This window comes from Lepus europaeus, chromosome 17, assembly GCF_033115175.1.
Source record: "Lepus europaeus isolate LE1 chromosome 17, mLepTim1.pri, whole genome shotgun sequence".
Classification (NCBI taxonomy): domain Eukaryota; kingdom Metazoa; phylum Chordata; class Mammalia; order Lagomorpha; family Leporidae; genus Lepus; species Lepus europaeus.
Genome location: NC_084843.1, coordinates 6,012,373 through 6,272,973, shown reverse-complemented (window position 1 = coordinate 6,272,973; position 260,601 = coordinate 6,012,373). Strand labels below are relative to the sequence as shown.

Here is a 260,601-nt window from a genome sequence, read left to right as displayed (position 1 = left end):
AGCTGGGAGGTGGACTCCCCGGGACCTCTCCACTTCTGGACCTACTTGTGAATGTGTCACACCAACCAGCGACATGGAGGAAGGTAGAAACACTGCTGTGCTCATGAGGCCAAGGCAGTGGGGTGAGCAGACGCATGATCGGGGTGCAGACCCGTCTCTGCGGCTAATCTCCCTTCCCAGTCGTGCCATGTCATGGGTGATCCGGGAGGCTACAGCGTGGACTGCTTCTGTGTGGAAGCGCATTTCCATGGCCAGCAGATAAAGATCTCTTAACCTTGCATTTTCCCTCCTAGCGTCATAAATAGCTTATGCAACGCATTTCAGGGAGCCTGACAGTTTCTGCAATGAGGCCTGGGTGCAGCCGCGTATCTTCTTGTTATATATAAAAAAGAGTGACAGCATTCATCGTTTACGGTGACATCAATGAAGTCTGCTCGGAGAGGTCCCCCATCCACCCATTCATAATACCTTTTACGACTCGGGGCTTTTAGACACGCACTCTGGTCTATTTTTCAAATGTGCCCCACTGTCAGCTCCGGAAGCCGTTTTTCAACATTTCGTCTTCCCGAGGGTATCAGGCATATCTTCATTCCTGCGGGGCTTCTCCATGGGGTAGGCGGTCAGCTGTGGCTTGGACGTGAAAAGGGGCTGCGGGAGTCGCGGCGGGACTGCCCTCTGCCCGCTGGTGCCTGGGGGGTGTCTCCTGCGCCGTAAGAGGTGTGGTTCCTGGCGCGGCCGTCCACTCTGTGTGTGTGGGGGCCGGATGAAGGGTGAGGGGAGAGGGAGCTGCCACAGAGATGGATTCATACTGTGCACCATCCGTGACCTCGCCAAAGCCTCCAGGAGAGCGGGGCTTCCATTCACCGTGAGCCAGAGAGCTCTCCTCTTCCCACCGAGGGGCAGTGAGACCCTCGCTCTCTTTCCCAAGAGACCTCGCTGCTGATCCGCACCGTCCCCTGGGCTCCCGGGAAAGCAGCCACGCGCACACAGACACAGACGCACACCTGTGTCTGTGTTGTTGCTCTCGGGAATGGGTCCTTGGGCCACCGTCTCCTGGTGCCCTCCTTGCCTGCAAATCTCCTTCCTGGCATTGGGCCAGACTGATCAGCTGTGGGCTGGGGACAGCCTCTCTGGGACAGATCCCTCAGAGGGGCTGGGGGCAGTTGAGGCAGCCGGCAAAGCGAGTGAATGTGATTTAGTAGGGAAGGGGTTGAGCCTCCCTGGCCTTCGCACGCTCGGGCAGGGAGGGCACGCTGCAGGCACGCCAGACGCCGCGAGGGTGGGAGCGTTTGACCTATTTTAGCAACAACAAATCCTTTCCCTCGCGTGTGCTTCTCTAATTACAAATGAGATCCTGGTGGGCTTAGCGAGGGTAAATAAAATTGATTCTCTGCACATCGTATTGGGGATGATAGATGTGTTCCAGAAAGGGCTTCGAAGGCCAGTTCGCTGATTAGAAAAGGCAAAGCAATTGTGAGACAGCGACTCACAGACGGAAGGAACTGGGCAGAAGCCATCTCCTCGTCGAAATGCCACAGGTCTGATCTCTTCAGATTAATGACCAAGAGACGTCGGATGACTTGTGCTGTACCCTCCGGTGGGGGCTCCCCAGACGGGTTCTCGCCCTGGCGGCTCCTTCTGTTGGAAACCAGCCGTACAGCCCCTGCTTTCCTGGTAATCCCCACGCATGCCCTCTTCGTCTGTCCCCTGCAGCCCGGAGCGACTCCAGGCGCGCAGGAACGTCTGGCGCTCGACCGACAGACAGAGCCGAGGATAAGAAGAGGAGGCTGCAGGGCCCGGGCTGGGGGGCTCGGGTCCCTGCTGTGGCCTCAGGGAAGCCAGGCGGACAGCCCACTTCCACCTCTCTCAGAGGGCGGTTAGGTAGGGGTGCAGCTTGCAGGAAACACGCGGGATACGGGGTTTAGACTGGCTCACCAGAGAGTCCTGGTATTGCGCTTTAAACAAACTTACTAGACAGTAGTTTTACATGCTTCCACCTAATGCGAAGGCACTTCAAAAAGTTCATGGAAGATAGAATTAAAAGCAAAGTTTATTCTGATGCAAAAAAATGTGAAATCCACGCATAATTTTTCATAATACACATTTTTCTGTGAAATTTTGGAAGACCTAGAGGCATGGATTTCAGGGTTTTTTTTTTTTTTTTTTTTGCACCAAAGTAAACAGATCATTTAATTCCATTTTCCACAAACTTTTTGAAGTTCCTTATAGTTCTTTGTTGTTTATTACTGCATAATAAATGGCTCCAAACCTTCGCAGCAGAAAACAGCAAACATTTGTGCATCAGGATTCCGGGAGTGGCTGGGCTGGGGCCTCGGTCTCCAGGGCTCAGCCAGGGCGCTGGTTCCACCTGAAGGCACGACCGAGGGAGGATCCTGGCTCACTGTCCTGACAAGGAGGCCCCAAGTCCGTGCTGGCTCCCGGCTCCAGGCCTCCGGGTCCCCACCCTGCACACCTCTGCACGCGGCGCCTCAGAGGACAGGAGTGCCCAAGACAGAGCCCAGTGTCCCCATTTCAAAGTCTGTCCCACATTCTGGTGTTAGGAGTGCACTCAAGGGAAGGGTGTCACCGAAGGGGGTGGAAACCAGGAGGGGAGGAACCTTGGGGTCACTTCAGGAACCTCCAGCGACAACAGGTGGCACCCAGGGGGAGTCTGGCACATGGCGCTCTCAGGTGGCAGAGAGAGGTCATCGAGGGGAACGGGTTGCTGCAGTGGAAACGGGCTCATTTGCGTCTTAATTGGAGCAGAACTTTTTTCTCTTGTGAAGGGATGTGATAGAATAATCTGGAATAGGCATGCGGGGTGGGTGGCAGCAGTCCTGTTCCATGACCTTTGGCCGGCTCAGCCTGACCACCTGAGAGGGACACCTAGCCACAGGCTCTGGGGCACCTGGCATCTGAGACCACTCCCTCGGCCTTTTCAAGGGCCCCCAGGGCCAAGGCCTGGGATGTGTGGGCTGCAAAGTGCAAGTGAGGATGGAGCCTTCGAAGGGGACAGACCCGGGTGGCATGAATGGGTCTGCCCTGATCTGGAGGCGCCAGGTCCTTGCAGGAGAAGATGGGGGAGGAGTGCAGGTGCGGGGGAGGCCCCCTTTTAGGTGTGGGAATCTCTGGCACTCACTGAAGCACCTGCTGTACCCTTGTTCCTAGCAATGAAGAAGGTGCTGGGCGGAGCCAGCTGCAGAAAATGATTTACGGAAGCCGTTGGGACTGCTGCTCACCTGCTCAAGGCCAACATCCGCAGAGCAGGCTCTGGGTCTTTCGTCACAACGGTGGGAGCTGCCACTTCCCTTCCACGGGTGGGGCCTGGAGAGATGAAGGGGGTCGCTCAAGGCCACCTGGAGTGAGGCTGCAACCCAAGTCGATTTGAGATCCTCCTGGAAGGCAGAACACCCTGTCTGCCTTCAGCATGGCTCTGTGGGGGAGAAGGTCAGGGCTGCTGTGTGGGCGCCTGGACTACTTCTCCTGGGAACCCCTGGCCCCTTCAGTTGGAGCGATCCTGTTGCTGATGCCGCCCACTAGAGCCAACTTTGTTCCTCCAGGTGCTTGGGCCCAGGTGGGGTTGTGTGCAGAGTGGGAGGCGTAAGTGCCCTGGAACGCCGAGGACGTGGACTGGGCTGTGGCTGGAAGGTCTGGATGTCTTTCCTGCTGAGACCCCAGCAGCCCCCCAACCTTTCCCAACTTTCCTTTCCCTCATTCTTCCAAGGGCAACAATCGCACCTTTCCACGGCTGGATCCCAGCTGGGTTTCCTCCCCTGTTTGGACCCTTGTGGATGGTGGCAACCTTGGGTTGAGCCCTGAGAGTTTGATTCTAGGCTCAGCTGGAAGGAGCTCTGGCATTGACTAGCCATGTCTGCCTCAGGTGAGGGAGAATGGTGGGGGTCCCTCTGACCGTGCACGTGGATGCTCCTCACAGCTGGTGGGTTACCGATGATGCCACCTGCGATCAAGCTAGCACAACTGCAAAGCTGACCAGGTCCCAGTAGGAGTGGACAGGAAGCAAGGATCGGGATCCCCTTGGGGATCCCTGTACCCACAGAGCCGGCAGAAGTGATCAATCCGGAGCTCCGGGGCCATGGAGCAGAGAGCAGGACCCAGGACCCAGGACCCAGGCAGCAAAGGTGTTGACACCCGAGTGCCTCACTGTCCTCAGGAGCAGCCCTTTCATGAGATATAAGTAATTTGTGCAGGCTGATCCCAGTTTTCTCATTAATATGCAAATGAGGCATGCCAGTTGTTAGGTTCGAAGAAAGCTGTCATGTTTATTGTGACAGATTTAATGGGTGTGTTTGGATTGTGCATTCAATGTGTTTTCAAGAGCATGTCTTATCTTTGTTTAGGCAGTAAATCAAAAATGTAAACAACAATTCATTAGCATCTGTCAGAAGCTCAAAGCCACATTGTTTCACTTGACAATCTTCCTGGAGATGGGGGAAAGAGAAACCTGTATCTGACTTCTTGGAGATCAGCTCTGGCTTTGCCCCTCTCTGCTCCCCAGTGTGTGAGCAGCAACTGCAGAACACACAGCTGGAGGCTTGTGGGGACCCAGGCAGGGGTCAGACGGCTCTGCTCCGTGGCCCCGCGCAGTGGCCGTGGAAAATTCTGAGCCACGTGTGCCACGGCGGGAAAACAGAATCCCTTCCAGGCACATTGCCTGGTTCTGCAACAATATTTCAAGCAGCTACTGGAAATGACAATGAAACAGAGGCAGAAACTGAACAGGCAGGTCCAGGCAGCAGGGCAGTTACGGACGGAAGAGCACTTTGGGGAGAAGGAGCTCAGTCTCTGGTGCCAGGCTTCCACGTGGCTGTGAAATTTGCCCTGCAGACTTGGCTCTGAGCTTCCTGGAGGCCAATGCAAGCAGAGGGGCGTTTTAAGCCACAAATCCACTCTGTCCACACCACAGCAGCAGCAAGCAGGCAGGGCAGACTACTCGGGAGAGCGAGTAGTTCTGAGCGCCTCACAGTGGCTCTCCTCAATCAGGCAGCCCATCGCCTACCCCAGCGTGCAATTCTGTTTTTTAAAGATTGGTTTTGTTTGATGGGGAAAATTACAGAGAGAGAGAGAGAGAGAGAGAGAGAGAGAGACAGAAACAGACACAGACACAGAGCGAGAGATCTTCCATCCGCTGGTTCACTCACCAAATGGCAACAATAGCAGGGCTTGGCCAGGCAGAATCCAGGAACCTGGAACTACATCTGGGTCTCCCATGTGGGTGCAGGGACCCAAGCACTTGGGCCATCTTCTGCTGCTTTCCCAGGCCATTGGCAGGAAGCTGGATCAGAAGTGGAGCAACTGGGACTGAAACTGGCGCCCATATGGGATGCTGGCACTGCAGATAGTGGCTTAACCCACTGTGCCAGCTGGCCCTGGGCCACATATGTTTTGCACCAAAATAAAGTTGTATTTCCCGCTGAACCATTTGAAGCACCCACGGATGTCCCTAAGTACTGTCCTCCATGTGCCTTCTGATCCTGACGCCTCAAATACCTGCCGTCGGGTCCTTTACAGTGTGGGGTCGCCAGGGCTGGTCTCAGAGCCACCGGCATCCCGTGTCGGAGCACCAGTTCTCAGAGCGTGCGAAGAAGAGTGTGTCTGTGTCTCTTCGCAGCTTCAGCTCTTCAGCAGGCTCTGCACGTTCCAAGGCCCCCACCTGAGGCCCTCAGCAAGGCCTGGGCCCCTGTGACCCGCTCCAGCCTCACGGCTCCCACTCGGCATGAGCAGCACCTCCTGGGACATCAGCGCGTCGGGGCCTCCCCCAAGGCCACTTTCCCGCCCTCAGCCTCCTTCCTGGAGAACTGTACTCCCATCCTCCCATCTCACTGGCTACTCCCTGTCCACTCCTGGCCACGCCTCCTCATGGTCCAGGGCCCCTGTCAATCGAGGTAGCCCCATTTGCCTCCTGCTGGTGGCTGAGCTTATGGGAGGAGTTGGCTCCTCTGCCCCCTGCACTTCCTGCCTTCCTGTTTTCTCTCCGACCTGTACCAGCTGGCTTGTGCTCTTGCCAGTTCACGCTGCTGCAACACACACTCCCAGGGCTGGAGCCTGAAGCCATAGACACTTATGACTCACGGTTAGGGAGGCTGGAAGTTCAAGACCGAGGTGTCGGCAGCTACTGTGCCTGCGTTCACAGATGACACCTGCTTGCTGTGTCCCCGTGTGACAAATAGCAGAGAGAGGAGGTGAGCTCACCACCCTCATGCCCTAATCACCTCCCAACAGCATCACCTTGGGGATGAGGATTTTTTAAAATTAATTTATTTGAAAGGCAGTTACAGAGAGGTGGTGGAGAGAGAGAAAGAGAGAGAGAGAGAGAGAGAGAGAGAGAGAGAGAGAGAGAGAGGTGTCTTCTAGATATTGTTTCATTCTTGCAACTGCTGGGACTGGGCCAAACTGAAGCCAGGAGTCAGGAACTCCATCCTGGTCTCTCATGTGGGAGCAGGGGCCCAAGGACTTGGGCCATCCTCCACTGTTTCCCCAGGCACATTTGCAGGGAGCTGGATCAGAAGTAGAGCAGCCAGGACTTGAACTGGTGCCCACATGGGATGCTGGTGTTGAAGGCTTAACTCGCTGGGCCCCAGGGACGAGGATTGCAACCTGTGACTCTGGGGTGGCCGAGGTCAACCTCCGGCCACTGACAGCTCCCAGGCTTCACTCACACAGGCCTGGCAGAGGCTGCCGACCACTGATTGCTTCTTAACTCTCAGCTGCAGCAGCCAACACCCCCCTTCCTCAGCCTTCTCACGCCTGGCCTCAGTGGCGTTCAACACCCAGCGCTGCCTTCTGCAATGTTTTCCCCATGGGGATTCTGCTCTCCACCCTCCCTACTGCTCCCTCGGCCCCTGCCTGCCCTTAAACTGGGCCCCTCCCATCTCGGTCCTGTCCTTGGCTGGAGTGGCCTCATTCCCTCCCTGGACTACAGCCACCTTCTCTGAGTGGGTCATCCCAAACCTGGACTCCCATCATCAGCAGGGCCCCGCCTCCTTCTGCCGGTGTCACTGTCCCACTGTGACCCTCTGGGACCCCCTACCCGCATCCCACACCCCCGCCTTTCTCCCTCCTTCCTCACCCCTAGCTCCTGGCTCACCATCTCAGCCAGTAAGGCTTCCTGAATGCCACATGGTGCCGTGTTCACCACCCCTGGTGCATTTGTTGCACTTGTTGGGGGGGGTCCTCTGTCTCCCCATGGCGTCTCCATTGCAGGCCTGGCACCCGCAGACAAGGACGGGGGTCCTGTCTCTGTTGCTTCCTCTTCTGAATGACGCTTCTGTGGCCTCTGGCTGTCTGCAGTCTCTGGTTCTCTGTTTGGTGGTGCAGCTGCAGGTCGGGTGGAGAAGGATGGGGTAAGTGGTGTGGTGCTACACGCGGACGGTGCAGCCGGAGCACCACTTGCACAGGGTGCAAGGCTGAAGACCCACCCACAAGACTTTGGGGCACCCTGAGTACAAATATCCCAAATGGTACAGCAGGTCAAACCGTTGGCATCCCGTATCGGAGCACTGGTTTCAGTTCCGGCCTTCCCTTCTGAGCCAGCTCCCTGGGAAGCAGTGGGAAGATGGCCCAAATGCTTGGGGCCCTGCACCCACATGGGAGACCCAGAATAAGCTTGTGGCTCCTGGCTTTGATCAGCCCAGCTCTGGCCATTGCGGCCATTTCGGAGTGAACCAGAGGATGGAAGATCTTTCTCTGTTTGTCTCTGCCTCTCTGTCTCTATCACTCTGCCTTTCAAAAAAAAAAAAAAAAAGGCTCAGAGGCAAACAGGTCCCCCGCCCCCACCCCCCCCCCCCCAGGCCTTGCCTTGGCGCAGGGGTCTGGAGCCCCGGTCAGGGGACAGGCTAAAGGAGAAGGTACAGAACCTTCCCTCCAGCACTCACCAACGTCTAAGCGGAGAGATAAAAGGGTGTGGAGCCTGCCAGCGACACTCGAAATCCTGCTCCACATTTAGTGGAAATAAAAGTAATTGATGAGCTTGTACCGGAGACACAGGATCACATAAATAAAGAGCTAGGAGTTCTAAAAATAACTCTCAGGTTTTTTTTTTTTTTCTTAAATAAGGTAAGGATCACATGAACCACCTCCAGGAGGCTCCACGTCAGGCAATTAGGAGAGCCGAGAGAATGGGAAAATGAAAATGTTTATTCAAAAATCAATGTATTTATCCTAAAGGGGTTAGAGAACCACACGAATAAACCCTGGTCCCCCACCCCACTCCCCCACAAAGCCCGGCGTCTCTCCGGGGTGAGGAGGTTCTTGGCAGCAAGAGGTTAAGATATGGATTTCAGCTTTGGAGTTGAAGGAAGACCCCCGGGTGAGCTTTTCATTGTGTCGACTAAAAATGTTTTAAAAATCAATATAACGGTGTATAAAGGGATCTTCTAAGCTGCAGCCAGACCCTGCCAGGCCGCGCGGGCCGCAGAGAGCATGGAGGAGGTGCGGGATGCCCTGGACTTGCAGCTAATGAGGCGGGAGTATTTGGGTGATCCGTGGTGCACGTGGAAGGACTATTTCTAAAGGGCACTGATTGCTTCCGCGGGAACGGATGATAAAGACCGGGCGCCTGCCTTCAGCTGAGGTTTGCTAGTAGAGGTAGTAATTGCACACTTTCCTTGACCCCAAATGGGTACACATTGCAAATGATGCAGCAGTAGAACAATGGAGAATAACGAAGATTCATTCAACAAACACATGTTGAAGTCCTGTTGGAGCCAGAGGCGGGGGTTCTGTGCCACAGGCGTGAGATGAAGCTCCTGGGGCCAGGGCTTTGTCCGCAAGGGTCTCGGCTCCAATGGGGCCACTCCCAGCTTCTTAATCACGATTGCATCTGCAGAAGTGCACGGTGCATTGCGATCCAGCACATTTGAGGACTTTCTGGAAAGAACTTATGAAACACTGCTCACGTCCACTTTGCACAAGGCACTCTGGCATTTTCTATTCTAGCCTATTTTACTGAAAAAAAGTGCTGGTTCCAGCCCTTGGGATTTCATGGGCTGCTTCTAAGACACAGTGGCTGAAGGTTGAAACGTCTGATAGGAGGGCAGAAGAGTGATTGAAAAAAAAAAGGGCCACGTGAGAGAGTGGAGGGTGGGCGGGCCCTTCCGGCTGGGGTGTCAGGGAGGGTTCCTGAACGCAGTGATGCCTGCCACGTGGCCAGGCCTGCTGGGGCGAGCCGTGACATCACAGTAGAGCATCGCTCGCTGGCGTCGGCCGCCGCACCGCCCTCCTCCAGGCTCCTTCGCAGCTGCAGGCTGCTGGGCCCTTCCTATCGCACACGTGACCCACGTCCGGGAGCCGAAGTCTCGCTTTACCCGCGGGAAGCTGAGCGTGGTTCAGTGCAGTTGGGATATGGTTTGGATGGGGTTGTCTTGCAGGTTTCCTGTGTTGGAGGCGAGGTCCTTAGTGTGGTAGTGTTGGGAAGCCGTGGCCCTTTAAGAGGTGGGGCCTGGTGGGAGGGTCTAGGTCCGCCTGGGGATGTTCTGGGAAGGGATTTTGAGGGTCTGGCCTGCTGCTTCTGCCCTGACCCCATCGCCCTTGGTACGGGGCTGCCTGAGCGAGGATGTTCAGCCTCCAGAACCAGGGCCCAAACAGACCCTTTACCTTCCTAAGGTAGCCTGCACCAGTTGTCTCATGACAGCTGGGCTGATGGGAACTTTGCCCCCAGGTCCGGGCAGAGCCAGGCGGGAGCAGGGGTCTGCCCATGGCCGCAGGAGGCCCCCAGGCTGAGTCTGTGCCCCGGCCCCTGTGCTGTTTCCCGCGCTCACTCTTCTGCCGGCCTGGAGTCACTGCCAGGGATGCTGTCTTCCGCTTGAGCCAGGGAGCTGTGGGCCCGCCAGCCTCAGTGTGCCAGACTCCTGGGTACCCGTCCCTGTCCCCCGGCCCCTTCCATGCTCGCTGTGGTGTAACGGCCGCCTCCGGAGGCCATGGTGGAAGCCACGTCTCTCCGTTCTCCAAGCGCGAGATCTCACTCCCAGCCAGCGGGCTGAACCCCAGCCTCATCTGTTTGACTTCTTCTCTCTCAAGGAACTTACAATTTAATCAGGAGTCCCTAATAGTACACACATTCTAAATTGCAATCATTTATTGCATATAGCCTGGGGCTTTTCTGTCTGTTAGAAATATCAGGGTTATTTCCTTCTTTTAAGAGTTTACGTTAAAAAAAAAACTTTACAAATAATGTTTGCTGTTTAATGTTCTCTCCTGAAATATCAATCTGCAAAAAATAGAACTCCTTTTTTACAATTCATCTTAAGGAGAGAGTTCCAGTTTCTTAGAATGTAATGAATGCAGTGCAGATAATGGTCCAATAGTGCAAATGAAAGGCGCATATAATCAAAATGATAATGGAGCGTATTGTACTGCTTGTATAATAAAATCCATACCAGTATGGAAATCATATCTCAAGGCAACATTTCCCGCTTTGATTTTTGCAATAATTGTACGTGTAAGAGCAGGGCGGCGAGGAGTGGGGGGGCCGGGGCCTTTATTGCATCATTAGGCAGCTGGGGTTCTGATGGTCCGGCCTGCCGGCAGCCGGGCCCTGATTTCCCAGGAAGCTCGTCCTCTTCCCACGCCAGTGATCGACGGCTCCTGTCAGCTCCCTCCTCCACTGCCCGCTGCCGGGACTCGCAGCAGAGGACGCGAGCCCGGAGGGCCGCTTGGATGGGCACCTCCGTCTGCCCGCCTGCCGGCTCTCAGGGCTTGGGCCAGACGCAGGCCAGGCCGCCCGGAGCTTGACGAGCAGGGCCAGCGGGCCAGCCGCGTGCACCGGCCACGTGGCAGGGAGGCAGAGGGCAGCACACACTGGCTGCTGGGAGGAATCCACTCTGGCGTCAGCTGGGGTGACTCGGGCGTGACCTTGGTCTTGACCTCTGAGAGCCCCAAAGAAGGCAGACCCAGGTCCTCAGACCTCATGTTCACTGTTCTTTCTGCCTCCTTGGTCTCTCTTCTCTGGCTTCTGACTCTGCACACCCTACTCCCACTTACCCTCTTTGCCCACGCTCCCCTGTCCCCAAGGCTTGGGGTACAGATGTGGCCTTCCTACCCTGCAGGACCCATGTGGGCCCCTCAGTTCCAGGCTCCCACTGGGCTGGCGTGGGGTGTAGTGGGAGGCCATGGCCACCAACACTGCTGGACACAGCCCTTTCTGGCTGTTTTATTATTCCCATTTCACAGACAAGGACACCGAGTCCTCGGCCAAGGTCCCAAAGCTGGTGTAGCCGTGGTGGAGGAAGAGCTACCTCTGTCAAGGGGTCAGTGTGTTTTTGGGCTCCTGAGAACCAAAGGGTCTCATCGTGCTCCATCCCCACAGGCTCTGGGGAAGGGCAGGAGAGTTCAGTGGTTAGATCAGCACCCTCAGGCACTGGACTCCTGACTGGGAGCCAGTTTCCTTGTGTGTAAAATGGAGGTGAAAGGCGTTAACTCCTGCAGGACCGAGTGACTCACCAGCAGGGAAGGCTTGGCCATGAGCACCTGTGGGCCGTAGCCGCCCCGCTCTGGCAGGGGCAGGAGGCTCACCTGCCTGGGGCAGGCTCTGACCTGCTCTGCCACCACCAACACGCATGGGCTTTGGGAAGTGGCCTTCTTTCTCTCTCCAGGTCACTACGGGCAGTGAGGTCCCGAGCACAGGAACGTGACACAGCGTCAGCACAGAGAGGTGGCGCTGTGACGCGCACACAGAGACAGGAAAATGGCTTCCCCCTCTCCAGGAGCTGCAAGGTCACCCCCGCCCCCAGGGGCAGCTGCCCCCTCCTGGGGTGGGAGGCACAGAGAACGCTGTGCGGCTGAAGCAGACGTCTGCACAGCTCACCTGGGACCACCGTGACAGCTTCACCACTGTCAGGTTCCTCCATGCCGTGTCCTCGCCTCCTACAGGACCCATCCCCCACGGCACCCCCAGGGAGCCCCCTGCCTAGAGTCTGCGGGCCTCCCAGCCTGGTGGTCTCACAGAAGCTTCAGAGCCTGGGTCTGGACTTGACTCAGGGCACCATTTCCAGTATTTACAAGTGGTAGGCCAGTCTTTTTCTTTTTAAAAAGATTTATTTATTGATTTGAAAGGCAGAGGTACAGAGAGAGAGAGAGAGAGAACGAGCTTCCATCTCTGGTTCATACCCCAGATAGCCTGGAGCCAGGCCCATCAGGAGCCAGGAGCTTCTTCTGGGTCCCCCAAGTGGGTGCAAACCCAAGCACTTGGGCCGTCCTTCTCTGCTTTCCAGGCGCATTAGCAGGGAGCTGGATCAGAAGTGGAGCAGCCAGGACTTGAACCGGTGCTCTTGTGGGATGCTGATGCCACAGGTGGTGGCTTTACCTAGGATACCACAGCACCAGTCCTAGTATAGTCTTATTTATCTTTTAATATATTTATTTAATCGAGGGACAGAGAGAGAGAGAGACTTTTAAAAATGTTTATTTTATTGAAAGTCAGAGTTACACAGAGAGAAGGAGAGGCAGAGAGAGAGAGAGAGAGAGAGAGAGAGGTCTTCCATCCACTGGTTCACTCCTCAACTGGCTGCAACGGCAGAAGCTGCGCTGATTCAAAGCCAGGAGCCAGGAACTTCCTCTGGGTCTCTCACGTGGGTGCAGGGGCCCAAGCACTTGGGCCATCTTCCTCTGCTTTCCCAGGCCACAGCAGAGAGCTGGATTGGAAGTGGAGCAGCCAGGTCTTGAACCAGCGCCCGTATGGGATGCGGCACTGCAAGCAGCGGCCTTACCTGTTTACACCACACCGCCAGCCCCACAGGGAGATTTTCTATTCTTGGTTCACTTCCAATGGCCGCCAGAGTTGGGGCTGGGCCAGGCTGAAACCAGGAGCCCAGAGCTCCATCCAGGTCTCCTACAGGGGTGGCAGAGGCTCGAGTACTTGAGCCATCCTCCACTGTCTTCCCAGGCACATTAGCAGGGAGCTGGAGTGGAAGTGGAGCAGCCGGGGCTTCAGCTGGTGCTGGGCCGTGGCAGGTTGGCGTTGCAGGAGATGCCTTAGCTTGCTGTGCCACAAGGCTTGCCCAGTCTTTTTATTTTTATTTTATTGTGATAAGATCTACATGACAAAATGTACCATTTTTATTTTAAAGAAATCCTGTCTTCTTTTTCTTAGATTTTATTTATTTATTTGAAAGTCAGAGTTATATAGAGAGAGGCGAGGCAGAGAGAGAGAGAGAGAGAGAGTGAGAGAGAGAGAGAGAGGTGTCATCCATCCGATGGTTCACTCCCCAATTGTCCGCAACGGCTGAAGCTGCGCTGATCTGAAGCCAGGAGCCAGGAGCTTTTTCACGTCTCCCACGCGGGTGCAGGGATCCAAGGACTTGGGCCATCTTCCACTGCTTTCCCAGGCCATAGCAGAGAGCTGGATCGGAAGTGGAACAGCCGGGTTTCAAATCGGCGCCCATATGGGATGCTGGCGCTTCAGGCCAGGGGCATTAACCCACTGCACCAAAGCACCAGCCCCAAAATGTACCATTTTTATAGTTTGTATTGTACAGTTCAGTGGCAGTCAGTTCACTCATGGGTTTGGGTAGCCATCACTACCGCTGACCTCTCTCACAAAACGGAAACCCTGAACCCACTGGACACCAACTGCCCATGTCCCTGCCCCCCAGCTCCTGGTGACCTCCGTGCTACCGTCTGTCTCTGTGACTCTGCTGCTCCGGGAGCCTCACGTAGGTGACGTCACACAGTGTTTGTGCCCATGCACCTGGCTTGTCCCGCTCAGCCTGACGCCCTCAAGGTTTGCCCATGGTGCACCCCAGGTCAGCCTCCTTCCCGGTACAGGCAGAACGGACCCCGCTGTGTCCGCCGTCCACCACCGATGCTTTGGCTGCTGTGAACGTGGGTCCGAGGTTGCCTGCAGAGTCCTCCTGTTTTCCTGGGGCTACCCGGACAGGTGGCGTGGCTGGATCTCACGCCTGATACTTTGAGGAAGCACCGTGCTGTTTTCCGTGGTGGCTGCGTGGGTTTCCATTCCTGCCAGCGGGGCTCAGTGTTCCGATTTCTCCACATGGTTGCCAGCACTTGCTGTTTTCTGTTTCTTTTTGTCTTGTTGTTGCTTTTTTTTTTTTTTTTTTTTTGTAACAGCTGTCCTCATGGGTGTGGAGTGGTAGCTGGTTGTGGTCACTTCACCTGCTGTGAAGTGCATCCTTGGAGTCCAGGTCCCCTGTTGGCTGCTCCTGGATGTCCCAGCCCGGGGTTGCCAGGCCTCCTGGAGACAATCAGGGCAGAGGTAGGGGGTCCATTCCCCATGAACCGGAAGCCACAGGGCGCAGCGTGGCGAGGAAGGGTGGTGGGCAGCAGGTGGCCACTGGTGAGGCTTCCTCCCCGTTCTTTCCATGGCAGACCCTTCCACTTCAGGGCAACGGCCCAGACACTGGGTTGCCGTCTTAGCTCCATCACTGTGGCGTGGCCCTGACGGCCAGCTCCACCACCCGCACACTCTCCGGCTTCCTCTTCTGCAGAGTGAGGGTGGTGCTGGGTGCCCAGCGGGGCCCGGGGGGCTGTTGTGAGCCCACACCCAGAGCTCTACGTGAAGCCGCCTGGTGCCTGTCAAGAGACACACATGCTACTTATTAATCAAGAGTGTGCGTTGTAAAACAGAATTGCTTTTTTATGTGCAAAGTTTGTGTGTTTACACAGAGGCACTGTCATATGCATGGTCGTTTTAGCGGCTCATTTATTTGTCTTGCTGTGTAAAACAATAAGACACGAACCCCTGGCGAAGCCGGCGGCAGCTTCCTTGCGCTTTGAAAGTTGATTTCCTGTGCCGTCCTGACGCTTCCCAAGGGTTAGCCTGAGATGGCCACATCAGGAACGGCGGCGTTGAGTTACAAGTTAATTATTCTTCTTTATCATATCGAAGACACTTAATTTTTTTTAGTGATTTATTCTGCTGTGTAATTATAGATGCGGTGATTAGAATGTCTTACTTCCTACATTACGGATTTTGGAATATGACTTATCCCCTTTGCTGACTTTAAACTCTTGCTTTACAAGTTTTTATTCCTGTTTTTGTGACAGTGTTTAGGGACCCTGGCAGGGCCCAGTGCCTCCATGGGGGCTGTTAGAGTCACTGTGTACATACATAATTAAGGAATTTCAAATCACAAATTACCGCCTTTGGGGCCAATAGCCGGAGCAGTTACCATGTATCACATCAGCTCTCGCCACGGCCCTGTGTGTGTGTGTTTGGTAAAGTAAATTAGCACACAACTTTGCTTAAAATAATGCTCAAATTTAAGATGTAGCGAGAAGCAGGAAAACAAACACTAAAGGGAGCCGGAGCGCAGGAATCACAGACTTAAGTGAGCCGCCCATTCCTGCCGCTCCTACCGCCACCTGCAGACTGAGGACGCCTCCCTCCATGTCGGCTGCTTTCGCTCCTACTCAAGCTTTCGCTCACTCTGCGTCACTCTGGGGGCTGGAAATGGCCTCGTCTTCGTCACGTGCCTTATCCTTTGGACTTGCACGGTGACACAGACCACAGAGCAGCACTTCCGAGCTTGGAGACGCTGCTCCGGGGGAGTGTCCCCTCAGTCGAGCCCTCTCGAACACCAGCCCTTGTGGGGGCCTGGCCTTTGGTTCTTACGCCCAGCCTGGGACTCTGGGCCTCAAAAGCCTGCTTCTGGTTTTGAAAGTTGGTCTCTGCCTAACACCATAGGATTTGTTTATTGGGGCCGGCCCCGTGGCACCGTAGGTTAAAGCTATAGTCTGCAGCGCTGGCATCCCATACGGACACTGGCTCCAGACTGGCTCCACTTCCGATCCAGCTTCGACCTGGCCCAGCTCTGTTTGTTGCGGCCATTTGGGAGTGCAGTGGATGGGAGATCTCTCTTTCTCTCTCTCTCCATTTATTTATTTCAAATAAATAAATTTCTTTTTTAAGTAAATATTTTGTTTATTTATTTGAGGGTCAAGTTACAGACAGAAAGAGGGAGAGGCAGGTCTTCCATCTGCTTGTTCACTGCCCAAATGGCCGCAATGGCCGGAGCTAAGCCAATCCGGAGCCAGGAACTAGGAACTTCTTCCAGGTCTCCCAAGTGGGTGCAGGGTCCAAGCACTTGGGCCATCTTCCACTGCTTTCCCAGGCCATAGCAGAGAGCTGGATTGGAAGCAGAGCAGCCAGGACTTGAACCGGCGACCATATGGAAGGTTGGCACTGCAGGTGAAGGCTTAGCCCACTATGCCATAGCACTGGCCCTAAATATATCTTTAAAAAAAATAATTCTTTTTTTTTTTTTGCCACCAATAAAGCCATATTCAGGTTAATACTTAGCTTGAACAAACACAATTACCCTTGGAATCCAATGAAACAAAGCAGATTTCTTTAAAACAGATGTTGTGTTTGTGACTGACACCAGCCATTCGGGATGGGTGTGGATGTTTCCCCGTCTCACTAAGAATGGAAGAGACGCTGCCTGTCCACAATGACCACACCGTGCGCTTTGGTGCATACATTTTCAGACCTGTTTCTATGTGTGTTTAAACCTAAAGATGAATCTTTTTGTATTTTTTAAAGATTTATTTATTTATTTGAAAGGCAGAGTTATAGGGTGGGAGGGGGAGAGAGCAAGCGAGAGAGATCAGTCTTCCATCCGCTGTTTTCACTCTCCAGGTGGCTGTAACCACCAGGGCTGGGCCAGGCCAAGGCCAAGAGTCTGGAAGTCTGGGTCTCCCACGTGGGTGCAGGGGCCCAAGCACTTGTGCCTTCTTCTGTTGCTTTCCCAGGTACACGAGCAGGAGCTGGACTGGAAGTAGAACAGCTGGGAATGGAACTGGTGCCCACACAGGATGTCAGTGTCATAGGAAGTAGCAGCTCAGTGTGCACAACGCCAGCCCCAGATGAGTCTTTTTTTTTTTTTTTTTAAAGTAAATTGGAGGGGCCAGCGCTGTGGTATAATAGGTTAAGCACCTGCCTGCAGTGCCGGCGTCCCATATGGGTGCCAGTTTCAGTCCCGGCTGCTCTACTTCCAATCCAGCTCCCTGCTGATGGTCTGGGAGAGCAGTGGAAGACGGCTTAAGTCCTTGGGCCCCTGTGGGAGACCCAGAAGATGCTCCTGGCTCCTGGCTGTGGATCAGCCCAGCTCTGGCCATTGCCGCCATCTGGGGAGGGAACAGCAGATGGAAGACCTTTCTCTCTGTCTCTCCCTCTCTCTGTAAGTCTGCCTCTCAAGTAAGCAAGTAAATCTTTAAGAAAAGAGTAAACTGGGAATACTACTTTCTACTTTCTGCCCTCTCCTCCCCTTGCTGTATGACACCGAACACCGAACACTTTTGCAAGTTCGCGAGCCTTTGAGCGAATGATTTCTAATGGCTGCCAAAGATTCTGTCACTCAGCCGAGTCCATCATTTCTCAGTCTTTTTGCTGCTGATGAAAACTTAGTCCTAAAAAAAAAAAAAAAAAAAAAAAAAAAATTAAGGACAATGCTTCAGTGAACAGCCTCCTACACGCCTCTTTGTGGGTGTCTATGGTAATTTCCTTAAGATAAATTCTAGGAAACGGGCATACTACATCAAAGGTTATGCACACCGACATGACCATTTATTCCTCTTAAAAACAGCATTTTCCTTGGGAAGAGAGCAAACTGCATTAAGACAGATGTGCTGCTCTTCCTGCAGCGTGGCCCAGCTCAGCAAGGGCTTGAGGTCTTGGGCCTCTCACTGAGGGTGCCCCCCCCCCCGCCCCGGACGAGAGCAGCCACCTGTGGGAGAGGCGGGGCCCCGGGGAGCGGGGTGGGCAGGAACCGAGCCTCCAACCCCTGGGTAAGTGCTGGCACCAGCTCCTCCCTTGGGAACAGAGACCAAGAAAAACACAGGGAACAGGGATCCACGGCTCCGCAGGGAAGACACTGCCGGCTCCTTCCCAAACCAAGGCGTCCTCACCAGGAGGACTGAAGCCGAGGGTCTTTGTTGGAGGTGACTCTGGGCGATAGAGTCTTGGGACTGGGAGCTTGGTGGGAGAAGCGGCTGTTGCAGACAGCTGGCTGCACTGAGAAGGGGATCATGGTCACAGAAGGTTCCTGAAGCTCTACCTGTCAGCAGCTTACAGAGCATCAAATTCTTCATGAATTCCATAGGGTATGAGCACAAGGAAGTAAGCCCCAGGTTGGTCAAAGCTGCTCTTTCAATTTGTGGGAGAACAGTGGGGTCAGCGGGCATAAGGCACCCAGGGATTCCCCTGGGGCTGTCACCGGGGTGGGACAATGTGGTTTGCGCTCTCTCAGAGGCAGCCAGCACTGTCTTCTGAGGGTAACTCCCTAGGTTTTCTCAGGGGAATACTGTTCTCCCTCCTCTGGGGCTCGTGGTTGGTGCAAGGCAGCACCGCCTCCCTGGGCCACACAGTGACAATGAGCTGTCTCCTGGGTCACAGCTTGGTTTGGGTTTCTGCCACGTATAAGACTCCTGACTATTACGGTGATATTCAAGTTCAACTCAGCTCGTGGATCTAAAGGGACAATGATGCCCTGGAGGCTACGCTTTCTGATACGGGGCAGGAACACCACGTCTTGGCTGGTGCCACAGCTCACTAGGCTAATCCTCCACCTTGCGGCGCTGGCACACCGGGTTCTAGTCCTGGTCGGGGCGCCGGATTCTGTCCCGGTTGCTCCTCTTCCAGGCCAGCTCTCTGCTGTGGCCCGGGAGTGCACTGAAGGATGGCACAGGTGCTTGGGCCCTGCACCTGCATGGGAGACCAGGGGAGGCACCTGGCTCCTGACTTCGGATCAGCGCGGTGCGCTGGCTGCAGCAGCCATTGGAGGGTGAACCAACGGTAAAGGAAGACCTTTCTCTCTGTCTCTCTCTCTCTCACTGTCCACTCTGCTTGTCAAAAAAAAAAAAAAAAAAAAAAAGAAGTACCAGGTCTTGAAGGTGAGAGTAGGGGCAGCAGGGTAAGCTGCTGCCTGTGACACCAGCGTCTCGTATCAGAGTGCTGGTTGGAGTCCCAGCTGCTCTGCTTCCAATCCAGCTTCCTGCTTGTGCTCCTGGAAAAGCAGCAGAAGACGGTCAAGTCCTTGGCCCCTGCACCCATGTGGGAGACCCGGATGGAGTTCCCGGCTCCTGGCTCTTGTCTTGCCCAGACCTGGTTGCTGCTGCCATTTGGAGAGTGAGTCAGCAGATGGAAAATCAGTCTCTCTCTTTCTCTCTCTCTCTCTCTCTCTCTCTGTTGCTCTGCCTTTCAAACAAACAATCAAATAAATAATCTTTTTAAAGAAAGATGCGTATGGGATGCCTTGGGAAGGGAAGGATCACATAATTGGAGGAAAGGATATTTCTTTCTTTAATAAAAAGATGCATTTTACTTATTTGAAAGACAGAGTTACAGAGAGAGAGAGAGAGAGAGAGAGAGAGAGAGAGAGAGGTCTTCCATCCACTGGTTTGCTCCCCAAATGACTGCAATGACCAGGGCTGGCTCAAGCTGGAGCCAGGAGCCAGGAGCATCTTCCAGGTCTCCAATGTGGGTACAGGGGCCCTAGCACTTGGGCCATCTTTTGCTGCATTTCCAAGTGCGTTAGCTGTGAGCTGGATCTGAAGAGGAACAGCTGGGACTTGAACTGGGCCCCATATGGGATGTTGGCACTGCAGGTGGCAGTTTGACCTGCTATGCCACAACACTGACTCCTAGGATATTTTCAATGAGTCATGGAAAATGTCTTTATTCATAAATGACATGTATATGTAGAAAAACCAGGATAATCTATGAGTTATTAGGACTGACAAATTGATTTATCAAGGTCTATATGTAAAAATAAATTGTATTTATTTATAGTAATGGCAACAAAAAAAATCACAAAATAAAATAAATTATTTCTCATAGAACCAAGAACAATAAAAAGAACAGAACAAAGCAAAACAGACACTTCCCCTCTCAGACCCATATTAGATATTTAGGAATCAATCTAATGAAAAAATGCATCAGTGTTCAACACTGAAAAGAGCAAATTGCTATTGAGAAAAATTAAGACATAATAATGGAAAGATATACCATGTTCATGGATTAAAAATTCAATACCGTGAAGATATCAAATCTCTCTCAAATTAACCTATACAGTCATTGCAATCCCAATCCAAATTCCAAGAGGAGTTTTGTAGAAATTGTAAACCTAATTCTTACATTTACAGAGATAGGCAAAGAGCAAAAATTTACTAAAATAATCTTGAAGAAGAACAAAGTCAGAGAATTTACACCATTAGATAGTACACCTTATAGTAGAAATACAGCAGTCAGGAGAGCATGGTGGTGGTGCAAAGACTATTCCATCAGAAGAGAATGAAGCCCACAAACAGACTCACACATGCAGTGTTGGCTGATTTATGGCAGAGACGAGTGGCAGTGTAGTGCATTGGAGACAGAACAGCCTTTTTAGGACGCGGCACCAAGCCAGCTGCACACACTACGGACAGGGAAGGAAGCGCGGCTCCTTTCTCGTACAATACCCAGGAAGCAGATCCACACGCAGCTCCTGTTTCAATGAGGTTCAGAAGTCACCGAAGCTTCCAGAGCACAACTAGAGACTATTTCCATGACTTAGGGATAATTTCTTTAAAAGGTTTGTTTTATTCATTTGAAAGACAGAGTTACAGATTGAGAGAGAGAGACACACAGAGAGAGGTCTTCCATCTGCTGGTTCACTCCCCAGATGGCCTCAACCACCAGAGCTGAGCTGATCTGAAGCCAGGAGCTTCTTCTGGGTCTCCCATGTGGGTGCAAGGGCCCAAGCACTTGGGTCATCTTCTACTGCTTTCCCAGGCCATAACAGAGAGCTAGATTGGCCCAATGAGATAATTTCTAAAACAGGACACGAAGCACTAATATTTATTAAATTAAATTAAACTACATTAAAATTACAACTCCCCCTCCCCTCCAAAAGATACTGGTAAGGGGAGAAGATGAGCCTCAGAGTGGAATAATATGTTTGCTAGACCCCGTTGTTCTAGACTTTATTTTTCAGAGCAGTCTTAGATTTATAGCCAAATTGGGCCGAAGGTGCAGACTTCCCACATCCCCGTCTCTCACCTGGTGCCCCGCCCCTGGCATTGCTCCTCATCGGAGTGGCAGTGCCTTCTGATGAACCAGCTTGCACAGACACATCACTGCTGAGCAAAGTCCACACGTCACACTAGGGCTCAGGGCTGGTACTGGGTGTTCACGGGTTTGGAGGTGAGGAATGAAAGGGAGTAAAGCTGTGTGAACATCCACGTGCAGGTTTTCGTGGGTGGGTGCATGAGTGAGCTTTTATCTCATCTGTGCCAACATCAAGGGGCCGTATCGTCTTGTATTCCCACCAGTGACGGCACGAGAGTTCCTGCTGCTCCACATCCTTATTACCACGTGGAGTTATCAGTGCAGAGCTTTTTAAAAAAAATTTTTTTTATTGAATTCTTCAAGGTGACTGGAACCCCAAATGTTTAAGAACTACAATGGATGACCTGCAGGGTGCCTACAGCTCTGCCTGTCCCAAGCCTCTGCACAATAGGCACTTTGGTGGGGGTGTGGGGTTGAAAGTCAAGGTCGGGTTAGCACAGGGGCAGACAGTGGGAAGGGGCGTGTGGATCGTCAGAAGAGACAGGACCTGCAGTCAAGATTATGGTGCACTGGGGAAATGTACACAGGCCGGTGAGAGCTTTCTGTGCCAACAGGTGCCCGTCTCTGTTCTTGGGCAAAACAGATTCGGCTACGGCTTCTTGTTGCCAGCGTCTGCTTGCTCTGCAAGGGGACTTCCTGGTTTCTCTGGGCACAGCTTTGGGGGCACCAAGAAGTCGTCACAATGGATCAATCACCCGTGAGTGCCAGAGCCGATAGGGACTGTGCAACCGTTGTCCAAAAGGACACCTTTTCTCTTAGGAACCTGGTCCCACCATCCAAACCCCGGGCAGGCTGAGGAAAGCATCGCTGAGGCCAGACTTTGGCCTGGGGTGGGCAGAAGCCTCTCCCCTCCCGGAGACACGAAGCCATGGTTGTGTTGGTGGCACCGCCACCATGGATGATGGGTCAGCATCTTTTCTTAGTACCAATTCGCGGCATCTTTTAAGAAGTTTCAGGAGGTTGCACATCTGCATGTTTAATGTGGCAATTTCTGAATGAGAACAGGTCACTGGGGAAGGGGTCTAGGGGCCGACCATGTGACCCACCTCTTTCCGTGAGCTGGGAGAGGAGGCCCCTCACCCACAGAGGCATCCAGCTGTGGCCATGTGCCCCTTCCTGTTGGGGATCCTTCTAGACGCTTCTCAGCACTGCCAGGGCCTTTGCACTGGGTCTCCTGGGACTGACAGGTTTTAGAGTTCAGTGAGCCCTTGTGGTGACCGTGGCTTCGAGCACATGGCTGAGTTTGCTCTGCATGGTGACAGCTCATACAGCAGCTCCGGGCGGGGGTAGGGCTTAGCTGTGGCGATCACCAGTGCAGAGCAACCAGCCCCGGGAAGGCGGAAGGAAGCAAGCGCCCCCAGTTCAGGTGAGTTATTGGGAGGCCAGGAGGGGGTGAGTTATGTCTGCGGGGGAGTTCCTGCGGACCTCGGGGACGGCATGTTCCAGGTGGACTTCCAGGGATAAAGAGAAAGCTTGGTGGAAACAACGGAGAGAAGTCACTCAGGCAGTAGGAAGTCTGGAAGGGAACGGGTAAGTGTCTGTGTACATTGGATTGCTGGGGATAAGGAGCTGCCTAGCGGAGTAGAGCAGAAGGTGTGTGGAAGGAGGGAAAGGTGGGAGGCTGGGCGCGCAGGTTGGACCGTGGGCTAAGTGGGCGACTCGCTGGGCTGAGCACTCCGAGGGCTGCCCCAAGTGCTCCAGTCCTTGACCGTGGTGGTCATGCTCTCGCGTCACCAGCTCCTGGCCATGGGGCAGGTGTGTTCCCGCGGTACCGCTGACAGCACGCGGCCTCACTCCTCTGCTCCACTCGCTAATTTTATCCCAATGCTAAAGCAAAGGCTAAATTAGACTGTGGAGGTAAATATACACAGAGAAGCCACGAAATTAAAAATATAAGGGAGGGATTGAGTTGTTAATCATATCGCAGCATTTCAGAAAGAATAGGCCAGGGTTTCCAGTGAAACGATGACTCCAGCATATAAATTAATCTTTTGTATGGGAAGAAATGAAAGCCATTAAATGTCATTGTCTTATTTTAAAGGCAGCAATATCCTGCCTGATTGCAAGTGCTTAGAGGAGGATGATTAAACAGAAACCTTATCTTTGCTGTTGCAAGGAGAAAATTGGAGAAAAGTTATCCAATTATGGATGACAAAGCAGAGAAAAAAGCCCGAGGAGAGGCAAACTTGGATCCGCAGGTTGTACAGGCGCATGGTCACCTTGACACGGTGATGTGCTCACGGTCAGCACCCAGAAACCCAGAGAGCCGCGGAAGCGAGGGCATGGCCTCAGCGTGCAATGGCCCACCAACGCATTCATCGATCCCTCTGCAGTCCTCTCCCCAGCTTCTGTTGTGGTAGCTGGTTGATCTTTTGTTGGGTGCTCCAGAATGAGCACTGTGCTTTTCAAACCGGCTGCGGGAATGTGGGTGCGTTATCCCTTGTTCCTGAAACTCATTCTTCTCATCTGTAGTCGGGGTCTATTAATGCCCACCCAACGCTGGCGCTGTTGGTGAGCTTGTGCTGGGGGCTGAATGACATCAGACTCCCCAGAGGTTCCCCCCTTGCAGGCTGACGTTCTGGGATGGGAAGTCTCTGTGCTGGAGCCTGCTCATTGCAGCATCGCTGGCTTGTACTCACTCGCAGCCCCGCTCCCCCTGCCACGTTGTGAGACCCAAGACGTCTGTAGACATCGTCACCTACCCTTTCCTTGGGGGAGAAGTCGCCCCCAGCTGAGAACCACGTGCGTAATGAGAGCATCTGGCTTTGCCCTCCCCCGCAGAGTCCACGCTCAGTGAGCTGCTTCCGTAGCTGTCACCCTCGTGACTGCTGTCAGGGTCTCCTAATGCTACGTTCCAGCCTCATGCGATGGCTCCCTGTACCCAAGAGCTGCTTTTGATTTTCCTTAGACGTCATTTTCCCGAACATTTCAAAATACTTAATTTTTAGTTCAGAAGTCCATGTTCTGAAACAGTAAGATGTCTGCTCCTTCAGAGGAGTAAGTATTTCCCCCTAATTTTTTTTTTTTTTAAGATTTATTTATTTATTTGAAAGGCAGAATTACAGAGAGGCAGAGATAGAGAGAGAGAAGTCTTCCATCTGCTGGGTCATTCCCCAGATGACTGCAAGGGTTGGAGCTTCTTCCGGGTCTCCCACGGGGGGGCAGAGGCCCAAGCACTTGGGCCATCCTCTACAGCTTTCCCAGGCCATAGCAGAGAGCTGGATCAGAAGTGGACCAGCTGGGACTTGAACCAATGCCCATACGGGATGCCGGCGCTGCAGGAGGCCGCTTTACCTGCTCTGCCACAGCGCTGGTCCCTGCCCCTAAATTTTGAATTGAAAATTTGGCTCCAGTATTTCCCTGGTGAATAAAATGCCAGGGCAGGGGTCATCTCAGAAGTGACTGCCATACGACCCACACCTGGTAGAACAAAGAGAATCAAGCGATGGCCATGCGCAAGGCATCGTGTTCTGTGGGACTGCTCTACAAGAACATATGCAGAATCAGAGACAGGAGCACGAAAGCACATTTCAAAGGCTTCTCAGTCCCATCACGTGGACATGAAATTGAGACGAAGGCCCCATTGGGGTGTCCAGCAAAGACTGAGACATGGCCACCTTGCCCAAATGTTTCTGTCTATCTTGCTAGTTGGGATTATATTTCCTGGGGGAAAAACAGAGTTTAGCCACACTTAGCATTTTACTTGTGAAATGCATTTTCCACTGCCTGTGGATAAGCTTTTAAAAATATATAAATAAGTGTTTTCTATATCACCAAAGGGGAAATATTAAAGCCAACCCGTGCTGGTCACGGCCCCGTTAGGATCAACTCAGCAGAAGTGCCTACATTCTTTTCCAGAGCTGCCTCGGCCAATTACTGCAAACCTGGTGGCTTAAAAAGAGAGGAAAGCGTTCGGTCATGGTCCAGAGGCCGGAGTCTGACAGCAGGTGTCAGCAGAACCCTGGTCCCCTCGGAGACCCTGGGGGTGGCGGCTGCCCGCCCCATGCGGCTTCTGGGGGCTCCAGGCTTTCCTGGGTTTGTGGCGGGGTCTCTGTGCCCTCTGCCTCCTCCTGTGTGGCGTCTCCCCTGTGTGTCTGAGCTTTCTCCTTTTCCTGCCTCTGGTAAGGGCACCCATCTTCGGCCCTAAGGCCGCCCCAATCTGAGATAATCTCATCTCCAGATCCTCACCTTAATTATATCCACAAGGAGCCTCATGCTAGGAAAGTTCCAATTCTGAGGTTCTGAGTGCACATACCTTTTGGGGAGGGGGGTGATGGTGACACAATTTAATTCACAATTCACTTAGTACACATTTCCAGGTGGCGCTTTATGACACGTTTTTAACATTATTTTTATTATTTGAAAGGCAGAGTGAGCGAGCGAGCTCCCATCTGCTGGTTTACTCCTTGAACGCTTGCCATGGCTGGGGCTGGGATGGGGGCTGAACTTGGAACTCAGTCCAGGTCTCCCATACGGGCGGCTGGAACCCAGGTACTGGGGTCATCACCTTGCCTCCCAAGATCTGCAGTGGTTGGAAGCTGGAGTCAGGTGCTGGAGTTGGCATCAAACCTAGGCACCTCTGGTGTGGGCCATGGGCACACTAACTGCTTGACTAAATGCCTGGCCTAAGCGGCTGATCTCTGTGAACATGTGGATAAACAGAAACTCTAAGCCCTGTCATGACTGAGGGCCACAGGCAGATATCTGTGCGCCTTGGGCCCTTTGTCTGTTTCACCCCTTCCTGGAGCCTTGACAGTGGACAAGGGAGCCTCTGCTAATGGTGGCAGCTCCATCAGAAACTTCAACAAAAACTCTTGGGGCTCCCAGGCCCTGCTGTGCCGAGCAAGGCTAGAGGGACAAGGTGTCTTTGAAGTTTGTTTTTCCTGCTTTGAACATCAGCTAAAGTTTGCCTCCAGCTGCGAATTCCTCCTTGTGAACATATCTCTTCTTGTGGGTGACTCTTTTTTTTTTTTTAAGATTAATTTATTTATTTGAAAGTCAGAGTTACACGGAGAGAGGAAAGGCAGAGAGAGAGAGAAATAGAGAGGTCTTCTATCTGATGGTTCACTCTCCAATTGGCCACAATGGCCGGAGCTGTGCCGATCCGAAGCCGGGAGCCAGGATCTTATTCCAGGTTTCCCATGTGGATGCAGGGGCCCAAGCACTTGGGCCATCTTCTACTGCCTTCCCAGGCCATAGCAGAGAGCTGGGTAGGAAGTGGAGCAGCCGGGACTTGAACCAGCGTTCATAAAGGATGCCTGTGCTTCAGGCCAGGGCGTTAACCCACTGCACTACAGCACCGGCCCTGTGGATGACTCTTGGTTGGGAATTCTCTTATTTGCGTGAAACCCCTTTCAACTAAAATGGCTTTTTTTTTTTTTTGAATTGGGAAAAATAAATTGAAATAGATTTTCTCCCCTATAGTCAAAAGTTTTCAATTTCTTTTCAGTTTTAAACCAGCTGTCACTGTTTTGCCGATATCACTTCTCTTTGACTTCCATCCACCCACCCATCCATCCATCCACCCATCCACCCATCCACCCATCCACCCACCCATCCACCCATCCATCCACCCACCCATCCATCCATCCACCCATCCACCCATCCATCCATCCACCCACCCATCCACCCATCCATCCACCCACCCATCCATCCATCCACCCATCCACCCACCCATCCACCCATCCATCCACCCATCCACCCATCCATCCACCTACCCATCCATCCATCCACCCATCCACCCACCCATCCATCCACCCATCCACCCATCCATCATCCATCCACCCACCCACCCATCCATCCATCCATCCATCCACCCACCCATCCATCCATCCATCCACCCACCCATCCATCCATCCATCCATCCACCCACCCATCCATCCATCCATCCATCCACCCACCCATCCATCCACCCACCCATCCACCCACCCATCCACCCATCCACCCATCCATCCACCCACCCATCCATCCATCCATCCACCCACCCATCCATCCATCCATCCATCCACCCACCCATCCATCCACCCACCCAGCCATCCATCCACCCACCCATCCATCCATCCATCCATCCACCCACCCATCCATCCACCCACCCATCCATCCATCCACCCATCCACCCATCCATCCACCCACCCATCCATCCATCCATCCACCCACCCATCCATCCATCCATCCATCCACCCACCCATCCATCCACCCACCCAGCCATCCATCCACCCACCCATCCATCCATCCATCCATCCACCCACCCATCCATCCACCCACCCATCCACCCACCCATCCACCCATCCACCCATCCATCCACCCACCCATCCATCCATCCATCCACCCACCCATCCATCCATCCATCCATCCACCCACCCATCCATCCACCCACCCAGCCATCCATCCACCCACCCACCCATCCATCCATCCATCCACCCACCCATCCATCCACCCACCCATCCATCCATCCACCCATCCACCCACCCATCCATCCACCCACTCATCCATCCATCCACCCACCCATCCATCCACCCACCCATCCATCCATCCATCCATCCACCCACCCATCCATCCACCCACCCATCCATCCATCCACCCACCCATCCACCCATCCATCCACCCATGGATCCATCATCCATCCACCCATCCATCCATCCATCCATCATCCATCCATCCATCCATCCACCCAGCCAGCCATCCATGTTTGCTCCCTAATCACCTCTCTTTCCCTCCCTCCCTCTCTCTCTCCTTTCCTCCTTCCCTCCCTTCATCCATTCACTTGTTCATCTAAGTTTCTTTTCTCCATCTTCCATCCAATTGTCTATTCATGTATGTTTCTTTCCTTCCATCCATCTGTTCGTCCATCCACACATTTATTACACAAATTTAAAAGAGCTTCCCCTGTTCCCATGCAGTGCCAGTCGGCTCTGAGGATGCAAGGGTAAACGAGGAAGACACGCGGGGGCGGGGGTGGGGGGACAGGCCCAGGTTTTTGTGACCTGAAGCCTATGCATCTTGAGTGGTCCACTGTAAAATAATAAACTCGCCAATACCAAGCTAGGGGAAAACTTTCCCACTCGATGAGGAAGGGGCCCACGCAGGTGAGGAACAAGGAACCCAAGCTTCAGTGGCCTCTCGGCAAATCCTCCTTAGCAAACATGGCCCCTTCCTCTTGGAGCAGATTCTGATGTCGCTGTTGAGTGCCCGGCCTCCGCCTGGCTGGAATCCCCGAGGATCGGGAGTGTCTCGCTGCTTCCGCCTTCGTGCCCGTCCGAATGTGCAGTGAGGCTCCAGCTCTCCATCGCCAGGACACAAGTCCCCGTCTCTGTCACTCGTTTCCATCACGATCTATCGCACCAAGCATTTTGTGAGTCTGGCGTCTTCACTGCCCCACTGTGGTTGGCACAGCCCCTGGCGCCCCCTCCCCTCCTCCTTCCTTGCCCCTCCGGCTCTCACCTCGGCAGGACGGCATCATGTCGTTCAGGTCTCTGGCGTTTCTCTTCTGTCCGAGTGAGTCTGCGTCCCCACAGGAGCTGGGAGTGTCCCTGGGAGAAGCTGTCACCAGCGGTGGGAGAGGTTCCTGCACCACCAGGATGGTTCCTCCAGGGCTGGACCGGGCCAGGAAAGGGGTGCTGTGTCAGGTGCCTCTCATGAGAGTGGGAGCAGCACAGGGGAACTGGGGGATGGACGCCCCGCTGTGTGAGGTCCCCCGTGGAGTCCTCGGGCAGCAGCCTCTGATGAGGGTGACCCTGGCGCCCAGGGTCCCCTCCCGGGCTCGCGGAGGCCGTGGCTGATCTCCAGCCGGGATGCTCAGAAGGCGCTGATTAATCCACGCTCCATTGTGCTGGTGTTTGGTTTCCCCTACGTGCTGGAATCCTCCAACTCTGCCGGGGTGGGCCTTTGTGAGGAGCGTGCTGTCAGCCAGGGGCTGCGCAGCAAGGTCCACGTGGCCTCTGCAGAACCGGCCCCAGAAAGTTCGCTCCTAAGTGGCACTTTTCATCATCATAGCTTTTGGGGGATCTGAACTAGCTGACGACACAAGACAGAACGCCAGAGTCAAGAAGTGTATTTTGAGCAAAGCAAGCTCAAGGCTTTAGGCTGTACACATGGCTCCACTCGGCTGGTCTAGCTCCAATGGGCACTGATGGGCTCTGGAAGTCTGGTGGGAGCAAGCCTCGCTGACCACTGCGCAAGTTCAGGGAGTCTGTTCATGTCCCCAGATGAGATCCCTGTACCTATCTGCTTTGACTGTTAGAGCAGGACAGCTGTGAAACCTTGGGAATCCCAAATGGGACCCCAAGATACTGACGTGAGTGTGATTGGTTCCTGCTGCTCCAAACTGCAGAATCCAGCTTGAGACTCACCCCAGGAGCCCCTGGGTCTGACCACGTCCCCAGGGTTGTTGCTCTTCACTGTGTGGTCTTTCTGATGTGCAGCCTGGATTGAACTTGAATACCCAGGAGCCCGGATGACAGTCACAGAGAGGCACACGTGTGGCTTGCAGGGCTGTGTCCTGTGTGAGACCCGTGAAGCGATCTGGTGTGGCAACTGCACGTGGGACCTGAAGTTTAGCAAATCTGGATAGGGCAGGCTCATTTCTAAGCTGATAATTGTGTGTGGTCCACGAATGATGTCATAAGTACCCAATACAATGATGTCATAAGTATCGGAGAAGAAAGCTTCCCAGCCCCGCTTTGGAGCCTAGAGTGGCAGCACTCAGCATCTCTTTACAGCGGGGAGGGGCCAGGGCTGATGGTCCCACCACCAGCACACAAGGGACTGTGTGGCCCAGCCTGGTGCTCCTCCCTCCATAACCCAGCCTTCATTCTTTTTATTTTATTTTTTTAATGTTTTATTTATTTACTTGAGAGTTAGAGTTACAGAGGGAGAGGGAGTGGGAGAGAGAGAGGGAGAGGGAGAGGGGAAGGGGGAGGGAGAGAGGGAGGGGGAGGAGGAGAGGGGAGGGGGAAGGGGAGGGGGAAGGAGAGGGAGAGGGAGAGGGGAAGGGGGAGGGAGAGAGGGAGGGGGAGGAGGAGGGGGGAGGGGGAAGGGGAGGGGGAAGGAGAGGGAGAGGGAGAGGGAGAGCTTCCATCCATTGGTTCACTCCTCAAATGGCCGCAATGGCCAGAGCTGGGCCGATCTGAAGGCAGGAGCCAGGAGCTTCTTCCGGGTCTCTTCTCCAGGTCTTCCATGCAGGTGCAGGGGCCCCAGCCCTTGGGCCATCCTCCACTGCTTTCCTAGGCCATAGCAGAGAGCTGGATCAGAAGAGGAGCAGCCCAGACATGAACTGGCGCCCATATGGGATGCCAGAGCTGCAGGCAGAGGATTAACCTACCACGCCACAGCAATGGCCTTGCCTTTATTCTTGTAATAAAACTTCGTCTGCACCTCAGTCTGGATTTTCAAAATCTAGCTTTATTACAGAATTAAAAAAGGAACCACCCCTGGGCAGGCATTTAGTGTAGCGGTTGACACCGCTGCTGTTGGAGCGCCTGGGTTGGAGTCGCCGCTCCAGCCTGCTATAATGTGTGCTCCAGGAGGCAGCAAGGGACAGCCCAGGCACCCAGGTCCCTTCCATAGCGGGAGACTCAGATTGAGTTCCCAGCGGCTGGCTCCCGCCTGGCCCAGCCCTGGCTGTGGCAGGCGTTTGGGGAGTGAACCAGTGGATGCGCGGTCTCTGTCTCTGTTACGTCTCTGCTTTCCAAGTACAGTAAATAAACAAACATTTAAAAATCACACCCAAAATGCAACATCCTAAAAAACCCCAATTCACATTCAATGCTAGTTCCTCTGCATTTGCAGTGCTGCCGGACAAAAGCCAAGAAACGAGCCATGAAAATATTTGGAAGCATCCAACAGCCAGGAGCTTTCACCTCTAACTCCGGGGCCGGCCCCTCCCAACGCTACGAGCTGTGTTTCTCAGGAAGTGGTTGTTTGCTTTCCCTGCAAAGACCCGTCAGCTGCACAGAAATCGGATTGCAGATCGGCCACCGCTGTGGCTCCCCTGGCCCGCTCTGCACTGCAGCGAGACAAAATTCTGAAGGAGCCCTGGCGCCCCGCGGGGCCATGTCTTGGAGGGAGGCTGCCCTGGGCTCTGGCCGATGTCACCGTGCTGCCCTCGGATGCCCCCAGGGCCGGCCGGCCTGGCGTCTGCTTCCTCCCCTGGAAGAGTGGTGATTTTCACTCTCTTTGGTGGCGCTTTCTGGACTGGAGCCTCATGAGGACCAAGGCTGGCGTCCGTCATGGTCGCCCCTGGCCCAGGACCTCGCACAGGGAGGCCCAGGAAGGTTGCGTCCTGGTGGGCGCTGTGGGCCAGGCCGTCCTACCCAGCCTCTGGCTCTCTGACGCTCAGGCACCTGGCCGGTGCTTGATGCCTGGGGCCATTCTGTCTCACAGGTCCAGTGGGTGAGCCGTCGTTTCCATGGCAACCTCTTCACACTCGGGTATCCGAGGTCACGCCTGCAGCACTGACACGCGTGTTGGCTGCGTCTGTGGCACTGCAGGTTTGTTGCCATAACATCCGAAAACGTGTTTGCCTGTGCTCTCGCTAACGCACCTTCTGCTGCCTTCTCACCTCCAAATCTCATCCAGAAGCTCTGCTCACAGGACGCGGAGCCCTTTCAATACCTTTTGTTTAGCTCTTAGACGTGTTTTTAGGGACCCAGAGGTGAAAACAGGCTGGCGCCTCCCCGCCGTGGGCAGGTGGATGGAGCCGGCCTTGTAGCTGATGTTCCTGCGCATTCGCCGTGGCTGCCTTCTGTACGAGGGGCGGGGGTGAACCAGGACCCTGCACTGCCGGAGAAGATGAGGTCCCCCCCAGCTCGTGCCAGCCCGGACTGCCCAGCAGCTCTCCACGCTCGCCGGCGGCGCCGTCTCCTCTCTGCCGGTCTGATGGTTAGAAGCGAGGATCCTCAGGGCCTCACGTGTGCGTCGACGTCCGAATCCTTTCCTGAGGCTCGGTGGCAGCCATCAGCTCCGAAAGTTCCCGTCCTCGTGAGTGCTCTGCATCCTTATTTCTCCTTCGCCGTGGACTTAGCAACGTCTGCCTGTTGCTTCTCTTCAAAAGAAAGCATTTTCCTCAAAAGAGGAAAATTCAAGGCTGTGTTTATACATTAGACAGCGGTTTTCAAAAGGAAATGAATTATGCAAATCTCCCAAAACGTCCTCTGATCTGAAAACCAACCTGGGTTCCTCCCCATCACTCACCTCCCATCTCCCCGGGGCCCGTGCCAGGGCCCCGCCCCCTTTGCCCTCTGAACTGCCCAGGCAGTTCCTGCCTCTGCAGCTGCTTCCCCCGCTGGGTTCTCAGCACAGGGAGATGTCCAGGAGTTCTTTGCTAAGCGACAAGCGGACCGCACAGGTTTTCAGTGTGTGGGGCACAGGGAAGCAAGTGTGTTTGGGAGTCTAAGACCTGGGCTGAAGTCCTGGCCCCGCCTCTTCCTAGCAAAGTGCTTGGGTGCATTTCGAACCTCAAGGAGCGCCAGCGTTCCCCATCCCCCATTGGAAGAGTGGGGGTTGTAGTCCCTTCCCCCTCCCTACATGGTGGGGGATGGCGTGGGCGCTGAGGGATGAGCGCGGGGCCATGCAGAGCCCAGATGCTGTTTCCCGCCGGGACTGGGTCCTGTGTTGACGGCCACAGTACCATCTCCCGGCAGGTGGAGAGTGCCCCACGGGTCATGGTTCCTCTTTAGTTGTCTACAAGAGGAGTTTTAGGGATCAGCGCGGGAATGAAAAATGCCACTTGTTGATCTGCCCTGTCTGGGGAAGCTGGGTCAGTCGAAGACAAGAGGTCCTTGTCCTGCAGCTGTAGGGGTTGGCCTTGGCAGGGGCAGGGGCAGGGGCAGGGTGACTGACTTCCAGCCTGGGGCCAGCTCGAGGCCAGCTGCGCTGAGCGACACTTGCTTTGTGCCGGGCACAGTGCTGGGGACAGAGAGGGAAGCCTGCCTGCAGGTCAGGAGAGGGACACGGAGGCAGGCACCCAGCTCCTGGTATGAATTTCTCTCTCTGCCAGTTTGATGTGGCTACAACAGAATACCCAAGCCTGGGTAACTTATAAAGATCAGAATTTTATTTTCTCAGCTTCGGAGGCTGGAAAACGCAGGATCCAGGTGGCGGCTTCTGGTGAGGGGTTTCTTTCCGTGGCCTCTGGAGGGGAGGGGAGCTGTGTCCTCACGTAGTGCGAGGTGGGAGAGCAGGTCCCCCGGATGCTGCATGAAGCTGCTTTCATGCGGGCCTTCACCCTATTTGTGAGGGGTGGAGCCCCCGTGGCCGTAGGGGCTCCCTTGTGAGGGGCACATTCAAACCATGGCCGGATGGCATGCAGCCGGCGCACCTCCGCATGGCCACGTCCTCCAGCATCTGTCCCATGGCTGTGCCAGTGCTGAGTGGGCCGTTAACGACGTTGAGTATCTCCCCCCCCGGCAGGTGACACCATGCACACCAACAGCATTAGACGCTTGGTGAAAAGGGCGCGTGCTAGGCCCATGGAACAAGATGTGTCGACAGCACAGGGCGGCACGGGTCTCCTGAGGACAGGGAGGTGAGGGATGAGGACTCGTACACCAACCACTGCCAGCCAGCAGGTGTGCGTGCGGATGAAGCACCACATCTGCATCCCACCGTCTGTCTGTCCATCCGGCAAATACGGACCTAGTGTCCACCGGGTGCTGCCCACGCGTGTGACACTGACACGGAAGGAAACCAGGCTCCGTCTCCGCCCTTGAGGCTCGGCAGAGGCAGTGGCTGTGAGATGGCCTGGAGAGCCGTAGCGGCTTCAGAGCTGGGCAGACTGTCCGATGCAAGCGAGATTAGGGGTATCCGTCTCTTCGGGAAGGGCCTCCGAAGACGGGTGGGTTGGTGTTAGGAGGGGGGCGGATGGAAAGCAGAACAGGAGGAGGGCTGGCCAGAGGGCAGGCAGACAGGCGGGACCCTGGGGGAGAGAGATGGGTTTGCCTGCAGCACAAGGCCTTAGGGTCCCGACAGGAGAGGTGAGGCAGAGACTAGCTGACACCCAACGGGGCTTCTCACGGGCCTGATCTTCACCTCCATCAGGACACCAGCCCGGGCCGTACCCTGTGAGGAGCAGCCCTGTGTCCCAGCCCCTCCCTGCCGAGGTGCAGTGTCCGGAGCCAGGCGGCGGCTGGCATCTCAGAGGTTCTGGGATTCAACCCTAGGTGGTCTGGGGCCTACTCATTCCTGGACCAGCTGGGGCCACCCAGGTGTGGCCTCCACAGGCAATCGCCAAGGCAGAAAGAGCCATTTCTCCTCTCCCCTGGGATGCACTCCGCTTTGGGGGACCCTGTGAGCTCTTGGGGCCCCCCGACCCAGCTGAGCAGGGCTGCGAGGCCAACCTCTGGCTGCAAAGCTCGGCCTCCCGGCCGGAGAACACACACCACTCTATAGCATCCTTTCTCCTTGTTACCTGCGCGCCAAGGTTATCTGCTCGAGTGTGCACCCGGTAAATGAGGTTGTTTGGCTTATGGATACAAATAGATACTGCTTTTTTGACTTGCAAAATGAATCCCACCGTGACTGGCTCCAACTTCAGTATGCTAATGTTCAACGAACCAGTTGTGTATTTATTTCTGTTTATGCCTGCAGACCCATTAGCAACTTTTTCTTGTTTTCTGTGAGAATATTAAGCGGTTCCAACATATTCTAAAAATTAGTTGATTAGCTTGTTAGGGCGCATTTTAACTGCAAGCTCCGCCGAACCAAAGGAGAAAATGAAGGTAATTTTGTTTGCAAGGGATGCATGATTCGGGGCTGACTGTTGAAAGATGTGCCGCGTCAACGTAATGAGAGCGCGTGATATCTTCGTTTGCATCAGTATGGAAATAACCACACGCTTTGACAGACCTGGCGCTGAAGGCATCCCCAGCCTTCTCATTATGCATTCCGGCTCTGATTATGAAAAATAGCGTGTTTTCTTTTAAAGAGGAGTCCACATTATCAATCAAACCACACCAATTATTTCAGAAAAGGATCACAGTGACACAGACGAGGGGGCTTTTCAAACCGAGCGGCGCCTGATCGGCAGGCCCGTCGCAAGGGGTGTGATATTTTTACTTCGTGACAGTTGTTAGTATTAATTAGCAGCGCTAACGAAGTATTTTGTGCGGTGGCACCCAGACAACCCGCTTTCCCTGCCATCGCTGGGATCTTTATTATTGTGTTTTAATGAGCCCGTCTTCAATAATATCAATGCACTTCTGATGGCACTTCGCATCCAGCCGGACTGTCCCCTGCTCCTCTCCTGGGGCTGTCACAGCGGGCAAACATGGAAGTGGGCGGGCGCTTGGTGTCGAGACACAGTGGGAAAATGGTTGCCTGCCGTGAGAGCAAGTGAGACAGATACAGTGAGTATGTGTGTGCGGTGTGTCTGTGTGCATGTGTGTGTGCGTGAGGGTGTGTGTGTATAGGTGTGGGGTGTATAGGAGGGTTTGGGCATGTGGGATGGTGTGGGTGTGTAGGAGGGTGTGGGTATAGGTGTGGGGTGTGTAGGAAGGTGTGGGTGTAGGTGTGGGGTGTGTAGGAGGGTGTGGGTGTAGGTGTGGAGTGTGTAGGAAGGTGTGGGTGTAGGTGTGGGGTGTGTAGGAGGGTGTGGGTGTAGGTGTGGAGTGTGTAGGAAGGTGTGGGTGTAGGTGTGGGGTGTGTAGGAGGGTGTGGGTGTAGGTGTGGAGTGTGTAGGAGGGTGTGGGTGTAGGTGCGGGGTGTGTAGGAGGGTGTGGGTATAGGTGTGGGGTGTGTAGGAAGGTGTGGGTGTAGGTGTGGGGTGTGTAGGAGGGTGTGGGTGTAGGTGTGGAGTGTGTAGGAAGGTGTGGGTGTAGGTGTGGGGTGTGTAGGAGGGTGTGGGTGTAGGTGTGGAGTGTGTAGGAAGGTGTGGGTGTAGGTGTGGGGTGTGTAGGAGGGTGTGGGTGTAGGTGTGGAGTGTGTAGGAAGGTGTGGGTGTAGGTGTGGGGTGTGTAGGAGGGTGTGGGTGTAGGTGTGGGGTGTGTAGGAAGGTGTGGGTGTAGGTGTGGGGTGTGTAGGAGGGTGTGGGTGTAGGTGCGGGGTGTGTAGGAGGGTGTGGGTGAAGGTGTGGGGTGTGTAGGAAGGTGTGGGTGTAGTCTGTGTTCATGAGTGTGTGAGGATGTGGCTGTGTGAGTATAGGTATGTGTAGTATGTGTGTGTGTAGGTGTGTCTGTAGGTGTGTGTGGGGGTTGTGGGTGTGTGTAGCTCTGTGTGTGCGCATATATGTGTGTGTAGGTGTGGGGTGTGAGGGTGTGTGTGTGTGTGTGTGTGGGTGTGGTGTGTATGTGCAGTCTATGTATGTATGTGTGTGTAGGTGTGGGGTGTGAGGGTATGTGTGAGTGTGTGTGTGGGTGTGGTGTGGATGTGCAGTCTATGTATGTATGTGTGTGTAGGTGTGGGGTGTGAGGGTATGTGTGAGAGTGTGTGGGTGTGGTGTGGATGTGCAGTCTATGTATGTATGTGTGTGTAGGTGTGGGGTGTGAGGGTGTGTGTGTGTGTGTGTGTGTGTGGTGTGGATGTGCAGTCTATGTATGTATGTGTGTGTAGGTGTGGGGTGTGAGGGTATGTGTGAGAGTGTGTGTGGGTGTGGTGTGTATGTGCAGTCTATGTATGTATGTGTGTGTAGGTGTGGGGTGTGAGGGTATGTGTGAGTGTGTGTGTGGGTGTGGTGTGGATGTGCAGTCTATGTATGTATGTGTGTGTAGGTGTGGGGTGTGAGGGTGTGTGTGTGTGTGTGTGGGTGTGGTGTGGATGTGCAGTCTATGTATGTATGTGTGTGTAGGTGTGGGGTGTGAGGGTGTGTGAGAGTGTGTGTGTGGGTGTGGTGTGTAGGTGCAGTCTATGTATGTATGTGTGTGTAGGTGTGGGGTGTGAGGGTATGTGTGAGAGTGTGTGTGTGGGTGTGGTGTGGATGTGGCTGTGTGAGTATAGGTATGTGTAGTATGTGTGTGTGTGCATGTGTGTGTAGGTGTGTCTGTAGGTGTGGGATGTGAAGGTGTGTGTGGGGGTTGTGGGTGTGTGTAGCTCTGTGTGTGCGCATATATGTGTGTGTAGGTGTGGGGTGTGAGGGTATGTGTGAGAGTGTGTGTGTGTGTGTGGTGTGGATGTGCAGTCTATGTATGTATGTGTGTGTAGGTGTGGGGTGTGAGGGTGTGTGTGTGGGTGTGTGTGTGGGTGTGGTGTGGATGTGCAGTCTATGTATGTATGTGTGTGTAGGTGTGGGGTGTGAGGGTATGTGTGAGAGTGTGTGTGTGGGTGTGGTGTGGATGTGCAGTCTATGTATGTGTGTGTGTGTGTGAGGGTGACGGTGTGTATGGGGGTATGGGAGTGTGTGTGTTGAGCTTGCTCTGTGTGTGGGGCGGCAGGTGACCAGTCTTTGGGCTGCGATGGTGACTCAGGGCCACGTGAGGGGTGCCGCCCCTGGACTGTGGCCTTGGGGAGGCGAGGGGCTCGCTCATCTTCAGAGGCTTCCAGGAGGGAAGAACATGGGACCCACCACGCGGTCAGCGTCAGGACCTGTCTGCTGAATGAACCACTGAAAGGAAGCATTTTCTCCTTCCCGTTTTTTTTTTTTTTTTTTTTAAGATTTATTTATTTATTTGGAAGGCAGAGTTACAGAGAGGCAGAGGTAGAGAGAGATATCTTCCATCTGCTGGTTCACTCCCCAAATGGCCACAGGGACTAGAGCTGAGCTCATCTGAAGCCAGGAGCTTCTTCTGGGTCTCCCTTGTGGGTGCAGAGCCCCGAGGACTTGGTCCATCCTCCACTGCTTTCCCAGGTGCATTAGCAGGGAGCTGGATCGGAAGTGGAGCAGCCAGGACCCGAACCTGCGCCCACATGGGATGCCGATGTCAAAGGCAGCTGCTTTGTCTGCTGTGCTACAGTGTCGGTCCCTGATTCCTTTCTCGGGCTGTGCTCTAGGTCAGTGAGGAACGGTCTTGGTCCAGGTGTGGGGCAGGCTGGGAAGGAGGTGGACTTCAGGGCCAGCCATACTGGGTGTGGCCCTGACCCTAGAGAGCGACTTGGTGACCTCGGGGCAGGGGCCTCAGTTTCCACATCTCTGAAGGGAATGGCGATTGGCTGAGAGAACTGGATGAGCACCTGGATGAACTAGTGCTGTTAGCATATTGGCTCATTTAATCCTCCCAGTGGTTCTCAGGTGGATGAGGGAGGAGTCTGGGGTCTCGCACCTGCGGTAGCCGGCACTGGCGAGGACAGCAGCTCCTGTACCTGGCGAGGGCTGGCAGGTGTCCTCAGGCAGCCACGAAGGAATTCACACGCGTCAGCAGTGGTGGCTTTACCAGGACCTTCAAGGATCAAACTGGGTGGAGACAGAGAGGGGCTTTTCACCTGGGACGAGCAAGGCAGAGGGGCAGGAGAGGGGTGTGCAGGAGCGGCCGGGCCTGCAGAGCTGCAGCTGGGTGGAGGCTGCGTGTGCATGCATGCATGTTGATTCGTGTGTGTGCCTCTGTACACGTGTGTGCTTGCATATGTGTGCATGTATGATGGTTGTGTGTGTCTGCTTGTGTGCATGTGAGAGGGTATGTGCAGGTGTGTGCTAGTGTATGTACTTAAGTGTTGTATGAATGTCTACTTGTGTGTTCACATATGAGCATGTGTGTGTACGCTGGTGTGTGCTTGTGTGTACGCCCGTGTGTGTGTGTGCTCTGTGGTGGTGGACAGAGGAGATGGCAAGCTCTGTTGAGTAGGTTTTATTCTATGGAAAGTAGAACTGTCTCCTGGGTGCCAACTCAAGCCTAAACCACTTTTTAAGTCTCTATTATTGGATCTGTCCATCTTCTTAACAAGCTGTTTTCCATGGCAGTGAGAGCCTGCCCTTTCCGCTCAGGACGGACCACTGGACTTGACATTTAATGGAAAACAGAGCTCAGGTCTGTGGAAAAGGTGAGCAAGCCGGCCCACGCTCGCGCCGACGTCACCCTGGGAGTGGGGTGCCCAGGTGCGACTCCCGAGCTGGGGCTGGGAGCCCTCAGCAGAGGCTGCAGATCTCTGCACAGGGCACAGGCGGCTGGGCCCCTGACACACCCCTCCCAGCCGGAAGGCTAAGGACCTTCATGGAAACAGCTGTCGGGGAAGGGGCACGCACAGTGCTGGGGGAAAGGGCCATCGTGTCCCTCTGGGGTCTGACGGAGTGGCTCTGTGGGCAGGTGGTCCCAGAGCTGGGTTCTCAGGGTGGGACAGCTCCTGAGATCAGTGTGAGCGAGAGCTGCCGGCCTGAGGGACCGCAGCCTGTGCAGTGAGTGGTGATGGAGAAGGGGGAGGGGTCTGGGCTGGGCCAGGGGCTGGGGCTGCAGGCAGGATGTGGGAAGCAGAGCTTTGATTTTAGCTGCTCCGAGGCCTAGGACTCAGGGAGAAAGAGGAACAAACACACCCCAGACAGGAGCCAAAGAGAATTGCTGGGGACGGCATCTGGACTTGGATCGGCTGGACTGGCCTCGAGGAGGGGGCACTGGGGTCTCCCCCATCCTGGAGGCCAGGTCTCCCTGCTCGAGGTTTGCCCTCAGCAAAGCGAAGGCCTTGGGAAGGCAGCATCCTCTCCACGATCCTGTAGGGACACGGCAGTGCTGTTAGGAAGGCAGCGGGAGCTGCTTGGCCCCAAAGCGCACCGAGCCCCAGAGAGCAGCTGCGTGCTTGGGGACGCGCTGGTCCACACGCGGCTCCCCAGGGAAATGTGGCAGGACCAGGTTCTCCTTTGTCCCAGGGGTGACCCTGGCTGTTTCCATGGGCTTCGTACGGGTTGTAGTGGGGGCTTCCGGACAGGGCTGTCCAAGCCCCCCCCCCCCCCCCCCCCCGTACTCCAGAAATCACACTTCAACAACAGGGCAGAAGTGTCCCCAAGCCAGCTGTCACCAGTGCTAAGGCAGGACAAGTTCCAGCAGGTTTAAAAGCTATCTTCTGGGGCTGGCCCTGCGGTATAGCAGGTTAAGCCAAGGCCTCAGTGCCAGCATCCCACATGGGTGCTAGTTCCAGTCCTGGCTACTCCACTTCCAATCCAGCTCCCTGCTAATGTGCTGAGGAAGGCAGTGGAAAATGGCCCAGGCGCTTGGATCTCTGCCCCTCCTGTGGGAGTCCTGGAAGAAGCTTCTGGCTCCAGGCTTGGCCTGGCCCAGCCCTGGTTGCTGTGACCATTGGGGGAGTGAACCAGCAGGTGGAAGACCTCTTTCTCTCTCCCTGCCTGTCCTTCTCTCTCTGTAACTCTGCCTTTCAAATGAATAAATAAATCTTAAAAAAAGGTTTTCTGGCATAGGCTGCAATTCCACCAGGGACACACATGCTGCGAAGGAACTGAAATAAAAGCTGAGGACACGTGACAAGGAAGTTATGGTAGACCGAGCAGCACAGAAACGACGAGTCACGGGACCAGACAGTATTTTGGGCTGGAGTCAGAACTAATTGCAGCATCTCCGGGCTCCACGTTCCCACCCCTCTCTGCACCGCTGGGGTCTTGTGTGCGGAGACTGAAGACAAGGGGGAGTCATTTGGCTCTAATTTCAAGCCTTGTTCCTCTAATAGTTCCTTGTGGGATGCTGTTGAATAATGGTAATTATCACGGAGCCCTTCCTGTGTCGGCGCAGCTGTGGCCAGTGGGGCCTGCGTTTCTCCCCGGGATGGGTTCCGAAGGCTGGTCCGCAGATGTGTACCGATTACTGCCTCCCTAGTTCTGGGACTGTGGCTGGAGGAGGTGTCGCCAGATGGACGCAGCACTCTGGACTGGAGGCCCAACTGTTTGGGCTTTTCACAAAATTCACGAAGTAACAGCCCAGTCTACGAAGGCATCACCCATCCCTGTGCTTCCCACACCGACTGCAGTGCGTCCAGATGCTGGGGCTGCCCTCAGTGAAGCTCTGCTCGGAGCCGGGTACCACGCCTGGGCCTGGGGTGCAGTCACTGGTGTGGCCAGGGCACTCTCCTGTCCTTCGAACATCCTAGAAAACCACAGCCTTGGTTAGAGCCGTGGAGGAGGTGGACTGAGCCAGGCGGGCACTTGGGCGAGGGCTTGGCAAGAGCTCCCTGAGTCGGCGTGGAGGGGGGTGAGGCGTGGCAGGGAGCTGGGGGAGAGGTGGGCATTGGCCAGGAAAGGGGCGGCCGCAGAAGTCCCGAGCAGACGCACAGGGCGAGTTGCAGGTGGGTGGAAGAGGCGGCACTGCGTGGTTCATCCAAAACCCACCGTGTTTTCCTTTCATTGTGGTAACAGCCATGACTGATTAAACATGACTGTTAGAAGTTCTGTACTCCTGCATTTTCTCCTTCTCCACGTGCTCTCTCCTCCTCCTCTTCTTGGGGGGGGGGGGTTGCTTTATCTGTTCGTCTGTCTCTTTTCTCCAGAATCGGGCTGAAATTGACCCTGGAGTCATGGACCCTGTGTCACTGGCTGATCCCACTGTGGATGCTGCCCCATCACTAACTTCTTGATAGATAATACATTAAATGACTGTTGGTGTTTTATCATGACGGCTATACCGCCACAACCTAAGTGATTGCGATATTGTTCTCCATTTAGTTTGTTTTCCATTTTCTGCCTTAGGAATAACACTGTGACGAACAGCAAAACAAGAACTTTCGTATTTCTGATCTTTTCTGGGGGATCGATTCTTAGAAGTCTAGAAAGTTTCTGGGATATACATTGTTAATTTCTTTCTTTTCTAAAAAAAAAAGTTTATACTTTCAAAAACAAGGAGCCCATCCCTTTAACTTCCAGGTAAAGATGCCAGATTGTGCACACTAATTTCGTCCCTCTACCCCAGCCACAGGAAGAGATTTTTAAGAAAAGGCATAAACTTCGAAGCGTGTGAGAGAACAGCAGCCCAGCCTGAAAAACAGATGGACGAGTGGCAACTGCTTCTGCAGCTTTGAGAGGGCGGAGTCCCGGCTGGTGGGTGAGAAAATGGAAAATCAACTCAATGTAAGCAGCTAAATCCTCAAACCACACAGGAGGAGGCGGTGCCAGGTGAGGCTCGGGAGGCAGGGAGCTGTTTTAGAAGCAGCCAGACCCCGAGTTTTCTTCCCCTCACTTTTGGCCGGGCACAAGGTGCCCAGTCCAAAATATGTCCAAAGTATGGACATCATATTTTTGGACATCATTTAATTAGAGAAGGTAAACTGAGCGCCTGGGAACCTGTGCGGTTGGTTGCTGGGACCCTAGGCTCTCCCTGCCCCGTATCCTGGAATGCCTCCATCTGGGGACCAGAGGGATCTTCATTCGGGAGTTTGTGTGGCACAAAACGAGGCCATAAAGAGCAGGTGTTCCAGATGAACTTACAAGGAGATTCATGGCTGATTTCTGCAACCCACAGACCTGGAGTTTCTAAATAGAGTTTCAATTCCTCACCTGTAAGCAGGACCAGGTGATCAAGGCTTATCACCATCTAAAGAAAGTCTCAACTAGGAAAGAAAGCACTCGGAGCAAACTACTGACCCCTGCTTCACACCACACACACAACTCAGTTTTGAGATGGGTCACGGGTGGAACTCTGAGAGGTAACACTACAAAACTTGCAGCAGATATCAGCAGAATATGAGTGTGAACAGGAGGCAGGCGAAGCTTTTTTTAACATGGCACAAAAAACACGAATTATAAAATAAAAGCTGAATTATTTGGAGCTCATTAAAATTTAGAATTTCTGCTCTCCCAAAGACACCACTTAGGGAATGAAAAAATAAGCCATGGAGTTTGATTAGGTATTTGCAAATCATGCATGAGACAAAGGCTTCCGTCTAAATTATGCAAACAGGCCTATAAATCAGTAATTAAAAGCCAGCAGGGGCCGGCACTGTGGCGTAGTGAGTAAAGCTGTCGCCTGCCGTGCTGGCATCCCATATGGGTGCTGGTTCGAGTCCTGGCTGCTTCACTTCCAATCCAGCTCTCTGCTGTGGCCTGCGAAAGCAGTGGAAGATGGATCAAGTCCTTGGGCCCCTGTACCCGCATGGGAGACCCAGAAGGAACTTCTGGCTCCTGGCTTCGGATCGGTGCAGCTCCAGCTGTTGCAGCCAACTTGTTGCAGTGAACCAGCGGATAGAAGACCTCTCTCAGGGCCGGCATTGTGGTGTAGTGGGTAAAGCCACCGCCTGCAGTGTTGGCATCCCATATGGGTGCTGGTTCGAGTCCTGGCTGCTCCACATTCGATCCAGCTCTCTGCTGTGGCCTGGGAAAGCAGTGGAAGATGGATCAAGTTCTTGGGCCCCTGCCCCCATATGGGAGACCCGGAAGAAGCTCCTGGCTTCAGCCTGGCCCAGCCCTGGCTCTTGCAGCCATTTGGCAGAGTGAACCAGCAGATGGAAGATCTCTCTCTCTCTCTTTCTGTAACTCTGCCTTTCAAATAAATAAAATGAATCTTAAAAAAAGAAAAGAGGCTTTTTTAGCTCACAGTTTTGGAGGCTAAAGTTTGACCAGCACAGTGCTGGCTCTGGTGAGGGCCCCTGGGCAGTACTGCCGCTGGTGGAGGCCCCACAATGGCAGAGGTACGGGCAGCAGTGGGAGACCACCTGGCCAGACAGGAAGCCAGAGTGGACTCCTGGGGTCTCCCAAACTATGTTGATTCCTCCTGAGGGCACAGCAGCCGTGACCTAAGGACCTCCTTCTAGGCTTTGCCTCTTAGATGTCTCATTACCCCAACACTGCACGGGGAGGACCAAGCCTCCAACACGTGAACCCATGGGAGACAAACCACATCCAAACCATGGCAGGGGTTGTGTCTGGAGATTACGGTCAGCAATGTCTGTCCATCTACCACTCTATCAGTCATCTGTCTTACATATGAGTATCTATCAATTATCTATTTTTAAAAATTTTTATTTAATGAATATAAATTTCCAAAGTACAGCTTATGGATTACAATGGCTTTTTCCCCCCTATAACTTCCCTCCCACCCACAACCTTCCCCTCTCCCTACCCCTCTCCCCTTCTATTCACATCAAGATTCATTTTCAATTATCTTTATATACAGAAGATCAATTTAGCATATATTAAGTAAAGCTTTCAACAGTTTGCACCCACATAGACACAAAGTGTAAAATACAGTTTGAGTAATAGTTATAGCATTAAATCACAATGTACAGCATATTTAGGACAGAGATCCTACATGAGGAGTAAGTACACAGTGACTCCTATTGTTGACTTAACAATTGACACTCTTGTTTATGGCATCAGTAATCACCCTAGGCTCTTGTCATGAGTTGCCAAGACTATGGAGGCCTTTTGAGTTCGCCGACTGATCATATTTAGACAAGGTCATAGTCAAAGTGGAAGTTCTCTCCTCTCTTCAGAGAAAGGTACCTCCTTCTTTGATGGCCTGTTTTTCCACTGGGATCTCACACACAGAGATCTTTCATTTAGGTTTTTTTTTCTTTTTTCCAGAGTGTCTTGACTTTCCACGTCTAAAATACTGTCATGGTCTTTTCAGCCAGATCCGAATGCCTTAAGGGCTGATTCTGAGGCCAGAGTGCTGTTTAGGACATCTGCCATTCTATGAGTCTGCTGTGTATCCCGCTTCCCATGTTGGATCGTTCTCTCCCTTTTAAATTCTATCAGTTGGTATTTGCAGACACTAGTCTTGTTTATGCGATCCCTTTGACTCTTAGTATTATCATTATGATCAATTGTGAACAGAAATTGATCACTTGGACTAGTGAGATGGCATTGGTACATGCCACCTTGATGGGATTGAATTGGAATCCCCTGGCACGTTTCTAACTCTACCATTTGGGGCAAGTCCAATTGAGCATGTCCTAAATCATCAATTATCTATTATCTATCATCTCTCTTACATATAAGCATTGGCCGACCATCTATTTTATACATGAGTATCCATCATTATCTTATATATGAGTGTGTATCTGTCACTATCTCATGCAAAATTTGCCATTTTGATCAGTTCTTCTTCTTCTTTTTTTTTTTTTTAACAGGCAGAGTGGATAGTGAGAGAGAGAGAGACAGAGAGAAAGGTCTTCCTTTTTGCCGTTGGTTCACCCTCCAATGGCCACTGTGGCCAGCGCATCGCGCTGATCCGAAGCCAGGAGCCAGGTGCTTCTTCTGGTCTCGCATGTGGGTGCAGGGCCCAAGCACTTAGGCCATCCTCCACTGCCTTCCTGGGCCATAGCAGAGAGCTGGCCTGGAAGAGGGGCAACCGGGATAGAATCCGGCGCACCAACCAGGACTAGAACCCGGTGTGCCGGTGCCGCAAGGTGGAGGATTAGCCTGTTAAGCCACGGCGCCGGCCCATTTTGATCAGTTCTAAGATCAATCCAGTGACACTGACTGCATTCGCAGCATTGTATAACCACCAGACTATCAATTTTCCAAATTTTCTTCACCTTAGACAGAAACTCTGTACCCATCTAGGAATAACTTCCTGGTCTCCTTCCCCTCGCCACTGATAGCTCCTTTTTCTGGGTTTGCCATTAGAGGAACCACGTACAAGGGAGCCACATGCTGGTCCCCCTTCCTGGCTGCTTCTCTCACTTGACGTAGTGTTTTCGCAGTTTCTCTGTAGTGTTGCAGGTGTCAGAGCCCTGTTGCATTGGGTTGCTGAGTAGTATTTCCTCACATGCACAGAGCACGTTTTGGGGACACATTTTCTGTGTTCACCATATTTGTAAACCTGAAAACGCCCGGCTGAGCCTCCCCCTGAGCTCGGCCGCCGTGGACGACACGCGGTGGAGGTCTCTGCTGTCCCCTGCAGACCCTATGGCTCGCAGGGCTTCTCGGCCCAGAGGTGACCGCTGGGACCTGGCCCTGGTGGCGGGGGTCGGCGGCAGTGAGCTCAGGGCAGAAGCACAGAGCAGGCCAATGTCCCTGCTCCTGCAGGACACCCAAGGGCTCCCACCCAGACCCTGCTGAGACCCCAGAGGGGTGGGCCCTGCGTCCCGCGAGGCGCTGCGGCTTCTCCTGCAGACTCCCCCAGAGGGGCTCCAGTTGTTCTCAGCGCCAGCTGGAGCCAGACTGAGAGGCTTGTCTCCCAGCTCCCCCTGGGCCCTCACTCGCTGCCACAGCCAGCGTTAGGCCTGCTACTCAGTTTTCATATTAATTACTGTTTGCATTCATCTACATAAAAGCATTTGTTGATAAGATAAGAAAAACACTCGGGGAGAAAAGCAAGGTTAGACTAGCCTAAGTCTAGTCTAAGAACCATTTGTTCATACCCCATACATTTCTAGTGTTAATTCGATGTGGCTTATTTTCTGCACATTGATTATCAGTGAGTCTGGCCAGTTTTTCTTGTGTTTCTTAGTCATTTGTGTTCTGTTTTGAGCCTGTGCATTTTTACTTTTTAAATTGCTTTATTTTGCTTTAAGTTATTCATTTTGGGGGCGGGGAGAGGGAGAGGGAGAGAGAGCAGGTGCACTCCCATCGACTTGTTCACGCCTCAAACGCCTGCAATGGCCAGGGTTGGGCCAGGACCAAAGCTGGGAGCTGGGCGCTCAAGCCAGGTCTCCACGCAGGTGGCAGGAACTTAACCGCCTGCGTCATCACTGCTCTTCTCAGGTCTACAATAGCAGGAGGCTGGAGTCGGGAGCCGGAGGCGGCGTCAAATCTCAGCACCGCGCTATGGGACGCAGGTGTCTCCAGTAGGCCCCGCCCCTGCCCCTCGTCTACATTTTTCACATCAAAAGCCGTGGGAAATGGGTGTGTCTGCTCTCCCTGCTGGCACACAGCTGGAAGAGCAGAGACTGGCATTTGAACCCAACGACTGTTAACAGCACCACGCTGGTTATCTGGGCGTCAGCCTTGCCCAGAAAGTGGACGAGCGGGAATGAGGAATTGCACGAACAGGACACCGTGCTCGGGTATTCTTATTGCATCCCCACAAGGTGTGTGGGGGCCAAGTCCTCGCTGCTCTGCTGCCTGAGCTCTGTGCGGGGACAGAAGTGCTCACGGGGTTCTCGGTGGGAGCCCGCAGGGACAGAGGCCAACCTGCAGCTCCGGGCCCGGCGCTCTTGGCAACAGGCTGGCGGAAGGCTGGCGGAAGGCTGGCGGAGGTGGCGAGCACCAGTGTGGTAAGCTAAGCGTGGAGGGAGGACGGCCACTTGCTGGTCTTCTTTGGCTCTTTGCTTCTTCTCAATGAGTTCTTAGGCCTGGTCATATGTGTGTTTCTGGAGAGGAGATGACACTCAAGGAACGGGCCAGCATCCTATGCACAGTGCTGCTGGCTAACCTCTGCTGTTGCTAACAGCGAATGCAGCTTACACACGCCATGGGGGAAAAGCTTAAGCTATGTCCCATCCAGCCACGGACTTGCCAAGATTACATTTACTGAAAAAAACAAAATTAGGTTTTCTGGAGTTTGCAACGATTTAAAAAAAAAAAAATGCTTATGGTGCAGGCTGGGCGTTGCTAGCCCCCAAACCCACAATCTGAAACCTACAACATTTCGAGTGCCAATGTGCTGATCAGAGAAGCTTCAGAGCTTGGAGCATTTTGGAAATTAGGGATGCGCAACTGGTAAAGTCCGTGCAAATATTTCAAAATCGTAAAACTCTGGATCTTGAAACTTCTCTGTCCAGGGCATTTAGGATAAGGGACACAAAGAAAAGAGGCCACTGCAGCTCTACTGTATTTTAAAAAATTGATTAATTTATTTGAAAGGCAGAATTTCAGAGAGGCACAGGCAGAGAGAGAGAGAGAGAAAGAGAGAGAGAGAGAGGAGAGAGGGAGAGGGAGAGAGAGAGGGAAGAAGGGAGAGGGAGAGAGGGAGAGAGTGAGAGAGGGAGAGAGAGAGAGAGAGAGAGAGAGGTCTTCCATTCACTGGTTCACTCCCCAAATCGCTGCAACGGCTGGAGCTGGGTCAATCCAAAGCCAGGAGCAAGGAGCTTCCTCCAGGTCTCCCATGTGGGTGCAGGGGCCCAAGCACTTGGGTCATCTTCTACTGCTTTCCCGGGCCATGGCAGAAAGCTGGATTGGAAATGGAGCAGCATGACTCAAACCAGCGCCAATAAGGGATGCCTGCACTGCAAGCGGTGGCTTTACCCACTATGCCACAGTGTCAGCACCCTGTGCACTACTGTATTGCTACAATCACATAGAACAGGGACCCCCACACAGGGAGAAAGCCTGGACAGGCACGCACTGTCAGACTGCTTGTTTCCAGGGAGTGGGACTGGGATGAGTACTCTTTCTTCCACCTGTTTTTATTTATTATTTATTTATTTTCTAAGATTTACTTGTTTATTTGACAGGCAGAGTGACACAGAGAAGAGAGGGAGAGACAGAGAGATAGGCCACCTGCTGGTTCACTTGCCAAATGGCTGCAACAGCCAGGCTGAAGCAGGAGCCTAGAACTCCATCTGCGTCTCCCACGTGGGTGCAGGGGCCCAGACACGTGGGCCGTCATCTGGTGCCTTCCCAGGCGCATTAGCAGGGAGCTGGAGAGGAAGCGGAGCACACAGGATGCCGGGTCACACGCAGGGGCTTAACCCACCGCGCCACAACGCTGGCTCCCTTCCGGATTTTTTTTTTAAGCAAGCAAACGACCCCTCTTTATCACAGGTGATCATTTATTGGAATTAAGGTGTCTGCTGCTTGCCCTGCACTCAGTGAGGCTGCCGGGCGCTGGCCAGCTTCTGCCCTCGCCCAGCTCAGCTGTCACCCAGCAGTGGCGCAGGCACACTGGAGAGAGCGGGTTCCTTCGCTGCTTCTCCTCTGCACCCAGACACCAGAGGATCGGCGCTGTGTGGAGCACATCACTGTTAGCGAGGCGATGGGCTCTGGGGCCAGGCCTCTTTCTAGAACTCAAAACGACTCAGAGAGTGCAGCAGGGGCTTCCGGGGGTGGGAGCTGGCCGGCCGAGGTCCCTGTGTCCTGTCAAACAGCGCCAGATCCCAGCTGCGCCCCCTTCTATGTTTGTTTAGAAACCAGACCGGGTTAGTGTGCCAGACACTCGGGCTCTCTCTCTCTGCCCGCAGGCGTGTGAATTCGCACAGGCCTTCTAGAGGACAATCTGGCCACTCCAGCACAGCCTGACGGCTCCACACCCTTTCCCGGAGCAACTCTGCGAGCAGCGATCTATTCTAAGGAAATAGTCTTGGATATTTGTAAAAATGGAGCCGTAAAAATTATTTTTATAATACAAAACAATTGGAAACAATGAGATTCATCACATAAATTATAGTACACTTATATAATGGCACAATATGATTTTGAAGAATATTACATAAAAATGCAATTATTCAATATATAGTATAAAACCATGTATATAAAGCCGATTATGGAGTGGGGTATGTAACTGCACTATCCAATTTGTAAGGAAAATATACATTTGCAGGGCAGGCATTTGGCTTGGTGAATAAGAGGCCAGGTAAGGGGTCCAGGTTCCAAGTGGAGTTCCTGGGTTTGAATCCCAGCTCCAGCTCCCAACCCCAGCTCCCTGCTAATGCAGACCCCGGGAGGCAGAGGTGATGGCTCGAGTCATTCGGTTCCTGCCACTCACGTGGGGGACCTGGCCTGAGTTCTCAGCTCCCAGGTTTTTTTTTTTTTTTTTTTACAGGCAGAGTGGACAGTGAGAGAGAGACAGAGAGAAAGGTCTTCCTTTGCCGTTGGTTCACCCTCCAATGGCCGCCGCGTCCAGCGCACCACACTGATCCGAAGCCAGGAGCCAGGTGCTTCTCCTGGTCTCCCATGGGGTGCAGGGCCCAAGCACTTGGGCCATCCTCCACTGCACTCCCGGGCCATAGCAGAGAGCTGGCCTGGAAGAGGGGCAACCGGGACAGAATCCGGCGCCCCGACTGGGACTAGAACCCGGTGTGCTGGCGCCACTAGGTGGAGGATTAGCCTGTTGAGCCACGGCGCCGGCCAAACTCCCAGTTTAGACCACTTGACCACTGTAGTCATTTAGGGAATGAATGAGCCAGCCAGTGAGACCCCCCCTTCTCTTAAATTAATTAATTAAAAAAAATAAAATATATGCTTTCTAATTAAAAATAATGGCAATTATATACAAAACAGTTAACTATCACTCTGCTCTGGTTGCCAGAACTAGGGGTGATTTATTTTCTACACCTTGGTCGATAGATTACTTCATTCACGCAGCAAATACCTCCCACTTGGTGCGCTCCATGGAGTGGCTTGTGGCCAGGGAGCCGCGTCCTGGCTGAGGGCTGCTGAGCTGGTCTGGTCCCAGATACCCTGAGAATCCTTCAAGCCCCAAAGCCATTGGCCTAGAACTTGGGGAAGGAAGTGGTACAGTAGGCTGCCAGTGCCCGGGGGCCTTTTACATGGATCACTGCTTACTCCAGTGGGTTTGGGGGAAAGAAGGAAGTCCTTGTTCTGGCCTTTGTGAAAATATTCTTCAAAGTCCCACCTTTCCCCTACTGGGTTGCCCATCCACCCACTCACCTCTCTCTTTTTTTAATTATTTTTATTTTATTTATTTGAGAGAGAGTTACAGAGAGAGGTAGAGCCAGAGAGAGAGAGAGAGAGAGAGAGGTCTTCCATTCTGCTGGTTCACTCCCCAAATGACTGCAATGGCCAGAACTGAGCTGATCTGAAGCCAGGAGCCAGGAGCTTCTTCCAGGTCTCTCATGTGGGTGCAGGTGCCCAAGGACTTGGGCCATCTTCCACTGCCCTCCTAGGCCATAGCAGAGAGCTGGATCAGAAGTGGAGCAGCCAGGACTTGAACTGGTGCCCATATGAGATGCTGGCACTGCAGGCTGGGGCTTTAACCTGCTGCGCCACAGCACCGGCCCCACCCATCTTTCTACCCAACCACCCATTCACCCATCTGATCCTCTCCTCCGTTCACGACCCAGCCATCATCCACCATCCATCATCCACATGCCCATCCACCTGACACCCATCGTCCATCTGTTCTTTTGTTTCTTCATTCACTCCTCAGAGACACAGAACCTACAGTTTGTTGAACCCCGTACGTGGCTGGTGCCAGGATCAGGGACACATCCCTCAGCCCCAGGGGACTCATTCCGGTTGTCTTCCATGACTTGGACCAAGGAGCATTGTTGGCAGCCTCGATGTGACCTGGCAAAGAGGTGGCAACTCGGGTCCCCTCTAATCCAGGCTTCTGTGGGGGAGAAGAAGGAGCTTTGGGAGGGTTTGTAGGAACACGGGAAGCATGTTGGTTGGAAATGGGAGCATTTAGGAGCTTCTTCTGTCACCAGGCCGGGGGAATGGGCTTTGCACTGGAACTTGGACCCCACTGGCTGAGACTCCTGGAGGCGCAGGCCCTCGTGGTAAAGAGCCATGTGGTGTGTCCATGGAAGCCCGACAGCGCCCTGCGCTCAGCACAGAAGCAGAGGAGCTGCGCCATGGAGACCAAATGGTCCTTCTAGGAATGTTCTGGACAATGCTAGATGTCCAGGCTCTAGGAAAGGCCAGGATTCCCCACGTATCTGCTCAGTCCCAGGAGTCTCCCACAAGATGAAGTGTTACCCAGGTCAGTGAATGGCCGTCACGTTTCTTGAGCTTCGTTGCTGTGGAAGGAATTTCTACCACTGACTTTTCCCCCAGGCGTCTGTCTTGACCTCGGGGAGTGACTCCACGAGAGACCTGGGTCATATCTGTAAGCTTTTCCTAGATCCCCAGGATTCCTTCCCAGGAGGTCGCAGCCAGCCCCCTCCAGACTCCCTACAACCTGGCCAGTGCTGGACGCTGTTCGCACATTTACTTCCTGACTTTGTGACAATAAAAAGGAATTATTTTCATGTGCATTGCTGACTGCTGATAAGGCCGAGTGTCTCTGTGAGTTTATTGTTCATTTGCACCTGTCCTTCTGTGCTTTGCCTGTTACAGTTGTAGGTGATTCACTGCATGTCTCTGGGAAGACTTTGTCAAACCTAAAGAAGGAACAGAAGTTAGCAAATTACTAGGGAGCAGCATTGCAAGGGGGATATACACGTGACGGTAGACTGTGTATTCAAGGAGTTTAAAGCAAGGGGAAGTTTTAAATTTTAATTAATTATTTTTCCTAAAGAAACATTTATTTTTTATTTTTTAAAAAGATTTATTTTATTTATTTGAAAGGCAGAGTTACAGAGAGACGTAGAGGCAGAGAGAGAGAGAGGTCTTTCATTCTGTTGGTTCACTCCCCAAATGACTGCAACAGCCAGAACTGAGCTGATCTGAAGCCAGGAGCCAGGAGCTTCTTCCTGGTCTCCCACATTGGTGCAGGAGCCCAAGGACTTGGGCCATCTTCTACTGCTCTCCTAAGCCATAGCAGAGAGCTCGATTGGAAGTGGAGCAGCCGGGACTTGGACTGGCACCCATATGGGATTCTGGCACTGGAGGCTGGCACTTTAACCCGCTACACCACAGTGCCAGCCCAAAATCTTTTATTTAAGGAATACAAACTTCATGCATTTTATAAGTACAACTTTAAGAATATGTGATTCTTCCCACCATCCCTGCCTTCCCACCCCTACTCCTCTCCCCTCTCCCATTCCCAGTCCCATTCTTCGCTAAGATACATGTTTGATTAACTTTATACACAGAAGACCAACTCTATACTAAGTAAAGAGTTCAATAATTTGCAGGAAAAAAAAACAAACTTCCTCAACAGTGGCAACAAGGGCTGTTCAAAGTCATTGTGTCTTGAAGTTAATTTCACTTCTTCTTTTTTTTTCTTTAGAAACTTAATTAACTTTAAAGAAGTACCCAGGAATGATACATCTTTTGCTAGCACTTAGACATAGTTATAATACAACTCTTTGAGGACAGAGGTCCTGCATGGGAAGTTAGTGCACAGTGACTCCTGTTGTTAATTTAACAATTAACAATTAAGTATGATGTCAGTGATCACCTGAGGCTCTTGACACGAGCTGCCTAGGCTATGGAAGCCTTTTGAATCCTCAAACTCCGTAGTATTTAGGTAAGGCCATAAGCAAAGTGGAAGTTCTCTCCTCCCTTCAGAGAAAAGTATTTCTTTCTTTGACAACCACTTCTTTCCACTGGGGTCTCACTCACTTTATCTTCACTTAGTAAAGTGAAACAGAGAGAGAGAGAGAGAGAAAGAGAGAGAGAGAGAGATCTTCAATCCACCGGTTCCTTCCCTAAATGTCTACATCAGCCAGGGCGATTCCAGGACCTTAATCCAGGTCCCTCTCGGGTGGCAGGGACTCAGCTACTTGAGCCATCAGCTGTGCTTCCCAGGGTGCACATGGCAGGAAGCTGAAGTGGGAAGTGGAGCCAGGACTCCAACCCAGGCACGGTGATTATGGGATTGCCACTTCCCAAGTAGCGTGTTCACCACTGCACCAGAAGTGCTCCTCCCCCCCCCCCCAACACGTGGACATCTTCCAAGACAAAAGGAAGAGGTTACCTACGCTGTTCTGAGTCAGGCGTGCTTGGCTGCCAGGATGGACAACGAGGGTGCCGTCTCTGGCTGAACAGGCGGCTGTCACGAGGACATCTTTGCAGAGCTGTTTTCTGTGCGAGCTGGGTCGTGGCCGAGTCTTGATGAGAGTTCTTGTTGTCAGGCCTGCCTGCCCGAGACCCTCTCCCCCGATGTATTATTATTGTGTGTGTGTGCGTGTGTGTATATATATATTTGGTTATATATATACACACACACACACACACTTGGTTAGGGCTTCACACAGAGTCTTCATTTTGATTTTAACAACGTTCACACCTTTCTCAATCATTACATTTGGAACCAGATGCCTGGTCCCTTGGTCCCTGTAGGCAGCTAGGACCCCTACTGCGTCATTAGTTTTGTTTGGTTTTGCGTTAAGGGAAGTCCCTGACGTGTTTACCCCCCACTTCCTTCGCAGAGGCTTGGAGGAAGCTGCGCCCTATGCAGGAGGTCATTTGTGTCTCGCTCTGGCCTGGCCCCGGGGATGGACAGAGATGGGGGCACACCTGCCTCTGAGCTTCTCCCTTCCGCTCTGTGACCACACCTGGAACTGACGCCTCAGAGTGTTTTCCCACACATTAATTTTTTCAGAAAAAGCCTTTTTGGAAAAACTGAGGAAGTTTGCAGATGGAGCCTTCAGCCATGGCTTGGCGTTCGCAGCGTCAGTAGGGGACCGAGGACCTGAATCTACAGACACTACCGGCCTGTCTTCCTTAAAGTCGCCAGTGTCAGCTCAGGCAGACGTGGCCCCAGTGAACAGACACCAGAGCACAGCAGCGGGTGCGACACCTGCTCGCCAGTCGGATCCTGACTGAGAACAATGTGCCTCTACGGGACGTTCTTGGGAAAACCGGGAGTTTGTGTCAACGTTAACTTTCCTGAAGTTGGTCATTACGCTGTGGCTGCATGAGAGAATGCTTTTGGAGGCTGGCGTTGTGGTGCAGCAGGTAAAGCCGTCGCCGGTGATGCTGGCATCTCATGTGTGGGCCGATTTGTGTCCTGGCTGCTCTACTTCTGATCCAGCTCCCTGATAATGTGCCTGGGAAAGCAGTGGAGGGTGGCCCAAATGTTTGGGTCCCTGCACCCATGTGGAGACCTGGATGAAGCTCCTGGCTCCTGGCTTCTGCCGGGTTGGCCCTGGCCTTTGTGGTCATCTGGGAGTGAACCAGTGGAAGCAAGATCTCTCTCTATTTCTCCCTCCCTCCCTATAACTCTGACTTTCAAATCAATCATTCAATCAATCAATCAATAAAGCGAATAAGAAGAGAATGCTTTTGTTTGTGTAAAATAAATGCTGAAGTATTTAAGGGTGTTGGATCATGATTCTGCAACTCATTCTCAATTTGTTCTCCAAAAAATACAGTATACACATGAGATGAGAGAGAGAGAGAGAGAGAGAGAGAGAGAGAGAGAAATGTTTCAAATGTGGCTAACAAGAGTTTGTAAAATAGTTGAGGGAGCTGGTGATGCAGTAGGTTAATCCTCCACCTGTGGTGCTGGCATCCCATATGGGCGCAGATTCTAGTCCTGGCTGCCCCTCTTCCAATCCAGCTCTCTGCTGTGGTCCGGGAAAGCAGCGGAAGGTGGGCCAAGTCCTTGGGCCCCTGCACCCATGTGGGAGACCTGGCTCCTGGCTTCGGATCAGCTCAGCTCTGGCCAATGTGGCCATCTGGGGAGTGAACCAGCAGATGGAAGACCTTTTTCTCTGTCTTTCCCTCTCATTGTCTGTAACTCTACCTCTCAAATAAATAAAAAAAAAATTTTTAAAAATAGTTGAAGGGCATTGAGTGCTTATCACAATCAAAAAGAGAGGTTTGACACTTTCCAAAGCAAAATGCAATTTCTTGTGTTGAGCGACACGTCTCAAGATGTGCTGAAATCAAGTATCTGTTCTGGAGTGGCCCAGCGTTGAAGAGAGGTACACCTGCCAGAGTGCACTGTGTCATCTGGGATGTTAGCGGAGACTCCTAGCAAGTTCTCTTTGCAGGGAAAGGTGTTAGAACACATCGCAGCACTTCTTTAATATCAGCTCCTCCGCGATCCACCCAGCGTCAGCTCCCCCTAAACCAAGCTCTGCCCAGAGACGGTCATGCTGCTTCAGGCGGTGCCACGTCTGGCGACTTTCCAGGAAACCTGCTCACTGCTCCGACTCTCAGACTTGTGTCCTGCGCTGGTTCTGGCGTTGGAGACCCACAGTAGAGACCCACAGTAGAGACCCACAGTAGATGTCCTGTACCCCAGGTTCCCTACATACGCTGCAAGGAAAGGGCCTTTGTGCCAGAGGTGGGAAGAGCACAAAGAAGCCCGCTCCACGCGCACGGGTGTGGAGGTGACGGGGCAGACGGAGCGGCAGGACGTGCAGCGTCCACACGTGTCCCACCCTGCTGTGACACCTTCTTGGGTTTTTGGGGCCATCTGAGATGGAGAGACTGTGTCTACACCTGCACCTCTGGGAGACAGACTTGAGTTCAAGATGGCTTCTCTTCTTGGTCGGGTGGCTGGGGGGTTTGGGCCAGAGACAGGCGCAGAGACAGGCAGAGCCGTGGATGCCCATGTGTCTGGGAAGCCGAGTGGGAACCAGACAAAGAAAGGACCTGGGGTGACAGTGAGCGCAAGGATGGTGATGGGGAAGGAGCCTCTCCGGCCCCGGGCAGCGCCTGCGGGACCCAGCTCTGCGTGCGCTCTCAGTCCCCTGGGGCTGAGGGAGAAAACAAGGAGGCCTTTCAGGAGCCACAAAGCAAAGGCTGGAAGGTCGGGGCGGGGGGGGGGGGGGGGGGGCCCTGGTCCTGGACTTGGACTCCGGAAACCCTGGGAGGGGCTGAGCAGGTGACTGGGGCAGGTGCGCAGGCCTGTGGGCCACGCTGGCTTCAGATGTGGGGAACCAAGGTGTGCATTGTGGGGTCCCAGCCCCCTGGGGAAGGGAGCCAGAGACGCAGAGTCTCCCCTGCTGTCCAGGGCAGACTCGATGTGGGCTCCAGCCCGGTGAGCTTTACAGACTGGACTGGGCCCAGTCAGGAGATGCGCAAGAACCCGAAACTCAGGTGCTGCCCCCAGCACGGCAGACAACTTGGCTGGGGGCTCTCCACGCGCTCGCCTGATCCTCAGAGTGGAGCACTGGGCCTCCCTCTGCTCTGCCTGCTTCAAACCAAGGCGAGCGCCCACGGGGTTGCAGGGCCCGGGCTCGGCTCAGGCTCCAGCGGCTCCGACATGGCAGTTGACCCCAGGACTGCTGGCCCTCGCCTGTCGGCTCCTTGGCTCCCTCTGGGGACTCCTGGCCTTCTAGTGAAAGGGGCAGGGACAGCTTCATGGTGCGTGCTAACAAAGGCACCGGGGTGATGGAGGCAGGTGGCTCCTGGACTTAATGTGGTGATTTGATTCGATTTGTGACCTTTCCTCCCCACTTTCGGCAGAAGAGTGAGCGCCGTAATTGTGTACCGTGTTATTTTTTCTGTCTTTAACCTGTGCCATCACCTCCGGGCGAATCTGCTGTTCCTGGGGCCCCAGGAGAGAGCTTTCGTCTTTCGTCATTTGCTTCCTGGTTCTCCCCTCCCTTCCCAAGCTGACATTTCCAGCTGGAGTGGAAGAAGAGAAAAAAGCGGAGGTAAAATTTCCCCAGGCTCCGTTGCCTGGTTCGGAGCTGAAGACCTGCCTTCTAGTTTCATAGGGGACGGAGCTGTTCTGGTTTCTCCTCCCACCATGGGACAGGTCGGGGCGGGCAGGGCTGGCCCAGGGGCTCTCCGCGCAGTGACTGGCACTGGTTCTGGCCAGCCTGGTTGGGGGCTTCCTTTGGCAGCTCCGAGAACCGTCTTCCTCCCTCTTAAGGTGGTCTGGAGGTTTCCGCCTCCCTCCGACGGTGAGAGACAGAGTGTGAATGCTGTGGTCGGCTGTCTGACAGCACGGGGTGAACAAGCTGCAGGATGAAACTGACAGTGAGATGCACAGAGACGGGAGGCACTGGATCTTGGTGGCATCGTTGGGCCTCCAGGACAGCCATGCCCGGACATCCAGTCCACTCGAGATTGCTGTTCTGTGAGCCAGCAGCTTCCTTGTACGTCATCGGGTTTGTGCGGGCATCTTGTTTCTTGCAGCCAGGGTGCATCCTAGCTGGCACCACACCCCTCAGGTGTCTTTCTCTGTGTGTAAGGTGTGTGCACAGCTCTCCTCTGCAGCTCACGGATCCCTTTCCTCCACCATCCCTTCCCACCCCCTCTGCAGACGTGTGTGTGTGTGTGTGTGTGTGTGTGTGTGAGAGAGAGAGAGAGAGAGAGAGAGAGAGACAATGAATGAATGAATGAATTCTCTCTTCTCCCTCCTGAGTCTCCCAATTTCTTTCTGTCTCCTTTTTGGGTTTTCAGAATGGCACATCCTCCAGGACCCAATTCCAACGTCATCCTCTCGGAAGAGCCTTCCTGAAGGTTGAAGCCTTCATGCCTCCACTGCTCATGGATTGGGGGGAAGGTGGTGACCAGAGAGCTTCAAAGGGGTCACCATCGGGGTATGGTTTCAGCTGTGTGCAGCAAAGACCTGATGCCGTGGTTCATCCGGGGCAGGCGTGAGGCTCTATGTGAAGGTCGGAGCGGGAGTGTTCTGCTCCATGAATCTCCTTCTCTGTTGTGGCCCCACATCCCTAGCATGTAGCTTTTGCATGTATGATCGCAATGGTGCTGGGGGACTGACCGTCACATCCTCACTCAGGCCAGTGGGCGGAGGCCAAGGAGAGGGGAGGACCTGCCTCTGCCCCTCGGGGTACACCCTCACTTCTACTCTCACTCCCTTGGCTGGACTTATATAAACAGCTTCTGCTGGCTGCAAAGGAGTCTGGGAAATGTAGTCTTTATAGTCAGCCATTGTGTGACCAGCTAAGAGCTTGGTTACTGTGGAGGAAGAGGAGGAGGAGGAGGAGGAAGTAGGTCCAAGGGTGACTCAGTCTCTGTAAAGGTCATTGACAGCAGTGATTGACAGGTGCTAGCTAAGGAGGGGCTCCCCACGTGATCCCTTACCTGGCAGGTAAAGGGCAACTTAGTTGCAATCCCCCTAAAAGAGAAGCCAGTAGAATGGACGCTTCCTTGCCGATGCCACCCTGAGTGATTCGGAATCACAAAGCCCCCCCAGGGCACACCCTCTGCCAGGGGCTGTCGGTGACAGCTTCCTGGAGCTGCCATCCCAGAGCGCCGACACAGTGCCTGGCATGATTCTGTTGGCTGTCAATGAGGGGTTTCTTTCCTTGTCGGCGGTTTGTACAGTCTAACCTGACTCCACTCTTCAGACGATGCTTGCCTGGTTTGGTAAGTCACAGAATGAAACAAAGGAAGATACACATCACGCAACATAAGCACTTTCAGATGTATTTTTTAAATTTGATGTTCACCTTTTCCATTTTTATTTGAAAGGCAGAGAGAAGGGAGTGGGGGGTGCTCCCATTCTCTGGTTCACTTTCTAAATGCCTGCAGCAGCCAGGGCAGAACGAGGACCAGGCCAGAAGCCTGGGCCTCAGTTGGGGTCTCCCATGGGGGTGGCAGGGCCATAGCAGTTGGGCCATCATCTGTTGCCTTCCAGGGTGTGCATCGGCAGGGAGCTGGATTGGTGGTGGAGGAGCTGGGACTTGAACCAGGCACTCTGCTGTGGTATGTGGCATCCCGAGTGTTATCTGAACCGCTGGGTCCAACGCTCACCCCTGCAATGCAGCCTGAGTGAGACCTTGTGGCTGTGTCCTAGGCTCGGATGCCTTGTGGTTTGGGATGTCAAAAATTTCCTGAAGGAAAGACAGTGCCAAATAAGCTGTGATTCTGCTCAGTACAAGCTGTCAGCTGTCTGCTTCCGCCATAAAGAAAAGCTCTCCATTGTTATTAATACGGAAAAAATTCCTTGTACCCGTGTCACGATTAAACAGGTACTGAATTGTGCCATTCTGAAGGGGGGGTGGCACCTGCTCCTGAGGGACTCTGGGTTTCCACTACGTGTTAACAGCTGACCTCCCGAGAACCCCAAGATCCTTGAGGGCTGCTTTAAGTCTCCCTTTCCTCGGATGCTGGGGGCCACCGCAAAGCCCCCAAAAGGCTGTCTCCGCAGTGCCCCCTTGCCTCGGGACTCATTGCCACAAGGTGAGATCAGTAACACCCACAGTGCTCTCACCAGAAGGGCCACAGTCCCAGTGCCCCCACCTGCCCTCGTGGAACGGGTGCGGGCTGATGAGTGATGAGCCCCGCAGCTCAAGTCAGAAGCTGTGTGAGGCAAACACCGGAGCCTCAGAGGCCCGAGGAGGCCAGCTGTCAGCCCCCGGGTCCCACTCTGGTCACCCCAGCGTGTCCCACACTCACACGGCCACTCCATGTTGGAGCTGTGTTTTTACTTCCTTAATAATTGTTATTGTCCTGTGTTTTGAGTGCACTGGTTCCCATCACTGCTGTGTCCGGTCTTGGGCCACACGTGTTCAGATTTTTTTTTTTTTTTTTGACAGGCAGAGTGGATAGTGAGAGAGAGAGACAGACAGAAAGGTCTTCCTTTTTGCTGTTGGTTCACCCTCCAATGGCCGCTGTGGCCGGCGCATCACGCTGATCCGAAGCCAGGAGCCAGGTCTTCTCCTGGTCTCCCATGTGGGTGCAGGGCCCAAGCACTTGGGCCATCCTCCACCGCCTTCCCGGGCCATAGCAGAGAGCTGGACTGGAAGAGGGGCAACCGGGATAGAATCCGGCGCCCCAACTGGGACTAGAACCTGGTGTGCCGGCGCCGCAAGGCGGAGGATTAGCCTGTTAAACCACGGCGCCGGCTTTTTTTTAAAATCAGTACCTTTTTTCACACGGTATCTAGTGAGGGCACAAGGATTTTGAGTTGGGAGATGCCGGCCTGCTAAGTGGCTTGTCCTTCAGGCTTGGCGCCGTCCCATATTCCAGCTCCACAACACTGTTGAGCCATCCTCCGAGAGCATTGCCATGGCAACGCCATCTTTCCTCTTCCCACCTTCCCTGGGCCCCCACTGCTCCCCATGGCAAGTTCCATTTCTCTTCCGTTCCGACCTCATCATGCATGTTCTGAGCGCGGGGCCTTCTTGGGGATGTACACGGATCACGGCACGCTCTTTGCTTCAGCCCGGTCCTCCTTCTTGCCTCTGGATAAAGTGGGCCCTTTGAGGCACTGCTCCAATGCCCCATCCTTCACGGTCCTTTAGCACGTGGTCTGAGTCTGGTTCCAGCAGCCGAGCTCTGTCACACCTCTGTAGTGGCTTGTGGTTTTGCAGGGTTTCTAGCTCCTGTTGCACCCAAGCCCTTGGAGCGCAAGGACTCTGTTTCCTAGAACTTTGCGTTCTGTAGCTCTCAGCACAGGTTACCGCCTTGCCAGATCGCAGCTGTGCGAGTGAATGAGCGAATGAGTGAAGGCGCGAATGAGTGAAGGAGTGACACACCACACCCAGCCTTTGGGAGGTTTTGGGACTCAGGTTGGCAGAGTGAGATGGAAACCTGGAATGATGACAAAAGCAGTGCTTTGTGAAGAGTTCTCTCTGGCAAGGGTTTTTGTTTGTTTGCTTTTAACATTTAGGTGAGAAGCAGAGAGAGAGAGAGAGATCATCTGCTGGTTAACAAATGCCCGTAATGGCTGGGGTTGAGCCAGGCTGAAGCTAGGAGTTGGGAGCTCAGTCCAGCTCTCCCACGTGGGTGGCAGGACCCCAGCTACTTGAACCATCATCGCTGCCTCCCAGGGTCTGCATTAACTGGCAGAATGTCGGAGCCAGCAGCCGGAGCCGCGTATCCAGGGACGTGGGCATCCTCGCTCACGGCTGGGTCACCTGGTCAAACACTCATCCCCGGGAAGGGAATTGGCTCAGGAAACTGGAGAAATGATGGCTCCTGCAGCCCGAGGGCCACCAGCAGGGGCCTGGGCAGGGCTGGGGCTGGCGAGCAAGGCCAGTTCTGGACCCACTGATGTGGAGAGACTAGAACTTGCAGAAGCAGGAGTGGACACTGCATCTACCGGTAGCGCCCAGGTGACCAGATTTGGGTCACAGAAGGAAATCCGAGGTGCCTCCAAAAGTTACCCATTGAATCGCCCTAGGACTCTGCAGTTCCACCCCCAGGCTTGCACCCCGAGCACTGAAAACCGGTGCTCAAACAAGACCAGGGACACCCACGGCCCCAGCAGCTTTATTCACAGCCGCAAAGGTAGGGACATTCCAAAGGTTCGTCAACTGACACCTGGATCAACGAATTGTTGATAACATCCACGTTGGGATGCTATCCAGCCGTGAAAAGGAATGGAGTTCTGACACCTACAACACCATGAGCCTTGAAGGTGCTGTGCTGGGCTGGGGAAGACAGGCACCAGTTTCGTGTAGTCTGTGATGCCACTGACAAGGCAGGTCCCGAACAGGTCAGTCCACAGGGACGCTAAGGAGGTCAGCGGTTGCCGGGGCTGGGCGGAGATGAGGAGAAGCAGCAGCCTAAGGGGTACAGGGTCTCCTTTCTGGGGGTGAAGGAAAGGTTCTGGAAGCCAGTAGGGACAGCGGGTGCACAACTCTGGGGATTGCTCAATGTCAGTGAGCCATACGCTTGAACTTGGAGCCTGTTACGTGGATTTCATCTCAATAAAAAGAACTTCAAAAAGGGGAGGGGGAGACGTGGGAATCCCCAGCCCGCGGCCTCTATCAGGAGAGCCCTGGAGAAGAGAAGTGACGTGGGGGCTGGGAGTAGCATGGGGGAGAGGAGCAGGGTGGAGGAGCACCGGCAGAGGGGGCGTGGTGGCAGTGGTGCTCAGAGGGCATGGGCCGCCCGTTCAGCACGCCCCTCCTGAGCACCTGCTGTGTGCCAGGCTCTGTCCTGTGGCCTGCCGTTCAGGGTGCGGCCTCAGCAGAGGACTGGGAGAGAAGCCACTTCCCAGGGGGCCTTGTGGAGAGGACCTGGGGGTACCGGATGCAGAAGGCTGTGGGACCACTGGTGGCCTGGGGTGGGACTGCAGGGTCAGGCAAGTTTGCCCAGCTCGGCCGGCGCCGTGGCTTAACAGGCTAATCCTCCACCTTGCGGCGCTGGCACACCGGATTCTATCCCGGTTGCCCCTCTTCCAGGCCAGCTCTCTGCTGTGGCCCAGAAAGACAGTGGAGGATGGCTCAAGTGCTTGGGCCTTGCACCCGCATGAGAGACCAGGAGAAGCACCTGGCTCCTGGCTTTGGATCAGCACGATGTGCCGGCCACAGCGGCCATTGGAGGGTGAACCAACGGCAAAAAGGAAGACCTTTCTCTCTGTCTCTCTCTCTCTCACTGTCCACTCTGCCTGTCAAAAAAAAAAAAAAAAAAAAAAAAAGATTTCCCAGCTCAGACAGTGGGGTCAGAGGAGGAGGGCCCCTGAGTCAGAGGGTAGGGTTCATTTGGAGAGAGTGTTGAGGGGCCACCAGAACCCAGCCTGGCACGTGCCGAGGGCCTGTTTGGAGGTGGTGAGGGGTTACTACTTGGATGAGGCCCAACGCTGGCAGTCACAGCTTTGTTGATTTTTGGCCCTCGGGGGAGGTGGCGCTTTCAACTGCTCTCAGCTCCCTCGGGCATCCCCTGGCTTGTCTGCCAATCTTGCTTCTTTCCCTAAATTACCCCACCGAGGGGGCACCTGGCATTTTGTAACTCTTCCCATCCCATCCCCGAGGCCCGAAGGTTTGAACAACGTCACGACTGCGCCGGTGCCTCCCAGCTCGCACTCCGCTGGCCAACGAGCGGCGGCATATGCGGCCCCGTTCTGTCCAAAGCTAATTCAGTGCTTAAGAACGCGGGCACTTTCCAAGGGCCATCTGCTTGCTCTTCTGCTTAAGGAACTCCACTCTCCCACAGCCTCCCAGGGTTGGATTCAATCAAGCCTGACTCGCTCGGAGGGATTTTTTTTTTTTTTTTTTTTTTTTTGGCGGGCCTAGGAATTGATTGTTTTCCAAATGGTACATTATTGATATTAAAACTGATTTGTGCATCACCATCAAAGAAATGCACTCAGTGGTATCTCCAGGAATGAAAAGGGAATTGAAATTCCTGCCCACGCGCACTGAGCGGAAGCAGTTACCTTCCCCGTGTGGTTGAGACGTCTGAGGGGCTTTGAGGTATTTTCAGATCCAGCTCTACCGAGAAACACCCGACCCCACACCAGCCCTGTGGCCCTGGTTCTGCTCCCGGCTCCCAAGCCTGCCACCACCCCGGGATCCCCAAGCGGGAGACTTAGGGGTCGGAGGGGCTTGGGTTCGAATCCTGACCCTCACCTCCTACCTCTACACACCCTTCTCGTGAGGTTGGGGTGAACGGTCAGTGACATGGCACACAGTAGGTCTCCACGTCTCACTCCCACTTCTGTTTCCTTCTGCTGCTCTGTGCTCCTGAAGCATCGTGTGCGGAGGGTCTGCGGGGGCCACGAGAGCCCCCTGCTTCTCCTGTGTGGGCTTGGTTCGCTCACTGCTTGTCTGCTAATTGAAAGCATGCAATTTCCCTACGCAAGAACAGTAAACAGAGTGGAGGATATTTAATCAACATTTGTTGATGTGTGAGCATCACAGACAATAAAATTCCACGAGCTGCTTAAGTACAGCGGTGACATAAATCTTTAGAGAGTCGTTGAGGACGCAGCTGTCGACGTGTAAGGACGGCTGCTGCGTGTTTTATAGAATGTTCTAAATTTCCGTAGATCAAGGAGGGGATCACCCGGGATCTGCCAGAAGCTATGCTTCCCATTGGCGATGGGCACGGCGTCTTCCTCTGCCTCCCCACCAGTGGCATTTCCACACTGGCCAAGGGTGGGGGAGCAGAGCCAGCCTCCTCTGGATTTGCTGATACCATTTAAATATCACGACCGTGGTGTTCACGCCAGAGTCACCCACCACGTGTGTCCCCTGAATGTTATTTCTAGAATGTACTTGTGACAAGTGTTTTAGGACCAACGTTTTCAGTGAAAAGCGTCATGTCGTTCACATACGTGTTGGCTCAGGTGTAACCAGCCAGGGCCCGGGGCTCAGTCACCTGGCCTAACTCTGGGTGCAGCTGTGCCACCGTGCGGAAGATGGGGGCTCTGGCGGGCCTTTTTCTGAATTTGGCTGCATCTCCCCCATCACAGGATGCACCTGCTGGGCCCCTTTCAAGGCCAGGCAAGTGCGTCAGTGCGTCTAAGCCCAGGGAAAATGCCGTCTCGTGATGCTTTTAGAACTCGCGAATTTGGACTGCTGATTGTCTGACGAATTTGATAGATCATGGAGGAAGTTGAGGAGGTAAAGCAGTACATCACCTAAGTGAAAATGGGAGAGTGCCTTCCTGATGATGGTTTAGGACTCGGGGGTGGGCACTTCCGGCACGTCGGCCGTAGAAGGCCTGTGAGTTCACTGGGTCTGGCACTACCGAGGCAGCAGCAGGCAGGGCTCAAAATTCAACAAGTCTACAGCAGGCCACTTCTACGTTGGTAATTGCTGGTGGTCTTCAAATGACGTTATAAATGTCCAAATGGCTCTTGCCAAAAAAAAAAAGGTTCCCCACCTTTGGTGGTGAATACATCTTTTTTTAAAAAAAATTTTGGGGGGCTGGCGCTGTGGTGTAGTGAGTTAACGCCCTGGCCTGAAGCGCCGGCATCCCATGTGGGCGATGGTTCGAGTCCTGGCTGCTCCACTTCTGATCCAGCTCTCTGCTATGGCCTGGGAAAATAGTGGAGGATGGCCCAAGTCCGTGCACCCCTACACCCGTGTGGGAGACCTGGAAGAAGCTCATGGCTTCAGATCAGCTCAGCTCTGGCCGTTGCAGCCACTTGGGAAGTGAACCAGTGGATTGAAACCTCTCTCTCTCGGTCTCTAGCTCTCTCTGTAACTCTTTCAAATAAATAAAATAAAAATAAATCTTTTAAAAAAAATTGGCGAAAGTCTTGAGCAGGCACCTCATGGAGAAGGGTATTAAACGGCTGTCACGCACACGAGGAAATGCAGGTGAAGTCAAAGTGAGCTGCCCTGCGAACGCTCCAGAATGCCCACAGGAAAGGCTGCTGACGCTGAGTGGTGGGGACGTGGGCAGTGAGGACGCTCCTGTACCACTGTGTGGACAACGGCTCGGTAACGTGCGCTGAAGCTGAGCAAACACACATGCGGTGAGCGGCAGTCAGACGGCCAGGCCCCTACCCAGGACACCGGAGTACCGCAGCCCCCAGAAGACTGAACAGACGGGTTCCACCCAAATTTCCATCAAGAGTAGAATGGAGAAACTCGTAATATCTTCATATAATGGAATATTCTACAGAAAAACACAAAAGGGTGAGCTACGCTGTGGTTGACAACATGGACCAATCTCATGGACTTCATCATGCCTCTCGTTGTAAGATGTTGAGAAAAGGTAAAACTAATCTGCTACAAAGGAGATCAGAGTGGTGATGTGTGTGTGTGCGCGTGCACTTTGTGTGTGTGTGAGAGAGAGAGAGAGAGTTGTGACTAGCGAGTGGCATGTGGGAATGGTCAAGAGCGTGCAAACGTTTGATTTCTCTACCGGAGTGACTAGTGCGTCCTTTGGGGGGCGCATGTGCGGCGGAGCCTACCAAGAGAACACCTAAGATTTGTACGCTTTATTGGAAGCATGTCCCATTGCAATGAAGATGGAGAAAGCATGGGATCCGGCCGTGGGACCCAGCAAACGTTTAACAACTGGTTCTCTAGGGAGCCGCTCCCCCACCCTGCCTTCTAGTGTTTGCTGATTTCTATGGCATAAATACTCTCACCACGGCCACTTTCAAGCTACACTGGTTTAGGAACTGGTGTGCCAACTCCTGAACATTTAGCCTTCAGCTCTCGCAAGCTGGCTCAGGTTGGTTCAGGGCACCACTGGCGAGGACGAGTGTGGAGGCTCAGACTGGGTGTAGAGCTGACCTACTCCTTGTCTAAGCTTCTGAAACCAGGAAGGGGCGCACCTTGTGTCACCTTGACTGCTGAGAAACGTTACCCTTCGGCTGCCCTTTTAGAGTCAAGATGCTCCCTTCGTGGAGGATCCAAAGACATAGACACAGATGAACTCTTCCTGTTGAACTTCAATTTCTACCCATAACTCCTGTTCTCAATGTTTGTGTATTACAGAGCGTTGCTACTTCCATCTCACGTGGAAAGGTTCTAAGAACTAAAGCAGGAGCAGCCTTGCGGTGCCGTGGGCTAGGCCACCTGTGTGATGTCCGCATCCCACATTAGAGAAGCCGGGATGGAGTCTTGCCTCTGCTTCTCATCCAACTTCCTGCTAGTACTTGACCAGATTCTTGTTTGGATTCCTGACACCCACACGGGAGACCCGATGGAGTTCCTGGCTTTGGTCTGGCCTACTCCTGCTATGGCGGATATTTGGGGAATGACCCACCAGAGGGAAGATCTCGCTTTGTCTCTCCATTACTCTGCCTTTCAGATAAATGCATACCTACAAAAATGAAACTTTAAAAAGTTAAACGTACGAGGAGGCCGGTGCTGTGGCGTAGCGGGTAAAGCCACTGCCTGCAGTGCTGGCATCCATTTGGGTGCTGGTTCGAGTCCTGGCTGCTCTGCTTCCAATCCAGCTCCCTGCTGATGGCCTGGGAAAATAGTGGAGGATGTCTCAAGTGCTTAGGCCCCTGCATCCATGTGGGTGACCCAGAGGAAGCTCCTGGCTTTGGATTGGCCCAGCTATGGCCATTGCAGCCATTTGAGGAATGACCAGTGGATGGAAGACCTCTCTCTCTCTCTCTCTCTCTCTGCCCCTGCCTATCTCTAACTTTCTGCCTTTCAAATAAATAAATAAATCTTTACCAAAAAAGTTAAATGTATGAATTATCTGTTTTGTATACTGAGGCATGATACATAAAACATACAGACCTGCCATAAAGCAGAACTCAGACAAGGGAACATATGTCCCGTGTAACGGGAAGCCCTGCGGATCCAGGGCTGGAGAGTCCTCAGTGTCTGTCACTCTGGCTCCCAGCTTGTCTGCCTCTGGCTGCTTCGTTCTCACACAAGTGCTTCCCGTGCACGCACTTCCCTCACAGCCCCTGACCCCAGAGACGGATGAAAAGCCTGGGCAAGGCTGCTGGAGCTGACGTGGATCAAGCATCTGTCTTGGAAGCAGCCAGCATGGCCAGGGGTGGGAGGGATGGGGATGCGGGCACAGGGTCAGCGCGGGAGTCACACACGCAGTGCAGGCCGCCTAGGAATTGACAATGGGGCTCTGCAGAGGGAGAGGGGACAGAGGTTTTGAACAGCGCAGCCTGCAAGGGCTCATTCGGATAAAAGCTGGAGTCGGGAGTGTCAGAGGTGGAACTCAGGCACTAACTCAGGTGCTGTGTTCTGACCATCAGCTACGCACCTGCCCCAGGCTAGCGCTCACACACATTGTTAACGGTACAGCACGCGTCCTCTAGCACCAGGGTCTGGGAAGGTATCACCCAGACACTAAGCCCGACCATGGCGCATCTCCTCTGGGGAGGTGGGAGGGGTCTGGGTAGGTTGAAGGTCAAGGATGCTAAGATTTATCTGAAATGTTCCAGTATTTTCCTTCAAGATGATGGCTTCGTGTAGGTTGGATAATCTAGTAAACACAGGCAGAAAAATAAATTGGGAACAACCATGGCAAAATGTAGTAGTGGCTAATTCCAAGTGCTGGGAACATGGGTGGTAATTATTTTTCCTTTTATCTTTACTTTTGCATTATTAAATTATTACAAATTTAATTAAAATAAGGATACATTATTTGGCAGATGCTTAGTGCTTGTGTGGGGACAGGGGCACACTAGATGAATTTGCAGGCACACATGATCTTGCAAGGGAGGGGGCTTGCCCACCCTGCCTCCAGCCCCCAGATCTTCTCCTTGTGGTCAATAACTCTTATCAGCTTCTTAATTTTCCCAGAGTTCAAGTTTATACATATGTGGTTTTTTTGCACAAGTAGTATCATTCTATATGCACTTTTCAATAATTTGTTCTTTTAAACTTGACACACATTTTTTTAAGATTTAGTTATTTATTTAAAATCAGAGTTACACAGAGAAAGAAGGAGAGGCAGAGGCACAGAGAGATCTTCCATCTGCTGGTTCACTCCCCAAATGGCTGCAATGGCCAGAGCTGGGCCGATCTGAAACCAGGAGCTTCTTCTGGGTCTCCCTGGAGGGGGCAGAAGCCCAAGCACTCGGGCCATCTTCCACTGCCTTCCCAGGCCATAGCAGAGAGCTGGATCAGAAATGGAGTGACTGGGACCCAAACCTGCACCCAAATGGGATGCTGGCACTGCAGGCAGTGGCTTTAACCACTAAGCCACAGTGCCGACCCCTTTACCACATCTTGAAAATTGCTCCAGCCCTATGTGTAGAGACTCACTAAAAAAAAAAAAAAAAAAAAAAAAAAAAAAAAGGCTGCACAGTGCACTATTTTATGAATCTTTCATAATTTCTGTAGCTGGTCCCATGTAGATGGACACTGAGTTTGCTTCTGGTTGTTTGCTATTACAGTGTCTCGACAAACAGCATTGGGTATCCAACTTTTTGCATGTGGTGAGCAGGTCTATGGGATGTCATTATATACACATGAGTGCACACACATACGTGCACACACACATACACATACATACATATAAATACACACAACACATACATGCATATACACATGCAGAGAGAACTGCTCAAAGGTGTGCGTTTACATTTCGGGTTGATAGAGCCAAACTGTCTTCCTAGAGACGGTTCCAATCTATACCCCACCGTCAATAATGAAAACTGTGTTTACTAATGATAGATGCAAGAGGTCTTTTAATTTTAAAAACGAAAGGGCAAGAGAGCAAATCTCAAACTCTCTGCTAGTGTTGAGTCTCAGGAGTTGAAGCACCTGCTGGACTCATGGTGTCTGCTCCTTTCAGAGCTGGCCAGCTTGCGCAGGCAGCAGAGAGGCGCATTTCTGCTACCGCGACAGCCGATAGCGCTGGCTGCTTGTGCTGGGCTTAGACCACAGCAAGTAGCTGCACTGACAACACTCAAGGTAACTTAAAAATCACGGTATGTGCATAACCTGTAACCTGTCCGATCTCTGCTATTTTAAAACCCACCGCCCTCCCATAACTGTCTTGTACACCGTCTATTTTAGTCATCCGATTTCAGGGTTTGGGAAGAACTTAAAAACTTGGCTTGCGTCAAACATCAGCAAGCTATTCAGCAGGTCTTTTTAAAAAATACAAGCGAAGACCTGGCGGGTGAGGTTATCAAGCACGTGTGACCCCTGGAGGAGGTTGTTTCTGTTCCGTTTCGGACATCTGCGTTGTTTGAACCGATGGAGTTTTAGTTTAATCGGTCTTCAATTCCAGGGGACTAATCTTAATGTATAAGACGATCTTGGCAGCTGACCAGTACTAAACAATGAGCCCCGTGTGTCTGGGAGGGAAGCTGACAGGCACACAACGGCCTCCGGGGATTCAGCCTCGGCCTGGCCTTTGCTGTACCAAACCCAGCCAATAAAACTTCCTGCTGGCACTTTCTTCAAAAGTGCTTGCTTCTTTGCCTTTTTTTTTTAAACAATAAAAAAGGATTCAAGTAAGAGGAAAAAACAACTGGAGCTGCGAGAACTTTCCAATTGCCACGGATGCCAACGTCTCAGCAAGTTATTTTGTGGATATCGACAAACTGATTATGAAGTTTCTATGGAGAAGCGAAAGACCCAGAATAACCAACATCGAACAGAATTGGACGACTCACACGGCTTGACTTCGAGGCTTTTTATAAAGCGACAGTAATCAAGACAGTGAGCTTGGCAAAGGAACAGACAAATGGATCGATGGGATGGAACGGAGCCCCAGCCAGATCTCCGCCCGCGCAGTCACCCTGCCCCTGACAAGGGAGCAAAGGCAAGGAGATGGACCTTTCAGCCAGTGGTGCTGGCCCGACTGGACTCCAAGCGCAAAAATGCAAAAAGCAGAGCCAGCAGACACGCGCAACAGGGGAAGCAGCGCGATAGGCATTGGGGAAAGAAATGCCGGCTGGGAGGCTGGAGCGAGGCTGCGGAGGGGAGTGAGGACTTCTCTCCGGAAATCCAAACCTCGCCTCTTCAGGAAACCAGCCCAGCCTGCCCGGTTCCGGAGATGCTGGAATATTCTAGCGTATTCTTCGCCCTCGTCAGGGCTGCCTCTGCTGCCCTTCCGTTATGATGCGCAGCGGTCAGAAGGTGCCAGGCGGCTTCGGCTCCAAGCAAGCAGAGCGCGAACACTCACTCGCTGGCTTTGTCCAGGCTTAGCTCAACAGGCTCCTTAATGGTCGCTTCCCAAAAGCACATTTCGCCTGCTGGAGCAGAGGAGAATCAATAATGATATTAGGTTTATGTGAAGGTCAGGGGTCGGGCACTTAGCGCCTCTTAGGCTCTGGTCTTCAAGGAAGCTGAGGAGGCGCGTTTTTCCTCGCAGTCCCGCCCGGGAAGCGTCTCGCCTGAGACTCTTGGCCTTCATAAAAGATTTATGGGGGAAATTCTGCAAGTAGTATCTTGTTAAAATAACTTCCGCGCTAACCTCAAGTGACAAGCGATTGCTCAGACTTGTTGCTGCTGCTCCGGGCTTTCTCTTTAATCTTTTATTAGCTCTGCTCTCCAAACTTGAAGTACAAGGGGCGACCACGGTTTGGGTCCATTATCTCTGATATGAGTGTCTTTTTGCTGTGTTTGGATACGTGTTTTCCCTTTCTGAATTACAAATGAAGTAAATGTCACCGTTTGATGGTAATGGATGGCATTTAAACGCACACTGAATGTCGCATTGCTTAAAAGTCAAGACCCTGGTAAGCCAATAGTAAGTGATAGGCAGAGAATGTTTGCCGGGGTGGGGAAGAGGGTGGGAAGAATTCACAGCTCTGACGGTGAAAGCCGGAAGCGCTGCCTGCCCGTGGCTCTCCAGGAAAAATGCTGTGCTGACATCTCCATTGTTACGGCCTGGAAGCGAAAGCACAGGTGTGTGTATGTGAAAAGGCTGGGTAGTCCAGAGAGGAGCGGTGACAAACGCTGCCCGCAACCTGGTGTTGGGGCAGATGATCCTGGCTGTGTGCTGCTGTGGGCTGAGTTGTGTCCCTCCCCTCCCCCCCACCCCTGCCCCCGCCCCAGGATTTGTAGTTGAAGCTCTAACCCCTCACCAGGACTACATTTGGGGATAGGGCCTCGATGGGGACAATGCAGGCTCAACGAGGCCACGGGGGAGGGGCATAACCCGACTGGATCGTGTCCGCATAGGAAGAGTGGAGATGCCACAGTGGGACGGCCCCGGGAGAAACCAACCCTGCCAGCACCGTGACCTTGCCCTTCCAGAGCTGAAGATGTAAGAAAGCAGGTGCCTGTCATTCCGGCCACCTGGTTCGCAGCATTTTTTTTTTTTTTCTCTTTCTTTTTTGGTGGTAGCCCCAGCCGACTAATGCAAGGGTGTGCCAGAAGGTTTGTGGAAAATAGAATTAAAAGATGAGCTTGTTTCGGTGCAAAATATTTTTTCACAATATTCATTTTCCATGAACTTTTGGGAGACCCCCTCATATGCAGGGATTTCAAGCTTTTTGTGTGTCAAAACAAATTTATCTTTTAATTCCATTTCCCACAAACGTGCTGGAGTTCCTGCCTGTCTACCGTCCTGTATGAGCCCCAGCTGCCTGCCTCCTGCCTGGTAGATTCCACCTCCTACTACAGGCAGAAAGTATTGGCTCCTCGCTCTCCCAGCCTCCCTGCAGCTCAGACATGGGTGTGGGACCCCATCCTAGCCAGGGAGAGAGGGAAGTCTCCTGGCAGCCTCTGGAACAGGAGGCCAAGGAGGACCCCTCTTGCTTTGGGCCTTACCATGGGAAGAGGTGAGGGCAGGAGCTGCTGCAGCTGTCTTAGCACCGTTTGGGGACGGTCCAGAGAAGGGCGGCAGAGAGGTCTCAGGGCCCTGATGCTGTGGAAACAGCTCTGGAACCTGCTTAGTGCCACACTCCTTGGCATGTGAGAAAAATAAGCCCCATATTTAGGCCACTTTTACTTGAATATGCATTGCTTTTGGGCTGAACATATGCTAACTGCTTTTTCTTTTTTTTTTTTTAGAGGAAGTCTATTGAAAAGTTTGCCATTCCACGTGATATCATGCCAGACAGACAAGATGTCTCATTCGAGAGAGTTCTAATTAACTCAGGCCAGCAGAAAGTTGAGTGTGGAGGTTTTCAGGGTTCACGTTACTGGCTGCCTGCGAGCAGTTGCAATGGCCGCTGCATCCTAGTGCAAGGGGCACGGACTGAGACCCGCTAGTCCCCGGTTTTCCAAGTATTCCTTTTAAAGGGCACTGGAAGGTACCCCCTTTCCTCGTCTCCACCACAAGCAGCCCAAATCCACCATCTGCTTCCTGTACAGTCTCTGTAGCTTCCTTCTCGTCTATGTTCACTCACCTATTTGTCTTTTACTTTAAAACTCTTCAAACGGGGGCCAGCACTGTGGCGTAGTAGGCTAAGCCTCTGCCTATGGCGCTGGCTTCCCATATGGGTGCTGGTTCATGTCCAGGCTGCTCCTCTTCCGACCCAGCTCTGTGCTGATGGCCTGGGAAAGCAGCAGAAGATGGCCCAAGTTCTTGCATCCCTGCAACTGTGTTGAAGACCCAGAAGAAGCTCCTGGCTCCTGGCTTCAGACTGGCCCAGCTCTGGCTGCTGCAACCATGTGGGGAGTGAACCAGAGGACAGGAGACCTTTCTGTCTCTCCCTCTCTCTGTCTGAAACTCTACCTTTCAAATAATAAAATACATTTTAAAAAAGCTAGGCATAAATTTAGCATGTGACCCAGGAATTCTAGTACTACGTGTCTCTTTGAAAAGAAAGAGAAACCTATGTTCACACAAAGATTTGTCTGGAACGTTCAAGGCAACATTATCCACCACAGCCAAAAAGCAGAGACAACCCAGCTGCTCACCAGCTGCACGCAAACAGCACACACCAATAAAAAAGAAGGAAGTGCCGACTCTCGCTACAGCGAGGATGGACAAGCCCTACTCAAACAGGCACGCATTGTAGAGGTGCGTTGATACCAAATGTCCAGGAAAGGGAAACCTGGAAGAGCCAGGCGCTGCCGGAGTCTGAGGGTGGGAAGAGGGAGGTGTGCCAATGGGTGCCAAGGACCTTCTGAGGGGAGGGAACCGTCCTGACACTGGGTGGCGGAGGGGGTGCACAGTCCCGCAAATGCACTGTTTGTCGCCGAGTTGCACTTGGAGAGACAGCACCTCCCAGCACGTCAGTGAGACCTCAAAAAAGCCGTTCAAAAGGGGAGCATCATTGGTGCAGTGGTTCCGATGCTGCTGGACACCTGCATGCCATGGCGGAGGGCCTGGACGCGAGTCCCGGCTCTGCTCTCCGTCCCAGCCTTCTGCTGGTGCTCACCCTGGGAGACTGCAGGCCGTGGCTCAAGCCACTGTGACCCTGGCCCGTATTGAGGTCCTGACTCCTGGCCTTGGCCTTGCCTAGTCCTGACGTTGAAGGCGTTTGGGGAGTAAACAAGTGGACGGGAGAGCTCTCTCCGTTTCTCTGTCTTTCAAACAAGTAAAACAAATACAAAGTTTTTTAAAAATTAAAAATGACAGCTGTGCGTCTCATTCCATCAACTAGCGACAGGGCCCTGTTCAAATCGTAACTGAGACTGTCAGACTCCTCGGCTTCTCCCCACCTCTGTTCTCTGCCCATTTGCCAACTTCTTTCAGTTCTATTTCAGTTTTACTCTGCAAAGAATTCTAACATTTTATTCTTGTTCCCTGCAAATAAATCCTATGGGGTTAAAAGCAGTAATCTACATTCGCATTAATATTATTTTGCAAATGTTTTTCACAGAACAAATCTTGTGCTGTGATCATGTGTGATCATGCTTCCTTTTTTATGATTCCAGTGTGACTTTCTCAGACCACTCAGAAGAGTCTCTATTTTTTATTCCATTAATTGCTCAACATCACGTTTCTTTTTATTTTTTTATATGAAACAAATACAACCAAAAAGAAAGCCATAATAATGAAATCAGATGAAGGAGAATTTAAAGTAAAACGATTTTAAAATAATAGAGAATGAATACAATGTTAAAAGCACAATTGTTTTAAAAGATTTATTTATTTGAAAGTCAGAATTACAGAGAGAGAGAGAGAGACAGACAGAGAGAGAGAGGCACACACATACCCCATTCACTGGCTCACTCCCCAGATGGCTGCAGCAATGACCAGGGCTGGGCCAGGCCAGAGCCAGGATCTTCATTCTGCTCTTCCACGTGGGTGCAGGGGCCAAGGACTTGGGCCATTTCCTGCTATCTTGCTTCTGAGTAAGTCATACTCATAAAAACATATATGTACAAATAACTTAGTAACTTGTATCTAAAAAATGATCTGAAACTTAAGGGGAACTTGATGAAAATACAATTATGGTGAGAGCTGGACACATTTCTTTCAGAGTAGTGTAGATCCAGTGAACAAAAAGAAATAAGGGTACACAAGGATAGAATATCAAGAGAATAAACTTGATTTAGTAAATGTATATGGATACTCACATACCTCAAAGAAATGTAACACGTTTTGATATTCATAAAATATTTTCAAAAACTCTAAGTTGGTCACAAAGGAAGTCACATTTGCCAATATAAAAATCAGAATTAACAAGATCAATAATAAAAGGGCAGTAAGAGGGTTTTAACTCTAAGGAGTTAAATGCATTCCTAATTAGGTCACGGAGAATCGCATACGGCCTACGTAACAACAGAAAAGAGAACATATCAAAATGTTCTGCTTTTACAGAAAATTTCTGAGCCTTAAGTGTCTCTGGATTAAGAAATTAATACTGAGGCTGGCGCTGTGGTGTAATAGGCTAAGCCTCTGCCTGCGGCACCGGCATCCCATATGGGCGCCAGTTCAAGTCCCAGCTGCTCCACTTCTGATCTAGCTCTCTGCTATGGCCTGGGAAAGCAGTAGAAGATGGCCCGGGTGCTTGGGCCTCTGCACCCCCATGGGAGACCTGGAAGAAGCTCCTGGCTCCTGGCTTCAGATAGACCCAGCTTCTGGCCATTGCAGCTGTTTGGGGAGTGAACCAGTGGATGGAAGACCCCTCTCTCTCTCTGCTTCTCCCTCTCTCTGTCTATAACTCTACCTCTCAAACACATAAATCTTAAAAAAAAAAAAAAACTAAAAAAAGGAAAAAAAGGAACTGGAAGAAAGAAAACAAAACAAACCAAGAGAAATGTAGAAGAAAGACTGACTAAAGATAAAGAGCTGAAATTAATGGGGTAGAAAACAAACATAGTACAAAGAATGGATAAGTAGTATCTATTATTCTAAAAGGTAATATCCTGAAATCATTTCAATTAAAAGCAGGAACTATGAGAATGTCTGTCATCGTTGTTATTTGATTTTAACACAGAGATTTTAGCCAATGTAATAAAAAAATTAAATAAACTCCGAAACTCCTAGAAAAATGTTAAAAAGTCTTGATCTGTGCTGATGATATTATAATATAATATTGAAAACAAATCATGGCTTGTTTAAGAAATATTACATTTAGAGAAAATGCAGGAGATGGATGGTTTAAGATAAATATGCAAAAACAGCTTTTCCCTCGTCTAATAATAAACATCTTTTTAAAACAATTTTCACCTTTTATTTTTATTATTTTAAAGGCACAGTTACAGAGAGAGAGAGAGAGAGAGAGGAAGAGACAGATCTTCCACCTGCTGGTTCACTCCCCAGATGGCCACAATGGCCAGGGCTGTGCCATGCTAAAGTTAGGCCAGGTCAAAGCCAGGAGCTCCTTCTGGGTCTCCCATACTGGTGCAGGGGCCCAAGCACTTGGGCTGTCTTCTGCTGCTTTCCCAGGCACATTATCAGGGAGCAGGATCAGAAGTGGAGCAGCCGGAACTTGAACCGGTGCCCATATGGGATGCTGGCATAGCAGATGGTGGCTTAATCTGTTATGCTGGCCCCAACAATAGGCATCTTGAATTAAAATGTGTAGAATATTTAATAGACAATAATGGCAAAACCTATACATTTACAAATTTTCAAAAAAGACTCGACCTAAGAGAACTGTAAAATCTTATTGAAACACTAGAAAGAACTGGACAAAGGATAAGAACTACTATCATTTTGGATAAAAAGACTTTACATTGTAATCTTATCAATGCTATATAAATTATAAATTACTACATGACTTTAATGAAAAACTAGGCAGCTTTGTTTTTGAGTTGGATAAAATAGTCTAGAAGCTTCTGTGAGGAATACATTCCAGAGGAGCCAGGAATGCATAGAACAGAAGTTTAATGAGGGGATAAGACAGGTCTTACCTGGTTTCAGACCATTCTGATAAGGTTTTTAAAAAAATTTTTTAAATTTTTTTGACAGGCAGAGTGGACAGTGAGAGAGAGAGACATAGAGAAAGGTCTTCCTTTGCCGTTGGTTCACCCTCCAATGGCCGCCGTGGTTGGTGCGCTGTGGCCGGCGCACCACGCTGATCCAAAGGCAGGAGCCAGGTGCTTCTCCTGGTCTCCCATGGGGTGCAGGGCCCAAGGACTTGGGCCATCCTCCACTGCACTCCCTGGCCACAGCAGAGAGCTGGCCTGGAAGAGGGGCAACCGGGACAGGATCGGTGCCCCGACCGGGACTAGAACCTGGTGTGCTGGTGCCGCAAGGCAGAGGATTAGCCTATTGAGCCGCGGCGCCGGCCTTCTGATAAGGTTTTGAAGTGAAATCCACACAGTATTGTCTGAAATTAGATTCAGGAAAATTTAATATATGAAAAAAGTGGTGGTTTGCTTTGGTGTGAAAGCATAGATTATTTAATAAATCTTGCTGGCAATATACAGCTTGATGAAAATAACCAAACAGCTATGTTACGTCCTCCTCAAGGACAAATGACAGCTAGAAGATAGAATTGTGTGCAAGCAGCAAGTCTGGGGGCTGGCGCTGTGGTGCAGAGGGTGAAGCCTCTGCCTGTGACGCCAGCATCCCGTACGGTGCCAGTTCCAGTCCTGGCTGCTCCACTCCCGATCCAGCTCCCTGCTGATGGCCTGGGAAAGCAGCGGAGGATGACCCAAGTGTTTGGGCCCCCATTACCCATGTGGGAGACCTGAATGAAGTTCCAGGCTCCTGGCTTTGACCTGGCCCAGCCTTGGTCATTGGGGCCATTCGGAGAGTGAACCAGCAGATGGAAGATTGGTCTCCTTCTCTATCTACCCTGCACCATCTCTCTCTCTAACTCTGCCTTTCAAATACATAAATAAATAAAATAAAAAAAGAAGCAAAGTGTAGCAGATTTCATGTATAATTTAGGAGTGGGGAGACCCCCCCACAGATTGACAATTTAGAAGCTTTCACAGAATATAAAAACAATCTGAATATAGAAAATATAATTCTCTGTGTAGTGAGTAAGACTGTAAACAAAATCAAACAATAGATATGAAAGAATGTTCAACTGAGATGGTCAAGTTTATCTCTGCCTATTACACACCAAGAGCTCTCACAACTGGGTGATAAAAAGCTGATCAGTGTGTCCCAGCGGAACGAATAAAGGATGTGAACAGAGTTCATGACAGCAAAGCAGACAGGCAGCAAAGCCAGGAGGAGAGCCTTCTGGTTACCTGCGCCGAGGGAACTGCAAATCACAGCGCCCACGTGATGCCACCTACGCCGGGCCGGGAGTGCTTAAGTGACAGGAGCGGCGTGCACGCTCAAGGCCGTGCCAGCTCCCCTGTGTGTGTATGTGGATGGATGTACATGGTTCACATGTGATGCTGTGGCTGCACCACTTCTGTGTGCGTCGGGAATCAGGAAGGGTTCCCTTCCAGGTTGCTGCACAGGTCACCTGTGCTGGTGTCGGGGGACCGAGACGAGGCGGGAAGGAAAAGGAGGGCGCAAAGTGAGGCAGGAAACCGAGGAAGACGGAGAGCCCGTGGTTCTTCCGAGCTGACGAGGGGAGGGTGCTGTGCACTGCTGGGAAATGAGCTGTGTGGCTGTCTCCGTGTGAGTATGGCGACTGCTTCAGTGACATTGTACAATTAATTTTCAAAGTCAAAGTTATATATGGGGGGCAGGAGAGGGAGAGAGAGAGATCTTCCGTTTGCTGGCTGACTCCCCGGATGGCCAGATGGCCAGCTCTGGGCTAGGCCAAAACCAGGCACCAGGAGCCTCATCTGCATCTCCCACGTGGGTGCAGGATCCCAAGGACTTGGGCCATCTTCTGCTGCTTTCCCAGGCCATTAGCAGGGAGCTGGATTGGAAGTGGAGCAGCCAGGGCACAAACAAGTACCCATAGGGGATGCCAGCATTGCAGGTTTGGCTTTACCTGCTGTGCCAAAACGTTGACCCCAGAGACATTTTTAAAAAAGATTTATTTATGTATTTGAGAGGCAGAGTTACAGGAGAGAGAGAGAGAGAGAGAGAAATCTTCCATCCTCTGGTTCACTCCCCAAATGGCCACAATGGCTATAGCTGGGCTAATCCAAAGCCAGGAGCCAGAAGTTTCTTCCAGATCTCCCATGCAGGTGCAGGGGCCCAAGCACTTGGCCCACTCTCTACTGCTTTCCCAGGCCATGGCAAAGAGTTGGCTCGGAAGAGGAGCAGCTGGGACTAGAACCGGTGCCCATATGCACTGCAGGCAGAGACTTGAACTACTAAGCCACAGGTGCCGTCCCTGAGACATTTTGTAATAAAGGAAAAGGTTCCCTCAGAATCTTGAAGCCAATGGCCTCTTGTCTCCCACCTCTCATTTTATTGTAAAATTTAAAAAGATGTTTATTTAGGGCCGACTTTGTGCTGCGGCAGGTTACGCCCCCACTTGTGACGCTGGCTCCTCCCAGGAGGACTGCTCAGCTGTGCCTCACTTTTTGGGGTTATTCCCAAACCCAAATGAAATATCAACAATGGGGAGTGCAGCAACAGCGGCATCGCTGGTGTGAGTAGGGGGCGGAGAAGCAGGCCCTGTTTGTTGAGCCCACTGGCTTTGCAGCCGGACTTGGGACCCGATGTCCACTCCCACCCAGACAATCCCAGGAACCCGAAGGCCCCAAGAGGTGTCCTCTGTGCCACCCGGTGATGTGCAATCGCTAACAGCCTGTGCCCGGGGACCCCTCCAACAAGCTGAGGTTTCTAGTGCACCCCCAGGGTTGAGATTCACAGTACCAGTGGGTGGGTAAACACTTCGGTGAGACAGTGGTGAAGTCCTGCCTTGTCCTTGACCACTCTGGGGAGTCCTCCACGGGCAGCACTGAGAATTGCAAGCCCACCTGTCGAAGAAAGTGCAAGACCCTCGAGGGACTGGCTTTTAGCCGATGCACACGCGCTGGGTGTGGGGTAGCCAGGGCTAAGGGCCCAGTGACCATGGTGGCGCCTGCCTACCTCGTTCCAGCTCTGCAGATCCTGGGAACGAGTGGCTTCTGTAAGGTGAACGAATGCCGGCTGAGCGTGCACGGACCTCGCCAAGAGTCCGAGCTGGTGGGCAGGGGTGATAAGTGCTGGGTGGTCTCGCCACTCAGCTGGGGGTGTTTCTGTAGGTCGGGCGACCCCCATGCCTGCCCCGGCCAGGTCCAGCTGGAGGCTCGTGTGTCACGTGGATGCTTTTCCTACTCTGGCCTTTCAGCCTTTGGCTTTCAAGCCCACCCTAATGCTTGCAACAGCACCCCCCCCCCCCCAACCGATTTGCCATATTTGCTCTCAGGTCTGTCTGCTCTAGACCAAAGAGGCCCACGGCTTGCCACCTGGCCTCCTCAGCAGGCGTGGATCCCTGCTCCGCTCTGTGGCTTTTCTGGGGTTGTAGTGGCAAATACGTAGGTGGGGCGATGTGCACACCCTTCACTTCTATCAGCTGCGTGATGTTCATTGGAAGCTGCCGAAAATCCGACTAGAAACGACTTAAACAAGGGAAAAGTTATTCGCTCATGGGCCAGGAATCCTGGAGGTAGGCTGGCCCAGGGGTGGGTTAATTAGGCAGCTCAGATAGCATCGGAGAGCCGGAGAGCCGGTGCTTTCTGTTCCCCTCTGTCACAATGCTGCTGTGCCTGTTCCCAGGCTGTTCCCTGATGTTCCTGCTGATAGGTGCCCCCACTCCAAGCTCCCTGGGCAAGCACAGCAGCTCAGCTGGGCGGGGATGAGTGTTTTTCTCTTGTGTCTTTCTTCTTATCCTCCAGGAAAATCTTGCTCACGGGTGTCTCAAAGTTTCCCCTAATATCTCACAGGCAGCGTTTCATCACACACCCACCCCTCACCGAGCAGTGGCACAGGAGAATGGATGAATGGTTTAAACTAATTAATGTTTAACCTTCCGAGCGGCTTGCCTGGAGCATGTTGCTGTCTTGTATGGAAAAAGCCTGGGATTTGTTAGCAAAGAGAGTGGGGAGAAACGGTCGCAGGGCGAGCGGCGGAGCGTGGCTGCAGTCCCCGTGTGCCTGCCCTGGCTCCCAGGAAAGCTTTCTCCACTCTGCTCTTTATACACTGCTGCTCCCTTGCCTATGCAACGATATCTTTGCTTCCCCACATTTCGCTGGTAGTTGGGCTGTGGGTAGACCTGTTGGCTCCAAAGTGCCTCCTGCCGGGCCCGGAAGCGTTGCCCTCCTCCTGCGTTCAGGGTGTCTGAAGGGAAGGTCTCTGTCACGAGCTGTGCAGGGCTTCCGTCTGGTCTATGGATGTTGCATGGCAGAGGTGCGTGGAGTCATTGTCACAGCGACTGCATGGCCCACAGCACCAAGATGTTGGCCATCTGGCCCTTGGCGGGAAGTCTGCTGATCTGGGTTCCAGACTGCTGCCTGGGATTTTAGCCATGCTCCTGTTATTCAGGCGATTTCTCTGAAGTTTTTCTGTGTGTTTAAATATATGTATGCATGCATACTTAAGTTTTTATTTATTTCCATTTTATTTGAGTGGTAGAGAGACAGAGTTCTTCCATCTGCTGGTTCACTGCCCAAATGACCATTTGTCCGGGCCAGACAATGCCAGGAGCCCAGAACTCCATCTGGGCCTCCCATGGGGGTAGCAGGGACCTGGCTAATTGAGCCACCATCTGCCACCTTCAAGGGTGTGCAGTAGCAGGAAGTGGGGTTGAAAGGAGGGTAGCTGGACTCGAACCAGGCACTCTGATGTGGGATACAAGTATCCCGAGCAATGACTTACTGCTGTACCAGGCATCCATCCCTCAGTGATAACACTTTAATTTCTAACAATTTTTGTTCTCTCTTTCTCTTTCTCTTTTTCAGATAGACCAGTTATTTTGTTATGGGTTTACTTTCTTCATTCCTTCCTTTCTCTCTCTCTCTCTCTCTTTCTTTAAAGATTTATTTATTTATTTGAAACTCAGAGCCGTAGAGACAGAGAGAAAGTGGCATCTTTCTGCTGGCTCACTCCTCAGATGGCCACAAAGGCTGGGACTGGGCCAAGCTGAAGCCAGGAGCCAGCAACTTCCTCCAGGTCCCCCACATGGGTGCAGGGCCCAAGCACCTGGGCCATCTTCCACTGCTTTTCCTGGGCCATCAGCAGGGAGCTGGATCAGAAGTGGATGCTGACATTGCAGGAGGTTTTACCCACTAGGCCACAATACCAGCCCTTTAACATTCCTTTTTAAAAATGAATATGATGGGGCTGGCACTGTGGAGCAGTGGGTTGAAGCCACAAGCTCTAGTGCCAGTATCCCATGTGGGCGCCAGTTTAAGTCCCAACTGCTCCACTTCCAATCCAGCTCTCTGCTATTGCCTGGGAAAGTAGTAGAAGATGGCCCAAGTCCCCTGCACCCATGTGGGAGACCTGGAAGGAGCTCCTGGCTCTTAGCTTTGGATCAGCTCAGCTCTGGCCATTGCGGTCATTTGGAGAGTGAACCAGCAGATGGAAGACCTCTCTCTCTATCTCTCTCTCTCTGACTCTACCTCTCTCTGTAACTCTGTCTTTCAAAAAATTAAATAAATCATAAAAAATGACTATTATATGGAATGTGGGCATCTTAATGGGGACTTAACTGCTAATCCAAGTGCCCGCCCCAACATTCATTTTTAGTTAAACTTTCTATACAGGTACAGAAAAGGATCACAATAAATTTTCATTAAACCGAATTATCCATACAACAAATCAAAAGATGAAGGAAATGCAAATCAGCAGCCTCCAGGCCCGTGGGGGGCCATTGCCCTCCACTAAGCAATGAAGACTCTGTCTCCTCACCTGGTTTTGTACTTTGTAAACTACTTTTTATGAATGCGTAAACGGTGTGTATCTTTCTGTGCCTTGTTTCTTTCATCCAGCATTAAGTCCATGTTGGTATGTGTTGCAGTCATTTGTGCCTCAGCATTTGTAAATACTGTTATAGGAATATATGATAATTTGTTTAAAGATTCTGCGCCACGAATGTTTCCTGTTTGGGGCTATTAAGATACCATTCTTCTGGGGCTGGCACTGTGGCGTAGCAGATAAAGGTGCAGTGCTGGCATCCCATATGGGCCCAGGTTCGAGTCCTGGCTGTTCCACTTCCCATCCAGCTCTCTGCTGTGGCCTGGGAAAGTAGGACAAGATGGCCCAAGTCCTTGGGCCCCTGCACCCATGTGGGAGACCTGGGAGAAGCTCCTGTTTCCTGGCTTTGGATTGGCTCAGCTCTGGCCTTTGCAGCCATTTGGAGAGTGAATCAGTGGACAGAAGGCCTCTCTCTCTCTCTCTCTCTCTCTCTCTCTTTGTCTCTCTGGAGCTCTGCCTTTCAAATACATAAATAAACATTTAAAAAAATTCTTCAACATGTTTTAAGGAACAGATTGCACGCATCTCCATTAGGCGGGAGTAGATGCCTGAGCTGTAGAATGTGCATTTCAGCTGCGACTGACAATGGCAAATTCCTAGCTGCGATGTTTGTGAGATCCAGTCGCTCCACATCTACCCCAGCACTTGGTGGTATCAGTCATGTGGGGGCTGTGTATCAGTGTTTCACAGTGCTGTCAATTTGTACTTCCCTAATGCCTAACGAGTGTGGGAGTTTTCTGTATGTTTTGGGGCCATTTGGATGGATTCTTTTGTGAAGTGTCTAGCTTTCTGTTGGGTAGTGTGTCTCTTTCTTATTAGTTTTTAGGAGTTCTTTGTATATTTTGGAAGTGAGGCCCTTGTCATTCCTTGGGGGTTGTCTTTTTTAGACTCTTGTTTTTAGTTTGGGGGGGGGGAGAGAGAGAGAGAGGTCACTCTCAACTGCTGTCTCACTCCTCAAATGCCCACAATGGCCAGAGTTGTGCCCTGCCAAAGGCTACCGCCAGGAACGCACTCTGGGTTTCCCATGTGGGTGGCAGGAACTGATCACCCGAGCCACCCCTGCCGCCTCCCAGAGGACACGTTAGCAGGAAGTGGGAGTTGAACCCAGACACGCCAACAAGGGACGCTGGTGTCCTGACTGGATCTTAACCCGGCCCCCTTCTTTCTCTCCTCCTTTGTCTTTAAAGGAAGTTGTTCATAGGTTAGATTCGGGGTCATAGCAAGGGCATGAGTGTTACCATAACACAATTCTAACCAGTTCCCATGTTAATATGATGTCAATACACAGAGAACAGACTCCATGTAGCTCACAGATAGAACCCCACTGGTGTTTTCTGATTGCCAGCAACTCTTGATGTCTAGTGGTCTAACATCACCTTTTCCTCCTCAGCTGAGGGCTCTCTTGGGGATGCTTAAGAAATCTCTGCCTATTTCCCAGACTTAAGTTTTTTTTTTTTTTTTAAGATTTTGTTTATTTGATAGAGTTACACACAGAAAGAAGGAGAGATGGGGTGGGGGGAGGGAGAGAGAGAGAGGTCTTCCATCTGCTGGTTCACTCCCCAGATGGCCGCAAAGGCCGGAGCTGCACCGATCCAAAGTCAGGAGACAGGAGCTTCTTCCAGGTCTCCCACGTGGGTACAGGGGCCCAAGGACTTGGGCCATCTTCCACTGCTTTCCCAGGCCACAGCAGAGCTGGATGGGAAGTGGGGCAGCTGGGACTTGAACCGGCATCCATATAGGATGCCAGCACTGCAGGTGGCGGCTTTACCCAGTGTGCCACAGTGCCGGCCCCCAAGTTATTCTTCATGGTTTTTCTTTCCCAGAAGCCTTCTTGTCTTCCCTTTCACCAGCGGATCTCCACTTCCCCTAGAACTGATCTTTGTTGATGGTGTGAGGTTGTGGTTACGATCCATTTTTCCTACATGGACACCTAACTGCCTAATTGCCTGGCTTCCCTTATTGACAGGACCATGTTTTCCGCTGCAGGATGGGTCTCCTTTGCCACAAACGCCGTAACTGGGGCCCCGTCCCAAGGCTCCGAGTCCTGCTCACTGCTCTAGTTGTCGGTCACTGGCGCCCGAGCTCCCTGCCCGGAACGTGGAAGCCTTGGAGCACATCTTGGTGTCAGGCAGTCTGAGTGCTCCAGCTTTGCTCTTAGCTTTAAGATTGCATTGGTTATTCTGAGCCTCTATCATTTCCTTTACATTTGAGAATCAGCTAATCAGATCGCACACACATTAAAAAAACTTCCGGATTTTTATTAGAATTGCATTGGATCTATAAGTCAATTTGGGAAGATTTTCTATATTGTAATATTTGCTCTCCAAATGAATGAATTGGGTACATTAAATCCTGCCATGTGTTTAGGTCTCCTCTCTCCCTCCCTTCATTCCGTTGTCCCTTCCTTCCTTCGAGTCCTCTTCAATTTCCACCGACAATGCTTTACTGGTCTTTGGTGTGCGTATAGATTCTGCAATGATTTTTGTTGGTTTGATTTCCCAGATATTTTCTTTTCTGATACTATCATAAATGATGCCGTTTTTGAATTTGATTTTTCTATTTGTTTGTTGCTAGTCAATTGATTTATCTTTTTAAAGATTCATTTATTTATTTGAAAGGCAGAGAGAGAGAGAGAGAGAGAGAGAGAGGAAGAGAGATCTTCTATCCATTGGTTCACTCCTCAAATGACTGCAATAGCTGGGTGGGCCAGGAGCCAGGAGCTTCTTCTGGGTTTCCCATAAGGGAGGAGGGGCCCAAGCACTTGGCCCATCCTGCACTGCTTTCCCAGGCATATTGACAGGGAGCTGGATCAGAAGTGGAGCAACTGGGACATGAACTAGTGCCCATATGGGATTCCAGCATCATGGGTGGTGGTTTAACCCCTGCACCACAATGCTGGCCCCCAGAGCAGTTGATTTCTATGTATTGATCATGTAACCAGTGACCTTAAATTCATTTACCTGCATATCCTCTTCAATTTCTAATATATGAATATGTCTATAAATGCTTTGTTTTGAATATGATTTACCTGCTGAACTCACGCAGGACTTTTAACCAAAGGTCATGTTCACGGCACTAAGAGGGCGGAAACCTAATCTAATTACGGTGTTTAGGAGGCGGGACCAGGGAAGGGGTGCCCAGGTCACGGGGGGGGGGGGGAGGGGCCCTCAGATGTTTCTTGTGAATGGATTGGGCATAAAGACCTGAGCTGGGCCCAGGCTCACTCTCTCTCCTGGCTCACCGTCCTGACACCTTTCCCCATATACATCTCCCATTGCCACGCACCAACCCCCCAGAGGGCAAAGCGATGGACTGTCTGATTTTGGAGTTGAACCTCCAAAGCCGTGAGCTTATCGAACTCCTGCTTCCTTCATAACTTCCTCGTCTCAGTATTTGGTGGCAGTGGGATGCTGATTAATGCAGTGAACGATGGCGGCTGTGGCCCCCCACCCGTCACTGCTTCCCTTCCTTACGGACCAAGGCTTCCAGAACAGTGTTGAATACAACAACAGTGCGCAACCCTAGCTCATTCCTAATCTGGGGGGAAAGATTTCACCACTGAAGTATGACGCTTTGTTGTGGTAACTTGATACTCTTAGTTTAAAGAAGTTCTCTATTACTCCTATATTTGTTATGAATGGGCATTGAATTTTATTAAGTGCTTTTTTCTGCATTCATAGAGATGATTATATAATTTGATAATATAGTACATTATTTTGATTGAATTTAGAATGTTAACCAACTTTGCATTCTCAGAATCAATCCTATTTAATAATGATGTCTTGTCTTCCTCTGTCATTGGATTAGATTCGCCTGTGTGTGTTCAGGTCTTTTGATTTAGTCTCATGAAGCTTGCAGGGCTCTGAGTCCTTTCTTGCTGGCCGAATATTCTGACTTAGCCTGTTTTACACATGGAACTTCCAGTTACCAATCAGGTAGGAGAGTCTGGAGAAACCTGTTGGGATGAGCACCCCGTGCAACCTTGGCAGAAGAGTTAGAACGTGTGCTCGAGCAAGTCTCTGGTGTGTCAGTCAAGGGCACCAGCTTTGACTTCTGTCACAAGTCTCTGGTGTGTCAGTCAAGGGCACCAGCTTTGACTTCTGTCACAAGTCTCTCGTGTGTCAGTCAAGGGCACCGGCATCCATTGGTTGCTCAGGCCAAAAACTCAATATTCCCCAACTTATATTCAATACAGTATCAATTCCTGTTGGAAGTGCTTCCACGCATACCAGGGAGCTTCAAAAATTTGTGAAAAATGCAAAAAAGGGGCCGGCACTGTGGCACAGTGGGTAAAGCCACCACTTGGAGTGCTGGCTTCCTAAATGGGTGCCCATTTGAGTCCTGGCTGCTCCACTTCTGATTCAGCTCTCTGCTATGGCCTGGGAAAGCAGTAGAAGATGGCCCAAGTCCTTGGGCCCCTGCACCCTCGTGGGAGACCTGGAAGAAGCTCCTGGCTCCTGGCTTTAGATCGGCACAGCTCTAGCCGTTGTGGCCAATTGGGGAGTGAACCAGTGGATGGAAGACCTCTCTCTCTCTCTCTCTCTCTCTCTCTTTATCTCTGCCTCTCCTCTTTGTGTAATTGTGACTTTCAAGTAAAATAAATAAATCTTTAAAAAAAAGAAAAATGAAATGAAAGGGCTATGAATTTTCAATGACTTTTTGAAGTCTCCTCATATTCAAAGTTCAAATTTTTTAAAAGTTTTTTGTGTTAATACTTTTTAATTTTATTTTATTTGAGGCAGAGTTACAGACAGGGAGAGACAGAGAGAAAGGTCTTCCAACTGCTGGTTCACTCCCCAAATGTGCACAACGGCTGGAACTGGGCTGATCCGAAGCCAGAAGCCAGGAGCTTCTTCCAGGTCTCCCACATGTATGCAGGGACCCAAGAACTAGGGCCACCTTCCACTCCTTTCCCTGGCTGTAAGCAGAGAGCTGGATCAGAAGAGGAGCAGCCAGGACACAAACTGGCGTCCATGTGGGATGCCGGTGCCATAGGCGGAGGCTTAGTCCCCTACACCACAGCACTGGCCCCCAAATTACCTCTTGCACCTTCACCCTCTGCCCTCGTCCCAACCATGGCCTCCATTAGGATTTGCAGTACATGTCCCCTAATATATTTCCTGGCTCCTATTCCTGCTTTTTCTCCTAAATCTCTCTTATACTCAGAAACCAGAAAAACACTTCAAAAATGTATATGCAATCACATCACTGGTTGCTTGAACCCATACACTGGCTTCCCTTTGAATTAGAACAAAATCCAAGCTTCTTAGAGGGTTTCAATAAGATCCAACATGTGACTTCCCCGTCAGTCTCCATCTTTACTCTTCTTCCTCTTGCTGCTGGGATCCAGTCCCCTGAGTGCACTGTCAGATCCCAGGGGCTGTGTGATGCACTGCTCTTACCCAGACAAGACAACGTTTGTTTGGTGCTACCTTCCCCACACTCCTTGAGGGTTGGACTTCACTGACGGCTGCTCCGTAGCGCCCAGGACAGCGCCTCAGCTCGGAGGGTGCTGGATACGAGTTTGTGACAACCCATTTCCCTTAACCATCCACCCAGCCCCATCTGTAGCTTAACTTCCACTTCTCTTCAATTCTCTGCCCGCTGAAGGTTCTCGTTCTTGTTTTTCAGGGGATTGCTTTGTTTTTTTTTTTTTTTTTCAAGTATTTCCTTTTGTCACTTCGATGGGACCCTGTGAGAGACGAAAGACAGGAGTTCTCGATGTGACCGTGATTTGGTCCTCACCATCGAGACGTGACGTCTTCTTTCATTTCACTGGTGTGGATTGCGTGCATGGTGCTGGGGACTCGGGCGTTTTAGTGAACGAGAGACGAGGATCCTTTCCTTGAAGAGCTTCTCATCCAACCAGCAAGACTCACAGCAATAATCAAGGTAGCCACGAGGAAAGTTACGCTGTGCACTGGAAGATGGTAAATGACGTAGGGGAGAACGGAGAATAGAGCAGCTCCAAGGTTGTGAGAACAGCGGAGGAGGAAGCAGGTTCAGCACAGGGCTCTGGGTGATCTCTGTATGAATTCATCATGGTCCTTGATCATGTCCTCTGTCGAGAGGTGGTGCTTATCTCCCTCCTCTCCAGGTCTGCGCGGGTCCCGAGGCTGAGCTGACCAACGGCTGCTGTGAGAGTGAAGATGCCCCCGGCCCAGGCCTGGCCTGGAGGAGCGCTGCTCCTTTCGGCTCCTTCCCTTTGGAGCTGTTGCTGTTGGGGTCCCTTGGAGAGACCGTGTGGCAGCACCACAGGGAGACCCCGGGGCCCAGAGGAAGGGCAAAGAGGCCCAGGTGTCCAGCGCTGAGCTAGAGCCCACGGCCTGCAAGCCGAGCTGGCAGCCAACGGTCACGGCAAGAGCCGTGCCGGGAGACCCGCCCAGCGTGGCCTGGCACCCCACAGAAGCCCTGCAGCGCTGGAGTCCATCCTTGTTCTCAGCAGGGAGGGGAGTGGGGCGAGGCTGGGGCCCGGCGTGCCAGGTGGAGCTCACTCACCCCGCCTTTGCCTGACAGTGCGAGGGCGGCCTCCCTCCTTGCCTGGTCCTGGGCCCTGGTTTTCCGTGGCTGCGTTTGGGGTGGTTTCTGACGGTGACTGGCACAGAGAGCAAGCAGCGCACTGACTCCTGCTGAACAATTAAGATAACGGCCCCGGCTGCAAGTCCAGTCCTCCCCACAGGAACGCCCGGCCCGGGGTGTTTGCTGCCAGGACTTTCAACGGCCATTCTGACAGATTTCTCAGTTGTTGCTTGTAATAGTTCTGGACTCTGTCATTCTCTCAACTTCAGTAAAAATTTACTGAGCTCATACCTTGGGCTCGGCACCATCCTGGGTGACCTGGAATGTGTGTGTGGTGGGGACCAGGGGGTCACATGTTGAGTAAAATGGGGTTCTGGCTTTCAAGGAGCTGACCCCTGACCGATGCAGCCCTGTGTGGACAGCTGAGACCGAGAGGGGTACTGGGCGTGGGACTGATGGGAGCAGAGCCCCTGGCAGCGCGGGGCAGTGGAAGCAGAGTGATGATTGAACTGGGGGGTGGGGAATCCGTGGAGGGAGACCTGTGCCCAGAGCTGAGAGGGCAAGCAGGATTGTGGCCTGCACCACGCAGAGGGCAGGACCGGAAGCAGCTGCCCCTGCACAGCCACGGCCGTGCCACCCCCACGCCCACCCCTTTTTCGCTGACCGCTGTCTTTTGGGTTTTCCTCTCTCATCCACCTCCTCAGCCCTTTGGAAGGATCAAGCAGAACGGTGTGGATGTGGGGTCTGTCCTCCTCCTATCCGGCTCTGGGAGCCAGGCAGGTGCTGCAAACAAAGCTCAGCCGACGCCCAGCCTGGGGCCACGTGAGGCCCTCGGCTCCCGGGGAGGGAATCATGACTCAGCAGATCCCTGCCTGGAGGAGGCACAGGCTGGAGCCTGCACGGTCACAGCCTCTGACTTTAAGGAGAAAACACAGACCCTTGGAATCAGCAGAAAAACATTGATAGGTGACACAGCACACGTCCACTGTCCCCGGTGAGCAGCTGGGGCTGGGTGTGAGTGTGCCAGGGGTCTGGCTGTGTGATGTGGGCCATTCACTCCCCGTCTTGGGCCTATTTCCCTTGTCTGGAGAGTTGGGGTCTGGGAGATTCCACCTCTGAAGTGTTGCTCATACAGAAGTCCGAACCCCCAGTGTGTGGTGATGTACCCCCTACTGGGTGATCCATAAAGTGATGTTGAATTACTATTATTAATTTTAGAGTGGATTTTAAAATTATTTATTTATTTTGAAAGGCAGAGTTACAGAGGGAGAGGGAGAGAGACAGAGAGAGCAATCTTCTATCTGCTGGCTCACTCCCCAGATAGCTGTGACACCCAGGGTTGGGCCAGGCTGAAGCCAGGAGCCAAGAGCTTCTTCTGGGTCTCCCACATGGTGGCAGAGGCCCAAACACTTGGGCCATCTTCTACTGCTTTTCCCAGGCCATTAGCAGGGAGCTGGATCAGAAGTGGAGCAGCTGAGACACGAACCAGTGCCTGTATGGGATGCCAGGGTCGCAGGCAGCTCTACTGCCTATACCAAGACACTGGCCCCGTTGATGTTGAATTAATAAAATAATGAATTTATTCATGTGCCATTTTGGAAAGCTGATCAACCTTAGAAGGAAGTCTTCAACCTGCCTTTCCTTTTTCTTAAAATTTCCACTGTTTTTGGTGCTATTCACTCTCAGACTTTCGGTTTCTTTTTTCTGTTAAACTCCAGCTTTTGGAAGAGCAAACCCCACACTCCTCTCCCTGCACGCATCACACCGGGAGCCCTGGGGTGTGCTGGCTGCGCTGCGCTTGGCAAAGCTTCTTGGCTGGTCCTGATCGGCCTGCTGGTCAAGGGCCACTGGTCTGAAGACCACACCCCTTCCACATCAGCTGGGTAGGAATCTCTGTGAGAAAAAGGTCCTCCCTGAGGAGGTCCAGGCGAGGCCAGCAGGGCTGTGTGACGGGCACTGGTGCAGAGGGAGCCTGATGGTGCAGCCCACTTGTTTTGTGGGTCTGCCCTGAAGCTGCCAGGAAAAGTGATTTGCGCAAGCCCATCCAGTCTGGCTGCACCTGCAGCTTCTTCTTATCGAATCCCCCACCTGTGCAAATGAAGTCAGCCCTCGAAGGCTGGTGTGACGGATTAAGGATGATTTTCCCACTATCCATGGAACCACAGAATTTTTTTAACTGAAGGAGTTTTGAAGAAAGGATAACCAGTGAGACTCCCTGCCTGTCTCGTCACTCTTCTGGGAGCCTCAGAATAACAGACATTGTTACAGCGCTGTATCAGTGCGGGAATGCAGGCTCAGGTGAGGAGGTAACTTCCCCAAGATCGCAGGACTTGAGACCTGCAGCCCTGACGCTCACGGTCCCCAGGCTGCAAGACCCTCCTCGCTCCTGCTGGCAGTGGAGAGACGTTCTGTCTGCCGGATCCGCCTCCGCCACCTGGCGCGTGAGCACTTGTGGCGTGCAGAGCTCAGCGGCTTTTCTGAGGTCAAGCCGGAGTTGGGTTGGACGCTGGGGGCTCTGCTCAGATGCTGCCCATGTCAGAGGACGGTCCCCTGGAGCCTTTGGTGCTGCACCCAGCTCTGGGGGGCACTGGGCTGGTGGAGACAAATCCCATACACCAGGGGTGCAGATCTCCATGCCAGCGCTCCCTGTCTGTGATAACCCGACCCCAGGAGTCACTTTGGACTGGACCAAGCCGAAGAAGACATCTTCCAGAAGAATTTCCTGGGGTGATCAGCGAAAGACTTGGGGCACAAGAGCTCATGGACAGCACGGTGCATCCATAGGGAGGCCCCCAACCCCCAGACTCCAGGCTTCTCCCTGTGGCTTCCAGTCCTTTCTCCTCACCTTGGGGTGCAGGCTCTGCCTTTGCTGGCAGGGCTGGGTTCCAGGGACGTCGGTCCGGGCCACACCGAGGGTGACCCAGTTCCTCACTGCCCGCCCCTCTGCCTGGCCCCGTCTGCCTATGAGCTCCACGTCCCCGGCCCACAGCCATTTTCAGATTCGTTTCAGCCAGGTGGGCTCTCCCTGCCGCTGAACCACCTGTCTCCCGAGAGGACCCGCAGCCAACACCTCCCACGGCAGATGGCTGCCCCCTCCCACCCCTCTGTGGCGTTCCAGCCAAGGCCGGGCCCAGCACGGACAGAAGAGGACCTGAGTGGCCGTGCCAAGGTCAGAGTGTCCATCTGGAAGCAGGTGTCAGCAGGGTGGAGGGGCTGCCCCAGAAATGACTTTGGCTCGGGAGACGGTTTCCAGGCGTTCGATGCTTGGTCCTCTCTCTGTTTTGCTTCCAAGTCTCAGTCTGTGCTCAGAGAGGCGCGGTTCCTCTGGGGGGGTAGGTGGACCACCTGACAGGTGCGTGGACCACCTGACAGCAGCTCCTGCTCTTTCAGGGGTCGGGGAGATCTGCCTGCAGTGACCGCTGCTGGCTTCCAGTCCTATTTCTTTGTCGCACAGAGGCTGCGCCAGCCAAGGCCCCGTCCCTGCTCATCCAGGGCCTGCGAGGCGAACGCTCTCCGGTGCAGCCCACGCCTCCCACCTCCAGCCCCCAGCTCTTCCTTTCAGCCCGGCCAGTGGACCCCCTCCCATGAGCTGGTCAAATTAAGATGTGAGGCAACATCATGGCGCCAAATCCGTTATCAAACAGAAAGTGGAAGGGAAGCCATGCTTTGTTTTCTGCACAGCGTGAGGTCTAAACAGAGGTGCTCCTTTCTCATCCCTTTCTCTCTGTGTACAGGAGGGGACCCCTGAGACAGCCTTGCAAGAGGCTGTGCCTACTTTAACAGACCTTCTGCCTTCAGAGCCGCTGGGCGGGTACAGACCGAATCAGACACAACCAGCACAACGCATTTCTTATTCTAAATAAGCGAGCAAACATTTGTCTTCAGGGCCAAGATGTCAGTGTTAAAGGTAAGGCCGTCCCTCCCAGCCCGCGGGAAGACTCAGGCAGTAGGTGCTAACGGCCGAGTGCTCCGCGCTTCCTCCCGGGGCAGCTGTAGGGCTGCGTCTTTGTCTTCACCCCGATGGGGCCCACGCTGGACGTGGGTCCCTTGCTTTCCCCAGAGACTGCCGTGATGCAATGCACTGGGCAAGAGACGCGTTTGCGCCCGGGCGGTCTTATTGCCACCTGGGCTCCATCCGGGGCGCGAGGGTGGCATTGGAGGGCAGCTGTGTTGAACCCCAGCCCAGCCTCCATGCTGATTGGCCGGCATTCCTGGAATCGTGGTTCTGTCTCTCAGCATCCCCACTCCCGCAATCTTTTCCATTTGCTTCTTTACCGACGCGCAGATCACCGGACATGCTGCCTTGGAGGAAGCTGGGTGGGGGCAGGGATCACGTCTACTGTGAATATCATGTTCTCTGCTCATTTATCCACAGCGTGAGTCGGTTGGCCCGTGCCATATACCCATCTGAGCTTTCTTTCCCGCTGCCCTTCAGCACTTTCTACAACGGACAACCAAATAGGTAACCCCGGCAGCCCCAGAAACACCGTTTTATGTTCCTTGTTCTTTGCTATCGAAGGAAGAATGCAAGCAAGACTAGTGGAGGTCACGGTAGGTCACCCAAATGACCCCAAAGCCATTCGTCTGTTCTGGGAAACAGTGGGACGAGACTTCTCCAAATGAAATACTAATGATATTACTCCTGCCGCACTTGACAATATGAAGCTTCCTGTAATAAGTCGAGCCCATAAAAATGTCCGCATGCGTAGCGGGTTAGCAGACCCACAATTCATGTAGTACAGCAGATGTGGCTCCCCAGGCACATAAATTGACCAGGGAGTTACTGATCCCTGGGGATAATTCATTCACCCAAAGGAGATGCCCCAGGCAACGTGACCAGAGTGCTATGTCAGCAAACCTTGCTCCTGTGAGCCAGCACTCGGGTATGTGTTCTGGCAGGATGACCCCAGGTGCAAATGACTTCCTGTTGTGTCCGTGGGGACAGCAGGTGTGGCTCTGTGTTGTACAGCTGTCTCTGAGTGCACTCAGTTTGAGCTGGCTGAGGTCTGTGGACATCCTGGTGAGCTTTGTGGTGTGGATTTCCTGGGGCTGTTGGACTTTGGAGCAGGAGGTAGACCCCGGGAAGATGGGGAAGTGAAGTTTCCATCTGCCTCTTTGGGAGGGAGACCAGGAAGCAGCAGAAGAGGCAGGCTTGGGGCCGGCGCCATGGCTCAATAGGCTAATCCTCCACCTGCGGTGCCGGTACACCGGGTTCTAGTCCCAGTCGGGGTGCCGGCTTCTGTCCCGGTTGCCCCTCTTCCAGGCCAGCTCTCTGCTGTGGCCCGGGAGTGCAGTGGAGGATGGCCCAAGTGCTTGGGCCCTGCACCCCATGGGAGACCAGGAGAAGCACCTGGCTCCTGGCTTCGGATCAGTGCGGTGCACCGGCCACAGCACACCGGCTGCAGCGGCCATTGGAAGGTGAACCAATGGCAAAGGAAGACCTTTCTCTCTGTCTCTCTCTCTCACTGTCCACTCTGCCTGTCAAAACAAAACAAAACAAGAAGAGGCAGGCATGAAGGGACAGCCCACGCCCCTGCTTCCATGCAGAGGCCTTTTGGAAATGTGGACTGCCCCACGCTCTGTGGCCCCCGCCCTGCCACGCCCCCCCACTCAGATACCGAGAAGTGTGGCTCTGGGTTGCCCTTAAGCCCTGAGGGACATTGGCTCTGGTGAGAAGGGAGCATGAAGAACAGGATCCCACTCTGCAAGACCCCAAGACCCATGGGAAATGGAAGCTCTTCGGGTAGACCCGTCCTGGGGCCTCTGTATCTACCCCCAAGACTGTGAGGTGAGGAGCCGGGGAAAACTTTTCACGTGGATCCTCTCGCTGCGGATGGCATGGTAGTCTCACGTCTGGCTGGTGTCTGGCTGTCGTCTGGGTGAGGCTGTCTCCTTCTTGGGGCGTCCCTTGGGGCTTGTGCAGAGGAAGTCACTGGACAGAGTCTGGCTTTGGAAGTTGTTTCCCACCTGCGCCCTGCTGGGGCTTTGAGAGCGGGTCACTCTCCATGACTGGCTCCTTGTGTCTCTTGGACTCCCAGGCCCACACACCCTGAGCAATACGGGACTGAGCTGTCTCCCTGCGGGAGGGATCGGAGAACTGGAGAGGGCTAGAAAGCAAATACCTCCAGCCTCGTGTGCACCCAGCCTTGGCAACCCCCGCTACCCACAACACTCTGCTGCAGCTGCTATGCAGAGTAGGCCACCAACAGCACAGAAACTGATGGGCGCAGGGAGGGTCTGGCTCCCTGCTGTGGTTGGCGGGTTCCTGCCCCGGCTGGTGTTGGGTGGGGAGCTGGCTCGGGCAGTGACTCGTTCACTTATGGGACAAATGTTGCCAAGCATCTACTCTGTACAGACACGGTGCTGGGTGCTGAGACCGAACAATGAGTGACCCAAGGGTCCTCACAGCTCTGCGTCTTTGGAGCTCACAATTCAGGCGGAGTGACGGATGACGAGCAAGGTCCGGATCACCTTCTGTGTGTCTGCTCTCCACCCCACCACCCTGCTCCAGAGATGCCCCAGGCCCCTGGGGCTACAAGGACGGTGTCTGTAGATTCTCTTGCCTTCGACGTCCTCCCATTAGGTCCAGTCAATGAGAGGCACGGGCAGCTCTATTCCTCCAGCTCGTCAAAGACCTGGTCCAGCACACCTGTCTGGGAGTGTATCTGTGTGCTGACACCGATGGCTTTGTCTGTATGACATTTTTAAGCAGCGTGATTGCCCTCAAGAAAGCATATGGGCTTGACTAAGACATATGAGAGGGTCGGCATTGTGGCATAGAGGCATAGTGGGTAAAGCTGCCGCCTGCGGTGCCAGCATCCCATATGGGTGCAGATTGGTGTCCTGGTTGCTCTACTTCTGATCCAGTTTCCAGTAGATGGCTTGGGGAAAGCAGTGGAAGTGGTTCAGGTGTTTGGACACTGCCACCCACATGGGAGACCTGGATAAAGCTCTTGGCTCCTGGCTTCAGCCTGGCATAGCCCTGGCTGTTGAGGCCATCTGGGGAGTGAAGCAGCAGATGGAAGACCTGTCTCTCTCTAACTCTGATTTTCTTTTTTTTTTTATTTTTGACAGGCAGAGTGGACAGTGAGAGAGAGACAGAGAGAAAGGTCTTCCTTTTGCCGTTGGTTCACCCTCCAATGGCCGCCGCGGTAGCGCGCTGCGGCCGGCGCACCGCGCTGTTCCGATGGCAGGAGCCAGGTGCTTATCCTGGTCTCCCATGGGGTGCAGAGCCCAAACACTTGGGCCATCCTCCACTGCACTCCCGGGCCACAGCAGAGAGCTGGCCTGGAAGAGGGGCAACTGGGACAGGATCGGTGCCCCGACCGGGACTAGAACCCGGTGTGCCGGCGCCGCAAGGCGGAGGATTAGCCTGTTGAGCCACGGCACCGGCCTGTAACTCTGATTTTCAAATAAATAAATAATTCTTTAAAAGAGTAAACAAGAATCAGATTAAATCGGAGCCTCCACGTTCTCATCTGTAAAACGTAGGCATTAATAAAATGGCCGACCTCGTAGTGCCGGCCGTGAGGATGAACCGCTTCTCGCAGAATGCTCACGGTGCTCTGGATCGCACACGTGCTTTGTTGTGGCCCATGTCGGCGAGTGACTTTGATTATTGTGCTCACTTGGAACTCATCCTTTTGGGTCATGTGAACAGTAGACCTAAGGGCAGGTGCACAGACAGGGTCAGCTGGTGTTGGTGCAAGTATGTCTCATATGGATCTCAAACACCCCCATAGCCCCCGACCTTGAGACGACAACACTCACCTAGAGTCGTTTTTTAAACCACCAGGTGGGGGCCAGGCCAAGGACTGCTGTGAAGTGGTGGCAGCGTCCCCTGCACGTGGAAGGAGAGTGATATGAGACTATGTATAGATTTTGGGCACCATCGGTGACCTGCACAGCTCGTCAGGATGGGAGAAGACTGAAAGATGAGAAGCGAGGAGGCGTGGTGTGGAGGCACGGGAAGGATATTTGAACAACAAAGTAGGCAGAGGTCTTGGCTAGGTGATACTCACCAGTCGTCATCACTGTCTACATGGGCGCAGGGATGGAGGGGCCGGAGTGGCAGAGCCTCGCAGTGTGGGCTCACTCCACAGGCTCAGTCTGGCCACCGCCGCCTCTGAAGGGCCCAGCTGAGCTGCGAGAGGGCGTGATTCCTCGCAGAGGTCAGCCAGCCACTTAGAGGCAAGCCAGCTTCACCGGGCCCTTGCATTCTGGAATGGCCAGGGCTTCGTCCTCAAAGGGATGGATATCTATACTGATAAGGGCTTGCCTTGCGTGGCCACGTGGCCCCAGCCGGGACTGTTGTCTGGTAGCTTATAGAGGGCTTGCTGCATAGGCAGAGCATCCCACTGGGGGACCCACTTGTGGGTGGGGGAGGTCTGAGAGGAAGCCTGTGGCTCATACCACGTACCCTTCCACCCTGACGTAGCCGGCCATGGACGCGGGAGCAGCCTTCCCGGGGTACAGGCGTGGTGGTCAGCTCAGAGGCTGCCCTGGGAGAGAGAGGTATGCCAGCCCTCGGGATGGTGTGTGTGTGCTCAATCTGACAGTCCTGTCTCCCCAGTAGGGGGCGTGCCTGGTCGCAGGAACAAAGGAGCAGAAGGAGGTGTGGCCCCACGGGTCGCCATGCCCCGTGACTGCCCCTCCAATTCTGGACCCTGAAAAAAAAAAGAGTTCCTACCTGACAAACACTACTCCAGGCTGGTGACCACGGTTAGCACAGCAGCGTAAGCTGTATGTGCAGCGCAAGCCCTTGGGGTGATGTCATGGGAGGCACTGTACTCTCTGTTGTCTCCTGCCCCAAAGTATATGACCCAGTCTAATTATGAGAAAATCATCAGGCAAATTCCGAACGAGGGGACCTCAGGAGCTTCTTAGTCCACAGTTCTCAAAGTGGTCAAGTCATCAGAAACAAGAAAACTAAAACAAAAACAAAAAACAACAAAAACCAACAGTCCTAACCAAGGGGTATGGCAATGTCATGTCTAATGAGACATGATGACTGAACGTCGTCGCCTGGATGCAAGCCTGGGCCAGAAAAAGGGAAACCTAAGGAAGTCTGTGTAATTAGGCATCACTGTTCAGTTCACATGTCAAGTGTTGTTTAAGCGTCAGCGAGTCCCCACTTAGTTAACAGCGATGCGCCAGCGTTGGTCACCTGTGACCCTGCAATGCTGACACGTGGAGTTGGTCACTGGGAGAACTGGGCACACAGGAACTCCACACTCGCTTCACTATTTCTGTAAATCCAAAATTGGGCTAAAATTAAGTTTAGCAATGTTCTTTGTTCCCAAAGGGACCACTCTTGCAAACTGGAAGCTCCCGCAGCTGCTGGGAACTTTGAGAGTCAGCGTCTCAGCGAGGCGGTCGCCCAGCCAGCAGGAGGTCCACACCGAGAAAGGATTGCTCCTCTCTTTTCCAAGTGCTTGGAGATTCTGTGTCCTCGCTGTGGACGTCCCTCGGCCTGGCTCTCTGCTGTCCCTCCTTCCCTCTGCCAGCAGACACGGGGCTCCCGCCAGACCTCAGGACCCAGCAGAGCCGGCCTCACCCACTTCTGCAGTGGCCGCTCCACCCATGTGGTGGGAGCCAAAAGACTTTCAAGCTCACTTTCCTGGCAAAACAATGTTATCTTTGCAAGACATCCCCAGGGTGCCCACAAGTCTGTGTAACAAATAATAGTGGGGTTGGCCCAGAATGGAACTTAGGTGAGTGCAGCGGCGTCTGGGGTCCCAGGCGGGCTCCAAGGCCAGCTCTGCTATTCTTAACGACCTTGGCCAAGTTACTTGGTGTTCTGATCCTCCACGTTCCTAAAGTCCAACGGGGGTGCTAACGGCGCTTCGCAGTCTGTAACTATTGGAATGACAAATTTAGAAGGTACTCGGTGCTGTTTTCTTTTTTCTCTTTAAATTTAATTCTATCCGCTTCCTGCCAAGCTAACTGGAAATTCCATCCTAGCAATCATGGGTGCCCCTCCTGTCCCCGAGAGTTTCATGGTGCCAGGGAAGCCAAGAAAGGTCTCTGTTTTCCGGCCTTTCCATCCTCCTGGACCTGCAAGAATCTTTTACTGTGAGGCCTTGTAGAGGTGCACCCTCCTCCTTCTGCCATCTGTTAGTTCGTTCGCTCATTCATCAAGAGTGGGCACCAACTGCATGGTTCCTGCCGAACACGATGTAAGAAGGAAGTGGATTTGACCAATTCAAGGGATGGAGTATGGTGGATACAGAGGCTCAGGCCCGGATCCCTCTTCAGGGCAAAGGTGCCTGTCTCTCACCTGCAGGCCTAGTTGGCTGATGGTGGCTCCTAGCTGTGCCCTGCTCAGTTCCGGGACAAGCCTTGTCCAAAGTGCTGCTCCCTTCTAGGGGCAGCCCACCACACTCATGACTGTTCCTCTTGGGGATACAAAGACGTGGCCCTTTGCTTCATTTGGGGACAACTCTGAGGGCCATCCCAGCCCTAGAGCACCCCTGGCATCCTCGGAGGCCTCAGCTGTAACTGTCTCTTCTTCCTCTGGCCAAATCTGTTCCCTCGCTCTTACAGGTGCTGTGCCCGGGGGTGCAGTGCCCGGTGAACCTCCCTGGAGTTTCTGGCTGCCTTGCTTCTGTCTTGTCGAGAGGAGAAATGCAGCCTGTCTCTACCTCGACACCCACGACGCCATTGTAACACTGCTTGCGGTCCCCTGCTCCGGGAATCTTCCTCTTGGCACTGTCCTTGTTCCAGATCGCTGGTTTACGGTGCAATCTGGGCCGGCTGCTCCCAGGCCTGCTCTAAAGCACCGCTCTGGAATCCCCTGCTTCGTCCCACCACTGTCTCTGTGCACTCCTTTTGCTCTTATGGTGCCCCCACTCCTCTACCCACACTATGGTGCCCCCACTCCTCTGCCCACACTATGGTGCCCCCACTCCTCTACCCACACTATGGTGCCCCCACTCCTCTACCCACACTATGGTGCCCCCACTCCTCTACCCACATTATGTACTCGCAGGGTGGATTAGAAATCAATTCTCAGGGCTGGTGCTGTGGCGTAGTGGGCTAGGCCTCCACCTGCAGCGTGGGCATCCCATATGGGCACAGGTTTGAGTCCCGGCTGCTCCTCTTCCAATCCAGCTTTCTGCTATGGCCTGGGAAAGCAGTGGAAGATGGCCCAAGTGCTTGGGCTCTTGCACTCACATGGGAGACCCGGAAGAAGCTCCTGGTTCCTAGCTTCGAATAGGCCCAGCTCTGGCCATTGTGGCCATTTGAGGAGTGAACCAGCAGATGGGAGGCTTCTCTCTGCCTCTTCCTCTCTCTGTCTGTAACTCTACGTCTCAAAAATAAATAAAATATCTTAAAAAAAAAAAAAGAAAAAAGAAACCAATTCTCCCCTCTGACATCTGTGAAAGTGGTAACTTCATTGAACTATTTCCAATTACCCCTCCCCCACGTGCTGTCCCCAGCCTGCACCTGCAGCGTGCTGGGTGCAGAGCGATGCACTGTGGGATTCTGAGGCTCTTGCCCTGGTGACTTCCAGCCTCCGTTTGGTTGAAGAAAAGTCGGCCAGTGCAGCAGCTTTGTGATTTTTCACCCCTCTGGAAGCCTGTAAGATATTTTATTAATTCATGCTCCTACGGAAGGTTATAAAGATATGTTTCGTCAGTGAGGAATACTTTCACTTGTAAGTAAAACAAAAACAAAACAAACTCGATTAACAGCAGCTTCAACAATGCACGGAAGAAGCAGGTGCTTCCGGGTCAGGTGCCCAGGTCGGTGGCATCGTGAAGGGCCCAGGCCTTCCTATCCGTCCTGCCTCGTGGAGAGGAACCTTGTCCCTGCTGGGTGCGCCCTCGGGGTTGGCAGACAGCGCCCACGGACATCTGGTACTAGCGTGGAGCAAATCCCGTCTCTTCTCGAGGCTCTGACTCTCCATGCGAAGGCAGATCTCCCCGGCAGACATTCCTTCAACCTCTCGACCTCCTAGACTCCATTGATGGGAGAGAATGGAATTTATTATCATTGGTTAAGACGCAATACTGCTCATTTTTGGGGGTGAGAAGCGGGGTTCTCTGACACCATTCCTGGTATCACAGGCTCTCTGACGGAATGTAGAGAGTCGTTGGCATGCAGCAGGCGGGGCATTACTCTAGGAAGTGCCGGCTTCCATGTCCAGCATGTCCACGTGTAGTCTTTGCCACCATCAGGTTTTTTTTTTTTTTTTTTTTTTTTGACAGGCAGAGTTAGACAGTGAGAGAGAGAGACAGAGAGAAAGGTCTTCCTTCCACTGGTTCACCCCCAAAATGGCTGCTATGGCTGGTGCTACGCTGATCCAACACCAGGAGCCAGGTGCTTCTCCTGGTCTCCCATGCGGGTGCAGGGCCCAAGCACTTGGGCCATCCTCCACTGCCTTCCCTGGGCCACAGCAGAGAGCTGGCCTGGAAGAGGAGCAACCAGGACAGAATCCGGTGCCCCGACCGGGACTAGAACCCAGGGTACCAGCGCTGCAGGCAGAGGATTAGCCAAGTGAGCAGCTGCGCCGGCCCCCACCGTCATGCCTTTAAGTGGAAGTCTGACTTCTTTCTGCTCCAGGCAGTTTTATCTACCATAATTTCTTTGATAACTTTTTCTTTTAAATTTATTTGACAGGTAGAGTTATAGACAGAGACAGAGAAGACAGAAAGAAAGGTTTTCCTTCCATTGTTTCACCCCCAAAATGGCTCCTATGGCTGGCACTGTGCTGATCCAAAGCCAGGAGCCAGGTGCTTCTCCTGGTCTCCCACGCGGGTGTACTGGGAAACTTCATTTTGGGTGCAGGGCCCAAGCACTTGTGCCATCTTCTACTGCCCTTCCAGGCCACAGCAGAGAGCTGGCCTGGAAGAGGAGCAACCGGGACTAGAACCCGGAGCACATGTGGGATGCCGGTGCTGCAGGTGGAGGATTAACCAAGTGAGCCACGGCACCGGCCCATCTTTGATAACTTCCTCCTTTCTATATCTTCTTTTCCCAAAATCCTTTGATTTATTTATTTTGAATTATTTGTTATTTATTTGAGAGGTATATAGAGAGAAACAGAGACAGACGGAGATCTCCTATCTACTGGTTCACTCCCCAAATGCCCTCAGCAGCTGAGGCCAAAGCCAGAAGCCAGGAACTCGCTCTGGGTTTCCCACATGTGTGGCAGGGCCCTAAACACCACCTGCTGCCTCTCAGGTGCACATTCGCAGGAAGCTGGAATCAGAACAGAGCCGGGACTCAAATCCATGCTCTCTGACGTAAGATGTGGGCGTCCCACGCAGCGCTCTAACCGCTGTGCCAAACACCCAGTCCACCTCCCAGAGTCCTTTTAAAGGAACGCTGGGCCTCGGGCGTCAACTTCCTACCTGAGAACTCGTAGTCTTCTCCCTGTCCTCTCCTGCCTCTGCTGTGCCAGATCTCCTTTACGTCATCTTCCCACATCTTACTACGATTACATCCGCTTTCTGTTCTGGTTCTCTCTCCTTTGCCATAGCACCGAACTCTCGTTTTAATGACGCAGCCGCATCTCAGATCTCTTGGAGCACATTCGAGGGTTTTTAAAAACAACATGCCTCTTCCGGGCCCTCAGTTATCTCTGTCTCTGGCAGAGTCATTTTTGCTGAAGGTATTAATTCTCTCTCTCTGATGCTGCAGACTCTCCTCAGGCACCCGGAGTATTCAGAGAGGAGGCCTGGAGACGTCTCCCTGGGGGCCTGCGGCACAGGGGGGCCTTGGCACCCAAAGGCTCAGACGGAGGCGCGGGGCCGGCAGCGGCTTCTGTGACAGCACAGCCCCGGGACCCGGCAGGGGCCGGTCCTGTTCCGGAGCCAGCACGCTCTCACCAGCTGCCTCTGTTCACCCTGCACTCCTAGTGGACTTATTGAAGGAAGAATGCCAGGTGTTGCTCCCCTGGGTGATGGTCCCTGGCGGCCACTGCTCAGTCTGCAGAGCGAGGGAGCTGTGGGTGGACCAGGGCCTGACCATCCAACAAGCGCCGCCCCCCGGGCACTCTTGGTTTTCATGTCTGGAGACTCTGAGCGATGCTAGGCACCTGACCTTGTCCTGCCCCAGTGGCTGGGGCTCCCCATGGCCTTCGTGGTGGTCACTTATTCCCCGACTGTTCCCTCTGGTCCCTTCACTGATGTGGGCGCCCACATTTTAAAAATTCCCTGAGTGTCCTTTGCCTGGAGTCCCAGGAGCGCGGTCACACACGCTGGGCCCAGTCTGCCACCTTGACCTGGATGCCCCTGTTGGGGGGTGTTGTTGTTGTTGTTTTGCTTTCCTATAGCTTCATCGCTTTTTAAAATTTGTTTAAAAATTTTAATGGTGATAAAATACACATTAAATATTTATCATCTTGATCATTGTAAGTGTGGCTTAATAGCATTGAATACATTCGCATGGATGAGCAACCAGTCGCCAGAGCTTTTCTTGTTACAGAAACCAACTCCATTTCGGTAGACAGCCATCCCGTCCCCTCTCCCCCGGGCCCTGACCACCACCGTCCCTGTCTCCACGAATCTGGCCGCTCCCCAGACCTCCCAGTCTTTTTGCGACTGGCTGACGTCATAGCACAACTTCCTCAAGTCCATCGTGTTGCAGCACGGGCTGGGGTTTCCTTCCTTTTAATGGGTGAAGGACAGTCCTGTGTGTGTGTGTGTGTGTGTGTGGAGGGGTATTTGTTTATCCATTTATCTGCTGATGGAAACTTGGGCTGCTGCTTCTTTTTGGCTATTGTGGAAATGTAGCAAGCAAGAATACCAACACGGTTGAGTTTTAGGAGAGATGTTAGGTAGGAGGCCCTCTGCTGCCAGGCACTCGACCCCGCAGCAGGTGTATTCGTGTGCAGATTTCCCACTGTGCTGGGAGTGAGGTACAGCCAGCATCCTGCTCCTCTGTGTGGTACCCCAGTGCGTAGTGAGACCCCTACTCCTGAGCCCCTACCATACTCGGAGGAGGCCAGCGTGGATGGCATTATTTCTGCATTACAGTGGGTGGATTTGAGCTACAGAGAAGTTAATTCACCTCCTGAAGCCAGTAAGGGGGTGTTGAATAATTTTATCAGCCTGAAAGACACTGCTGAATGGATTTGTTTGCATAGTTGCTATTGTGGGTTGACTACGTAGACAGGGCCATAGGAGGATTGATTATCTTTAATCTGGTAAATTTAATGCAACTTTTCCTAACGTATGAACCAGGTTGACATTGTAAATTTCATGTGAAAAAGGAAAATATGCCTGAAGCTCTGGCAGCTAAGATAAGACAGAATAGCAGATACGAATTAACTGTTAAAGTACAGAGATCAATTCTTCATTGTTCATGGAAGGGAGCAAGGTGATGTTCTTGTGTTGTTGGCACTGCTTCTTCCATTTGTATATTCTTCCTAAACATGAACACTACGTTGCTTATTCATCTGTTAATGATGGCTGATCACCAAACCATAAATATACACGTTGGAGCTAGTGGGTTATGGATGTTCAGCATCAGACACTAGTATGTACAAGTATTTAGAGAACTCCGCAGCTACATCAGTCACTAGTGTGTACAAGTATTTAGAGAACTCCGCAGCTACACCCGTCACTAGCGTGTACAAGTAGAGAACTCCGCAGCTACACCAGACACTAGCGTGTACAAGTATTTAGAGGATTCCGCAGCTACACCAGTCACTAGCGTGTACAAGTATTTAGAGAACTCCGCAGCTACACCCGTCACTAGTATGTACAAGTATTTAGAGGACTCCACAGCTACACCAGACACTAGCGTGTACAAGTATTTAGAGGACTCCGCAGCTACACCAGTCACTAGCGTGTACAAGTATTTAGAGGACTCCGCGGCTACACCAGTCACTAGTATGTACAAGTATTCAGAGAACTCCGCAGCTACACCCGTCACTAGCTTGTCAGTTGTCTGCAGGGTTATCTGATTCTTTGTGCTGTCAGAGGAATCATGTGTTAGGTCCAAAGCAGGTTCCCCCCCCCCCACTGTTGTTGTTTTACCCCCTCCTCATCAGTAAACAGACCTAAAAAAAAGAGAGAAACATAAGTCTTTTGTGTAATCTAAGCTCTGGATATCACATTGTCTCAATTTTTCATTTTCAAATCATTCCAGGAACATTAGCAAGTGTGCACGTACTTCATACTTTTAAACTGCGTATTGGAGAAAATAAAGGACATGAAGATGCTGAAGTTCAGATCGGCGGTCCTTCAACCTGCTGCCCTGGGGTCCCTTTGTACTTATTTAAAATTAAAACACATTTGGCCACTGGCAGTTTGCTCCCTGCATGCCACGATCTATTTGTTCATTTCCTAAGCAGCGAGCAGGGTAGCCTGGTGTTCTCCTTTGACAGTATGCTAATGCGTGCACGGTTCTCCAGGTGCAGCCAGGAGCCTCCAAGGCTTCTCCTAAAATGTCTTCATTCTCCCAGCCAGCCAGCAAACAGCGATTCGGCATCTGCTAGCACCGGGGCTGCATTCCGTCCGGGGAAACCGGGGCGTCCCTGGGCCGGAGGCTCCCCAGGTTGGGCAGGAAGGGCTGGTGACCGGCAGAGGACCTGGCCTTTGCCCGGCGGGGCCGTGGCCTGTGGCAGGGCTCCCGGGAAGCTGCAAGAAGGAGCTGGTTGACGTCCTGAGGGTGCATGGCACAGAGCTGCCGCCCTGCTGGATGCTCCGGGCTGTTCCCATGTCTTTCCTGCCCTTAGCTCCTCTGACTCCACCCCCGTGCCAGCCTCGCCACCAGCACACGTTAACCCCCTCCACCTGTACCACTGCTAGGCCTCCCCAGACTCTTCACCTCTGGCCTTCGTGTTGGTGCCCCACTGCCCGCCTCGTCCTGCCCCTCGGATCCCTGCCTGTCCAGGCTTTGCTTTCTCTCCTCCTCTCTCCTCTCCCCAGTGGTGGATGTTCACAGAACTCTGATTTTCTCTTCCTAACATTGTTCTTTCGGCACCAGCCGTCTTCACGTCCTTCTTATTTCTTGTCCGTCACGCACGTACGTTTCCCTGGCTTCAGTCATCATCTCTACTCTGATGTATTTCTGTATCCTCACAACTGAACCTCTAGCTTGCGTTGCCCACCAGATACCCACTTGGATGCTCACCTTCAACTCCAGATCGCTAACGCTGTAGACATCATCTTTCCCTGAGAACGATTCTGCCACTAGATTTTTCTTTTTCCCTCCTCTCTTTTATTTATTTATTTATTTATTTATTTGACAGGCAGAATGGACAGTGAGAGAGAGAGAGACAGGGAGAAAGGTCTTCCTTTTACCTTTGGTTCACCTCCTAACGGCCGCTGTGGCCTGTGCACCGCGCTGATCCGAAGCCAGGAGCCAGGTGCTTCTCCTGGTCTCCCATGGGGTGCAGGGCCCAAGGACCTGGGCCATCCTCCACTGCACTCCCGGGCCACAGCAGAGAGCTGGACTGGAAGAGGGGCAACCGGGACAGAATCCGGCGCCCCGACCGGGACTAGAACCTGGGGTGCCGGTGCCGCAGGCGGAGGATTAGCCTAGTGAGCCGCGGCGCCGGCCTTTCCCTCCCTCTCTGCACCATTTTCTTAACAACCCACAAAGGAAACATCCGAGTGAGACGTCATTTTCTCTTTTTCAGCTGCTTTTTAATTTACTCACCCAATTTTCTCAACTCTTCCTTCAAAACATTTCTGAACAGGAAAGCATTAGATTGAGTCAGGAGAGACAGAAATTTAAAAACCACTCTTGTAGATACGTGAGAGACTGAACTTAGAGAGCAGCGCGGACAGCAGATCTCAGCTTCGTTCCAGCTGTTCGGGCATCCCTCTCTCACTGCCTGTCTGTCTGTGTACACACGGGCATAAAGTCGGCTGAAAGATTGCTCATATGATGGGAGTGCATTTTACTTTGTTTTCAGTACTTCTCTTTTCCCTCTTTGTTTTTTTGGGGGCCTCTGTTGCCTGTGGAAATGGTTCATTAAAAGTCTCATCATTGGTCCCGTTGGGGTCTCCTTTTATGTACTCATTTGTGTAATTTTTAGGGGTTTCTGTGGGCATCTGTGCCGACCCCCCAACCACACTCCAGAACGAGGACATTGGCTCACAGGTCCCGAGTCCCCCCCCCGCCCCCACTGCCCAGGCCTTTCCTGCAATGTCAAGGGGTCCCACTGGCCCACATCCTCCCGACACTTGTTATGTCAGCTTCCTTGACTTGTGCCGATGAAATGTCTATAACGCAGCATTTCACTGCGGGCTTACGTTGCACTTTCCTTCTCTGTGATCCGACTTCTCCATATTTCAACTAGGTTGTTTCTGTCATATTGATATGTGGGAATACGACAGGAAAATCCACTAATACCACTGGTATTCAACATTTCCTGGAGGTCCTAGTCAAAAATTTAAAAAAAGAAAAATAAATTAAAAATGTTAGAGTTGGAAAGGAAGAAATATATGACTATCCTTTCTTTTTGGCTTATGATATTCCTGAATACCAAGAAAACCCCCAATAAAACACATTTTTAAAACTAAAGGGAACCTGAGCAAGATGGCTGAATATGAAATCAGTAGACGAATGCCAGTGGCATTCGTGTAAACCAGCAGTGAACAGTTAGAAAATATAATACCAAGATGGTTGTTTATAGCAGCAACCCAGTAATACTGCAAAATACCTTCAATTAAACCTGCAAAAAGATATAAAGAAACAAAGCTTAAATACACAAAATTTTGTAATGAGGCCAAAATAAATGTAAAGAAATTTTGTGTTCGTGAATAATATCCCATCCCTGTCCCCGACGTTGATCCACGGAAACAGCACGGCTCTGTTCTGTGTTCAGTGTGCAACTGACAAACTAATTCCTGGACTCGCATGGAGCAGTAAGAGATCCCAGAGTATGAGCAGCCAGCACACGAAAGGAAAAGAAGGAAAGGTAAGGGCACTTGCCCTGCCGGAGCCAAAGTCCTGTTTTAAAGATATAGTAATTGAGATTCCGGCACAGATACAGGCAAATTGTAAAAAGAACTGAACAGAGACACCAGGTCTGTGCATGCGCAGAACTTTGAAATATGACAGAGTTGGCACGGAAAATCACTGGGCCACGGAGAGACTTCAGTACACGAGCTGGAGAGTTGATGATCTATAGGCAGAATGAAATCAAGTCCCTATCAACTCCAAGTGGTTTAAAGATTCAACTATTGGGGCCGGTGCTGTGGTGCTGTGGGTAAAGCTGCCAACTGCAGTGCCCGCATTCCATATGGGCACCGGCTCAAGTCCCGGCTGCTCCACTTCCTATCCAGCTCTCTGTTATGGCATGGGAAAGCAGTAGAAGATGCCCAAGTCCTTGGGCCCCTGCACTTGCGTGGGAGACCCGGAAGAAGCTCCTGACACCTGGTTTCGGATTGGTGCAGCTCCGGCTTTTGTGGCCAATTGGGGAGTGAACCAGCACAAGGAAGACCTCTCTCTCTCTCTCTCTCTCTCTCTCTCTCTCTCTCTGCCTCTCCTTTCTGTGTGTAACTCTGACTTTCAAATAAAATAAATAAATCCTTAAAAAAATTCAACTATCACAAGTGAAACTTTAGAAGAAAATATGGATGAAATATTCTGATCCTGGGCCAGAACGGATGTCTTCACGGAGCCCAAGGGGGCATTCACAACAGGGAAGATCACCAAGTCCGACCCATGAGCACGGTGGGCTTCTGTTCACCAAAATTTCTGGAAGAAATCTCTCTACAGGCAATGAGACGTGAGCATTGTAAACACATGAAAATCTAAGGCAAGAATACCTGATGGCTGCCTTAGAAAGGCATGGAAAAGTGATGTTTTTATAGATTCGTAGTAAAACTGTACCATGTATGTGATAAAAATGCATACTTCAAAGATAATACAAACGTGAAAGGGAAGTTGCTCTATCCATGAACATATGCTTCCCCTCCACATGAGTCTCCTTTAATGCCTCTCATTAAAATGTTTTATATTTTTTATGTTTAGACCTTGTTTATCTTTGATAGATTTCCTTTTAAAGAGACCATAAAATTAAGAGATTAGATGTTAATATAATTAATATAAATTGTTTTTACTCTCTAATAGGAAAAATACTCAACACAATAGAAAAATAAACTAAGAAAAACAACACATGACAAAAGAAAAACACAAATGGAGAATACATGCAAATTTTTTTGCTTTACCAGAAATCAAAATTAAAATAAAAGCAACAATGAAATACCACGTCTTCTCTGCAGATATGGTGAGAATAATCGCGCTGAAGGGAGTGAGATGGTTGTTCTCACCTGCTAAGCCGGGGGTGGAGAGTGATTCAGCACTCTGGGAAGTTACATCGCACTGGGGTGTTCGGTCTGGTGGTTCAGACGTCTACATCCCACACTGGAGCGCCGAGCTTCAAGTCCTGTGGCTCTGCTCCTTGCTAAAGCAGGTAATGGCTTAAGTCCTTGGGTCTTGCCACCCACGTGCTAGACCTGAACTGAGTTCCTAGCTCTTGGCTTTGACCCTAGCCTTTGTGGGCCTTTGGACAGTAAACCAGCAAATGGGAGCTCTGTCTTTCCCTCTGGCTCTCAGGAAAAAAGAAAATTCATGTTTTGGTCACACAATCCAACTTCTAAACTCCATTCTAAAATAGAGACATGGTTAAAGATTTATAATAATGTTTATTTTATCATAATTTTTTTTTGACAGGCAGAGTGGATAGTGAGAGAGAGAGAGAGAGAAAGGTCTTCCTTTACAGTTGGTTCACCCTTCAATGGCCGCTGCGGCCGGCATGCTGCGGCCGGCGCACTGCGCTGATCTGAAGCCAGGAGCCAGGTACTTCCTCCTGGTCTCCCATGCGGGTGCAGGGCCCAAGGACTTGGGCCATCCTCCACTGCACTCCCGGGCCATAGCAGAGAGCTAGCCTGAAAGAGGGGCAACCGGGATAGAATCCAGTGTGCCGGCACCACAGGCAGAGGATTAGCCTATTGAGCCGCGGCGCCGGCCTATTTTATGATAATGTATAATAGCACAAGACTAGAAAAAATAAAGCAAAATTGTAAAATCCAATGGGAATTATCTATCCATCAGATGGACTAGTATATAATCTTTAAAGTGTTTTTCGTGTTCATACAAGCTTATCATCACAGCAGCATAAAGTAAAACACCCATGTGATGCTAATTTTTACTGAGATTGCAAAAGATCAATAACGTTCAGTGATGGGGAAGACAGAGTACAACAGGCAGCATCACACATTCTGGGTGTGGAATCAAATTGGCACAACTTTTTTAGAGGGAAATCTGGCAGCAATGATACAACTTTTAAATGTGTATACCCTGGACCCGCAACCTTGCTTTTGAAAATTTCCCTTTTATATGTATGAGTTTATACGTATGAGTAGAAACACCTCTGTGTTTCTAAAACAATCGTATTCCTCAAGCTGTGATTTGCAACACTCTGAATGTCTATAGGCGGATGCCAGGCTAAGAAAATCACTGTAGCTCCACACGATCGATCGCCCTTACGGAGAGGAGACTGCTCCACAAGCATGTGGTGGGGAAGATGAGCATGTCTGGACTATGCTGGAAGCGTGCGAGAAGTAACCCAAGCAGAGCCCACCTGCCCACCAAGGGAGCCTGAAGCAGGTGTTTGTTGAAACCCGCTCTCAGTGGTGATCAGCTGGTGGAAGCAGGCCCCGCCCTCAGTCAACGCCTTCTATCTCTGTTACTCGGGATCCCTTGCCTCAGTTCCTCACGGGTTGAGGGACCCAGGAGGCACAGAGTCAACATGACAAGAGGCCTAGAGCAAGGGGAGGGGGCGAGCAGTGGGGGTTGGGTGTTGCTGGGCAGGTGGGATGGGGAGGGGGAGGTCACACTGTGGATGTAACGAAATCCATTTGCTCTGTGCAGTTCCAAGAACTGACGTTCAAGAGAACTTGTGAGAGCATCCTGTGGTTCCACAGTTGACACTGGTGGGTAGGAAGTTAGAAACAGCCTATGTGTGTATGAGGGGTCTGAGAGATCAAAGGGAAGCCTTGGAAGCCCACCTTAGAAGCAGCCCAGGGTTTTACAGTACAAAGTCCTGCCCCACCCCACCAGCTTGCTGGTGGTCCCAGCCTTTCCCCCAAGGAAAGCCCCCTAGGGAGATTGCCTCTGCCCTGCAGCAGGTGGGCTACCCAGTCCGATCACACTGGGCGGTAAAACCGTGGGAGGAACTCCACCTAACTCACACTTGGCAAATCTGTCCAGGAGAGGGGGGAGGAGTGGAGGAGAACTGGCAGGAGGAACAGGACCCATTCCCTTGGAAACTGCAGTCTAAGGGTAAACCAAGCACTCTCTCCACCACCTGTCTGGAGAGGGGCCCACCCGTTCTGGTGGACGCCCTGCCTCGTTGAACCTTGCTACCTTGCTGACCGCTCCTGTCCCAAGTTCTTGTGCGAAGACAAGAACCCATTCCACTCATCTCTGCTCAGCAAGCTCCTCAGTTGATCTACTTTGGGTTTTTTCCACTTAGCCCGCCTTGCAGCTGGGAATCATGGCTGTAGCTAGGCTAAGCTAAGACCTTATGCAAGTACATCGCTGGGTCACTTTTAACAAAGCAGACATGGGACAAGAGTGTGGGAGCAGGTGGTTTATTTGGGAAGTGATCTCAGGAAGCAGGAGCGAGGGCGTAGGGAGAAGGAGAGAAGGAAAGCAGAGTGGCCGTTACCATCACGTCGCGTGCCCGAGGGCTTGCTTCCCAGGGGCACGCCTGAGAAGAGAGTGGAACGGGAGGCAGAGCCTCCGGGACTGCAAGTGCCTGCCCGGCTGCGCTTAGGCCAGAAGTGGTCCAGGGCGTGTGTTGTGGGCTCAGAGGCATTGACACAGACCGGTTTAATCTGGGTAGCAGAGAAAGCTACACACACACAGAGCCATGCAAGAGACGCTCCCCTAACTGGGATCCTGTCCCCAGGTGACACCTGATCCTGCCTGGGTACAAAGGACCCGGGGTGGGGGGAGGGGGATTACTCCCCAGAGCGGAGGCTCTCAAGCACCAGGGAGTCCCTCACCCCCGGAGAGCTCCTTATAACACGGATTGCTGGGCTCCAGCCCTCCAGTTTCTGACGCTAGAGCCCTGGAGCAGATTGGAGAATTTGCATTTCTAGTAAGTTCTCAGATGAAACAACATAATGTATTTAAAAAAAAAAAAAACAGTTTAACGTTTCCTAAATTTTAAAAATCACCGCCAGTCTAGGGGTTGTGCTCTGAGAACCACCCGTGTAGGTCGGCTGTGTATTTTCCCCACCAGCTGTTTTAGGATTGCCCAGAGCCCACTCTGTTAGTTCCCAGGCTGCTTTATGTCTGCTGCTCTTGCTGTTGTCCCCTGGTAAGTTATTAACTATCGTGTGACCTGAGGAAATACACGTGTGGACCCAGAAAAAGAGCTGTGTCTAGGCAAGACAAGCTGAATGCTGTTGAGAAGGTTCAGTGTAGACGAGTCCTTGAAAAACTGCTATAGGATTGGGAGCGGTCAAAACAATTGTAGAAAATCATAAAAGTGGAAGACTAAACTGTCACAATAATCTAGACTACTCCAAGAGAGGATTTGCAAATGTCTCTACGTTCTTGCTCTGTTGTAAAATTTCAGGTATGAAAATATAAAAAAATGAATGCCAGTGTGGGATGGCATTCATCTTTAAATGTCTTGCATCTGTATTAATCTATTGTCAGACAGACATATTCTTTGTTCTAATATGATGACGAAGTTTAAAGTGCTCTTGATTTTTTTTTTTTTTTCTGAATCCCTGCTTGAACTGACGACTTGGATCAACTGTCCTGTCCTAACCTAGTCACCGGATGAGCGACCGTCTTTGGCCTCCACCACTGACTCCTTATGTTCTTAAACAAGTTTTTTTTCCGGGCATGAAGTTGGAAGCTGAGAAGTCCAACGTGGATCTTTCAATGTCCCAACTAGCATTTTGTTATTTACAAAAAAAAGAAAAATCAGCTCAGTGCTTTCTACATGTTAACAATTGCTACCAATCTGTTTGAGTCGTTACCCTGCTCCCAAGAACGTATAGAATAGAATTACAATCCTTGGCATTCGTGTTCTCTGTGAAGATTGACGTCTGTCTCTCGCCCCCCCTGACTTCTCGCTCCTCCCTTCACACCCCCGCAGCCGCACGTGCACACCATCTCTGATTATGCACTCATGCCTTTTTCATGAACCCCTTCCTCTGGCCATCTGTCTAGAGAACTCCTATTTATCTTTCAAAACCCAGCCCAAATGTCTCGTCTCTGGGAAGCCTTCCCCAGCTCCCCCTTTGTCCTAACACCCTTTGTGTATGATTCTGGATCGTGCTTGGCAGTTTGCTTCCGCGTTTTTCTTGCCTTGGTTTCAGTGGGGCCTGTCGAACCTTGGCTTTCAGTATCTAGGACATTTGTGATCCTTCCCCCTTCACTGTATCATTTTATCTGAGCTTTCGGTTCAGATGGTCTACGCCCCAGCAGGGGCCCGGTAATGTCTGTTGAGAAATACGAATGTAGGAATGAACGAATGGGCACCCATCACCTCTTCCACCTGTGAGCGCTCTTACTCAAACACCTGTAGCCGTAAAAGCCCCTGTAATTTAAATGACAACGTAAGTACGATATAGTGGGCTTGACTCATTCGCTTCACTCACTCTCTTACTGCTCAGCAATTTTATCTTGTATTCATAAATAAAGTCCATTCCTGGTTAAACATCTGTTTTAGAAACCAGGAGGGAAGCTCACGTTATCGAGTAAATAGCGTTACTAGGCACGATAGCCTCCGTGTTTTACAGATTTGCTCGTGAAGCTTCTCGACTCCTGGCACGTGATGCTCCTGAGGTTCCTTGGCTGAAAAACAGGCAGTAGTGGAGCCAACTTCTCCGGGAGAGGGTGAGCGCGTGTGAGAGAATTTGTGGGAGTCATCCAGACACGGCAGGAACCCGACAAGTATCTGTGGGTTTCACTGACTGAAGTTCTGTTAAGCTAAGTATGAAAACAGAGCTCAAATAGAAGTATGGACAAGAGCCAAGGATACGTATTCCCCAGGACCTAGCAGTTCCATTCCCAGGTGTATTCCAATAGAAAAGCTCTCAGAGGCGCATCAAAAGATATGACAGGGACGTCGATAGCGTCAGCGACAGTCCCGCCTGGAAACGGTCCACAGGTTGTCGTTAGGATGGATAAATGCGCTGTGTTACGTTCACACAATGGGCTGTGACACGGCGAGGGGAAAAACGAACAGCTGCATGTGGGACGGCGCAGCCAAGTCTCACAAGCACAACGTGATGGAAAGAAGTCAGGTGCCAAGGGTACGTGGGGTCTGTGCAGTTGATACAGACTCTTTGTGAAAAATATTTATTTAATTTGTTTGAAAGGCAGAGAGATTGGGGGGAGGGGTTATTCCATCGACTACTTCAGTCCCAAAATGCCTGCAAACTCAGGGGTGGTCCAGGCTGAAACCAGGAGTCAGGAACTCCATCAGGGTCTCCCACACGCGTGGCAGGAGCCCTCCCCTGCTGCCTCCCGGGTACCCATTAGTAGGATTGCTAGAATCAGAGTGGAGCTGGAACTTGAACCCAGACACTCTGACGTGAGCTGCAGGCATCCCAAGGGTGTCAACTGCTGAGCCACATGCCCACCCAGATATCAACCTGGTAACAAGCAAACCAATCTGTGTGCGGGTGTGAGCAGAGACTGGGAGGCAACACCAAGGGGCTTCTGGGATACTGGGAGGCTCTTAGATGAGTGGTTACCAGGAGGGTGCACTTTGTAAACCTTGGTAAAACATACGAACACCGTGTGCTTTTCTGTATGGACGTCAATCATCAATCAAAACTTAACAGCCAGTGCCACGGCTCACTAGGCTAATCCTCCGCCTGCGGCGCCGGCACACCGGGTTCTAGTCCCGGTCGGGGCACTGGATTCTGTCCTGGTTGCTCCTCTGTCAGTCCAGCTCTCTGCTGTGGCCTGGGAGTGCAGTGGAGGATGGCCCAGGTCCTTGGGCCCTGCACCCGCATGGGAGACCAGGAGGAAGCACCTGGCTCCTGGCTTCGGATTGGCACAGCGTGCCGGCCGTAGCAGCCATCTGGGGGGTGAACCAATGGAAGGAAGACCTTTCTCTCTGTCTCTCTCTCACTGTCTAGCTCTGCCTTTAAAAAAAAAAAAAAAAAAAAAAAAAAAGACGTTGGTTAAGACACCTCCCTCCCAGACGGAGATGCCTGTGCCTAGCTCCAACTTCCTGTTAGCGGAGATTCGGCTAGGCCGTGGTGACGACTCAAGTCGTTGGGTCCCCATCATTCCCATGGGGGTCTTGGATCAAATTCCTGTCTCCTGGCTCTCGCCCCAGTTGGAACTGCTGCAGGTGTTTGGAGAGTGGACCAGCAGATGGGAGTGCTCTTTATTTGTCTCGCTCTGTGTCCCTCTGTGCCTTTTAACTATTAAGAATAAAAAATCTCATAACAGGAGTGGGAGTGTGGTCTAGAGGGTAAGATGCAGGTGAGATTCTCCCGTCCTATATTGCAGTACCCGGGTTGGAGACCCAGCTCTGGTTCCTGGTTGCAGCTTCCTGCCCAGCATTTGGGAGGTGGGCTAGAAAATGTGAGTTCTGTCTGTCTGTCTGTCTGTCTTCTTTATGACTCACACACAAAAAATTAGAATTTCAAAGCAGAGATTCTAGGGGATGGAGGGTAGACAGAAGACTTCCCTCCTGGTTACCTGGGAAAAATGTTGATCTTTGTGAAAATGTTAGCTATTTAAATACTTTAAAACAAACCATCACAATTAATTTGCTCTGCATATAGTTTTATTTTTTTCCCTAAGATTTATTTACTTTATGTGAAAGGCAGAGTTATAGAGAGAGAAGGAGAGACAGGATGCAATGGCTGGGGCTGGGTCAGGCTGAAGCCAGGAGCCAGGAGCTTCATCCAGATCTCCCACATGGGTACAGAGGCCCAGGGACTCGGGCCATCTTCCATTGCTCTCCCAGGCACGTTAGCAGAGAGCTGATTGGAAATGGGGCAGCCAGGACTTGAACCGGCGCCCATAGGGGATGCCAGCGTTGCAGGCACAACTTCACTCGCTATGCCACAACACTGGCACTTATATAGTTTTCTTAAGCTGGTGGTTTGACCACGCAGGATTATAGAGAGAACATTTGTGTTCTTTTGTGGTTTTAGTCTTCTCATTAACAAAAGCGCCAATAGAAGTTGTGCACTAATCCAGGATGTGTGTGTGTGTGTGTTCAGTGGTTCTGAGCATGGCCCAAGCCCGAGTTTCATTTCCAAGGACAGAGATTTGGTCTGCAGCCAAGCAGGGGGCACAGCCAGGAGGAGGTGTCTGGGGTCTCTCACTTGTAGTTTCACAGAGACCAAGGCTGGCAAAGCACAGGTAGCTGGCAGCAGGCCTCGGTGAGAGAAGTAGTGAACTCCTCCAGTTTTACTCCTCATTACTTGGCTATTTCAAACAGACATAGCTTGTGGGTAAAAATAATTCGGGACAATTAACCTGATTTCCTCTGACTCAACAGAGAAGTACGGCTCACGGCAGCGCAGGGCCCAGCCACGGCCACAGCCCAGAACGCTCTGGCGAGGGCAGGGCTGTGTGTGTGTGCATTCGACGCGGGCTTCCTGGGAGAAGAGCTGGATCAGAGCCCGCCCTGCGTCTCCACCTCCTGGCAGCCCTCGCGGTGCAGGGCCCGCAGGTGAAAGGGGCATTGGCAGGCGAGGACGGGCTGGCGGCCGCGGAGCCGGCGTGGCGAGTGGCTGTCGTGACTTCCAGAGGACGGGAGGCGAAGGTGCCGGCCACTGACTGCTGCTTACAGGCTTTGAGCAATCGTCTCAGGAAAGGAGGACTTCATTTGCTTTGGCCGATACCTTAGTCGGCTGAGGGCGGAGATGCCCCGGGAGAACCAGGTGGGGACCCACGTGAGATTCAGGAGGCAACACGGTGATGCGATCTGCAGAGAAAAAATAAAACAAAATGAAAAATGGACCATCTCACGCTCATCGGCCTTGGGAGAGGCAGACAGGGCGATGGGGGAGGGGGCGGGGCGCCAGGTCGTGGTGGCCACATGTGGGCCCCTGTGCCTGTCTCCATTAGGGCAGGGTGGAGGCGGAGCAGTGGGAAGGCTGCAGTCACAGACAGGTCCAGGCCCGCAACTCTGCTCTGAGCTGCCGCGCAGATGCTAACGTGATTCCGACAGGCGTCCTCCTTGCATCCGGGACCTGGGGCGCAGGGTCCAGGGTGCTGAGCTGGCGCGGCCTCCCATCATGGGCAGGTGGACAGGGCAGGTGATGGCCCGGGGCTCCCTGCTGGCATTGTAGACCTTGAGTCCTGGCGACAGAATGCCTCCCACCACCGCCGAAGCTGCCCCTTCGCGGCTACATCCTTGTTGCCTAGCATCGGGGTCAGCGCAGAGCCCCTCAAGGCCACTTTTTTTTTTAAAAATTTCTCCCCCTGTTGAGGCTGGCTGGATTCATTCCCGCCCGGAGCACAGAGAGGTGACAGGTGTCTGTCCTGGGCTGCTGCACACCTGGCCCTGGCACCGTGGGGAGCCCCGCCTCCCCCTGCAGCCCCACCCACCCTCGGGGATGGCACCTGTCAGGTGAGTGCTGCGGGGCCTGGGTCTGGCGCTCTCTCCCCGATGGGTCTATGTTATGACCATGGGCAGATCTTTCCTGCTTGTGTGTGTCCTGAGCTACAGAATCGACAAATGATGGTGGCCCTTTTTCTCCTCATGGTGATGCCACACTGGGTGTCCTCTTTCCCCCGAATGTGATCAATCTGTGAGACCAATATGATCATCACAATGAGAACCCACTGTGTTCTCAAGAAGGGCATGGCTCTACACTCTCCTGCCCCTCGAAAGACCACTGTCTGGGAAGGTGGGCCCATGACTCTCCCGCCACCCTCCACTCCCCAAAGGCCATGCTCAGAACCCTGAGTGCCTGCAGCTCACTCCCCAATGCCTGCAACAAGTGGGACTAGGCTCAGGCCAGAGCCAGGAGCGGGGATCTCACTCCAGGTCTCGCAGATGGGCGACAGGAGCCCAATCCCTCGGGCCAGCACTGCTACCTCGCAGGTTCTGGCCAGGAAGCTGCAGCCAGGAGCCAGAGCTGGGGTTCCAAGCCAGGTTCTCCGACACGGGATGTGGGCTTCTTATCCGGATCTCGGATAATTATTTCTGTATTTTCCCTTGCCCAATGCTAGACACTTTATAACATTTTCATGTAATGAAGTCATTAACTTTTCTTCTTAATAAATATAAACCATTTAAATAAATATAAGCCATTTAATTAGTTGCTACTTCAAGCAAAGTAATATTTTACAAACAGAAATCGTAAGACCTCCTTGTCCTCACAGTGGGTTTTCAAAGCTGTTATAAATATATAATCATCCAATTATTATACAGAGGGCTCCCTCCCTCTTCTTAGGCTAAGCATATGTGTATGTCCATAGATGGGTTTGAAAGACACGTTTCTGCCTTTATCTCTTTTGGCTGAACAGATTTCCTTGACTGATCTCAACATTTATTCTGCTCACAAGACTGTCTCGTGGTGAGACGTTGGGTTAGAAGCTCCTTTCAATTGATAAAAAGTCTGGCTAGATTTCTCGGGTGTTAAATGCACATTTCTAGTCCAGTAGTTGCACGTTAAACACTTCGAAGGGGTCCAAGTTTGGTTTCCCAACAAGTGCCATAAGCTGTACTTTAGGGACAAGTGAAGGTGACTTTAACAACTGCTTGCATTGCAGGAGTACAGAGACCGAGAAACAGCAGCGAAGTCTCTGGGTGTGTCCCTGGTTTTCCCTCTCCCTCCTGTCCCTCTTCACGTCCTTGGGGGCTGCCTGGGCCCCTGCACAGTGCGGGGAAGCAGAGTCTCTGGGGGGCGTGGCCTCTGCCCTCTAGGAGCCAGATGCCACAGAGAGGTCCGGTTAGGAAAGCTTCCCGAGAAGACCCTGGAGGCGAGCTTGGAGGGAGCGATCTGGTCATTGAGAGCTAAAGGGGAGGAGGCTTTGTCAGCTTCTGACCGTGGATTCTGTGTGGGCTCGTTACTCCACACATGTACATTGTCCCTTTGCTGAAGTGTCCTCAGATCAGAAGCACGGTTTGTCCCCTGTCCCCTGCTACCCCACTGACGGGTACGGCCGCTTGGCAAGTTGTAGGATGGCGTGTCCAGCTTCAAGGCTAGATGGGAAGTGTGCATTTGTGTCTGGGTGAGCCAGACATAAGGTACAGATCCTCTGGGTCCCCCGGGATGGAATTGGCTGGAGCAGAATTCTGGCAACAGAGGAGAAGATCCGGGGTGGGGAGCAGGGGGTGGAGAGAAGGGGGTTCTCAATCCAGGTGACTCCGTAGGGATTCCAGTGAGGTGGCCTGAGAGTTCCACACCTGACCAGGGGCTGGCGGGCAGCTGGTGCGTGGATGAGCCACTTCCAGACCCCCAGAGTCCTGAAGGGGAAGTAGGAGCATCCTCGGAGCTCTCTGTCTAAATGCAGTCACTGGATAATGGACTACTCCTCTAGTCAGAGCGTAGGCTGGGATTTTTTTTTTTTTTCCCACAAAAACACCAAGGTAATTGGAAACATCCAGACGTGCAGCAACCAGGGACAGGTTTACATTGGTGCAGGGAGGCAGTACCCAGTCACCGGAAATGAGGGTTGTGAAGGTGATAAGGGACATGGAAAATGCCTTATGTGTCTCTGTGTTGAAAAATGAACAAGAGGTCTGCACACTGAGATGACGGCTTTGTAAAACTAAGTGCATGCTGATAAGAACTAGAAGAGAATCTATAAAACAATTAGAATAACTTCATGGTTATGGGGGCAATATTAGGTAGCTGGAAAAAAGTCTCCGACAACTCAGTGACTTAACACACTACACGTGAGTTTCTGTGCGTAGTAAGTCCAGTACTGGTACGCAGGGATCCAGGCTCCTCTGCAGCCTTAGAGTCCCCTCCACTCAGGGGGTGGATTAAGAGCCATGCCCTAATCATCTTTGGCTGGAGGCTTGTCAGACTTTTCTTTCCCTCACATTTGATTGGCCTGAATGAGTCACATGGTCCCATCAGATGCAAGGGGTCCTGGGAAATGTAGTTTTGTCCAGGCTGCTGCTTCCCAGTAACAAGTTTATCTGTGGAACGGAATACTTCAGTATCTTAAATACTGTGGAATTTAGTCATCTGTATGGCACCCAGTGATTTTTAAAATTTCTTTTAGGCTTTCCTTGGTTTTGTTAGATGTGCTTTTAAAGAAACAAATAAAAACAACCCCGTGCATTCTTTTACTTCAGATGAGTGAAACCGGCAACTGAGATGACTGGGGGCAGAACCGCCGGCGGGATGAGCAGACGGACATCAGGGCGCACCAGCTCGGGCACGGCCGACCAGCACTGCCGCTGCGTCCAGACCTCAGCGGAACCTCACCTGCTGTGGACTGAATCGTGTCCCCTCCTGCTCTTACGTTGAAGTCCTAACCCCAATGTGACCGTATTTGGTGACAGAGACTTTAAAGACAGAGGTCCCGGGGGTGCAGAGGAGGAAGGGACACCAGAGCTGTGTGTGCACAGAGCAGCGGCCGGGGAAGACACAGGGAGCTGCAATCCAAGGCGGGAGACCTCACGGAGGCCACACCTGCCCACCCGTGTTGTGAGAACGTGGACTTCTGTTGCTTAAGGCCCCAGTGTTTTGTGTTGGCAGCCTTAGAAAATGAGCGCACTACGCCTCCCTTCCTCAGCTTTTATTTTTTATTTTTGACAGGCAGAATGGACAGTGAGAGAGAGAGAGACAGAGAGAAAGGTCTTCCTTTCCCATTGGTTCACCTCCTAACGGCCGCTGCGGCCAGCGCACTGTGGCCGGCGCACTGCACTGATCTGAAGCCAGCAGCCAGGTGCTCCTCCTGGTCTCCCATGGGGTGCAGGGCCCAAGCACTTGGGCCATCCTCCACTGCACTCCCTGGCCACAGCAGAGAGCTGGACTGGAAGAGGGGCAACTGGGACAGAATCCGGCGCCCCAACAGGGACTAGAACCCAGTGTGCTGGCGCTGCAGGCAGAGGATTAGCCTAGTGAGCTGCGGCGCCGGCCTATTTTTTATTTTTTAAAAGATACATTTTGATTTATTTGAGAGAGATAGAACTAGAGAGAGAGAGAGAGAGAGAGAGAGAGGTCTTCCATCCACTGGTTCACTCCTCAAATGTCAGCAATGGCCAGAGCTGAGCTGATCCAAAGCCAGGAGCCAGGAACTTCTTCCAGGTTTCCCACGAGGATGCTGGGACCCAAGGACTTGGGGCATCCTCCACTCCTTTCCTAGGCCATAGCAGAGAGCTGGGTCAGAAGTAGAGCAGCCAGGACTCGAACCAGTGCCCATATGGGATGCTGGTGCCGCAGGCCAGAGCTTTAACCCATTGCGCCACAGTGCCAGCCCCCCTTCATCAGTTTTATCAAGACCCTTTGCTCCTTAAAGCTCAGATGAGGGACCACGGGGAAGCCACACCGTGTGTCTCTCCTCCAGGCTGTCTGTGCCCCAGTCTGACTCTGCCCCCACTGCTCGTGGAACTGCCTGTGACCCGGGAGGTGGAGCCCCCAGCAGAGGGGCCGTGCCTGTGCTCGGTCAGTAAGTAAATGGTAGGTCAGTAAATGTCCTGTGTCCTGTGCTCCATCAGTAAATGGTCAGCAGCCGCAGCAGGAACACGTGTGTCCCGCGACCTCCGCAGAGGCGGTGGCTTGTCACTACGACCGGACAGCTGGCCGCGGCGGTCTCTGAGCCACGGGGCAGTGTCAGAGCCTGCATTCAAGCATTTTAGTGCAATTCTAGAGAAAAAGGGTTCTCTCCTTACTGCACTGCCTCCCCAGGCCTGGCTCAGAGACTTGCAGGCTCTGGATTTTTTTTTTTTTAACTTAATGTGAAGGTTAGAATCAAGAGCATGATTGAACTGCACCTTCCCTCCAACCAGCTCCCCCAAAACTCCTCACCCCCCTTTGTGTTTCCAGTTCCTGTCTCAGTGAATGAAGACTGGATCCCCAAAGCCCTGCGCAGACTCCAAGCTCCGTTTCCCTGGTCTCCCCTGACCTCTGCCCCTGTTCCTGGGAAGGGCAGACAGTTCATTCTGAATGCATGGGGGAGCCCAGAGCGGGGGCAGGCACGGGGGAAGGCTTCCCCCCCCACCCAGGAAGGGGGCGGGGAGCACAGCATATGGAAAGCAGGGCTGCTGTAGCCTGGGGTACCGAAGTGGGGCCCTGGTACCAGAGGAAAAGACACAGGGCCCCTGAGACAGGAGGCCCGGCAGCCTCGAAGTCCTCTCGCTGGGAGAGTCACCGCTTGCTTGTTGGCCCTTCTGACGCCGGCCACAGAAGCGCGTTGGACCGGTTCCTCTGTGAGCCCCAGCTGCTGGGCGACGCGGCTGATCTGCTGCAGCGTGGGTTCCAGGCACGGCGGGAACACACACTCCACGTCGCCCGTCACTCGGTTCTCCAGACTCGTCTGCTTTCTCCTCCCGGCCTGCACCAGCGTCTCTTCCCGGCAAACCTCCCAAAGTTCTTGTTGCCATCAGCTTCTTCCATCCACTTCTGCCCCAGAGGCTGCAGCTTACACAGGTTCCTGAAATGGAGCTGCAGGGCCTCCAACCAGCAGAGGGTCCTCTGGCTGATCACCTTTCCAAAGAGAGCCCCCAGGCTGAGCCCCACGTCGCCTGGGTGGATCCCAGCGTGTACCTCTTCGGCTTCCGGAGCTTGGCAAGCGACTGAGTCCTGTCTGTTGCGCTTTGACATCATGGGACTCCTCAGGGTTTTGCTCCAGCTTGGCGGCACCAGGTGGGGGCAGTGCAGGGTTCAGGGGAGGCCCCCTGGGAGATGCTCCCCACGCTGGCCCCTGCCTTGCCCTCGGGCTGAAAGGTCCCTATCACCTGCACCTGCGCACGGGAATCCCCCACACCTCCACGCCCGGCCCAACGCCCAGCCCCATAGCAGGCCCGCAGCGAGGGCTGTGGACCCTCAGCCAGGCTCCAGGGTCAACCCAGCCTGGCTTGGGCCTCCTGGCCCATCGCCACCAATGCCCGGTGAAGTCTCAAGCCAGGTGTCCCGCCGTGGAGAAAGAGGGCGTCTCGAGCCGGGAGTCCGGTGAAATGGGAACTTTTTGGGGGGATAGTGTTTGATGTTGTATCTGGTGGTGTCTCGGCTTTTTTGACAGAAAACTTGCTGGGATCATAAATGCCCCGGGACTTCCCCTTCCTGCAGGCAGTGGCTCTCCTCCCTGCCCCATCACCCAGGCTGCTTCAAATTCTGTCTTTCTCCCAAGGTTCTCCTCAAGTCCCTCTGCCCCTTGAGACGTGGGTCGAGGTGATGCCAGGAGCGAAGGTGGGGTAAAACGTTCAAACGTGGTCTCCTCCATGGGAGCCCGGGAACGTCGGGAAAATGGTCAGAATCAAGTTCGCCTGAACTCTGATTTACCAGAGCCGTGCAGCGTTAATTCCAGAAAAACGGCTGCACCTTAGGGTGCAAAGTGGGCCTTGGTGTGACTTAGTTTACCCTGCTGACCACGGCCCCTCCTCAGCCCTGCAGCAGCGACCTTGACAGTCATGGTCTGCACTCCTGGGGGAGCAGAGTTGGGTTCCCAGAGAACCGCCCTTATCTGATTTGGCTGGCGGCTTCCTGGCAGACCCCAGCACAAGGCGGCCTTTATTTGATTTCACTGAGAGCGCTCCCATTGTGAGCAGCCTTTTCCTTGGGGACCTTGTCTAAAATAATCAGACAATTGTTTCTCATTGCAGCTTCCCAGGACGGTAGATAAAAATCGGGGCAAAGAGCACACAAGTCAGAAAAGTTAAAAGGAGAAGCTAGGAAGTGAAACGTCCACGGGGCTTCTGAAGGCTGTGACATACTCTTAGCCATCCAGGAGGTCATTCACGTGTCCGTGGTCGGGGCTCCGCCCAGGAAAGACCCGGGAAGGCCCCAGCCGCCAGGCTTCTTCCTTCTTTTTTCTCTTTGTCCTCAGACGGAGAATTCTTTTCTCAGCCGACTCAGTCCTGTAGCTGAGCCTCTGTGATTAACCCGAGGCACCGCACAGCGGGGACTGAAGGCTAAGATGGGTTTGTACACTGAGCACTGAGGCAGTGCCCCAGGGGGAGCCCCTCAGCAAAGCCGGGGCGGGGGCGGGGGTGGGGGGGACGTACTGCTTTCCCGTGCTTAAGAAAATCTCTCCTCAGTCCTTCGCTGCAAGCTGAGCAGAGACTTCGACAGCAACACCCGGCAAAGAATAAGACCTTGCAGGATCAATTCACAGATGTCAATGGCAAACCAGTAACCACAGAAAATAGCAAGGCCAACCAGTCCTGGGCAGGGCGCAGAATCTGATTTCCATCGACAACACATTACATCATTTCACTGTCTAGCTTTCAGCAACAGCAACAGCAACAAAAAAGATTGTAAGTAAATAAGAAAGTATGGTAGCTATATGGGGTGGGGGGATATTCAATAAAGACTGTCCCTAAGGAAGCCCAGGCGTTATCCTTGACAGACAACGACTTTAAATCATTTATTCAAAATGTGTCAAGAACTAAAGGCAACCATCCATGAAGAATGAAAGTATGGCAATGATGGCTCACCAAATGGAGATCAAAAAGGGACACAAATTACGAGAAAGAACCAAATTGGAATTTTGAAGTTGAAAAGTACAATGACTAAAGTGAAAATTTTACTAAGGAGGGTCAGCTACAGCTTTGAGCAGGCTGAGGAAAGAATTTTCTAGTCTAAGACAAAAGTTAAGCATCAAGGAAGCGTGTAAGCAGTGTTGAGATCTGGGAATCCGTGAAGTCCCAACATACGCATACTGGGGATACCAGAAGGGAAAGAGAGAGAGGAAGGGGCAGAGACATAGTTAAGAAAATAATGGCTAAAAATTTCCTAAATTTGATGAAAAAAATATTATCTACACATCTAAGGAACTCAACAAACTTCAGGTATATAAACTCAAACATATTCACACCTCCTCATATAATGAAGTCATTGAAAGTAAAGGGCACAGAAGAAAATATTAGAAGAGGCCAGCACTGTGATATAACTGGTAAAGCTGCCACCTGCAGTGCCGGCACCCCACATAGGCCTCAATTTGAATCCCAGATGCTCCACTTCCAATCCAGCTCCTTGCTAATGCTCCTGGGGAAGCAGCAGAAGATGGCCCAAGTCCTTGGGTCCCTGCCACCTGCCGTGGGAGACCCAGATGAAGCTCCTGGCTCCTGGCTTCAGTCTGGCCCAGCCCAGGCTATTGTGGCCATTTGGGGAGTAAACCAATGGATGGAAGATATTCTCTCTCTCTTTAATTCTGTCTTTCAAGTAAATTTTAAAGATTTATTTATTTATTTGAAAGTCAGAGTTACAAAGAGAGAGGAGGGGCAGAGAGAGGAGAGAGAGAGAGAGAGAGAGAGAGAGAGAGAGAGAATCTTCCATCCAATGGTTCACTACCCAGTTGGCCACAACAGCTGGAGCTGCACCGATCTGAAGCCAGGAGCCAGGAGCTTCTTCCGGGTCTCCCACATGGGTGCAGGGGCCCAAGGACTTGGACCATCTTCTACTGCTTTCCCAGGCCATAGCAGAGAGCTGGATCAGAAGTGGAGCAGCTGGGTCTTGAACTGGTGCCCATATGGGATGCTGGCGCTTCAGGCCAGGGCGTTAACCCACTGCACCACAGCGCCGGCCCCTCAAATAAATTTTTAAAAATCTTTTGAAAAGAAGCAACTCATCACATACAAAGGATCCTGAACAAGATTTTTTTTTAAAGATTTATTTCTTTATTTGAAAGGCAGAATTACACACAGAGAGGGACACACACACACACACACAGATAGAGGTAGAGATACAGTTAGAGACAGAACGATCACCCTTCCATCCGCTGATTTACTCCCCAGATGGCTGCAATGGCTGAGGCTGGTCCAGGTGAAAGCCAGGAGCCTGGAACTCTACCCAGGTCTCACACATGGCTGTCAGGGGCCCAAACACTTGGGCCATTTCCTGTTGCTTTCCCAGGCGCATTAGCAGGGAGCCAGATTGGAAGCAGAGCAGCTGGAACAAACTGGTGCCTGCTATGGGACGCCGGCATTACAGGCAGTGGCTTAACCTGCTGTGCCACGATACTGGTCCCCTTGACAAGATTAACAGCCGAGTTATCAGAAATCGCGGATGGGACAGGCATTTGACTTGGCGATTAGGCCCCACTTGGGAGGATCGCATTCCACGTGAGAGTGCCTGGGACTGAGTGCCGGCGCTGCTCCTCATTCCAGATTCTTGCTGTTGAACTCCTGGGAGGCAGCAGCTTAGGGCTCGAGTGACTGGGTTACTGCCAGGCATAGAGGTGGGTGGAGTTCCTGGCTCCCAGCTTTGGCCTGGCCCATCCCCAGCTGCTGTGGGCATTTGAGGAGTGAACCAGCAGACAGGAGCTCTCTATCTGTCTCTGTCTTCATCTCTGTCTCTCAGATACAAAACTAAGCAAATAAAAAATTTAAAAAAATGAACCAAGATCAGGAGATAATGGGTAACATATTCCAAATTCCAAAAGAAAAGACTGTCAAGAAAGAATTACATGGAATGAAATTGTCTTTCAAAGATAAATAAGTGAAAATATCCTCAGATAAATAATAAAAATTAATGATGTTGTTAGAAGACATGTCTCAGAAGAAATACTACAAGAGACATTTTAGATACAAAGACACAGATTGGTTAAAAGTGAAGGAATGGTGGGGCTGGCACTGTGATGTAGCGAGTAAAGCCGCTGCCTGCAGTGCTGGCATCCCATATGGGCGCCGGTTCGAGTCCTGGCTGCTCCACTTCCCATCCAGCTCTCTGCTATGGCCTGGGAAAGCAGTAGAAGATGGCCCAAGTGTTTGGGCCCCTGCATCTGTGTGGGAGACCTGGAAGAAGGTCCTGGCTCCTGGCTCCTGGTTCTGCCCTGGTCATTGTGGCTCTCTGGGGAGTGAACCAGTGGATGGAAGATCTCTCTCTCTCTCTCTTCCTCTGCCTCTCCCTCTCCATAGCTCTTTCAAATAAATAAATAAATAAATCTTAAAAAAAGTGAAGTTATGGAAAAAGATGCACCATGCAAACAGCATTAAAAGGGCATAGGGCATAGAGTGGCTATAGTAATATCAGAAAAAAAATTGTCAACAGAGACAGAGAAAGGCATTTATGGTTCTTGAATCAAGAAACTTTAAGGGCCGGCGCCGCGGCTCACTAGGCTAATCCTCCGCCTTGCGGCGCCGGCACACCGGGTTCTAGTCCCGGTCGGGGCACCGATCCTGTCCCGGTTGCCCCTCTTCCAGGCCAGCTCTCTGCTGTGGCCAGGGAGTGCAGTGGAGGATGGCCCAAGTGCTTGGGCCCTGCACCCCATGGGAGACCAGGAGAAGCACCTGGCTCCTGTCATCGGATCAGCGCGGTGCGCCGGCCGCAGCGCACCAACCGCGGCGGCCATTGGAGGGTGAACCAACGGCAAAAGGAAGACCTGTCTCTCTGTCTCTCTCTCTCTCACCGTCCACTCTGCCTGTCAAAAAAAAAAAAAAAAAAAAAAAAAAAAAAAAAAAAAAAAAAGAAAGAAAGAAACTTTAAGGTTAAAATGAAGGACATTAGGTAGCAACTTAAATCCATATGGAGAAATAAAGAACACCAGTAAAGGTAAGTACACAAGAGGCAGTAATGGAGGGACAGAAGTAGAAAAGAAAACAGAAGACATAAAATAAGTAGAAAAAGGCAGACTTGTCGTATTCTATCAATGATGCTATAAAATGGAAGTGGAGAAAGCACTCTAAGGGGCAGATAAAGCAGAATGGATAAAAATGATTCAGCTATCTCTGTCTATAGGAGTCACGTTTTATAGCCAAAGACATGAGCAGGTTAAAATGACTAACTCAAAAAATTCCCATGAAGATCCCAGGAACAAATGGCTTCACTGCCAAATTCTACCAAACCTCAAGGGAGAATGAGCACCAGTCTCTCACTGTGTCTTCCACACAGACGGGAGGCCCCTTCCCACTCACTCTGGAGGCCATTGTTACCAAGATCCCAACACAGAACTCCGCAGACCAACATCTCCAACGAATACAGAAACAAACACACACTTCTCAACAAAATACCTGTAAACCAAATCTGGCATCAAATGAAATGGATTAAATACCATGGCCACACGGGGAAGACTGCAAGAAAAATCATGTAATACGATGTGTGGAATAAAGGACAAAACCCACCTTGCGTCTCAGCAGACTCAGGGATGACCAGCACCCAAGCTCTCTGTTACTGACGGCTCTGTCGCCTTGGGCATCTCTGAGTGTTAGATTTCTTGGTGGTAAAGGATGGAGTCAGTTACCATCCCCAGCATAATCAATGTCTACTAACATGAGAGATTCTTTTTTTTAAAGGTTTATTTTATTTACTTGAGAGGCAGAGTGACAGAGATAGAGAGAAAGAGATCTTCCATATGCTGGTTCACTCCCAGGCTGGGGCAGGCCAAAGCCAGGAGCCTGGAACTCCATGTGTCTCCCATGTGGGCGGTGGTGGTCCAAGCACTTGGGCCGTCTCCTGCTGCTTTCCCAGGCACATGAGCAGGGCTTGGATCGGGAGCTGAGCAGCTGGGACCTGCACTGCTGCTCCTATCTGGGATTCTGGTGACACCAGTGACTGCTTGACTTGCTGGGCCCAAAACCAGCCTTACCATCAGAGATTCGGATACAGTAGGCCAGGAGCGGGCTCAGGTATAACATCAGAGATTCGGATACACTAGGCCAAGAGTGGGCTCAGGTATGTGTATATGCATATAACCAACAAGTTCCAATGGCAAAGAGAATACACATGGCAATCTTAAAATATTAAAAAAGGATATATGGTAAAAATTCTCTTCCCAGTGGCGAAGAGTTCCAGAAGTTTCCTGTGGACTACGTGTCTTTTTCCCTCACCCACTGCATGTGTGCCCACGGGATGCCACTGGGAGCCACATGCACCTGGCTGGGTTGAGTTTCTTTCTCTCTCTCTCTCTTTTTTTTTTCATTTTAAAGATTTATTTATTTATTTGTAAGACAGAGTTACATAGGGGCTGGCGCCATGGCTCACTTGGCTAATCCTCCGCCTGAGGTGCCGGCATCCCATATGTACACCGGGTTTTAGTCCCAGTTGCTCCTCTTCCAGTCCAGCTCTCTGCTGTGGCCTGGGAGTGCAGTGGAGGATGATCCAAGTACTTGGGCCCTGTACCCGCGTGGGAGGCCAGGAGGAAGCACCTGGCTCCTGGCTTTGGATCAGCGTAGTTCCGGCCGTAGTGGCCATTTGGGGAGTGAACCAACAGAAGGAAGACCTTTCTCTCTGTCTCTCTCTCTCTCACTGTCTAACTCTATCTGTCAAATAAAAAAAAAAAGAAGAAGAAGAAAGAAAAAAAAACAGAGTTATATATATATACATAGAGAGAGAAAGAGAGAGAGAGAGAGGTCTTCAATCCTCTGGTTCACTCCTCAGATGGCCACAATGGCTAGAGCTGCTCCGATCTGAAGCCAGGAGCCAAGTCTCCCACGTGGGTGCAGGGGCCCAAGGACTTGGGCCATCTTCTACTGCTTTCCCAGGCCATAGCAGAGAGCTGGATGGGAACTGGAGCAGCCGGGACTTGAACTGGTGCCCATATGGGATGCTGGCACTGCAGGCAGCGGTTTTATGCGCTATGCCACAGCGCCAGCCTCTATCCATCTTTTTGTGAGTTGTACACTTTGTCTTCTGATCTCACTGTCAACCGCCTGTCTCCCACCTCTCTTCTGATAACCCCAGAATCCTGTGCACTGTAGTTGCGCAGTTTTGCTTTCAGTGTATTTTTTGTTGAGGGGCGGGCGCTGTGGTGCAGGGGGTTCAGTTATTGCTTGGGGTGCACACATCCTGTATCAGAGCTCTTGGTTGGAGTCCCAGCTACTCCACTTCTGATCCAGCTTTTTGCTAATAGGCTTGGGAGGCGGCGAATGATGGCTCAAGTACTTGAGTCCCTGCCCCCCCATGTACAAGACCTGGATGGGGTTCCAGGCTCCGGGCTTCAGCCTGGCCCAGTCCCAAGCTGTTACAGCCATTTGGGGGAGTAAGCCAAAGATGAAAGTTCTCTCTCTCTCTCTCTGCCTTTCAAATAAATAAATCTTAAAAAGAAAAAACAAGAGGTGAACGTTGAGAAAACAGCAGTTAATTTTAATGTTCAAAAATATGGTGAGATTGATAAGCTAAACGGAACAGTGAATTTTGATTTTCCTTTAGTTTCTCAAGCCATTTGGAAATGTTATCCTCTATCAGCAATGAGCTAGACCCGCTAGTTCTGCTACTCATCTATGGGGTAGCACTTCATGTACAGGAGAATGGTCCTGAGGGGCCCTGCCCATGCGCACTGTACCGTGTGAGACCCGGCCGGGCAGAGGCGCCAAAGCCAGGGTGTAGGCAGAACGTGCAGCCACGCACACAGTAGGCGTGTCATAAACAGCGGTTGGACAACTGTTGGCTTCGCTGAGGAGTGGCAAAATACAGGCTCATTTTTATTGATGAGAGGACAAAGAAAACACAGGCCCTATTTAAGGCATGAAAGATGTTAGTGTCAGGATGAAAAATGTGTTCTTACCTGTACCAAATGTGCAAGGCAGATTTCTGGAGGCAGAAACAAAAGGTTGTTTTGAAGGCAATCAATTTTGTTTAATTTTAACATGGCCACATTCGTGCCAAGTGATCGGTGTTTTCTCCTTAGCTTAGCAACTGTGATGTGGCTGAAATATTTGCCAGAGGCTGATTTTAGAAGTCGGCTGTGGTGCCAACCTCGCTCAATGGTCTAGATATAATTTTTAAACCACCCCACTTCGTGGTTGTTTAAATGGGCCACCATAGCTTTTCAGCAAAAAAGAAACGGTGTTTTCTCGATAGGAAGATAAGCACAGTACTGAAGATAATGTTGACTCTTCAGGAAAAACGCCTGTGAGCCACTGGAAAGGTAGGCACATTGGCTATGAGAGAGCATTCTCCCCCTAGAGGAATCCAGGAGGACACATCCGGTGCTGCCCCCCACCAGGACCAGCAGGGAGACGCTTTGTGGGGTTGCAGTGGAAACCACAGGGTTGTACTGTTCACCCTGAAATCCGTTTTGATTTGGACGTTGCCTTTTCGTATCAATTAGAGGCTCTTTGTTAAAACGATTACATAATTTGCACAGAACCATGTTATGGCCGACCGTAGGAGGTTAAGCCTCTTAAATGTGACTGCTGTCCTCGCACACTCAGGCCCAGAGCACAATTTCTCAAGGGGGCCTTCGGCATACTATGCTTTTAAAGAGTCCCAGACAGAGACGCGGATGCCCGGGAGACAGCGGCGGCCCCGGCTCAGGGTGGGGGGGTCAACAGCAGATGCATCTGAGCAGAGAGCAAAGGCGTCCTCGGCTTAGGAGCGCGTCTCCGCGCTCGGCTCCTGTCTTGTGATAAGGTTACACTGAATGGGGCTGGCATCCTTCAAGGTTACTGTTCCAGAAAATATTTGCAAATAATTTGACGTGCTGTCAGCTAGCCGGCTGCGGTGGATTCTTATAATTCAACATACTAATGTGGTTTTTCATGCCTTAAGCTACAAATAAGTCGGATATGCAAAAGTTTCTGTAATGTTTATTTAATAACAATATTTAAAAAATAAATCTTGATTATTCCATTGCGCTCCAGTGAAAATCTTCCACTCTGATGGCTGCCTGTGACCTCAGGCGGTTCCGATGTCACTAAAGAAGCACACTTGTTTTCCTTTCCAGGCTTTTGGAAGGAGTGGGCTGATGCCTCTGCCCGCACGTTTCCCCTCCAAGTCTCTGCTTGTCAGATGACGGAGCTCAATTCAAGTTCACTAATCCTGGTGGGATGGCGCGGCCATGGTGCAGGGCTCCGCCTGGATGATGAAGACGAAGGCCTGGACTGGGGGATTTGCAGGCCAGCTGGAGCCGCGTGCTGGGAAAGACCCATCACGGCACAGCACCGGTGCCCCGCGGCTTTCAGAGAACCAAAGGGAGGTATGGATCAGTTCGCAGGAGAATGGTCCTGAGTGGCCCTGCAGCTGCGCACTGTACCGTGTGAGACCCAGCTGGGCAGAGGCGCCGAAGCCAGGGTGCAGGCAGAACGTGCAGACGTGGTTGATGCCACTCACCGCGGCGAGGACGTTACGGTGGCCATTTCTCTGCAGGCGATCCTCGGGAATGAGGGCATTCAGGTGCATCCGTGCCTCCAGGAACTTCTTGAGGCTGGGGTCAGACAAGGACACTGGGGCTGGGGTCAGCAGGTAACAGGGCCCCAGGGGGCTGAAGGGCATCTGGCTGAAAGCAGCTACAGGCCATGTCCTGCAGTGGCTGCTGATGCTGGTCCTCAAGGAGCCCGTGTGTGTGTGAAAGGACACAAAAGGGATGATCTAGCTGAACTGACACACGCAGCCCCCGTACCCCGCTCCCACAGAGGGTAGAGCGCGGTGTGCTGCACTGGGGAGACCCCTGTGGCTTCTCACTGTCTCTGTGCTGTCCCCAGAGCCACGGCGTGTCCTGCCCTCATGGAAGGTGTGCAGGGATGACCAGTCCACGGGGACACCAGGAGACTCACCAGACGGCTTCGCAGGTTGCTCTATTTTTGTTTAAATTTGTTGATGTAATGCACACACCGCAATTTGCCCGTTTGGATTCTATTCTGTGGCTTTTAGTATTTTCACACAGTCGTGTGTTTATCACCACAATGCTGAGCAGTTTTCCTTACTCTGCAAAGGAACCCCACACTCCTTCCGTGTCTCCCCGCCCCCACCGCCCGAGTTCCTCCAGCACTTCCTGCCTCTCGGATTTGCTTGTTCCGGACACTCTACATCCGTGGGGTCACGTAGGTGCGTGTTTTGTGGCGGTTCCTCCACTCCACACAGTACCTTCATCTGGACCAGCAGTCCCCTGTTAGTAGGCGCTGTGTCTTCCTTGCACACGCTACGTCCACCATACCTACTGAGTGCCTGAACCGCGGTAGGTAGTGAGCATGGACTGAAATGGCTCTGGGGCAGCTGGGGGCAGCAAGCCCTGAACTTGCCCCTGGAAGTCTGAGGTTCCTTTCTCCCCGCAGCCACACGCTGCCATGTGACCCTGTGCTCTCTCTCATTTTATTCTCATTTGCACCCAAGGAAAATGGTCTCATTGGGGACTTAAATGACTCAGGGTTTGTAAATGAGTTTAGTAAATCTTGATGTGGTGTCTGAGTTTAGGGAGGTATTGTGACCGGAGCAGCTAAGGAACACAAATGCTTCTAATCTCCAGGCAGAGAGCAAGTAGCAACCGTCCATGGAGTGCACTTTCCTTAAGACTTTTTTCCCCTTTATCATCTCCAAATAAAATACACAGGTAAAGGAAAGGTTAAATCAGCCTTGAAAATATTTTGTTGCTTTTTTGAGCCTACATAATTTTAGGGGAAAATGTCCTCATTATGGCAATATCCTACTAAGTAGAAATATATCCACACTGTAATTTCTTTTTATATTTTAAATAAGTAGACTGGCTTTTTTTTCTCAAGCGAAGTCATAATTGTATTTATTTTAAATTTATATCCTGTCTGCTTCAAAAAGGAATTTGAGGCAGCTAGGAAAATCATAAGCTATAAAATGGGCAAGCTCCATTTTATACTAATAAAATAAAAGTTAAGATCTCATCAGTGAAACAACTTCTCTTTGTGCTGTACTGTGTGCAAATATTTGGATTACTAAAGTGAATTTATGAAGCAATTACTTTTAATGCTATAAGAGGAAATTAAGTACTCATTGATTCTTGATTTATAAGCTAGAGCTAAAGATCATGAAAAAGCAAATAGAACTTAATTAAATGTCCCTTGGCTTTGCTACCATTGAGGTCTTCACTCATAAAGTTAGTAACACAAACCATTCCTAGAACGTAAATGTATATTGGTTCTTCCAGTTGGGCAGGCAAATAATTTACTGGTTAAATATATTCAGCAAAGTTAACCCAAGTGAGAGATTTTCCCAGTGTCCTCTGGGGCTTGAGAGATAAAAGCTGTTGTTGTAGTTGTGGGAGAACTGTTGTCCTGGGAATGATAGGCACTCCCTGTAAAAAGGAGTAAACAAAAGGGAGTCTCATTTTTTTTCTATTACAAAATATATTTTGAAATGCTCACAAAATAGACTATAGATCTGTGGAAGAAATAGAGCTTTATAGTCTATTCATTGGCTAGCCACTTGTGGTTATTCATTGCTGACAGTGAACGCATTAACCTGGGATAATTTAATTGAATCTTCTGGTGATGTTGCTATTTTTCTACTCTGAAGTGTAAATGATTTTTTAAAAATTGGGTTCTAAAATGTTACACTTCAAGTGATGTATACAGCAAATCAAGGAGCCCGTGCAAGTCCTACTTTGTGCAGCGTGAGCTATTGATTAGGAAAGAAAGGCTAAAGAAAGGAGAAATAACAGAAAGTGAACACAGCAGCCTCAGAGTGCCCACTGGAAGCAAGACCCCCTGCAGCAGGGGTGCTCGCTGGGAGCAGCACCACGCACAGCCTGCCCTCCCGCAGGTGGGCTTTCCATTCGCCGCTGAGCCAGTGTCAGATGGGTTGTAAGTGAGTGAGAGCCTTCATGTTGCAGTTCTGAGACGTTCTCTTCCCCACCGTTGGGGTAGACGAGTCTCCTCTGCAGTGGTGCAGCGGGCTGGTTCAGGAGGGAACGTCGAGGGCGGTGAGGCAGATCTGACATTTCCAACCGCAGGCAGGAAGGGTTGGGACAGGGACGTACTGACTTCAGGATGAAACCAGCGCCATCGGAGTCTGACTTTACGCCTTTTGAGGAAGTGCTGATGGACTCCCGTCACACTCGCTCTTGGGTTGACCTTGTGATCGGGAAGATGTTTTTGCCCAGAGGTGGGTCAAGGGCGGAGGCATTCTGCAGAGAGAGAGATGACTCTTCTGTGTGCAGTGAGTCCCGGACTTTGGCCTCAGTGGAAGTCTGTTCTGACCATGGTCACTGCCTGAACCAGATTTGCATACTAAACATGGCCGTGTACCAGGAATATAAGAAAACCAAGGTGACGGGAAGCATCTGTGTTTCAGGGCTGCCATAACAAACTACTGCGGACCCGGGGTTTTGAACGACAGAAATTTGTTCTCTCGCAATTCTGGAAGCTGGAAGCTGAGATCAAGGTGTTGGGGGGGCGGGGTTCCTCCGAGGCCTCTCTCCCCTCCTGGCGTCTTCTTGCTGTGTCCCTTTGTGCCTCTTCTTGCGAGGGCTCCGGTCCTGTTGGAGTAGGGCCCACCCTGATGACCTCATCTCAGCTGAACTCCCTCTTTAAAGACTCACTCTCCAAACCCACACATGGGGTGCTGACACAGACTGGTTTTCCCCTTGAGAATTAACCAAACAGGGTTTACTTTGATTTTCACAGGAATTAAAGCTCAGGATCTACCCAGGGATGGAGTTTAAAATGAGAACCCCTGCTGGTACTCTACTCCATGGCAGCAGTTATTTCTAAACTGGAACCATCTAGCAATATCTTTGATGCTCATGACTGGAGAGGTACTACTGGCATCTAGTGGGTAGAGACCAAGGTGGTTAAACACCTACGAGATCCGGGACAACCTTCCACAACAAGTGATTCTCTGGTCCAAAGTGTCCATAATGAGGAGGCTGAGAAATCTTGCTTTACAAGGTTACACAATCAGTGTAAGAGTGCTTTATAAACAAAACCACCTTTCTCTCGTTCACCCCACCCCCAAAAGGCAAGCAATATTATATTCTTGGACCATGGTGCTGGAGGTGGTGTGCCTGCACAAGAACTCATAAACACAAACTGCCCCTGCAGATTTGCTGCTCAAATCCCTTCTTACTAAGGCTAGGTATCTCGTGCTCATTTGAAGTGGCTCCAGGTTGGTGGTGGTTGTTGTAGGTGCTTGGCAGACACAGAGCACCTCTATTCTCTCTGGGAGAAACCCCCTTAAATCTAGACCTCAAATAACCCATTTATGTAAAGTTCTGAGAAATCTACACACATAATAAAAGAGCCAGGAAGGCACATCATCAAGAGTGAAAGCCAAGAGAAAGAGAGGGAAGAAGCAGACCCTCAGACACTCTAGCTGTTAAAGTTATTAGAGAATGAAAAATAATAATAGTTAATAAGCTCAAAGAAATTAAATGAGTGAAGAAAATATGAGTAAAGAATAAGAAATTATAATGACTGAGCAGACTTGCCAGCTAAACAAATAGAATTTAAAAATGAAAGACAGAAGGCTTAACACTGAAACGCGATGGAAAGCAATTAGACACAGCTGATGCAAGTTAGTGACCTGGAAGATGGGTCCGTAAATGTTCCCACAGTAGAGAACAGAGAGAATCAGACTCGGAAAAGAAGAAGGAGTGATGAAGCGATGTGAGCCTGGACTGCGAAGGTCCAACATCCGTCTAATCAGAGTCTTGTTCAGAGCAGTGAGGGAACAACACAGAGAGGATCTGTGATGAGACAATGGCCGGTCATCCCCAAAACTCATGAAAGAGCCAATCCAGAGTCAGTGACTCTCAGGCAAGATGGAAAGCGAAAGACGATGTCACATATGGACCATCCCCATGAAACCGAGGAACACTGGGAACAAAGACAATCTTTATGAACACCCAGAGGGAAGTCAATTAGTATCTTGTCTTCGGACAATGACGATTAGACTGACCACTGACTTCTCAGTAGGAACAAGTGGAGTCCAAAGAGGGTGGAATGCCAGGTTATCACTACAGCAGGGAAGAGTAGCTCCCAGCCTAGAACAGTGTACCAGGTTAATATCTTCCAAGGGAACTCAGAGACTTCACTAGCATAGACCTGAACTAAAGGAAATTCTGACAGATGGACTTCGGGCAGAAGTGTGACCATATGGAAGACTGGAGCTGCAGGCAGGAGCAAGAATGAAGACAGTGTTTGCAGCCAAAATGCATGGACTGTAGGGAACAATGCTACCAATTCCCCTCCATTAAATAAGACAAATAACAAACCACAACATAGCTCCAGTGATTTTTTGAAATTCACGATTTTTTCTTGATGTAGATTTCCATGGCCTTTAGGAAGACCTCTTGTGTGTATGAATTTCAAAACTTTCTGCACCGAGGTAAACATCATCTGATCCCATTTTCTGTGACGTTTGTGAAGTCTGCCCATGAGTAAATGCTTTCTCCCTGTCTCCTGAGCACTTTGCAGGTAGCTGGATGCCCGTTAGTCCTGGTGTCTCCAGGAGCACCTGACATAGCTCGCAGGACACGGAAGGCAGTTGGCACAGGCTATTGTGCCTGGCTGTGCTGGTGTGAAAAAGACTTTAACTATAGCGTACATGTCCCATAATTTCTTTATCCAGTCTACTGTTGATGGGCATTTGGGTTGGTTCCAGGTCTTAGCTATTGTTAAAAACACCAATTCTATTTATTTATTTATTTATTTGACAGATAGAGTTAGACAGTGGGAGAGAGAGACAGAGAGAAAGTTCTTCCTTCCGTTGGTTCACCCCCAAAATGGCCACCACAGCCAGAGCTACACTGATCCGAAGGCAGGAGCCAGGTGCTTCCTCCTGGTCTCCCATGTGGGTGCAGGGCCCAAGCACTTGGGCCATCCTCCACTGCCTTCCCAGGCCACAGCAGAGAGCTGGACTAGAAGAGTAACCGGGACTAGAACCTGGTGCCCATATGGGATGCAGGCACTGCAGGCGGAGGTTTAACCAAGTGAGCCACAGCGCCGGCTAGGTTTTTTTTTGTTTGTTTGTTTGTTTGTTTGTTTTGACAAGCAGAGTGGATAGTGAGAGAGAGAGAGACAGAGAGAAAGGTCTTCCTTTGCCGTTGGTTCACCCTCCAATGGCTGTCGTGGCCAGCGCGCTGCAGCCGGCGCACCGTGCTGATCCAAAGGCAGGAGTCAGGTGCTTCTCCTGGTCTCCCATGGGGTGCAGGGCCCAAGCACAATAGCTAAGACCTGGAACCAACCCAGATGCCCATCAACAGTAGACTGGATAAAGAAATTATGGGACGTATACTCTATAGAATACTATGCAGCAGTCAAAAACAATGAAACCTGTTCATTTGCAACAAGATGGAGGAATCTGGAAAACATTATGCTGAGTGAATTAAGCCAGTCCCAAAGGGACAAATATCATATGTTCTCCCTGATCTGTGACAACTAACTGAGCACCAAAGGGGAAACCTGTTGAAGTGAAATGGACACTATGAGAAACAGTGACTTGATCAGCTCTTGTCCTGACTGTTGATGTACAAGTAATACTTTATCCATTTTAGTATTTTTTTTTTGTTCTAGTACTATTGGTTGAACTCTGTAATTAACACACAATTATTCTTCGGTGTTTAAATTTTAACTGAAAAGTGATCCCTGTTAGGAATCTGGAGAACATTGTGCTAAGTGAAATAAGCCAGTCCCAAAGGGACAAATATCATATGTTCTCCCTGATCTGTGACAACTAACTGAGCACCAAAAAGGAAACCTGTTAAAGTGAAATGAACACTATGAGAAACGGTGACTTGATCAGCCATTGCCCTGACTGTTGATGAACAACTTAATACGTTATCTCTCTTAGTATTTTTTTGTTTGTTCTACTTAATACTTTTGGTTGAATTCTGTAATCAATACACAGTTATTCTTAAGTGTTGAAACTTAACTGAAAAGTGATCCCTATTAAATATAAGAGTGGGAATAAGAGAGGGAAGAGATGTACAATTTGGGACATGCTCAAGCTGACTTGCTCCAAACCGTAGAGTTAGAAACATACCAGGGGATTCTAATTCAATTCCATCAAGGTGGCATGTACCAATGCCATCTCACTAGTCCAAGTGATCAATTTCTTTTCACAATTGATCATAATGATAGGACTAAGAGTCAAAGGGATCACATAAACAAGACTAGTGTCTGCAAATACTAATGGATAGAATAAAAAAGGGAGAGAACAATCCAACATGGGAAGCGGGATACACAGCAGACTCATAGAATGGCAGATGTCCTAAACAGCACTCTGGCCTCAGAATCAGCCCTTAAGGCATGTGGATCCGGCTGAAAAGCCCATGAGAGTATTTCTTTTTTTTTTTTTTTTTTTTGACAGGCAGAGTGGACAGTGAGAGAGAGAGACAGAGAGAAAGATCTTCCTTTGCCGTTGGTTCACCCTCCAATGGCTGCTGTGGCCAGTGCGCTGCGGCCGGTGCACCGTGCTGATCCGATGGCAGGAGCCAGGTGCTTCTCTTGGTCTCCCATGGGGTGCAGGGCCCAAGCACTTGGGCCATCCTCCACTGCACTCCCTGGCCATAGCAGAGAGCTGGCCTGGAAGAGGGGCAACCGGGACAGAGTCCGGCGCCCTGACCGGGACTAGAACCCGGTGTGCAGGCGCCGCAAGGCGGAGGATTAGCCTAGTGAACCGTGGCGCTGGCCGCCCATGAGATTATTTCAGGCATGGAAAGCCAAGACACTCTGGCAAAAAAAAAAAAAAAAATGACCTAAATGAAAGATCTCTGTGTGTGAGATCCCAGTGGAAAGAACAGGTCATCAAAGAAGGAGGTACCTTTCTCTGAAGGGAGGAGAGAACTTCCACTTTGACTACGACCTTGTCTAAATATGAACAGAGTCGGTGAACTCAAAAGGCTTCCATAACCTTGGCAACTCATGACTGGAGCCTACGGAGATTACTGATGCCATAAACAAGAGTGTCAAATTGTTAAGTCAACAACAGGAGTCACTGTGCACTTACTCCTCATGTAGGATCTCTGTCCTTAATGTGCTGTACATTGTGATTTAATGCTATAACTGGTACTCCAACAGTATTTTTCACTTTGTGTTTCTATGTGGGTGCAAACTGTTGAAAGCTTTACTTAATATATGCTAAGCTGATCTTCTGTATATAAAGAGAATTGAAAATGAATCTTGATGTGAATGGAAGGGGAGAGGGATCGGGAAAGGGGAGGGTTGTGGGTGGGAGGGAAGTTATGGGCGGGGGGGAAGCCATTGTAATCCATAAGCTGCACTTTGGAAATTTATATTCATTAAATAAAAGTTAAAAAAGAAAAAGAAAAAGGCTTTAACTATCAGCAGGACTGCTGAGAAATTAAAGGGATATTCACCGTCCATCCAATAGTTTAAATAAAGAAAGTTTTTCATGGCAAAGCTCAAAATACTCTCTCGGCAGGGTAGGGGCTATCTTTATTTGGGTTTCTCCAAGACCAGATCCTGAGATAGGAATTTGAGGCATACGCAGGTCCCATGAGAAGTTGTCCCAGGAAATACCGGCAGAGGGGCGGGTTGGTTAGGTGGGGAGGGGAAGGAAGTCGGCAGAAGCTGCGTGTGGAGCCGATGACTGCCGTGGGTCCAGCGCTCTGACGGCTCCAGCAGGAAGTAAGTAACCGGGCGTCGTTGAGCCAGCCGCAGGCTCTGGTGTCCTCCTGGGCCTCCCCACTTCCTAATGCCCGGCTTGTGCTATGCACAGCCCTGCTCACTCCTGGCCAGAGATGAAGTTTACGGGCTACATGGCAGGGTTTGTAGAGGGGCAAGGGACTGGGCGCCTGACCTGCCCCGTCTGCTATGGCCCTGGAATCCAAAGTCAGACTTTGGAGAAGAGAGCTGGCCCACGTGCACACAGCAGGAAGTGGGCTACAGGAGATTTCAGACTCAAAGGGGGTGGACAGCAAGGAGCGACCCCAGTACACAGAATGGTCTCGGGGCAGTGAGTGGGCAGGGGTGCACGGGGACGCTGTGACAGTAGCTGGGCCTGTGTGAACGCGGCAGTGGACGGTCCGGCAGCAGCGGCACTGCCCTCGCAAAGGGCAAGCGTGCAAAGCAGGACCGTAAGAGACACCGGGAAAGGACGTTGACCTCAGGCAGGGCAGGGGTGAGGAGAGACGGTTGAGGCGACTCATTCACAAGGGTTAGTCAGTGGTGTGGCTTCACGTCTAGTGTACAGGAGCAGACAGACGGGGTGAGACCCACTACGCAGCAGAGGCAAGATTCGGCACGCAGCGTGGAAGGCTGACACGGAAGCAGCCTGCAGCGTGGCTGTCAGACCAAGATGGCGAGGGAAGGGGCACTGAAGGGGGCAGTTAAGCTGCGAGGTCGTGAGTGGACGTTTGTTGGTTGTTTTCCACATCCTGTTCCTCCAGTGTTATCCGGATCCTCCTTAAGGAATTTACCATTCTCCCATCATTCGTTCTGTCTTGGGGTAGGAATGACTTTCCTTCAGCTTCGAGTTGAACACCAAAAGAATCTAACATCCAAAAAGACAGGATGGGAAGATGAGGAAACCAAGTTCCAGGGGACATCACTGGGGCTGCTGGATCAGGCCGGACCTAACACCGTCCTGTTGGTTACGAGAACCAGTGCATTCTGGGTCATTTCTAAACAAGCTTGAGTTGGGTTTTCCATCACTTGCAGTGTAAGAGCTTTTGTTAAGATGAAGGCTATAGTAGGCAATAAAGAGAAAATTGTCATAATCTTAATTTATGAATTGATGTTCATATAAAGCAAAATCTCCAGACATATAGGAGAAAACAAATAGAAATGAAATTGTAATGGAAGACTTTAAAACTCCTGTTTAGGGACCAAGTAGGAAATAAAGCTAAACAGGAGGACATCTGAGTAACGTAATTAACAAGCAGATCTAATGTTTGCATTAACTTTACGAGGCAAAGCTTAAAAGGTGCCAGTGGCTCATGCACCTGGAGCTCGTGTGCTCCCCAAAGAAGTAGAAGTACCAGAGTCTGCCAAACGACAGTCTTGGAGCTGATAACAAAGTGACAGCGAGAGGACCCCCGAACCCTCCAACCCGAGCCAAAACCCAGCTCTGTAACCCATGTTTTTTAAGTAGAAAGGGAATAAAGTGTGTAGCATTAGCTTGAATATCTAGAAAATAACCACAATAAAATATGGCTTCAAAAGTTTTGAGATATAGTAAAAATTGGACTCTAGGGACATTTTCTATTAAATATTTTATTCAAGAAAAAGAAGAAAAAAAATACATGATTCAAGTATCTAGTTCAAGAATAAAAAGAGGGGCTGGCACTGTGGCATAGCCACGCCCGCAGCACCAATATCCCATATGGGCGCCTGTTCGAGTCCTGGCGGCTCCACTTCCCATCCAGCTCTCTGCTATGGCCTGGGAAAACAGTAGAAGATGGCCCCTGCACCCGCGTGGGAAACCTTGATGGAGATCCTGGCTCCTGGCTTCAGATCGGCCCAGCTCTAGCCATTGCAGCCATCTGGGGAGTAAACCAGCGGATGAAAGACTCTCTCTCTCTCTCTCTCTCTCTCTCTCGCTGCCTCTCTGTAACTCTGCCTTTCAAATAAATAAACAAATCTTAAAAAACAAATAAAAAGAAACTGTCTTCTGCTTAATTATACTGTGAATTTAAAAGTGCACTAAAAAAGTCCATTAAAATAATTCATACATCTTAGGAAAATAGAAGTTAAAATGGAGACAGATAAATTAGAAACTAGTATACAAGAAAATGATATAATTCATCAATAAATGGAAGAGAGAATCTGGGGGCTGGTGGTTGGGAATCAGCCTCAGGTGTTAGTCCACCGGCCTGCCTGGGGGAGAGCTAGGAGAGAAAACCCAGATACACAAATACGCAAAGCAGGAGTGACGCAGGGAGTGAAGCCCAGGCAGTGAGAATTCCGAGTGATACTTTGCTTCATTTTATGAGCGTTGACTTGACTATGGAGATGGAGTAAATGATTTTCAATGAAAATGTACAAGACCACAACAAACAAGTGCTTAACCAGAAAATCTAAATAAGCCAATAACCAAGGTGGGGCTGAAGATCTGAAATCTTTGCGTGTGAAGGTTCCAGATCCAAAGGGTTTCAGGACTATTCATTCAACCTTCCAGGAACAGGTCGACCCTACCCTCCGCCAGCCCCTCCAGCACACGGAGAAACAAGGGGAGCCCCACGTCCTGCCAGAGAGCCGAGGGTCGTGCAGGAGAGCCGGCGGCAAGCCAGCCGGGGGCTGCCAGGCAGGACCAGGCTAATCTCACCCAGCACTCACCCAGAAATGGGATCTTCCCAGGAGCATTAGCAGGGAGCTGGGTCAGAGACGGAGCAGCTGAGACTCAAACCAGTGCTCCCATATGAGACGCCAGTGTCCAGGCAGCAGCTTACCCTGCTATGTCACAACACTGACGCCAAGTCGTTACATTTGTTTTTATTGATTTTTAAAGGTTTATTTATTTGTTTGAAAGTCAGACTGACAGAGAGCGAGGGGGGAGGCGGGGAGGGAGACAGCTTCCATCTGGTGGTTCACTCTTCAGATACGGCTGCAACGGCCAGGGCTGGGCCAGCCTGAAACCAGGAGCTTCAATCGGGTCTCCCACGCGGGTGGTAGGGATCCAGGCACCTGCTTTCCCAGGCCATGAGCAGGGAGCTGGATCAGAAATGGAGCAGCCGGGACTCAAACTGGCACTCATGTGAGATACCAGCGTTGTAGGCAGTGGCTTTATCCACCACACAATGTTGATTCCACGACTCATTATGTTTAAAGAAGACTGGCAAAATTAAATAAATCAATATTTCCTAGATACGGTTGTGTGTGTGAAAGTGTGGTGTATCACACAAAACAATACCCGATACTCTGCTTATTGATAAAACACTAGAGGAAATGCCTGTTAGTCAATAGAAGACACAAATTATCATTACTATTGTTACAACCTGATAATCATCACCAAACTCCTATGCAGAAAGATTTAGCAATATATGCTTCCATCATACCAATGCAGACCCTTGCCTTCACGTTGTATGATCATTTTTTTTTTTTTCTTTTTTTGACAGGCAGAGTTAGTGAGAGAGAGAGAGAGACAGAGAGAAAGGTCTTCCTTTTCCGTTGGTTCACCCCCCAAATGGCTGCTATGGCCGGAGCGTTGCTACCGGTGCACTACGCTGATCCGAAGCCAGGAGCCAGGTGCTTCTGCTGGTCTCCCATGCGGGTGCAGCGCCCAAGCACTTGGGCCATCCTCCACTGCCTTCCTGGGCCACAGCAGAGAGCTGGACTGGAAGAGGAGCAACCGGGACAGAATCCAGCGCCCCAACTGGGACTAGAACCCAGTGTGCCGGCGCTGCAAGGCAGAGGATTAGCCTATTGAGCCACGGCGCCGGCCATATGATCATTCTTTTAAATATTTGTCAGCCTGACGATATTGTATAGCAGTTTTAATGATCATTTATTTAAGCATTAGTGACCTAAATTTTTGTGTGTTGAAGTCATTTGTGCTTTTGTGAATAACACATTCAAGTTCTTTGCCCATTTTTCTTTGTGTTTGATAATCCTTGTTTGATATGGGCAATACTAACCCTTTGTTGTATAAATTGCAAACATTTTTCTCACTTATAGTTTGTCTTTAGTTTTGTTTTTGGTGTCTTTCGACATGAAAAAACATAAACATTTTCTACAATGATATCAACCTTTTAGTAGCTTTCTGGCCATGGCGTTCCTATCGTGAAGGGCTCTACTCTAAGAGCAGGGAACTCTTCCTTGCTCTTTTATTCTAACAGCTTTGCAGACAGAGACTTGCAATTTTCCATCAAGCCTTTCGACACACTGCACTTGAACGCAGTATAAGGACAGAGGTAGGGGTAGGGACCATGACCAAGTCGTCCGCTGGGTGAGCAACCTGCTCTCCCCAGTGGGTCCCGGCCTCCGTTTTCCTTACTGTTTTCTCTGCTAACCTCAGATCCGCCGTGCACCCTCGGTTCTGTTTGCTCGGTCTGGGGATGGCTGGGCAGGGCTGGGACATTCTACAAACCATCACCATCGGTTCTCACAGTTGCCAGGGCAAGTGCTCCGCCATCGGTCTTTTATTTCAGGATTTTTCTCGTTCTGTGAAGTTTGTTCTTCCAGATAAGCTCTGGAATTATTTTTGTCAAATTCCAAAAAAGTTGAATCGACGTCTGTCGGAGCCTCTGTCGAATTCTAGCTTGATTTAGCAAGAAATACTGAACATTTCTACCTAGGAACAAAATATGCTTCTCTATTTTAAAATCATTTTCATGTCCCTCCTTGGTGTTTTATAATTTATGCATGTGAATTTTATGCATTCTCCTTTTTATTTTTAGATGTGTCATATTTTTGGTAGTAGTACGGGTTCTCCATTATAAATATATAATATATATATAAAGATTTATTTATTTTTTTATTTTGAAAGTTAAAGTTTTAGAGAGAGAGAGATACAGAGAGAGATCTCCCAATTGCTGGTTCACTCCCCAGATGGCTGCATCGGCTGGGCCAAGCTGAAGCCAGGAGCCAGCAGCTTCTTCCAGGTCTCCCCTGTGGGTGCAGGGGCCCAAGGACTGCTTTCCCAGGGGCATTAGCAGGGAGCTGGGTTGGAAGTGGAGCAGCCGGGACAAGAACCGTGCCCATGTGGGATGCTGGCAATACAAGCAACAGCTTTACCTGCCACGCCACAATGCCAGTGCCCATGTATATTAATTTTTAATTAGCAAACACAGTACACTGTATTATTCTAATGCTTTTTGAGTTGATATGAGATTAATAACTGAAAATAGTGATTTTTGCCCCTGCTTCCCAGTATTTTTTCATCTTTTTTTTTTTTTTTTTGACAGGCAGAGTGGACAGTGAGAGAGAGAGAGAGACAGAGAGAAAGGTCTTCCTTTTTCCATTGGTTCACCCCCCCAAGTGGCCGCTACGGCCGGCGTGTTGTGGCTGGCGCTCTGCGCCAATCCGAAGCCAGAATCCAGGTGCTTCCTCCTGGTCTCCCATGCGGGTGCAGGGCCCAAGCACTTGGGCCAACCTCCACTGCCTTCCTGGGCCACAGCAGAGAGCTGGCCTGGAAGAGGAGCAGCTGGGACTAGTACGTGGCACTCTGACTGAGACTAGAACCCGGGGTGCCGGCGCCACAGGTGGAGGATTAGCCTATTGAGCCACGATGCTGGCCCCATATTTTTTCATCTTGTCTAATGACAATGATGAACAATTCCAGAGCAGTGTTAAATAACAATAGATTACTTCAGCAGAGTGGTCCTTATATGGCAGGTGCCAAATGAAACTTGACATAGGAGTTGATTGATTGGATTCTTGGAATCAATAACAGCCTAATAAAATTAACATTGCTCTTCCATTTCTTAGATAAGAAAATTGAAGTATTCAAAGCTAAGATAATGTCTGTATTCTCACAACTAATAACTGATGGAACGAAAACGTGAACCCAGAGTCGTGTCCTATACAGAGCCATGCAGTAAGAGCGACCTAATTTTCTGTGCTCATCAGTTTTAATATTTCGCTTTTATAATCTTATAAATTTGTGGCTTGATATTTTACTTGGTTTATTTTTATAATCAAATTCTGAAACATTTTAGCCAATATTTCTTCACATGTATTTAGGACCATTTTATTATATTCTGGGCCTCCAAAGACAAAGACTGTTTGATACTGTCCCATAAGTCATTGAGACTCTGTTCCTATATCTTATTTTAAAGATTTATTCATTTATTTGAAAAGCAGAGTGACAGAGAGAGAAGATGAAAGAGAGAGGGAGACCTTCTATTCACTAGTTCCCTCCCCAAATGCCCGCAAAAGCCAGGGCTAGGCTGGGCCCAGACCAGGAGCCAGGAGCTCCAAGAACTCCCAAATGGATGGCAGGGGCCGAAGTACTTGGGCCTCCTTTGCTGCCTCCCAGGCACGTTAGCAGGAAGCTGAATGGAAAGAGCAAAGTCACTGGGATTTGCGCCAGCAACTCTGATCTCACAGTCAGTCAGCTGCACCACGATGCTCACCCTCTGTTCTTCAATTTGTAATCTTTTTTCTTCTCTCAGCTTTGATTTGGGTGATTTCTATCAAGCTCTCAGCAAAGTCACCAATTCCTTCTACTACATCAGTCAACTGCTAATCTCACTGAAGAAGTTAAATCCTAGCTGTTCCGATTTTCCGGTTCTAGAATTCCCATCTCTGAGACTTCTCAGTTTCTCTCTTGGAGCTTCCTGTGCCTCACCAGTGTTGACCTTTTTCTGTAGACTTCGTTTTTTTTAAATCTTGGTTTGCTAATTCCACGTGCGAGTTGTTTATGGGTCTGCTTCTGCTGACTGCTCTGTCTCTTGACCATCTTGCTGTCCGTGAGTTTGGACTGTACACTGCTAGTGTGGTTATGTTACCACAGTGTTGAGTGTGGATTCTATCTATTCCTGCGAAGAGTGCTGAGTTTTCTTGTAGAGAGCAGTTAGGTTACGGATAGATCACCTTGAACGTAGGGATATTTGATTTTACACTTCTTAAAATTCTCATTATTATAAAGATATCAGATCTCATGTATTTCATACAGTTCTAAGAAGATAACCTCCCTTCCTGCCTCTCCCAAATTCCCCTCCTTCCTTTTTCTCTTTAATTTTTCCAGTAATTTTTAAATTTCATATACACAGGTTTTTTTTTTTATTTGACAGGTAGAGTTATAGACAGTGAGAGAGACAGAGAGACAGAGAGAAAGGTCTTCCTTCCATTGGTTCACTCCCCAAATGGCTGCTACGGCTGGTGCTGTGGCGATCCGAAGCCAGGAGCTTCCTGGTCTCCCATGCAGGTGCAGGGGCCAAAGCACTTGGGCCATCCTCCACTGCCCTCCTGGGCCACAGCAGAGAGCTGGACTGGAGCAACCAGGACTAGAACCCAGTGCCCATATGGGATGCCGGTGCCGCAGGTGGAGGATTAATCAAGTGAGCCATGGCACTGTCCCCATATACACAGTTTTAAGAGCAAAATGCTATTTCCCACCATACCTTCTTTCCCTCCCTCCCTCATTTCTACCCTCTCTCCTTCTTCTTATTTTTCTTTTAATTTTTACAATTATATATTTTCAGTTTTCTTAATAATCACAAGCTTTATCCTTTACTAAATAAAGAACTCAACAAGTAGTAAATAGAAAAACCACTATTGACTTTGTACCTTCTTTCTTTTTTTTAAGATTTTATTTATTTATTTGAGAGATAAAGTTACAGACAGTGAGAGGGAAAGACAGAGAGAGAGGTCTGGTTTACTCCCTAAATGGCCACAATGGCTCCCATCTGAAGCCAGGAGCCAGGAGCTTCTTTCGGGTCTCCCACGTGGGTGCAGGGGCCCAAGCACTTGGGCCATCTTCTACTGCTTTCCCAGGCCGTAGCAGAGAGCTGGATCAGAAGAGGAGCAGCTGGGACAGCGCCCACATGGGATGCTGGTACTGCAGGCGGAGGATTAACCTACTGCCCCTTAGCACCAGCCCTGGCTTTGTGCTTTCTTAGTGCTTGCTTGATCCTAGGTTGAATATTTGTTGGCACAAAGGTTTTCTCCTAAGGCATGGCCGTTCTGAGATGTCAGTGGCTACTCCAAGGCATTGGTCAAACCCACCTAATGTGGTGCCATTTGAACTCTGAATTCTGTCACCCCATGAGGAGCAGTAGACAAAACTCTGCTCAACTACTTCAACCTTCCAGGTACTGTTTTTCTACTGTAATCTTTTGAGATCCCACCTGAGCGTGAGCTGTTCAGGGTTAGCAAGGATCTGGGCTAAATCTGTGAGCAGACTCTGGGCTCTCTCCTTTAGAAATCACCTCCCGTTTCTGTCCTTCCTGTTGTCGGAAGCTCTGTTTTCTCACTTCTCAGTCCAATAGCTCTGAAGCTTTCAGATGAAATTATTGGTGGTCTTGGCCAAGTAGACTAGGAGGAGCCTCCCTATATGGAGAGGGAAATTCATATAAATGTGGGATCTGGATGTTTTTGGCTAATCTCCAGGACTTTAGACTTAAATCCTTAAAAACTTTTTTTTAAAAAAGATTTGTTTATGGATTTGAAACGCAGAGTTACAGAGAGGCAGAGGCAGAGAGAGAGAGAGAGAGAGAAAGAGAGAGAGAGAGAGAGGTCTTCCATGTGCTGGTTCACTCCCCAGATGGCTGCAACGTCCAGAGCTGGGCTGATCCGAAGCCAGGAGCCAGGAGCTTCTCCCAGGTCTCCCACATGGGTGCAGGGGCCCAAGCACTTGGGCATCTTCTACTGCTTTCCCAGGCTGTAGCAGAGAGCTGGATTGGAAGTGGAGAGTAGCTGAGACTTGAACTGGTGCCTCTATGGGCACCAGGCAGCGGCTTTACCCTCTAGAACACAGGGCTGGCCCCTTAAACTTTTTTCCAAAACTTTTTTTTTTTTTTTTGGTCCAGACTTAATTCTTTTTTGGGAGGAAGACTATTCTGGTGCCCGTTACCCATCCATACAGGAAACCCCACCAGCCGCAGAACTGCACTTTGCCAGCTGTGCACACAACTCCCAGTCGTGCCTTCGGGCACGATCCTACGGGTGGGTGTTCACACTGTGGTTAAGACAGTAACATCCGAGCTCCAGCTTCCAGCTAAAGCAGACCTGGGGAGGGAGCAGAAGTGGCTCAAGTGACTGGGTTCCTGCCACCCATGCACGAGGCTTGGATTGAATTCCTGGCTTCATTGCAGGCGTTTGAGGAGTGAACTAGAGGATGAGAAAGTTTTCTCTCTCTGCTTTTCAAATAAAAAAAATTACCAAAAAATGTGATTGTGGCTGCACATACATGCACATCACATACTGGAGACCATCCATGACATGATAATATAACTCACATAATTACAGGAAAGATTATAGTATTTTGTAAAACTATTATAGCAAGTCAAGTGACAGTGTTTTGCATTTTTGTAAAGCTCTGTATTGTTTGGCTTAATGCAAGAGAGCTTGATTTGCTTATTTGTTTTTGCATTCAATCTATTTTTTTAAAAGATTCATCTATTTATTTGAAATGCAGAGCCACAGAGAGGTCTTACATCCACCGGTTCCCCCAAACGGCCGCAACAGCCAGTGCTGGGCCAGGCGGAAGCAGGAGCCTGGAGCCAGGAGCATCCCGCCTCCCCCGCCCAGGGCCCCTCACACGGGTGCAGGGGCCCAAGTACCCGGGCCACCCCCACCCACCCTCCCAGGCCACAGCAGAGAGCTGGACTGGAAGCAGAGCAGCCAGGACCGGAACCGGCGCCCACACGGGATGCGGGTACTGCAGGCAGCTGCCCCACCCGCCATGCCACAGCGCCGACTCCCTGTATTCGATCTATTATAGGAGCATGTATCAAGTAGCTTTTGAATACACTTGTAAAAGATGCCATCTTTTTGTTATAAAATTCTCGGGCCTCCCAGGGCTCCCCAAAATTTGAGAACCATTGCTCAAAGCCTGTTATCAGTGTTGTTCACAAGGGCTATAAAATGTAGTTTAAGAAAGAATTCCAGTATTTATTTGTCGAATGTCTGGTTTGTGCTGGGCTTTCTAGTTAAGTTAAGATGCTTCATGGTAGGCAGTGCCCACCTCCACGCTTCCTCCAGTCTCTGCCCCCCCTTGAACAAACAGAGGCAGAACAACTCAATTGCTTGCCCAAGGTCACACACTGGCAGATAATGGTAGATAATTGGGTAGAATTCAAACCCACGTCTATTTGACTTCAAAGCTCAACTCTCTCCATCGTCCCTGTCAGAACATATTCCTCTTATTAAAGGCATGCTATGACAGGGAATTAAATGGCAGCAATCTCTTTGATCTCCTCACTGAGTGATTTGCCTAAATGGAACATGCTATTACAGTTCTCTGTGTGGCCAGGAGCTAACGGATGTAAGCCCTTCCCTGGCCACGGCTTCTGAGGACCCCCAAACTCCGCCACGTGCCTCACTGCCTTGAACTCTTCTAAAACACTCAGGTCATGCTTTTAGCATATTGCATCACCCACACTGGCACAGGACAACGATTCTGCACAGAATGAAAGGATCACATCCGTGATGAAGAAGAGGCAGCCCTGTTGGAGCGATGCCTCACAAACGTTGTTCTCGTCACTACCGCCAAGGGGTTGCACATAGGCTGGGCAGCATAGAGGTGACATACAGGATACTTGTGGCTACCACTGCCCACTTTCTCTGTTCTGACAATTCTGGAGGGGAAGGAAGGCCACAGGTGGCTGCTAGGACTTGGGGTCTTCCTTTTATTTTGTGTCTTAGGAGACAGGAACGAGTAGAGGAGAGTGCAAAGAGAGTAGGGAAAAATCAGCAGGATAAAGAGCAAACCGGGCCCCTGCCGCGTGGAAAGGGTGGCTTCTGACACCTGCACACTTCCAGACAGCATTTGAGGTTTATTTCTTCTCTCTGGGGACTCCTGGCTCAGCTAAAGTTGGTATCTGCAGCTTCTGTGGAAAGATGCCCTGGCAAATTAAATTCCACGGCTCTGTCTTCATTCATAATGCATCCTTGATATGGCTCTGCAAATAACCGCTGGAACTTAAACCAGAAAGTGACAAAATCGTCTTGGCTGTGTTCTAAACGACAGCGGCCTGTCAACCGTTGGGAAGTCACCTCTGACGGCTGAAGCTCCCCTCGGAACCACCTTTGCTCACCTTCAGGACTAGCAACAGGAAAGAGTGACAACAAAGATGCATTGACACCATTTCTTAAAAGAAGTTTCTGTGAAGACCATTGTGATAAAACTCCAAAGAGAAAGGAGAAGAAAACCAACTTCTTCCCACTTCCCCAACACGGGCGTAGCCTTGAGAGCATAGGAAAAATTCTTAATCATTGTGGGCGCAGATTTACTTGTTAAAGCAACTATTTCAAGATCTAGCCTGAAGGGGCCAGTAAACACAATTGCAAAGGCCTACACCCCCTCCGAGCAGAAGAACTGAGACATCCCCCACTGAGGCCACTAACTCAGAACACTGTGCCAAAATACAGAAGCTGAGAGTCAAGCTGCCAACAGCTATTCAGTTTGTAGATCTGTGAATTATCTAGACTCGGTTGTTTTTTTTTAATATTTGAAAGGTAGAGTTACAGAGAGAGAGAAGGGGAGACAGAAAGAGATTTTTCCTCCTGTTGGTTGTCTCCCAAATGGTTGTAGTGGCCAAGGCTGAGCCATGCTGAAGCCAGGAGCCTGGAACTCCATTTGAGTCTCCCATTTGGCTACAGGGGCACAAGTACTAGGGAGCCATCTCCCACTGCTTTCCCAGGCACATTAGCAGGGAGCTAGATCAGAAGTGGAGCAGCTGGGACTCCGATGCTGGTGTTGCAGGTGGTAGCTTAACCTGCCTTACCAAAAAGCCAGCCCTTGGATTCTTTTTTTAAAAAATTATTTACTTCTACTTATTTGAAAGACCAACAGACAGACACATACATACACACACACACACACAGAGAGAGAGACAGAGAAAGAGAGAGGGAGAATCTTTAATTGATTGGTTCACTCCCCAAGTGCCCACAACAGCCAGGGTTGGACTGGGCCCAAACCAGTAGCCTGAAACTCCCTCTGGTTTCCCATGTGAGTGACGGGAACCCAAGCCACCCCCTGCGGCCTCCCAGCCTCCCAGCCTCCCAGCCAAGTGTGCCCTCTATTCTTAGAGCTGAAAAGTAGTTTATTTATTTATTTTATTTATTCAAGAGACAAAGAGACAAACAGCGTTCCCATCCGCGGGTTCATTTCCCAGATCCCTCAAGGGCCAGGGCTGGGCCAAGCTGAAGCTCAGAAACCGGAATTCAATCCAGACCTGAGTTAACTCACCTGACGCCTCCCAGGGATGGGTGTTAGCAGGAAGCAGGACTCAGAACCCAGGAGCTCAGACACGGGAGGTGGGCGTCACAAGTGGTATCTTAGCTGCTGCCCCAAATGTCTGCCCAGAATTACTTCACAAATCAAAAATAGGTGCTGTTCTTACCATACAATTTCCAGGCATCGGTTTTGATAAATCATTTGAATTTTCTCCTTTAACTCATAAAGGTGAAGAATTCCATGGACAGATGTGCTGAGGATGAACCATCTTTGAAATCCTGATACAGACAAAGCTGCTGGCTCGTGATGTACTTGTCAGATTTCATTCAGTTCAAATTGCACTATCCATCTATGTTCATAAGTGAAGTGCACCTGCGATTTTCTTCTGTGAATAATCTGGTTTGGAAACCAAGAATACTCACACCGTAGCCTCATCAAAGGATCTCGGCATCTTTTCCCAACTTCTGGAGCAACTTGTAAGGTAACAATAAGTTGTGCTAAAAAAAAGGGGGGGGGCCAGAGCTGTGGCTCACTTGGTTAATCTTCCGCCTGCTGCACTAGCATCCCATATGGGTGCTGGGTTCTAGTCCCGGTTGCCCCTCTTCCAGTCCAGCTCTCTGCTGTGGCCCGGGAAGGCAGTGGAGGATGGCCCAAGTGCTTGGGTCCCTGCACCCGCATGGGAGACCGGGAGGAAGCACTTGGCTCCTGGCTTCGGATTGGCACAGCTCCAGCTGTGGTGACCATTTCGGGGGGGTGAACCAACGGAAAGGAAGACCTTTCTCTCTTCTCCTTCTCTCACTGTCTATAACTCTACCTGTCAAAAAAAAAGAATAAATTGTGCTTTGCAAGATTGGATTCCCTCACTTGTAAAACCATTGGGATACTTTTTCAGGTGGCGAGAGGGCATGGGGCCCTTGGACACCTTTTCAACTTATTTACCGTTTAGCTCACTGAGGCTTTACGATGCGGTCACAGACTTGTTCATGATTATTCTTCACTACAATTTGAAATTTTGATTGTGTCAGTGGCGGTTTTTCCTTACGTTTTGATGTTATTTAAGTTTTCATTTATTTTTTTTCTTGATCAAGATCATCACGCCTGTCAAGCTTATTAATCCCTTGTTTTATTTTTCTTTTGTCTCCTCTTATTTTTCTCTATTGCAGTCAGTATTTTTTATTTATTAATTATGTCTTTTTACTTGGTTTGGATTGTTCTGTAAGCTCAGTTTCCAGTTTCTGGTCTTGGCTTTCTTTTTTTTTTTATTTTTATTTTTTTATTTTTTTGACAGGCAGAGTAGATAGTGCGAGAGAGACAGAGAGAAAGGTCTTCCTTTTTGCCGTTGGTTCACCCTCCAATGGCCACTGCGGCCAGCGCATCGTGCTGATCCGAAGCCAGGAGCCAGTTGGCTTTCTTTCATCTTGTGTTTTCTCTTAAACGTTTGTCTTTACTGAGATGCGATTTACACTCCGGGAAGTGAGTGCTCTTCAGTGTACAGTGTGATGGATACCGACCTGAATGCCAATCAAAACACAGCCTTTCCAGGGTCTCCTCCCACCTCTCTGCTCTCCGTCTGACTGGTCCCCACGACACGACCCCTGCTGTGATTCCCACCGGGTGTGAGTTTTGCCTGACCTGCCACATCACATAAATGGAACCACACAGTGCGAACTTGTTCTGTCTCCTCTGACTCCACGTGTGTGTTTGGGATCCATTCGTTTTATGGCACGATCAGTAGATAGTTTCTTTTTATTACTAGAAAGTATTACATTGCATGATTAAAACCATGATTTCTTTATTCCTTCCCCTGTTAATGGACATTTATTTTTCCCTTAGACCGTAATAAATAAATCTGCCAGGAAGACTTCTGCACACGTCTTTTGTAGACATGTGTTTTCGTTTTTCTTGAGTCAATCCCTAGGAGTGGGATTACTGCGTCCTAGGGCAGACGTAGATTTGATTTTGTAAGAATCTACCAGCACCTTTCCCAGCGGTTTGTACCACTTTACACCCTCACCTCCAGTGCCGCAGAGTGCAGGTCTCTCCACACCCTGTCAGTCATTTCAGCCAAGCTTCAGTCTGCAGCCCCCTCTCTACTGATGGTGTTAAACACCCTTTCAGCGTGCTTACGGACCGTTCACATAGCTTCTTCTGTAAAGTATCCGCTATGAGCTTCGCCCGTTTGAGAAACTACGTAACTGGGTGATGGGCAATTGGCACAGGGCACAGGGGTGAAGTCTGCACTTGTGATGCCTGCACCCCTATCAAAGGGCCTGGTACCAGGCCCGGCTCCTCCACTCTGACCCAACCTTCCTGGGAGGCAGCCAATGCCAACAGTGGCTCAGTTACCTCGGTCCCTGCCACTCAGATGGGAGCCCCAGATTGAGCTCCAAGCTCCTGGCCTCAGCCTGACTCAACTGTGGCTGTCTCGGGCATTTGGGGAGTGAACTACTGGATGGAAGGGCTCTCTCTGAGTGTCTGACTGTCTACCTGTCTCTCTGCGTTTTAAATGAAATGAAAATAAATATTTTTTTAAATCGAGTTGCTTATGTTTTTAAATATTGGGTTGTAGGAATTATTTGTGCACCCTGGACTCAAGTCCTCTGCCTGCTCTGTGTCCTAAGACTACTTTCTCCTAGCCTGTGACTTGCCTTAGTGCGTCTTCGGATGAATACCAGCTTTAAATTTTGATGAAATGCAATTTACCAATTTTTTGTCTGTTATAGTACTTTTTGGGCCCCTGCTAGTAAATATTTGGAAAGACTTTCTCTTGCATTTCTTTCTTGTTTTAAATTTTTGTTTTATTTGTGAAGAATGGAGACAAGTAGATAGAGAAAGATAGTGCCCTCTCCTGGTTCACTCCCCAGATGCCCACAGCAGCTCCAGGCTGGAGCTAGAACTGGGAGCCTGGAACTGAGCTCAGGTCTCCCAACTGCTTGAGCCATCGCTGCTTCCCTGGATCTGCCGGTGTGGAGAAACAGGCTGAATTTTAAACCCCTGACTGTGTATTTTGCCAGTCTGCTAACTTTCCTTCTTAATTTTCGTAGCTTTTCTGGTAGCTTCATTTCATAGAGATGGTCATGTTGCTCATACCTAAGGACAGCTCTACTTCTTCCTGTCAGCCCACTTCCTGTCGGCCCACTTCCTGTCTGCCTACTTCCTGTCGGCCCACTTCCTGTCGACCCACTTCCTGTCGGCCCACTTCCTGTTGGCCCACTTCCTGTCGGCCCACTTCCTGTCAGTCCACTTCCTGTCGGTCCACTCTACTGAGCATTATTGCATTGGCTGAGGCATCCAGTAGAATGATGGATAGGATAGAAGTGGCGAGAGCAGATGCTGTGTAGAATTTCACATTAAGTTTGATAGTTGATGTAGGTTTTTTGTAGATGTCCTTTATAAACTTGAGAGTTTCCTTTAATTCATAGTTTGCTGAAAATTTTCCTCATGAATGACTGTTTTTTCCTTTAAAGCTTTTTCTAAGTCTGTTGGGGGTGACAATAAGGTTTTCTTCCTTATTTGGGTTGATAGAGTGAATACATTGATTGATGTTTGAATGCTGTGTCAACTTTGCATGCCTGGGATCAGTCCTTGGTCATGATCTATTGTCCTTTCTACACATTACTGGATTTAATTTACTACTATTTTGTTAAGGATTCTTGCAGCTGCAGAAGGAGAAATACTGTATTTTCTTTGCTTGTCCTGTTACTGCTTGGCTTTGATATCAGTGTAATTCTGGCCTCATACAAGTTGAAAAATGTTCCTTCCACCTCTATTTTCCTTATGTAAAATTGGTATTAATTTTTCCTTGAAAGTTTGATGAGATTAATCAAAACAGCATCTAGACTTAGAGTTTTCTTTGTGGGAGGATTATTTTGTTTTTTAAAAATTAATACAGAGCTATGAAAATTTCCTATTTTTTGTGATAGTCCTGGTTGTTTGTGTCTTTCAAGAATTTGCACATTTTATCCAAATTTTCAAAATGATTGATCTAAAGTTCATAATGTTCCCTTATTGATTTTTTTTTTTTTTGACAGGCAGAGTGGACAGTGAGAGAGAGAGACAGAGAGAAAGGTCTTCCTTTTTGCCGTTGGTTCACCCTCCAGTGGCCATTGCGGCCGGCACACCGCGCTGATCCGAAGCCAGCAGCCAGGTGCTCCTCCTGGTCTCCCATGGGGTGCAGGGCCCAAGCACTTGGGCCATCCTCCACTGCCCTCCCTGGCCACAGCAGAGAGCTGGACTGGAAGAGGAGCAACCGGGACAGAATCCGGCGCCCCGACCGGGACTAGAACCCGGAGTGCCGGAGCCACAGGCAGAGGATTAGCCTAGTGAGCCACGGCGCCGGCCTCCCTTATTAATTTTTAATATCTGTGGAAGCTGTAGTAATAGCCACTCTTTCATGTCAGATATTGGTAATATATATCCTTTTTTTTTTGACAGGCAGAGTTAGACAGTGAGTGAGAGAGACAGAGAGAAAGGTCTTCCTTCCCTTGGTTCACCACCCCAAATGGCCACTACAGCCAGCGCGCTGTGCAGATCCGAATCCAGGAGCCAGGTGCTTCCTCCTGGTCTCCCATGCGGGTGCAGGGCCCAAGCACTTGGGCCATCCTCCACTGCCTTCCCGGGCCACAGCAGAGAGCTGGACAGGAAGAGGAGCAACCAGGACAGAATCTGGTACCCCAACCGGGACTAGAACCCTGGGTGCTGGTGCCGCAGGCGGAGGATTAGCCGGCCAATATGTATCCCCTTTTTAAAAAAATGTGATCAGTCTAGCCAATTTTTTTTTTTTTTTTTTTTGACAGGCAGAGTGGACAGTGAGAGAGAGACAGAGAGAAAGGTCTTCCTTTTGCCGTTGGTTCACCCTCCAATGGCTGCCGCGGCTGGCGCGCTGCTGCCGGCGCACCACGCTGATCCGATGGCAGGAGCCAGGTGCTTCTGCTGGTCTCCCATGCGGTGCAGGGCCCAAGCACTTGGGCCATCCTCCACTGCACTCCCTGGCCACAGCAGAGAGCTGGCCTGGAAGAGGGGCAACTGGGACAGGATCGGTGCCCCGACCGGGACTAGAACCCGGTGTGCCGGCGCCGCAAGGCGGAGGATTAGCCTGTTGAGCCACGGCGCCGGCTAAGTCTAGCCAATTTTATCATTTTATTGATGTTTTAAAAGAACTAGCATTTGGTTTCATTGATTTAGTTTACATTTTATTGATTTATTTTGATATCTTTATTATTCCTTTCCTTATATTCACGTTGAGTTTAATTTGCTCGTCTTTTTTGGGATTTTTAGAGGGGTAGCTTGGAGCATGATGATTATTAGGTCATTATCTCTTTCAAAACACTTACAGCTATTCATTTTCCTCTAAACACTGCTTTAACTTCAACCCCAAAATTGATTCATTGCCATTCAGTTTGAAATACTTTCTAGTTTTTCTTATGATAATTTCTTTGTGCCATGGATTATTTAGAAATTTGCTGCTTAATTTCAAAATGTCTGAAAAATTTTTTTAAGATGCCAAATATACTAATTTCTGATATAATTCTAGAGTGCTTAGAGAACATGCTACAAGTAACTTCAAATTTAGGTAGACTTGCTTTGGTGAATGTTTTCACCTACTTAAGAAAATTTACATTTTGCAGTTGTTAGGGGAATTCTGTTAAAAATATCCATGAACTTTGTGGGTAGTGCTGTTTTCGGTGTCTAGGTTTTGTGTCCTGGTCCATCAGTTACTGAAGGCGGATTGTGAAACAAATTAACTGGTCTTATTTCTAAGTGCACTTGTTTTACCTACCTCTTCCTGCAGTGATTTAGGTTTCAGTGTGTTTCTCTGTGTGGTGGTTGTGGGCACACACGCAAGATTGTTGTGTCTCCCTGGCTAATGAGCCCTTTATCACTAAAATGTCTCCTCTTCGTTTACTGTGATATTCCTCGTCTTAATTAGTTTTCTTATGACTTACAGAATTATGGCACTGGATTACAGGTCAAGATTATGGTACATCTTTTCCTATCCATTTCCTTTTAACCCACCAATGCCTTGATAGCTTTTCTATTTAAAGAGGTGCTTGTCTCAAGAGCAAATAGTTTGGTCTTGCTGGATTTTTTTTAAGTGGAATTAGGCCAACAAGGCTCATCCCAGGATAGAGAATGTGGTAGTCCCAGGATGTGTCTGGGAATCGAGGAGGAAAGAGGAAACTTTTCAGTAACCGAGGACAGATCTTGTCGTTTTGGAACAAAGAACGTTGTAAATCCGGCCATTCAGCAGGCCTGAAATTACTGAACTATTTCTTAGCCTCGAGTAGCAGGTGTAGCGGACACGCTGATCCAGGAACGCATTGCCAGCGTTGCGGGAGGGATCACACGGCCAAAGATAACATCAGAAACGTTGGGTGGTTTTTGGAGGACCCTGCCCCTTACCGCAGATGTCCTGCTGGATAATTAAGTACTCGAGTGGTAATCCGAAGTGCTGGGATGCTGCGACAGAGACAAGCTTTCATTATTTTCCAATAACCTGTTGGCTGCGGCTGCAGGGCTCCTGCGATCAGTACTTCTATCTCTGAGAGGCCAGGGCGCCTTCATTTTGTTCCCTGTCCAGGGTTTCCGAAGAGGCCGTGGTTTCTCACCAGCGCGGCCACTTGGGGCTCTGTTCTTGGAGTGAATGCTGCTGCAAGAGACACAAAGTACTCGGAAAATTACAAACTCCTCTTCCAGCCAGCGCGATTTCCAGCAGTTTTAATGAATGTTTCTTAAGGGAAAAAAAATCATCTTGACAACAAATAGTTGTTTTTATCATCTCTGCCATAGAGCAGTAAGGAGCCGACTGCTCGTCAAGTAATCAATTCCCACAAATTACTGGCAGTCCTAAGACTGAGTCTCCCAGCCTCCCCAAGTGCACAGCTCTATCTAAGCTGAAATTTGCAGTACAGTTAGTCCCCAACCCTGAGAGCAGACGAAATGACAACTTTTACGCAAGAGACACAGTCTGTGTGATGTATCTTGTGTGCTGTCTGATTGGGCACCTGATGGGATGATCAAGGTTGACCATGGAATTCCCATATATCAACATTTTAAATCTCACTGACCATTCAGTCCCTAAGTTCTCAGCGAATGTGAAAATACGGTTTTTAAAATTCCTAGTTGTCACACAGTGCACACTGATGTTATTGAAGGAGTTCGCTAGATGGTTAGAAGACAACTTTTAAATTCAGGTCGCAAGGAACATATTGGGCCACGAATTACAGTGCTAACAAAGCTCTCCCTGCCTTGGGCTCAGTTTTCTAAGTGAGACGCGCTCTCTGCCCGAAACTTAGTTCCAAGTAGGGGCGTGGCCACCATTCGTGCTTTGAACGTGTAGGGAGGTGCGTGGAGAGAGGGGGAGGAATCTCCTCACAAGTAGATTGTAGAGGAAAAAACAACTTGAAAAATAATAACAATTTAAAAAGGACAAACAAGCTGTCCACATTTCATCTCATTTTTGTTTCCATCAGTAAGTGTTGGGTGCGAGGGCTGGAGCTTAGACAAACATTCAGCCTACGTTTTTGTCTGTTCCTGCGCAGCTGTGACCTCCGGAGCAGGGAGCACACCAGCCCAGGCGACCCCCACCCCCGCCGGGGCTTCTGGCGGAGCACCGGGACCCGCTTCCCAGATTCCGCTGGAACCCCTGCGTGGCCAAACCTTTCCTCCCCTCCGCCGGCCAAGGCAGCCTGTCCAGCTGTTACTGTTAGAAGAGTCTTCCTCGTTCTGCATGGAAGCCCCTCCCCTTCACGTTCTGACCTGGAGCCGCTCTGCACAGACCACCCCCCTTCACTGCTGGGAGAGGGGTTCCCGGCCTCCCCGGCGCCCCTCCTCCAGCCTGAAGAGCTCTCCACACCCGCCCCCTACAAAGCGCAGGAAAGGGTGCAAAAGCGGGCTGAGCCTTGCGTGGGTGCTTTCCTCTGGGACCATCAGAGGCAAACTAGGGAAGGCCTCCTCCTCCTCCAGAGCGTGGGTGATATCCCAGGGCTGCGGGCTGCGGGCTGCAGGTGGGCAGCCCCAGGGGCCACTGACCAGCATCTGGGTGTGTTGTGTTGCGATCAGAGGGAGCCATGGGCTGATGCCCAGGAGGGAATGGGGGTGTTTACTTTCGTTTTGATTCTTTCCCATTAAACAGCTGACACCTGGCTGGCTGGTTTGAAAACAGCTGCCATATTGTGTTCACTAAGGGTTCCGAGGAGGACTTTATGAAGCTCGGGGCACTTGAGGGTCCCCCTTTCCCGGGAAGGGCCAGCAGGGCCGGCGTCCCTCTGGTGCCTGGCAGCTCTCTCCCTTCCTCTGGCCACCTTAAGCTCATGGCCATCATCCTGCATCTCTCAGCGTAGCATCTTACACTTGACAATGAACTGCAATGATGCTGTGGCTCAGGGACCAGTGATGGAGTGACCTCAGTCTCATTTCACAGCGGGAGAGCCGAGATTCTGGGAAAGTAAGTGACTTGCTCGGGATCAGAGGGTGGGTGTGCCTGGGACCCCTTAAGCTGGGCTCCCTGCTACCCCAGCCAGCACACTCCCACCCATTAACTGAACAATGATCTCACAAAATAGAATGAGAAATGTCACAGCTACTAGCCTCTCCAAGCTAAGGCAGCGTCATTTGCCATTTGCACAACAGGTAGTGTCTGAGGGACCGGGGCCAAATCCTTCAGGTGAGCTCCGGGTGGCCAGAGGAGAAGCAGCAGCCTTTGCAAGGGGAGAGACCCACAGAAGCAGGCGCCCAGTTTCCAGGGAGAGGTAGTTTGCTTGGCTCAACACTGGGGAGAACAAGTTGCCTTCCTGAGATGTTGTTTAGGGCCTAAGAATCTGAGTCAAGGGCCGGATAACACCTAACAGAAAACAGATTCCCAAGGAAACCACATCTTGCCCCTGGCCCCACCCAAGAACTGAGAGCAGGCCAGCCAGCTCCAGAGAGCGCGCAGAGAAAGCCGCAGGTGGGGATGCCCGAGGCTGGCGACAGCTGCAGGCGTCGAATCTCTGCAGCCGTGTCGGATGCTCCAGCAGCGTCTGCTCCGCATTTAGGCTCCTCTGCTTCCTTCCCGGCCTTGAAGAAGCTGGGAAACAGCTTCAGCCGTGAAGTGGATTCACAGCAAGGAGGGTGACGGCCACCCAGGCCTTGTGTCCCTTCATGTCACAGACAGAGGCCATGCCCAAGGGAGACCTGTTAGGCTGGCCAGAGACTGGACATGAAATGCTCCCGTGCACTTCTGGGTCTCTAAGGAGCTCAAGGCCCCAGGGCCAGGACCACGAAGCAGAAAGTGCGTTGCGTGCGTTGGAGAAACTGACCCAGTGGGAGCCATGTTGGGAGGACTCTGGGGGCAGCATGCCTTTCGTGGGGGGCTCTGGCCTCACCCCCAGGCTGCTCAGGACACCGACGTGGGGCCTTGACCAACAGGAAAAAAATGGGGCAATGTTCTCTCTAAATCTGTCGGTGGGATGCTCAGAGCATTTGGGGAAAATTAATGAAAAATTAGCAATTGAAGAAAATGTTGCTGTTTGGCTTTTTTTTTTTTTTTTAATGCATGGACTCCTTTTATTGTTGGAAGCAATTTCTTCCAGAAGAATCTGGAAGCTAATGGATGTTATTCTCTTCTCAACACCCTTGGGATCATGCTGACTTCGGGCAGGACCGTGTCCTGGTTGGGTGTAGCTTAATGCATGAACCCGCAGAAAGGCCTGGCCTGGAGGGTACAGCTGGGTCACAGTGGGGGTCACTGGCCAGTGCTGCTAACTGCCGGTGCACGGCCTCAGGCAGGTGGTATGCCAGGGGGCCTTTGCTCACCGCCTGATGTGCTGTCCACAGCACTGCCTGTCGTTCTGTTCTGAGACAGATAGCTCTGAGCTTCAGGGGTTGGGAGCCAGCCACTGGGTCTGTCCTAAGGCAGAGCCCAGTCTTGGGCCTTGGCAAGGCAAAACCAGTGTCCTTCCACCTGGACACGATGACCACTCTGCCCTATAAGACAGGAACGCGGACAGCAGGACGGGCTTCTCCCGCCCATGGGGTCATGTGATAGCCGCAGGAGCCGCTGAGCTCCATGTGCAAAGCTACAGGACGATTTCAGGTGGCACAGAGACGGACGACCAGTAAGCAGCAGGGACTCACACAGCAGCGCTTCCAAGCCCATTGGGCGCACTCTGACTTCAGCCAGGTTGAGCTGGTGTCGGCCTCGGGCCCTGTCCGTGCCATCCCCAGCTCAGGGCCTCCTGCAGACACGGTGTCCCACCAGCTCTCCAGAGCAGGGCTGTGTTCACTGCATTTGTTCCCATAGCGGTTCCCCCGTTGTATCAAGTGATGCTAATTTCTCATTCAAACTGGACAATCATCAGTGTATTGTCACGTGAAAAGGAATCAATCCAAAGAAATACCAACTGAGTCAGGATAGGAGGTGCACAAAAGTCACAAAGGTTTGGAAAACACCAGAGACTAACGGTGCAGACTGGGATTTGAACCCTGGCTCTGCCATCTCTTAATCGTGTAGCCTTGCGCAGGCCATTTAATTATTATTAGTTATATGAGATAAGAGGCGTGGAGCTCTCCTAGAACCATAGTATAATAGTCAGTGATTACTTACTGAATCGCTGTTAGAAAGCACCACGTCTCCATTGGCCTGGTGGTCTTCCTTGTTGCCATGGCCACTGTGGATGAGCAGGGCTCTGCAGGAGGCTGCCCGCACCCTGCTGATCAGAGCCCAGGAGCTGGGTTGGAGGCCCCAGGGCTGAGGCTGGGGCAGGGTAGGGGAGGGCGGAGGTTCTGCCCAGGGGCAGGATTTGCAAGCGATCATCCAACTCTGGTTTCCCGATGGGGGTCACAAGCTCCTGGTCTGCCATCTCCAGGAAAGAGGAGGGTCCTGGCCAGCAGAGGGGCCCCAGGGGGCCTCCAGGGACCCGCAGGGCTGGAAGGCATTCCTCCCATCAGGGCTGGAAGCGGAGGCTCCCAGCACTACCCCAAGCCCCCTCAGGACTGAGATGGTCCCAGCTCCCAGGAAGGTCTCAGCTGCAGTCCCGGTTGCTCTGTGATTCCTCTGTGTTGGGTGGGTGTCCGTGGCCCAGCCCGGGAGGACACTGAGCAGTGGTGCAGCCCTGGATGCCCCATAGGCTGCTGACACCGTCACCTTCTTGATGGACATGGGTGACCGGTCCCAGCGCTTGACTCTTACAAACACTGCTGCCGTGAACATAATGTGCAGTCTTGGAGCCTGTGCTTTTGCTTCTCTTGGGTAAATGCTAGGAATGGAACGGTTGAGTTGTATGGTGGGTCTATGCTCAACTTTTTAAGAAATTGCAAAAATGTTGTCAAGAGTCGTATTATTTTCCCTTCCAAATAACAGCCTGTGAGGATTTATTCCAGTTCCTTCCAAAATCCTCGCCAGTGTTTGGTACAGTCAGTCTTTTCTCATTTTAGCCATTCTAGTGGCTATGTGGTGACATCTCACTGTGATTTTGTTTTTGAATTTCTTTAAAAAATTATCTTGTTTTTATTTGAAAAGCAGGGAGGGAGGGAGCAAGGGAGAGAGAGAGAGAGAGAGAGAGAGAGAGAGAGAGAGAGTTCCCATCCACTGGTTCACTCCCTAAACGCCCACAACAGCCATGGCTGGGTCAGGCTGAAGCCAGGAGCTGAGACCTCAATCCACGTCTCCCATGCAGGTGGCAAGAACCCATCGCCTACTGTCTCCCCGCTGTGCCCTAGCAGGAAGCTGGGGTCTGAAGCAGAGCCAGGACCCCGAAGCGGACAACCTGATAGGGGTGGGGGCATCCCAGCAACCTCTTTACCACCACGCCAATCGCCCAGCCCCAGGGTTGTGGTTTAATTTGTGTTTCCCTAGTGAGTAACAAAGCTAAGCACATCTCCCATGTGCTTCTTTGTCATCTGTGCACCTTCTTTGGTAAACGGTTTAAATACGTTCCCGTTTTAAAAATTGGATTGTTTGTCCCCTAATTTTCAGCTATAGAAGTTCTTTGCATAGTTCAGATGCAAGTTCTCTATCAGATACTTTTTTATTAATGTTTTCCCCCAGTCGATGGCTTGCCTTTTTATTTTCAAAATAGGGTCCTTTGAAGGGGGGAAGCGTTACATTTTAACGAAGTCAACGTGTTGATTTTTATTTTGTAACTTGGGCTTCAATTTTTTCTTTAATTATGTTAAATATATCTGTGCCAAACTCACATCACTAGGATTTTTACATATTTTTTCCTCTAGACGTTTTATAATTTTACTTCTTTAACATATGACCCATTTCCTGTTAATCCCTAGTATGGCATGAAGTAAGAGTTAGGTTTACTTGTACTTGTGTGTTTTTTGCCTATGGAAACTCAATTTCTCCAGCATCTTTCGCTGAAAAGCTTGCCCTTTTGTTGAGAGCAGGTTGATTTCTGGACTGTCCGGCTCCCTTGGACTCTACGGCTACCTTGGTGGCTGCAGCACACAGCCCTGGTGGGCGTGGCTTTGCACGAAGTCTTTCTGCTTTGTCCAGGTCCTTTGCGTTTGCACAGGATTGTGGGTGAGTGTCCCGGTTCCCACCTGCCTTCCTGCAGGAGGGTGGCTCCCGGCATTTTTGTTCTTTCTGATTATCTCAGAAAGGCCGTGAGCGCATCCCTTCCACTGTGTAAAATAATGGGCCAAGGGTGAAGTCTCTCTCTCGCCTCCCCAGCTGTCGCCCCACACCCCCAAGCCCTGAACTTGTATAATTATTCAAGGCATACTCCTGGCAATTAAAATTCTTGCTGTACAATCATAGTCCATGTCCAGCGTGTCTTCATGGTTGAGTTTCTTTCTCTCATCTTGATGCCAGCAATCAGGATTTGCAGCCTGGATGAAGCCTGTGGAACACTTATTTTAATGGGCTCGAAGGCTTCCTGGCTTGTTGTGAGTAAATTGTGCTACAGTCATGCAGAACTGGATTAATGTCTGTTTTATAAATAAGACCCAAATGGTGCCACTTTGTCTGCAAAGTGTAACAGCTGGTCACCCACTCCCATCGCTCTCTGCTGTATCAGGCGGCGTTCTCGACCTCATGGTTCTTTCTGAGGTGTAGGGCACGACTTGATGTGACTGGGTCACAGCCCAGAGCCAACACATAGAGTCCAGCCCAGCCAGGACTCGAAAGGAGCTGCCCATGTGTGCCAGTGTTAAGCTTTGTATCCCAGGTGCCCACGCTCTTCCCCCAGTCCTGGCCCTCCTGGGACAGCTGGAAGGGCACTTCTAAACAGCTGCAGGGTGCACTGGTCACCACCTGCCTAAACCCTGTGCTCTTCCAAGTGCATTTTGAAAATGCATCTTGGGGGGCCAGCACTGTGGCACAGAGGGTTAACACCCTGGCCTGAGGCGTCAGCATCCCATATGGGCGCTGGTTCAAGACCCAGCTGCTCCACTTCCTGTCCAGCTCTCTGCTGTGGCCTGTGAAAGCAGTGGAAGATGGCCCAAGTTCTTGGGCCCCTGCACCTGTGTGGGAGACCTGGAGGAAGCTCCTGGCTCCTGGCTTTGGATTGGTGCAGCTCCAGCCTTTGCGGCCAATTGGGGAGTGAACCATCAGATGGAAGACCTCTCTCTCTCTCTCTGCCTCTCCTCTTTCTGTGTAACTCTGACTTTCAAGTAAAATAAATAAATCTTAAAAAAAGAAAATGCATCTTGGGCCAGTGCCGCGGTTCACTAGGCTAGTCCTCCACCTGCAGCTCAGGTAGCCCGGGTTCTAGTTCCAGTTGGGGTGGCAGTTCTGTGCCGGTTGTTCCTCTTCCAGTCTAGCTCTCTGCTGTGGCCAGGGAGTGCAGTGGAGGATGGCCCAAGTGCTTGGGCCCTGCACCTGTATGGGTGACCAGGAGGAAGCACCTGGCTCCTGGCTTTGGATCGGCGCAGCGCCAGCCATAGCGGCCATTCTGGGGGTGAACCAATGGAAGGAAGACCTTTCTCTCTGTCTCTCTCTCACTGTCTAACTCTGTTTGTCAAAAAAAAAAAAAAAGAAAGAAAGAAAGAAAAGAAAAAAATAGAAAAGGAAAGAAAAGAAGAAAAGAAAGAAAAAAGTAAGAGAAAAAAAGAAAATGCATCTTGGCTCCTTAGGGTGCGGCATCCCCAGTATCGCACCGACATGAGCACGATCAGGATAACTTTGTTTCTTGACCCAAGGTCACACAGAGGGCTTTGATTCCTTTTTCTTCATAAGGTGCACTTTCTCCTTTTGGGGCACTGTCTCTGTGCCGGGCCCTGGGCTGTGTCAGGAGAGCACGGCCTTGAAGGAGGGAATAGTTCATAAGTCAAAGGCACAGGGGAGCAGGAAGATGCTGAGAGGGACTGCCCTGAGCTGCAAGGGAGGCTGGCGAGGAGACAGCTGAGCGGGCCTGCAGGTTGGCTTCCAGAAGTTTCCGCCCACCTGTCATGGCCAGAATCAAGGCCAGCATGTCACAGGCAGGGGACGTGTTAGAGCAGCTGGGTGCTCGCTGAGTGCCCTATGGTGCTTCCTAACTCCTGTACCAATTCAGGGCATGAATACTCTGTGTATTCTGTGTGCATACGTATTGTCAGTGTAGTGTGTGTATTGTATATGTGTGTATACATGTGTGTACATGCCACATACATGTTATCTGCATCTGTATGTAAATCTATGGGCATATAAATGCACACAGGTATATGCATTATATGTATTGTGTATGTACCTGTGAGGGGACTTCAAAAAGTTTGTAGGGGGCTGGGTGGGTTAAGCCACCACTTGCGATGCCCACATCCCATCTCAGAGTCCAATTTGAGTCCCAGCTGCTCCACTTCGGCTCCAGCTCCCTGCTAATGTGCCTTAGAAGTGGCAGGGGATGGCTGAATCACCTGAGCTACTGCCACACGTGTGGGAGAGCCAGACGGAGTTCCTGGCTCCTTGCTTCAGCTCTGACTGGTGCAGCCACTCGGGGGTGGGGGCAGGGACCAGACACTGGAAGATCGCTCTATCTCTTGCTCTCACTCTCTGTCACTCTGTCTTTCAAATAAACAAATAAAGATTTTTTAAAAAAAAGTTTGTGGAAAAAAATTAAAAGATAAGTTTATTTTGGTGCATAAATTTTTGAAATCCATGTATAGTTGTTTTCAGAAAATGCATTTTCCACGAAAGTTTTGAAGACCTGTTATATAGACTGTAATGGATGTGTGACAATGTATTATAACATGTATATATATACATTGCACATGTACACAGATAAGCAAACCAAGGCTAACTTGCCAAGATCTAATGAAGCAATCTCAGCTCATAACCTAAGCATTATCAGAGAGAAATCTTTGTGTCCAACAGACTCATGGTAAACATTGAGTGGTAATACTTTGGCGCCTCGGAGCTAGGCTCTTTTCATTTAGAATGTTCTGGCATTTAAGTGTAAGTGTGTTAAGGTGCACTTTCCGTCCCAAAGTGCAGGTGCATCGCCAATTGTAATGCCTTTACCTGCACACAAGCACGCAGGGAGGACCCGTGGCACCGCTCCCCCGTCCTCACATCCATTTGTGTAGCTAAATAAGACTTCGCTGGCTACAGTAACACCCGTCAGTTATCTGTGCTGTAGTATAAACAATGAAATTCTTATTATGTATTCAGAATCCACAAAGCCATCACCATGGAAACTCTGTTTTCATGTCATATCTTTAATGAATAGGTAATGAAAGAAATGCTGCATTTACAACTTCATTACAAGTTAAAAAAAAAAAAAGAAAAGCATACACACACACACACACACCTTGCCATAAATTTGAATTATGGCCATTGTCATGATTCAGAATATGACGAACAGTTCCGAGCAGTTTTCGAGGCTGTTGTTTTGAGTTGGATGAAGGGAGGGAAGAGAAAAAAAATGCTGCCAAAGTGCTGCCCACTATGCCAAAAACAGGGTGATCATTTCTTAATTCTGACTCGCAATGAACCCCCACCCTTGGGAGCGAGCAAGCGTGCGTTTCCTCCAGCACCCCTGGGTTAACCTGCCTCCTTCCCGACAGGCTGTGCTCAAAACGCCCGTCTTCTTCAAGGCTGTCTTATCAGAAGAAGGTTGACGAGATAGGGATCTGATCTGAGGTTGAAGAATTGCTTTAATGCAATGCACAAGATCGTCTAATCGTGACATCTGATCGCCGAGGGGAATCAATCTGTATGACATCAGCGCGATATCTCCAACAGGACCTGATGAGAGGCACTAACAAAGAACGCGCGCTTCCTTCCAGACAGCTTGGTCAAAACCTGTGCGCAGGACTGAGGGCCAGTGGCAGGACACACACACACACACACACACACATATATAGACACACACAGACACACACACATAGACACATACACAGACACACACAGACACACACAGACACACACAGACACACACATAGATACACACACAGACACACACATAGATACACACACATACACACATACACACAGACACACACATAGACACACACAGACACACATAGACATAGACACACAGACACACACACACATAGACACACAGACACACACATACACACATACACAGACACACACTGACACACACATACACACTGACACACACATAGATACACACAGACACACACATACATAGATACACACACAGACACACACAGACACACATACACAGACACACACACATAGACATAGACACACACATACACACACACATAGACACACATACACACCACACACAGACACACATACACAGACACACACACATAGACACACACAGACATACATAGACATAGACACACACATACACACACACATAGACACACATACACACCACACATACACACACTGACACACACATACACACACAGACACACGCAGAGACACACACATAGATACACAGACACACACAGGCACACATACATACACAGACACACACACATAGACACACACACAGACACACAGACACACATAGACACACAGACACACCACACACATACACACACTGACACACATACACACACTGACACACACATAGATACACACAGACACACCCACACAGACACACACAGACACACACACAGACACCCACACAGACACACCCACACAGACACACACACAGATTCAAACAGACACACCCACACAGACACACACACACATAGATACACACAGACACACCCACACAGACACACACAGACACACATACACACACATAGATACACACAGACACCCACACAGACACCCACACAGACACCCACACAGACACACACACACATAGATACACAGACACCCACACAGACACACACACACATACACACACACATAGATACACACAGACACACCCACACAGACACACACACACATACACACCCTACCACCGCCACCTCCAGGAGCGGAGGGGCCAGAGTGGCCCTGCCACCCCGGGACCCCCACTTCACCACCGGCCATGGAGAGAATGTACACACAGATACAGGGCGGTCTCAAGGGCAGTTCTGTCTGCACAGAGCATTTGAAAACCTGGCCTCCTTCTACCAACCTGCAGCACCCCCATCCCTGCCGGGGGCCGCGCTTCTGGTTGCTCGGGAAATAGTGCAGGTTCCCAGCGTGTTAGCTCATCCAGAAGAGAGCTGCCAGGGACCACGGGTAGATGACGTCAAGCCTCCTTGGGGGAAAACACCTGTTTGTCCAGAGAACGCGTCATCTACCCATTACAGTCCTTTCTCGGAGTGCGGTGGACAGGGACTTTCTTTTTCAGTGCAACTATAAGCACTCGAAAAGACTCACGTTGCGTTTCCTTACTAATTCTCCACGGGTGGGGGTTCTGTGTTACAGTGGCGGGAAACACCACTAGAGGAATTCGTGTCTCTGCGCCTGGTTCTCGTGTTCTTTTCTGTATTGACTTTTTATTTTTGACAGGCAGAGTGGACAGTGAGAGAGAGACAGAGAGAAAGGTCTTCCTTTGCCGTTGGTTCACCCTCCAATGGCCGCCGCGGCCGGCGCATCGTGCTGATCCGAAGCCAGGAGCCAGGTGCTTCTCCTGGTCTCCCACGGGGTGCAGGGCCCAAGCACTTGGGCCATCCTCCACTGCCTTCCCGGGCCAAGGCAGAGAGCTGGCCTGGAAGAGGGGCAACAGGGACAGAATCCATTGCCCCAACCGGGACTAGAACCCGGGGTGCCAGCGCCGCAAGGCAGAGGATTAGCTTAGTGAGCCACGGCGCCGGCCTCTTTTCTGTATTGACTTTGAACGGTAGGGCAAGAGGACCTTTGAGCGGGGCCCAGCTTTTGTATGGACTCCCAGCTGTCATACAGACTCCCAGCTTTCCACCAAACCCAGCCTGAGCCCCCATCTTCCTTAGACTGACGTGCACGGCCGCTTGGAGGAGAATTACCTGCATGAATGATGCCATTCCGGCAGATGCTCGTGGTGTGGACCTGGAGGAAGTGAGGCCATGAGCGGTGGATTTGCCTTCCCTTTCAATTTTATATGTCCTCCAAACTTGCTATATTGAAGTTTTATGAGTAGAAAAATTAATTATAGCTTTAAAAGAGAAATGTGGAAGCAAAGGCCAGGGGAGTCTCAATTCCGTCCATGTCAGGTATTTTTATCTGCCAGGGTTGCTCAGTGACATCAAGCAAAATATCCAAGTCAGCTGGAGGGTATTTCCAATTAGCTTTTTAGAAAGGGAAGTTTGGGGCTGGCGCCATGGCTCACTTGGTTAATCCTCCGCCCGTGGCGCTGGTATCCCATATGGGCACCGGGTTCTAGTCCCGGTTGCTCCTCTTCTAGTCCAGCTCTCTGCTGTGGCCCAGGAAGGCAGTGGAGGATGACCCATGTGCTTGGGCCCCTGTACCTGCATGGGAGACCAGGAAGAAGCACCTGGCTCCTGGCTTCAGATTGGCACAGTGCTGACCGTAGCGGCCATTTGGGGAGTGAACCAACGGCAGGAAGACCTTTCTCTCTGTCTCTCTCTCTCACTGTCTAACTCTGTCAAATAAAAAAATAAATAAATAAAAGAAAGGAAAGTTTCATTTTGGATAGTTTGATGTTTAAATAAAAGTTGGTGGAGACAGGCAGGGAGCTTCCACCTACCGTTCACCCAGTTTCTCCTGTTGTTTGCGTCTTCAAGAAACGTGTTTCCCTGGTGAAGGTGAAGAAATGACCCCTGGTGCGTTCCCACTAGCCAAATCACAGACTTAAATTGGTTTTCACCAGTTTTGCCTTTAGTATCCCTTTTGTCCTGTCTGGGTTTCAGTGTGACATACCATGCTACAATTAGCTCCCCAAGAGTCCTGACCAAATGCAAGCATTATGAACCTGATCTCCCCACAGAGCCACTGTGAGACTCAGCAGAAATCAACCTGCCAGAAGAAGCTCTGTGAACCCCAAAGTGCAGCACTGGGTGACGATGACGATGGTGCAGAATGCACGGCGGGGCTTGGCGGAAACTGCAGGAAATAACAGAAATTCGCATTTGCCTTCCATCGTCGTCGTCGTCGTCGTCTTCCTCTTCTTCTTTTTGACAGGCAGAGTTAGACAGTGAGAGAGAGAAAGGTCTTCCTTCCATTGGTTCACTCCCCAAATGGCCGCTACGGCTGGTGCGTGCGCTTATCCTAAAGCCAGGAGCCAGGTGCTTCTTCCTGGTCTCCCATGTGGGTGTAGGGCCCAAGGACTTGGGCCATCTTCCACTGCCTTCCCAAGCTCAGGACTGGAAGAGGAGCAACCAGGATAGAATCCGGCGCCCCAACTGGGACTAGAAACCAGGGTGCCAGTGCCGCAGGCGGAGGATTAGCCTAGAGAGCTGCGGCGCTGGCCCATCTTGTACTTGTTTAAATAACTGAAAGTCTCATCTGCTAATGAGAGCTGCTATTTGTGTTTTAGTTATTTATTTGAGAGGCAGAGTTACACAGAGAGAGGAAGAGACAGAGGGAGGGAGAGAGAGAGAGAGAGAGAGAGAGAGAGAGAGAGAGAGAGATCTTCCACCTGCTGGTTCACTCCCCAAATGCCCACAGCAGCTGGGGCTGGGCCAGGACGAGGCCAGGAGCCAGCAGTTTCTTCCCCATCTCCCACGTGGGTGCAGGGTCCCAAGCACTTGGGCTGTCTTCTGATGCTTTCCCAGGCACATTAGCAGGGAGCTGTATTGGAAATGGAGCAGCCAGGACTTGAACCAGCACCCACATGAAATGCTGGCACTTCAGGCAGAGGCTTCACCCACTGCACCACAGCACCGGCCCCTGCTGTTCGTGTTTACCACACATGTCAAGCGCTGTGCTAAGTGGGCTGCCGTGAGGATCTGCAACAGAGACGGGGTTGCAGACCACAGAGACCAACTCTGTCCCCGAGCTGCGGCCGCAGCACAAAATCCGGGTGTCGGTAGGGACACCTGTGGGGGCTCTCAGGGCGAACCTGTTCCCTGCCTCCCTCCCAGCTCGGGGTGAGGGTGGGGGGCTGTCGCAGTCCTTGGTGCTCACCAGACGGCAGAAGCACCACAGCCGGTGCCACAGTGTTCTCTGGCATGTGTGTGTGGCTGTGTCCACACCCACATTTCCCATTTCCTGTGAGAACACAGCCATTGGCGCAGGCACCTCCTATGCCGGGGTCACCGGACGACGTTTGCAAGGATCTTACTTCCAAGCAGGGTCACGCTCGCAGATTCTGGGTGGACGTGAGTTTTGGACAAATCCACTATTCCATCCAGAGCAGCAGTAAGTCATTTAATGAATCTCGTTGACCTGGTGAGGGTTAACAGCTCCAGCTTAGTAAGTCCCAGAAAAACTGAGGCTTGGAAAAGAAAGAGCCCGCCAAGTCCCACCAGAGTCAGGCGGCTGTGCTCAAACTCTGGTCTCCCGCACGCCACACTCCCCACCACTCCCCCACTCTTTCTCAAACTGGGGATCAGCGACACAGTCACAGGACTTCTCTAAGTTGCAACAATGATTTAAATTTTTTGGTTCTTTTATTCTGACAATCGCCCTTCTAAAAATCAGTGACAGTACACGGGGGAACCCGGGCGTGCAGTCACGGACAGCCTTGTCCCTACAGCACCATCCTTGTGATGTGGCGTGGATCGTGCTGGGGTTCAGGCAAACCTCGAGAAAGGACAGAGGACTGTGTGTGTGGAGAATGCATCTCACCGAGAGATGTCCTGGTGCGGGGGCGGGGCAGACACGGGCTCTGGGGTCCCGCAGAAACGCTGTAGAAGGGGAGGCGGGGCACCGTCCCGAGACCCCGCAGCCACAGAGACACGCGCGGAACTCCGGCCATGCCTGGGAGCCGCACCGCGGGAGCCCCTGCAGTTATGGAACAACATCATCTTCCACGTTACGTTGCTGGTTTTAATTGGACTTTTATGATTTCGTCTGTGGTCAAACTTTAAATACGCCTTGGTTTTTATAAATGTATAGGAGCCACAAACATAAGGAAGCCATGCCTAATTTATAGCTTTTCCATATTTGAATAACATGATAATAAAAAAGAACAAAGCTTAGTCCACGAGATTTGGAGGAAAAGCACACGGTGGGCTCTCGCCTGTGGAGCCGCTCCTGCCAGCAGCCTCAGGGCAGCTGTGCGAGCTCCTGGCTCCAGCGGGGCGGTGCCTGGTGAGGGACTTCCCAAGTGCACAGACGTAGCTCCTGGAAGAGCCCAGATCTGTCAACAGGTCAGGCTGTAGGCTGAAGGTGCAGAAAATTCAATCTGACGGCGTAAGACGTACAGCGAACTTATTGGTGCTAGTTACTAAACAGACTGGGGAGCAAACTTACTCTAGGCTGTTGTCTAAAGTCTATTATTTTATTTGAAAGGGTGAGAGAAAGAGAGAGAGGAGGGAGAGATTGTCCACCTGCTGGTTCGTTCCCCCACATGGCTGCAACAACCAAGGATGGGCCAGGCTGAAGCCAGGAGCCAGCCCAGAACTCCACTGGCTCTCCCACCGTGAGTAGCAGGGACCCAACCACTTCAGCCACTGCCTGCTGCCTCCCAGGGTGCACATTAGCAAGAAGCCGAGTTGGAAATAGAGCAGCGACTCAATTTCAGATGCTCCTCTACAGGATGCAGGCATCCCACAAACAAGCTTAATCAGCTTAGGCTGCTGTGGACTGAGCCCCTGATTTGAGACCTGGGTCTGGGTCCCCTCCTCTCATTCCTTCCCCTGAACTCCTGGGTAATGATGGCTGTCATTACCCACAGGGTCCCTCATATGAGGGCTGCCAGCAGCTCCCAGAACTTGGTGCTTCTTCGATCAAGTCCAACGGGGACAGAACAGCCTAGAGGCCGCTCCATGGACTCCACCTGGAGTGCGTGGCGGGGGAGGGGTAGGAATCTGTTTCCTCTGCAGCTCTGGTGGGCTCCAGCGGTGCCGGGCAGGGACTGAGGTGAAAGAGAAAGATCAAAAAGCACAAAGGAGCCAGCAAGCAAATAAACTAACCAAAGCAAGCTGCACCTGCTTCTGCACGTGATGGGTATGGCGGTGCAGGCACGACTGGCGGTCTGCAGACAGGAGCCCACCCTGCAGCGCTCTGATCTCGCGGGGTCCGCAGACAGGAGCCCACCCTGCAGCGCTCTGATCTCGCGGGGTCTGCAGACAGGAGCCCACTCTGCAGCGCTCTGATCTCGCGGGGTCCGCAGACAGGAGCCCACCCTGCAGCGCTCTGATCCCGCGGGGTCCGCAGACAGGAGCCCACCCTGCAGCGCTCTGATCCCGCGGGGTCCGCAGACAGGAGCCCACCCTGCAGCGCTCTGATCCCGCGGGGTCCGCAGACAGGAGCCCACCCTGCAGCGCTCTGATCTCACGCTGCTCAGAGCCCACCAAGGGCACCAGGGTGCCCATGCATTCTTTTCAGAGTGTTGGTTTTGTAGTTGGGGCTCTAAGTCAAGTTCACGCTGAAGGTTTAATTGAAAACCACAGGAGGGCAATGCAGCGAGGGGGCGTCGGCGTGAAAACATGGCTTCTCCAAAGGTCAGGGTCTCTCTCTGAGGACCTTTGAAAGGAAGCGCCATGACTCCGCTTCAGAACCACCTGACTTCTGTGGGGGCTGAAAGCGGAAGGCTGAACTCAAGGACGCATGGCCGGGTTCAGTCCGTTTGTGCACTGCCAGCCGCTCGGCACTCATCCAGCCTCCCGCCCTGGAGAAAGTCACGTTGCTAAGCAGGCTGGGCCTTGGTGCAACTGTGAGAAACTGGAGCCCTAGGGTTGTCCAGTAGGGAGAGGCCGGGCCATCAGAGAGAAGCAGGGCACGCCCCTGGGTGGGGTGGCACCTGCACTGGTTACCGCCTGCTTTTCCTTCTTGCTTCCTAATTAAGTTGTCAATAATATTTACTGACAGGTGAACACCTATAACTCAACACTCAGCTTTTAAAAAGCACAGTTCAAAACTCTATCTGTGGGGCCCGGCGCCGTGGCATAGCGGGGTAAAGCCACCGCCTGCAGTGCCAGCATCCCATAGAGGTGCTGATTGGAGTCCCAGCTGCTCTACTTCGAATCCAACTGTTTGCTGTGGCCTGGAAAAGCAGTAGAAAATGGCCCAAGTCTTTGGGCCCCTGCACCCATGTGGGGGATCCAGAGGAGGCTCCTGGCTCCTGGCTTCAGCTCAGCACAGCTCTGGCCGTTATGGCCACTTGGGGAGTGAACCAGAAGACGGAAGACTCTCTCTGCCTCTGCCTCTCGGTAACTTTGCCTTTCAAATAAATAAATCAATCTTTAAAAAAAATAAATTAAATCAATTAAAAAACTACCTGTGGTGTGATCCCAAGGGTGTGTCAAAAACACAGAGAGAAAAGACTGGAAGGGAGTTCTCCAATGCTGTGAGAAAGAGGCGGGACAGAGCGTGGGAGTGGCTTTACATCACAGATTTCTGCCCCTGCAGAACTCCTGCAAACACGAACATTTCACACTGACGCTCAGTGAGCAGTGGCCCAGGCATTCTGATAACCCGACAGACCCTGGACTACCGCACACGCTGTTAGTGGCCGGCTGCCTGGACAGCAACCTCAATGGCCCTCACTGAGTTGTAGGAAAACCAATGGTCAAGCTTCGCCCCAGAAACCCTTCCTGGCTCTGCCTCTCCCTGCCGACCCCAGGATCCCACTGTCTTCCCTCCTGTGCCCATCAAAGCTTCCAGAGCATTCTACACTCACCGTCTTCCTCCTGGACGCTGGCCCTGGACGCTGCTCCCCATTGGACCACTGATGGCCCCTGGAATCTGAATCCAGAGGCCCAGATAATCCCCACCTGTGCTGGTCCCTTCGGGATTCCCCAACCGGATACCGCAGACTGTGTGGCTTAATCAACAGAAGTTTATTCTTTTGCAGGTTCAGGGGCGGAAATCCAAGTCCAAGCACTGCCAGGTCGGCCTCGTCCCAGCTTGCAGGTGGCACCAGCTTCTGTGCGGTCCTTGTCTTCCTTCTGTGCCTGCACACTCTCAGGTCTCTTCCTCCTCTGCCTGCTGGATTAGAGGCCGCCCTGATGGCCTCATTCAGCCCTAAAGGCCCTGTCTCCAAGCAGAGTCCTCCTGGGGGAGGCTTCAGCGCCCTCCTGCCTGTATTGACAACTCTCTCCGCACTGCTTCCCTGCACCGGACTGCTCTGTCCTGTAACCTGCCTCTCGATATTTCTTCTCTAGCTCACTCACTGCCATACGTTTTTTTTAAAAAAAAATGTTTATTTGTTTATTTGAATGCAAAGTTACAGAGAGACAGAGAAAGTGAGAGATCTTCCATCTGCTGGTTCACTCCCCCAGTGGCCACAATGGCTGGAGCTGAGCTCATCCGAAGCCAGGAGCCAGGAGCTTCTTCCAGGTCTCCCACGCAGGTGCAGGGGCCCAAGCATTTGGGTCATCTTCTGCTGCTTTCTCAGCCATTAGCAGGGAGTGGGATGGGGAGTGGAGCAGCCGGGACTTGAACCGGCACCCACATGGGACGTCAGCATTGCATGTGGCAGCTTTACTTGGTACACCACAACGCCAGTCCTCACATCTATTTTTTTTTTAATCTTTTTTGAGAGGCAGAGAGAGAGAGAGAGAGAGGGAGAGAGAGAGCGCGCACACTATCATCACTGTTTCACTCCTCAAAAGCCCACAACAGCCAGAGCCAGAAGTCAGGAACTCAGTCCACATCTCCCTCGTGAGTGGCAGGGACACAACTACTCATGATACCAATGCTGCCTCCCAGGGTCTGCATGAACAGGGAGCTGGAGTTGGGAGCTGAGGCCAGGGTCCTCCCCAGGTACTTAGGAGATGCAGTGTCTTAACAGCTAACCCCCTGCTGTTCCACCTCGTCCATTAGCGTCCTAAATGTTCAGGCCCCTGGGACCCTCTGCCCACCTGCTGTCTTACCCAGAATGATCTCATGAACACATGCTGATGGCACCAAATCTCCACCTGTGCCCGTCCACGTCTCCCTCGCCTCGCTCTCACCTGCCCTTCCTCCTGCCCACACCCTTCGTTCCTGGCGGGGCGATTCTGCCTCGCAGGGGGGTTTGGCCATGTCTGGAGAAGTCTTGTGGCCCTCACCCCAGAGGTCGGAGGGTCTGCTGGCGTCCAGAACCTCGGCAGGAAGGGATCCCCGAAAGCTGACAGAGCTGACGGTCCCCATCTCTGCCTCCCAGGCAAGAGCCTTCCTTCTCCCACTGCACCCTTCACCCCTGGGTCATCCCAGCAAACCCTCGGCCCCTCACCCTCTCCCTGGCGCGGTCCTCAGGCCTCCCCCTCTGCTCCTGACCGCACGCCACGCTCCGGGCACAGTTCTGTCTCCAACATGCACCTGCCTGCCTGGCCCCTCCTGCCTTATGCAGCTTCTGGCTCAGGTCCCGCCAGGCACGCTGGGCTCCTGGGGCAACGACGAGCCCCTAGCACACCCTGGACGTCCCAAGTCGTCTGCGACATTGGCCTCCATGTCCACAGTCCCAGGGGGGCTGACCACCTTCACTTCCACTTTTTCTCCTGAGCATTTCGGCTCTGCATAAAGGCCTAGAGTCACTTCTGCAGGGAGCGTCCTCACTGGACTTGCAGGTCAGTCTGTCCATCTTCCTGCCTGTCATGCCCTGGCCCCGCCCTCATAGTGAGGGACGGGGGTCCCCTGGGCAGGCTGGATGTTGGGACTCCTGAGACCGACGACAGAGGCTGACGCTCAGGTTCTGGGTACAGCAGACACGCAGAGAGGGCTTGTCTGAGAGGCACAGCCAGGGAGGCCAGGCACAGGTCAGGCAGGGGCATGTCATCCTTCGTTAGGCAGAGCCAAGCCTTCCAGGAGGAAAGTGGGCAATGGGGGGCCTGTACGAGCGAGCACCTCGCAGCCCGGCAGGCCATAGTAACACAGCTCGGGAAAACACGGGAGCTTGGCAGGTTCCCGGGATTCGGGGCTCCTTTCTGGCTTCTTGTTGTCTTTCTTTTTCCAAGAGATTTTTTTTTTAAAATGTGTTTGGAAAAATAGATAAAAACACATCCCAGACAGGAGAGTCCTGGTGTTCTCACACTGGGCGCATCAGGTAACAGGTGGATTCTCTTGCTCTTTCTGTCCTAATCCCACCCTGGGGGGAGAACCGCCGACAGCAGCTTGGAGCACACCCTGCCAGATGTTTCTCAGAAAGGAGATGAGCGCGTAGACCCACATAATTGAGGAAAAAGATAAAATATGATTGTGCTGTGCTTCAGTTGTTTGCAGGTCTGGTCAGGGCACACAGCTCTTCCTCATCCTTTTGACAGTTGCATAGTTTCTCATTATAAGCACATGCCTTTATGCTGTTACACTACTACAAACATGGCGATGTAAAACAACAGGTTCACAACCGGTAATTGTAATTTCAGAAGAACTATATTCCAAAGAGAGAGAGAGAGAGAGAGAGAGAGAGAGAGAGAGATACAGGCCTAGACCACTGGCTAAGTTAAAAAAAAAAGTTTTAATGCAGCAAAAGAAAGCGGAAAACAAAATCTACTCTCCCTCCTCCCTTTTTAAAAGCCCCTGTGCTGCCTATCGGAGATTACTGTGATGTTTTTGCATTTATGGAAACGCCATTTCCAGTTGTAATTTTACGAAAGCTCCACGTAAGAAATTGTCTTCCACCAAGAGCCTGGTAGAGAGCAGGCAAGCCGGCTCCACTCCAGCCCTCCCCCCACCCTCCCTCTCACTCTGCCTCAGCCCAGGAAGCGGAGCACAGTCTTCCAGCCGTGCACCACGGATGGGCGTGTGACCCGTCCGAGAAGGTTTGAGTGTGACCTTCAGCATCGCTCAGGGACTTTTGAGCTTTGAGTCCTTGACATGGGCAAACACTCTGATAAGTGATTGCACAAGAAGAAATACTCAGAAGCCTTTGCCTCCAGGTGTATTTGTTTATAAAAATTAGATTCAGTAAGACAATAGACAAATGTTTTCATCTTATTGTGTTAAATACAATGATGAAGTTTGGTGGGATAGAGAAACCCTTGTTCCATATTAAAAAATAACAAAGGCTCATTGTACCACAGCAATATGTTTTTCTTAACAGGATTCCTGGAACTAGCATTGTTTATAAAAAGAATGTAACACCCGGTTCCCTTGTAAAGTCAACCAGGCACTGGCCCTGAGAAAAACAGCCACGGAATCCGAGCTCTGCTTTCTTTTGCTGAGGATATGTGATCGTTATTGTTTGCCAGAGACCCAAAGCAGCAGGTCAGTGGCCCAAGTCTACGTTGCATTTTCTTACCAGGTGGCAAACAGCCAAGGGATTTGGACTTTGTGGTCAAACCTAAAGATCTTTCAGGCCAATCTCTTCCCTGCACTTCAGGGGGAGTTTAAGCAGCGTGCATTCTGACCGTGAGTAGTAGACCCAGGCTCTTCCCGCCCCGCTGAATGACCACCAAGCTGCGCGTGCGCACAGCGACCCTGGAGAGCCCAGGTGGAGGAGCTAAGCGACCCACCTTGAAAGGCAGACTGGACTGGACTGTGTCCCCAGACCCAGTCAGAGCTTGGGCAACAGTACACAGACTTCCTGGCTTGAGAGTCAGAGGTAAGAACTTGAACTTGGTAGGGAACCGGCAGCTTAGGCGATCACAAGGAAGAGTCCCACAGTCAGAGCCACCAGCACGTTTTCTTGGCGCTTGTAAAGGGGGTGCCAGGGCATCAGGCAGCCCCGTAGCTCGTGTCAGCTGCTGCCACTTCCCCAGCTTTCCTTGCTGCTGGGGAAGGCAGCCTCGGTTCCTGCCAGATTTCGATGAGTTTCTCTGGCTCCAGGGCCAGCCCATCACCAGAGGCAGAAGCCACAGACAGACACACACTGCTCACCTGTGGTCCGCAGTCAGCTGGAGTCAGCCCCTGCGCAGATCGCATGTTCCCCATCACGACCTCCGATTCTCCCTGTCACATCCCGGTCAACTCAAACGGTAAACGTGAGAAAGCAGGAGTTACGGCACTGATGTCAGAGGAATGGCACCTTAAGTCAGGGAGGCGGACTAGAGACCAAGGCAGATAATTCACAATGGCACAGTGTCATTACGGCAGAAGCTAGGACAATGAGAAACGCGGATCCGTGCAGTAACAGAATTGCACATTGCATGAAGCAAAATGGAAAGAAAGAAAAGAAGCAACAGAAAAATCCACAATTACAGCTGGAGATTTCAATACTTTTATTTCAATATTGATTCTAAGAATCAATAAGCATATATAAATACTTGATCAACTCTGTCAACTTACTGGACTTAGTTAACACCTATCCCAGCCAATGAGAGCCGGTGACACATTGTTTTCAAAGACACATGGAACATTGACGAAGATAAACCACATACTGGGCCATAAAGCAAGTCTCAGTGAAGTTAAAAGACTGAAATAGTACATTGTGTGTGCTCTAATCACAACAGAATTAAACCAGAGATCAATAGAAGAATGGTCTCTGGAATGTTCCCAAGTATCTGGAAATTAAACAAACACTTCTAAATAACCCACAGATGAAGGGAGAAAATTAGGAAGAAATTGCAAGAGAAATTAGAAAACATTTTGCATTGAGTGAAAATAAGTTGTCAGAATGTATGATATGCAGCTGGCAGAGCTTACAGGCAATGAATGGGGAAAGAAAAATCCAGTCAACGATGAACTGAGTCCATCTTTTTTTTTTTTTTTTTTTGACAGGCAGAGTGGATAGTGAGAGAGAGAGAGACAGAGAGAAAGGTCTTCCTTTACCGTTAGTTCACCCTCCAATGGCCACTGTGGCCGGCACCGCGCTGATTCGAAGCCAGGAGCCAGGCGCTTCTCCTGGTCTCCCATGCGGGTGCAGGACCCAAGCACTTGGGCCATCCTCCACTGCACTCCCGGGCCATAGCAGAGAGCTGGACTGGAAGAGGGGCAACCGGGACAGAATCCGTTGCCCCGACCGGGACTAGAACCCGGTGTGCCGGCGCCGCAGGCGGAGGATTAGCCTGTTGAGCCACGGTGCCGCCCTGAGTCCATCTTAAAACTTAGGAAGAGCAGAGCAGAGAAAGCCCACAGCAGCAGAAAGGAGGAAATGGTGACAAGTGAAAGTCACGAAGCAGAAAACAAGAAGCTTAGGACGATCATGGGGGTCAGGTTACTCCTTGAAAATATCGATGATTTAATAAACCTCTACCGCGACTGGAGAAAGAGCACAGGACAGTGCACAATGTGACGAGGAGACGGCATCACACGGGATCCACAGGCAACAGAAAGCAGCAGGAACCACTGTACAGCACTTAATGCCAACGCATGTGACACCCAGATGAAGGGCACATTCCTTGAAAGATGAAATTTCAAAGTGAACCCAAAAGAAACAGCAATACAAATATCCATTCTAATGAAAGAAATTACATTCTCGGTTAAAATCATTCTGACAAAGAAAATTCAGGGTGTCCATTACTTTTCTGGTGAGTTGTACCAAATACTTAGGGAAGAAATAATACCAACCCTGTAGAATTTTCTTCAGGAAATAGAGAAGGAACCCTCCTAACTTATTTCACGAGGCCAGTATTACGATGATATCAATGCCAAATAGAATCAGTTTAAAAAAAGATTCTAGGAATCATTATCGTGCATGAAAATAGATGGGAAACTGTTTAAGAACATGTTGTAAAACCAAGTGCACGTGCCAGAAATGCAAGGCTCAGTTATCGTTAGAAAGTGCATCGTGGAGTGGTTAAGATGCGTGTTAACACGTGCGTATCCCGTGCTGGAGTTCCTGGGTTCAATCCCCAGCTCTAGCTCCTGACTTCCGCTTCCTGGTGAAGCAGACCCAGCTAGGCAGCCGTGATGGCTCCAGCAATTGGGTTTCTGCCCCCTGAGTGGGAGATCGCGACTGTGTTCCTGGTCCTGACTGCGGCACTGGCCCAGCCACGGCCTTTGCAGGCATTTCAGGGAGTGAACCAATGGGCAAGGGCTCTCTTTCTGTGTGTCTGTCTTTCGGAAAAACAAATAAGATTTAAAAATCATTTATAGAAGCATCTAAAATGTGAAGTATTAATTTAACAAAAGTATGCAATACCTGTACACCACAAAAAATTTAAAGCACACAGAAAAGGAGACAAATAACGCATAGTATTACAAAGTTCACTATTCTGAAGACATCAGTTCTCCCCAAACTGATCTGTAGTCAAGAAAATTCTGACCAAACTCTTTACAGGTATTTTTTGTACATCCTGACAATCTGATTTTAAAATTCGTATGAAAATGTAAAGGATCTAGCATAGCCAAAATAATTTTAAAAAGAACAAGGAGGAGTAACGCTACCTGATTTAAGTCTTAGTGCAGTCACGATATTCAAAACAGCATGATATTGTCCTAAGAACACACACATAGACCCAAGATTCTTATTTACATGGTTAATTGTTTTTCCATAAAAAGCCCAAAGTAATTCAATATGAAATTTTTGTTTTTTCAAGTGTTGGTTCTGGAACAACTGAATAGTCATAGAGAAAAAAAAATTAGACCTCAACTCCACCATACACGGAGGTAATTTAATATTTTGGGGCCGGCACTGTGGTATAGTGGGTAAAGTCGCTGCCTGCAGTGCTGGCATCCCATATGGGCACTGGTTCAAGTCCCGGCTGTTCCACTTCTAATCCAGCTCTCTGCTATGGCCTGGGAAAGCAGTAGAAGATGACCCAAGTCCTTGGACCCCTGAACCTGTTTGGGAGACCCGGAAGAAGCTCCTGGCTCCTGGCTTCAAATCAGCGCAGCTCCGGCAGTTGCAGCCATCTGGGGAGTGAACCAGCAGATGGACAACCTCTCTCTCTCTCTCTCTCTCTCTCTGCCTTTCTGTAACTCTGTCTTTCAAATAAAATAAAAAATAAAAATAAAATAGATCATAGACCTAAGTATGTGAGCTTAAAACTATCAAGCATTTGTAATCTTTGTCACTTTCAGCTAAAAAAAACTTTAGAACACAAATCTGTGAAAACATTTTGCTTTTCAATAAATAAACAGGTAAACCACAGTCTGGGAGAATATTTGGAAAACATGTATCTGACAAAGGGACTGGTGTCCAGAATGTAACAAGAACACTTATGACTAAATAAGCAAGAAATAGGCCGGTGCCGTGGCTCACTTGGCTAATCCTCCGCCTGCAGCGCTGGCACACTGGGTTCTAGTCCCGGTTGGGGTGCCGGATTCTGTCCTGGTTGCCCCTCTTCCAGTCCAGCTCTCTGCTGTGGCCCGGGAAGGCAGTGGAGGATGGCCCAAGTGCTTGGGCCCTGCACCCACATAGGAGACCAGGAAGAGGCACCTGGCTCCTGGCTTCAGATCGGCACAGCGCACCAGCTGTGGCAGCCATTTGGTGGGTAAACCAACGGAAGGAAGACCTTTCTCTCTGTCTCTCTCTCTCTCACTGTCTAACTCTGCATGTCAAAAAAAAAAAAAAAAAAAGGCAAGAAATATGAAGAGACCCATTAATGAAAGAATAAAATATTTGAGTGGAAGAACATCTACAAATGACCAAAAGCAAATGAAAAGAGGCTCAAAGAAGTAGATTAAAACCATAGTGAGATATCATGAGTCAATCTTTATTTATTTACTTCATTTTATTTGAAAGGCAGAGTTAGAGAGAGAGAGAGAGAGCGCGCTTCCATCTGCTGGTCCACTCCCCCAGTGGCCCCAATGGACAGGGCTGGGCCAGATGGAAGCCAGGAGCCAGGAGCTTCATCCAGTTTTTCCACACAGGTGCAGGGGTCCAAGCACTTGGGCCATCTTCCACTGCTTTCCCAGGCACATTAGCAGGGAGCTGGATCAGACGTAGAGCAAATGGGAATCAAACCAGGGTCCATAAGGGATACTGGCACGGCAGGTGGCTGCTTTACCCACTGTACCACAGCGCTAGCCCCTAATCAACCATTTGAATGACAAAAAAACAAAAAACAAAAAACAAAACAACACACAACAACAAACAGGTGATGTCGAGTATTGGTGAGGACTTGAGCAGTAGAACTTTGCTGTATTGTTGGTTAAAATAGAAAGTGGTGCAGCCACTTTTGAAAACTTGCAGTTTTGTTCAAGGTAAACATATGAAAGCCAGAGTTACCCACACCACACAACGCACACACACACGTGCTCACACACACACAGAGCGGGGTGGGTGGGTGGGTTTCCATCTGCTGGTTCACACCCCAGATGACTGCAATGACTGGGGCTGGGCCAGGTCGAAGCTAATAGCCTGGAGCTTCATCCAGGTCTCCCACATGGGTGCAGGGTCCCAGGCACCGGGGCCATCTTCCACTGCTTTTCAGACACATTAGCAGGGAGCTGGATCAGAGATGGGCAGCACCCTTGTGAGGTGCCGGCGCTGCGGGCGGCAGCTTCACCTGCTATGCCACAATGCTGGCCCTGACAGAGCCATCGCTAAGTGACCCCAGAGAGCTGAAATACGTTCACAGCAGTGTAACTCATAACAGCCCCAAGCTAGAAATCACCCAATTGTCCGTGATGATTACATGTTGTGGCTTATCCATTTAATGGAATACTACTGAGCAATAGAAAGAAACGAACTGCTCATCCACAAGGCGGCATGGATCAATCGCAAGACCGTCAGGCTAAATGAAAGGGCCAGGCACGGAGGGCTGCATGCCGCGTGATTCTGTTTATGGAATTCCGGAAGAGTAGAGTTAAAGCAACAGAACGTGGGCTTCTGTGGACTGATTCCGGCATAAGATCCACAGACACAAACCTGTCAACCCCACCCGTACACGGATCCTCCCCAAGGGTCTCCAGCGCACACGCAGCGTGGTGGGCGTCCCTTTTCTTTCTCCTGTGACAGCTGCGACCCTCCTAGCCAGAGTGGAGGAGGAATTCTGCACCTGTCTGTTGTGCCTCTTGTCCGGCGTGACAACCGCAGCAGGACCAACCCAGGGAGAGCTCTCTGTAACCGCTGCAGGGGGTCATCTGCGCATCGCCCGGTGTGTGAGGGCACTGCCAGCCATCGTCTTCACCTTAGAGGCCTCCTCCTCCAATGGGAATCTCAGACACTTCCGGCCTCCTTGCAAGACAATGAAGCGTCTTCTGTGAAATAACCTATTGCATCCTTGGGAATCATTAAATCCCCACGTTCCAGCCTTGAACGTGGAGATTAACGCTCCTCCTATTGGTGCGTTGCCTGTTTCCCCATTTTTCACCCCAGAGAAAGGCTTCCAGGGCCTCTGGTCGGGTGTCAGCTGTAGGACAAAGCATTCTGTGCCAGGAACCCAGAACCTGGCGCTCGGGGTGCGGGAAAGGGATCTGCGTTGGTGTCTGCCGGTGTCTCACGGTAGCGCCCTGGGGCAGGTGGCTTCTCTGGGCCCCAGTCTCTTCCTCTGATGACTGGGGGTCACAGCATCTCTGAGAAGAGCTGAGCACACACTCGCTAACTCTCCCTCCCCACCCTCGCTCCCCCGCTCGGAGAGCTGCCGAGTGCCCTTGTCCCCTGCACAGGGTCCCTTTAAGAGTGAACTCTACTTATCTGGGTGATTAAGGGATTGCTTAGATACTGCATTTTTGAAAATTAATGTGGCAAGATAATAATACCTACTATTGATATAGTCTTTGGTCTGTTATCTTAATTACGCTTTATGATGCTACTATAAAACTGTTAAGTAAGATTACTGCAAATTAATTAATATTTATTATACTCCTTGAAGCAAAGTAGAGCCGTTATAAATCAGGTAGTGAACTAAAGAAAATTCTTCCTGAATTTGCAGGATCCAGTGCCTCTGAAGCTGTTGACGGGCAGCTAAATTAACCCCCGATTTCCAGCCGAAGGTGCTGCAATCAGCAGGGGTGCTCATGTGGGAGCCCTGCAGGAGCCAGGACCTTGGCAGAGGGAACCAGGACTCCTGCAGAACCCGCAGGACGCCGGCCACGGTCCTTTCCCCCTCATTCCCTTTCTTTTCTGGTAGTCTTGTCGACGGCTTCCTAACTTGTCTGTCCGTTTGTCCTGTTCTTTCAGGAGGAAGGGGGAGGGGATGGGGAGCTGGTGGCAGGGAAGAATGGAAGATGGGAAAGCCCCAGACACAAAGTAGCTAAGCCACCTACCGGTCACACTCGGGGTTTGTACTGGCGCCACGTTCTGCTCACCTGTCCCATTCACACCGCGGGCTGGGGGGCATCTGCTACTTCCGGTGAGTTCACGAAATGAATAAATGGTAATGTTGGTCTCTGGTCGATACCTAGGCCACTTTATATCTGACAGCCTACCCTGGGCCCGGAACAGGCATGTGTGCGTGCGTGTGTAGACGTGTGTGTGTGTGTGTAGACATGGGCATGCACAAGTCATGTGTAAATATTTACTCCGTGCCATCTGTGCAAACCATATTTCTGGGATTTGTGTAGGTGCTGGGATGTAGCTGCAGTGCAGGGAGGGGAGGGGCTCTGACATTCGGCCGAGCAGCCCCGAGAGCCGATCCCGGCGCAGTCCCTGTCAGTCACACAGCATCGGGACATCTTCACGCGCCCTCCTGGCCTCACTTAGCTCTGCTCTAGAATGAGAACGGCAGGAGCCGCCATGATGACTGGGTTTTCCAGCCACAGCACCGGGCGTTGGCTGGTGCTCTGTAAACACTGGTGTTATGGCCAAAGCTAGCTGCCGCTTCTGGATTTTCTAGTGCCGCCGACATAGAGACCCTCAGACAGGAACTGAACCTAGTAAAGAACGCCTCTCGTGGGTTTAAAAGACAAAGATGTCCACGCTTTTGAACAATGAGTTACCACTACGCACCCGGAAGATGGCTGTTTAAATAAAAACTCGTGTGCACTGCTGGCAGGAATGCAACGGGAATCAGCATGGTGGTTCCTCAAAGAACGAAGCATAAAGTGGCCAGCAGTTCTGTTTCTGGGTGGACGCCCAACAGAATTGAAAACGAGGACACAGCAGCCGCAGGTGGGCACACCCCACGGACCTGCAGGGGATACACGCTGAGAGATGGGACATCGCACAACGGAGCATTACCTTCCACAGGACGGACGTCTGATACACGCTACAACACGGGTGCTGAGTGAGATCAGCCAGGCCCACGGGATAAATACCACGCGATCGCGCGTTGTACCTGGAACGGTCACATTCGCAGAGACGGGGGGTGGGCTGCAGGTTACCGGGGCTTCAGTTTGGGTGAGGTGCTGGCTCCTCAGCGGTGTCTAACAAGGGCTAAACTGGTGAATTTTACGTTGCAAATATTTGATAATAATAAAAATTTTCCATGCTTTCCTTCCTATCAGACCTACTTTGATTTAACTACTGGGCTTCTAAACATCACATTTTCAAGTTACTCAGCTTAAGGTGTGGTGGACCGACTGCCTTGGAGCCCAGGGGTCTGGGTTCTTATACCAAATCCTCCCTGGGTGAGGGATGTGGCTTGGGTTGTGTAACCCCACCCCACTAAGGAGGGTGTGAGACGCTTTACCCAGGGGACTTGCTGGGCACAGGGGCTCTTGTTTCAAAGTGCGGCCATAAATTCAGGTTTCCTCATCACCGTCCTGTACCAGGAGACGGTACGCACCCGCGTCCAGGCCTCTCGAGAAAGCGCTCATTCATTTCTGTTTTCCCGGGTTTGGCTTCACGCTGTGGTGGGAACTTTCTTTTTGTTCTGTGCCCGCACTTGATTTGGCTTCCTGTGCAGCCGTAACACTGCCTCTCACGGTGCAGGTGAGTCTCAGTGGTGACCGTGGAGTCTCTTGGGTAAGGTGGCGCGGCGCAGTCACCTGCTTCAGGTTTCCAGGAATTCTCAGATCTGCCTGGCTTCTTCCAGGACCTGTCTCCTCGGCCAGGTACCCCCACCCTGCAGTTGTGTGAGCTTCCTCCCCCCTCCCCTCCCCTCTTCCACCCCTCTCCTCCACTCTCCCCTCCCCCCTCCTCCCCCTTCCTCCCCCCTCCTCCCCCTTCCTCCCCCCTCCTCCCCCTTCCCCTCCGTCGCCTCCCTTCTTCCTCCCCCCTCCCTTACCTCTCTCCTCTTCCCCCCTCCCCTCCCTCTCCCCTCCCTTCTTCCTCCCCCCTCCCTTACCTCTCCCCTCTTCCCCCCTCCCCTCCCCCTCCCCTCCTCACCTCTTCTCCCCCCTCCCCCTCTCCTCCCCTCCCCCTCCTCTCCTCCCCTCCCCCCTCCTCCCACCTCCTCCCCTCTCCCCTTACCCCCTCTCCCTACTTCCCCCTCCCTTAACGGGGACCTTTTCCTCCTAGGTCCCTATTTGCCCCCAGCAGGGGAACATTTCCCTGTCTCTCATTTTCTTGCATTTCTGCCTCTGCTCTGGATGGAACCGGAACCATGGTCGCATCCATGATGGCTCTGGTGGGCAGCAGCCACCACGCCCGTGTGCAGCATAAAATGGTGTCCGCCTCTTCTCGAGTGCGTTTTCATCTTCCTTCACTGGTGCGAGGCAGGGAATGGAGGTTTAAGAGTCTCCTATGCCCTCTTCGCCCAGGATAGTGCAGCCTGGGAGACCCTCTGGCTCCGAAGTCTCTGAATTTCCCTGTGTTTGAGCCAAGGTCACCGTCCTTTCATGGCCTTGGCACTGATCACATCTTCCTGCTCGTTGTCTCTGCCTGGCCTTCATAGGACGGTGGGCTTGAACGTGGGGTCTGTTGCGCTCCCAGCCGGATGTGTGGGTTTGGAAGCCCAAGGCCTCTCTTGCTGGCTGGCCTGGGGCTGCTCGGCAGGCTCCGGCAGGCTCGTCTTCCTGGTCAGCACTGTGGGGGTCTCGGGGCCTCTGATGCACTGGGGGGGATCAAGTTCACGAGCGGCCATGCTCCACTCCACACAGCCCCCTGGCAAGCCCTGGTTCTCTGCCACGAGCCTGGGCCTGTCCCCGGCAGACTGGCAGAGTGCGGGCGGCAGGGAAGCATCAGGGGGATGCATGGCTTCCTGCCCAGCAGACCGGCCGCTGTCTCCGGCCTCTCCCTGGTTTGCGGGCTCCATGCCTGTGCCTGTGCTGGAAGCACGGTCCACTGCCTTCCAGTCTCCGCCTGCGCTTCCTGCACGCTCCGTGCCCACTGAGCAGCTCCTCCCCGGGACGCCCTCAGCTCCTCTGTGCCCTCCCTGGTGCTGCCGAGGCCCTGCCCCCTCCCGGCTCGCCTGCAGGCTCTCTGCAGTTGCTGGTGACCTGTCTGCCTTTGCTTGCATATTTGGGCACCCAGGTCTGCCTTCCTGGTCAAAGGCCTACCCGATGCTCTCCTCTGAGGGTAGCGACGCTGCACCTGCCCGTCTCGGTCGGGAGCCTCATCCTGTTTTAAGACACGAGTTAGCCACTGCCCTCCTGGACATGGCAGGGGCCGGGCTCTGGTGCCAGGCAGACTGCACTTGAACCCAGCTCTCCTACCTTCTTGGTGTGTAACCATCTGCAAATTTCTTAAGCTCTCTGTGCCTTCTGGGACAACAAAAGCTTCTACGTCACGCAGAGTTGTCGTGGGACTGAATGAGCCCACGCTTTGCAATGCTTCCTGTTTGGACTGCACAAAGGTCCCCAGTACACATTTTTATTGTCATTGCCCTGCAAGCAGCACGTGTGTCCACACATCTTTTTTCCGCTCTTTGCTCATCTGAGCCTCCCGGGGACGGCAGAAGGCACCTCCCTTTCCCACGCTGGTCCTGCTCCACGCGCATCTTTCCCTACATCCAACATTGCTCTCTGAGCATGGCTGCAGGTGCTGGAGCCCGGGACACTCTCTGCAGCACCCGTGGTGGGGGGAAAAAGCTCCCTGCAATCTGTTTGTGTGCTTCTGGACGGACTTCCTGGCTGTTCGCTGTGAGCCGGGGACCGGACCGCGAGCTGGTGATGCACCCTCTGACCCCTAACACCAGGGCGCTAGAGTGGGAGAGTGACACTCCCCTCAAGACAGCAGGCCTCTTCCTCCTGGGCCGCCATCTCTCCACACAGCTGTGCACCAGGGCCCCAGGAGCAGGAGCTTCAGGGGCTGACGGGGTCTCTCCACTCCCCTGCAGCCCCTCCCCACGCCTTGTGGCAGCGACTTCTCCCCTTCCCCTGTGTCCACCTGCGTGTGCGGGAGCACAGGGCTCGCTGGCCACAGGCTTCTTCGGCACCGAGTTCTCACCTGGGCCTTCCAAGCCCGTGTCAGGAGAAGACGTCATGGAAGACACAGAAGAGTCCGGAGACAAGCGAAGGCGGCACCAGGACATCCTCAAGGCCTCTCAGACGTGTGGCCCTTCTGCTGAGCCAGGTCCTCTCTCAGCGTAGCTGCTGCTCAGCCTCCCTCTGGCATAAGCCACCCCCCCCCCCCCCGGATACCTCTCCCTCTCCCCCATACTCCTGATGGTCCCTCTATCCTCTGCATCGTCTGCTCTTCCCACCAAACCCCAAACCCAAGCGGCCACCCGTGCCTTCCTGGATGCCTGAGGACACCTGATGGGGCTCCCTGCTGCCGGCCTTGACCTTTCCCAGGTCAGTTTCCAGCCCAAAGCCAGGGGGGGCAGTGCTTTTTTTTTTTTTTTTTTGACAGGCAGAGTGGATAGTGAGAGAGAGAAACAGAGAGAAAGGTCTTCCTTTTTGCCGTTGGTTTACCCTCCAATGGCAGCTGCGGCCAGCGCATCTCGCTGATCCAAGGCCAGGAGCCAGGTGCTTCTCCTGGTCTCCCATGGGGTGCAGGGCCCAAGGACTTGGGCCATCCTCCACTGCCTTCCCGGGCCATAGCAGAGAGCTGGCCTGGAAGAGGGGCAACCGGGATAGAATCCGGCACCCCAACCGGGACTAGAACCCGGTGTGCCGGCGCTGTAAGGTGGAGGGAGGATTAGCCTGTTAAGCCACGGCGCTGGCCGGCAGTGCTTTTAAAACAGAAGTCTGACCACGAGGCCAACAGCCACTCCCTTCTCTGGCTTGCCATGGCCAGCGCATAAAGACCCAAACTCCCCGCTGAACTGAACTGGGGGCCTCAGGCGGGTCCAGCCTCCCCCTGCTCCCCCCAGGCCTCTTCTTCCCCTCACCTTCCCCTGGTTCCTCCTGGGCCTTTGCACGTCTTCCACCTGGTGCGCTGGGCTCACCCTCCCAGCCAGGCCACGGTCAGAACTGGCTCAAAGGCGATTCCCTGCCCCTGGTCCCCTCCCTCAGAGCTCCCGGCTGCTCCCCAGCCAGCCCCGTGGCTTGTTAGCCCCTCCTCTGTCCCCAGGGATGCTCCGAGCTTCCCTGGGGAGTGTTTTTGCTCCCTGCTGTCTCTCCGGGGCCCAGGACAGCAGTAGCACGGCTATATAAATTAATGAATTCTTCATTATTAATTTAGAGCCCATCAGGAGGCAGCTACCAGTGGGCTCTGTCAGTGCGGAATTTTATGCCAAATTCCTATGAAATTTTAAACAGTTCTTTTACTAAAATTTGGGGAGAAATGTCATAATGAGAGCCACATGGGGGGTACGTTTTGCATATATTTGCAGAAGTGGAGATGTGTATAAAATGACATTCTCTGGAAAAATTCCCGGACTATTACTGTTAACCAAGGTTAATATGAAAAGTCACTTCCTCCATGGGTGTCTCTGAACAGCAAAGTCGCACGTGAGGGACTTTTTGTGACTCTGGGAGAGGAAAAATAAAGTTGCCAGGGCAGGCAGAGGGAGACAGTGCGTGGGGCCGCTGCTCTAACCTGAGCCGCCGCAGCACAACACGGAATCCATGGCGTCTATCATGAGGGTGCTAATGAGAAGACATCACACACACATCACCTGGACGCTGCAGTAGAGGCCCTGTGTCACCGGAAGACGCGGGGGACAGCGTAATCAACATCAACAGGATCTATTGTTCCCAGGTTGCAACACTGAGAGATTATTTCCACCACAAGTCAGAATGAAACCTGTTTACATTTGTCAGCAGAATGATCGCGTTTTACACCATTAACGTGGAGCGCCGTCCATTAGCCAATCTGCAGATGCCCCAGCCACAGCTTCGGGGGAGCGAACAGCACCGTGCTGCTTTGTCTGTGTGCCTGGGCTGTGGCCGGGTTCCGACTCAGGTGGGGTGGGGAGAGGGAGCGCTGCATGGCGGCAGCCTGGGAGCCGGTGGCCACTGGGATGCATGGATGTCAGGAGGTACCCAGGCAGGCACCGCCTGGAGGTACGCGCGGGGCAGCCAGGAGAGGCTTAGCACTGTGGCCGCAAATAAAACTGGCAGCCTTCATTAACTACTGTCTCAGGACTGGGGGCCGGAGCTCAGGTGCTCGGCTCTCGCGTCCTTTCTCGGCTGCTGCCTGGAGACCCAGGCCCGCGTCCTCTGCCCTGGCTTTGTCCCCCGGCTGTGGCCTCGCGTTCTGGTCCTTCTCAGTGGAGTCCAGCAAAGGCCTTCCCAGCCCCCCCTGCCCTCAATTCCCAGCTGTCCCTCCTGGCTAGGAGCTCGCACATCACCTGCAGCTAGGGGTCCCAGGGACCCAAACCCTGGCCACTCTCCCCAGAGCAAGCAGCCACGGGATGCGGACTGAGGCAGCTGAACGAGGCGTGGCCAAGCCCTGAACACAGAGGCTGCCTCAGCGGCCTCGTGGGAACAATCCCGCAGGGGCCAGCATGGCGGCGCAGTGCACTGCGGCACCACCTGTGACGCCGGCATCCTGTGCGAGTGCTGGTTCAAGTCCCGGCTGCTCCACTTCTGATCCAGCTCCCTGCTAGTGCTCCTGGGAAAGCAGCAGCAGGTGGCCCAGACACGTGGGCCCCTACCACCCACATGGGAGACCTGACGGAACTCCAGGCTCTGGCTTCAGCCTGGCCCAGCCCCAGCAGTTGGGGCCACTTAGGGGATGAACCAGTGGGTAGAAGATCTCTCTCTTTCCTTGTGAACTCTTCCTTTCAAATAAATAAAATTTTTTTAAAAGAAGAATCTAACAGCGCCATTGTGGTAGCGCAGAGACTAAACACCAGCAAGCGACCCCCGGAATTCGCCTTGGTCCGTGGACTTGTGGAGTTCCGTAAATATGAATCTAAGAAAACTTTAAAATACAAGCCATGTAAGATTTGTTAAAAGTGTCGTGGTTCAGCATTTGTTCCGACACCAAGCACTTACTGGAACGAGTGAATGAATGAACCCCGGTCTGCCAGGGAAGGGGTACTGCACCCCCCCGTCAGGCCCTCTCTCTGTCCTCCTGCACAGAAATTGGACAAACGCCCGCCCACCTCAGCAAGCAGCCACGGGCCCTGGGAGCAGGGCGGCCACAGCGTTCGCTTTACGCACAGAGATTGGCGGTGGTGGGAGCTGAGAGCCGGCAAGCGTTGCCGTCCGGGGGTCCTGGGCTGACCTCCACCCTGAATCTGCTAACCCGGGGGCTCCACGAATGCACCCACGTGTGTGACCACAGCGGCACCGACAAACGCCAGGGTCATCCGAGCTCCAGGCACCGCAGCCCGGCTTCTGTGTACACCGGCGTGCGCAGGACCAGAGGGCAGGCACTGACTCTGCTGTGAAGGTGGAAAACCAAGCGCCAAGAAGCCCTTCACCTTGACCTTGGGCGCAAAGTGAGCCAGACTGCAGCCCCTCACCCCTGCTCTCATTCCACCCAAGCCTGGCAAGAGGGCTGTTCCCACCATGACACCACTTCCTCACTCTGGCCACGAACTTGAAGGTTTTCCCACCCCAGCCTCGCCCTCATAGTCTGTAGGTGGAGGCCTTCATGAGCTAGTCTGTAGGTGGAGGCCCTCATGAGCTAGTCTGTAGGTGGAGGCCCTCATGAGCTAGTCTGTAGGTGGAGGCCCTCATGAGCTAGTCTGTAGGTGGAGGCTCTCATGCAGACTTCACACCTCAGCTTCTGGGACCTTTCCAGAGAGGCCTCCTCACACCTCTGTGCAAACTGCTCACACATTCGGTCCTTCTCAGAACTTAGCAAGATTCGCAATTGCTCCTTTTCTCTGGGTATATTTTTTGTGTGTGTTTTAAGACTTATTTACTTATTTGAAAGTCAGAGTTGGAGAGAGAGAGAGAGAGGGAGAGAGAGAGAGAGAGAGAGATCTTCCATCTGCTGGTTCACTTCCTAAATAAATGGCCACAATGGCCAGGGCTGGGCTAGACTGAATCCAGGAGCCAGGAGCTTCTTCCGGGTCTCCCACGTGGGTGCAGGGGCCCAAGCACTTGAGCCATTCTCTGCTGCTTTCCCAGGCACATTATCAGGGAGCTGGATGGGAAGTGGAGCAGCTGGGACTTGAACCGGCGTGCATATAGGATGCCGGAGTCACAGGCGGCGATGCCACCATGCCGGCCTCAGGGTGACTTATTATAATATCTGATCTTAACAAAATGATTTGTGACATCCATGTGTGAACTGATTGTCCGAGAAGTCCTCGCATGGAGGACTTGAAGCCATGAAGCCATACTCCAGAAATGCAGTTTAACCTTTAACTAAATCCACAAAACAGGGCAGTTTGAGCAATGCACATGGTACATTGAGGGTCACATGACTTTCATCTTGAAATTCCAGCTCCCGTCCCCAAATCCCTGGACTGTGCATTGGACAGCCTGGAACACGTGCAGGACCCTGCTGGGGTGCAGAGAGCTGGACACCCAGGCGGCACAGGGCCCTGGGCAGCTGGGCCGAGGAAGGAGCAGCTCCCATGGGGGCTCGTGCGCCTGGTGTTGTGCACTAATGTGCTAGATGCTGAGTCAGACCGTCCCCGCCCCCGCCGCCCTCCCCACCCCCGCACTCCCCGTCCCCAACGCCTCTTCCGCACACACTTCAAGCTTTATTTCACCCACTTAATGCACTCTGCTCTGTGCTCAGGTACTTAAAATCCCCCATTACTATCACTCTGGCTCTTTTACGGCTTTTTTTATTTGCTCCATCATTTCACAGGCCAGTCGTTCTTTTCGGTCAGGTAGACTATAAAATACTCTGATAACAAGTTCACACTAGGAGCCAGTGGCGGGCGCCGTCCATAATGCCCGCAGATTTCTCCCCGGCAGCAGGTCCCAAATCAGCGCCTTCCAAAAAGCTGCACACGTGCCCCGCCCGAAGAGCGCATTCCCCACACCCCTCCGCGGCGCCCTCCGAGGGTATCGCTTTCACGCCAACAGTTCTCCTTTAAATAAGCAAGACTGTTCCACCCTCGCTTTTTAATTACCTCTCTTCGCTAAAGGTAGTCTAGTCTATCACCCTGCATTTAATACTGTTTCTCTCTACATTGGCCTTCATAAATATGAAATAAAACCAGGCTCTGTGGAGAGCCATCAGTATGCCACTTGGGCCTCCGTGTTCCCAGCTCGCCTCCAGAGGGTCAGTCCCCAGTGGACAGGGGCCCCGGCTGAGGGGTCACTCCCCGGGCCAAGCTATATCCTGAGTCCCTGGCAAGCTACCACGCCCCTGTTCTCTACCCTTGACTTTCGCAGGGCCTCAGTTTCCCAGTCCATCGGTGATCTGGGAACGGGAACAGCTCCCCCTCCTCCTTTTGGGGGTCATCCTCAAGATCCAGCAAGACGCTCGTGCCAGCTCCTGGCCCGCCTGGGTCACGGGCAGCACATTGCTCACCACGGACAGCGCCTCCTACGAGATGTGGACCCTGCTGCTTGCCTTCAGCTCCTGCGGGTCTCAGGGCAGAGTGGCCAAAGTTCAAGACCGGCCAAGGCTGCCGCCTGCTTCGAGATCAAACCCGCAGCACCCAAACGCGGCTGGGCCTGGTGGGCGGTGTCGGCATCAGTGGGCGTGGCCACTCTAAGTCACCAACTCAGATCCAGACCACTTTGGGGTTTGCACTGACCCAGTAGGCAGTCAACTTTTCATTTCATTTTCTTCAACCAGATGTGATTTAAAGTTTATTTTCTAAAACCATGTCCGTGCTTATAAGAGCATGGATCAGAATGAGGTATCCACCAGGCCAAATTCAGAAGTATTGTTATTGTTATTTTTCTTTAACAAGCAATACTTTATTACTGCTTGTTTTTTTTTTTAAGATTTTATTTATTTATTTGAGAGGTAGAGTTACAGACAGTGAGAAAGAGAGACAGAGAGAAAGGTCTTCCCTCCATTGGTTCACTCCCCAGTTGGCCGCAACGACCAGAGCTGCGCCGATCCGAAGCCAGAATCCAGGAGCTTCCTCCCGGTCTCCCACCCCCATGGGTGGCATGGGTCCAAGCACTTGAGCCATCTTCTACTGCCTTCCCAGGCCACAGCAGAGAGCTGGATTGGAAGAGGAGCAACCGGGACAGAACCCAGCTCCCATATGGGATGCCGGTGTCGCAGGCGGAGGATTAACTAAGTGAGCCAAGGCGCCGGCCCTTACTCCTTGATTTTTGTGCCAGGGCAAGTTTGAGGTACGCAGGGCTCTTAATTCGTACAGCTCTGTGAATGGGCGTTGTTTTCACCCATTTTACAGGTAAGGGAAGTGAGGCTAAGGAGGAACAGAGAACATAGCCCGTTCGTGTCCCGTGCCCTTACTCTGCACAAAGATAGGAGCTTTCCTGCTCCACAAATCCAACCAAACACAGTCATCTAAATGGGGATTCTTCTCTCTTCCACCTTATTTTCCTTGAGATTTTCATTGCTTTTCAAAAGATTATTTATTGGAAAGGCAGAGTGACAGAGAGAGGGGAGTAATCAGAGACAGAGAAATAGCTTCCATCCTCTGGGTCACTCCCCAAATGGCCACCACAGCCAGGTCTGGGCCAGACCTGGAACTCCTTCTGGGTCTCCCCGTGGGTGGCATGGGTCCAAGCATGGGGCATCTTCCACTGCTTTTCCAGGCACGTTATCAGGGCACTAGGTCAGAGTGGAACTGCCACTCTGATAGGGGATGCCAGTGTTGCAAGTAGCGGCTTAACCCACCGCACCACAACAGCTTGAAAACATGAACACACAGTTCATCACAGGGCGTGGAAGCTACTCAGTGTCGCAGGTAAACACATTTATTTATAATGTGCTCCCATCCACTTCTTTTTTTTTAAAGATGTATTTATTTATTTGAAAGTCAGAGTTACACACATACACACACACATTCACACACACACAGAGGTCTTCCATCTGATGGTTCACTCCCCAATTGGCCGCAACGGCCAGAGCTGTGCCGATCCAAAGCCAGGAGCTAGGAGGTTCTTCCAGGTCTCCCACATGGGTGTAGGAGTCCAAGGAGTTGGGCATCTTCCACTGCTCTCCCAGGCCACAGCAGAGAGCTGGATCGGAAGTGGAACAGTTGGGACCCGAATGGGTGCCCATATGGGATGGCGGCACTGATGGTGGAGGCTTTGCCAGCTTTACCACAGCGCCAGCCCCTCCCATGCACTTCTAAAAGTGATATGAGGTGACTTACAGTAGCAAATACACAGATGCCGTGAGCTTTAAGGCAAGTAAATCAATTTAAAGACCGTGATACGGCAGGCAACATGTACCATTCAGGCTAACAAGAGCCTTACCCAAGTGCTATGTGCGGGGGAGAGTAAGGGTGACAGCACGAACGGTCAGGTCTGCAGCTGTTAGCACGCACCCCGCTGCTGCTGGACACGCAATAGAGTCACCTGTCCCACACGACGTCCCAGTCAGCAGCAACAGACTGTGTCCACGCCGCTGCCCCGTGCGGTTGAAATCGAGCTGAAAAATGCATCACTCGTGTTTGTGGTAGTGCAGGTGCACACAGGCCGTGTAGATGTGTTGCTAGGCCTGCAGAATTCAGTGTGGTCATACATAGGGTGGCTTTGTAGCCCAGGGACAGCACGACCGTGTAGCCTCGGGGTACAGCAGACCCTGCCATCATGGTGCACGTCAGTCCCCTCTGTGGTGTCCACACAGCCATGGACCCGCCCAAGGGCACGTTAATCAGAACACACGCCCATCGCTCAGTGTGCACGACTCTCAGTACAGCCTCCAAGGGGCCTGTGGTTACGAGTTACAGCCCCAGGTTCATGATGGAGTGAGAGTCCAGTGGTTATGTCATTCGCTATCTGCCCAGTTCCATGTGTCCCAGGATCACTCTGCGCAGTCGGCTTTCACAAGCTACCCGGAGCTCCACCCCACAGCCTCCCGGCACCCCACAGCCTCCCGGTACCCCACAGCTCAGAAGTTCCAGGGAAGCTGGGAGCAGAAGCAGAGCTGGGGCTCACACCCAGGCCCTCCGACACAGACTGCGGTCGGCTCCAGCAGTGTCCTGTGTACTGTATCAAACACCCACCCTGGTTCCCCTGCCTGTCTTCTGCCCACTGCTGCCTGGCCCCACTGTGTTCCTGCAGCTCAAGCTCCTGGCCCAGCATCCGTTCCTGGTCTGAGAAGTGTCCCCTCCTTTGGCCACAGGGCAGCTCTGTCCAGCACCTCCGCCCTAGGTGAGTAGTGCCGCCTTCCAGATCACTCAGGTTGGCCCCCATTGTCCTGAGTAGGCGTTGATCCAGTCCTTCACCCACTGCCTGGCCACCAACTGCCCACCCACCCTTCTTCCCTCAGAGCCACCAGCTCTCCGCAATTGCTCCTGGGCAACTTACTTGTTGCAAGGGCCCGGTTATGCATTGAATAAGTGCAGGAATCATGAAGTGATGGAGACGTTAATGGAAAACTGGAAGCAGCCGTGGGCACAGCAGACAGCCAAGGTCACTCCTCTGCAAATGCGGAGCCCGAGTTCGTCAGGCTCCAAAGTTTGGGTTCTTCTCTGCTTGGTGTGCTGTGACTTCCTAGGCTGTGCACACACAAGCCGTAACAGCAGGTGTACCACAGGCTCAGGCTGCCGTGTAGCCTGGATACCGTGAGGATGGCGCCTCTTGGAGCTGTGCAAAGCCACAGCCCTTTCTCCCTCACCCCTGCTCTGCACAAGCCTCCTGGCAGCCGCAGAGTCTGATGGCAGCGTCAGGAAGGCTGGATATGCCCCAGTGCCCCGACCCCGACGACAAGGACACGGCTTGCTGAGGCATTGCTGGCCGGTCCTCAGTGGACAGACACAGGGCTCCGAGCAGGCCCCAACTTAACTCTCTTCCCAAGTCGTGCCAGCTGTCTCTGCCCTGGAAAACAACGGTGGAATATTCCATGAGAGTCACGCTTGGCTTCCTTATAATGTCCATTCAATAGACTGTTTTGATGGAAACATCACAAATCCATTTTGTGAAAAGCCAATGATATTTGCACCCAAGAATTCAATAATAGGACATGAAACTCGGGGAAAGAAATAATCAAATTGTCCATCCAGAGTGGAGTTAAAATTGTCATAAACATTGATCCTTCATTGCTGGGAACAGAAATAATAAACAGTTGCCGAAATTGCATAGCAGCAGAGATTTCATTCTCTAATTGTCACAAAGCATTAAACATCAACTATTTATTTTGCAGCAGAAGAAGCAAAAACAGACTTCTTCCGTGCAGCCCTTCACCGGAGGTTGTCCCTAATTGTCATGCATAGATCGCAACAGAGGTTACTGAGAAAAATTGTTTGCATTTATTAATCAAAAGGAGTCAAAGGCACACAAAGATATCATCAAGGCTCCCTTGTGGCAGGGAGGCTGACAACTAACATTCCTGATGAAGTGTTTGCAGAGTGTTTGCAATCTGTCGGAAGCCTTTTTTCTTTGCAGGTGCAAACCTTTCTCTCGGAAACATCAAGGAAACAATTGGAAATTAAACAGAGTAAACATCGCGATACAGGTTTCAATCTTCCATTTTTTAAGACAATGGGCGAGGTATAATTAATTTCAAAGCAATATTTGTGTTCTTTCAAAATTCATTTGTGCACATCAGCATTTCATTAGCTGCGTACCAAGCACTGTTGCTCCGTTCCCCCCCCCCCCCCCCCCCCGCTCTTTTGCCCCTTTTGTTTTTAAAAAATTAGAAAGTTGAACTACTCTCGAGATGTCTTTTACACCGACGCACCCATGCATAGATAATTACCTTGCTCTGCCCGTTTGATCAGTAGAATAAGTCAGTAAAGCTGGGCGGCGGTGGAAAATAGATTAAGGTGGAAAGAATTCCTTTCTGGTTAGGGTAAGGAGCAAACACAGCCTCACTAAGTTCTGCTCCTGAATAATGTATTTTAATAGACTCATTGTAGGGACCTTTTAATATGTTGATTTTCTTTAATTGCTTCCCCCAGCCCCATTCCATTTAGCTCCAAGCTCATCTCCACTCGAGACAAATTAAATGAAAATACTCCCAGTGTATATTATTTTGCTTGCACTTTGTATTTTTTTTTAATATTTTGTTTTTAATCCCTGTTTTTTGGACATTGTATTTAGCCATCGAGATTTCCCGCATTACCTAAGCTAGACATGAGTAACTTTCTCCCTTTAAGCTGTGTTCATTTTGTACATCCTGGACAGGAGATGGGCTTTCTCAAACAGTGTTCACAAAAATATAACTCTATTGGGCCCCACAAAATGGCACCATTTAGCGTGAATCCTGCAGTTGCTCGTGCTTTTAGTAAACAGCGGTAGTGCTTGAGGTTTTGATGGAAAATGTTAGGAGATAATGAGTCCTTCAGTAGTTTGTCTTTTTTCAAGTGTGATATGAATATAAATAATGATTCTACTTGCACTTTATTTTAAAAGATTATTTATTTGAAAGGCAGAGAGAGAGAGAGAGAGAGGCCTTCCATATGCTGGTTCACTCCCCAGATGGGCTGGGCTGATGGGAACCAGGAGCCAGGAGCTTTTTTCGGGTCTCCCACGCAGATGTAGGGGCTCAAGCAGGCAGGTCTCGAACCGGTGCCCATATGGGATGCTGGCACTGCAGGTGGCGACTTCACCCATCACAGCTATGCCACAGCGCAGGCCCCTCTATTTGTGTTCAAACTCCTGCAGGTAGCCAATGGAACGCTTCCTCCAGGAAAGGGTGGTGGGAGGCCTCAGCCTTGGCCTCAAGAGCTCCCAGCTGTGCCTGAGGCTTGCTCTGTGTGCACCGTGTGCACCAGGACAGGTTGTGACCCGCCACCTACCTACTCAGCACCAACACCATTAGAATACGTTGAGTGAGGCCAATGCGTGGCTCACTAGGCTAATCCTCCGCCTGTGGCGCCAGCACACTGGGTTCTAGTCCCGGTCGGGGCGCCAGATTCTGTCCCGGTTGCCCCTCTTCCAGGCCAGCTCTCTGCTGTGGCCCGGGAGTGCAGTGGAGGATGGCCCAAGTCCTTGGGCCCTGCACCCGCATGGGAAACCAGGAGAAGCACCTGGCTCCTGCCTTCAGATCAGCGTGGTGCGCCGGCCACAGTGCGCTAGCCGTGGCAGCCATTGGAGGGTGAACCAACGGCAAAGGAAGACCTTTCTCTCTGTCTCTCTCACTGTCCACTCTGCCTATCAAAAAATTAAAAAAAAAAAAATAGAATATGTTGAGTGTCCACTCTGTGTCCAGATCTGCCAGTGACCAGCTGATACCTTGGGCCTCTGGAGTTGAAATGTGTTGTGAATAGCACATCCGTCTTCCAATACCAAGACTGGAGGCGCAAGGACTTAGTTTTTAAATGCCCTGGACCACTCCAGAGTGTTTTGAAAGCACTGTAACAGGAAATCCATCAACATTTTATTTGGGTGACTCCAAAGCAACCATACAGGACTGCTATCATGCCCCCCTACGAAGCACCAAAGAAAGACAGCAGAAACTGACATTGAAAATTGCTCCACAAAGTTAAAAAAAAAAAAAAAATCAAGAGCCATCAAACTAGCCCAGAGATCGCCTGGAACAACAGCCACAGGCTTGCCGAGACCCCGTGGAGCAAATGGTCGAGGATGAATGGAATTCAATGAGGTCATTTAGGGCCCGGTTGTTTGCACCGCGTGTGAGTTCCGTCACGTTCTGAGGGCCAGGGCCTGCACTTCCTGGATGCGTCTTGGATTTGGAGGTGTGCTGCTCACTCCCTGGTGAGCCCCTCTGCTGAGTCTCCCTTCCGGGGACCCTGACAGGCAGCAGCAGGTCAGGGAGCAGCTTGGGGATTCTGGAGCTTGACCTTGAACCCCAAGAGAAAGACAGCGATGGCTCCGTTACTGATCAGTCCACCTTCCTGCTGTCTCCAGCGCATCTCTCCCTCCGGGTGGAAGATGCTAACAGAGCCCAAACGGGCATAGCCGTAAAGCCAGGAGAAAGTGCAGGCGCTCAGCCCTGGAAAAAGTGTCAGCCGCTGCTACGGGGCGGGGGGGGGGGGGGGGGGCTTTGTTTATTTGCCACTCCCTCTGTGATCGCCCTGGCCTCTGTGCACCACGTAGCAGGGGAGGTGCAGTGTCCTGGGTCAGAGCCCAGGGCCGCACACTGATCACGGACAACAAATTGCAGCCCGCGTGGCGCATGGGGACTGGCTGGGGGAAGGCTCAGAAGTGCAGGACCTCCCGTAAAGTCACGGCCACTTGGAAACGAGATTACGCGATGTTCCGTTCAAGTCAGCTGGAAGAACGCAGGATTATTTTATTCCCTTTTCACGGTTCTCAAGTGCCTCGCTGCGCTACCAGAGGGGAAGGCATGCGTCCTTCCACTCAGTCACGCGTGTCTAGGAAACACGGACTCTGTGCCGATTCCTGAGCTTGTTTATAGACAGAAAGGGGAAAATGCATGGTCCCTCCTGTGAGAGGGGGATGCCCGGGCTGAGCGTGCAGCCATCGGGAAGACCCTGCCGTGTACAACTGGCTTCGCCCGCGCTTCAGTCACTGTCCCCAGGGCACCGGGCACTGGGGCTCGAGGTGCCCGGGACAGGAAGGAACGGACCATTTCTGTCTTCATGTGCCTCGGGGGTCCTTGACAGACACCACACCAAAGCACGTGGTTTATCAGCTACTGAATGACGACGTGGCCAGTGCTTACGTACGTGGCAGAGGCACCAACCCACGCACGAGGAGCTGTGGGAAGTGGCCAGAAAAACAAGGCGGCATTAGAAAAAAGATTTCAGAAATAATATTTATTGTTATCTCTTCTTATAATTTTTATAAAATATTTATTTATATGCAAGACAGAGTGACAGAGAGGGAGAGAACAAGAGGTCTTGCATCTGCTGGTTCGCTTCCCAAGTGGCCGCAACAGCCAGGACAGGGCCAGGATGGAGCCAGGAGCCAGGAGGACCTCCATCCAGGTCTCCCATATGGGTGGCAGGGGCCCCAGCACCTGGGCTACACTCCACCACCTTCCCAAGCACATTGGCAGGGAGCTGGATGGTAAGTTGAGCAGCTGGGACTCGAACCAGCACTCAGATATGGTATGTCAGCATCGCACGTGGTGGTCCAGCCCTCTGTGCCACAGCGCAGCCCCCCCTGATGATCCCATAAAAAGCATAAGCCTGGTCACTGTGTGGCAAACCACACAGTGGTTCTCTGGATGACCGAACGCTACGGTTTAGCATCGCCTTTGGGTCTCATGACATTCTGCAGAGAGAAGCCACCACCTCGTGGGTGTGGCAGCTTCCATAAGTCTCGCTTTGGTCTCGGACCAGATGGAAGGCAGCCACAGAGGAGTGCTGCAGTCAGACGCACCCCTCAGGACCCCTACCGCTTGTGGGTCTGGGGGAGGGAAGGGGGGAAAAGAGAGAGATCCTAGGACATGCCTCCTCCCCCAAGCTAGGTTCCAGGCTCCGTTCTGACGAGTCCTCTGTCTCCCTGCCCATCCTTCTCGCCTGCCTGGCCCATCACAAACCCTGGTGGTCCTCGGCCATCTGTCCACCCCACGGCAGCCCCCATGCAGCTGGGACGTGCTAGGGAACGGAGTTCCCTGCTCAGAGATGCGTGCGCCACGACCTGACCACCCTCAGCCTCCGTGGCTCTCCTCTTCCCTAAATGACCGTTCCTCTGCCTCTCCCCCAGGTCTCCTTCTCTATCCACGTGGCCAGTCACTGTCCCCGCTGTTCCCACTGGCAGCCCACCCTCTGGTTCCACTGCTTTCTTGTTGGTCCTCCACTGGGTCACCAATGAGCTCATTCCCTTTCACCCCGGAGTAAATGCCACCTCCCAAACCCCTCTGTGTCAAGTTCCTGTCAGCTCCTCCCATCTCCCTCCCCAGGGGACCCCACCCCACACCGCTGCACATTCGAAAGCCTTTCTTGTAAAGTTCACCCACGTCCTGCAGGCTGCCCACTGTAGCGGTCCATTTCTGTCCGCATCTCACCTCTGAGACCCCACCCAAGCTGCCAAGCCCCACCCCGTGTCTCTGACCACAGCCTTCCTGGCTGACCTCATTCTGGCCACGCTGGTCTTGCCTCTGTCTGTCGAGGGCATCACGCTGCTTGCTGTCTCGGGGCCTCTGCACCTGCAGCCCTGCCCCCCTCCCAGGCTGCTCCTTCCTGCTCTCCGGGCATCTGGGTTGCTGTGCTCACAGCCAGCTCTCAGCCCAGAGCACTGTCGGGCCTGTGCCTGTGCTCCAGAGCTGCTTGTTTAACCACAGTGAGTTCACGAGGAACCTGCATTTCTGTGGCACTTCAGTGGGGGACGGTAAAGTGCACTCGGTCCCGGGGAACACAGCACAGGGCCCCAGCTGCCGTCCTAGCCTCTGTGAGGCTCCCACTGGCCCTGGGCCGTGCATACTTCATAGAGGACGAAGCCGTGTGCACAGAGAGGGGCGACTTGTCCAGACTGACACAGGGAACAGCAGAGACGGGTGTTGTCCAGCGGCACAGGTTGGTCATGGCCCAAGGTCAGTTCTGACTTAGGATGTGTGAGGGGTGTTCGCCGATGAGATGAACACTTTAGCAGGTACTCTGGAAGCAAAGCAGGTGCCTTCCATAAGGTGGGTGGGCCTCGTCCAATCAGTGGAAGGCCATGAGAGCACAAAGGGGCCCTCTCCTGGGCATGGAGGCGTGGATTGGCAGAGGGCCTGGGGCCCTGCTGCCTCTCCCCTGCCTGCCCCATCAGATTCCGGCCTCGCTGCAGCCCGCCAGCCTCTCTCTTGGTCTGATCCACACGAGGGGAACGGAGCCCCGGTCTGTAGGACTTCAGAGACCACGAGGAGGCTACGAAAGTTCATGGAAAATTCACGAATCTTTTACTTCCATTTTTCATGAATTTTTTTGAAGCCCCCACATATTCTTTCCATGAGCCGTGGCGTTTTCCAGAGAAAAAGGGAAGAAATGGGCACAAGAAGGGCTCTGTAAGGATGTGTAGAGGCTCAGAGAAGGCGTGGGCCCGCCTTGCTGTGGTTGCAGGGGCCAGGCACCAGGTGCAGCCTCAGTGAGCGCCCTAGCCCGGGACAACTCCGCATGAGAAAGTTTCTGGGCCAGATGAGGGCTGACGGTGACAGGAGAGGGATGATGATCCCTGACAAGGGAACAAATGCCACCGAAATCCCAGCCTTTGCAGATTCTAGGCCACAAGTCGATGACATGTGACATCCCAATCCCCCGCCATTTCCCCGCCCAGCCAGGGAGTCTGCAGCCCAGGCTGCTGGCATCTGGATGTGGCCTGGTCCTGAGACAGGCACAGGCACTTTGGCGACATCCTTGTCCCTCAGCCCCCCGCGGCCTTGCCCCTGGCTGAAACTTGTGTGGAAAAGTTTGGAGTACTTAATCCAATTAGTAACTGGAGTCCTTAATGTGCCATTATGCCCAAAAATGCCTTCAAATTGCTATGTTTTTAATAGAAAGATGAAAAACTGGGATATTTTATGAAATATTTATCTCATTAATAAACACAAGATAATCATTGCTTTTTATTTTGAATTAGCTTTTCCATTTGGGCTCCGTGCACATTCCACTGACATTTTCTATTCTCTTGATGTGAGGCGACTTAATTACAAAAGCACAATTGGACTTCTCCTCCGTATGAAAATGAAGCGAGTGAAATTGCTTCCCCCCCCCCCAGTGGTTGTTGCTGCAAAGAAACACAATTGAGTATGACAGCTCTTGCTACCCAGGAATTGGTTTTGGATGAAGTTTGGGGATTATGTGCAATTACACAAGGGTAAATCTTCCACGACTACTCATGTTCAAGGACTTCTTCTAAAAATAAAACGAAAGCCCAACTCCGGAATAAATGGGCCCGTGACAACAGATGGCCTGTGCACCTGGGATGCGTCAGCCCGGCAGAGACAGCTCCGTGCCCGTGCGCAGGACAGAGAGAGGTGCGGCCGGAAGCAGGCAGACAGACCTGAGAATGCTGCCTCACGCCACGACATTAAAAAAAAGATTTATTTTACTTACTGGAAAGGCAGAGTTACAGAGAGAGGGGGAGAGACAAAGAGAGAGAGAGAGATCTTCCATTGGCTCGTCCACTCCCCGAGTGGTTGCCACAGGAGCCTGGAGCTTCATCCGGGTCTCTCACGTGGGTGGCAGGAACCCAAGCACTTGAGCCATCTTCCTGCTTTCCCAGGAGCATCAGCAGGAATGGGAATGGGGCAGCGGGGACTCGAACCAGCGCTCAGACGGGACGCCGGCGTCGCAGGCAATGGCTTACTCACTGAGCCACGATGTTGGCCCCAACATGGCATTTTTTACACTTCTTTTTCTATGCCCCAAATCCTCGCTGTCCTTCCTCACTGTGTAGTTCTTTCTTCTCCTCTATAGCTGGGGAAGACAAACTGAGAGATTAGGGCTGTGACGTCTGGCAGGTTGGGAGTGTGTGGTGCCTGTGGGTGAGTGGGTCACGTCACGTGCCCCATCTCCCTGCTTCCCACCCCAGCCCCTCCAGATCCTGGCAGGTAGATGATCAGGTGGATTCCCCCAACAAGAACGAGGGCCCAGCAAGGCCACCTACAGGCTCCGGGGATGGGGTGGTGGGGTGGTGGGGTGGGGGAGGTGCTGGGAGGTGGACAGGGTTCACAGGCTGCAGTGGGAGTGGGGCTGCATTGCAAGCCAAGCCCTTCAGAAGCTGGGCACAGGCAGCTCCTACTTGGCTGGGCTCTGGGACCCGGCTGCACAGCTCCATGACCCCCCCGAGCCACAGTACTGAGGGGCCGTCCCGGCTCTCAGCCCAGAGCCCTTTGCTCTGAGTTGACTCCTGGCCCTAGTGCCTTCTGTCTTAGCGCTCCTTCCTCCAGTCACTTGCCTCAGGGCTCCCTGATTCAGCCCTGGCTCAGTTTCCCTGGCTTTGTTAGAGCTGGTTGCCAGGCCCGTAGCCCAGGAGGCTCCTTGCTCTAGGGTGGAAACCAGCCCACCTGCCCCATCCAGTGCCTGCTCAGTGACCTCCCTGGGGGCTGCAGCCCGCCTTGAGGCGACCTCAGCCAGGAGCTCACAGCCAGACCCTCAGAACCACGCTGCAGCCGGCTGTGTTTCTGATTTGTGTCCGCTGGATTCCGTCACCGCGGCTGCACAGCCAGAGCTCCGAGCGGGGGCCGAAGCTTCTCTTTGCAAACCCCGCTCCCCTCCCCGCCCTGCACCTCGGACCCCAGTGATGACTGCTTCCTTCCACCGGACTTCTGCCTCCTACTGGGAAGTGAGCAAGGCCCCTTGGGTCTGGTTTGCTGCACTTCCGAGACAAGTCAGAGTTGCCGGAGATTCCGGGAAGGAATCTGATCTGATCAGCACAGTGTTTGTTACAACAGTCAGAGAAGTCAAGGCTCCAGCTCAGAAGGGACACAGCGTGCAGCAGAGGCCAACACGTCCTCAGTGAATGCCGGAGCTGTTCACCAAGCACACCGCGTGACCCGTCACCATCAAAGAGGGAGGGAACAGATGCTGTTTCTTACACAGGAGGAAGCAGGAAGAAAACCCCCTTGGAAAGTAAACCGTCGCTGGAAAGTAGAACGAAGTGGAATTGTCTCGAAGCCCAGTTGGGACCCCCTGGAAATGTCCCTCTCCATCTCCAACTTTCGCCAAGCTAAGACGCTCACCGGGTGGATCTGGCTGCCAGCTGATGGCGCTGTCTCAAGTTCAGGCCAGTTTACAAGTCACGAAAGGAGGCCAGGCTGCTCACAGGGCAACGCCCCACAGCGGCAGGAACACAGGCCCGCCCGGGGGCCCTGGGGCTCTTCCACCCTCAGCTCCTGTTTCTCTCTGGGCGGCTGACACCGGCAGATAGACGGATGAATAACTGACAGTGTCGGAGGACATTCCAAACAGCTTTTGAAAAAGTGGAATTAAAAACCTGGTTTATTTCAATGAAAAAATCCACCTACAGAGTTTTCATAATACACATTTTCCATGAACTCTCGGAAGACCCCTCAGAAGCGTGGATTTCAATTTTTGTTTTGCACCAAAATAAATTTACCTTTTAATTCCATTTTCCATTAACTGAGCTACTCTCTAATATGTGCCCGGAAGCTGGTGAGCTCTGTCTGAGCAGTTACTGTTACATTAATTATATTCGCCTTTCATTTTCACCCCAAAGTGGAATGAATTAGTTACCTGGATCACTCCTGGTACTTACCACAATTGATTTGAAAAAAAAAATCTGTTTTTTTTTTTTTTAATTAAGTGTAGTCTCAAAGTGAGATTAAGCTGAATATTTTTATTTGTTTACCAGAACGGTTACACGAGTTCTGAAAGCCAGGGGCGTGCTGAAGAGACACAGCCTCCCGGCTTACAGGTGGATGTAAGAGGTGAGCGGAAAGTGAGAAGCGGCCAGGACGAGACGATCAGAAAAAGTGATCAGCAGCATGAGCTAAACGAAGCCTCCTCCAGGGGCGTCAGGGGTGCGGGCCTGGTGGATTCGGTCCTGCAGGTTTATGTTCACCCTTTAGGATCTCTAGCCAGCCGGTGCTCCCCCTCAACACCGAGAGCAGAAAGTTTAAATAGCACGGAGGCTGAATCTCCCTCTGTGTGCAGGAGCGCCTCCATCTCTGTGTTCTGAAAGGGCTGGGGGCCGAGGTGAGACCACGGAATGAGTCCTGTGTGTCGCGAAGGTTCTGGTGACTGCAGAATCGGCCTGCAATGGGTGAGAGCAGGTTGTGTTCGCGTAAATCCCGTTTGTGTTCTTGTAATCGGGGCTTCGTTTGTTCTCACTCCTCAATTAGAGTGCAAATCCCTCCATTTTTCAGGCAAACACATGTATGAAGGGCCTGAGTATATCCAATGCCAAACAAGGCGAACACCAAGAGGTTTCAAAGCTCAGCTTTGCTTCTCCTCCCCGGCGTCTCCGAGCGAGCCCGCACGCCCTGACATGCTCCCGGGTGCCGGGATCCTCTGTCGAATGTTGCTGTGTCAGATCTGGGCCAGGTGCGTTGTAGCTTATTTCTTTCAATCCCGCCAAATCCCTGCCAGGCTGCTTGGTTTGAATGTGGGCTGTCTCCCTGACCTCCCCTGCACTCACGCAGCCGTTCACTTCCAACTCTCGGGACGGCGAGAGGGTGGAAACAGCTCAGCTAAGGTGCTCAGAGGCGAGGCCTCAGAAGCCATGGAGGTAGAGGTGCTCGATGGAGTGGCGCCCCCAGAGCGGCTTTATAAGGAGCAGGAGAGAGGCCACGCTGACAGAGACACACTCACGCCCCTGCTGTGACGTGGCACAGCCGAGGGGACCCTTCAAGTCTGTGCCATGCTCTTTGGTCCTGCAGCCTCCAACTCCGTGAGCTGAATCTACCTCTCTTCTTGTAGAGCAGCCATCAGTGTCGTGAAAACCCAGAGAGCACCAAGGCTCTTCCTGTGCCTGTGCCCACGTCACGGATGGGAGGCCCAGCAGGGAGAGAGAAATGCTTTTCCAGGTGGTACGGCTGCTACGTGCAGACTCGGCACAGGAGCCGTGTGCTGGCCCTACCATGGCCCTCCACGGGCGGCTCCCGGTGCACAGCCGCCCTTGCGGGCCCCAGCACTCCCAGGATTCTCCCCAAGGCAGGAGCTTCCCACCACACCAAGGTTTGGGCACAGACAGTAGTCACGGGAGGGCAGGGCTAACTGTGCCCAGCATTCTGTTCTTCCTCCTCCCTCTCCAGAAATAGGACAGAAAACTGAAAATTCATGTGACCGGGCTGCTGCTACAGTGTGGCAAGGAGAGCTGCCATCTGGGACACTGGCATCCCCTATGGGCCCTGGCTGCTCCGCTTCCGATCCAGCTCCTGCTAATGAGCCTGGGAAAGCGGTGGAGGATGGCCCAAGTGCTCAGGCCCCTGCTACCCAAGTGGGAAACCCAGATGAAGCTCCTGGCTCCTGGCTTTGGCCTGGACCAGCCCTGGCCATTGCAGCCATTTGGGGGGAGTGAACCAGCAGATGGAAGACCTCTCTGTAAGTCTGACTTTCAAATAAGTAAATATTTTTTTAAATGGGAAAAAATTAATGTAGTAGCAATAATAATAAGAAGAAACATCATTGTTTCCTGGATAAAAAGAGAGCAGGTAGTTTAGGGATTATGGAGAGGGGAGGGTGGAAAAAACCACAGCTGTTCCAGAAACTTCTGAGCAAACAGACATCGAGGTAGGCTGTGAGATTCGGAATAGCACAGCTTACAAACCTGAATGCGGAATGTTCTGAACCAAAACAGAGAATGAACACACTCTTCAGACACCTGCAAAGCATTCGCAAAAGCAAAATATGAATTATGCCGAAAATACAATCTGAGCTGCACTAAAATGTGAACCTGGCAGTAAAGGATGGGGAAGGGGAAAGCTTTGGAAATGGGGGTTTCTGTGGGTTCCGTGGGCCCCCCAAAGTTCACATGTTGCAAACTTAATCCCCAGCACAACCAAGTTAGGAGCTGGGGGCTGGGAAGAGGCAATCCGTGTGCGAGGGCTCTGCCCTCACCCAAAGCGACCCCTCCGCCCTACACGCGCCAGCCTCCAGAGCCGTGAGAAACTCACGTCTTCGCTATAAGCATCTGTTACAGACACAAGCAGACTAGGGTGGAGGTGGAAACACACTAAATGGACTGGGGTGTGGCCTGGCCGTGAAGACCCCGTGTCCCGCATTGGAGGGCCCGGGCTTCCCACCTGGCTCTCGCTCCCCACTCCAGCCTCCTGCTGATGCAGAGCCTGGGCCAGGGGTGGTGACTCGAGCAATGGGTTCCTGCCACCCACCTGGGAGGCCCCCGGCTTCAGACTGACCCAGCCCTGGCCATGGTCAAGTTGCACGGAGTGCATCGCTGGATGCGAGTCCTCGCTCTCTTTCTCAAATAAATACATAAATGTAAAAACTGACTGTATTGTTTCTGTTTATTACTTACAAATGAATGAGAAGTGGCATATACGCAGGCTGTCACGGGGTGGTATTATGAGTGGTGGCTGGAGGTATAACAGTGGACCATACTGTGGAGCCGTGGAGAAGGTGGAACCAACAGGACTTGGGGATGGAGCTGGCTGGGCTCCCTCTCCGCGCCGCCTGGGCTCCAGCCTTGCTTTGCCAGAGCAAGACTTTGTCTGTTTTGTTCACTGCTGGATCCCAGGGCCTAGCGCTGGCCTACACCCAAGCCGAGTGATTAATACATTTTTTGTGAAAATCTGTCTTTGGGCTTGCCCACCTGGCACCCGCTCTCACCCAGCAAGGCCTCGACATTGAGTTACAATCCATTCCACGTCCAGCGAAATCATGCCTGGTCAGGTTTTGAGAGGGAATGACCATCTTCCACTGCTGACACTCTGCAGTGGCGAACTCCTCAATGCCATTGTCGAGTTTTGACCTCAAAGCAAGATTTTTATTCTAATTTTTCAGTGGAAGCCAAGGCACATCTTATCCGGCTGGTAAGTGGCGGAGCTAAGACATGGATTCAGCTGTCCTAAATGGAAATGGGAGAGTTCACGAACATAAGTAAATAAGTGAACGTCTGCTGGATGCCTACTACGTGCTGAACAGCGTGCTAGGTGCTTTTTAAAAATAATTACTACCTTACTCTGTCCTCACTCAAACTTGGCAAGGATATTGATAAACTATAGCCATTTTCTACTCCACTGAGGAAATTGGATGGCTATCAGACCCTCAGCACATGGCCAACGAGGAAAGGAGACAGAGTTTGAATCCAGGAGAAAGGCCAAAGGTTGTGCTTTTTCTTACGGCACACTGTCCCTCATCTGACCCCGCGGTTTCAACGTAATCACATCAGACCACGGACAAGTAAAACCATCGATGCAATTTAGTTCTGAGCTGGTTCTTTTCTCCGGGAGGTTTCTGCTTTCGTCATTTCAAAGTGATACTTTATGAAACTAATGAAGCCAAGGAACTATTTGAGAAAGCAAAATGCCATTGATTGCTTAATAGCTGCCCCATAAATCACTCTAAGATACAAATCATCCATTGCTCCTCAAAGAGCTTCTTCCAATATCTGCAAGAAACCGTACAAATGATGACACGTGCATGTTAGAGCCAGTAGGAGAGACCTGTCATCTGGGCCGTTTATAAATATTTCATGGGCTCCATAGGATTTTTTGTCCTGTAGTTCTCATTTTTATAACCACCATCATCAGTTATTTTTAAGAGGATTCTTCAATTCTGACAGGTCACTATAATAACAGTGTAAAAGCACAAATCATCTGGATTTGTTTTATGTGAACAATTATTAATCTAGTGATTAAATAGATTTGGGGTCAGAAGCAACTTTTGGGTACCTTCATACCCCAAAATGAATGGCTCTAACAACTGAGTGTGAATCTGTGTTTGTCGCAAATTTTGCAACTGTGAATTTAAAAGCTGCCTCCTGTCCCATGTTTTATTTTATTTATTTATTTTGAAAGTCAGAGCTACAGAGAAGGGGAGAGAGAAGAGGGGAGAGAAGAGACAGAGGGAGAGAGAGAGAGAGAGAGAGAGAGAGAGAGAGAGAGAACCTTCCATCCACTTGTTCACTCTCCAGATGGCTGCAATGGCCAAGGCTGAGCCAAGTTGAAGCCAGGAGCAAGAAGCTTCTTCCAGGTCTCCCATATGGGTGGCAGGGACCCCAGTATTTTGGCCATCATCTGCTGCCTTCCAGGGTACACATCAGCAAGAAATTGGATCCAAAGCATGGAGTAGCCAGGACTTGAACCAAACACTCTGATCTGGAACACAGGCGTCCCAAGATGTGGTTTAACCTGCTGTGCTATACCTCCCAGCCCCCAGGTCGTTGAGGTCTGTGCAGACATCCCTGGGATAAGCCCTCCTCATCCTCGCCAACGCTTCTTACGGTCAGTCTTCTAAACTTGAACTTTATGCGATTTGCAAATGTCTTCATTCTCTTAACACCCTTAGAGGAACAGAACTATGCCGGGAGTTGTTTCTTGTTTGTTCTAAATCCAGCAGAGTCTAGGGAGCGTGTTTATCCCCTGGAATGCGTGTGTCGTTCCGCTGCTTGTCTTCTCTGTATTTTGTGGCACTGTTGCTCTGTCCCTTCACCACAGTCTCTCAGTCCATAGATGTCCCCCAGTGGGCCGTGCACTCCTCGACCTTCGACCTGCCTTTCCATGCCATTCTTATTGGTTGTTCGAGGGAGGCAGCACCCTGCTGCCTCACCACCGCCTACTGCAGATCAACGCTAAGATCCATGAAACAGAAGCTTTTCCCCACGACAGCTCTGGGCTCTCCCCCTCTCTGTGCCGTTGTCATCGTGTGCAGTCCACTAACCCACAACACAGTTCTGTAGTGTTCTTGTTACAATCATACATCCTTTGTAAAAAGTCGAAGGGAGGAAAATATGTGTCCAGAGCCTTCTGTACCACCCATGTGTTTGTCGTGGTGAGCGCTCATTTTTTCCCATGGAGCAGACTGCCTGGGACCATCTCCTGGCTCCTGCTCGCTTGTGTTTTCCTCTGCTGGCCTTGGGCTATCATTGTCATATATGTCACATATCCCATAATAAGCTCATTAATACCGTCTTGCAATTGTTTATGTAATTGTCTTTGCAGTCAGTTAACAGGAGAAAACAGAGCACATATATTTATTCTGTCTTCGGCACTTGCCTGTGGAACGACCTTGACGGATGTTCTTGGTTTCTTTGTGTGAATTTGAGTTATGGTGTTGTCACTTCCTTTCAGCCTGAAGAGCTCCCTTTAGCATGTTGGGGGCATGGATTTGTTTCTGCACGCTGCTTCAGGGAGAGCCAGCCCTTCTGCGACACCAGGTGGACCACGGAGTCGGGTGAGGGGTGGGCAAGAGCGGCGAGGGCTCTCGGCTCACATTCCACAGGCGCCCACTGCTCCTTCCAAGTTCCCGTTGGCTGTTTTTCTTTTTAATAACCACTTCTCGCCTCATTGTCTGCCTTGAGTCATTTTCTAAAGTCGTTCTGAAAGGATTGCTTTTGATCATTTTATTGCATTTTATGCTGCTTTTTGGAGAGAAAATTTGCTGAGGTCCTTGCTCAGCCATTCAGGAGCCTAAAGCTACCATCTTGCTGTCGGGTTGGGTTCATCTCATCAGTTCTCTGTTCACTTTTTCTCCTTTCCTTTAGGTTGGCTTTTAAAACCCCATTGATCTCCCTTGCTGATTACCTGTTATTCTTTGTTGAGTTATTTTAGAGATTCCTTTAGGGTTTATACTATACATTTAACATTTGACAGTCGGCCCTCAAGTAATAATATACTACATCACCTATATCATCGGGATTCTACAAAAATATACTTTCTCCTGTCTTTTTCTTTAAAAAGATTTATTTATTTACTTAGTTGACAGAGTTACAGAGAGAAAGAGAGACATGGCGAGAGAGAGAGAGAGAGAGAGATCTTCCATCTGCTGGTTCACTCCCCAAATGAACTCAAAGAAGCCAGGAGCCAGGAGCTTCTTCTGGGTCTCCCATGTGGGTGTCAGGGGCCCAGGCACTTGGGCCAACTTCCGCTGCTTTCCCAGGCCACAGCAGGGAGCTGGATTGGAAGTGGAGCAGCCCGGACTCAAACCGGTGTCCTAGGGCTGCCGGCGCACCTGCTGCACCCCAGCGCCGGCCCCCATCCCGTCCTTTGAGCTATCACACAATTTGCTTCTGCATACATCATGAACCCTGTACTTTGTTGTTATTTACATAGATTGTTTTAAAAGAGATTAAAATGGAAAAGATCTCCGTATGTACCTGCATAATTAGTATTTATGTTGCCCTTCGTCTCCTTAGCAGATCCACAGTCCATCCTCTGTCATTTGCCTTCTGCCTGAAGAGGCTCCTTTAACTTTTTGTGGCTCAGATGTCCTGGTGACAGATTCTTCCCTCCTCAGTGTGGAGATGCATTGCTTTCATTCTGAAAGCTATCTCTGCAGGGTAATGAATCCTAGGTTGAGTTTTTTCTTCTCAGAATTTTAAGGATGTGACTTGACTGTCTTATCATGGCTTCTGCTGTCATCCGTATCCTTGTTCTTCTGTGTGTAATGTGTCTTTCTCGCTGGCTCTTACTAAAAGTAACATCACTTGTCCTAAGTGATTGGATCGTTTTGTGCATTGATGTAATTTTCTTTATGTTTCTTGTGCTTGAGTTTGTGGAGCTTCTATCTGTGGGTATAGAGTTTTCATCAGAAGTTTGGAAAGCTTGCAGCCATATTTATTTAAATAGCTTTCGTTCCTCCCTCTCCCTCTCCTTTGGAGAGAGCAGTTACAGGTGGATAAGCTCACATGAGGCTGTCCTACAGCTCACAGGTACTCTGCCCATTTGGTGGGGGGTAAGTTTTATTTTTTTTCTCTTTATTTCATTTTGGATAGTTCATATTGCTGTGCCTTGGAGTTCACTAGTTGTGTTGGTTCATTTTATGTCACTATAACAAAATACCTGAGGCCGGGTCATTTGTAAAGAAAGGATGTTCATGTGGCTCATGGCTCTGGCGGCCCAAGAGCACGGCATCAGTGTCCCTGGGAAGGGTCCTCTGCCACAACACCGAGGAGGACGTCATGTGTGTGCAAGGCGGTGGGGGGGGTGTGTCACATGGTGATAGAGGGGGCTGGAGACCAGGGGACCAATCTTACTCTTTCCATAACAGCTTGCTCACTCCAAGACACCGGCATTAATTCCTCCTAAGGGCAGACACCCACTGACCTAACAACCAGCATATCCCCAGGCCCTACCTCCTAAAGTCCCAACACGGCCACACTGAGCACCAAGCTTGTAGCTCCTGAACTCTTAGGGGAGAAACCACATCCAAACAGCGCACTACTTGTTTCTCCTGAAATGTCGAATCTGGCATTGACCCATCTAGTGTGCTTTTCACCTTTGCTATTGCAGTTTCCAGCCTTAGACGTTTGACTGTCGTCTTCTCCATCTTCCACGCCTTTCTTCTAGCTTCTTGATAGGGCTGTGGAACACAGTCACAATCATTGTTTCAATGTCCTTGTCCAGCAATTTTACACTTGGTGCAATTTCTGGGTCAGGTGGTGTATTTTACTGTTTATTCATTGCTGAAAATATTCACAAGCTTTGGTCTGGTGTCCAGTTATTCGGGAACAGTTTGACCTTTCTGAGCCCTGCTTTTACGCATTGTTAGGTGGAACCAGAGATGTTTAGTTTGGGGCGAGCTCCCGCACTGTCCCTGCCTTGCATGGTTCTCTCTGATCCTTCCAGGCGACTCCGGTTTCCTCCCCCGGGGGCTCTGAGCTGGGCCCTCTCCAGGTCTCCTGTGCTCTCTTCTCTTGGCTTCCCGGGGGCTTCCTGCTCCATCTTCTGCTCAGGGAATCCACAGGGCTCTGCCTGGATCCCCCTCTGTGCTGTGGCCTGGAAACTCCTCCAGGAAGAAAGCTGGGGCAATTTCGGGACCCGCCTCATTGGTTCCCATCTCTTAGGAACCGCTTTCCTCTGACGTCCTGAGAGCCATCGTTTCATACACTGTGTCTTGCTTTTTAGTTATCTCTGGTGCAACAGTAACTCTACTGCCTGCTGCTTCGTCTTGACCTTTGGAAGAGGCTCTTGTTACAACTTTTTACTGAATACCCACTGTGCGCTAAAGGAGATGCCAGCTATGTGCATGTTTAGTTTTTGCTTTAAGGGGAAAGGGCGAGAAGGCACACGCAAGAGGAATAAGACAGGATCAGCCCTCCAGGAGCCACAGTCCACTGGAAAGGGGAGCCACAGTCGCATCACCCCTCCGGGAGCTGCACCCCACTGGAACGGTGAGCCACAGTCGCATCACCCCTCCGGGAGCTGCAGCCCACTGGAACGGTGAGCCACAGTCGCATCACCCCTCTGGGAGCCACAGCCCACTGGAAAGGTGAGCCACAGTCGCATCACCCCTCTGGGAGCTACAGTCCACTGGAATGGTGAGCCACAGTCGCATCACCCCTCTGGGAGCTGCACCCCACTGGAAAGGGGAGCCACAGTCGCATCACCCCTCTGGGAGCCACAGTCCACGGGAAAGGTGAGCCACAGTCGCATCACCCCTCTGGGAGCTACAGCCCACAGGAAAGGTGAGCCACAGTCGCATCACCCCTCTGGGAGCTGCACCCCACTGGAACGGTGAGCCACAGTCGCATCACCCCTCTGGGAGCCACAGCCCACTGGAAAGGTGAGCCACAGTCGCATCACCCCTCTGGGAGCTACAGCCCACTGGAACGGTGAGCCACAGTCGCATCACCCCTCTGGGAGCTACAGTCCACGGGAAAGGTGAGCCACAGTCGCATCACCCCTCTGGGAGCTACAGTCCATGGGAAAGGTGAGCCACAGTCGCATCACCCCTCTGGGAGCCACAGCCCACTGGAAAGGTGAGCCACAGTCGCATCACCCCTCTGGGAGCTACAGTCCACGGGAAAGGTGAGCCACAGTCGCATCACCCCTCCGGGAGCTACAGTCCACGGGAAAGCGGAGCCACAGTCGCATCACCCCTCCGGGAGCTACAGCCCACTGGAAAGGTGAGCCACAGTCGCATCACCCCTCTGGGAGCTACAGTCCACGGGAAAGGGGAGCCACAGTCAGAGCTGAGCCAAGGTGTCTGAGCCGAGAGGAGGAAGGCCCAGGAGGCCTCACTCAGCACAGACACCGAGAGCCAAGATGAGGGCTGGACCAGACACATCCTTCCGCTCCACAAGTTTGTACTTCAGGGGGAAAACAGACGAGAAGTGGGCAAATAACCAACTGTACCATTAGGGAGGAATAAGAACAAAGGGAGATTACACTGAATGACTGGAGCACTACGAGGTGACTTCAAAAAGCTCATGGAATTTGAAATTAGAAGATGGTCATTTTGATGCAAAATAAGTTTTGAAACCCATGTGTACCAAGAGGACTTCAAAAAGTTCATGGAAAATACATATTAGGAGAAACTATGTGTGGGTTTCAAATATGGTTGCACCAAGATAAATTTACCTTTTAGCTCCATTTTCCATGAATTTTTTCACGTCCCCTTGTATTTTGAAGGGTGGGCGGATTTCTTTCTGGGACCAGGCCATTGGCGTGGAGACCCGAGCTCAGCGAAGCAGACAGATGACCCAGGATCTGCAAGGGGAGAGCGTGATCCCTCCAACAGGGGTGGCGAGGACAGGTCCACAGAGGCGGCCTCAGCTGACGGTCCACTGAGAGTGCACGCTCCGGGAGATCATGATGAGGGAAAGGGATTGTGCAGGCCTGGAGCAGGGAATTCTGGGAAGGGGTAAATGAAACAAGAGGGAGGCAGCTTAGGGCCAAGGTGCAGCAGCCCAGTGGACAGGCTGGAGGGTCCGGCCTCTGTTTCTTCTACAGTTGTGCAGGAAGTGTGACAAAGTTGTAGCGGCCACTCAGGACTTCCTGCAACCAGGTGGAGGCGTGGTCTGAGGATAGAGGCGTGGTCCTGGGGTGGAGGCGTGGTCCCTGGGTGGAGGCGTGGTCCTGGGGTGGAGGTGTAGTCCCAGGGTGGAGGCATGCTGCAGAGTGGAGGCGTGGTCCTGGGGTGGGGGCATGGTCTAGGGTGGAGGTGTAGTCCCAGGGTGGAGGCATGCTGCAGAGTGGAGGCGTGGTCCTGGGGTGGGGGCATGGTCTAGGGTGGAGGTGTAGTCCCAGGGTGGAGGCATGCTGCAGAGTGGAGGCGTGGTGCAGGGTGGAGGCGTGGTCCTGGGGTGGAGGCGTGGTCCTGGGGTGGAGGTGTGGTCCCAGGGTGGAGGCGTGCTGCAGAGTGGAGGCGTGGTCCTGGGGTGGAGGCGTGGTCTAGGGTGAAGGTGTGGTCCTAGGGGGAGACATGCTGCAGAGTGGAGGCGTGGTGCAGGGTGGAGGCGTGGTCCTGGGGTGGAGGCGTGGTCCTGGGGTGGAGGTGTAGTCCCAGGGTGGAGGCGTGCTGCAGAGTGGAGGCGTGGTCCTGGGGTGGGGGCATGGTCTAGGGTGAAGGTGTGGTCCTAGGGTGGATGCATGCTGCAGAGTGGAGACGTGGTCCTGGGTGGAGGCGTGGTCCTGGGGTGGGGGCATGGTCTAGGGTGAAGGTGTGGTCCTAGGGGGAGGCATGCTGCAGAGTGGAGGCGTGGTGCAGGGTGGAGGCGTGGTCCTGGGGTGGAGGCGTGGTCCTGGGGTGGGGGCATGGTCTAGGGTGAAGGTGTGGTCCTAGGGTGGAGGCATGCTGCAGAGTGGAGACGTGGTCCTGGGTGGAGGTGTGGTCCTGGGGTGGGGGCATGGTCTAGGGTGAAGGTGTGGTCCCGGGGTGGAGGTGTGGTACAGGCTGGAGGCTAGATCCTGTTGTTGGGGCGTGGTGAAGGGCGGAGCATGGTCCCAGGGTGAAGTCGTGGTCCCATGGTGGAGGCGTGGTCCTAGGGTGGAGGTGTGGTCCTGGGGTGGAGGCGTGGTCCCAAGGTGGGGGTCTGGTCCCAGGATGGAGGCGTGGTCCCAAGGTGGGGGTCTGGTCCCAGGGTGGATGCGTGGTCCCAGGGTGGATGCGTGGTCCCAGTGTGGAGGTGTGGTCTGGGGCGGAGGCGTGGTGCCAGGGTGGAGGCGTGTTCCCAGAGTGGAGGTGTGGTGCTAGAGTGGAGGTGTGGTCCCGCTGTGGAGGAGTGGTCCCAGGTGGAGGTGTGGACCCAGTGTGGAGGTGTAGTCCTAGAGTAGAGGTATAGCTCCAAGGTGGAGATGTGGTCCCAGTGTGAGGCGTGGTCCTGGGGTTGGAGGCGTGGTCTCGGGGTCGATTTGTGGTCCTGAGGTGGGGGCGTGGTCCCAGGGTTTAGGCGTGGTCCCTGGGTGGAGGCGTGGTGTCAGGTTGTTAGTGTGGTCTGGTGTGGAGGTGTGGTCCCGGGGTGGAGGCGTGGTCCCGGAGTGGAGGCGTGGTCCCGGGGTGGAGGCGTGGTCCCAGGGTGGAGGCGTGGTCCCAGGGTGGAGGCGTGGTGCCAGGTTGTTAGTGTGGTCTGGGGTGGAGGCTTGGTCCCGGGGTGGGGTCGTGGTCCTGGGGTGGCACTGGGCGGGGCCAGCCATTGGCAGCTCTGTGATTGGCCATGCTGGACCCTGAGTGGCAGCAGGAAGGTGACCACACAGGTGGAGGCTGAATCAGAAACACCTGGATGCAGGTGGGATGTTGGGGCCCACAGTTCCAGTGGTGTTGAAATTAACCGGGAAAGGCCGGAACACGGGGACGGCAGAGTGCGTGAGAAACTGATCCTTTCTGCCAGGAAATTAGAACTAGCACACGAGTGATTTTAACCTCGGTTTTCCCTGCGCCGTTTTAAATCGGGTGCTAGGAGGGCAGGGATGCCAGCCAGCCAGCTCCTGCGGTGTCACCTTGATCCTGCGGTGCACAGCTCAAACCCAGCATCTCCGAACAATCCGAGATGTTCCACGTTCCCTGCCAAGTGAAGGCATCACATTAAAAAAAAAAAATCAGCATCTTCCTAAAGTCTTTTCAGTCTTCCCAGCGAGACAGAGATTTCGCAGACAGAGGCAAGCTTCCTTGGATATCACAGAAAGCGAACTACGCTCCAGGGACGCTTGCAAATGAACTCGGAGAAACTACAGCCAATGAAGTGGGACAAACACGGTCATGTTCCAAACGGTCAATCAAAAGCTGGACCAGCTCGGAGGGAACAGAAGTCCATTATGATGAAAATAATGACCTCAGGACGACGGATGCTTCATGATTTGCAAATTTAAGGACAAAATAAATACTCATCCACGTCCAACTGGTAACTTCCAAGTTCTGACCGTGGGGTAACAGAACAGTGGGAGGCCCTCATAAAGGAAAAGAGGAGCCAATAACTCATCTCCAATTTTAATTTCAGTACAAGTGCAGCATCCAGTGGAACACTGGAAACGTGAATGACACACTGAGGGTATCTTTTGTGCATTCCAGAGCATCTCACTGTTTGGGCAGAATGGTTCTCTTACTGGAATTGTTCACAAAGCAGCCCATTATATGGCGAGAGGCACCCTCCGGGCACCATTGAAATTAATATGAAAGGACCAATCAAGGATGCCAAGTGCAGTGCATAAAGCGCAGGTAGGTGCTGGAAGACAGATAAGCAGCCTAGGAGGGTTAAGTTGCAGAATCGGAAGCTGCAGCAAGATGTGTTACCCAATTCGCATTCCAGCCAGGCGCGGTTTAGCGCGGGTAATGACAGCTCGTGTGGTTAAGCACTGAGTCCATGAAGAGCACAAAGGCCCTGCAGCCGGGGGAGCTCGGTGATGGGCTCGCAGACAAAGGCGACAATCAGGCAGCGGGAGGCGGGGGCCGGCCTCGCGTTCACAGGACGCCTCTGCTTTTGGCCGCTCCACCTGCGCGGTTCACGTGGCGCCGTCTCTACCCGGGGATTGTTTTAAAAGCAGACTTGTCACCCTTGGCCCTGCTGACTTTCTGGGCCAGCTCAGCCTTTTGGGGGGGGGGTGGTCCTGTGCACTGGGCAGCACCCCTGGCCTCTGTGCATGGGACACGGGTAGCGCTTGCTCCCCCAGTTGTGTGACAAATAAACGTGTCTCCTGGCACTGCCACACGTCCCCTGGAGGGCAACGTGTCCCTCATTTGAGAGTCACCGTCTTAAAGGAAAGCAGCACTGATAAATTACTGCAATGAGTACTTCTACCTTGTAATCATATACACTTCAGCCTTTGAAGAGCATAAATGATGATATAATGTTACTTTTGGTAAAAAAAAAAAAAAAAAAAAAAAAAAAACCTCCCACTGCGCATCTGGAGGGTGAGCTGACAGTACCTTTAAATAACCCGCTGGCATGAGTTCCAGGAACTCTGCCGATTTCTCACACAGTCTATGTAAAACAACTGGGAAACTGCTTGGTCTCCTGGCCGTTTGTGTCGTGAGGGATGCTTAGTCAAAAAAAATAGAACCACAGCCTTGTCCCCTAGGAGATTTAGTAGCGAAGAGAAGTTCAACGCTTTCTCCGCTTCAGGACATAGAAAAAGAAAGCCAGATTTATTTTGTAAATGAGAGAAAAGGAGAGCAAGGCAGAGAGAGAGAGAGAGGCAGAGAGGGACTTAGATCTCCCGTGACATTGGGCAGCAGGCTGACCTCGTGGGCATCAAGTCCTCAGAAGTAGGACGGGGTCCCTCTGCGTGGCTGTGCCGAACGCTAACCTAGTGTCTGCCAGGCCTTTTCCTAACACAGAAAAAGGGCTCGATGACCAACGTCGTGGGGGCAGGGGCGTCCTGTCTGCCTGTTCACCTTTGTGTCCGCCGCACCTCGCCTGGCGCCGCCCCACAGCAGTCACCCAACACACGTCCCTTGAGTGAACGAACGCGGACAGACGTTTCGTCGACAGCTGCTGATGGCAGGGCCTGTTCTTGTTTCCGTCCCTCGGCCAGCGCTGTGGTTGGCACACAGTAGGTGGTCAGTGAACGCGTGTGAAGCTCATCTGACAGCGACGTCTCCGCCTATGTAGTTCAGGCAACAAAGCCCACGTGGAACAGAGGCCCCGGCAAGTGGTCGCTGGGGGTGAGCGAGGCTGGCCGAGTGACGACGCCCAGACGCTCCCTGAGTGGTACTGACAGCCCGTGGAAGACGCCTGGGAGGCTCCAGCAGAAGAGGAAGACAGTAGGTCGCAGCGGTGCCGCAGAAACCGACCCTTGGTAGATCAGCAGAGGCAGGGGGAGAAAACACAACTAAGGATTATTCAATCATACCACATGCTTGCAGGAGAACCAGGCCGGGAAAGCAATCAAAACCAAACAGAAGCAAGGTGTGTGGATGTAATTCAGCAGTTCAAAAAAAAAAAAAAAAAAAAGAGAGAGAGAGAGAGAAATGCATTACAGACACGTTTCAAGGATTGCCAGCCCCAGAGCGAGGGAGACAAAAATGAATGAAATCGCCTTTAACGGGAAGAAAGAGCAGCGCAGTCCTCCAGTCGCTTTCCCGCCCCCAGCCAGTCCTGCCAGGAGATGTCGCGTTTCCTGTGGGTGCGCCTGGACGCACACTCGGGCCACCTGCGTTCGGTCTGGGTGAGGTCTACAACGTGCGTGGCAGCCTTCTGAGCCATTGCAATAATGTTTTCAGTACCGAAGGAAGATGCATATCTCACAGCTTGTGGCTGAGTTGCTGGCCTCGTGGAACACGGGGGAGCAGGCCCGCCAGCCAGCTGTACTTGCTTCCTGTCTCGCCCCGTGTTCCCCAGCCACGTGGTGAGGCCCCTTGACTGACCAGCTGCCGTTGGTCACGCCTGGCCGTAAAATAAACCCACATCTCCCTTAACTGGACTTTGGGTGGTTTCTTTGGCATTAATGGACATTATGTATGCACTCCCTTGGACTCTGAGCTCCTGTAGTGTGACAGTCTCTTTGCACTGGTCCCAGGCAGTTAGATCCCCTCCCATTCCACAGATGGCCAGTGGTGGGAGGAGGGCGAGGTGCCTTCCCCCAGGGTCATGGACAGCTGCCCTGGTTCCCTCTCTCATCACTGGGCCAGGGTCTGGTGGGGTCTAAATGAGACACCTGTTGAAGCCCTCCTGGAGGGTCCCCAGGCCAGGTCGGTCTCCAGGCCTGGTGTATAGTCCTCGCTGGGAGCCAGCTCTCCCTCAGTCGCCCATAGCCTTCTGGTCGTACCTCCGAGTCTGACGGTCCACCGAGAGCCGCGGATGAGGCCGGGTCTGTTCCCGTGTTCTCAGGCTGAAAGGACCACAGGCCAGAACAGGAGCGGCCGCGTGGCTCTGTGTGACTGAGAAATGGAATCCGCTGAGAAAAGACCACCACAGGGACGCGGAGATGGAGAGACAACATCATCAACATCACGTTAATTGTGCCCTGAAGCCAGCTCTGTTGCTGAAAAAAAAAAAAAAACCAATCCTTAATGAGCTGACCTCCATTCCTTCCCCTGGCTGTCCCTCTTTCGCTCCGGGCCCCACCCAGGATCCGCACTCCAATAAGTCGCCAAGGCCCCACAGACCTCTCCAGGTCCCGGCAGGTTCCCAGACTTCCCTTGTTCTTGACCGCGGCCGTTTTGAGGAGTGCTGGGCGGATATTTTGAAGAGTTGCTTGATGCCTTTCTCAGGCTGAGAGTGGGTTCTGGGGAGGAAGACCGCAGAGCTAGTGCCGTTCTCCTGTCACATGGTCTGTCACTGATGTCATGACGTCTTTCAGCCGGCGGCCCCACGGGTGCACCTGTAGCTGAGCAGCTTGGCTTCTTACTCCTCAGAGCGAGGGAGGGCGCCCTCCCAGGGGCTGTGCAGTGCCTCAGTGGGAGGACGTGAGGGAGAACCCGCCCTCTGCTTTAGGTTTCGGTGGGGGGGAGCTTTGGGCATGGAAGCAGGGCAGTAGCGCCTGCCAGCAGAGGTGGGGAGCCCTCCTTCTGCCAAAGGCCATCTGCATATTTAGAACATCATTCGCGGGCTACACAAAATTACCAACTTAAAAATCAGTCTGCTGTCGATTGTTGAATTCCAAGTCCTGTGGCAGCTGCCTTGGCAGGGCCAGACTGAGTGATTCTGTAGGCCTGCCTTGCCTGTCTAGAGCACGCCAAGCAAGCATCTCAATAAACCTTAGCTATAAGGGAGAGGCGGGACTAGCACAAGCCCCTCCCCCCCGATATAATCAAACCTGTAGAAAAGCTTCGGGTGGTCAGTGCTGCCTTCTTGGGAGTGATCATCCAATAGGTCTGGCTTTGCCTCCTGCAGGCTGGCGCAACCCCGTGGAGAAACCAGCACACAGACTGCTGTGTGAGCATGGCCAGAAAGGGGGTATTTCCCAGGCCATAGCAGAGAGCTGAATTGGAAGAGGAGTAGCCGGGACTCGAACCGGCATCCTTATGGGATTAACTTACTATGCCACAGCGCCGGCCCCGGGGGCTATCCTTGTAGCAACCCAGACACCTGGTAAAGAGGCCGCAGTGAGGTGGGGACGGTTTGCGGTTTCCTGGGTGGCACAGTGACCTTGCCCTGATCTGTGTTTAGAGGAAATGATGATGGGAGTTGGCACCGCAGTCCAGGGTAACCGTGAGCCTGGTGTTCGGTGGGACGGAGTTTGTCTGAGTCTGATTGGAAACCAGCCCGGCCCAGCCGGGAGAGCCAGGCCAGCTCCTGACTGCCGACGTTGCTCACCAGGGCCGCGAGCAGCGCCCGGCTTTCTCTGCTGGGCCCCCCGGAAGCGGGTCACAGAGGGCGGCTGATTCTGGGGGGCGCTTGTGCTCCACCTCCTGGACGATCTCACTCAGATTTAAAACCTCTTCTCCTCTTAGGCTGGTTTGGGTCAAGCGTTGGGACCCTGCCTCCTGGAGGGATTCCCGCTCCCACAGCCACATTCTCCCTCGGGATCAGACCTAACGCAGCCCGGACGCTGTGTGTGCCTGCCTCTGACCCTGGTCACCTGGCTCCAGGTGAGTGGGCCCCACGCTGGAGCTCCTGCTGGGAGGAGCTAGTGCCAGGTCTGCATTGTTGAGGGAGACTGGGATGCTCCCTCTGGGAAGGACAGGGGACACTTGGGATGCTCCCTCTGGGAAGGACAGGGGACACTTGGGATGCTCCCTCTGGGAAGGACACGGCCTGGGGCAGAGAGGAAGGAGAGCCGACAGAGGGCTGGGAACGTGAGCCCTCCTCAGGGCCACTCCTCCGGCTTCCGTGACCACGAACCTGGGTTTCTAACCTCCAGACAACAAGCAGCCCCTGCGCACAGGCTGCCTGGCGTCCCATCACTCTCCTCCCTCCCTGGCCAAGTCTTGATCCCACCTCATCTCTCCAGGGCTCCTGAGCTCCTGAGCATGAGGAGCAGGTTCATGGGGCCGCCCCTGGGCCGGGAGCAAGGTGCCAGGGACTGTCCACTCCGGCCCTCCAGCCGCATGGACAGCTCCTGATGAGCTGAGCATGCGTTGGAGTCCCTCTGACTACGCTGAGTCCTGGCTTCACCCGTGACAGGTGTGTGACTGTGCACTTTATTAACCTCCCCATAGCCAACATCCAAATCTGTAAAATGGGTATAAGATTAGGGTGAAATGTTGATTTGTTACTCTCCAACCATTCTAAGTGATAAAAACAGCCATTTCACGTATCATTCTGATTAACAGTCCCCTCCACACGTGCACCTGTTACTGCGAAGATGGAGAGAGACCAATGTGGATGCCCCTCGGGACATAAATGCACCAATTGCAGAGCAAACGGGTGATTTCAGTTCCTCTTATTAGTGAAAATCTCGTAACAAAGTCACCCGGGAGACTTGTCCGGACGAGTGCATTGAGTTCTAGATCTTTCCAGGTCACATGTCTGGGGAGCCCATGTATCACCCAAGAACCAAATGTGCTTCTTGGGAGTCTGTGGTGTCCACCATGCTCCAGGTAAGAATGAAGTCTGAAAACTCAACCTGAACCCAAGACCAGCGGTTGCCCCATGACGAAGTGGGAGTGGGTGTCTACGAGTGAATGAGCAGCCGCGTGTGCCCTGAACACGGATGAAGAAATCAGATCTAAAACCAAAGGGGGTCGGGGGCAGTGGGGGCGCTGGCTGTGTAGTGGGCAGGAGAGTGTCTCCACCAGCGTCAGCTCCTACTCACCACTAGCAGTCTCCTCGTGGGGAATCAATGCCGACAATAAATAAATGGCAATCCCATTGAGGACTGCTAAGTGATTAAACGCTTCCAGCCCCAGCTACTCGCACGCTTCAGGATACGAGTCTGAACGAACATATGTAAATGAATTAGTGCTCAAACCATTTTCTAGTTACTTAGCACAAATGTGCAATTATTAATACTGCCTTAATTTATGCTTGAATATTTATCTCCGTTTTTCTACACATAAACCTTTAATCTACTTTTCTGACATAATTTGAAAATAGACGTGGGAATCCCTTTTTAATCGTCTTATGCTTTCTGTGGAGGGCGGGAGGTGAGAGAAAAGGGAGAATTCCAGGGCACCTGTTCTGAGGTGAGATGGGGCGGCTCCCGCCTCCACGGCAAACACGAGCGCCGTGGTCTTTCCAAATCCGTGGCGAACTGGGCACCGGGAACACCGGGAACATTTCATGCCTTGTTGCGAGGACCCTGACATGCAAATAAGAGATTTTTGTCGGTTAACCACCAGGCGCGTCCTGTGAGCTGTATGGGTGCCTGGGGGCGGGGACGGTGCAGAGTCTGAGAGGAGAGGCTCTGCCCCGAGCCAGGATAGTGTTTGCTTTGTGTCTGACCAGTCTGCATCCACCTTGCTCCCGCAGGGGTCCACGTCCTACGCGTGCTCCGTGGACAGCAGTCATCCGGCCTCGGTTTGAAATGGGCCAACGACATGAACAGGTGTCTTTCAGAGGATGCAATGCTGATGGCCAACACACACAAGAGAGATGTGCAGGCTCACAGCCATCAGGGAAATGCAGACAAACCACAATGGGCTTCCCCGCAGTCCAGTTAGAATGGCTCTCATCCAAAGTAAAAAAATAACCGATGCTGGCGAGGATGTGGAGAAAAAGGCACCCAGATACACTGCTGATGGGATGTGAACTAGCACAGCCACTGTGGAGGACGGTGTGGGTCCTCAGAAATCTGAGAACTGGTCTACCACACAGCCCAGCTGTCCCTCTCCAAAGGAAATGAAATTAGCGTATGAAAGAGCTATCTGTACCCACTGTTATAAAACTCAGGTCACAGGAGCTAAGACATGGATCAGCCCTGGTGTCCATCAGCTGATGACTGGATAAAGAAATTGTGGTATACTAGTGATGGAATACTACTCAGCCATAAAACAAACACAATCCTGTCTTTAGCAGCAAAATGGATACAACTGGAGACCATTATGCTTAGTGAAATTAAAGTATCACTTATCTTCTCTGATCTGTGGTAACTAATGTATAGAGCACAAAAAAGTTGTGTATATGAGTGAAACTGACATGTTGATATTTGATAATAATGTGATAGCAATCGAATAAGTAGTTTATAAACGGTAGCTTACAGCCCCTGTCTGCTTCTGAGGGACAGTGGCTTCTCTATTCACTGCTTGTTGACCTCTTTATTTACTGGAGGATCAAGCTGTGATCTTAAACCAAACGGAAATATGTCATCACCAACATAAGAAAGAGAAGAGAGGCAGGAGGAGGGAGGGTAGGAAGGGGCATAGTGTTCCTAAAGCCGTATATACGAAGCACGTGAGGTCTGTACATCAGGAAAAGAAAAGAAAAGAAGAAAAGAAAAGAAAGAAAAGAAAAGGAAAGAAAACCAGCCTCTTTTACACGCTTCCCACGTGCTCTCTAAACATCAGTGCAGGACGAAACGTCTCGGCACCCCGACTTCCCCACGCCCCTCCCTGCCGGGCTCAGAGAGGCTGCAGCCTCTTCCATTGCATCTCTACCGGGGATGGGAATGGTCCAAAAGGAAGGGGAGTGGGCAAGTGCAGAGAGGGGCAGGGGGTGGGGAGGAAGAGGAGCTTCTCTCCGCGGGCAAGAGTCCATCCTCACGTCCTGCCGTCCTCACCTCGCCTGCCCGCTGGCTGCACGGTGACCTCGGGCCTGCTCTCCCGAGGGCCCCACAGCTAAGATGAGGATCCGGAGTGCTGCTGCCTTCACGCCTTCACGGTCCCCGGTGCCTGGGCATTGCAGGAAGTGGGGTCTGAGTGCTAGCAGGTGTATTTCTATGTGGCCGCAAAACTTACACAACGTGGGGTCGGCGAATATTGCCGACACTGATTTAATAATGGATGATGCATAGCCAAGTAAGAGGACAAAAATTACCAAAAGCTCGTTTGGTTTTAAGAAGTAAAAGCCACAGTTGTTTATGTTAAGCCTTTACTTATGTTATTACCACGCAGGATCTGGTTATCTTAAAATATAGATTAAAAATTTTTTTTAAGATTAATTTATTTATTTGAAAGTCAGAGTTACACAGAGAGAGGAGAGGCAGAGAGACAGAGAGAGAGGTCTTCCATCCAATGGTTCACTCCCCAATTGGCTGCAATGGCTGGAGCTGCGCCGATCCGAAGCCAGGAGATGGGAGCTTCTTCCGGGTCTCCCATGTGAGTGCAGGGACCCAAGCACATGGGCCATCTTCTACTGCTTTCCCAGGCCATAGCAGAGAGCTGGATTGGAAGTGGAGCAGCCGGGTTTCGAACTGGCACCCATATGAGATGCCAGCACTTCAGTCCAGGGCATTAACCCGCTGCGCCATAGCACCAGCCCCAGATTAAATTGTTTAAAACTTAAAAATATCTGTTGATGGGGTTGGTGCTGTTGTGTAGCAGATAAAGCCACCACCTGCAGTGCTGGAATCCCGTTTGGGCTCCTGTTCGAGTCCCAGCTGCTCCACTTCCCATCCAGCTCTCTGCTGTGGCCTGGGAAAGCAATAGAAGATGGCCCAAGTCCTTGGGCCCCTGCACAGCGTGTGAGACCCAGAGGAAGCTCCTGGCTCCTGGCTTTGGATCTGCACAGCTCCAGCCATTGTGGCCAACTGGGGAGTGAACCAGCAGATGGAAAACCTCTCTCTTTCTCTCTGTCTCTCTGCCTCATCTTCTTTCTGTAAGTCTTTCAAATAAATAAATATTTTTTAAAAAATCTGTTGCTTATTTATTTAGAATTAGATATTTCATTTATTTTGGTCAAAATACAAAAGTGTGAAAGCGTCCAAGAAGTCATGAAGCCTTCCTCTCGCCTGTCCGGTCACCTGTCCAGTTGCTTTTCCCAGAAGGAGACACGACTAGTTTCTTCCCATCCTTGTTTTAGACATTTTGTGTTTATTCACCTTTGTTCTGAAAGGCAGAAAGAGAGGCAGACAGAGATCTTCCATCCAGTGGTTCACTGACCGGGTACCCGCAATGGCCAGGGCTGGGCCAGACGCTCATGCAGGGTCTCCCATGTACTCTCCATCATCTGCTGGATCTCCCATGTTCTCCATCATCTGCTGGGTCTCCCATGTTCTCCATCATCTGCTGGGTCTCCCATGTACTCTCCATCATCTGCTGGGTCTCCCATGTTCTCCATCATCTGCTGGGTCTCCCATGTACTCTCCATCATCTGCTGGGTCTCCCATGTACTCTCCATCATCTGCTGGGTCTCCCATGTTCTCCATCATCTGCTGGGTCTCCCATGTTCTCCATCATCTGCAGGGTCTCCCATGTTCTCCATCATCTGCTGGGTCTCCCATGTTCTCCATCATCTGCTGGGTCTCCCATGTACTCTCCATCATCTGCTGGGTCTCCCATGTTCTCCATCATCTGCTGGGTCTCCCATGTACTCTCCATCATCTGCAGGGTCTCCCATGTTCTCCATCATCTGCTGGGTCTCCCAAGTTCTCCATCATCTGCTGGGTCTCCCATGTTCTCCATCATCTGCTGGGTCTCCCATGTTCTCCATCATCTGCTGGGTCTCCCATGTTCTCCATCATCTGCAGGGTCTCCCATGTTCTCCATCATCTGCTGGGTCTCCCATGTACTCTCCATCATCTGCTGGGTCTCCCATGTACTCTCCATCATCTGCTGGGTCTCCCATGTTCTCCATCATCTGCTGGGTCTCCCATGTTCTCCATCATCTGCTGGGTCTCCCATGTTCTCCATCATCTGCTGGGTCTCCCATGTTCTCCATCATCTGCTGGGTCTCCCATGTACTCTCCATCATCTGCTGGGTCTCCCATGTACTCTCCATCATCTGCTGGGTCTCCCATGTTCTCCATCATCTGCTGGGTCTCCCATGTTCTCCATCATCTGCTGGGTCTCCCATGTTCTCCATCATCTGCAGGGTCTCCCATGTACTCTCCATCATCTGCTGGGTCTCCCATGTTCTCCATCATCTGCTGGGTCTCCCATGTTCTCCATCATCTGCTGGGTCTCCCATGTACTCTCCATCATCTGCTGGGTCTCCCATGTTCTCCATCATCTGCTGGGTCTCCCATGTTCTCCATCATCTGCAGGGTCTCCCATGTTCTCCATCATCTGCTGGGTCTCCCAAGTTCTCCATCATCTGCTGGGTCTCCCATGTTCTCCATCATCTGCTGGGTCTCCCATGTTCTCCATCATCTGCTGGGTCTCCCATGTTCTCCATCATCTGCTGGGTCTCCCATGTTCTCCATCATCTGCTGGGTCTCCCATGTTCTCTCCATCATCTGCTGGGTCTCCCATGTACTCTCCATCATCTGCTGGGTCTCCCATGTTCTCCATCATCTGCTGGGTCTCCCATGTACTCTCCATCATCTGCTGGGTCTCCCATGTACTCTCCATCATCTGCTGGGTCTCCCATGTTCTCCATCATCTGCTGGGTCTCCCATGTTCTCCATCATCTGCAGGGTCTCCCATGTACTCTCCATCATCTGCTGGGTCTCCCATGTTCTCCATCATCTGCTGGGTCTCCCATGTTCTCCATCATCTGCTGGGTCTCCCATGTACTCTCCATCATCTGCTGGGTCTCCCAAGTTCTCCATCATCTGCTGGGTCTCCCATGTTCTCTCCATCATCTGCTGGGTCTCCCATGTACTCTCCATCATCTGCTGGGTCTCCCATGTTCTCCATCATCTGCTGGGTCTCCCATGTTCTCCATCATCTGCTGGGTCTCCCATGTTCTCCATCATCTGCTGGGTCTCCCATGTTCTCCATCATCTGCTGGGTCTCCCAAGTTCTCCATCATCTGCTGGGTCTCCCATGTTCTCCATCATCTGCTGGGTCTCCCAAGTTCTCCATCATCTGCAGGGTCTCCCATGTTCTCCATCATCTGCTGGGTCTCCCATGTTCTCCATCATCTGCTGGGTCTCCCATGTTCATCATCTGCAGGGTCTCCCATGTTCTCCATCATCTGCAGGGTCTCCCATGTTCTCCATCATCTGCTCCCTCCCGGGTGCACATTAGCAGGAAGCTGGCGGGAAGCAGAGGAGCTGGGACTGGACCCAGCCAGTCTGGTATGGGAAGCCGACACCCCAGGCCCCAACTTAGCTGCTACAGGGGTCGCTATCCAGTATTCTTGTTTTTAATGCAAACATTTACATTATCCTTCCTCCTTTTTTAAGCAAATAATGACCCATTGTAAGTTGTGTACACTTTATAGCATTTTGAAAAAGTGGGCTCAGTCCCGTGACGTCTGCTCATTAACTTTGAAGGACTTGAGCCCGTGTTGATTTTTGCTGACTGCATTTGCTTATTCACAGGATAAACACACACGCAGAGCCTGTGCCACGCAAGATTTGCTCTCAGCGTTTTAAACTGCTCTCTTATGTGGTGCTCATCTGCCCCAAGATCTGACCAAGGCACGTGTGGAAGTTGTGCCAAAGGGAGACTTGGTTTACCTAAGTCGCTAGTTCTTGGGGGCGGCTGGAGCAGCCCCTAGCGGGTATTGTTGCACACTGCGGTGGTAGTTTCGGTTCAGTGATTGGTGAGAACCTCTGGTGGTGACAGGGACCTGTCCCCCATGACAAAGCATTGCCTTATGCTTGGCACAGCTTTTAAATGTCCTGTTGCACATTCTGGTAGGTAAAACAAACAAACAAAAACACTGCTTGTGACTTTCCAATCCCAGAAGCTAAGTGTTCAATATTTAAGTGCAAAACGCTTTTCCAAGCAGAACTCGAAAGATCCCAGAGGACGTGGGGGCAGAGGCCCGGTTCTGGCAGCCTGAAGGGGAGCAGGGGAGCCCAGGAAGCTGAAGACCCAGGGTGGTCTCCCCGCAGCCAGCCCCCGACAGCAGCCAACCAAAAGGCATGTGCCAGGCACCACTGCAACCCGCCGAGAGCCGGTGGGGCCTGCTCACCTTCTCCCCACGCTGGTACTGCTGCCTGGATTCCACGAGGCAGTGAGGCTCGAAGATACAGACTTTGCCTACAAAGTCTTAGATGGCAGCAGACTCAGGTCTGAAAACCTAGGACTGCCATCTAGCCACTGCCCTGGTGTCCCTTTCTGGGTAAATGTCAGAGAAAACACTGGGCAATGCGCCTTTCGAGTAAGGCTGAGGGTGAGGGGAGCTGGGAAGACTGGAGGGAGAGGAAACCTCCAGAATGGAGACGGAGCCTGGGGCATCTTTGCCCCAGCCCTGGCCCTGTGGGAAGCCCAGCACTTCGGGCATCTTTGCCCCACGCCGGCACCCATGGGCAGCCTTCTTGTCCTTTTAGTCTGGCTTGAATGACAGTCCCATGAGCAAGACTCAATTCTGAAGGAGATTCACCGGAAGAGAACGCACAGGCAACCCAAAGCTGCAGCGCCAGCTCCATACGGCGAGGGAAAGGGGAGTTAAGAAAAGCAGTGGGGGCAAGGTAAGTTCCTCTGCAGGACGAATCAGTGCCGTACGTACAAGAAGAGAAACTGGCTTCGCAGAAAACTGGGTCAGAGATGGGGGAAGAGAGACTTGAAGAGAACAGAGAAAGGAACAAGGGGTAGAAGACTCGTCCAGCGATGCCCAAGGAAGGCAGACAGCGGGATCAACGTGCGGACAGCAGCGACGTGGAACAGAGGACACACGGGAGGGACAGAAGATCTAGGCGTGCCGGAGGCAAAGCTGCCCGCAGTGGAACTCCGGAATCTGCCCGTGGAAGCGGCTCCCCAGCTCGCAGGGAGCAGAGACGGCAGCTGGGAGACTCGGATTCTCCAGACTGGAAAGGACACAGCCCTCCACGCCCCGAGCAAGGGGCAAGTCTCTCAACAGGAAGAACCCAGCTGGCCTCAGACATCACTCAGCTCCGTGATGGCCGAGGCTAACAGACCTCCCAGATGATGGGGGAGAGAGGGGACCCAAGCTTCTCTACACTCAAACTGTCACTCATGTTTATGGCAGCTCCCAAGTGGGCAAAGAGCACAGGGTTACCCTGCCCTCTCGGGGAAGTCCGAGACGTTGTGTAATGAAATAGCCTAGAGAGGATGTAAAATGGGAAAATCGTTGTTTGAAAGGGTTGGAGCTGAGCATTGAACCTACCCAATACCTATGGTGTTAAGTTATTAAAAATAGAATGTAGGGACTGGTGCTGTGGCATTGTAGCACAGCGGGTTAAGGTAAGCCACTGCCTGCAGTGCTGGCATCCCATACAGGTGCTGGTTTGAGTCCCAGCTGCTCCACTTCCAATCCAGCTCCCTGCTAATGCACCTGGGAAAGCAGGGAGAGATGGCGCAAGTGCTGGGCCCCTGCACCTAGATGAAGCTCCTGGCTCCTGGTTTTGGTCTGGCCCAGCCCTGGCCATGGTGGCCATCCGGGGAGTGAACCAGCAGGTGGAAGACCTCTCTCCTTGTGTTTCCCTCTCTCTGTGATGCTCTGCCTTTCAAATAAATCAGTACATTTTTATTAAAAATATTAAAGCCATAATGATAATCGTCTGGGCTAAAAAATACTAACTAAATGTATCAGATACCAATTAAAATAGGAAGAAAAGGGTGAAGCGTGAGAAGAAATGTAAGGCTACTGATTTCCTCACCCTGTTTCCTCTCCTAAATTGACGTATGGAGAAAGAGAGATTTAGCATTGTATTTAAAGTTGTAAAGACAGTCATTAGTTAGAAACTGAAACAGATTAGGTATCTTCCATATGCCCTCAGGATAATAAACAACCCAAAAAAGTAGTGGGGAAAAAAAAAAAGAAAGAAAGAAAAAACTAGGCAAGCAAAAATCCCAGAAAGCACTAAGATTGTAAAATTGAAATGAAACATAGCTATTATAAAAATAAATGCAAATGTGATAAAAGTTAAGTTCTATTTTTATAAAAAGAAGTTACAGGATCAGAAACTAAATCCATCTTATGCTGCTAGAGACAAACTTAGGGAGGGAAAGGATGGCCAGAGAAACTGCCAACCTAGAGAGCGGACAGAGGGAGACTCTCCTAAGAAGAGGGTCTTACCTGGCAATGGGCCGGGAATGTGCAGGTCTGGGCTGTGCACCCTGTGGCAGACCACGGGCACCTATGGGAGACAGAGGAGGGCAAGGAGTGAAAGGTCGATGAGGAAGCTTACGTAAGTTGCTTTGCTTTTTTTTTTTTTTTTTTTTTAAGATTTATTTATTTATTTGAGAGGCAGAGGCAAAAAGAGAGAGGGAGAGAGAGGTCTTCCATCCGCTGGTTCACTCTCCAGATGGCCGCAATGGCTGGAGCTGTGCTGATCTGAAGCCAGGAGCCAGGGAGATTCTTCTGGGTCTCCCACGTGGGTGCAGGAGCCCAAGGACTTGGGCCATCTTCTGCTGCTTTCCCAGGCCACAGCAGAGAGCTGGATCAGGGAGCAGCCGGGACTTGAACCGGTGCCCATATGGGATGCCGGCACAGCAGGTGTCGGCTTTTCCTGCTATGCCACAGCGTTGGCCCTGTAAGTTGTTTTGAAATGTGTATTCTTGGCTACCAGGATCGGCAGGCAGCAGGGCAGGCAACAGCCTGAGCTTGGACACACAGCTGCCGGCACAGGCTCCCAGAGAAGTGTTTTCTTTCCAAGGCTGTGGGACCTTTGCGAAGGCCGTGGTTCTCGGTGAGTCCTGTCGTAGCGCCCTCCCTTCAAGGCCTCCTAACTCCACCTCATTAGGATTTGACTCCAGCGACTCCGTTTTGATGCTGACAACTTTCACAACACAGCAGGCAGCAGACAGGAGAAGGGAAAACGGAGACATCGGCACCAGACACAGCTGAGCTGGAAAAAAGCCTTACAATGCCGGGGGGGAACCTACAATGAAAAAATATATTTGATTCATCATTATAGGCTAAACAACACAGCATTAAAACAAACCAAACTGCTGGGGAGTGAACTAGCACATGGGCGATCTCTCTCAGCCTCTCCCTCTCTCTCTTTAACTCTGTTTTTCAAATAAAGAAAGAAAGCTTTTTTAAAAATATGAGTAGCTGGGGCCAGCACTGTGGTGTAGCGGGTAAAGCCACTGCCTGCAGTGCTGGCATCCCATATGGGCACCGGTTCAAGACCCAGCTGCTCCACTTCCAGTCCAGCTCTCTGCTTTGGCCTGGGAAAGCAGTAGAAGATGGCCCAACTTCTTGGTCCCCTGCACCACATGGGAGGACCCGGAAGAAGCTTCTGGCTCCTGGCTTCGGATCAGCCCATCTCCGGCCATTGCGGCCATCTGGGGAGTAAACCAGCCGATGGAAGACCTCTCTCTCTCTCTCTCTCTCTCTCTGCCTCTCTGTAACTCTGCCTTTCAAACAAACAAATAAATAAATCTTTAAAAAAAAAAAAAGAGTAGCAAGCAGAATCATAGTAAATTCTAAGGAAACATGAATGGCTCAGGTTTCTTGACCACAATGCAAGAAAGCAAAATAAACAGCAAAGGAGAAAAAACCCAACAAACCCCCTCTACTTAAAAAAAAATGCATGAACATCTCCTCAACTACTCTTTGGCCAAAGAAGAAATCAAAACCATAAATGTATGGTAAAAAAACAATCACATGAAAGCAATGTATATTAAATCCTAATACTGTACTAGGAGGAAAATGTAGTTTTAATTCTCTCACTGCCAATCATTAAGGAATGAAACCAAATGCATTAAGCATCCACATCAATTTGCAGAAAAATAACACCAAATAAACACAAACAACAGACACTAGAATCAATAAAGATGAATGTAGATAGAAAGGAATGAGCAAGCGAAATTAGCAAGAGAGAATCAAGAGCTCACTCTTTAAGAGGAAAGAAAATTCACGGTCAAATAAACAAACTACTTGCTAGACAAATCAAGCAAAAAGTGAGAAAGCACGAAGCCAAAATTAGGAGCAAGAATAGAAAGTAACCATATATATGGAGAAAGTTTAAATAATTCAAAACCATGTTTGGCACAGCTCTAGGCTAATGCATTTGAAAATGTGGATGAAAAGTCGATCTTATTTCTGTCCCCCAGTTTCCAACGTGGGGTGGGGAAGGAGCCGCCCTCCCGATATAGGACACGCACAGATGTAGACTTGTTACCATGAGGGAAAAGCCCAGACTCACAGACTCGAGATGCGGTGGAACCCAGAATAAACTAATACCCCCAGTTTTCTTGTTATTGGAGGAAACACCCCCCCCACACCCCCATACCCCCCCACCCCATCCCCCACGCCTGAGTCTCTGTTAGGCAAATTTTCTGTTATTTGCAACAAAATTTCTAACTGGAGAGCCTTGTTACTGTGCAAATCCAGCGGTTTGCATTCATCTCAAAAACAGGACCAAACAGGAAGTGCTCTGCAAATAGTTCCATCTACTGACGGGAGGCACTGGCCAATGCACTGTGACAAGAAGACGGAGCAAGACACTGAAATGAATAGAAGGCATATTTACCATGATCGTGGACACTGTGGTAACAGCACCCAGACGAACTGCGAACTACTACAACACACAAAACCATTGGTCGGTGGCTACAAAATTAATCTAGTAGGATCCGCACCGTGGTACAGTGGGTTAGGCTGCAGTGTGGACATTCCACATTGGAGCTCTGGTTCAAGTCCCAGCTGCTCCACTTCTGCCCCATCTCCTTGTTAATGTGCCTAGGAAGACAGCAGAAGGTGGCCCACGTGCTTGGGCCCCTGCCACCCACATGGGAGAAATTCCAGGCTCCTGGCTTTGGCCAGGACCAGCCCCAGCTGTTGTGGCCTTTTGGGGAGTGAACCTATGGATGGGAGATCTCTCTCTCTCACTCTCCCCTCCCCGCGTCACTCTGCCTTTCAAATAAATTAAAAAGAACGTTAAAAAAGAATGTACAAAGACAATAGCTTTACTATAAATATAATCACTAATTGGAAAATATAATGGAAGAAAAGATCTGATCATATTAACTACAAATTGATAAAATAATTAGAGACAGATCTGGAAAAACAGAATTAACTCTGTAAAAATCTACTTATTTTTAAGCACAATGATTAATAATATAATGTGAGTTCTGTCTTTATGAATTATAAGCTCAACACAATATAAATGCCTAGAAACCTAGTGGAGATATTAAAGTACTCCAAAATGAGAATCAGGAGGAACAACACCACATGGAGCAAAGCTACTTGGCCTTGTAAGAAGGAATTTAATAAGAAGATTCAATAGTTCTGCATTTTTATGTTTAGAATTATTTAATGCAGGGCCAATGTTGTGGCGGAACAGGTTAAGCCACCGCCTGACACGGGCATCCAATATGAACGCCAGTTTGCATCCGGGTTACACTTCTTACTCCTTCTGATACGGTTCCCTGCTAAGCAGTGGAGGACGGCCCAAGTGTGTGGGCCCCTGCATCCACGTGGGAGACGGGGAGGAAGCTCCAACTTTGGCCTTGCCCAGTGTAGCAGTGGATGGATCAGTGAATCAGTGGATGGAAGCTTGCTCTCTCTCTCTCTCTCTCTCTCTCTGTCTTCCTCCTCTGTAGCATTGCCTTTCAAATAAATTAATAAATCTTAAAAAAGTTGTGTGATGCGAAAACTGCTAGAAAATCAAAGCAGTGCTGACACCGTGCAGCCGGGAGCCCTGTGTGGGCAGCCGCAGCTTCAGGAGGGTCCTTGGCTTCCGAGAAGATGGAAACCAGTCATGAGTCGACAAGGCAGCAAGATTGTATTAAAGAACGTGGCCAAGAACAGGCGACAGCAGTGCCTGCGTGGGCTCTGACAGGAGTGTGAGATCTGGGCAGAGGTGTGCTCACCTTGTTTCTGGGCAGGGGGTGGTGACCTCTAGGAGTTGGGGATCCCTCTCTTTTCCTCCTCCTCTTCCTGGGTTGCCATGACGATTGTCAACTGTTCTGGAGCGGGGGAGTGGCTTACACTATGCTAATGCATTATGATGCGGGAATAATGAGGCCTGACCAGACAGCAAACCTGGGTGAATGGAACAGGTGTCAGGCACTGCTCCTCCCCAGAAGGCTACCGGCCACCTTCCATCAGCAGCTTTCGTCAAAGGAGCCTGTGACAGCTGGGGCAGCTAGACTTCTCCAGGGAACATGAAACAATGTCAGTTTTTCCAAATCATTCGATAGTCGAAAATAATAAAACAGCACACACACATCTGCACCACCATTGATTCGAGACTTGCAAAAGCTGATGGCCATTTTGATTCCTTCCGAGGGGCTGGGATAGCCCAGGGCGGGCCAGCTGGGGCCAGAGGCAACGCTGCAAACCAAGTAGCATGATGGTTCAGCGTCCAACAGCTCCCCAGTGTGCCCCTTGCTGCTGTCTCCCGGTGGACACCTGTGCTTTGAAGTCTGTGAGTTCCCTGTCGGTGTCTGGAAGGACGCACACAGAGGTGAGGGGACTGGGACCAGAACCCAATCTGCAGAGGAAACTTTCACTTTTTTCTCAATGACCTTGATATTTAAACTTGCTATGGCTAAAAAGACGTGTACTCAAGACAATCCAACCAAAAACTGCTACCCTGAGACGATCGAGGAGATGGAAACTTACCCATGAAAAGAAGCAGCCACAGGCGACGAATCAGGAGTTGGTACCCAACTGGCACTAAAACAGGCTGGAATCTCAGTGTTTTAACTGGCCCAGCCACGGGGAGAAATGTCTATACATCAGTACCAGGCCCAAGTGAAAATGGAAATCTAGTGCATGAGAAAATGGCACCAATCAGTGGGAAGCACTGGACGACTCAGATGGCCGGCCATTTGGAAAACACCAGCTTAGATCTTGGTCACACTGTTGGCACAGAAATAGACCGGCAGCTTCAAGGCTCAAGAGTAAAATCCTGAGACCACAGACGTTCTGGAAGATGACGTGAGTGACCTACACAATCTTGGCAGGGAGAAAACCGGAAATCTCACAAAGCAGGACGATGCGGCTGCCAGAAAATTATTTTTGCAGAAAAACGATGTCATAAACAAAGTCAAAAGATAAAGGAAAAACTGGGGGAAACGTCTCCCACATGTCCGGGACAGAAACCCATGTCCGCTAAATGGAACGAGAAGAAGCAAACATTCCCAAGATCAACTTGAAAATGAAATGGCGGAAAGGAACTCGACGAAATCCTTGTGGGTGATCATTTAGCAATTTTTCACACACAAAGTGTCTACGCCGTGGCCTATACATCCCACTTCCAGGAATCTAAACACAACAATGGTAGCATCTGTTGTAATAGGGAAAATCCACGTGTAATGAACTCAATACAGATGCAACCGTTGTGCTATCCAAGGGGACACTCCGCAAGTATCAGAACTGACTGCAGTGGATGCTGGACCAGGTGGTCAAAGCACGGGCTGAGATGCTCGAATCCCGTATCCGAGTGCCCGGGTTCTAAGTTCCAGCTCTGCTCCCAGTTTCAGCTTCCGGGGAGGCAGCAAGTGATGCTTCAAGCGTTGGGCCCCTGGCCCCAGCACGGGAGACCTGGGTTGAGTTCTGGCTCCTGGCTGCAGCCAGACGACCCCTTGGTTGTTGTGGGCATTTGGAGAGGAAGCTAGTGGATGGGGACTCTGTCTACTATCTCTCTCTCTCTCTGCCTCTGTTTCTGTCTCTCCTCTCTTTCTGTCTCTCAAATAATTCCTTTTAAAGATTCATTCATTTATTTGAAAGTCTGAGTTGCACAGAGAGAAGGAGAGGTAGAGAGACAGTCTTCCATCCACTGTTTCACTCCCCAAATGGCCTCAATGGCCGGAGCTGTGCCAATCTGAAACCAGAAGCCAGGAGCTTCTTCGGGTCTCCCACGCGGGTGCAGGGGCCTGAGGACTTGGGCCATCTTGAACTGCTTTCCCAGGCCATAACAGAGAGCTGCATTGGAAGTGGAGCAGCCAGGACTTGAACTGGTACCCATTTAGGATGCCAGCACTGCAGGTGGTAGCTTTACCCACTACGCCACAGCTCCAACCCCTCTAATCTATTTCTTACATTCATATACAAATAGAGAGGGGACTTCAAAAATTTGTGGAAATCTGATTTAAAAGCTACGAAATTCCCACGAAGTTTTTAAAGCTCCTTCATAAACATTAAGTCTGGGTGGTTTTTTATCGCTTGCATTATATCATCAAGAAAAATAACAATTAGTATTCAGAAATAGCTTCAACATTGTTAAGACTCTTTTCTTACTTCCATGTTCTGTGTTATTAGCAAGAGGAAATTTCCAGAACAGGAAAAGGCAGTCGGCTTGTCTGAAAGCCAGATAAGGATTGGGATAAGGCAGGTGCAGGAGTTCAGGGTCACAGCCCAGCACTGGATCCCTCAGAGAGAGCCTTCAGAGCACCCCTGGTCCCCCCTCCCCCGCCAACATTGTCCCAAGCCCTTCGCTCCCTTAGCAGCTTACGGTGGCTTCTCCAGGGACAATGGTGGTGAATAAGTAGATCTGGCCAGGACGTTGCCCCTGCACTAAGCAACTTGGCAGAACAGATGCAGCCTTCGTGCAGGCAGGGAGCCCCGCTGGGGAGCTGCGGCGCACAGAAAGGGCACTGCCGGCGGCACCGCGAAGGTGCGGCGCCTCCCCGGGTGATGCCGTTTGGAAATCAGACCGGACCTGGCAGCTGCTGTTCTCCCTCTGGAAAGTGGGGGTAGTGAACGCGATCTCACTGGGTGGAGATGAAGTTTACGTTTAACTATCTACATGTGTGCATGAAACACTTCAAGTTGCAAGGCGCACACCTGGGTGAATTGTTAATTGCAGCAGGCAAGGTGGGACGGTCATGCGGTCTCCTTGTGCCAAAGTGCCCCCAGGGGCTACGGTTGCCAAGTGTAAGATGCCCAGTTCAACTTGAACCCCATGCCATGAATTATTCCTCAGTGCGTGTCCCCTGCTAACAGCACAAGTTAACATTTAGTTCTAAGCATTTTCTGTTCTCATTTCAAATACATCAGCTGCATCGCCCCAACTATTCTGAAGACTCCAGGGAAGCAGAAATCTCGGATTCATCTTGGCTCCTCAGGTTGCTTGCACACCGTCATGCGCAGAACAGTAGCTACAGAAACCATCACCAGAGCTGTGTGTGGCATTAACAGCTCCATCTCGTCCGTCCTCGGCACCCATGGGCCCTGCCTCGCATCCGGCTGCACACCTCTGGTGCCCAAGACCTCACGGACTGCTGGTCTGCATCGTGGAGTCAAGGGAAGAGGGCCTCAGAGACCCCGCACAACGCACCCCAGACCACGGCGGTGGTCCCCATCCCGCCACAGCAACTCTGGCGTGTGACCGAGTATCCCAGAATGTGGGTGCGACTCTTAGACTTCCTCCTACACCCTGGGTGTTGCCTTGCAATTATAATCCACTAGGAGGTGAGCAGAGATTTTTAGACCTCGTTTATTAAAAAAAAAAAAAAAAAAGAACAAAGATAATTTATGCATTTAAACTTGGAAGCGAACTCAAATTTGGCTGGGTTTTAGGCTCCTGGACTTTGAAGGGAAGGCAGCATTTGCAAAACACCAGCCCCTGTCGTTCTTTCTCCCTTGGCTCTTTCTTGCTAAACTTTTCAATGAGCTTTTGGAGCTGGCACAATGTCCTTGGCTTACAAGAACATATTTAATCAGGGTTTGGTAAGAAAGGAGAGAAAACCGAAAATCTCAGAGCCACTCCACCACCGACAAGATGACCATCTAGAGGCACCGGGCAGAGCCATCGGTATAATTTTGTTGGGGGAATACACGAAGCTTTCTCTGTAATTCCCTGATAAAATGTGCACTTGAATCACAAAAAGAAAATGGGACAAGGAAATCCTTTGCACACTGAGTGGTGGCCTTGGTTCTGTGGGAGTGTGCACCACTTCCAATTAAACAAAGACATAGGCAGTGGAAAACGCTTTTTTTTTTTTAACCATGGAGTCTCTTTGAAAGAAGAGTGGAATGTTCACTCTACCTTATTCATTAAAGTTAGAAGCTGCCATCCTTTTAATGAGCAGCCTGAGGGTGGAGAAATTGTCCTGAATAGCGATATTCCAGGGAGCGTTTGGCATCGCCACCAAAACATAATGTGCGCTTGCCATTGTGTGGGGTTTTTCCCAGCGAATAGGAAGTGATCAAAGATAACATTGCCTGCGAAAGAATTAAAATAGTGTAACAGTGCATCAAGTTATAGCCCATGCCAATCATTACACGGGTGAATGAACAGGAGCCTTTACTAACGGCACAGCCGTGCTGTGGCATTCACAATATAATGACCAACTTCAGTGGGGTTCAAATAAAAATGCAGGAGCATGTGCCCACTCCCGTGGCCGGAACTGTGGAGCGTAACCACGTCTCTTCAAACCGATCTGCAAGCCACATCCCCCATCTACATCGTCTCCAAAGCACTGGACAACAGGAAGCAAATTCATTCACAAAGCCCGCCCCGGGCATTTTATCTTAGCTGGGAGGAGCACTATCTGTGAGCAGACTGGGAAAATTAGAGGCACAATCAGGAAAAAAAAATACGGTAGAAAGGACGTAGGTAATTACAGTGTGACCACCGTTCCCTCTGCACAGGGCCAGGAAGGGAACTGAATTCATCATTGTGCACAGGAGAGTTCCTGGCGTACGAAGCTAGACAGAGCTATTTACTGCAAAAAGTGTCGGTTTATTTACATGCTAAGCGGCAGCACTTTCCAGTTTAGGCCCCACTAACAAACAGCAATGGAACGAGGAAGAGAAAGAAAAGCCAGTCGCCCTTGTCGCCGAGAGAAGGGGGACAGGGCAGACAGGGGTCCTCACAGACCCCAACACCTTGACCTGTCATCGACAAATGGGAGGCTCGGCTTGTCCAGCAGCTCCGAGGAGCAGGGCCTACATGCAGCAAGCAAAGCTGCCGGTGCCCGGGACGGGGGTGGCGGACAGGGAGCAGGAAAGCAGTCTCGGACATACTGCAGCACGACTCTTTCAAAAGATGGGAAAAGTAAAATCTACTCTTCGTCAGAGGACTCGCGCACAAGGCCAAACGCACCCTTGCTCCTTGTGCACTTAATCCGAAAAGAAAAAAAGTGGGGGAAAAAAATCCGAGCTAATGAACAAAGACCGGCAGTGAATGGAGCGAATTGTGTTGGTACAGTACACAGGAGACCCGGGCCCAGGGATCAAAGGACCCGGGGACACACTGCACCCCTCACTACAACTGCTCCCCAGGAAGTGACAAAAACAACCTCAGGAGAGGCTGCCACTGATTCTAACGCGGTCGTCTTTGCTGATCAGTGCACGGCCTGTGAGCTTCCCCTAAAAGTCTTCACTTTTTTTGATTTAGAAAATAGTGCTTGACCTTGCACTTGGTATCTATAAATCCTGACAGATACCAGGAGGTCCTGGGAAAACAAAGACAAAATTCCAGCTACCCGAGACTTTTTCTCCCTGTTGCTTAATACGCAAGCTTTGGTAAATAATTTCATTTCTGGGCAGACTTTTCACTCTATCCTAAACATGGTATTTAACAACAACAGTAGTGAAAACTAGGAAAGGATTCTTTTTTTCTGAAACAAAAAATATGGATAGAGAAAGTTTGCAAAAAATCTGTATTGATAAGATGGCCGTACTCAAACTTTTCTCATTTGATAGATACTGAATAAAATAGAGTTGATAAGAAAGCTATTGAGGGAACATTTATACCAGTACTATTTAAAGTCTATTGGGGTTGGCGTTGTGGCACGGAAGGTTAACCCACCCCCTGTGACACCAGCATCCCGAATGAGCACTGGTTTGAGCCCAGGCTACTTCACTTCCAACCCCACTTCCTGCTAATGTACCTGGGAATCCAGCAGACTGCAGCTTGTGCCCTGCCATCCATATGGGAGACCAGGATGGAGTTCCAGGCTCCTGGCTCCTGCCTGGCTCAGCCCTGGCCCTTGTGACCACTTGGGGAATGAACTAGTGGATATAAGATCTCTCTCTCTTTCTCTCTCTGTCCCCCATCTCTCTCTCTCTAACTCTGCCTTTCAAATAAATAAAATAAATCTTTTCTTTAAATTAAAATTAACAAGACTACCAGGTTGATGGGGCTGACGTGAAAACCCAGTGTTTGCGTGGTTCAGTTTGCGTTCAGTTGCAGTGGCCCAGGAATGTGACAAACTCACCAGGAGACAAAGCCAGGCACAGAGAGAGGCGCTGGCTGCCTCCGAGTCGGCCTGGACATCTGCCCGGAGCCGTGCGTCTGTCTGTGCGCTCAGCGGGCGGCTCTGCAGACGGTGCCCGGGAGAACAGAAGCCCCACGTGCCCATCTTTTCCTGACCTGGGTTGGGCCTAGGCCAGGGGATGGGGCCACTATCGTGGCAGCCAATACCGGGCCGCCACTGTGTGCAGTCCTCATCCGATGGTTGTCGCCTTGCAGGGGCTGCGTGCTGGTCCCCAGAGCCCCAGCCAGCACAGGAGGAAGTGGCAATGAGGTCCGCCTTCCCCTCCAGGAACCCCTTCCAGCCACAGGCCCAGCCTAGGGACTCCCTTCCAGGAGCTTGGTCCTTCACTGGAGCCGTTTTGGGACTTGGGGCCTGATAGGGTCACTGGAGCCAGGAGCCAGTGTCCACTCACGGTGGGTGGAGGATGAAGCTGGTGAAAGCCAGACCACTCAGGCAGGTGCCCAAGATGCCAGGCTGCTGTTGGCCTAAGGGGACCCTGGGGTCCTCCTGGAGCCATCTGGGTGTTCCCAGACGAGTGTGCCAGAGCATACCCCTGCCCAAAGTTGGAGGGCGGTTTGGGAGCGCTGGTTTGGGTAAGGTAAACTGTCCCCAGAGGACCTCTGCTCTCCTGGGCAGGTGTGCTGTGAGCCCGCCAAGCCCCATCTCTGTCCTGCACCCCTGCTCTTTACCTCCCCCCACCCCCACCCCCACCTGTAAGTAAACACAAGACCTCGCGTTTATAGCGCTGGCCTTTGCAACGGGAGGCGGGGAGAGGACTTGGGGCCCAGCAGGACGGTGTCACTCACATCAGGCCAGCCCCGAGCTTTGCTGCTTTGAAGGGGGTGGGACCAGTCCTGGACCGTGGGCACCATGGTCACAGAGGTGTCTGCCTGGGCGCGTGGGGCTGTCCTCTCTAGCAGCTGGGGGGCAGGGGGGCGTGGCAGAGAGCACAGGGGTGTTGTCATGCAGCAGGGGGTGAGGCTCAGAACTCCGCTCTGTGGTTGTCATTGTGCCTTGTTCTCTTCCCAGGCTGTGTGGCCTGGGAAATGCAGAACTGGAGGCGCTGTGGCACCTCGGGGCTTGGACATCTGACAGACGAGCCCTGGCAGGGAGGCCGCTGGAGTCTGGGAAAGGGGCTGGGGGAGTCTCGCATTCAGCGGCCCGGGCACAATGAGCAGCTCCGGTGTCCGGGCCTCAGAGCCGCCCTAGGCACCCCCATTCCGCAGCCAGCCGCTCTCTGCTTTGCAGATCCATCGACAGCCTGCTGAGTTGTGTCCTGGCTGAAGCGCACACAACAGCTAGGGTGCCAGGCGTGGTCTGGGAGGTTGCAAGGGAGGCTGTGAAGAAATTAGCAGCAACGGGGTTTGCTCTTGTTGGTGCGTTTTCAAAATCCGTGCAGACCTCCATACAAATCAGGGACGTGAACTGTCCCAGGACAGCATAAAAAGAGGGTAGAAACAACACTTTCATCCAGGATAGAGAACTTCATGTTGGAAGCGATAAAGCCACAAGCTTATCATAGCACTTCCAGCATTGGCCGATTATGTAAATATTTCTCCAACCATCACTTTCGCAGCAGACATTATGGACGGGGGGAGTGACAGAATCTTTTTCGAAGTGCGCAGGGCACGCAGCGCTAAGACAGGACCAGTGTAAGTTAATCGGAAGGAAAAATAAATGGTGAGAAAGGGTCCCAAGCACTGAGTCGTTTGCCTACTACGAAGGAACTTAGGCAGAGAAAATAATCATATAAAAGAACAAAGCATGGTATACACTGGAAGAAACTTCCTGATATCTACATTAAAAAATTCGCCGACATTGCATTAGGAAACTTCAACCGTGGGCAATAATGGTAGATTGTAGCACCCAACATTTCCGAAATGAAGGGACTAAGATAACGAAATTCACCTTTTCATCTCTCTCTCTATTTTTAGAGCAAAATAAACTAAAATTTAAATTTGAAAGCAGGCAAAGATTCCGAGCCTTAATACTGTGATTTTATTCTGAATAATTGCCTTTTATTTTCAATGCCTATTGTGTCTTTACTGCTCCTCACGTCACAATTTAATCTCTCTTTAAACTTAATTTAATGCCCAATTTAATCTCAATATGACAGCTAATAATTAAGAGCACTCATGTTGTGTAGCTTAATGTGTGGTTGTGTTGGTCATGTGTGTGTGTCACGGTGGATATTGTTTCACACCATGCAATTTAATGAACAGCATCCGTGGATATGTTTATCACCGAAGAACAAAAACCAAGCCACCATGCTTTTGAGAGTCAAAACATGGATTCTCACGGGAACGTTGTGAACAGTAAAAGATCTAAATGTGATCGAGACTTGCTTTTAGTCTTCACACGTTACACGCACAAGTGTATAAAGCCATAGGTTGTGTGTGCCTTCTGTGTGCAAATATGAAAATTATACGCTTAACTCTAAGATAATCGATTTCTATTTATAGCCGCTGCTTGGATCAGTAATGTGTTTCAGTAATTTTCAGCTTTCTTCCCCTTTTTTGTCACCAGTGAAATTTTTCAAAAGAATTGCGACTTGGAAGTCCAGTTTGCGAAGCAGACTGGAGTGGCTCTGCTCTGAGCCGGTGTCCGGCTGGGTAGGGGTAGGGGCAGGTTCCGGTTCACTCCACAGCCCTGGGAAATACTGGCCCGCCCGAGCCTGGTGCCCTGCGTGTGCATTGCTGCGGTCAGTTCTCACCAGAGCCTTCAGCGCTGCTCCGTCAGACAGCAGAGACTCAGATCAATTAACTTTCCTGCAGTCACAAAACTGCTGAGTGATTAGATCTAGGACTTGAACCCAACCCTTTTGGCCCTGTGCTTTTTCTCCTTATGTTGCCCTGATTGTGACAGCAGCAAGCCTGCTCAGAGAGCATCCAAATGAGCCTAAGCAGGACGACAGTGTTCATGGAGAACAGGAGCGCGTCTCAGGGCTGCCCTGCGTTAGCAGACATGCTGTGACGTCAGTCATCCGGGTCCCACGATGCAGAGGACTGGCAGCTGTAAACCCGGCTTCTGCTCTCCCACCCAGGAAGGCAGACTGGAGCCTGGGGTATGAGGGCGATGTCATTGTCTGGCTCCATCTCTCTTTATAAACAAGGTGAGTAGTTCACAAATTGTAGTCTTTCATTGTTAGGAACACAATTGCTTTTCCTCAGCCTAGTTGAGAGACACTATTCACAAGGAGTGGAAGATTCAAAAGTCAGAATTCCAGAGAGAGAGAGAGAGAGAGAGAGAGAGAGAGAGAGAGAGAGAGTCTTCCACCCATTTGTTCACTCCCTAGATGGCCACAATGACCAGACTGGCCCAGGTGGAAGCTAGGATCCCAGAGCTTCTTCCAGGTCTCCCATGTGGGCACAGGGGCCCATGCACGTGGGTCATCTTCCGCTGCTTTAGCAGGGAGCTGGATCAGAAGTGGGGCAGCCGGGATGCAAACCCATGTTCATAAGCGATTCTGGGCTGCAGGAGCTGGTTTAACCTGCTATGCCACAATGTCAGCCCCCTGCACCTGTCTTGTAATTCTTTCTATATTCTGTTTTGTGCATTTGTTCGTTTATTTTATTAAGACTCATTTATTTGAAAAGCGGAGCAACACACACACACGCACACACACACACATGGATTTTCTACCCGCTGGTTCACTCCCCAAATGGCTGCAACAGCTAAGTCTGGACCAGCCCAAAGCCAAGAACCAAGAACTCCATTCAGCTCTGCCACATGTGTGGGAGGGGTCCCCAAGCACTTGGGCCATCTTCCACTGCCTTCCCAGGGCTGTTAGTAGGAAACTGGGTCAGAAGCGGAGAAGCCAAAAGTCAAACCAGCACTCTGATACGGGTGCTGTCATATCAAGTGACAGCTGTCCTGCTGCACCACAAGCCTGGCCCCATTCATCACCTTAAATTTAATATTTTTTGAGTGGGACCAATACTGTGGCATAGCCGGTAAAACCAGCACCCCAGTGCTGGCATCCCATATAGGTGCTGGCTTGAGTCCCGGCTGTTCCACTTCAGATCCAGCCCTCTGCTATGGCCTGGGAAGGCAGCAGAGGATGGCCCAAGTCTTTGGGCCCCTGCACTTGCATGGGAGACCTGGAAGAAGCTCCTGGCTCCTGGCTTTGGATTGGTGCAGCTCTGGTTTTTGCAGCCAATTTTTTTTTAAATATGTATTTATTTATTTGAAAATCAGAGTTACGCACAGAGAGAGAAGGAGAGGCAGAGAGAGAGAGAGAGAGCAAGCAAGAGAGAGAGAGATCTTTCAAATGGCCGCAACGGCCGGAGCAGCACTGATCCGAAGCCAGGAGCCAGAAGCTTCTTCTGGGTCTCCCACATGGGTGCAGGGGTCCAAGGACTTGGGCCATCTTCTACTGCTTTCCCAGGCCACAGCAGAGAGCTGGATCGGAAGTAGAGCAGCCAGGTCTCAAACCGGCGCCCATATGGGATGCCGGCACTGTAGGTGGTGGCTTTACCCGTTACGCCACAGTGCCAGCCTCAATAAATAAATCTTTTAAAAAATATTTATTAAGCACAAACCCTGTGCCAGGACCTGTGCTGGGTGCTACAGAGGGCAAGGAAAGGAATTCTGGCTTCAGCTTAATTAGCACTCGGGGGAGAGTGAAAGGCTTTGCAAAGGTAATCGCTGGCCGTTAGCCCGAGTCTTAAATCCCGTGACTCAGGAGGAAGTGTAAAATGTTGCCGCGAGTTCAAGGCGTGCAGGTACACAAATGCACACCCAGCACTCTGTTTCCCTTTGTGGTGCCTTCCTAGCCTCCACTCCTACACAGGAAATGAAAGACTCTTTCCTAATTTAGCTTCAAATTTGCTTTTCTTTGTATGTTGGAATGCTTCGGTGTCTAAGGTGCTCTGAGCCTATTTTTAAATTAAGTGTTTGGAAGGAGAGGTAGAAAATTTAATATTAATGCTGCCCGATATTATAGCCTTATTTTCTTTGCAGTCTTTGGGGCTTACCCTTTATTTCTTAATTGTTTTTTTCTTCCATATTTATTTTTTCCACTTAAAACCAAATAACACAAAACGAAATGCAACTGGAAATGTTAAAAAGAGAACAAGCATTCAATATTACCCCATAGCATTTTGCTAACTGAAAGTGGAAATGTTAAAGGCAAAACAGTTACTCAGTATTACCCCTTAGAATTTTGCTTTATGAAAATATGCTTCAAGCTATTACTCATGTTGAAGTTTTAGCATTCATTAATATATGCATTTTGTGCAAAATCAGCAAACCCCACATTCCAGGTCTGGCTGCTCCACACACAAATTAATGAATGTACTTAAGAGGATGTGATTAATATGCATCAGTTTAAGATCCATTTTGTGTTATTAGCACAGGAATTCTGCTCACTGAATACTGCTGAATCAGAGCACTGGGCTCGTGTGACAAGGGTGTCACACACAGGCACACGTGCACACACACAGGCACACGCGCACACACAGGCACACGCGCACACACACAGGCACACGTGCACACACAGGCACACGTGCACACACACAGGCACACGTGCACACACACATCCCACAAATAATGGAAAGCTAAGATGTTCACAAGGAGTATGATCCACTCGTTAAGACGTTAGCGAACTGTCACAACCACAGGGGATTTCTCTATGCGTGGAATCTTCTCTCTTTTGCCGGCACCCAAGATATACATGCAGGGCCAGGGCCAGAGAGTGTTAAATAGAAACTCCACTTCTGCATTTTATTAGCAAATTTTGCAAACTACAAACATCTTGAGTGTTGTATAAATTTATAGTTGTACTTGCACGTTTGTGCTGGAGGTTTTCAACATGCAAGTTCTATCTAAGAGCTTTTACTTGGAACTGCACAGAGCAATTCCAAAACCTCAAAACTAAAGGAAAATAAAATTGAAGTGCCTTTACAATTGAGTGATTTATACATTAAAGTATTTATTTTAAAACAAGATTAAAAACGCTGCACTCCTAGAAACGGGCCTCTCCTGGCAGAGGCACTCGGATGGAAATTTTTCATCCACTGCAAACTGATTTTTTGCCTGAATAACTCTCACATCTTTTCCTAAAACCTAGTCATGTCAAATGATTTATTCGACTTTAACAATAGTGTACAGGTAGCCAGGAAGAGTCGAGTGTTGAAGTGGCAGCAGGTAGCTGGCCAATTAGGTGTGCTACTCTCTCTTGATTTTTTATGCTCACCCACACTTAATCTTTTCTTACCTTCTGATCCCCTACTCGGCAGCACCCTGTCTAGATGGGGATTTCTGCGTATTTCGGTCCTGAGCGTATTTAGAAAATTTGAACTGTACAATGCATTTTACATAGAAATTTTAAAAAAGGATAACATTGGAAAATAATTTCCCCAGTTTACAGAGGGAATAGAAGGGGCCCAGGGGTGGCATAGAAAGGTCACAATTTTTATAGTTGTCTCCCACAGTGCAGTCCACCTGTGCTGCCTACTGATGGACAGACGACCAAGCTGCCACTGAGTGACCCGGCAGAAATACAGGCACTCACTGGACACTTGATGCCCTCCTTCTGTAATATATATATATATATATATATATATGTGTGTACATATATATATATATATTTTACTTCTACTATGTTCATTTACTCACTATCCACTGTGACACACACACACGTTTTGAAAAACTGATTTTATAAAAAGCAAACAATGTTCCCGAGACACAGTTGCCACGGGGGAGGTGCTGGGAATCTGCTCCTCCCTGGATGTGTACCTGTCATGATCCTAAAAAGACAAGGCATGTGGGAGAAGTCCCCACGACCGACCTCCAGCAGCGTGAGAGCCAGCCCCAGATGCCAATCCTAGCTGGGAGGCGGGGGTTTTGGCTCTAGGAGGAAGGCGGTTCTATTGGCAACGGTTGGTGCACTTTCCCCAGGGGGTAGACTCCCACACAGCAAGTCAGGGGAGCCAGCGCTATTTTCCCTAAATAACAGCACCAAAAACAACCAACCAAACAAGCACCCTGGCCTAGGTGCTAGCACTGACCCGGTCACTCTGTTTGCATGCAGTGGGAAGGACAGCTTTAGGCAGCCCACAGAGAAAGGGAGACAGGGTCGGCTGGCGAAGCCTCCCAGCCAACCACAGAACCCCGGGATGACAGAAAGCTCAGCGAGTGTCAATCTCTACTTCTTCCTTCACAACATCCCAGCTAGAAACAGTGGTGATGGTTCAAGCGGCTGGAACCCTGCCTCCCACGTGGGAGACCTGCATCGAGTTTCCTGCCCCTGGCTTTGACCTTGCCCGGGTTGCAGGCATTTGAGGAGTGAATCAGTGAGGGGGTGATTTCTTTGTGTCAGTCTGTCTCTCTCCTCTCCAGATAAAACAACTTCCTTCTTAAAAGTTAATTTTGGTGCAAAAAAAAAATAGTTTGAAATCCTTGTGTAAAGGAGTCTTTAAAAAGTTTATGAAAATGTGCATGATGAACATACTGTACACACATTTCAAAATTATTTTCCACCCATAGAAAAAAAAGTTTAAAGTATATTTTCCTGTGAAGTTTGTGAAGTTTCCTTGTATTAGGAAGCCTGACTCCCAGGCACAGGGAGGAGCTAGGGTGCTCAGGTGCACACGGGGTGCTCCTGTCCTAGGTAATCCCACCTCCACCCCACTCCAGGGTCCGAGACCTCGTAGACTGGCTTGTGATGCACTCTCTGCTTTGTGCTTCTGCCTCTGGTCCCTAAGCTCACGTCTGAGTACAGTCCTCCTTTTACATTTATATATTTAAGATATAGTTGAATACGTAAAATGCTGACTGCACATTGTGTTGCCGTGTTTAGAATGGGGTAGGGGGAGAAATTCCAGCCCCCACCGAGACCACGAGTCCACAGACGTGGCATGTCACAGCGCCCTGCATCCGGGGTTTTCAGCCTGTTTCAGCGAAGAGGTGCACAGCGCGTGCTGAGATCTTGCTGCGGCTGCCATGATTTGCTTCCTGCATTCCCAGGCGTGTCAATTGCTCCATCAAACAATACCGCCTTGGCAAAGGTTTGGCTGGCCAACCACTGTCAGAGAAGCGTCCATTGGGTGGCCCCCTAAGGTGGTTGCTCCAGACATTCCTCTTAAAACTTGCTATTTCAGGAAGCTGGCTCGGCTCCTCCGTTTTTTGCTGTAGTCCATCAATTCCACAAATTGGCCAGGCGCTACTTGAGCGTGATTGTTAGGGTCAGGAGCGGGAGGAACAGAACACCAGGTGTTACATTGAAAAGGGTGGCATAAGTCCCCGGTTTAGTCATGTCCTTTAAGAGGGCGGAAAATAGCTGTTCACAGTTAACGCCAGAAGTGCTCGTTAAACCGATTTTCTGTTGGGAATGATTCCTCGAAATGTCGCAGGCTATCAAGTAGCTAAAATTCTATCAGGATTATGATACCCGCTGAGTTACAAGTTATAAGAGATGATACTGGAGATAAAGGCTTTGCGGGCAAATTAAAATAGTAATAATTTCGGTTAATGTAATGATATCTTTTTTTTTAATCCTTTAATATCGCTCAGCCAAAATTACATATTTGGAAAAAAATGAGCCACTAAAGAAGATTTCCTAATTGTATGTAATGCGCCTGAAGGCATATTGCAGATGTAATTCAGATCTTGGACACGGAGGAAGACGGCTCTGATGATGATATTGTGCAACAGAGCTACATTTTAGTCACAAACAGTCATTATGTGAAATTGCTTTCCAGAGGAAGGAGCCCAGGAATCTGTGACAGCTCCCACAGTAGGCTGTGCAGTGCCGGCTACACCCCGGCGGCTGTGCTCCTGGGATGCGCGGCCGTCTCTGTGGGCCCCGGACCTTCCAGATCCATCGCTGACCTCTCTTGGAAGTGACGCCCCTTGCTTTCCAGAAATGCTGTAAGACTTTCTGTCCAGTTGGCTGATGCCAGCGCTGGCTTCTCCCCGCCCAGGCACGCCGGCTCACCCCCGTCTCGTCACTCACCACCAAGATCGAGGGGGGCATTTTGCAAGCACGAATCCTTCCGACCGTTTACAAGTAGGGGCGACTGTTTTCAGAAGTTGGGTTTTTAAAAACTTGCATGCGGTTGAGCTACAACTAAGCACGTGGCCACAGGATCCTGCAGAGAATTTCATAAAGGTGCCCTGGTGGCCTTGACAAGTGACGGACACTGCACTCCAGGGTGTGACCTAACTCAGGTGAATGGATCGGGAAAGACATTTTTTGTTTGCTGCTAAGGCAAGATGCACAGGCCAAGTTGGCGAAGCCTCAGGTCCAAGTGGGGCTGATGGTCGCCCTGCTCTCCCCAACACGTCAGAGGTCCCTTCTCCCCTCCCCACGTCCCTGGCTTCTTTGCCTGCCTCTGCAGTCTCCAAGGTCAGACACACCCACCTCCGCCATGTTTTCATCTCAGTGCGTGGGCTCCACCTCCTCCCCAGCCTCTGGCCTCACGGTGCTGCCTCCCCCCTCCACCAAGCTTGAGTCCTTTCCCTCCCACCCACGCTGAGCTAAGTCCAGTCCCCTGGAGTGGCCGGACCACAGATTCCCCTACTGCTCCGGTTGGCTTCTGGGGCAGTCACAGCTTCCAAATAGGCTTCTTGGCTGGGGAGTGGGTCTCACCGGCCAGCCTCCTCGCACGGCTGCTGGCCGCTCCCGCCTGCCTCCCAAGGGCTTGGGGCCAGCCTCACTGTTCCTTCTGCTGAATCAGCCCCTCCCAGAAGTGCAGCCTCCAGCCTGAGTCTCCCATCTGGCCAGGGCTGTCTCTGTTTGGATTTAATTCCTCTCAGGGGGAGCCCAGAGCGGGAGAGCAAACAGGACAGGAGAATTGCTTCCCCGGCCCCAGCTGAAAGTCGTGCCAACTGTTTAGACGCTCAGTGTTGAGAATGAGCTCCAGTCCTTCCAGAACAAGGAAGGCGGATCCCCGATCAGGCTTCGAGGCAGGGCTCCCCCAGGGCCCAGGCCAGACGAGCAGCCTCTGTGAGCCGGGAGGCCCCAGCTGCTGCTTGCTTCCTGGACTGGCCTGGCTTCCAGGGGGAGACGGCTGACTCCGGCAGGCACCACCAGCATGGGTGAGGAGTCACGGTCACGTTAGTTTTCTCAGATGTCAGAGTGATAGTAGACCTGGAGATGAATTAGGGGAAGCTAGGGTGGCTCTGGACTATTCCTGTGTGACCCCTCACTTCATGACACAGACACCTGTCGGCCACTGCCTGCCTGGGGGTGCCCAGGAGAGAGACGCTGGTGTGATCCCCCCGCCCGTCGCAGGAGAAAGGGCAGGTGCACAGGTCTGGGTGACCCGGGTAACTTTCGCCCGTCTCACTGCGTGGTGGGGGAGGGAAGGGAAGGCAGACATCTGGGGTCATGCGAAGCCCCTGGGGGGGACACTGGGGCTCCAGGCTTTCGATCCTTAGTTCTCCAGTTTTTCCTCTACAGAGAGGGTCGATAAAACCCAGTTTGGGGGGGGGGTGAATCAGACAAAGGACTTAATTCATCCTCTTTTCTGAGAGGTCTCCAGATGGGTTTTTAAATGTCTGGTGCATAGTAGCCGTGGTGCCAGGCCCTGCACTAGGTACTGAGGTTGAAAATGAAGACCCTGCCCAGTAAGAGGGAAACAGCTTGGAAGGTTCTCCCGGCACTGTTACCATCACACCCCGTGCTAGATGTCTCCTTCCCCGCTGTCTTCCTGCAGAACCATAGTGCTGGGGAAACACAGCGGGGTTGATGAGAAAGGAGGACCCCACTCTCACCTCCTGCACCACTTTCTCTCTCTTTAAAATTCACAGATGAAGTCCACACACTGTGAGTTGATCATCGTCTCAGCTTTAATGAAATGCTGAGGGCCCGATGACATGGCATAGCGGGTAAAGCTGCCGCCTGCAGTGCCCGCATCCCATATAGGTGCCAGTTAGAGTCTTGGCTGCTCCACTTCTGATCCAGCTCCCTGCTAATGCGCGTGGGAAGGCAGTGGAGGATGGACCAAGTGCTTGCACCCACGTGGGAGACCTGGAAGAAGCTCCTGGCTCCTGGCTTCTGTCTGGCCCAACTCCAGCCATTGGCAGCCATCTGGGGAGTGAATCAGCAGATGGAAGATCTCTCTCTCTCTCTCTCTTTTTGACTCTGCCTTTTAAATAAAGAAATCTTAAAAAAAAAAATGCTGGGACAGAGGAGGGAGCCAGCCTGCTCAGGGTGTGTGCAGTGGAGAAGAGGCTACTTTGAGATCCTAGAGTAACACTCGGCAGAAACGGAAGTTCCCAGATTTTGGGACTGAGAGAGTCCGGAACGTTCTCTGAAGTCTCCCCACCTCTAATTCACTGCCCACCTCATTATTATTTGGATCCCTTCACTGAACAGTGAGCAAGAGAGGTCATTTTTTATTCTTTTTTTCAATAACTTCATGCACACAGGAAGGCTCCTCTGTGTTCTCACCCATGTGGTCTCCCGCAGTGGCCTTTAATGTGAAAGAAAATGAAGAATTATCATAGAAATGCACCAAAAAGTGGTAATGCAAAGTGAGCAGAGCTGTTTTGTTTCTGCTAGTGGTGCAATATTTTCTCACGGCTATGCTCTTGAAACATGAATCTGTGATAGTTTAAGAGCTGAATACATAATTTAATACTGCCCAAGGCCAGCATTAGCCAAAGCAGATGTTTGTGGGAGACACATGTCCTCATTGGAGGGCTGCGCTGCCCTAATTCGGTCCAATTCCCTGGGCCTCGCTCTCCGGGGGCTCCGCTCAGGCGCCCTGGTGCAGGGGTGGAAACAATCCTTAAAGGGGCAGCACCGGGGCGTCCTGCAGGCTCACCTGCCTCTGCTGCCGTGGACGCGGCCTTGAGGTCACAGGTCCTCTGCCGCCCGAACGTGGCAGGATCCCAACCCAAGGGTTCAACACCGTCAGGGACAGGAAACTTCCAGAGGTGCACACTGCTCTGCGGCAGTGCAAGTCCCACAGGGAGGCGCTCCAGGGCGGGGTCTGAGAGCGCGGCTCCACTGTGCCGTCCCAGGGCCGTGGGACCCCAGCTCTGGCCGCCCCGGCTGGACGAGCTCACACCCCGGAATTTAGCTTCTCTGGGTGTTTTCTGGAAACGTTTCCCTCATGGGGCTGTTCTGGGGATCCAGTGAGACAATGCATAGAAAACCCTTAACACAGCGTCCAGCATAACCTCGGGGCCGAACAACTGGAGGCCGCCACTGTAATTTAATCTTTTACAACATAATTTATCTTCTTATTAATATGAAGAGAACAGATCTCCTGTAGTTTACAGATACAATTCTAAGAATACGATGATACTTCCTCCCTCCTTTTTCTGGTTTTTAATTTTTGCGCTAATTTATTTTGAGTGAACTTGATAGTCGCAGGTTGATTGCTAAGTAAAAGGTTCAACAGGTCAGGAGCAGAAAGACCCCCAGTCAGCAGGAACACAGACCAGAGCCACAGACAGCAGTCAAATCCCAAGGCGTCCATCTCACTCCTACACAGTAAATGATTTTTTGTGCTCTCTAGCTCGGCTACCACAAATCTGAGAAGTCGGGTGATGTTTGGCGTTCCAGTGTCATCCCCTCGGGAGTCAGTGTCCGCGCTGGGGTCTCCCTCCCCGGACTCTGGATCTGCCATCTGGAAGCATCTGGCTCGGCGGGCGGCCTCACCCCTCCTCCACGCGGCCGGCCGATACCTGGGGAGAGCCGTGGTTTCCCGTTCTGTTCCCTCCAGCTTCTGGATTCTGTGGCCATCACCCCCATTCCCTCCTGCTTGCTGGGTCTTCTTGGCCTGGCCTCGTCCCCCTCGCCTGGGTAAGGCCAGCTTGTTCTTCAAGCCTCAGTGGAGCCAGCCCCTGGCCTGGAAGCCTCCCCCGACCCCGAGGCCCCGCCGTGCACCTGCTGAATGGTGGCCTTGCTTGTTTATTCTCTGCCCAACCCTTGACTCCCCAGGGACGGAAACTGGGTCAGCACAGCCTCTCGCTAAACCCCCAGGGCTTCCCACGGGTCTCGCCCACACTGGGTGCTCCGTAAACACTGACCGGGTCCACAGGGAGGCTGGTATTCATGGACATCAGGCTATCGGTCAAGGTGCGTCATTGCTGGCCACAGAGGGGTTTCCACTGACAGTCTCGGCTGGTTAGGGGTCAGAGAAGAGTCACTGGGGCTTCCCCAAAACGCGAGAGGAGTCACCGGCAAGCTTCGCTGGTGGCGGTGACCCAGTGCACCTGCCAGGCACTGGTCCTGTTTTCCAGGCGGTGATTATACAGGGGCCCCCGTCAAGCAAACCTCAGACAAGCCCCTCTCCGGCGCTGAGCCCAGGCAGGGGCCTGCCATGCCCTGTCCGCCCTGTCCTTTCCCTCCTGCCAAACACAGAGGCTGCTCTGAAGAACTCGCTCAGGGTCATGTCTTTCACTCTGGACTCTGCACTCTTCCACAGGGGAGCAGGGCCCTTTCTTACCTGGGTCAGTGGTGTGCGCAGGCTGTGGGCTTTGGAAAAAAGCGGTAGTAAATCGAACTTCTGAAAACTGTATCCAATGCCACCACATTTTGCACTCATGATTCCTAATTGTACTCTTTTCATGATTTTTAAAATAAAGCTGTTAATCGTCATTTAAGGGAATGTACGCCGGTAGCTGTATGGAAGGGGTTTTCAAAAAGGATGGAGAGTGAACGTTGTCTTTTAGCTCCATTTTCCAGGACTTTCTCATGTTTCTGGCAATGTTCACAGCAAATGGACAAGAGTCTGCAGTGAGGCCCCGTGAGTAGCCCAAATCTCTCCACTGGAACAATTCACGTCCGGGAGACGGCAGGTCGGCAGGTGGCTCTTACCTGAAACAGAATTCCATCCACGGGCACTGGCTGCTGGCTGCCGGCGTGCACCCCTGGGCAGGCAGAGGCTGAACTTCCAGTCCCGACCCCAACGGGACCCCGGAGCTGGGAGCTCAGCTTGGCAGCATGGCGCGTGGGCCTCCTGCACTCCTTGGTGACTCTGGCCAGGGCGAAGGTGCTGGAGGCAGCGATGCCAAAATCAATTCCAGGCTCTCTGGGGACGAGATGCGGCTCTCTGAGCAGGCACCCGATCGCGGGGAATCGGCCACCCTTGCACAGCGTCGGTGGTCCGCTGTCCCCAGCCACCTGAGCATCCTGGCAAACACCTCACTCCTCACAAGCTGCACAGAGCGTGAGATCTGTCCAGGTTCTGTCGGCAGCCTCGCTCCTGCAGCCGCCCTTCCGGCTGTGCGGATGCGTTTTAAAGCCGAGACGCGTGTCAAGTTCACAGCCGCTCGTGTTTGTCTTCCCACGGATGCGGCAATGCTTTCTTTGCCTTTACCGCTTGTCTCCCTTCTTGTGGCAGAGACCAAGCTTTCCCGGTACCCACGCGGACGTTAATATCGGGGCCTTTGTTTAACTGCGGCCGACAGCTCTCGCTGGCCCTCCGAGCAGCTGGGGAACTGTCGCTGCTCCCACGGGATGCCAGACGACCCGGTCCCTAACCAAGAGCACGAATCTGACCTTCACTGGGTGTCTTTATCCCACACCCTGCTGGTGACGCCCGGCACGGGGCTTTCTTCTCTGCTGGTTCCCGGCTGCCAGAGGCTCTCTCCCGGGAACAAAGCGATGGTTCATCACCATGGAGCCCCATTATTTACTCACCTAGCGCAGCCCGAGGACATCGTTTTGAAGCCGAAAATACAAAACAGTTCGTTTCTACCACAAACTTCCCACCAAAGCAGAAACTGCACTTCCTAAGTGGAACCAGATCTCCAGTCCATTCATTGCCCAGCAGAAAAACCACACAGTTTTTAGCTTTGATGGCCTGCTAGGCTGGCGGCCAGCACAAGTTCCCAAGAACACTTTCCCGGTCCCAACTGGCCCTCTCAGCCTGGTCCTTTTGCAAGCAGGGACAGGAGCGACTGGAAAGGGACCAACAATGGCTGGGCCAGGCTGGAGTGAGGAGCCAGGAACTCCATCCGGTCTCCTGGACACGTGTGTAGGGCCCCGGGCCATCTTCCACCACAGGGTTCCAGACATTTGGGGCATCTTCTGCTGCTTTGTCCAG

The 260,601-nt window shown here is 51.6% G+C and overlaps 1 pseudogene; it reads right to left on the bottom strand.

Moving 5' to 3' along the window:
* Positions 1-122,119: 122,119 nt before the first annotated feature.
* On the bottom strand, positions 122,120-260,215 carry LOC133776320 (POU domain, class 5, transcription factor 1-like; annotated as a pseudogene).
* Positions 260,216-260,601: the final 386 nt, after the last annotated feature.